This window comes from Strix uralensis, chromosome 2, assembly GCF_047716275.1.
Source record: "Strix uralensis isolate ZFMK-TIS-50842 chromosome 2, bStrUra1, whole genome shotgun sequence".
Classification (NCBI taxonomy): Eukaryota; Metazoa; Chordata; class Aves; order Strigiformes; family Strigidae; genus Strix; species Strix uralensis.
The window spans coordinates 7,919,195-8,182,844 of record NC_133973.1 but is presented as its reverse complement, the minus strand read 5'-3'; the positions used below and the strand labels follow the sequence as shown (position 1 = coordinate 8,182,844).

Here is a 263,650-nt window from a genome sequence, read left to right as displayed (position 1 = left end):
TCTGCAAACCCTAGAAAATAAGCAGAACATCCTGGACCATAAAGAGAATGTCTGGGACTGTGTTGAGGATGAGTTATTTGACAACCTGGCAAAGTGACTCTTCAATTAATGAACTTGGCAATGAAACTAACTTCTGAGTGTCCTGAAAGTGAACTACCTGCATTATCATACTGAGAAACACACCCACAGGTCGAGAAGACCCCGGCCCAGGTTAAGACCCTTCCCCTGAGCATGTGTAGTAGTAGGAGCATTATGTGAGCTGGATTGTAACTGCATGTTAATCTCTAACCAACCAGTATCTAACAGGTGTGTTTGGACAAGTACTAACCCCTGATTTTTGTGTATAAAAGGAGATGGAAACCTGCTGTTGGGGTGCTTGATTTGTGGAAAAGTCCATCAAGCACCCAAGCCTGAATAAATACAATAACTCTCCTAAGCGTGTTAAGGTTGGTTTATTCTACAGTGGGCATGAAACTGCTTTTTAGATAACAGCTGCACAGCTGCTGGCCTCTTCCCACCAGTTCCCAAGCCCAGCACTCCTGTGCTGGCCCAGCACCAGTGGCGGAGAGGACGGGCACACCACCACATGCTTTGCCAGTCCCTGCTGCCCGCCGCTGGACCAAAGTGGTGTGTATATGGTATGTACATATACTGCACAAATAGTCATAATGTTACATCATTAAAACTATGCTACAGAGTCAGTAAATACGCTGTGCATATTTAAGAGTCGCAGTTCTGCCACGGTGTTGGTTCACTGGCCATCTTGGCTGAACTGCAGACACAGGTACACGATTGTTGCGCTGACAGTAACTGCAGCCCACCCTGCAGAGAGTCGTAATGGCACGTCGAGAACAGGAGGCTCTCCTAGTGCTTGTGCACACATTCGTCTGGCTGACGAACTGCTATCTTATTATCTGTTTTGGGATCACTGAAATGTTGCAGCTGACGGTAACAGGTTAAGTGCTTGCATTTAGCTGAAAAGTGTGTGATGGTTTCAGATGAGCCATAAAAATGTCAACTCCTTTACAGTTTTTGTCCTTCTACATGTGTGATTCCAAAGAAAGAACAAACCGCCTTGAAAATCAGAGCTCATTTGTGTATAGTCTCTACAAGAATGGGAAAAGCACAAAGAGGAGTTTGCATGATGTGTTCTACCTCCTGTGACATTGGGGTGCTAGAAATAAATTGTTTTCAGAATCAAATCCAATCTTCTCCTTTTCAAAAGGAATATGCTCCTCTGCAGGGTCCACTCCAGACTTCCCAGATACGGTTCATCTATCCCAAAACTGATATCTGATGCTGTTTCAGACACTTTGGCAATAAGTCTCCTTGACTGCTCCCCTTACAGCTTTGAAATGCATACGGCACCTACAGCCAGTTCTGTGCTAGCAAGTAGTATAGCTTGATGGGAGCAAAACTTTAAAGTGGTAGAGTAGGGGCTGGAAATCCAACATCCACACAAAACATGTTTGTGGAGCTTTACTTTGGATTATGTCTTCCCTGGTCCTGTGGAGTGCACACCAATTACTGGCTGAAACACATGAGGTGTGCTCCTATGTATGGCACACCTACTAGCTTAATGCCACCTGAAGGGAATCTGCTTTGCACACCAAGACTGTTCCGCAGTACAAACCAAAGCCCAGCAAGCAGGCGTTGCTGGAAGATTCACTCTGAAAGCACCTGTCACACATCCATTCAGGCACTGATGTGGAAGCGTCCTACATCTGGCAGGCAGCTGCATTAAGATGGCAACACTTGAAAAGACATTTACATAACTATTCCTACACATGGAGACCAAGGCTGCACACACTGTGTAATGCTAGCACAGTATGTTCCACTCTTCCAGATGTCTGCCTTACGATATTGCTCCCTACTTGCCTAGTTATCCTAGGACTATGAGTGCACTAACCCCACCCTTCCAGAATCAAGCCCCTGGAACGACAAACAAGACTCACCCGCTATTACCAAATGCCAATCCTGTACATGGTTAGCGCGATCAAGGCTTAGCAAGAGGACTTGAAGAGAGAGACAGAGGGAGGAAGCTTTTGGGCAGAATCCTGAATTACTTTGAAGAACAGAGAGACAGTGCTGCTCCTAGGAAAAACAATAGACTGCACAAAGACATGGAGAAGGGGAGCATAGGCATTGAGATAAGGCATGGGCAGAAATCCAGAAGCCATCAGAGACTGAGCAGTGAAGAAGTCAAGATGAAGCAGTTTTGATTTATAAACATTTGTATCAGGATCTTGGGGTATGCCCATGACACCAGCCTATGATACCAGTCCAGCCTGGCCTACTGGTTCAGGAAAGGGACTCTGAAAGACTGCTCTGTAAAAAAGTCCCCACAGCCTCGCTTCTTCAGTCTGAGCAGCAAGAACAGGCCCCACAGGGAATGCACCTGGTGTCATCACTGCTGCCTGCAGGGACAAGACACACTAAGGAAAAATGTATCTTCTTTTCTCTTCTTTTTCTCTTCTCCTGGGGAGACAGTTTCTTTTCCCTGGCTCTTGGCTGCCTTCAGGCTCACCAAGACTCTTGCAAAGCAACGCTCATCATTGAACCAGCTCCAACATTAGGCAGTCCTTTGATCTGAAAATGTCATAGCATCATTTGCACCAGTCTGAAGACAGCCTGCAGGAGGCCTTCAGAAAGCATATTCCACAGCTCAGTCACAGTTTGTCGTTGCCTAAGAGTGAGGCACCCACCCCTCCACCAGAAGGTACAGAACAAGACCTGGCAGAGTGAGACTTTTCAGGTCTTAGACCTAGAGCAAAGGAGACAGAAGGAAAAGTTGTATGGCCCCATTTATCCTTTACAGTCCTGAAAGACTGTGATGCAACTAAAGGAATCAGAAGTGGCAGTGGTGACAGAGCATCCAGGACAACCACAGCTATAGCTGTTGGTGGATAAGTATCTGGCTGAAACCACAAATATTTCTGTTTGCAGGTAGAAAGCTGTCCTGGTTTCAGCTGGAATAAAGTTAATTTTCTTTCTAGTAGCTGGTATAGTGCTGTGTTTTGGATTTAGGATGAGAGTAATGCTGATAACACACTGTTTAGGGTTTATACTAAATCAAGGACTTTACAGCTTCTCATACTGCCCTGCCAGCGGAGGCTGGGTGCACAGGACAGCTGACCCAAATGAGCCAGAGGTATATTCCACACCATATGACGTCATGCCCAGTATATAAAATGGGGGGAAAGTTGGCCGGGGAGCACTGTGGCTCAGGGATTGGCTGGGTATCAGTCAGCGGGTGGTAATAGACTGTATTGTGCATCACTTGTTTTGTATATTCAATTATTATTATTATTATCGTTATTGTTTTTCCTTCCTTTTCTGTCCTATTAAACTGTCTTTATCTCAACTCACGAGTTTCACCTTTTTTTTTCTTATTTTTGATCTCCTCCCCCCCCATCCCTACTGCAGGTGGGGGTGGTGAGCAAGTGGCTGTGTAGTGCTTAATTGCCACGTGGGTTAAACCACTACAAAAGCAAAGGGTCTGATCTAAAGTGAGCAGGAAAAGGAGCGAAGTCAATGGACTTTTGCATGTGAAGTGTAAATATTTTGGTAGTAAGAACTGAAATATCAGGGGGCCTCAATAACTCTTGGAGAGGTGAGAAAAGCAAATTGTACAGTTCCAATCTGAGTATGATGGTAGCCAGAACTCTGCTGAAGGTCCTGGGCCTGATGGGGACCAGTGACTAGATGGAGGTCTCTGCCCTATCCTAACTTTGTGAAATTAATTATTTCTTTCCAAGTGCAGAACTTTGCATATGCTTTTATTAAATGGTGTTCTACTCTTTCATGCCACTTCTCCCATTGATCAAGATCATTTCAATACTAATTTTGTCTCCCAAATACATTGCAACCCCTCTCAGGTTAGTGTGGTCTGCAAATTTAATAGACACATTTTCTAGTCCACTGTATAAATCACTGAAGAAACTATTAATACTACACTGAGATCTCTGCAGGACTCCTTCTTGATACTTTTCTCCAGTTAGACAGTGTACCATTGAAAACCAATCTTAGCGTTTTCTAATCACCATCAGACTCTCCTAACAATGATGTCGATAGATCCAGTTTCTCATTTCCCAGTTTGTTTGTAAGACTCTCAGATGAAACAGAATAAAAATCCTTACTGAAGTCAAAATATATAACATCTATTGTTACTTCCTTATCCACAAGGTCTGTTAGTCTACTGTGAAAGATTGGTTTGACTTGATTTCTTTTTTTTGAAAATAGAAAATGTGAGTTGTCTACTTATTGTTTATTTGTTCCTGTATCACAGGGGGAGGCAGTAAAGTAACACTGGCTGGGCAGTAATTCCTCAGATCCTTTTTTTTTTTTTTAAATAGCTAACATATTTGGCCTTTTCCAGTGTTCTGAACCTCTCCATTCTCTAGAGATTTCAAAGTTAACTGCCAGTGGGCATGACATTGCTTCAGCCAGTTCTCCAGTCATCACAGGATTAATTTCATCAAGCCTAACTGGTCTGAAAGCACTGACTTTGCCTAGGTGCTTAGAAATCTAGAATGACTTTTTACCCACTTGTCATTGGTGTTAAGGTATTCACCTAGCCACCGCCACAGTGAAGAGAAGTGAAAAATACTCACAACTTCTTGGTATCTTTGGTTGATTTCCCATTTCACTGACCAGAGGCCAATCCTTTTACTGGTCTTCCCCCCACTGCCCATGTAGTGACAGGCACTATTGATGAGCTGATAGTTCTTTTCTTCTCCACCACAGATAAGGTAATTATTAATTTCCTCTTTTAAGTATCTTTGTACATACTTGAAGTCAGTTGCCACATCTCCCTCAGTTCCTTCTTCTCTAGACTATGCATTGCAATTTTTGCAGTCCTCCTGCTTGGATCGCCCAGGTGAGTTGTTCCCCTTTGTGGGTTCACTCCCCCACATTTGCCTGTTTTGTAGCAGCGTGGTACCCAAACTGGACACTCAGTCCTGTGTCACTCAGTGCTGTGAGCGCTGAAGTCACAGCAGTACAGTTGATCTGACATCTTATCTCACCTGACTCACAGGCTATCCTTCCAGCCATACAAACTGATAGAATGTGTGCCTTTTGGCAACAGCATGATGTTGATGTATGTTCTGCTTTTTCCCAAGGAAGATGATATTCAGTGAACTCTGACACCATCTGAAACTCTGTGTTTGCAAAAGCAACAGAGGATCTTCTGAATACTGCCCATCTTTGACATACTGATCCTTCAAACTTCAAAACCATGAGTCTAATTTGTTCTGAGGTTTTTGTGTCTGAAACACACTGGCCTGTTTTCATACAAAACCAAACATCTGAGGAAACATCTATGGTCCCACTGAGTGAGGATGAGAGTCGGGAATGACTAGGCTCTGCTCCTGGACACATCACCTCCCTGTGGTCTGACCTCAGAGAAATTATTTTGCTATCTCTGCCTTGGTTCCCCCACTTGCAAAACAAAGACGAGGTTTCTTTTTTTTTTTTTTTTAATGAAAGATCCTTGAGTGGCTGGGCGAAAGGAGCTGTGTGAATTAGCACCCTAAATTCTGCAAGGAGGAGAACAAGAGCACAAAAGAGTTATCTGAAAAGCAGATCTGTGCCCGGCGTGCAGTAAACGAATCCTAACACGCTCAGGAGAGATACTGTATTTATTCAGGCCTGGGTGCTCGGTGGACTTTTCCACAAATCAAGCACCACAACAGCAGGTTTCCATCTCCTTTTATACACAAAAATCAGGGGTTAGCACTTGTCCAAACACGCTTGTTAGATACTGGTTGGTTAGAGATTAACATACAGTTACAATCCAGCTCACATAATGCTCCTACTACTACACATGCTCAGGGGAAGGGTCTTAACCTGGGCCGGGGTCTTCTCGACCTGTGGGTGTGTTTCTCAGTATGATAATGCAGGTAGTTCACTTTCAGGACACTCAGAAGTTAGTTTCATTGCCAAGTTCATTAATTGAAGAGTCACTTTGCCAGGTTGTCAAATAACTCATCCTCAACACAGTCCCAGACATTCTCTTTATGGTCCAGGATGTTCTGCTTATTTTCTAGGGTTTGCAGATCAAAGCTTGTTCTTGATGAATTTATCGCTAATCAAGGTCATCTTGACCACGCTTCAAGGTCTCATTTGGCCAAGCTTCAAAACCTCGTGATTCCCCCCATATGTGCGGTACCTGTGGCTACTAGCACAGTTACTAGCCACGGCTACTAGCCAAGGCGAGGTGCGCTCTATCAGTGGCACCGAGCGGGGAGTGCACCCCGGGAGGAACGAGGCCTGGGTTCAGCCCGGAGAGGGCACGGCGGGGAGGCACAGGCCAGGCCGCCGGGCCCCCACGGGCAGGCCCTCTGCAGCGGCAGCCGCGCAGGGTCCCTCCCCACGCCGCCCTCCCGGCCCGCCCGGCCCTGCCCTGCCGCGGCCGCCTCCCCCGGCCGGCCGGCAGCCAATGCGTGGGGCGGCGGGCGGGTCCGGCGGCGGGCGGCGGGGCGGTGGCGGCGGGCGGGGCGGCCCCGCAGAGCGCCGGCCATGCCGCAGCACAGCACCCTGCTCCATCTGCTCGCCGGAGGGTGAGTGGCCCCGCGTGGGGCGGCCGGGGCCCGCCGACCCCTGCCCCGGGGACACGCGGCCGCGAGCGGGCCCGAGGCTGCCCTGGGCGTGGGGCTTCGCCGGGCCCGCGGCCCGTCCTCCTGCCCCGGCTCGGCCGTGCCCCGCGGCTGCAGCGCCCCCTCCCCGGGGGGCGCCAGCTCCGTCTTCCGCCCCTGCTCTCCGCCAGGCCGGGGTCTCCCCGCGGCCTGCCCGCCCCTCAGGAGCGAGGCCTGCGGCGGCGGCCCGCACCGCCGCTCCCCTCGGGCCGCGGCCGCGTTTTGCGGCGGGGGCTGTGGGGCCGCCCGTCCCCTGGCAGCTGCCCAAGAGCCGGGGGAGAGGAGCCGCGGCCCTGCCCCACGCCAGGCCCTGATCGCGCCCCGCAATCCTGCCCCGCGCTTCCTCGGCGGGGCCGGGTTCAGGCGCGGGCGCTCTGGCGTGGCGCTGCTGTTGCTCGCCGGGGGGAGGGTGTGGAGCTGCCGTGTGGGGAGAAGGGGACCGTCCCTGCGAGCCACTGGCGCCTTCGCCCGGCGCTTCACCCAGCCTGAGCTTTAGCGGGGATGGGGGGAAAGGGAGGCGGCGTGTCGGAGGGGGGAATGAGGGGTGCGTGAGGCCTCTTCGGCGGAGCGGGTGGTGGAGCATCCTTGTCTCGGGGAGGGCAGCCAACCCTTTTGCATCATCGCGGGGCTGAGATTCCTCCTGCGTGTCTCCTCTAGCTTTAAATAGTGCTGCTGGTCCCGGCGAGTTTGGAGCACGGACCCCAGCAGCGCCTGGGAACTTGCAGTGTCGCTTCTCCTGCAGCGTTTCACCCTTCCTCTCTTTAAGAAACATCTATCATTTATGTATCAAAACAATGAGCTTTAAGTTTATGATGTCCTAAAGCAGAAGGTATTGTGGAGTTCGCTGCAGAACTCCCTTGCCTAGACAGCCACCTGATCCCTTTCTAAACTCCACCAGCCTGTTAGAGCCTGTGTGACAGTGAGGTCTGTGGTATAGCCTGTGCAATAAAGTACATAATTTAATTGCTCTTAATTAGTAAATTTCCATTTTTTTGCAGCTAATGCAGTCATTGTGCTATGTTGATATTTTCTTATATGTGCTTGCCCTCTCTCTTCCTAGCATTACTTGTATATGTTATATGTTACTCTCATTAATTTATCCTTTGAACTGCATCTTAGCCTTTCTTAATATAATTATTCATATTTCTTGGCTTTCTTCTTAAGCTTTTTCTCATCCTCATTTTCCACTTTGATTCCTGAAAAACTATGGGAGTTTGGCTAGCGACAGGAGCTTGCTAGTGGGAGCTTAGTCAGTCAGTATCCTGCCCTCGCCCATTAAGCAGTAATCCTTGAATTACAATTAATGAAAACCCAAGAGATGAATAAAAGATGAATAAGAAGTTTAGGTTATTGCTGCAGTATATAGTTAACATTATGGTTTTACCTAATGAAACAGATCTCCTTGGTGAAGGAACAGTTGTTCACTCGTATCTAGTATGAGAACTGGGGACCATCAAATGAAACTTGTGAGAGGTTTGTTCAAAACTAATGCAAGAACATAGCTCTTAACACAGTGTGCAGTTAAACTGTGGGACTCCTGGCCACAGGATATTAGAGGGTAAAAGCTTTTCATGTGTCCAGAAAGCATTTTAAAAAGATCAATGAAAGAGAATGTGCTGAAGGCTGTTAAATGCAAAGCAGCATTTCTGGCTGAGGAAATCCCTGAGCTGAAACTTGCAGGAAGCTGGGAGTGTTCTGGAGATGAGTATTTCTCCTACTCTTCAGTAGGTGATCTTTATTCACTGGTGTCCCAGGCAGGATCCTGGTTTAACTGCAGATTTGTCTGACCTAGCATTGCTATTCTTAAATGAAGATCTTCAGGCCATCTCAGTTTTTGGCTAGCCTAAGTAGGGGCTAAAATGTGAATTACCAGTAAACCTTGTCACCTCTGTGCATGTTCTCATACCCTTTTCAGAACATTGAAAAAAATGTTAACATGTTAAATGTTAATTTTGTATTTCTCTCAACTAATCCTCTTTTTCTGCCACCTCAAACTTTCCAGTTTTCCTTTTCAAATGTGGAAGCAGGATCTGGAGGCAAGTACTGTTTTCTGAAGTAAAATTACCTGCCTTTTTCAGTTATCTCTTTTTGCCGCTGCTTTGCTCTGGGAGTACATGTTGTACTGGTTGTCAGCTGCTCCTCTTCAGCATATTTTGCAGGAATTGCTTTTGTTCCTACTTCTAGGGTAATGACTTCAGGGTTTTGGTTTTTTTAAACCTGTCTGTTTAAGCCCAGCGTAAGGACCCTTGGTGACTGCCCAGTTCCATATGGTTTTTTGTTATTTGCCAGTCGTTGCAGCTTTGCTCAATACTGTGACAATCTTTGTCACCCATGGATTTTATCAGGAGTAAAATGTTACCTCCCATCAGAAAACTGCAAATTGTTAGGTCTAGTCTAGAAGTAATTGTCCTAGACTCTTGCTGGACAACTGCTGTTTGATTCTTTACTGACAGCTGATTTCAGGGCAGGAAAAGAGTGGGACTGATAATTGTTTCTCTTCTTTTTTGAGATTTTGTGGTGTGATTTTAATCCATTTAGCATCTATCCTGTAGACAGATTGCTAAGGCTCTAGATGTGTTTTTGTGAGATATGAAGCTCGCTTCTTGCAAAACTGATGTATGTTACGTCTTTGTAGGTGCTTTTGTGAATCCAGCTTTTGTTCAGTAAGTTCCATTAAAAAAAACAACAACGTAGCCCCCCCCCAGCATTGATGAGTACAAAGTGTCTTTTAAGTCTATGGCGATCTGATTCTGTAACTGTCTTCTGGCATGAATCTCAGGTCATATAACTGTATAACCTCAGCAGCATAAATTATTACAAATACACTTTTTTTTCAGTCCTGGTAGACTTTAGAACTCTTCTAGGCTAGTATATTTCCCCAGTCTTCTAACATTTCTTAAGTATTTAAACTTGTAGATATGAAGTCTCCCCAATCAGCTATTTTTGATATCCATGGCCATGTTTTTTTTGTGCCTGCTGATTTTAAAATGTTTGTTCCAACTAGATTTTGTTCAATTTTGCCTTCATTAGTATTGGAGTGAAAAATAGTTCATCTTGTTATGATGAGAATACGTAATTTTCCATTTCTCCTGAAACAGAAGAATTTTGGAGACCTATGCTTTTCATACATTTTGAGCAGCTGTATCGTCATGCAGCGTGTGATAAGACATCATAGTTGAGATTTCTTCTAGTTTTGAACAACCAGTACGCATTATTTCCTTAGCTTTGTTTAGTCAGTGTTCTTTGCTCCCTGAAAAATCCTCCTTAGTCTCGCCATTGAGCCATAGTGGCTCTCAGACTCTATTACTGCTGTTTAAATGACCACCAGGAGTAGCAATTTCTTTAACTCTTATTATTGCTTTTAAACTTCTTCTCTATTATCTATACATATCCATAGCTTGAGGAACTTGAACTCAGGAAACTTTTATGTATACTGGAAACGTGGGTTCAAATTCATATCCTGACCATGCTAGGGTAGGGACTTCTTGAAGAAATGAGCTATCATGAAAACATTACATAAAGTTGTGCCTCCTTATGCACTGTTGGAGAGAGAAGTCTTTAGGATACCAAGCAACTGCTTCTCGAAATGTTGTCCTCTTGTAGTGTTTGCTCAGCTTTTAGATAAGAAGTCAAAACTGCTCTGTTCAGACTTCTTGGACATCTTGATCTGTCACCACTGTACTCAATCTTCTCCTGAGCTGGAAACTACACTTTTGGTCAAGAAAACAACAGGCCTGTAAGTCTGGAGCCTGTTATCAGGCAAATTAGTAGAAACTGTGGTAAAGTACAGAACTGTTGGACCCCTGAATGATTATGGTCTACATGGGAAGAATCAACATGGCTTTTTAAAAAGGAGGCCCTGCCTTATGCGACTCCTGGATCGCTACGTAGGCTGTCTTGGTGTCTGTATTTGATCAGCTTGTTCATCCAGAGAACCTGAGCCAGGACGTTTACTGCTTTGCTTTGTGTCATCTTCTGAGCCTGAGCTAAGTTCTTCGGTCATGTTCCACCTGATCCAAGAGTCCCACCCCTCATCATATCAGGGATGTTGCTGCTGATCGGCTGCTCTGCAAGTCATCACTGCTTTAGATTTGCAAAGGGCTTGACAAAGCAGCAGGAGTATAATGGAGTAGCATAACTAGTTGCTAGTTGCTGGCATCATTAGCTGCATAACTAGCTGCCAGATTTTCAACTCCTGGACTTCATTGCAACAGGCATCCAGGCCTCTTTTTTTTTTTTTTTTTTTTTTTTCCTTTCCCTAACCTGCAGGCAATAATAAATGAAGCCCTAGGAGCAAAGGCTGTGAGAGCCAGAGTTGTCAGTCAAAGGATCCAAAGGGGCAGAAGCTGAGAACTGAACGTATTGGTTCTGACTCGTCCCTGGGCGACAGAAAGGGGAAAAGGGGGATATGTGTTATTTCAGTGTTCCTGAGGTGTGGCTAGACTGATTGATGGTGATGGTTCATGAGTTCCAAAAATAACTTCTGTGTGCTGAAGGTCAGGGTCCTCTTTCATTAAACAAGACAGGGTTGGGGTGAGCCTGGCTGTTGGCAGGAAATACAGATCTTGCTTACAGGGCCTTGCAAATGTGGGGCTGAACGGGTTATGGTTGAAGACCCAGACAGGCTGAGGGGTGGGAGAATTTTGTGCTGCCCCTCTCTGAGCCAGTGCTGCTGTGGGGAGGTGTGAGGCACGGTGCCCTGTGATCTCAGCAGAAGGCATTGCAGCGAGGTTGAGCAGCAGAAATGTTTGCTCTTGGAAATTCTGAATGCAAAGATCAGCAGCTTTGAGCTGAGGGACTGCTGAGTCCTTATGGACTTGGGACTGTTTGTCTCAAATACTGAGTGAGGTTTCAGAGTGAGGCTGCCAGGAGATGTCCCAAGCTAAGCCGTTATTACGTTAATCAATGTCAGAGCAGGAGGTCATGTGTGACGCAGGCTGGGGAACCTAACCTCCTCTCCTAGAGGGGAGAGGTTGTGGATGAGCAGGGTCAGAATTATTGCCCTGGGGTCATTCTTATGTGCGCTGTTATGCCCTTGTCATGCCCTAGATGTGGTGGCACAGCTGGAGCCATCCTGACCTGTCCTTTGGAAGTGGTGAAGACACGTCTGCAGTCATCCCAGCTGACACTGCGGCCTCTGTGTCTCTCAGAGGTGCAGCTGCCAGGGATGAGCGTGAGGCTGATGAACCCCACCCCACCATCTCCTGGAGTGCTCAAGTTGCTGAGGTGAGTAGGATAGGGCAGTGCATGTGTTAGCACCAGGGAGGTCAAGGTTTGGCCATTGGGTGGAGAAAGAGGGGTGGGGGGAGAGAGAGATGGAAGCTGAGGCTCTGGAAACCCCAAATGCAGTAGGAAGTTTCATCAGAGCACAGGTACATCTACTTCTCACAGTTGATCTGTGCTTTGAGACTACAAGGCAGCTTTTGGGACTGTGAGAAATTTCTCAGCTAGTGGTTTGATCAGACCCAGAGTGATAGTGTCAGCAAGAATAGGAAGAAATTACTGAAGGAAAGAGAAGTGGTTGAAGAGAAAATGAGAGTAGGGCAGAAAAAGGATAACACGGGAGGTGAAGAGAGGATGGTACAAGAAGTACTAAAGAACGAAGAAGGAGGAGGAACAGGAGAGCCCCCAGCTTAGTTATTCTGATGATTTCTCTGTTCATTTCCTTCCCTTCTGCAGGGCCATCCTTGAGAAGGAAGGCATGCGATCCCTGTTCCGAGGTCTGGGTCCAAACCTTGTTGGGGTTGCTCCTTCCCGGTGAGTGTTGCTCTCTGAGGACAGCTCATGCTGTACACTTTTTTTAAGACCTCCGTGACAGCTATTGCTCCACATTCTGAAAGCAGTCTGGGCCTTGTGCTCATTGTGCCACAGGACCCCTTCACACAGACATTTTCTGGACCTTCTGATCATAGTTGTAAGATAAGATGATTGCTGTGGGTCTAGTATAAATGGTATCTGATGTCACATTAGACAAACCTATGCTGGGAATAAGAGAAGTTGGAGTGAGACCCCACAGCAGTACTGTCTCTGCTCCTCGTAGGTGAGCTGTAACCTATTCTGTATTTCTTTCCAAACAGGGCTATATATTTTGCTGCCTATTCTGGTGTTAAGGAGAGACTCAATGCTGTCCTTGTACCGGAGTCCAAGAAAGTACACATGCTATCAGCAGCCTGTGCAGGTGAGCCTCTTCTGTCGCAGATCAGAGCCAAGGGGTCCTTCTGTCTGTAAGTGTAAATGGGTTTCATCCTTCCCCTTTGCTGCTCCCATCAGTCCTGCTCTCTCTTCTGAAGTTTTCTCCCTTCTTGCCTGGACCAGTGAGTTCCTTGGGTAACCAAAATGTTTTCTCACTCTTTGTTCTTCTTAGGCTCATCTCTTTAAGTCGTGGATCTAGTCTTTACCCCTTCAGCTGCTATCAGGAAAAGAGCTCCATTCAGCTGTCAGAAGGAGAAGGCAGTGTGTAATGTAGACCATTCACAGGATCATTTCTCTAACAAAATCTTCCACTCTTGCAAGTTTAGCCCATTGTTTCCTGCCCCTTTTAAATACCAGGGCCTGTAGGAGGGTTATGTCAGCGGCAGAGGAGCTAATTACCACCAGACATTCTCAAATTGCAAACACCTGCGGTTTGCCAAGCAGAATTCAGAGAGCTGATGGATCAGCACCTCTTTACAAACTGTCAGCCTGATCCTGGTGCTCATGGCTGCCTTTCTCTTCTGTTCTCCAGGCATTACCTCTTCCACGCTCACCAACCCTATCTGGTTAGTGAAAACCAGGATGCAGCTGGAAGCCAGGTAATTCCGTGTCAAATCAGGACTGGTTTGGGGGTGGGGGTCTGTGACTTAGTATCCTAAGTCCAGAACGTAGGTCTTCAAGGCGTGCTGGGGAAGAGCCATACGGTTGTGTTCACGGCAGCGTTTTAGGTCAGTGGAGCAGTGTGCTGTTCTCACCCCCCCTCCTCTTCACAGGGCGAAGGGGGAGATGGCGAGCAACGCTCTCCAGTGTGCCATGCACGTGTACCGCACTGAAGGCCTTTGTGGGTTTTACCGCGGTATCACCGCCTCCTACGCTGGAGTGTCAGAGACCATCATCCACTTTGTCATCTACGAAGCGCTGAAACAGCAGCTGAGGAACAGCCATCATTCCCTTTCCCCACCACTCACACTGTCAACGAACAGCCACGATTTCTTTGGACTAATGGGAGCTGCTGCTGTCTCCAAAACGTGTGCTTCATGCATCGCGTATCCACACGGTGAGTGGGTCCACTCTCCTTCCCTCTGTGCCCCTTGATGGGAGATGCTGTGCCTGTAGGATCAATCTACTAATACCACTTCCCTTTTTGTCTCTCCAGAGGTCATTCGGACACGGTTGCGAGAAGAAGGGTCACGATACCGTTCCTTTATACAGACACTGCAGCTTGTGGTCCGTGAAGAGGGACCCTTGGCTTTGTACCGAGGGCTCCTGGCTCACTTGATCCGCCAGATCCCAAACACAGCTATCATGATGGCTACCTACGAACTCATTGTACACCTGGCCTCTTCCACCTTGTAAGCACACTGTAGCACCTGGCTGAGACTCGGTCTTTTTCCATCCTCTGAGAGGTGGTGCTTTTTATTGCATATCAGAACTGGTCAGGCATAGCATTCTCAGGACATAAGACTATTTTGTGCAAAGTTTTTGGCTCCCGTGTGCACAATGTAGGCTTTCCAGAGACTTGAATTATTCCGGTGCTTCAAGATGTCAGGGCACTGGTTTGACAGTGCCTGCTGTAAGCTCCCTGTATGAAATAAGGGCATGGAACTTACTGGGAAGGAGACAAAGAAGAAAACATAAGAGTATCTTAGACAGCCTCAGCGTATTCACTACTTTTGGACCCAGTAACAACCATACATGGGCATAGTTGGACATGAAGACAGGCTAGAGCTGAGACATCTGAGAGAACTGCAGCAAGCAGAGATCTTGTGCTGAGGCCTTTCACACCCTCAGAGCAGCTCTTCCACTCTCACCTACTGTGCTGCCTTCCTGCCAACAGGGATTTCTCAACCCTGGCTGCCAGCAAATGTCCTATCGCAGAATCTTCTTTTGGGTCCTTAACATGTTGCAGCCACTGCCCTGAGACGTGTCAGGCAGCTGACAGCCTCTTTTTGTCTGGCAGGGTCTAAATAATCAGACCAGTTAGATCAAGGGAAGAAGCACAGCCTGCTGTGAAGCACTACCCTAACAGCTCATGGTACTGGGCTCATAGCTGTGCTTTGCCAGTATCTGTTTTGTTTCCATCCCCTCTAGAAAGAGGAGGACACCTCCTTCCCTTAGAAGTGCTGAGGCTGCTCTACAAGCTGGCATCCCTGGTGTGAAAAATACTGTTATGCTGATAAAGTGGATCATGTGAAAAGATGGATGGAGCTGAGGGTTTGGCCTGTTTCTGTTGATGATACACTAAGTGTATGGAAAGAGCCTTTTTTTTTTTCTGTTATCAAGAATTCAGTGTGCTGCATGTGTTACACTTGCCTGTGACAGGCTGGCGTGCCTTCTGTTCCTCTGGGTTCCTAGCCCCCTGTCCTGGGGAAGGCTACATTGTGTTTACAAAGAGTATTTTGACTCTCAAAAGGGCGGGTGTAGTAGGGGTGATGTGTTTTTCTTGTTCCAACACACACACTAAAAAATGTAACCCTTCCCCTAGATGAGGCAGTAATTTCAGTAAATACATGCTCTGGACAATCTCCTGTCTCACATTAGAGGCTACACTGACTCTTTCTTTCCCTGATTGTTGTGAAAAACTGCAAAAGCCCTGAACATTTTATTTGAAATCCATTTATTTTAAAATCCACTTTGTTTCCTTATCCTTCTTACCTTCATTCATTTAGTTTAGGACTATCGACAATTTTACAAAGCGACACAAGCTGCAGTGGGGTTTTTTTTGCATGAAACGAGAATAAACCTCAAACAACAACATTGAAAAAATATACAATATATATATATAATATCTGGGAAGGGGTGGTTGTGAGAGACCCCACTCTAAGCCCTATAGCTGGCTCCTTCCAAATTTCTGTTCTTTCCAAGCCCCTCCTTCCTCATCATAGTTTGACCTGTGCCGCTGGCGTGTGCAGGTGCCCTCACACGTGTTTCTAGAGAGCCAGATGGGGGGGTCAGCAATGTGGGGAATGTCCACAATGAGGATGGCAGAAGATGAAGGACCAGGGGAGGCAGAAATGACAAATGAGGGAGGAGCACGTGTGTACATGGTGAGGAAAGGAAGAAGTTAAAAGTAAGACACCTCCTCCTTCCAGCCATATGTTTTGGGGGGATCCATCGGACTGGTGTTTTAAAGCTCCTAGTAGCAGTGAGAGCCGTTGCTTTTGCCGATGATGTGTCGGTCATCCACGTCATTGCTGTCCAGGGAGTCCGATGTCTCCGAGTCGGTGCTGTCGTCTTCGTCCTCCATGCCCTCGGTAGCTCTGCCCTCGCCGCTTTCTCCTGCCCTCTCCTGGCAGCTCTGGTAGGACTGGGGGGGTGAGACATGGGGTGAGGGGAAGGATCTGGCAGCCCAGCTGCCTGCCCAGCCCCGGCTACTGAGGCTGCTCCTCACCTCCATGGGGTTGACAATGATGGTGAGGGCTGAGTCGTCCCAGAACATGTCGCTCTCTTTGCCTCTGGTGCTCGTGTGCCCCCCGTCAGCAGCCCCAGGGACTTCTTGCCCCATTCCCCGCCGGTGCAGGGAGTGGATGCGCAGGATGCCCAGGATCACCATGAGTGCCAGGAAGCCCACACACACCACGATGATGACAGTGGCAGCGCTGGGGACCACTGTGAAGAAAGAAAATGAGAAGGTATGGTTAAGAGTCTGTCACAAAAACATGCATTTCCAACCTGACCTGCAGGAACTGAGGTTTGTGGGCAGAGCTTGGGTTTTTGGTCTAGGCAGGAACACGTCCTGACTTTTCTGCTCCCCTGGGCACAGGCAGCTCCTGCCTTCAGCTGCTGTCTCTTCACTTAAGGCCTGCGTGGTCTTCCAGGATGCCTAGGTCCAGGCGTCCTCGGATGTCAGCCTAGCCTGTAGACTCTGCACATCTTTACAGAAATCACCAGGACATGTTGCACAGCAGCCATTTGTATCCCCCTCTTGGGAGGAAGAACCGTATGCTGGGGAGGGCCTCTAAGGGCACGAGGATGACTTTCAGAGGGTGTGATTTCTGTGCAAGCAGTGGAGAAGCCAAAAAAAATCTGCTTTGCACATGAGGCAGAGGTGAGGGCTATGATGGCCTTCTAATGAGTGCCACAGTCAAAGCTTGGCTTTTCCACAGGAGAAAGCTTGAAATTAATCAAAGACCCTTAGCCCAACTCTCACCCCTTTGTTCTAGGCCTGTAGGCCGAGCCTTGACTCCCCAGATAACCCCCTTCCCTACAAAATCTATCCAGGCCTCCATGGATTTGTTCTGGGTGATTCCATTCAGCAGGGACTTTTCATTTTCTACTGCGATGAGGCAGAGCTGGGGAAGGGAGCGGCAAAGGCTGGTTTTTGGTGCTCTCCTAGCACATACCTGGGCTGCCCCTGCAGTGGCTCAGTGCCAGCTGCAGGACTGGACCAGCCTGGAATCAGCTGCTGCAGGAAGCCACAGCAAAAGCTGGCGCCAAAGGTGTTTTTCCATGTTCCCTACAACAGGGGACCAAAACCAACACAGGGTCCTCTGTAACAGTCCTAGAGCTTTCACAGCCCAGGAGGAGCCAGCTGGACTGCAGCCACACTTGTGGCACAGGGCTGCCAGCACAAACCAACAAATCTCATCTCTAGCCTAGCTTTCAGGCTTCTCTCCCTTCTGTTTTGGGGACAACAATCCTCCTCTTGTCTGTGTGGTGCCGTCTATATTTTTCTGCTTTGCTGGCCACCTCCTAGTCCCATCTCTGTTTTTTTAGAGCAGTGGCAGTCTTGATTCTCTTGTTTCTCTCCTGCTGTTGAAGCTTCTTTCTGAAATTACAGTACCCAAGCCTCCATAGCACTCTTGCAAGGTGCACAAATGAAATCGTACCAGCTTACAGTTGTTCTTTTAAATCAGGTGTAGATTTCAGACTGCTTTTACATCAAGAAAACAACACACCAGAAGAGGATTGTTGCACCAAGCTCTAAAACACAATTTGACACAGACTGCAGTCGATTTGCTAATGACAAGTGGGACAGGACAGTATAATAAGAACTTGACAACATGGGTATAGAGAGTCTGAAAGGAATCCTCTGCTATAGGTTCTACCAGGGTATCAGAAAATCAGCATCCTGACTTAAAGGAATAAGCCCGAAGGATATAGCGTTACATACTTGGGTTTTTATGGGTGCTTGCCAAACTGTGCCCGGATAGCTCTGGGGGTAAATGATGGCCTCGGTGCATGAACTGCTGGGAACTCAGAATATGGTTAGGATGAGCAGCTCGGTTCATGTTGTGGAGGACATTCACCTGCAGAAAGACCAGAGTGAGAGAGACTCAGCCCTGTGTTCATGGTACATTCTGCATTGTGTGCATTCCCATCCACTACGTCCTCTCCACGCGTGCACAAGCACTATATGTGCATGTACTGATCTTGTACCTCAACAGTAAACTCGTTGCTGGAGTAGCGTCCGTTCATCTCAGTGCAGGACAGGTGAAACTTCCTTTCATAAAGAGCAGCGCCGTGGTTGATGTGGTATGAGACCTGGCGTAGTATTTCCTCGTAAACTGCAATGCTCTCCACACCTGGGACAAGAAGAGAGAATTGGTGTGGGGGGAGACTCGCTCTTAGGAAGTATTTCTTTCCAGAAGGGGTTGTTGAGCGTTGGAATGGGCTGCCCAGGGCAGGGGTGGAGTCCCCATCCCTGGAGGGGTTGAAGAGTCGGGTTGACCCAGCGCTGAGGGATCTGGTGGAGTTGAGAACGGTCAGTGTGAGGTTCATGGTTGGACTGGAGGAGCGTCAAGGTCTTTTCCAACCGAGATGATTCTGTGATTCTGGGAGGAAGCTCCTGCTTCAAACTCATCTGGCATCATAACCCTGTAGCAACTAGGAGCCGTAGATGAATCCAAGGCAATGCTGGGCTCATTCATTTTAGGAAGGGAGCAGAGATAGAGCTGGCTGCAAAGGACCTGATGAAATCCCTGCCTGCACTGCTAAAACAAGTGGAAGGGAAGGAACGATCAAGAGCAACAGCCCTGTTAAGTTCTGGAGTACAATAGTGTTGTACCAGTCCACAACCCCTGGGATGTGCTGTCCCCCAGTCATGTCACACAATATGCTGCTGGCACCTGAGAACACCAAACCCCACGGAGTAAGTCAGAAGGAGTGATACAAGCCTGGGTGGGAGCTCAGACACCATGCCCTAGTACTGTGTGCTGGAGCCACCTCCCCAGGGAAACGGCCTGGGACTTCCAAAAGTTCAACAAATGGTTACACCTCAGTCTCACAAAGTACGCCTACACATCTCTAATTAGCACTGGGTCACGTGCTTCTCCCAGCAATGCCTGACAGGCAGTGAGAAAGGTGTGATCAGACCGCTGTGACCAAGGGCAGGACATACCTGTGATGGTCAGGTACGCAGAGGTGTTAACAAGCTCCAGGCCCCGCTGCTGCAGCAGTGCCCCATCCAGGAGCAGGTACTCCCTCTCTGGGTCCAGGTCATCTCCTACCAGTGAGATCTCGCAGCCGTCCAGGTTGTGCACAATCTCATCTGACATTCGTGTGTCTGTCACTGAGATGCAAACGGAAAGAAGACAGGGCCAGGAAGCCAGTCAGCCATCAGGGAAGGCAGGAGCTGCTCAGACTGGTACTCACTTACTCCAAAGTGCTCACATCATATGTAATGACTTCTCTTTCTCTGGCTAGCACTGACCTTCAGTAAAATCACTGTCAGTCTAATTACTTGTTGGAGGAGTTCCCCTGGTTCTAATGACATTATTTATGCACATAATAAAGTCACTTTATTTTGGAACAACATACTGTTATCAGACTGGCTCATGATAACACATCTTGGCTGTAAGGACTCTGTTGACAATGACAATGTGCAAATTAGGAACAACTCTATCACACATTCCCAGACCCTGAGTGCTTTTGAAAGCTTTCCCCTGTCTCACAGCTGCTGGTTACCATGGTTGAGATCTTATCTTCTTTAAAACAGCAACCACATTCAATGACTAACTGCTTTCAGCAGGGCTAAGACCAACCTGCTCTAAGTCAAGAAACTCATCATTGTGTGAAGAAAGGCAAAGCTACTAAACAGAAAACTGTGAGCAAAAAATCCCATTACCAGAAGAGATACGAAAGAAGTGAAAGGACACGTAAAGCATAGAGTGCAAAGAAATAATCTGAGGATGATGGAGAAAAATTGAGGGACAAGATCTTATAGGGTGTGAGGAAACTGACTGGGGAATTCACAGGAATAAGTGGTGCAGGAAGAGATGGGACGGGGTGAGAAATAAGGAAAGCGGGAGAGAGGGAAGCAGGAGGAGATTGAGTAAGTGCAGAAGTGGAGAGGGTAACAGGCTGGACATCCATCCAGTGCTGGCTTCAATAAAGGGAAATGTAGGCAAAATGTAAAAGGGATTAGGAATAAGCAGCCTGGGAAAGGAGGAGGAGAGAGTGAGGCAAAGGAAATGGGTGGATAAAAAAAGTCCAGGGAGGAGCAGAAAGGGATAAGAGCCGATTAGCCTACATATTGACAGACAATGTGCCTTGCTCCTATATTTGTAAACTCTCTCCTATTTCGGGTGTATTGAGGGGCTCTACTTCTCTGCAGGACAGCAACTCTTGGAGGTGTTCCCAGTTTGTCTCTTCTGCCTCGCCCTGTACTCCACTCACCGGTACCGTGCCAATTCTCATCCTTCTTGGCCTCCACCTGGTGAGAAATAGAGCAGGTGATCTGAAGGTTGGGGAACAGGGGAACCCCATCAGGAGCCTCAAAGTCAGATGCAGGATGAGCAAAGTGGGCATCGCCACTCAACAGGATCTGGGGGGCATCAGGCTGTAGCACCACCACATAACCTTCCACATCAGGAATGGAGACACAGGACTCTTCACTGAAACACCTGAAGGAGAGCAGTACAAAGCATCAGTTGGCCCAAGCTTCCACCAGCAACACTGTAAAAGAACACCTCCTACCCATTACTGCCAGTGAAGGGAATATCCTTTTCCTGGTAGTCTTCCATTTGGATATTGGATACTTTAATATTTATTTTCAGGAAGACTTTTACCACTTTTGAGACCATCAATTAGAATTAAAATACAGGGTGAGGGAGTGCAATTTTAGTCAAAAGAGAGGTAACCCTCTTGCTGAACTTAGCCAGAGGTGCTGCTCACCCATGCGTGCACTCACTCACAAGTGTCCACTCACTTGACAGTAGTGGTGAGTCTGAGTGGCCGGACTCCAGGGGTAGCAAAGCGCAGTGAATTCATGTAGGCCACGTGCTGTATTGCATGGTTGAAGGTTTCCACATCATCACCCTCCAAGGTGAGCAGGGACTGAGAGGGGTTCACATGAACCTAGGGGTGGAAGAGAAGAAAATACTCAGGGTTCCTTGGCAAATGCCAAGAGTCGAGGCTAAGAGAGACACAAAGGAGAAAGGTGGGAAGTTGTCTGAGGTGGGGGAGCAGGCAAAGTCCTGGGAAGCAAGGCTGGGGAGAGGAGTGGAGGAGACCCATGCAAGCTGGGCAGATGGGCATACCTTCATCCCTTTTCCCAGACTGTCGAAGTCACTGTAATCAAGACCCTCACGGCAGGCATAGAGGCATTCAATAACCTCCCGGCTCTCCAAGCTACCAGGGCGCACAGTGAAGCCAGCCAAGTAACCATGGAAGTAGTGGTGTATCGACAGAGGATCTCCTGAGGGAAACATGGGAGGTGAAGGGTGTGAGAGACACGGCGAGGAAGAGAGCAAAAATGACAAAAGCAACACTGTGAGGGACATACAGATGTTAAGGGAGGTAGGGAGAGACAGAGAGGGTTGCACGGGGCACGGAAAAGCCAAGACAACAAAAGCAACAGTGTGAGGGACATACAGATGTTAAGGGAGGTAGAGAGAGACAGAGGGGTGCACAGGACATGGAAAAGCAAAGACAACAAGAAGACAGGGGATGCTGAAGTAAGGAAATGACATTTTTTTTAATTCCAGATGGTGGAAAGTGAGAAAAACAAACCAACAGAAAGACTAGGGCAGTGAACAGTGGGTAGCGTAGAGAAGTTTCTGCCAAACTGCTGAATGCCAGCTGGAAACAATTTCTTCTCCCCTTCTCACTCTGCTTCCTGTGAGGGCTTTTAAAAGAAACTGTATGCTCCATAGATAGTTAGGGATGAGGTGACATCTCCTGATGTCTCTAATGGTTGTTGTGTTCTTCAGAGACCAATTTTAATGATCAGGCATGAGGATTCTTTCTCCACATGAAAAGCATACTCCATCTCTCAAAGCAGACTGTAGACCTCCTATCAGCCTTTTCATGCTCCACAGATTATCAAGGACCAATCTGCCAGATAAGGGTTTCCCTCCCAGGATGGTGGGAGGAGGCAGGACAGGATTAGGGGAGCTGTATGAGGAAGGCACCATGCAAGAAGTAGTAGTCATGCACGGTGAAGAGAGGAAAAGAAGCATCCTCTTTCTTTTCCCTACCTTGTACAGTGTCAGTGGAGTTCTCGTTTTCTTTGATTTTCTCTTTGTTTTTCTCTTCTGCAAAAGGAGAACATTCAGACAAGCAAAAAAAGCATTGGAAGAGAGTAGTTACAGGGTCAGGCAAGTATCTATACAAGCACCTGTACTGGCCAGTCCAAAAGAACAGCTCTGGAGTCATGTGCCAAGCAGTGCACCCTTCAACCCCCGAGACCCTCTGCCCTCCAACCCTCTGCCGAAGGAGGGCAGAGACCCTCTCATGAAGGGCATGGTGAGACTGTAGGATCTGTAACTGATACAAGGGAGAAAGTATAGGGTTTTTTTCCTCCTTTCCCAATGATATCAGTTTTGGGAATTAATTGCTTCCCATTTATGGAATGTGGTCCTAGCCATGTTTGCAACAAGCCATGTTCTCAACATCCATTCAAAACTCAGATGGTTCCAGGAGGGTGTCCCAAGCTGATTAATATTTGTTTGTTGCAAAAGGCCAGTTGAGAGCACAGAGCTGTGGGAGAAGCAAGATTTGATCTTGCTAGAAATTTCCGCTGGAGTGAAGGCAAGCAGCTGGCAAATTCTGTCCTGCTTCAGTCTTGCAGGAGAACTGAAAGACCTGGGAAATGCAGCCTTACATCTCCACAGAACAGGTTTTAATCTGGTAATGGCTTAACTATGTTCCTAACCTGAGCTATTGTTACTGTGGCCTGTTTGCGTGGTCCATAAGGAAGGAAGGAGCCATGTCGGCTTTGGTGCCAAGGAGGCAAGATGGATGCAACGTCGTTTGCATCAGTTAGTACTGGGTGGTGTTTCTTCTACCTCTTCTGGCTCTCCCTCCACTCCCTCATTTCCCATATGGGAAGAGCACGGTTCAGGGAGTGGGCACTCACCGGTCCAGCAGGCTCCAATCATGAGCGAGGGCTCCTGCCGCGGGGGGTGAATGAGGCCATTGTCATGGATGAGGGCAGGGTCGTAGGAGACACCATCCACATAGAGCGTGACGGTGGGGAACTCCAGGTTGAGGGCATAATGGTGCCACTCATCATCGCAGACCTACGGCAGACAGCAGAGGAAGGGATCAGCGACGGGCAGAAGGAGGAAGGACACGGGGAAGAGGCAAACGCTTCCTCACCTGCTCAAGCTTCCAGAGGAATTTCACAGGCCTTGCACTTTCCAGCAACGGCCAGTAGAGAAAAGCAATCCGGCAGCCATGCACAGCCAGAGAGTAATGCGAGTAGCCATCCTCTGCCAGGGACAAGCACAGGAGTTACATATCCCACCTCGGAGCAGTCTCACTAGCCAGAGCACAAGTTAGTCTGCAAGACTGGTGCTCAGCACCGCACGCTCACAGCGGGCTTCACTGGTCCCAGAAAAAGTGACACCTGAAGAAGCTGTGTTCCCAAGGAGGGACCCCTGCCCACATGAGAGATTTCCCCCTGGACAAACAATCCCTTCTAACAAGTTAGAGGTGGTGGGCAGAAGTGTCACCACTCCAGGAAAAGTGTCTCACCACTCTGCACTGTACTGCAGATGACCATCTCCTCTTCCCGCCTGCCTTTGCCAGGCACCACCGCGTGCTTCATCCACACAGACAAGGTGAAGTGGTCACTCAGCCCCTCGTGGGCGTTCAGCCCATTCACCACAGGCACCTGGGCAGCCTGGCTGCCGTTGAACCAGTAGATGAGGCTGCTGTCCTGGCTGTAGTGCACCGACAGCCGCGCGGTCCAGTTCGCCATGGGGCTAGGCACCGGCAGCAGGTCAATCTCTCCTGAGGCAGCACCTACCGAGAAGGGAAGGAGTCAGGAATGTCAGCACCAGAGAATTCTGACACAGGAGTCAGAGAATAAAGACCCTGAGAACTGGGGAACAGATGGGCAGGGTGCTAGAGGGCGTTTTATAATGTCCCAGACCGCAGGGAAAGGAGGAGTTGCCTACAGGCCTTCTCCTGTCTGGAGGATGGTGACTTTTCCATCTGTGCCGAGGGAAGTCCCACAGACTCTGCGTACTGGGGCAACGCACAGAAACCTCTGGCTCCCCAGCAAGGAAAGCACAGGGAGCCTCTTGTAAATACAGGCAGGGTGCCCACCGCTCCTCGATGAAGCATATGAGCTGGGCGTTCCCCCAGCCCCACGGACTACAGCAGAGGTGAGGGATGTGTACCCCAGCATCGCTGCTGTGCGAGGCACAGAGCTGCCACCACTGCGAACCCCTCCAGGGGAAGGGGCAGGGTGCTGTGCCACAGCTGCCCTCAGACCAGGAAAGAATCGATTCACCACAGAGTTTGCGTAGCGACTTCTCGGAGTAGTTATCCCGGTCGCAGCCCTTGGCCACGTGGTTTGTCTGCAGCTCCACCGTGGCCTGAATGTTCCAGAGGGGCTCATCGCAGGTCTCCAGGTGAATGCTGGGGAAGAGCGCGAGGCTGCCTGCACCTGGGGTGTACTCAATCCTCTTGTTCCAGCCTAACGAAGAAGAGTGAAAGAGAGAGGGTTAGGTCTTCCCAAGGACCCAAGGCCAGAACATTTGGCACACACACAAGCAGCATCTATGGACTAGCCCAGAAACAGAGATTTTTGGCCCTTTCCATGTTGAAAAGACAACTTTATGCAGCTGGCATCAGTGCAAGGGAAGACTTCCTACAAGTACAGAGTCCAAATTCTCATCTTCTACAGCTAGTACCAGTGTAGCATCTCTCCTTGGATTGTCAACCTCTTATCAGGCAGAACAGATATTTAGCTGTGTTGACTTCCCCTTAATTCTGTTGACTAAGGTGAACCTGTCGGCATGCAACACCTCTGGAGAAGCCAAACATCCTCAAGATGAGCAGCCCCAAAACCAATCGACATTGAATATAGTCTGCAAGCCTCATCAAATACACAGTAGTTCACAGTAATGCAAGGAATGATTTTCCAATGTTAGAATCGTTTTTTGGTGGCTTTGCAACAGACTTAGATGTCTGCTGCATCCCCTTAGATGGGACTGATGGTTGGTGCCAGAACTGAACCCTATGTATGGGCATACAAATTCGTATGCGTATATACAAACATTTGCATAGAGTAGTAGTTCAGCAAAAGCAAAGGAAAGACATAACTGTGTTTGGAGGTCTCATACCCTGCCAGCTGGGCTTGCAGGTGGGTTTCACCTGGATTTCCACTTCAGCATCATCAGAAGCCCGCTTCTTCCCACAGTCATAGGCTGTCACTGTGAATTTGTAGAGCCGATCTCCACTGTACTGCAGTTTCTCCGTGTTCTCGATGTTCCCTGGTTAGCAGAACAAAGAGATCAAGGGAGAGGAAAGACAGTGTCCTCAAAGATGTTCCTTCTAGAAACCACTCTTATTTTTGATCAGCTACAAAAACAACCAAAAAGGGGTTGACTCCCCCCCCCACCAGTGCCACTCTGAAACAAGCTATAGCATCCCACAAAATGGCTGCTGCCTCTCAGCACCAGGAGAGACGTATCAGCTGTGCTAGAAAATTCATATAACACAGCTCTGCCAGCAAATGGGACTGGCAGAGAGGGAGCAAAGCAGGAAAGGGGGAGTGATGTGCTCACGGTAGGTGCGAATTCTTACCGTCATTGTCAATCAGAAAGGGAATATTGGGGGTCAGGATCTCATAGTAGCAGATCTGGCTGTACTGTGGTGAGCAGTCTCCATCAATGGCCTCTACACGCAAGATGCGGTCATACAGCTTTCCCTCAGTCACTGCCACACGGTACAACTTCTCCACAAAGACGGGAGCAAACTCATTCACATCGTTTACTCGAACGTGCACTGTGGCCCTGATGCAGAGAGACATCAGTAAGAACTGATCAGCTGATTAAGAACCATACACCAGCTAAATTTCAGTGTAAGTCACTCCCCTAAAGTGCACCAGTCTGATTTCCAGCTGTCAAAATCAAGGTTAGGGGAAGAGACCTTGGTTTCAACACAGCAATGCTGGCACACAGGAGCTTGGACAATGATTTCCCACCCCAAAGAAAGAGCAATAGGAACGATAACATAATCTGGACCTCCCGCCTATATGCAGCAACATAAAACACCACCCTTAGACACAGCTGTCAAGCAGCTCTCATTTCTAGTGTATTCACTCATGTGACTCAGTGAACATTTCTCTTTGGATCTTATTAACACGTTAAGTTACAGTATCAGGGCTAGAGAAAAATACTTCTGGCTAAAGGAAGCATTCCCACAGCAATTTCCATCTGCATTCCTGTGACAGATCACATTTTGTAACACGCAGCAATGACTGCAGGGACTTACTTGTGTGATTTCTTGGTATTTACTCCATCAGGTCCCTCTCCACAGTCATAAGCCTGGATGGTGAATGTGTGCTCCTTATGTGCCTCACAATCCACTGGTTCCTTGGCCCGGATCAGCCCCTCACCTGTAGCTTTGTCCAGGATCACAGCTTCAAAAGGTACCCCTGCCCCATGGATCCTAAAGCCACAGATTTCACCTGGTACCCACAAAGGCAGAGAGGAGAGAAAGAAGAGGACTGAAGAGAGCACATTACGCCCCCTTGCTTCCCTCTCCCATATTTTCTTCCCTTCTAACCTACACTCTCCTTTCTCCCCCATTATCACTTCTCATTTGGAGCAATTTTTTGTTCTCTAGGAGTTCCTCCTGCCATCTCTTACAGCCATTAACGGTGCAGATTGCCCTCTACAGGAGACTGCTCCTAAGGCAAGGAGTCTTGACCAGCATCAAGAAAGATTAAAGCTTACAAGGCTCCAGCTGGATTCAGTGCTACACAGCCACAGCACTGAGGGAGCACCTTATTTCTCCTCTGCATCCCTCAGGAAGGCAAAACAGGCCATATATAGATAGACAGCCAAAGCATGAAGCTCCACGATGTCTCATCCACCCACCCACGCAGGATGTGCACAGTACCGCAGGGAACTGCGGATAGGGTCACCTAAATCCTAAAGTTCAGCTCACAGGGACCACTTTTCCTCTCCCAAAGCTGAGGGAGGAAAGCTCCAGGCATGGCCGAAGCAAGCACCAGGAATACAACCCTTGTAAAGCCTCGTCTGAGGCTTCGGGGATTTGTGCTTACTGTGAGGGGATGTAGCACTGCCAACGAAGTGTGCCCTACCAGCTTTCTCCAGCGCTCACAGACACAGAGCTGTGCATGTGATCTTTGGAAATAGCAGAACTGCGTCAAAAAGTAGCTGGCTCCACCCTCAATTTCTCTCCCTAAGGGAAACAGCTCACAGCATCCTAAATCAAGCTGTGCCCAAATTGCCTGAAGACTTCACTGAGGACCTCCTCCGGAACAAGGTTTGGAGGTGATCATTTCCTGGAGAGAGCTAGAATCCAGTGCAGGGACAAATGTCACTCCGTCTCTGCCTCTTTGGAAGTCTCTCCCTGCCTCCCACCCTGCCCAGAGCTGTCACCCACCTACCTGCATAGCGCAGCGGAGCATCTTTGTCCAGGGCGAATAGTGGTGGGTTGAGCAGGACTGTGTTGTCATTCTCCATGACAATGCCCTGATACTCAGCTTCGATCCAGGGTTTGTGCTTGTTTGCTGAGATGGATTTGTGGTAAGGGATAGAGCACAGGAGTGTATTAGCCACCAGTGACAGATGCAGTAGGACAAGAGCAGAATATCATCCAGTGGCAGGTAACAACCACCCCTCCCCACCTTCTTTTCTGGAAAAAAAGAAGTCTAAAATAGGCTGGGAGGAAGAAGTTATCTTTCTTTAGTTCTACTCTATATGGCTCTTGGGAGACCTCATCAGAAACAATGTGTTCCTTCTGGCCTCCTCATTACTATCTTATTAGAAATAAGTGGACAGGCATCTGGGTGTCCAGGAAGGCTGGAACAGTTAAAAAAAATAAAATTAAGAGGCAGAAGTAGCCTGATTCTGGAGACAGATTCCAAATGCTAAATCTCACTGAAGCCATAATTAAAGGATCCAGGATACATCTTCCCTTGGGATGTCCCCAGGGGACAAGTCTTGCCTGCAGATGTTATCACTTATGCCTCGCATCCTCGAGACTAAGGCCCAGGATCTACACACATGTACCCAGGTACACTTTCAGTCACTCAACCTGCACATATAACGACCTACTCTGAGAGCCCCTTGCTCCTTCCTTCCCCAGTCCATGGCGAGCACCATATTCCCTTGGCCCCTCCTTGCTCATCCCGTTGGCTGGAGCCCAGCCAGTCTTGGCATGGAGGCAGCAGCCAGCAGGAGGCTCTGAAAAATGTCACAGGCCCAGAAATAGCAAATTAATCTTTATCGCACAGGCTCCAGGGCAGGGAAAGGGAGAAATAAAGGGGGTGGGGGGGGAGGGAAGGGGAGGGAAGAGGGAGGTAAAATCATTACAAATTAAAAACCCCTCCCCCATGCCCACTCCCTGCCAAATGGGCCTCAGAGATTACATTACATGGCCTAGTTACAACCACCCATTCCTAGATAATCCCCCACTCTCCCACCCCCTGGAGAGCAAGATTTATTACAACCAAGCAATACTTTGAGCACAGCATGGCTGAGAGCTGGTGGGGAGTAGGATACCGAGTCTTTCCCCTCAAGGGCACGACTCCCGATATGTGAATTCATCCTCTGCAGCACAGAACCCTCTGAAATCATGGCGTGATGTGTTCCCTCAAGAGGGATGGCACCCCTTACCACCAAGCCCTTCTGGAAATGGGGGCCAGGGGCTGCTGCTGGAGCTGGGGGGTGGGCAGCGGACAGGGTGACAGGTCAGAGCGGGGACGCACCGGCAGGGCCGAGCGGGCAGCCCCAGCCTGGCGTAGAAGCGGAGAGCGTGGGTTGGCGTTCCTCCCTCACCGTAGTGATTAAGATTATAAAGCATTGCGTAGGAAATCCAGAGAAACATCCACCCTGCTCAGTATGCAGGTGGAATCCTCCCTCTGTGCAAGTGCCTGTGTTTCACCCCACCCCTCCATTGCCCCCACCAGATTCCACTCTGTGACAGCTCCAGTGCATGCACCGCACCACCGAGGTGGGAATCCGTAGCTACAAATGCCAAATGTGCCCTGTTGCTGAGGTAACAAGCTGGTGGTAGAGAGAGAAATCCTTTGCTGCATCCACCTGCAACTTGGGAATCACCAATCTGATTTCTCAGGAAATGAGTTCCTGGAGATTAGAAAAACATTTTGCAACTATTTTTAGGCTAGAGACTCTTACCAGCTTCAAGAAATCTCCTGTAAATCTAAAATAATTTGCCAAAGGTGGGTAGATGTTTCAGAGTGTAAATTCACAAAGAGAGAAAATCCAGAGTGTAAGGGGCCTTGCCTCGCCGCTGGGCCCCTTGGCACCGGAGCAGTACAAATAAACGCCCCTGCCAACATCAGCATACACAGCTCCGCATCGCGCTCACCCTCTAGCCCTACCTCTTCCGAAGCACAGAAAGCACCCCAAGGTGTCACAGTCCCTAACGACCCCCGAGTCCCTCGCGTGTGTTTTCAGATTCTCCCACCCTGTCAGATTATCGATGCGCTGGTTCCCCTTGGGTGAGTTTCTCACGCCTGTCTCTACAGCCACAGATCTAGAAACCTACATCTTTCTCCATTGCTCTGCGTGTTCAAAGAACATCTGCATTCAGAATGTTACTGCTGTAGCATTGGGTTGTGGTTTTTTTTTACATATTTAGCACATAAAATACTGTTTTATATAAGCAACCTGCATAGTTAACACATAACGGTACAGTAATTCCTATTGGCAGATTGTAGATGGATGAACAAGAACTGGAAGATGGAATTAGGGGATGTGTTTTGGGGAACCACAGGGGTCTGTGGAGAAGCAACACATTCTCTCTCACACACCGAGGGAGGGAAGAAAAGCAAAATCCACACAGAGACAACTGAAACAAAAGCAAGAGAAGCGGGTGGAAAAGGGGAAAGACGGTGGGAAAAAGGGTGGAAAAGAGAGGAAAGCACGGAGAAAAAAGCGGTGGCAGGAGGCAGATGGAGAAAGTAGAGAGAAGGGCTGGGACGAGGGCGCCCGGAGGGGCAACGGGAGCCGGAGCCGCCGGGGACCGCGGACATCCCCGATAAAACCGAGCGGGATGAAGGCGACGGGCAGCGCGGAGCCGCACCGCCGCCGCGGGGGCGGATGGACGAGCCCCGCCGCGACCGGAGGGTCCCAGCGAAGGGCCCCGCCGCCGCCCGGCACCGGCACCGGCCCCGTGCCCGCGCTCACCTTTGTTGGAGGCGCCGGCGGGCAGCGCGGCGCAGAGGCAGAGCAGAGGCAGGAGGACGGCGGCGGCGACGGCGCGGGGCCGAGGGTCGCCCATCGCGGTGGCGAGTCCCGGCCCGCCCGGGGCTACTGACCGGGCCCTGCCCACGCCCTCGCTCCCGCGGCGGCGGCGGCAGCGCGCGGGGACGGCGCGGTACCTCCGCCAGCGCGGCCCCGCCCCGCCACTGCAGCATGACGTCACGGGCGCGGCGGGGGCCGGTTCGGGGCCGGTAGCCAATGGCGAGGGGCCGCCGCGCCAGGTGCGGCGGGGGGGGGGGACACGGGTACGCGGTGCGGTGCGGCCGCTGTTTTCCTTCTCACTGCAATCCGGGAGAGGGGCGAGGGCTCGGGGGCGGGGTGCGGCGGGGCCTGGCCTGGCCTTTGCGGGGGGCTTCAAAACCGTGGAAGCGTCCTCGCAGGCGCTGGGGGATGCGGGAGGGGATGGGGCGGTGGGGGCGTGGGTGCCGGGACCCGCCTCCGGAGCCCGCCGCCGTCCAGCCGTCGCCGGGTCTCCTCGACGGCTTGGCCGGGCCGGGGCACCGCTGTGAAGAAGCTCGCAGCTACCGGCCCCACGGTGTGAGAAAGGGCCGGCGGGGTGGGGGGGGCTGTGATGGCGCTGGTTGGCAGCCGAGAGTTTAACCCAAGCAGCCCCCGAAGAGGCGGAGGGTGAGGAGGTGCCCTGCTGCTCTCACGCCCCCGCCCCCGAGCCGAGGTGGAGGCGCTGGAAGCGGGGGCAGGCCCTGCCTTTTCCGCACCCCCCGACGCGGGGACTCTTACTGCGGCGGGTAGTCCGGGAGCCGGGCTGCCCCCCAGACCTCCACCCACCGCGGGGAGGGCACCGGCCCGCCCGGCGAGCGAGCTGGGTCCCAGCCCCGCGCCTCTCCCGCTCCTTGCCCGCTCTCCTCCGCGCAGCCGGCCCCGTCCCTCCGCCCCGGGATGCCTCCCAACCTCACCGGCTACTACCGCTTCGTCTCCCAGGAGAACATGGACAATTACTTGCGCGCTTTAGGTAACTCCCGCCTCCTCAACCCGCTCCTTCCTCCCCTTTCGCTCCGTTCTGTCTCCAAAAATGTCAGAAATCGGGAAGGGGAGGAAGGGGTTTGGGAACCCCCTGGTCCTTCTGTCTGTGCTCATCACTTTTGTGCTGTGGTGGAAGTGGGGAGGAGATATCACGGCTGGGGCTCCCTGGCCAAAAGCGGAGGAGCTCCGCGGAGATGCTGCTAGAGGGGGTGCCCAGGTCGCCCACAGATCTCCCCTCCCTCTCATCCTCCAGATATCAATGTGGTCCTGCGAAAACTGGTTTGCCTCCTGAAGCCCGATAAAGAGATCATCCACACGGGAGATCACATGGTCATCCGCACCATCACCTCCCTGCGGGACTATGTTATGGATTTTGACCTGGGAGTCCAGTTTGAGGAAGACCTGGGACCCGTGGATGGACGCAAGTGCCAGGTGAGAAGCCCAAATGGTGGGTGCAGTTTGGCATCGGACGGGGCTACACTAGAAGTTCAGGGACTTGATTAGCTTTTGTTTCATGAACCACATGAGAGCCCAGCCCCAGAGTTGGCGTGCCCCAGCAGGTCCAGGAATAAGTGGTTCTGCAAGTAAATCACTCACAGCAAAGGGTATGAGCACCAACAGCCAGAAACCCAGTGCTTTGGGACCCAGAGGGTGCTATCCTCTGGAGCAAAGCCCTGAAAAGACAGAACGTCAGCCCACTTGGCAGTAGCACTTGGAAGCCAGAGGGTCATTCACCTCCCATGGAGAGCATCAGTCCCAACGAGGCACCAGAGACACCAGATCAGGGACTGCATTTGAAAATGTGTCTGAGAGGAACAGTCTGTCATCGCTGGAAATCTGTATTGCCAGCACCCTCTTGTCTTGGGACCGTGTCTTCCCCTCTCCTGCTTTCTTTTCAGACAACCGTCTCCTGGGAGGGGGATCAGCTGGTGTGTGAGCAGCTAGGAGAGAAGAGGAACCGAGGCTGGAGGCACTGGCTGGAGGGGGACCAGCTGCATCTGGTGAGGAGGGGTCTGGCGCAGCGTGCTAAATCCCAGTCACAGTGAGCTGGGGGGGGGACACACACACCCAGTGCGGGCGCTGCGGGCTGTGAGCCAGCTTCGCAGCTTCCTTCCAGTTCCTCTAAGACTTCAGCCCCGGCTCCTCGGGGGCAGCCAGCACTTCACACAAACATCCGCCTCCAGGGTTTAAAAGTTAACACAGCTCAACAAAGGCGCTGGCCCTTCCCTGCCCCGCAGCCTGACCCACCGGGCCTTTGGAAGGGTCGGGAAGGGGCAGCAGCATGGGGCTATGACTCCAGCCAGCACCGGGAGGGCAGGCAGGGATCCAGCCTAACCTCCTCTTGCGCCCCTCCTTTTTCCCAGCGCATGACCGCTGAAGATGAGGTCTGTGTCCAGGTTTTCCAGAAAGTGAAGTGAGCGCTCCACCGGATGGATGCCCAGACGGGACCCCCCCTGCTCCTGAGTGCAAACTGCCCAGGATTGAAAAAGAAACAAGACCCGAGGGAGCCGAGCCCCCCCGCCCCCCCCCCCCGAGCCTGTAGCAGTGTGTTTTTTTTCTGCCTCGTCTGTCGCCCGACTGCGGGATGGGACGGGATGAGACGGGGCGGGCCGGGACCTCCCGCGGCCGGGGGTCACAGCGGGGCCGGGCCTGCGGGGAGCGGGAGGCGGGGAGAGGAGGCGGACAAGGGGGGGCCGAGGCGGGGAGGGCGATGGGCCGTCGGCTGCACGGAGGCTCCTTTCAGAATAAGAGCAGGGCGAGGGCTGCCCCACGGCCGGGCCGGCCACCCCCCAGCTCCCGCGCTTCTCCTGCCCCCCCCGCCCCCCCCCCCCCCCCCCCCCCCGCCGAAGGGAAACCCGACGCTCCCCCGTGGCTGCCCCACGGCTCACAGCTCCGGGAAGCAGGAGTTGGTGCACAAGTGGGCAAGGGTGGCTGAGGCTGTCCCTTCTGTGGCCACCAACACCAGCCATCCTCTCCCGTCCCTTGGGGATGCCTCATTCTCAGGATCCTGGGATCCTCGAGCAGGATGCGGAGGAAACAGAACTTCGTCCTTCCGACTCATGGATTTTCATGTAATGCTGTGAAATCCAAGGGCTGGGGCAAAGGAACTAGCTTCATTGTTCACTCCTGTGAAGGTCCCGAGAGTGAAGAAGGCTCAGGCTCTCCTCCTGGTATAAGAAACCTGTTGCATTTAGGGTGAGAATAAATTTGGTAAGAGATGAATCCCCTTGTGTTCTAGCCGATCCTCAGAGATTAGAGGGGCTAGGGGCAGCTGCACTTACCCCTTAATAGGTATGCCAATTGGGGCCGTAACTATAGGTCTGACTCAGATGCCCGAACAGCCCATATGCTGTAGGTCTGGTTGCGTTCAAAAGAAGCCGCCAGATTCATGAATAGAGCGGATTAGTGGCCGTCACTATAGGTCTGACCCAGCCCAAAGAGCCCATACACTGTAAGTCTGGTTGCATTCAAGAGGAGCAGTCAGATTCACGAATAGTACGGTTTATTGTTATGCAACATCTACAGATTCTTTAAGATTGCCTGCGATAAGTGCACAAACTGCAGGTTGGCTCTAGAGCAGTACACAAAAGATAAAGGATTGCAATCACACACACTTAGTTCCCAGGTAAACACTCAGCGTAGCCAAGGGCTCAAATCTTACCAAAAGGCGTCCCTTCTGGGGGGGGCAAGAGCACAAACCCGTCAATCTGTCCCTCCAGTTTGGTGTCGGATTATCGTCCCTCCGATTTGGGTACAAACTCAGGGTAGTATTTATCTTGTGTGAGCGGGTGGGACTGTAGTCAAGCCATTATCTTTTGAGTAACGACACAGCATGTTCCTTGGTGCGAGGGGTGCAGCTGGTTTGTGTGAGAAAAAAGGGAGGATGAGGAACAAGGCCGGCTTGCTACTGCAAAAATCATCCCTTGAGAGAAAAGGGTAGAGCAGGAGATAAATCTGTCCTTGAGAGGAGTGAAAGAATGGCACCGTGCGGCCTACACCTCGCTTCGCATTCCTCCTTGGCACCACAGCAGACACAAATCACTGGACCTCGATCCTATCCTGTGCTTGCTCTGGGCACCCTGTGTCAAGGAAATATGTGTGTTTACAGATTTCTCACTGTTTTGCTTTTCTCACGCTTCCAACACCTAACAAAACCCTAGCCACCGCCTCTAGCCCCAGTGCTCCTGGCGTCCCTGGAAGCATCTCCCCATGGCCATCATAGCTCCCCTGGTTCACAACTCCACTCTACAACTGGAGATCAAGGGGCAGAACTATAGGAGGTGAGTTCCCCTAAAAAGTCAGACCAGTGCCAAAGGCGTGGGTGTCCTTTACTGGAGACACCTGACGGGATGTGCACGAGCCCACTAGCGGTTATTTTTGAAGAACACTTGTGGTTGCCCCCTAACAAAAGGTTGAAGGGCAGGGTACACAGAAATGCATAGCTACTGACATCACAGAGAATCAAAAGGTAGACAGATGTTGAAAACACAGGCCCTTTTCAAGCTGAGAAAACGCATTTTTTTCTTCCAGCAGCTCATCTAAAAAGTAGTCTTTTCCAAAGAGCTTCTTTTCAGAGAACTGCAAAGATGAGTGCTGTGAGAAAAGCATTACTTCAGAACATGTGATAAGGGGCTGGGGAGCTGCAGCTGTACCTATCATGCCGACCTCTGGCTCCTCAAGGTTGTCTCTGAGGACATTCCAGCCTGTAGCACCCCATCAATATCCACACAAACCCAATGAGCAATCATAGCCATGCCATACAGCATGTCATTTATCTGCTCTCTGCAGACGTCCACAACTCATCATTCCTTCTATCATAAGGAGCCTCTGCGTTATCTTTGTTGTATCACGAGGTTGCAAAAGGCAGAGCTTTGACTGACAGCAGCTGAAGTGGTTCAACTGTTGCCCTCTTCGTACTGCTCCATACAAGGAGAGCCCTTCCGAGCTGCTTCTGATCCCCAACACCAAGCTCACTTCACCGTCTTCCTGACTGTGTGAACAACAGCTAATCAACTCATTTCAGGCCCTGCACTAAAAGCTGATACGAACTTTCATTTTTGGAGCTTACATTCTGGTTTGATGGCAGACAGGTATTGCCTTGAGGTGGTTAGCCAGACTCTTCCACTAGCATGGCAAACACCCACATAATTGTCATGTAAGCCTGTGAGGTGATATGCTGAGTCACAGAATCATCTCGGTTGGAAAAGACCTTGAAGATCATCTAGTCCAACCATTAACCTCACACTGACCATTCTCAACGATTGCTTCTGACCAGTTGCCAGCCATCATATATCTGTGACAGCCTCTTGTCTTCATGAAACATCCGGTTGTGCCAGAACCATAGATAGGAATCATACCCACTTGATGTGGTCCACAGTCATAATAATCATAAGGGATAGTATTCCAACCTATTCTACGGCTTCAGTTAGTAATTACCAGCACTACTAATTCTCTGGTTTTTCTTTTGTAATCATGCTGCAGGTGCGATGCCTAAGTCAGATGGTGAATTTGCACAACAGTACTATATTGCTGAGACATGAGCCTGTGGGAGGTGAGGATGCCAGCATAAGGCAGGGGATAAGGTGTGATACTGGGACAACACTGTCTTCGCTCTTGCCCCTTGCTGAGTGGCTAGTGTTGCGGAGCTACACCCCTTCTGGTGTATTACATTTGGCTTTGATCCTTGATTTAGAAGCTGCAGAAACAGACTACCAAGACGATGATGCTTCTCACAATCTCACAGCAGGGGGAAGACCCACTCTTAGAGTCCTAAGCCTTCTTTTGGTGCAGGTCATCTTCCTATCGGTCAGAGCTGCAGGAGTGGCATGATTTGTCTGAAAAAATGGTAAGCCATTGGATAGCACAGGCCTGGCTGTGTGAAGCCCAAGCCCTATGACTAGTGGTGGAGTCTCCCCAAAAGGCTGTGATGGGTAGTCAAACCAAAGGGTTGAAGGTAGAGTGCCCTGGGAAAGCAGCTCAGTGTTTACAGCTGAGCCTTGGTCTGTGGCCCTGGTGTGCTGTAGGGTAGGTGGTGTAGCTGTAGGAGGCCCAAGAGAGGTATTTCTCTGTCCTCCTTGCTTCAGGTTTGAGGATAAAGTATCCAAGTCATCTTCTCCTCAGTGGGTGAGAGGGTCTGCACATCAGAGGATGATTCTAAGGCTGTAGAATGTCTTTCCAATGACCTCCTGCAACACACTGTATTCAAAGCAGGAGTCACTCTCCATGAGAGGATGTTGGCACCTTTGGCTGTGCTGAAGACCAACAGTTTCTTTACTTTGCTCTGATATTATCTGGATTTATTGTCCAGTCCTCTTGTAATCCAGCTGAGTCACACAGACAGCAAACAGGAGCTAGTTTTGGCGTTCTGTAGTCCTACATGTATTCCATGGGCCTACATGTATTCTGCCCTTAAGCAAAGAAAGACAGACATCCTCCCAAGGAAAAAGTGGTACCAGGTATTTCCTGGCTCCTACCTAACATAAAGAGAGTTGCACAGAGCATCTGAAGGGGAACGCCACCAGTGGGAGCACTGGAGCAGGACTGAGGGCATTGTCCAAATCAGGTGGGTCTATGGGCCATATATTAGAGGTGGGCTGCTCCAGTTAGGCATATCCCCAGCTAACCACCCTTGCTTTACCAGCTGAAGTACTCTCCCTAGTAGCCCAGATGATGTTATCGGGGTGGGAGGAGGAAATGAAGACGTGGGAGATGCGCCTTGAAAGCGCCACAGGGGGCTCCCAGTAGTGCCCTCTGAATAGAAGATTCCTTGCCAAGAGCACACCGAAATGTTCGGCTTCCTTACAAACGCTCCTCAGTCACCTCTGTCCACCCGTGCTTTGCCAGAGAACACTCTTCCCACCAATGACCTGTCCGCAGCAGATCTCTCAGAGAGTAGTTTCCCGTGCTTGCCGGCTACTTTCCAGATGTGGTCTCTGAGTAAAAGCTTCCCTTCTGGTGGGACAGTAAGCCAGCAGAACCTGCTCCGGCACAGCCTGCTCAAGGATGTTCGTCATGCAGGGGAGATATTTGGCTGTCAGGAAGTACTGGGGTAATGTCCCCCCTTAATCTTAATTCCGATGTGTGGGGCCATATGGTGTTATTCCAGAGCCACTAATTACATGTTGATGTGATCTTTTGCAGATAATAATTCAAAGACGTTTGATGAGCAGGTTCGCTAGCACATTTCCATAAATATCCTAAAGACGTTTTCTTCATTCTTTTTAACACTATTTTCATTCAACATATTTTTGTAGCTGTGAATTATTTCCTATGATTTCAATGCAAGAAACTTGCTAATTTCTCCGAAGCCACCCATAATTCTAAGGGAAAACATGAAAATGGTGGTTTACCTCTTACACCAAAGTCTGAAAGCAAAGAAATTTTAAACCTCACGAAGTTGGTGGCACACAATAGATGTCTTGGGCACTATGTTGATAAAAACCTGAAATGTGTTTGAGGGTTGCTATCTTTTCTCATTTCCCCATTAAATACTGAAGGCCCTATCTGTATCGTTTCTCTTGAAAATGCTTGCAGAACAGCAAGAGGGGTCTTTCAAAAGGGACTTTTCTCAGAATGCTTTTAATTCCATAGGTTTGTTCACTTTTCTTAGCACCTATTCAACTCCAATGCCTGAGGTTTCTTGCTTTTCCTGAAGAAGCTCCCAGTTCCCACCCCAAAAAACCTCTGAAGTGCTCTTCAGCAAGCCAGAACTGAGAAAGCTTGACCTTTTTGACAGTTTTGGGGTTTTTTTTAAGTTTAAATTAATTTAAGACTAAAATTTCTGGTCCTCCTACACCAGAGGGCTGCCCAGAAGGAGTGGGGGAGGCTTGCTGGGGAGGAGGTCTTTTGGGGGGACCAAACTCAGAGCAGCTGCCAGATTGCAGCTCAAACCCTAGGAAGGATCTCCAGCAATCCTTTTCCTGCCTTCTGGCCCAGAAGAGACCGATGGACCCTGCCTGGCTGGGGGGTAACAGCCCCCCAAAAGCACTCCCCGGCGCCCGGGTTTGCAGGGACGGGGCGCGGGGCGGGGGCCGGCGGCTCGGCAGCAGAGGGCAGCAGGCACCAGGCTGCGGGGGCTGCTTCCACCGGGCAGCTCTCCCCTCCTTCCTCCCTTCCTCCCTCCCTCCCTCCGGCTCTCCCCTCCTACCTGCCCGCCCCCCGGGCTCGCCGCTGCCCGCCGCTCCGGAGCTCCGGCCGGGGCAGCGGGAGGACGGGCCGGGCTGCGGGCGCGGCAGGAGAGCGCATGGACATGTGAGTGGGGGGCGTTGGGGGGGGGCACATCATTGCGGGGCTGGAACGGGAGGGTTAGACCCCTCCAGGAAGGAGAAGAGGTCAAAGGGGTGAAGCTCATGCTCGCTGTCCCTCCATTACTTTGCTGACATATAGTATTGAGGAGGAAGGATCTTCCTGGCTGATGTTTTCATGAGATGCGGGCGGTGAGCTTGTCTGGGAAGAGCACTGATAGTCCTGTTCCCCAGAGGAGAAGAGGGCAGACCTGCAGAATGAGGAAAAAAAATGAGTGCCAACTTCTGGAGGAAAGAGATCGAGGCAGGACTGGGTAGAGGGCTGCCCAGCACTCATGGCAGGGTTGCTCCTCAGCAGACTGAGCTTGAGATCTTCAGATTCTCACCAAATGAACTAGGCAAAGGTCCTAAACTAGCAATAACCAGAAACGAACCCTGGCCCAGAGCCAAAAGGAACCAAACTTCCTCTGGTTGTAAGGGGTCCAGCCCCATGACTGCTGGGAACAAGCAGATGTTGGTCAGGGAATTCACCCATGCTCCTTCAAACTGCATCCTGCGTTGATGAATTTCTTTGGCTGGGTCACAGTGCCTTGCTGGAACCTGGGTAGTGCTTCATTTCAGCTGTCCTCCTTGTTCCTGAGTGATCCGAGCCAGAAGTTGGACCTGCAGCTAGGCCTCCCTTGTTTGGATTCCGTTAGACAGTTCACAAGTCACTTGTGCAGTCTCCCCTGATTTCGGATGACCTGATTTTGTGCAATGTCACAGTTTCCTTCCATGTTCACAGGCACGTTCCTTTTCTCCTGTGGGCCTTCCTCTTTTTTGGAGTGATCAGTTCCAGTCCAGTCCCAGGAAGGCTTTTTGGGGAGATCAGATCCCCGAGTTATCCCAAGCCATATCCCAACAATAACGTCAGCACCTGGGATATCCACATCCCAGAAGGCTATGTGGTGAAGCTGACCTTCAGATATTTTGACCTGGAGCCATCTGAGTCCTGCTTCTATGACTATGTTAAGGTATGTGCATAGATACCTGGGCCAAGGGGTGGCTGGAGATGGGAATCTAGTGGCCACCACACGCTCTTTGTTCACCATGGCTCCTCTCATGCTTTCCGCAAAGGAAAGGGAAGGAGTTAAAGATAGAAATGGGTGGAGCAGATACTGGCAACTCATGGCTGGGTAATAGTGATGCATGGAGCAGACTAAATTTTATGAGGCTACAATGATTTCCCCTTAACCTTGACAGATCAAAGCAGACAAGAAGGACTTGGGCCGATACTGTGGCCAGCTTGGGTCAACCATGGGCAATCACCCAGGAAGAAAGGAGTTTGTATCCACAGGGAACAGGATGCACCTGGCGTTTCACTCGGATTTCTCCAACGAAGACAATGGCACAGTGATTCCCTACAGGGGCTTCCTGGCCTATTACCAAGCTGTGGGTGAGTAGGCAATACCCTCAGCATGCAGAAAGAAGCTTGTGTGGCTCCAACCAATTTTCCTCCTTGTCAGGCAAATAAAGAGAAGCTGCAAGCAAGGGTATGGATCTCTATGTACTTTTAGTGCACAGCAGAGAGGTTTAACACTTTCCTCCCCTTGCCCCTGCCTCTCCTATGTCTTCAGATCTTGATGAATGTGACCCTAAGAATGCTGTTGAGAAGGATGAAAGGCCTCAGTGCCAACACTTCTGCCACAACTATGTGGGTGGCTACTTCTGTTCTTGTCGGACTGGCTACCAGCTTCAGAGTGACCACCACTCCTGCAAAGGTAAATTGAAACTTTGAAAGATGAGAGGGTTCCAGGAAAGGACCCCTTCAGCCAGGAAGGGTGGGAGAACTGACTTAGGGAGCAGCTGACAGGGCTGCAGAAGACACAACTCCACACTCCTGACCTCTACTTTCTTCCTGTACACCAGCGGAGTGCAGCAGTGAGTTGTTCACAGAGGCATCTGGGTACATGAGCAGCCCTGAGTACCCCCAGCCCTATCCTGAAGACCTCCGGTGTAACTACAGCATCCGTCTCCAAAAGGGTCTGTCTATCATCCTCAAGTTCTTGGAACCCTTTGAGATTGATGACCACCAGCAAGTCCACTGTCCTTATGACCAGCTCAAGGTACTGGAGATTAGCAAACTCTACTTCCAACCCTGCTGCCAGACCTGGACAGGAATTGTGGGGACACCACTATTTGGATGAGAAATACGGGATCCGTACAGGGACAATCCCCCAGCGTGAAGGACTGAGCATTTCCCTTGTCCCTCCCGCAGTGCACTTAATTACCATTGTCCTGAGGTCAGAGGCTCTGGGTCACAGGCCCCTGTGAGTGGAGCCAAATAAATTGTCCTTCTCCCAGTTTTATTTCCTGTTGATTTAATCTCAGGATTCGAAGGGGTTGATAGCTCTGATTGCCATGATAAGGAAGAAGCAGAACTCATGGTAGGTCAGCCCCTTGCTCTGATCAGCAAAGATGGGTCAGACAACCAGCCCTGTTCACCGTCATAAGCACTGTGGCAAACTTGCCTGAAACAGGGATACTGGAGCAGAGAGGCCTGTGTGTTTCTGTCCCTGTGATATATGTTTTCCTCATCAGATCCAAGCACGAGGGAGAGAGATTGGTGAATTCTGTGGCAAGGAGTCACCTGGCAGCATTGAAACCAACAGCAATGAGGTGGACATACTCTTCCTCACCGATGAGTCAGGGTTCAGCCGTGGCTGGAAGATCCACTACACCTCAGAGAGTAAGACATTTCTTCCCCAGAGGCTACTACAGCCTATCTACACCATTTGTTAATCCCAACTTACTTTGTCCCATTCTCTAACAGAAATACGGTGCCCACAGCCTGTCCCACAGGATCAGTTTACTGTCATCAGAGACCTGCAGCCTGTGTATCAATTTCAGGACTATTTTGTTGTCAGCTGCAAGACTGGGTACAACCTGATGGAGGTGAGATCCCTTCTCCCACTCCCTTCAGCCATATTCTGACTTCACTTCAGTTTGTGTAAGTCTCTTACCTTTCAGTAAAACTTTCTTTGGAGATTTCAGTCTTGGCAACGTCTTGCAATTTCTGTTTCTTCCTTGCTTCTGTCGGCTTTCTTCCAGTGGTTTCTCCTTTCCTAGCTCCCTTCCTTATGTAGTTACTGTTTCATGAAGCCCTGGTAGAAGATGAGAGACGAAGATCCCAGGAAACATTGGTAAACAAGAATATCTCTTTGGAAGGATATGAAATCAGACTTGAAGCAGAAGATGTCACCTGCCTCCCTTGCCATCCTATTGCCAGGACTGGGTAGCACCCCAGACTTGTCATGGTTTTATGGTTGCTGGCTGCTGATACCTTGGCCTGCTATGAAGAATTTGTAGCCTGTGGCAAACACAGGATAGAGGGAAGGCAGCAAAGGGAGAGAACAGCAACTGGAACAGACTGCAGAGGGGCAACTATTGGACAGTAGTGAAAAGATGGGCACGGAGAATATTTTAATATGGGGAAAGGAATGTAAGGCTCTGTACAACCAACAGAGATGTTTTTCTCTTCCATGCAGGGCAACCGAAAGCTGCTGTCCTTCACGGCTGTCTGCCAGGCTGATGGGACATGGCATCAATCCATGCCCCGCTGTGAAAGTGAGTGATCTGAGAATGGGGATTAAGCCCCCGCCATGGCTTTCCCCTTCCAAGAACATGGGGAGTTCAGCCTCTGACTCAATTTCTCTGTGGCCATAGACTCATGGATATGCTGGTTGGAAGGACCCATGGCAGTCCGCTGTTGACTTTCATTACATTTTTCTGCTTGCAAAAACTTAAATCTTTTTCCTCCCTTACAAAAATGCATAAAATATCGCTAAAGATTTGCTATGTTGTTGTAACATCTAAAAGCAAGAGATCCCAGTCCAGGATCCATTTTGGAACAATTTCTCTGTGCCCGCTGTACTAACTGGTCCTTCACATCATTGCTACAATTCAAGTCGAGCCTAAACCTGTAGGCAGTAAGGCTGTCATTGATTCATCTCTTTTTTTTTTTTCTCTTTTCTGTAGTTGTAAACTGTGGCAACCCTACTGAGCTGACCAATGGGGCATTCAGCTATGTTAACAAACCTGCAAACGACTACCAGTCAGTGATCACATACCGATGCAATGAGCCATATTATCACATTGTCACTGGAACAGGAGGTGGTGAGTCCTAATCCCACACAGACATTGAAATCTGTGCGTGAAAAGCCCTCTCAGATTTCCAGTTAGAACTGTCTCTGCTCCCCAGGCTTAGGGCTCCTGCTTTCCTCCTGTGTAGGCTCTCCAACCTTTCCTCAGCTCTGCAGCATAGCTCCTGAGCTTGTGTCTCAGCCTGTTCCCAGAGTCCCTCACATCCCTCCTCCATGCTCTCCTTAACTTTTGCAGAAGGTCTTACTCTCTCATCTGTAGTCATGATTTATTCTTCTCTCATGGATTTCATTCTTTCACTGAAATTTGAGGCATAGTGTTTGGAAATCACCAAAGTTCTGAAACCTCGCCACAGCAGTCCAAGTTGCTGCAGATGCAAATAAATAAACTCTCGCTCCACTCCACTGTAACACTGTTTACCTCTTTGGGATATTGTTCAGCAGCAGAGACATCTAAGGGCTAAATAACATACAGACAGAAAAATCTATTTTTATGCATCAGGTCAGAAAAATTAAGGCAACGTTCAAAACCATTCACATGCCGCCTTTTTGCACCTGAGACGCAATTTGATGACACAGGAGCTTTGGTTACAAGAACAGTATAAGGAGTTCATTATTTCCTCGCTCTGGCTGCTCTTTTAGCTTCCACAAGAAAATGTGGATTTTTAAGCTGAATCAGTTCTGGATACGGTTGCCAGCATGGACACACAGTTGTGCAGCATGCCTAAGAGAGGTGACATGCTAGCACTGGGGCCAGGAGCAAGCAGCTATGGAGTTCTTTAAGTTGGTACTAACGTTTAATTTGGTTATTCTTGCATCTGAGTTTAACTCCTTCCTAAAAAAAGTCAGAGCTCAATCTCATCAGAAAAAAATCAGGAGCAAGTAAATAATCAGCACCAGACAAATTCTGATGGGGAGTCATCATGATTTAGTCAATTTTGAGAGAGAACAGCAAACACTTTCTTGGAAGCATTTGCTACCAGTATAAATTGTATATAAATTACTTTTAGTCACCAGCACAAACTTTCTAAGAAAAGCAAGGATGCTGGAGGTAGTGGAGTTTGTGTTGAGAGGTGACATGCAAATTAACTGACCTGCAATACAGCCTCAGAAAGAGATACTGAGCGTGTACAGTAACTAACTCATCTTTTTCCTGTTTCTGGAAGAAACCATCTTGTCCTACTCTCTGCAAACTACAGAGACCAAAAACTTGAATCTAAAATCTATGTCTTTAGTTCTTTCCCTTCTTTGGGCTAAATAAGATGAAACAGTGCTCCATAAGCATGTGGACTGAGTGAAGTTAAGACTTCACTCAGATGGCTCCTCAGGCTTTTCTTCTACAGAAGCAGTGTCTGAGCTTTACTGGTCCCCTGGAACAGAGGTGCTTCAAGATGTACTTGCTATCCCAGATGGAGACATTCCTGACTGTACCACAGGCAGCTTTTCCTGGGAAGGGGTGTCTTTGGGATGGAAGAGCTGAGTGCAGCATGTGGAACACCTTGGAGAGAGGAACCCCTTAAAAACTCCTATTCTATTCTATTCTATTCTATTCTATTCTATTCTATTCTATTCTATTCTATTCTATTCTATTCTATTCTATTCTATTCTATTCTATTCTATTCTATTCTATTCTATTCTATTCTAATTCTAATTCTAATTCTATTCCATTCTATCCTATCCTATCCTATCCTATCCTATCCTATCCTATCCTATCCTATCCTATCCTATCCTATCCTATCCTATCCTATCCTATCCTATCCTACTCTTTCTTCCCACCCCATGCCTGCAGGCCTGGGTCTCATTCATTTTCCTCTCATCCTATAGACAGATTCACCTGCTCCCCTGAGGGAACCTGGGTGGATCAAGATGGCCAGGTGAGGATTCCTGCCTGCTTGCCAGGTCAGTACAAAAACTTTGACTTTGTCTGGTATTTACCAATTTATGCTTACACTCAGTACAAAGCCAGTACAACATGCGGGAAGGGGACTGAGGATAATGGTATCAGTGAGGGAGGACAGGGAAATCTATCCAGGAAGGCAAAAATAAGGTGAAATCGAATAGCGATGGTATAGGAAAGAGAGAGACAATCCAGGGCAACAGAGGGTGTAATGATCTCCTTGCATTTCTCCACAGTGTGTGGGAAGCCTGTCAATCCTGTTACTGAAGTCCAGCGGATCTTGGGTGGGAAGTCAGCAAAGAGAGGCAATTTCCCTTGGCAGGCTCTGACCAGCATCCACGGACGAGGGGGTGGTGCGCTCCTGGGCGATCGCTGGATCCTGACTGCGGCCCACACCATCTTCCCCAAAGGGGCGGGAGGGAACAATGTAAGCCTGGAGCAGCTAGCAGAGGAGGCGAACATTTTCCTCGGCCACACCAAGGTAGAAGAGCTCCACAAGATGGGTAACCACCCTGTACGTAGGATCTTTATCCATCCAGATTACAACCCTAAAGACGAGCACAACTTCAATGGGGACATAGCCCTGCTGGAGCTGAAACACCCAGTAACCCTGGGCCCTACAGTCCTGCCCATCTGTCTCCCGGATACTACCAACACCACGTTCTACATGGATGGGCACATGGGCTACGTGAGTGGCTTTGGTGTAGAAAAAAACTTTATTTCAAATAATTTGAAGTATGTGAGCCTACCGGCAGTTGCTCAAGAGAAGTGTCAGCGTTGGCTGGACAGTAAGAAGGGAGATATCCCTATGGTTTTCTCTGAGAACATGTTCTGTGCTGGCTTCCTCACAGTCAAACGGGATACCTGCCAGGGGGATAGCGGGAGTGTCTTCACGGTGTTAGACACAGCAAGTGGTCGCTGGGTGGCTACTGGTATTGTTTCTTGGGGTATCGGCTGTGCTGAAGGTTATGGCTTCTACACCAAGATCCTCAATTATTTGGACTGGATCAAAGGGATAGTAAGGGAGGATAGGCTCTGAATATTGCTGTCCTTCTAGCTCAAGAATCACTGATAGCATTTAAATCTCCAGACACAGCAAATCATATCTAAAGCTTTTGATGATATCCCAAAGGCTTTTCAAACATGCAGACCATGTAACCTTCATCATGAGCACTTCTGAAAGCCACCATACTGTTTGATGAATTCTTGGTGGTACCATCAAAACTTACCAAAGCTGCCGTACCATTGGCAGCTTGTGGGATGCCTTTGTGGATGTTGTAGTTCTTCCAAATCTTATCACTGGATGAAGCCTTAATAATATCAGGAAATCTCATGACAACAAACATGTTATTGTTTGAAGTGGTAATGATATCATCGGACTACTGCAGTCTACTTTTGTACTCTATTGTGTGGGGAGGTGGCAGGGCAGCAGATTTTCTTGAAGGATGTGGTACTTTGTGCAGAGTACAGCGTGAATATTCCCACTGGTACCAGTGAGATTCTATGAATATTAAAATCATTGCTGGAGAAACCAGGTGTGTTACGTTTTTCTGTCTTCGTTTTTAACAACTACTAAATATTCCCTGTCACTGAAAGCAACTTACAGACTTTATATAGGGATTGCTTTACCTACCACTGAAGTGTTTTCAGTTCTGCAGTGGCATGTGGCAGTTGCTCACCTGTCACAAAACTACCATTAGATTACCCAGTCTGAAACTCCAGGTGGCTTCAAGGGAGGCAAAAATAAGTTGTCTGTGTGATGACACATTCGAAAGACAGGGAAGACAACAACCAATCTCATGGAGAAAAGAGCCCAGGAACTTTTACTGATCAGAATTTGAGGACACATTTTTTTATACTATATGAAATAAAGCTCTGACTGCAGGACAGCAGCTCTAAAATGATGCTGACTCAGAGAGAAGATTACCCATCTTATGTTGTGGCTATGCTCTGGAGTTGTCTCTTGATCAGTTTTGCTACTGCAGAACAACCTGCCTATTTCTTGTGAGTCACTGAGAGAACTGAAGTCTGCGAGAGCTTGACAGGGGAACTCTGGGGTTAAGGTCATAGTTGCCTTCTCACACTGTTTTCTGTGAGATCCAGCTCCAGATCTTCTCAGGTGTCAGTATCTCTCATTTCCTTTTGAGATAATATACGCTGGGGAGTGATCTGTGAAATTGCACATCTGATACAAGTTCCTCCATGATCTCCAGGGGTCAGAATTCTGTTGATTTTTCCCATTTGTAGGGGTAAGAGGGGAGCATGAGAGGCAACAAGATCATGGAAAAACAAGGTGTCCAGTTGTACAGGAGCAATGGATAAACCCTGGTCTGGGGGAAGGAAGAGAGAATGAGGTATTCCAGGTGAAGAACAGGGAATTTCTGGGATGCTCAGTGAGTGCAGGTGACAAGAACAACAAAATACCCAACTCTTCAGTCCCTGTAAAAATTGTGAAAAATTACTGAGAAGCCATCTTAAAGAATCTCCTGCTTTGCAGGAGACTAGGAAACTTTGGGAAGCTGAGGCATGGAGAATAGATGATTTGCCAAAAATCCCTGTAGGAATCTGTGACCCTCCTAAGAATAGCAATCCCAGCTAAGTAAGTGTTTCCTGCATCCTACTTATCAGCCATTCAGCCACACTTGGTTTTCTCTTCTCCTCTGCTGTCCTGAACTGATTTCAGCAGTTTGTCTTCCTGTCCTTTTCCAGAAAGAATGGAGTTAATCAGTGAGCTAGTGAGTAATAATTTATAGCTACTTGCCTGAGTGGCTTTGTGGTCACAGAAGCTAAGGAAATGTCTTACCTTAGTTTGAAGGTCATTTTTTGCAGAACCTTAAACGGGTTAATTTTCCCCAAATCGTACTTTGTTGAGCTATTTCTACTGCTGAAGTATCCATCACATAACCAAAGCAGAAGCTTCCTAATAGCCAGACATAGCAGTCTATAAGATTTCCAGTGGCATTTGCTCACGATTACTACAGATGTTTGGGCACACCTATATGATTATGAAATTCTAAAACATACTGTGAACTTTGAAAATACAGTTACAATGGCACCACTGCATCATTATTCTTTGCAGTATATAGTCACTTCTTTGCCCAAGAGGAACATGGGCCAAGATTGCAGCCTGGACTGGTTACCAGGGATGGATACTTCCCTTTTGTGCTCCAAAAGATGAAAGCTGACAGAGCCCACCTACTTAGCAACAAGAAGAAATGACTATCAAACTTCATACTAGATTAAAGTTGGCACATACAGATATAAAAGTAAAAAGCATTCAACACCCTGTGGGTCACGGTTCCTCAGGAATGTAGTATAAGATCCTTGGTTACTAGCCCAACAACAAAATAAACTTTTGCTTGTTACACAAAATTGAATGTGCTTGAGCTGAGGGCAGGAATCTATATGAACTCTTTCAAGAGCTGCACACATCCTCCTCACCATTTCCTAGACTCTCAGAACTTAGGCTGGAAGAGGAGGTCTCTAGTCCAATCCACTGCTGACAGCAGGATTAACCGCAGAGCTTCAGGGCCTTGCCTGAGTGTTGTGGTTTGAGCCCAGAGGGCCACACAACTGCTTGCTTACTCCTTCCCCTCTCAGTGCTGGGAAGGAGAAAAATGAATCAAAAGGCTCAGGAATGGAGACAAGGACAGAGAGAGGTCGCTCACCCATTATGGTCACAGGCAAAAGACAGGCTCCTTAGGGGAAGAAAAAAAAAGAACATCACTTTAATTCAAAACACTGACAACAGCAACACTTAACAGACAGAATGGGACAGTGAGAAGTGTTACCATATCTTAAAAAACACCTCACCCCCATCCCTCCCTTCTTCCCAGGCCCAGCTTTGTTCCCGATATCTCCACCTCCTCCCCCAGTGGCACAGGGCAGGGGATGGGGGCACGGTGCAGTCAGTGCTGCTGCTTCTTCCTCCAAGGAGGGGGCAGCACTCTCCTCCTCCACGGGGTGTCCCTCCCATGGCAGACAGCCTTCCACAGCCTCTCTCCGCTGTGACTCCTCCCCACGGGATGCATCTTCTCGAGATGCTCCGCCGTGGGTCACCTCCACGTGTTGCTCCTCCCAGCACTGAACTACAACAGTAGGGGCTGCTTCTTCCCACAGAGTCCTGGGGGTCCCCCACAGGCAAATCTCTGCTCCTCTGCTGACCTCCATGGTGGCAGGGAGGTCCCTGTCGTCTCACCACGGGATACAGGGGTGTCTCTGCTCTGGCACACCTCCCCCGCTTCCTCCTCCTTCCTTCCACTGACCTCAGTGTTCACACAGATGTCCTCTTCACAACTCCTTCTCACAAATCCCAACCCCCTCCCAGGTTCCCCTTCTTAAATACGCTATCACAGAGGCGCAGCCACCATTGCTAATTGGCCCAGCCTTGGCCAGAGGTGGGTCTGACTTGGAGCCAGGGGAGCTTCGAGAAGCTTCTCACAGGGGGACATGGCTGTATCCCCCTCCCCTGCTACCAAAAACCCCACCACACAAACCCAGCACACTGGGCAAGTATGAAGATGTCCAAGGACTGAGATTCCCCAGTCTTCTATGGCACTTGTTTCAGTGCTGACCCACACCCTGGAAAAAAGCCCAAATGGAAATTCCCTTATTGCAATTCGTGTCTATTGTCTCTTGTCCTGTCACTGTTCACTTCTCTGAAGAATCTTGCTCTGTGTTGTCTCTAGCTCCCCTTTAGGTATCTGAATACAGCAATTAGACCCCCCCCTCTTAGTTTCCTCCTTTTAAAGCTGAACAAACCCAGCTTCCACCATCTTTCATCATATGTCACCTGCATCAGTTCCCTGAAGGATATCTGTGAGTCATATAGGACCTTCTGGAGCAGAAGACACCCTAATGCATGTCAAGTAATCTCCCACAACACTACTTCTCTAAATCAAGAAAGCTTTATTTTTTATCTAACACAACGTTTGAAAAATAAAGCCCTGAGGACAGGTGAATTAAAGGATTTTGAAGATGTCTCTTCTGCTCAGCTTGACTCAGAAGTCTTAAGTTCTCACTGCGGGCAATGGTTGGTCAATGAGATGCGACCATCTCAGAAGAACTTCATAAAGACTCTTAGGTAGGGAAGAGAGGTAGCACAAATTAAAGCTTGCTAAAAGCTGGCAGTGTAGTGGGTCAAAATGTCACTAGACATTTGATTTAGGGACTTTCAAGGAGAATTCGGTCTAAACTGAGAAGAAAAAAGGCAACACACACACAATAGCACATTGCACAAAAGGCAATTTGGACATTCTTTAATGCTGTTAGATACTCTGAACAATACAGGAAATACATAAATCAGAAATAGGGCTCTGAACCTACCCTGGGAACCAACAATTATTCCCTCTTGTCTTCATTGAAACCTGTCAGGTGGGGCATGGCTAGGTCTTCTCCAGGTGGGAAAAAATGGGATAGAAAAAAATGAGAGGAAGCAGAAGGAGCCTGTTTATCCAGAGTAGCATCTTACACTGATGCTACGACAAGTGGAAAAAAGAGAATTTCCCTTCCCAGATGCGATGACAGTGGGAGAAACAGATACATATTCCTGACTCTCCACTCAGCACAGACACAAAGAGTAGGCCCATTAAATACACAGAGCGAACAGGATCACAGCCAGCCTGAACATGTAACCATCACATTTAGAAAGGGTGACTGTGCTGAATGGAGAAAGAGCTAATCCTGCCAAGCTTCTGCATCCTCATGCTTGCTCATGGTCTCTGTAATCCAGTCCAAATAACGCACTACCTTGGTGTAAAGACCAAAGGTACCACATCTTGGTCCCCAGGAGATCAGCCCAGCCACATAGTACCGTCCGTCATCCAGAGGATCTTGAATAGCGTAGGCTCCACCACTATCCCCCTTACAGCTGTCCTTGTCACCTCCAGCACAGATCATATTGTCAGTGAAGCGGTAAGCACTGGAATCAGCAGAGCCCTCTGGTTTCACAGATCGGCACTTATCCATGTCCACCACAGGAATCTGGGCCTTCCAAAGATAAATAGGCAGTCTTCCTTTCTCTCTCTGGCCCCAGCCAGCAATGTAGCCCAGAGTCCCTTCTTGCAGCTCATACTCAGGTGATTTACCAGGAAGACATAGGGGTGAGATGTTTGGGCCCATCTTCACAGCATCCCTCAGCTTCACTAGCGCAATATCGTTATCAAAATCAGTCCTGGTTTCTATGGGCTGCTTCTTCCAGCCAGGATGGATGAATGAAGCCTCTGGGATCAGCTGCTGGGCCTCCCGGTACAGAGATTCTCTACCAACATTGATTACCCCAGCATACATGTTGGGTTTGTCAAAGCCCTCCAGCACATGAGCTGCAGTCATTACCCATCTTTCAGAGATGAGTACGCCACCTCCTCTTGGGTAATCGAAATACACCTGCCAGGGAAAGTTGCCCTTCTCTGCACGAGTGCCTCCAAAAATCTTTGCTTTCTCTCGGATGGGATTACTAGGCACCCCACAGACTGGAAAGAAAATTAAAAAAGAGAAACCAGATGGGAGAATTAGCAGTTACAAATAGGTGGGGGTCTTTGGTACTGCTAAAAAGCCCACAGTCCCCTCCTTCCTGTGTCCTCTAAATGATTTTTGATTCTGAGTAACCAATGTTTATATTCTATGTGATAGAGTTAGCAACTAGTGTTTACAAAGAAATTCAAGAAAATTCAAGCAAAACTACTATCAACATTCAATTTAGGCTGAAAATACTCATTCTCAAATTCTTGTTCTGGAAAGCAGTTGTCACCCTGCCACTGATTTAACTGCATTCTAGTCAGCATTTTACCTTTGCTGAATTACATCCTGTAGGTGAAAGGATTGTCTTTGAAAAAATATTTGCTTAAGTTCTTAGAAATATGACACTGCTCTTTAAAATTATTTTTTGTGTGTGTGAACTCCAGATAGTCTCAGGTCAAGTGTTCAGGTTTGCCACTAATGTTTTACCATTTTATCCTCTCCATTCTTTTAGTATGTAAAATCTTAAGCAGTAGGTTAATGGAGATCTTATCTGTGGGTTTTGTGGGTGCAGAGATGCTCCGTGCTCTTTGAGTAAAATGTTCTATAAGGTTTTGCGGAATGTGATCGCTAAGGGCATAAATAAGGCTGGACAATCTGACACAGCTAGGAAATTGATTTCTTATCACATTGTCTTGCTTATATTGAACCCTTAGTCATATAGTCAGATTAAGCAACTATATCCAGTAGGTAGTTTCCAATTTAAATGAAGCAGAGTTTGTTAAAGGTCTGTAGTTCAACCTGTTCATCCCTAACTGCACTTCCCCCTGCCCTCCTAACTGCAAAGCCAGGTTGCTCAGGGGCTTTGACAGATGACTTCTGATCATCTCCAAGGGTCATGATTAGCCAGCCTCTCTGGAAACAAGTTCCAGTGCTCTGGGGGAACACTTTTCCTTAAATACTGTCAGAATTTCCTTTGCTGCAACTTGTGCCCATTGCCCTTCAATGTCTTTTATTGCTGTGTCCCACTGAGAAGAGTCTGGCTTCATGTTCTTTGTAAATTCCTCTCGGGTAGTAAATTCCCTGAGCTTTATCTTACAATTTGCCTTTTCCACTGTGCGCTTGTATAGTCCAAGTCACTGACTGAGCTGGACCTTAAGAGGGCTGAATCATCTTCAACTGGATCTTGTACTTTGCCAATGAGGATTTGGGGATTTGGAGTTAGTGAACAGGCAGCATGTACAACTAGCCCTAGGCATGCTGCCTCCTCTAAGAGGGTAAGTTGAACAGTGTGCAGAATATATAGGATTTAAAATTCTCTCTATCAGCTGGAAGTTAAGACCCAGCCATAACTATCAGCAGTCAGGAGCAGGAGTAGTACCCACGCACTTCCCTCCTCAGTGTCTCCCAAGTACACAGAGAGGATTAGAAGGTCCTTGACACGGATTTTGCTTGAGCTTTCAGACACAGTAAGTGTAGCTGAATACTGAAGGACACATAAGAACCTTAAGGGTTTAGGCTATGACTCCAGTGAGAGTAGTGCAAGATCTATCCCTATAGTGCTGCATTTGCAGTGCCCAGTGGATAGCTGGGCACTACCCCCAGGAGAGGTTTGAAGAGAAGCTACAGCTCTCGGTGTAGCTTGGGAGGGACCAAAGACAGAACGGTCCAGCATCGCTGGACATCTCTTCTGACCTGTCAGTCTTTTTGCTACCTGCAATGCAGACAGAGACTTAAAGCACTGAACAACTTGAGAATGTACACAATTGAAGGTGGGAAAACTGGTGCAGAAACACACACTGATACTTGAAGAGGTCCTATCATACCAGTTATCTTATTATGTTGCCCGCTTTTGTTTCCAGTTTCTTTCTGCTGCGTCATTTGACCTTTCTTTGGGGCCCACAGCTTTCAGAAATACCCTGTCCGATATGATTCAAACAACACAGAAAGTATCAACTGTACTTTCAGGCTTAACAGTTTAAAGACAGAGAGATGAAAGAAGCAGTGCTCTTCATATGCCGTGTGTACACATACACAGTTTTTGGTAGTACCTGGGACACATTTTGGGAGCTTTGTTCCCATCTCTTTGTTGACCCATTCTCCACTGGCTGAGCACTGATACACTGCTTGGAAAACACAAGAAAGAGGGAGTGCCATAAGGATACAATCAAGATTAAGAGAAAGTAGCATTACTGTATAAAATGATGTGTTAACCTTCTCATTTCCAAGGCAAGCACAGCTTGGTAAACATTGCTGAGATCTCCCCAGAACTACCCAACCCCACCAGGGTGCTTCTGCCCTATTTTGGAGGGACCCCATCTATTATATTTCTTGAGTCCATTACTTCTCCACCAGAACTGTGTGCTAGATGTGACAAAAATATCCATGGTTCACACACCAGGCAAATGGAGAGAGGACTTGCTAATGCATTCAAGGTCAACAGCCCAAGTACAGACATCATTAGAGTGTATTCAACACAAAAAGCATCACAAAACTACTGCCTGCAAGCCCACACCAATAAGAACTTTTTCCCAGTCTTGACCTGATATAATCCCAGCCCCATGACGATGCCGGTACAATTTCTTAGGCCTCCGATCAAAGAAATATGTTTGTATAGCAGAGGCAATGCTTACCATCCCCTTTGGTTTTTAGGGTATAGTAAGGTGCATCACACTGATATCGGAAAGCAGCTTTGTACAAAGGCTCATGAAGTTCGGAGACGTATACAGCTTGGGCATTGTCAATAGGAATGGGATCACCACAGTTCACGGCTGTAGAGAAGAAACAAAACTGATCAAATATAATCAAAGGGGCATCCTCACCCAACAATATGATTATTCTGTATGATGGGGAACCACTCAGCTCCTCCGGTCCCTGTACAGTCAGCGCTCACTTCCTCTGTCCCTTCAGCATGCTCACATCCAGTCCTTCAGCGGCCTCCTAACCTGGAGATACAGCGGATCTAGAGCCTAAAGGCTCCATTCCAGTCTGCTTCCCACAATACAGAGACAGTTCACTTACGAACACAGCTGAAATGGGAGTTGCTCCATTCACCATTGTCCTGACAGCTGGAGTGAAAACTCGGGATGCTGTCTCGTCCCTAGGGAAAAGAACACATAATCCATGCAAGTCACTGGCCATGAAATATATCTGACACAGGCACTCTAGTAGGGTCCTCAAAAGGCTGCAGTGGCTAGAAGAAGTTTCCAATTACTACAGCTGTGGTGAAAACTTTTGAGTCCCCACAGGTGCTCAGGACACCTGATGGGAAATGGCATCAGGAAGCTGCTGAGAAGGCCAGAGAGGATATATATTTTTTTTATGAAACTTACCCTCACAATTTCGTAGCCTTCCACACAGGTCACCTTCACATTGTCCTTGAAGATATACCTGTCCTTCTTTGGGTCAAGAACAGAGTTGGGGATGACACTTGGGGGACAGGTTACAGCTTTGAAGAGACAGGTGGAAATCAGTGATGAACTGGTTCAAGATTTACCCTCCTTCCACCTTCCAAGTTCTTTCTCCCCAGTGATTATTTTCCCCAGTAAACAGGCATTCTCTGTTTACTCAATACTAGTAGCTGTGAACATGTTGACATGCTGCTGTACCATGAACCTGACCTGGGACAAACTCTCTCCCTACCTCAGCAGCAGCAGGAATGCTTTCCCATGTGTTTACTCACGATCCCCGTAGTAGCGGATTTTCCAGCCTTTGTGCTGTACTGCATGGTCTGTCTGGAAGACTATGTCAAGAATGTTGTTCCTAGTTTTGATTTCAGGAGGACCTGTGAATTTGCTGCCACAATAGGGACCAAAACGCTGCTTTCCAGATACAATCTGGGAAAGTAACAAACAAGAAGAAATGAGAAATACCAAATGTATTCAGAGAGATATTCAAATATATATTCAATATATACATATTCAAATGTATTGCCAAGAACTTCAAAAGGCAACATAGCTGGAAATAAAGTTAAGCAGTCATAGAGTCTTCTGAACGTGAGGACACTGAGAGGAGATCTAGAGCATCCTGACTCCCTTCCTAAGCCCCACACTTACTGTTAAGCTGTCGTGGCAACTCCCTTTTGAGTCGGCTGGTTCAACATCAAAGTCCCCACTGCGTATGGTCAACACCACAAAGTAGCCTGTCCTCAGAGCCACTCGGTACTCACACCGCGAGTTCTCTGGGTACTGGTTGGGATAGTTGGGGCTGGCAATCTCCCCTGATGGCTCAGTGAAGACCTTTCCACTGCAGTTCACTAGGATTAAGGAAGGAACACAGGTAGGATTCAGAAAGGAAATGATCCATGGATGAAGCTGACAGGCTTTCCCTCTTCCACTACATCTCCAGCCTCCCCAGTCACCTGCATTAACCATATCACAACACTGAATCTTTCCAAGAAACTGAAACCAGGGCCACTCTCTATCCAATTAGTCATGGACTTTAACTTCTACTGGCCTTCCTTTTTACCTTTCACCTGTGATTTAAGCCCCCTTCCCTCATGCTCAGGTCCTCATATTACACCCCTTTCTACATGCACTTTGCAATTTTTCGATTCAAGCCAAGCAGCCCCTTGGCCATTTTCATGTCTTTATTGAACTGCCCTGTTTTGTCAGAGATTAAAAGTTTCACAGATATCAGTATGTTAAGAAGGGTCTCCATCACAGTCTTTAAAGAATGTCATTTAGTAGTTCCTTAACTCTCTTGACACAAAAAAGAAGAATGTTAAGAATATGTTAATAGAAATCCCCCAAAATCACAGTCTACTGCCAGTTCAGATTTGCACTGGGATGTGTTTTTCCCCAAAATATACCTGTCACAACTGGATGAGAAAGTTGACAGAGAAGGTCTTCCATGCACAATACCTCACTTGGACTAAATTAACTCTTGCTGTTGACCACAGCTCATGTAGATCTCTTACCTCCACATGTTTTCTTATCCTCATAGAGGAAAAAGTCTGGTGGACAGGTACAGAAGTAACCTCCTATATAATTATTACAGTAATGACTGCAAGGTTCGTCCACAAAATCCGTGCACTCATCCAAGTCTGCAAGTGTGAAAACATGAATCAGCCAAGATTAGGAGAGGGCCCCAAGTGCAGGAGCAAGATGAGAAAGCGAAGCAAACACTGGTGGACAACAAGGAAAAGGTATCTCTAAGACAGTGCTTATACTGGCCGTGTTGAAAGCAGTCCTGTCTGCTGGGATCTCTTTTCGATAAGGTATTCTTATAAGGAAAATCCTTCTCTCAGCTTTCCTCCCCCCTAGCCTGGACACTACGGAGATTCAGAGAAGACTGTTTTAACCTTACCCACTGCAACATAGTAGGCTGCAAAACCAGTGAAACGCTCCTCATTGGAAAAGTCTGATTGGAAGCTCATAGTGAGGGTGTTATAAGGGACATGAAATTCCTCCACAATCAAGGAGCCAGGGGCACGAGGTTTCTTCCGCCCACAAAGCAAGCCTTCAACATGGCCACCAGCCAGGATCTGCAAAAGAATGCAGAGAGGTCTTACCTCATTACTGGAATATGTGTAATTACCAACACTTGAGTCTTTTAGCTTACAGGTGGCTACCCAAAGGCTCCTGAATTGCATCCATTTCTCACAACATTCAGGTAGCTCTCCCAGGGCACAGTTATGTCACACAGCCAGCAGGAAGGCCCAAGGCTGCTGTGCCATCCACTGAGCTGGCCAAGGGTGGAAGACAGCCAGACAAGGTACGGCCAAATGGAGCCCCTAGACAACTGGTTCCATTACATTTGTAAGACACTTGAGGAGTGTTCCCTCCTACAGACTTCCCAGCTGTGAAAGACCTGTCTTAATTTCTCAGATGCAAATTAATCCAGAAAATTCTCTGTTAACATCTTTTCCTCAGGCCCACTTGTACAAAAAATCAACACCACGGTTCAAAATGGCAAAACCAATCACTGATGGTCTGCAAAGCAGTCTAACACGTTCGTCGGTTTGTTGCAAAAGGACACATGTTATTACAGCTCCCAGCAGAGCACATCCATCCTACTGTCCCACCTTGGTCCTTCTCCAAGGTCTCCTTCTGGTGCTGCACCTGATCTTATTGCCCCTTTTCACACATAGCTGTTGCAGGATAGGATGGTCTCGTTTCTGTTTGTGTGGAAATGCTTGATCTTTTGTGCCTTGTGGGACAACATGAAGCAGAGCTAGTGGGTCTCAAAGTTTAAAGAAATCTGTGGTGCATAGATCATAGATCATAGAAAACTATGGTGCAATGGACCACAGCACTGAGTGCCCACTATTCATACACAGATCGCTTGATTGTTTTTAACCTTCATCATTTCCAAGCAATTTCTGATTGCATTAAATCATCCATGCCCACTCATGGATTAATTCTGAATAATTTCAGGGACAGAAAAGCAATGCCCTAAGAAAATGGTCCTTTCATACCTACAGTTCACTGGCTAAGAATATGTCTTGCAATAGGGAGGTGTCGGTGACGGCTAAGAAGAATTTTCCTATGACTGTAGGAGAAACATGGGGAGGGAGGCATAGATGGCATGCTCAGTTGTCAGACAATGCTCATGTGGTTATGAGGCAAACAAATCGATTTAGTGACTGCTAGTGCAGACACACTCAGTCATTTGGGCTTCTTGGAGCTCAGAACAGGAAGGATGTGTGTATCTCCTCTTCCAGCCCCAAGCTTTGTACACAGCTTTGCTGTTCTGTGCTCTAATCTGCATTCTTGTCTTCTTCTCACTTGAGGATGGGGACAGTACCTTCACAAAGTCATACTCGCAGTTCTGCGATGGTTCAAGATCCATATGGGTGAAATAAAGGCGAATGCCATATCCCGAAGGGACCTGGATTTCCCAAGATTGCTGCACATCATTGGGATACACCTGAGGATAGTTCGGTGACAAGATCTCACCATACATGGAGGCTGCATCAGACCAGACAGGGAGACAGAAGAAGATAAGGTACCTGAGAAAAGAGGAAGGAAGATGACATTGCAGTAGTCTTCTCTGTCCGCATACACACACAGTCCCAAGTGACAAAGCTAGTTTGGCTGTACATAGCATGCAGCATAGCTCCTGGCTTTGGAGTTTTAATGACCAACACTGTGGCTGTGTGGGGCTTGTCTTTCTTCTGTAGCCTTTCATACAGAAAGAGTACAACCTCAATCATGCTCTCTGCTGCTCTCCAGCTCTACAGGAGCTGGTAATGCTGCAGGAGTTGAACACAGGGGTCTTAAGTGCTATTCCCTACTTCACTGCCTTGTTCTGGAGGCTACTTGGGCTGTAGATATCCGGATTTGAGAATCAGTACAGTACTACAGGAAAAACACCTAATTTATAAAATGAAATTATTAATAAACCTGAATTTCCCTTGGAGATTCAATAACTCACCACATCTGGAAAAAGCAGATCTTCCTTTCTGAAAACTTTCAGGAATTGGACTTTGGAGCTATGGCCTGGGACAAAAAACAGTGTGATTGATTAATGTTGCCTGTGCTTCTGCGTGTCTGCTAGGCAGGTCAAAGACCCTAAAACCCCAGCTGCTGGAGAATACATCCATGTTTTGCCTCAAAAGCAAGTGTATATCTTTGTTCCTTCCTGCATACAGCAACCCCAAGCATCAAGAAGGGATACTACGCTCTGTACTGACAAAATGGAGAGATGGTCTCTATCTTGGCACTCACTGGTACTCACGTTCTACCCTTATGACCACCAGTGTCTCCAAACACCAGCACAGCAAATTAAGACACAACGCACCTCCCCCCCCGGGGTATGAAATCCATTCTTCCCAGCACCTCAAAAATTATGCTCAGACCCTGGGGTTGGGGAGCAGCTTGTCCTGACGCTTCTAGCTGTCAGACAGGAATGCTCAGGACTATTTTCCTTTCTCATTTATAATGCTTGCAATATTTACCTTCTCTCCCTAGTTCGTGCCTGGTTTTCTTCTCTCTTCCCTTCTCTTCTCTCTTTCTCTTTCTCTTTTTCTTTCCTGTGCACACCCTCCTCCCAACCTACCCAAGGCTGGGGTCTGGGGAACAGAGCCCTAATTTGCAATATAGCAGCACCCTCTGTCTGTGGGATGCAGCTTGCTAGCCCTCCCTCTCGGGTGGGATGCTGGGCTTGCCGGCTCTAGGCAGGACGGGGAATTTCCAGAAAGAAGTTGCACAATCCTGTTGGCTCAGGCTGCGAGGGGGAGCACGCAGATCTGGTCCGTATGAGGCATTTTCGGGAAATCAGATGACTTTTGGGAAAAGGGAGGGGAATCGAGTTTTCGGCTGCCTCCCCTCTCCTCCTCCTCCCCCTCCCTTTTAAAAGTTAGGAACAAAATTGAAAGGGTGTAGAAAAGGGAGAGTTCACATGAGAACTGGCCCAATGCTTTTGCATGGAAAAAACTGATCATCCTGTCCCGAGACCACTTTGCCAGAGTCCACTCTGTTACTGCAACCTGGTGGCCACAGGGCTGCTGCTGCTCCTCCTCATCTGATGCTTCAGAGACCCTTTTTTAGGGGGAAAAAAAGGAAAAGATAGCGGCCAATGTCGTGCCTCTCTGAGGTTACCAGCAGGAGTTAAGAGCGCATTGTTTTGCTGGGTTTTGTTATGGGAGCACTCATGTAAGAACTTGACTAAGAACTCATAACTATCTCTTTATTTACCAAGTGAACTCCATGTAAGAGCAACTCTTCATCAGACTTAGCCCTGGAGCAAGTTAGATCTTGAATAAGTTTCAAGACTTATGGCACGTAGGACCCTTAATCCATCCAGCGCCCACAAACCAAGACCAAAATACCACTGTACAAGCTAAAAGACCTGTCACTAATACTCTAGAAACCCCCTCCTCCTCACAAACCAGATTTGCTGGGACTGGACTATAAGTGAATGTAAAACTCATTATAACCTCTACCCTTTACAATCAGCACGGCACACTCCAGCTTGTTTTAGCCAGGAAAAAAATTATTCAAGTTTCAACAGGCCATAGGCAAAGTGTGTTAGCAAAGCCCAGCTGAAAGACTCCTTCATATTGTCAAGTGAGAGAAACACCTACATATGAATCATAACCGACTTCATTGTAGTCAGGATAAAGGCTTTACTTGAAGAACATGCCTCGTCTGTTTTCTTTGTCAAACTGAGGATGGATAGAGAAAGAAAATAGAGTGTCATTTCACTTCTGATGTCTCTTGGGACCACAGCTTGATGTTTCTAACTGGAATTTTGAGAACCAGGAAAACAGTGATGAAAGATACACAACAAATCATGGGAAAATGTTTCCTCCTCTGAACTGGGCAAAGGAAAGACCCTGCCGGTGACTCTTCAAGTCACAATCATATTTTAAAATGGTCACAGCAGAAGTAAAATGAGCGTGGGCTGATATATTATGCATGTCATTTCATTGCAAGGGAATTGTGTATTTTCATATAAACCTGACTCAACTTGTCTGTAGCAATGGTAAATTAATATGTGTGCGAATATTAATAATTCTTTAGAAGACATTCACCTATTAATTAAGAAAAAGATTGCTGAAGTTAAATAAAAAGGTAGCTGCATTTTGTCTGGGCACATATCTGCATAATGCTAACTATTTATGCAGAAGACCAGTGATATTGATGTCTATATTTACATTGAATACACATAGATCATTTGATTGCATTTGCCTAGGTCTGTATTGTTTTTACAATTCATAAGATGAAACAGCTAGGTAATATATTTTACAATTCACTGAAACTGTGTCAGAAATTTTATTAAAATAATAATTTAAAAGAGGCAAAATCATGCCATTAAGGTTAATAAATGATAAAATTGTTTGCCAATGCAATATAATTCTGCTCAGAGGCACATGCATTCTCTTAAATTCCTAAATTACATGACCACATACTACTTTTCCCAAATTGCATAACACAACCTTTTTTTAAAATGACTCAGAGCTGCGTAGCTGTAACCTTTCTGCCAGATGTTATGAAGAACAGTAGTGTTCTGGTTTTCATAAAATTACCATCTAAAACAGGCTTGACTGGCTTGTCTTCCCCCAGGAAGCTGGGAGAAAAAAAGCTTTTCCTGAGTTCTTAAGAAAAGCCACACTTTCCCATCTGGAAACACTGAGTCAGTGCATAAAACAATGGGAGTAAATACCAAAAGAGAAAACATAACATTAACTAGGTTGAAATCCATCAGCAGGGAATCAAGGCTATGTAAGCAGCTAGTGAAATATCCTTGATCTACCAAGACCTTGGCAGTAATTTGCCTGTTTTGCGTTCTGCCAATAAGAGTATTCGGTGGGTTTCTTGCATGCCACACTTCCCCACCTCGCTCTTGTGACCCAGGCTGGTTGCGCTGCCAGTGGTTAAATTCAGAGCCTTGAGTAAGCCCAGGAAAACCTGTCTGTGCACTGGCTCAGAACTGCTTGGTATCACCCACTGATACCGCTGCAGACTGCACCAGGGGGCTTTTCACCAGAGTCTGTTCACCTCTTTTACTCCCTCCAGCACCGAGTCTGAATTCAAAGCTCCCGCAGCCTCCTAGTAAAACCTGGGACTTGAGACCATTCCACTCCGTGCACTGTACCACATGGAGACGCCTGCTGCCTTCTGAACTCCCTTCCCCTACACCCCTGGGGTGCACCACCTTTCCTACAAAACAGAAGCCTTATAGTCTTGTTTTCACCCCAGGCCTTCTTCCTGCGGTTAAGGGGCTCTGACTCACAGCTGGAGATGCCCCACCGTGGGATAACTGGCGTGGGGTCTACCATGACCATCCCAGGGATGCCCATCCTCGCCACATGCATGGCTTCACCAGTGGTGAACCACTGGCTGAAGAGGAACAGTTTAGAGTTCCGCCTGTTAGAGGAAAACATTCCTGAATGCTTTGGCTTATTTTAAACTGCAAGGCTGTAAACTGCAGTGCCAGAGCAGCTGCACTTATTTGCCGCACCTCGATTACTGGGTTCAGTTTTGGGCTCCTCACCTCAAAAAGGCCATTGAATGACTCGAGCGTGTCCAGAGAAGGGCAACGAAGCTGGTGCAGGGTCTGGAGCACAGGTCTGATGGGGAGCGGCTGAGGGAACTGGCGGGGTTTAGTCTGGAGAAGAGGAGGCTGAGGGGAGACCTCATCGCCTGCTACAACTCCCTGAAAGGAGGGTGCAGAGAGGGGGGATGAGTCTCTTGAACCAAAGAACAAGCGCCAGGACAAGAGGGAATGGCCTCAAGCTGCGCCAGGGCAGGGTCAGACTGGCTCTTAGGAAGTATTTCTTTCCAGAAGGGGTTGTTGGGCGTTGGAATGGGCTGCCCAGGGCAGGGGTGGAGTCCCCATCCCTGGAGGGGTTGAAGAGTCGGGTTGACCCAGCGCTGAGGGATCTGGTGGAGTTGGGAACGGTCAGTGTGAGGTTCATGGTTGGACTGGAGGATCTTCAAGGTCTTTTCCAACCGAGATGATTCTGTGATTCTGTGAAACCAGTGACTTCCAGAAGATGGCTGGCCTGGGACCGCAGGAGGAAGAAGATGCTCCCACCACCCGGGGCAGAGCTGCCAGGCCAGGAGGGATGAGCATGGCGCTGCGGCCTTCCCCAGGCCCCAGGGACGGACGAGGGCCTCCTGCCCGCTCGCCCCGGTCGGAGACTGACGAAGGCCCAGCCCGCCGCAGCCATTCGCGGCGGCACCGAGAGGCGGCAGCAGAGACCGGCCGGCCCCGCCGAGCCGGCGCGTGTGGGGAGGCCCGGCCTGGCCTGGCGGGGGGCTGCCCCGCCTGGGCCTCCCGCGGACAAAATGGATGCCAGCGGGGTGTCCTGCCCGCCAGCCCTGAGCCCCCCGGGGGACGCCAGCGAGCGCCTCGTGTGCCAGCCACGGTGTGTTCGCCCACCGTAAACTGGGGACACCAGCGGCAACCTGCTAATTTCGTGAAGGTGGGGCGGGAGACAGTGTGAAAAACCAGCTCGGACATCACATTTATTTGTGCAGTAATTTACACACCAGAAAGGTGAATTGTTTTCAGCTATACCACTCCCTCTCCTTCTCAAATGTCCACTGAGTCCCAGTTTCTCCGACTCTCTCTGGTTTATCATTCACCCACTCCTGACTTTTTTCCCTACTGGCTCCAAGGCCTCCTATTCATCCTAATTAAAACTTATTTTCAGGTGTTCCCCTGCCTGTTATTCCAAGCACTCACCCTTCTCCCTCTGTACCCCATTTCTTGCTAGTGGTTATTTCTCTCCCCACCCTCTCTGTGCTCTTCCTTTGACGCAGTGATTCCCAGCTGCAGACTGCAATTGGATTTTATTCTGACTCTTGCTTTTCCAGTATCTTCCTCCTCCTCGTCCGTGTTCAAGCCTAAATTGCAGTCCCACCCACTCTCCAGATAGCCACCTTGCCCTTGGTAGCATGCTCCTCTCCCATGGCCATTTCAATCAGGATAGGCTCCTTTGCCTGCCTGGGAGAAGAGGCACTAGCAAGGCAAGGCACAAGATTCCTGTTTCAGTTCCTCAGTGCAGAAGAAAAGTTCCTGGAAGGAAAGTCCTGCAGGAGCTCTTGAAGAACCATCTGGGGCCTTGTGCAGCTGTGGTCTGTGGGAAAGCTATATGAACTTGTACATGGTCAATAAAAATGACTTTGCAGAAGCTTCAGCAGCTACATTCCCACGTTGCCACACTGAGCTCACATGAACTTCAACTTTCACGCTAATACCTATGTAATGTCATGAAATCATGGTATAGCTTCAGGACAGTAAATAAAGATTTTTGGTTACACCCCTTCCTCCCAAGCATAGCACTGCCCTGATTATTAATGAAATAATAATACTGAAAAATAATGGTACTCACCATGATCTCAGTCTCAAAACCAACTACTATGCTCTGACCCAAAGTGGCTACCTAGCATTTAATCTGAACAGGTCAAATATAGCGACATTTCAAGCAACTTTTCAGAACCTTGCAACGGAAACTGTTAAGCAATCTCAGGAGCAGATGCTGCTTCTGAAACCCTTCTCTGCCAATAGTAAATTACAATAGAATTAAATAAGTCTAAAGGTTCATAGGCACTCTGTTTCACTATACATGTAGATAACTGACCACAAGTGTATTTAAATACTACAGCATTTCAAAAATTTATTTTACAAATAGTGGACATTTCAAATAAGTTCCTCTTTGTACAAAAGGCGTGTGTCATGGGTTTGTTTCCTGAGCTATTCCAGAACACAAAGGACCTAGACCAGAATTTTGTCCAACCCAGCATATGGCCTCTAACTGTCCCTTTTTCTGCAGTCTCAGGTCAGAGTTGTGGATGGACTGCTGGAGGTCTACGGGAAGACACCACTTCAGAGAGACTGTGGTCCAAAGCCATTTTTGTTGCTACAAATGTGGCCTCCAAAACCAGACAGAGCACCTCACCTTTTCAAAAGCAGGAGTCTGTGTCTGCCAGGAGACAGAGGTCTACTTGGGCAGGAGATGTACCGGCACCTGTGGAATGCTAAGCCCAACGCTGTAAGCCCTCATGGCAAGCCCAACAGAGTACCAGTGGCCGCAGCAACAGTGGCGTAGTTGGTGCCAGGTTATAGTCTGACCTTCAAAGCAAGGCCATTGCCCACAGAATCTAAGTAATCTTCCAGGCGTGATCTAAATTTTTATACAAAGGGGATGAGAAAGGAAGGGGAAGGATGAGGGAAGGGGAAGCCAGATGTGGAGGTTTAAGGAAGGAGGCAAGCATATGGTGATACTTTCCTGGTATATTCTCCCATTTTTGGCTATCTGAGGCATAGAGACTTACTGAGCCAGAAGTTGTACCTGTATCTTACTGTTTACATGTCCTCAGTGGATCTTTCTTACATGAACGTGCTCATCACTTTTTAACTCATTCCTGGAATTTTAATAAAATGGTAACGATGCTCCTCTGTCAGCTAACAGCAGAGTTGAGCAGGATAGAGACTTTAAGAAGTTATAACCCCTGAAGTGTTAAATCTGTGGGATAATTTAATTGTATCAAACATGGGAGGAAGCTTTATTATGGAGTGAATTCCTTCAGCAGTGATGCTGACAAGCGTCTCTCCAATCCGAGTCTCCATTTTCATTAAAATTCTACAAACACAGAGGTTTGAGATGCTCTTTCCTTGTCAAACACAAGTGGGGGAAGGACAGACGGTCAGCATACTCACATAGGCCTCATTTACTTAGGAAACTGGCCTAAACACCATAAACACCCAACTAAACATGGAAATGAGAGATTGATATTCAGTCAGTCCTTGGACTTTGCAGAAAGTTTGGTAAACAGTGACCAGTTAGGGTGAACAAATACAGTAACCTGTTTGTAAAGTCTAATCTGATGGAGTCAGCTATCCAGGAGGGTTTTTAAACCCCTTCTAACCATCCTGGCCTGTCACTCTGCACCTTCCACTGCCTTCAGAGGACTTCTAGATGTCAAGGCCAAGATCTCCCCTTCTTCATGCAATTCCTTACTGCACTGATTAATCTTCATTTCCATTTTTCTCACCTTCTGTGAGCCTTGGGGCCTTGTCCAGGCATCTTCTGAGTATCTCCAATGCTGAAGATTTCCCAGCCTCTCTAAGCACCTGTTCCCATGGTGAACCACCCTTTGGTCCAATTGGAATTTCCTTGAGACCGTTGCTTCTCGTGGTTTCACTATGGACCTCTGAAGTGACTGTCTCAGTTCTTCCTTAGCCCCACGTTATGTCAGGTGCATTTGTTTTTCTGAATTTTGTGAGGTTTCTGTCAAACCATTCCTTCATTCTTTTCATTCCTTATCTATTCTACTCTCTGCACTCCCTTCATCTTCAGCTGCACTGCCCAATGTGCAGTTAAACTGCTCGTTCAAGACTGTTTCCTCTTTCTTCTCTTTCTTGGCAAAAACACAGTCTAGACAAGATGTCCCAGCACCCTGTCCAGCTGAATCTTAAAAGTGTCCAATGTTGGGGAATCCACCACTTCACTGGGGAGATGATTCCAATGTCTGATTGTTCTCATTGTGGAAAATTTTCCTCTTGTGTCCAATTGGAATGTCCCCAAGAGTAACTTGTACCCATTATCCCTCATCTTTTCCATGTGACTCCTTGTAAAAATGGAATCTCCATCTTCATTGTAGTCACCTTTTAAATACTGGAACATGGTGATAAGCCCTCCCCTAACAAACTCAATTCTCTCAGCCTTCCCTCATAATGCATCAAACATGGGAGGTTTTCATGTGGTCCAAAGCCATTTTTGCTGCTACAAATGTGGCCCCCAAAACCAGACAGAGCACTGTGCATCTGTGCCTTTGCCACTGTGAGGCAGGGAAAGGAAGATAGGAGAAAAAACACATCCTTTCAAGTGAAACTCATGCCCACCAAGGCCTGTTCCCAGCAGGTGAGCCCACCCCACAGCCACACCATAACCTCATGGTCAGAGCTGCACCTAAGGTGGAGTGATCTTACGCACCAGCAGAGGCTGGGAGACAACAAGCTAAGGATCAGCTCAGCAGAAAGGATCCCAGTCATCCTGGCACACCAGCCCATGTAGCAGTGAAAGCTAACAGCACACTAGGTGGCAAAAATGGCAGCATAGTCAACGGGTGGAGAGAAGTGATTATTTCCCTCTGTATGGCACAAAGTTGTATTTGGTATGCTGTGTCCATTATGGGCTTCCCAGTGCAAGAGAGGTGTGAACAAACTGGAAAGAGCCCAGTGGAGGACCACTGGATAGGTGACTAGAGCACTGATACTGAGGAATCTGGATTTACTTAGCCTGGAAAAGGGCAAGGAAAAGCAAGGTTTTTAGCCTGGTCTCTTAAGTAAATGAGGTCTATGTGAGCATGTTAACAATCAGACCCTCTCCCAGTCAGATTTGACAAGGAATGGGATCTAATAGATGCTACTGCCTAAAGGGTGGTTTTAAAGAGGATGGAGTCAGACCCTTCCCAGGACAAGAGGCAGTGGGCATAACTTGCGACAGAGGCAATTCAGAAAATAATCTGGACAAAAATACTTCCCCCAAAGCATGATTCAGCACTAGCTCAGGTGCCCAGGGAGGCTAGGAGCTCTCCACTCATGAAAATGTACAGCAATTGCCTGGGTAATGCTGTGAGCAACCTGATCCAGCTTTGGAGTCCTGCTTGTGAGCAGGGATTTGGATCAAAGACCTCCAGAGGTCTCTTTCCATATAAAGCTTTGTGTGAGTCAGTGTTTGCCCCTCCAGCTAAGCGTGGGCAATACTGCCCACCTGAATGACACAGCAGGAAAATGGGGACACAAACAAGGGGAAGAGGATCGCGCCCATTGCACCTGAAGCTTTTGCTGAGGAGAACTTGGGGTGCCCTCAGAACATCTGCATGAAAGAACACACCTAGGAGAAGGTCCTCTAACAGCTGAGTTACGAGGCAGCTGTGTAGGCAGAGCCACTCGGTGAGGACAGACGCTGTTGTAAGGCGGGGTATGGGAAGTGGGTCCCTCCGGGCCACGAGAGCGTCCTCCAGGAGCCGTCGGGGTGGCGGGACCCAGCAGCACTAGAGAGGCTCCATGGCGTGCCTTGTCCCCAGCCAGCTGAGCAGCGCCCAAGACCCAGACCTAGACTCAGACCTAGGCCCAGGGCCTGCCCCTGCCCCGCCCTCACGACCGTTAGTCCCCGACCGCCCGCCCCGCGCGCCTCGTGCCCGCGAATAACCCCTGCCCCGCCCCGTCCCCTACCCCTCCCTGCCAGGCTCTCTCCTGTCCCGCCACAGCCAATGGGAAGGCGGGCTCCGCCTGGCCCCGCCCCCGCCTCCTGGAGCGTGCCCCGCCCTCGGAAGCGCTTTCTCCAATCATTGGGTAGCGGGGACAGCCCGCGGCACCGCCCACTCGCGGGGTAACCTTTGCCTTAGTGAGCGCGGAGCCCCGCCCCGCCGCCGCCGGCTGTCCAATCGAAGGCGCAGTGGAGGCGTGGCCGGCCCGGCGCAGCCAATGGGCGCGGAGGGGGCCGCGAGCGGTGCGGGGGCCGCGGTGGCTGGTGCCGCTGCCGGGTTCGAGGAGCAACCGGCCGGCGGGGCGGCCGGGGGAGAAGATGGCGGTGGCAGGGTCCGGCTGGGGCCTGGCCCAGCTGGCCGAGGCCCTGGGCTCGTCAGAGCAGGCGCTGCGCCTCATCGTGTCCATCCTGATGGGTAAGGGAGGGCAGAGGGCGCGGCGGTCGGGGGTGACGGCACTGGTGCCCCGGGCCGGGCGACCCCGCCGCTCCGCCGCCCTGCCGTGCCGCGCTGCGCCGGGGCCGGGACAGGGACCAGCACCGAGGCCGGGCAGCGCCTTGCCGGCGCGGAGCCGCACCTGTGTCAGCGCCGCCGTGCCAGGCCACGTGTGCGCGCGGAGCCGCCGGGCGAGCCCCCCGCCGACACCGGCCCCGCCCCGCCACGGCCCGGCCCGGCGGGTGACGTGCGCCCGGCTTGTGCCGCGGCGCGGCGGGGAGTTCGGGACATGCCCCGCAGGAGCTGTCGGGCGGGGCGGGGGGGAGCCCGGGGGGACCCTCCGGCTCTCCCGCGGGAGAGGGAGAACCCGCTCTGAAGCGCGGCGGGCGCACCGGTGGGTTCCCCCGCAGGAAGTCGGCGTGCGGCGCTGGCAGGCTGCCTGCGAAAGGGGTGCAGGCACCCCGCGTCCGGGGGGCAGAGCTTGGCTTTGAGACCCGCGGGGCCAGCCGCCGCGGTGATGGCCCTCGGCGTGCTGCGAAATCAGTCCGGTTGCGGTGTGGGTCGCGAGCGGTGTTTTGGGTGCAAGAACTTTGCGATTGTCGCGCTGTCTTGGCGCTGGTGCCAGGTGCTGCATGTGCATCAAACTCCCCGTGAGCGTTTGTCGGGGGCGGGGGGGGGGGGGAGGCATGCGCTTAGAAACCTCTACAACTTCTCTGAGCTGTCGCCCTGTCCCGAGTACAGCGAGATCTCTGCCAAGAGACATTATTAGTGTCTACAGCAATCTTGGAACTATGCGGGAGTGGCATGTCGCCGCGGGGACTGCCAGGTAGGGCGAGGAAAACCTGCCAGCTAAGTGGCCAGGAGACCTGGGATGTTGTGCGGCGCTCCACCTGCAACGTGTAGCGTGTTGCAAAACTGCATGCTGCTTATGCTTATCTAAACATGAGACGGTTAAATCACATGTAAATTGTTAAGGCGGGGCTAGAATTGTGGGCTAACGATTGAAGGGTATGTTACAGCTTCCAAAACATTAATTCAAGCGTATGTACACATGCTATCTACATAAATCTCTGCAGATGCCCAATGAAATTTTGGGTTTTGAAAGCTTTTGGTAGCGTAGTCACCTAGCAGGATGGAAATACAAGCTTTGCTGTGAACCTAAAAGTATATTAGAAGTGACACAGCTGCTACTGAGTGATCTGTCAAAATAAAGTTGCTTTGGCTAACCAGAAGTATAATTTTTTAAAAAAAGATGCAAGAAAAGTTGTGTCACTTCATAGCTGTGGTCTGGACCAGGATTATTTCTGCCTGATTTAATCTATGATGTGTAAGATCAAACTGAACCAAAACATTCTTCATGTCAAGAGTAGATATAAGGGACTGAACTGACTATCATTTTGAACTTAGAAGTTAGTTCAACCAAACTTTTTCTATAGAACAAAAATGAAGTAATAGGAAACATATACAGGACATAAATCAGTCAGCATGAATTAATCTAGCAGCTCCCCACAGCTAAAAGGGAAAAGGTCCTGCTTTCCTTTCTCCCCCGTCTGTCTCTGGTACTTTAATTGCAATCTCATTGAGTTTACCTGCCTGGCAGAAACCTAAACCAGAAAAAGCAGATAGTTTGCTACCAGGTTAGTCCACTGAACCAGCCAAGGGACTAGTCTAACAAGTACCAATGCAGAAAAGGTGTTGGGAAGTGTGTGTGGAGGCAGACACCTACAGCAGAGGGATGCCTTTGCAGAACGCACCTTGAACGTACTCTCAGAGTTCCTTCTTGCCTCTTACTAGCAGTAAGCCAGAACATGACATTGGGAGGCTGTTTCCTGCTTGGTGTCTTACGGGTGAGCAAAATCACTTCTTTGAAATGAACAGCAGATAGTTATCATCTAACTGATAAAAAGAGATGCCCACTGCAGTCAATAGATTCATTAAGTGTGAGATTTGTGTGTGTTGTTACAAATGTTCCATGCACAGTATTGGCACAGTGTCCCTTCCTGAGGTAGGCCACCATCTCTTGCATAAAGTCTTAATGGATCTTTATAATTTGTATTTAAAGTTGTATTAAAGAGGATCAGGGACTGGGAACCCACTGTCATCTTCTTCCTCTGCATACTTAAAATGCATACCAAACCAGGAGGCTAGAGCTGCACATTTCCCTGTCCTTTCTTCCTAGCTTAGTATCTCTTAATTACATGCAATTGAAGGCATAACTTCAGATGGAAGGCTTAGAGTCATGCGAATCAGCCTCGTCTGTAGTTTGGTACTCTTGCAGGTCGTGTACATCGAACCACTTGGGCAGAGGGGATTGACTCCAGCTTTCCTGCTTAATGGATGGGTAGTAAAGCATTATACCATTACATTAAAAGGAATGGCTAAGCACCACTCCAGAGCAACATGAGGAGTGGGAAGAGTTCCTTAACCCAGCACTAGCAAAGAAATGTTCATTTAATTGCAGCTTAGCTTACAATCCTTTTAATGTGACTGAAAGCCTTAAGCTGCTTGGTAATGTAACTAGTGCTGATGACTTCATAGGATGGCATGGCGTATAAATGAAAGGCATTTCTAGAAGCTGGAAATGGCATTAGGACAGGCAAGGTATCGCTTTTCCTTCCCTTCCTTCGTTTCAGGTGTTTGCATAGATTCAGGAAGAAAATTATTTTTGTTGGCTGCAGCTAATACTGCTGAATTATTTCAGAACAAGACCATGAGGATGAAGCGTGGTACTCTGTTCCAAATCTAGATTATGAAGTTGGTGCTTATTTCTCCCTCTGTGATGTAGTTTACCATCTACACTGTGCAGTTCTACTGTGACAACTTTTTCTAGGGCTTCACTGTTCAGGACATTACCAGAAACTGCTAAAAATAGCCTTCTGAAAAAGAGGAAGAATCGCAAAGGACTTTACAACTTCTTACATTCATTTCTAGAGAAAGCTGAATTATTGTTGAAAAAATAGTCTGAATGAACTCTCTTGATTCAGAATAAAAGTGTTCACTTAATCATGATCTGAAATAACCAAAAGAGGTCATTTAAAACTGTTAGCATTCTGCAGCTTCTGAAAAAAAATTAAATACAGGGGAGAATGAGAGAAGGAGAAAGGAGGAAGGAAGACCAAACAAGATTCAAAATTGGAGTAGTCCTAAAGAACACCCACCACATTTTCTCAGTGAACAAGTGAAGACTGTAACAGCACATTGCTGAGCAAATTATGGGGATTTTAGTCACAGCTTTGTATTTAAAATAGAGATGCCTTTTATACATCCTGCAATTTTGAAGCAAAGAATACAACTAGAGTCCATTACTCAGATTGTACAAGATTAAAAACTTACTTCAGACTTCCTGTATGTGAAAATTTGTGATAAACAACCTTTGAAGAAATTAGGCTGCAATTTGGCAATATTATCAACAGCAGTAATACTTGAAGCATAGTTCTGGGCCCTGTCATTTGTCTAGTACACTAATGTCTGTCAATCATATGAAAATGTCTTTTGAGAGGTGTACTCTACCTTGCCTTATTCAGTAGGTCCAAGGCCCAGTGTTCCCCCAGGGGAAACTCTGTCTTTAGGTCAGTGTGGAAGCAGCAGTGACCTCAGCCCTGTACCTACAGTTACGTTCCAGTTGCTGGAGTAAGCGGTCTGAACCAGTGGTGTCCTAGGCTCTCGCAGAGAAAGGGGGAGCCCCTCCAGCGGGGCGGAGGAGAGAAGGTTTCTGTGCTGCTGCTCTTGTCCTCCCGTGAGAGGAGACATTTCTTTCCCGCTTTCATTGCTCGAAGGATACAGGAGGCCTTGTGCCACTGTGTATTTAAGACTTTAGGTTGGTCTTATTTCCTGCATGGCTGTATGATCCCAAAGAATTAAAACATACTTATCTGGCCATACTATTACACTGTGGCTTGCAAGCTATCTGGCATGTTCTGCTGCATAATATGGAAGGGGGCCAACATACTGTTTATAGCCCTGAGCCAGAACTGGCCCTGCTGATCTACCCAGACCTGCCAGGAAAAGCACTGGCGAAGTGTTCCCTCGTCTACAGACATAGCAGTGACCTGCAGAAAGTAACATATTCCTACTGAACAGGTGTCAGAAACCAGCTGCTTTGCTTGCAAGTGGTCTTATCTCCTCCTCTTCTACCTCTCACCAATTTTTTTACATTCTCTGCTTATTTGTGTTCTCTGCATCCTGAAGATTTTTAGGCTCAGTGAAGTTCTCCCTGTGGTCACCCACAGCTGATGACTTATCCCAAATCAAGTCCCCAGCTGGTCAGCCAAGCAAGAACCTTACTGAAGGGGAGGCAAACAACTGGTTATAATGGGTAAGAGATGGGAGAAGTTGTAAGAGGCAGCACCATCCTGTCACAGGTGCTAAAAGCAGCCCTGTCATAGAGCACTCATGTGCTGCCTTGTTCAAACTGTTAACTTCAAATACATCTTATTCCTTAAATAATAAAAAGAGAGCTGCGTAGTGCTGCACACTGGCTGTGTCTACATTAGCAAGTAAAATGGTACAGCAAGAGCAGATCTGTAGAGCAAACTTGCTTGTGTGCAGTACCCGATGGGTTTTGGGCATTTACTTTGGATTTGCTTCAGTCAGGTCATACAGGCTGAGCACCCACTGGAGTGCCTTTTCAGTGCAGTTTCATCTGAAAAGAGGCCTGTTCACATGCTTTGAGACACTTATGCTGTGCAAACTAAAGCACCATAAGTGGATTTTAAAAGTACACTCATGAGCTGAATTAAAATACTCATGTATATGCACCCAGTGTTCAACAAGGTGTGGGACTTTTGCAGTATTATAGACAGAAAAAGAGAATACCTTTGAAGTCAAAATTTAGGCAAGGCTTATATTTTAACATGTCTTTTTCCTGTTGTCCCCTTCCTTTTAGTTTTAGCATTCTTATAAGAAAATGGAGGCAATTGATCTGCTAGATGTTACAAACGTGGAGTTAACAGGTCAGCAAAAGGAGAAGAGGAAAGCAGTCTGATCTGCTCTCTTGAAGATGAAACAGCTAACGCATATAGAAGGGGAAATAAAGGGAGCAGAGATGAAAAGAGTGTTTCTGGTGTTCTTATTTGCAGCTCTCTCTCCGGAAAAAGGCAGTCATCTTAATCACCCATTCCAGAAGATGGCAAACTTGACAGCGCTATTTTTGCTTGGAATTAGTAGAACTTTCTTCCTGCCTAATCCAGCCTCTTGATCATTTACTTCTTTTGCTCAATTAGATTCCTGTATCTGTGGACAAACTGGGTGTTGTGCGGTGGCCCATTACTCTTCCAAATGGCTGTAGCCAAGAAGCTGACCTTGTCCTTTCCTTCCAGCACCGGGGTTCTTTTAACCAGAGATCATCCTCTTGTTCCTGTGAATTTGGGGGAAAAAAAAAAAAAAAAAAAGGAGGAACTTATCTTGCATGTCTCGGCTAATTTGTCCCTCTTACATCAATTTCTAATTCCCTTCTATAGAAGGTCTATCTAGAGGCAAAAATCAACTCTGCGTGCAGACTGCTTTTCAACTCCATGGTGCATAGAGGAGAATTACTTTGGATCAGGGGGTCGCCTTCTGTTTTCTCCAGGAGTATCACAGCTGGTTTCCTGCCTCAGTCCACTCTGCCTGAGGAAGCGGTGAAGGAGGAGTTTGGCAGACTGGGAGCTGCTGTGTAGGGTCCCTTGGCAGCAAGGAGCAGGGACTCCAGCCCTGTTGCTTCTGAATGGCAAAAGCAAAGCAGCGCAGCATCCTGTGGCTGACGTACTCAAATGTGACAGCAAGCTTGCCAGGAGGCAACGATATCTTCAGAAACTGCTCTCCTGCTTTTTCTGTGCTAATTTGGGTTGCTTCAAGAACATAGTAGTGGGGTAGGAGTACTGCTGTTGTTATTGGTAGGAATAGCTCATTATTTAATAGTTTATGAGTGTTCAAAAGTGCACAGGCCACAGCAGAATGGCCGCTGATATTTAGTATCCACTGCCATTTGGGGGTTAAAGTTTATATCTGCAGTGTGGAACTGGCCCAGTTGTAAAACTGAGAAAATTATCTCCTGTGCAGCAAAATTGTAACTAAATTGCAGTCCAGAGTCTGCAATTTAGTAAGTCAGTCTGGATATCAGAAGAATTTAGGCTGACGTTGTGACTTTTCAACTGGAACAGCACCCATGTAGTGCAAGACCAGGATTTAAATTTGTGGCTTTCTAAAAACATGTATGCTGTGCATATTAGGAGCTCTCTATTTGCAAGGGCTTATAATTCTTTTTCCTTCATAGCAGCATTACCCAAACCACAGTATAATGTGTGTAGAGCTAAAAAGGTGTACATCTCACAAGGGGGACAGGTCTTTGAAAGAGTAGGAAAACTAGTTGGGAATGGGAGAAAATAGATAAAATTTCTGGCTTTAAAATTTGAGGTACATTGTAGTGTTCAGTCATAATTTAATTCTGTCTACAGAAATGGCTAGAGCCAAAAAACAGATACTTTTTTTCTATGAAAATGGAATGTTTTGCAAGATTGTACTGATTTTTGAGGGAGTGGGGAAACCCTTGAAAATGTGGTTTGTGTCGACGAACAGCAATAAATTGTGCTTTGCCTGTATTTCTGATCTGATTTTTCTCCCCCTTGCTCAAAAGGGGGAAACATTTTTCCACAGTAAACCTCAGTACTTTTGATCTAAACTGATGGTAACACTTTATTTATTTTTTTTTACCATTTTCCATTTCACAAAGCCAGTTGTTATTAAACTTCAGCAAGAAAACTGGCATGTGAAAAAAGAATCCCTGTCTATGTTTCTGAGTAGAAGGCTGGTAGACGATATTACTTTTTTAAAAATTATTTTTAAAGCACATGAATTGCTCTAATTCTTTGAGTTACTCCTGTATCCCGAGAGAACCCATGTGATGAACTCTTTGCCAATTCCCTCTTTCCCCCTTAGGTGGTGTTCAGGGAAGCCGTGGGGGGAATGGGACGGAAGGACATGCTGGCTGACGAAAAGAAGGCTGTATAAAAAGCATGGGGGAGCAGGAAGGGAAAGGGATGGTTTGGGTACGGCATTTTGTAGGGGAATTTGGAGCCGCTGTTGCAGAAGGGAAGAGCAAGCTGGATGAACAGGAGCGAGGTTGCCAGGCTCTGCGGGCGAAGGGCCGTGGTATGTGGGGCTGGCCGGCCACTCAGACCAAGAAAGCAGCCTGTGGCGTGGAAACCGATGTGGGACACAAAAGGAGGAAGAAACAGGAACAAGTAGGCAGGGATGACCGAAAGAGGGGTGGCAAGAGGCTGAGGAAATGGCGAGCAGCAGCTCAGTTTGAAGAAGCAGCAGGTACACATCTGAGCTCAGTAGAGCATGCCGCCACCCGGGATCTAGAAGGGGGACCAGGAGTCCCAAATTCGGGACTCCCTCCCGAGGGATTTGGGGGAATGGAGAGCGCCTCAAAATGGCTCCAGTCATGCCTCAGCCTGTTAGTGCTGACAGACTGCAAGACATGTACTTTACATAACATGACAGAGTTTCTCATTTCCTCTCACAGTAGTGACTAGATTTGGCCTTGCTTATTGGAAACCTTCCATCCATCAAACACTTCTTAACAAAATGTGCATTTCATCACCTTTTATTACTGCTCCATATAAAACGTGACTACCTACTGCTACTATTACTCTGTTAGTGCAAGTAGCAGAGATTTATACACTGCTACAGATTTCAGCTAGGTTAATAAGCTGTGTGGATGCCAGTATTGTGGTATGTGATTAATTTCCTTTTTTTTTGTTAGATTTGTTTTGTTTTGTTTTTAATTGGGATAAAAGAACACAAGCTTGCAAAGTAAAGCAGTAAGTTATGAAATGCTAGAATTAAAGTTGCTTCTGCTATCCCAGTTCAGCTCGTTGTGCACATGCCTTTAGAAACACTAACTGCATGAACAGACTTCACATACTCATGAGAAGGTCAACACTTCCTGTGTCAATATGTATTAAAACATCATATATTTGTTGTCTAATATGTGGCAATGTTTATTGCACACTACAGGAACCTCGCCTAGATGACAGAATTTCATTTACTCATGTTTTTTCTGTGTGGTACTTCTCACTGTACTACCAGAGTGCTTCACAAACGTTTGCTTCTCACTAGAGCCACAGATGAATAATCTGGAGGCGTTCCTAAATCAGACTAGGAGCTAACACACAGAAAACGCAAGGAAAATACTCCTTCCACTTAGCTTAGCTGCTCCATATGAAATGCTTCTGACTTTGATTTTTTTCAAAAATACTACATGCATAGTCCCAGTTGATTTTAGTTACAGTTTTGTGTGCCCGGTAGCTCACAAATCAGATGTAAATCTGAAGTTGGAAAGTTAGAAAAGAAAGAGTATACTACCGGAGGCCACTGGTGGAACTCTGGGATTAAAGCTGGTCAGCATCATTTAAGAACTGGTTGAGGTGGGAACCCAGATTGAATTTTTTAGGACAGTGTAATGGTATTAACCATAAAATTCCCCCCCCCCCTTTTTTTTTTTGTTTTATTTTTTTAAAATCTAGCTTCTTGCCACATTCACTGTATGTGTCACAAAAGTTGGAAATTAATCAGAGACTAAAGTCTGATTCATGTATTTCAGCATTATCCATCTCATGTATTGAACGAGGCCAGAAACTGTAATCCTGGAATTTCTTGCACTTCAATGTCAACTTTGATATAATTATGTTCCTGTTAAAGTATTTTCTTCTGTATAATATACAGAGTAATTCATCGGGCATCTATCTCCCAAGAGGGAAATACAATGTTAGTGAATGTACGCTGTGACCTGTGTTGATAACTATGTAAAGTACGTGTTCTAATAATCTGGACCATTACAAATGCTTGTCTACACTGATTTACAACTCCTTCATCTTTTTTTTCCCTCCTCTACTCAGGATATCCTTTTGCCTTGTTCCAGCGCTATTTCCTCTTCCAGAAGGAGACCTACCTCATTCATCTCTACAACGTGTTCACGGGACTCTCAATTGCTTACTTCAATTTTGGTAAGATGAATTTGGGAAGAGAGAGCTGCCTGGCCCAGGGCATGCTGCGGTTTGGGAGGACCTGTAGTGGGAAAATGTCATGTCTACTTCAGCTTTCTCTCTTTCTTTCCTGTCCCACAGGGATGCAGTTCTTTCACTCCCTGCTATGTGTCCTAATCCAGTTCCTCATACTGAGACTAATGGGTCGCACAATCACTGCCGTCTTCACCACGTTCTTCTTTCAGATGGTAAAACTCTTTCTTACTGCATCGATTTGTAGAAGGGAGCCCGCTGTTCAGTTTTGCGCTTCCCAGTAGCAACTGTGGGTGGAAAAGTGGAGACAGATCAAAACCAGCTGGAGGAATTAGTTTGAATAACCCCAATAATGATTTCTTTCAGACATACCTTATGGCTGGATATTACTGCACAGCCACAGAGCATTATGACATCAAGTGGACAATGCCACATTGTGTCTTGACGCTCAAGTTGATTGGTGAGTGACACCTCCCGCCTATCTCTTGCGCTCTGCAAGCTGTGCCTCAGGGAAGAGAGGACTCTTGTTCACCCCATCGCAGGGCTTCAGATAATTGTTTCTCACCTCTAGGTCTGGCCATCGATTACTATGATGGAGGAAAAGATCCGGTGAGTAAGATACCATTTCTCCTTCATTCTTCCTCCCCTCCCCGCCATTCCAGTGAGCTAGAGGTCAGAAAATCAAGTTCAAAGGATGTGAGTTAGCAAGCTGCATTCATTGTCTGGTAAAAGCCATAGCTGAAAGGGGAGCCTCTATGAGTGTCTGAGCGCACTGAATTCTGGAATGGAAAGAAATAATTTGGAACAGAGACAGTAGTGATTAGAGATGGACAAAGTTGTTTCAATCATGTCAGAACATTATTCTGTCCCCTTCCAAATGCCCCACCATCTCCTTCCTCCAAATCTGTTGCTTTAGATTCCCAGTCCCCAATGCTCTGTGTCCTGTGGGTAGTGTACCTTTAACTTGCAAACGATCAGCACTGGGCCTCAGTTCCCATCTTCCTTTCCTTTGTTTAGTCTTACCATATCCTTGTGAATGGTTGCCCGTTACCATTTGCTTGGATTTTAGAGCAGATGAAGCAGTGGGAGAAGTTGCACAGTACAATCTGTGGGAGAGGGCAGAACACTTGCTACAGTCTCTTAATCCTACTTCAAGTATCTGCATTACCCATCACCTGTTTGGGGCCTGACCAAGTCTTCAGCATCCATGGAATCACTGCTGACTGCAAGAAAAGAAGGTTGAGCTGAAATTCCCTAAGCTGAAGTTTCAAGTATTTAAAGACAATGAATTCGTGCATCAAGAAGTAGCAATTGTAGGATGTTACGGTCTTGGGAAAGTACCTGCAATCACAATCAGGGACTGAAATAGGTCAGATACAGTGTTTTTACTATGCCTACTATGCTGGCAGGGTTGCATGTCAATAGATCCCTTCCATGTTTTGAGCTTATGTGGGAAGAGAGATCTGTGCAACTCATCTCAACCATTGGGTCTTGTTGCTATTTAGAGGGGCTGGGGATAGAGGGCTGGGGAGAGGAATGTACATGAAGTACGAAGCGGAAAGTTCCATATACATGGAGAACAAGAACTGAGTCCATTAAGGAGGTAGGCTGAGAACATAACATCCAGAGCTAGTGTGAGATCCCCTAGGATGATGTTAATGCCACTCCCTTTGGTGCAGGAGTTCCTGACCCCTGAGCAGCGGCGATTTGCTGTCCGGGGAGTTCCTACCTTGCTGGAGGTCTCAGGATTCTCCTATTTCTATGGTGCCTTCATGGTGGGGCCTCAGTTCTCCATGACAGACTATCAGAAACTGGCAAGGGGTGAGATGACTGACGTTCCAGGCCAGAGACCCAATAGGTAATAAAAAGCCACTCAGCTCCTCACCTTCCTAAGATCCCAGAATGCTGAATCCTCCACATGTTCCCTGCAGCAGAGTGCCTTTTCACCTGGGCACTACAGTACTGTGACCAAAAGTGATTTGTAAAACAAGGCACTCATTCCAAAGCTGCTCATAATTCTCTGCTTAATGTCCTAGCATTGTTCCAGGGCATGAACCATTTGACATCTTTAGCACAGACTCGGTCCCATCCTGGTGATGTCAGCATCCCAGCTTCCAAATGGAGGCATCTGCAGCAGTGGAACATGGTGACTCCCTATCGCTATCTCCCCTACCTCCTCTTCTCCACTTTTGTTTTTTTAAATTATGAGTTTGACAGTCTCTTTCCAAGGCTTTTCTTTAACCTTCATATTTTTCTTTCTCAGTTTTGTGCCTGCTCTCAAGCGCCTGAGTTTGGGTCTCTTGTTTCTAGTAACCTATACCTTGTCAAGCCTGTACATCTCTGATGAGTACCTCATCTCGGATGATTACATGGTATGTATTCATTTGGCACTTCTGGGGTGTGGAAGAATTCCACTTCTCTGGTGGGCACTGGATCTGCCAGAGGGGATTTTTTTTTCCACTTTCACATCAATTTAAAAATAAGTCAGCAAGTAGTGATAAGCCTTTCCACAACTGATTTGGCTTTACTGCCTGTCCTGTGGATTCCATCTGATGCAGAACAGGAACGTGTTAAGCTGACCCGAACCAAATGAAAAATTTTACAAATAGAGAATTAATCTTAGATGCTACTGTTGGTTTTGGGAACCTAACATATGCATTGTGACCTTTTAATGACCTTCCATATAACCATTACATGCAAAGAACTTCACTAGAGTAACTTGTAAGGCTCTCCAGAATCTTTGAGGTTTTTAGGAAACTGTTAACAAGTAATTCCTACCTGCAGTTTATCAGTGTTTCTGTGTCAGTATGAATAAATGAGGGTGTAAATTCCACAATGATTATGCTAATCCCAGAATCTTCCCAAAGTACCTATTTCAGTACAGCCAAATATTACCAGAGGAAGGAGAATGATGTATAAATTTGCATAAGCCAATAGGCTGGCAGTCCAGTCCTTATAGCAGCCTCAACATGTACATCAGATTAAAACAAAAGACAGTGATGAGATCTCATCTGCCTTGTCTCATTATTGCCACTCAACTCTGGTTTTTATTTTTGTTCTATTTCACTCTTATCTCTGCAGGAGAAGCCTTTCTGGTTCCGTTGTGGTTACATACTGATCTGGGGCAAAATTATACTCTACAAATACGTAACTTGCTGGCTTGTTACGGTGAGTCTAGATGTTGTTCCAGAAACAAAAGACAAATGAACAAAGGTTGCACCTTTGCAGCTACTTAGTATGCTCTTGGACCTAGTGCTAAATGGAAGTAATCCAAATATCTGGAGATCAGTGCTGGTCAGTTTAGCTTAATTTAAGTTAGCAAAGGCTAGCTAACTAAAAAGCAGGCAGTTTTTAATCCATCTGCAGTGGTGCTCTCCACTCAACACACATTGAGTCAGAGCTTCCCCAGCTCTGCCCCCTTTTTTTTTTGGAAAGGCAATGTTTTCCTCTCATGAATCTTTTTCCATAGGAAGGTGTCTGCATCCTTGTCGGTCTGGGTTACAATGGGAAGGACCAGAGTGGAAAGCCTTTGTGGGATGCCTGTGCCAACATGAAGGTCTGGCTGTATGAGACAACACCTTTGTTCACAGGGACCATTGCTTCTTTCAACATCAACACCAATGCTTGGGTGGCCCGGTGAGCAGGACAAAATTCCCCTTCTATAATGTCTTGGTAATGTCTGTGTCAACAGAACCGAGATCCTAGCCTGAGAGGGAGCAGTAGAGGAAGAATCTGCCATTTTTTCTGGCACTCCTTCTTCCACGTTTTGCTGCTGTGCCATTTGAAACAGGTTAAGTTTCGGGGTTAAGTAGATCTTTTCATTCGATCTAAAAGGGCAGTTCATTAACGTAGGCAAGCAGTTGACGGCAGGAGAGGGGCAGAGGCTGCAACGGGACCACAGCGAGCCCTTGGACCTGCCTACTCGAATGGCCACAGAACCGCTCTAACAGCTGGTTCCTACATCGTGCCTCTTGATGCTCCCTACACAAGAACTCAACCAGATTTTGGTTCAGCACTTGCTGAGACACGCAACTGAATCGTCAAATATCATTTCCCTGTGTGTTATTGGATGAAGCACCTCTCCCCATTAGCTGGGGTTTCTTTAAGACAAGGACTCGGGTACATTTTGCCCTGGTAAGGAGAGCCATCTTGCTGTTTCTGTCACCACAGGGTGTGCAAAGGTCTACAGTCCCCTGGGCCCTGCAGCTCTTGACATAGAGAGGGGAGGACAGACCATGAACTAGAAGCACTTTGAGTTTGTTTCTTTTCTGCTCTAGCTACATCTTCAAGCGTCTGAAGTTCCTGGGTAACAAACTGCTGTCACAGGCACTGGCCCTGTTCTTCCTGGCCATTTGGCACGGGCTGCACTCTGGCTACCTGGTGTGCTTTCAAATGGAGTTGCTTATAGTCATCGTTGAAAGACAGGTGCGCTTTGTCTGACTTACCTTAACCTTCCCCTGGAAGCCTGGAAACTGCCACACATAAGGCTTTACTTGGATTAAACGTGAAAAATAGCTGCTTGCTTTGGAATTGGTTTTCAAACGTGATACAGTTCTGTTCTCAAGAGTTCAGTAGGTTGATGGCTTCTGCATGGGCAAGCCATAAACTTATTGCAGAAGCTGACAGGAAGAAAAGTGGAGAACTTGGCCTATGAGTAGAGAGCAACCGAAGCAGCTGGAAAGGTTGGAAGACAAGCACAAGCTGAATGTCTCTGCTAAATCTCCCAGTACTGAGAGAACAACATTTCATATTTAAAATGTTTTTTTTTTTTTAATTAAAACTTTAAGCAGGATGGGCTGCTTAGTTACTTTTTTAGAGACTAACGGCTTACTAAAATTAATTTTGCACAGCTGGATAGATAACTTTGGCCCCAGAGCCTCCATATATAGCAATAGGACATCCAACTGATGAGAATTTTGTTTTTTCTTTAAATTAGGTCATAAACCTTGTTCGGGACAGTCCTCCACTAAGCACTTTGGCCTCCATCACTGCCTTGCAGCCCATCTTCTATGTGCTGCAGCAGGCTAACCACTGGATGTTTATGGGTTACTCTCTAGTGCCATTTTGCCTTTTCACCTGGGACAAATGGATGAAGGTATTTAGTAGCCACAGACAAGCCACACAACCCCCCTTTTCCCCTCCATCCTGTCTCTCATGTTCTTGGCTCAAAGCTGCTTGCTGATCCTTAACCCTGCCTTTCTCTTTACAGGTGTACAGGTCTATTTATTTCTTGGGCCATGTGTTGTTCTTCACCTTATTATTGGTGTTGCCTTACATTCGCAGATTAATTGTGCCACGAAAAGAAAAGCTAAAAAAAGCAGAGTAACAGCCAAAAGGTAAGTCTGTACTAGATAGAGAGAATCCCACACTTGGACTAGGAGGTGAAGTGGGGCAGCAGTGTTACATACCAAGGTGAAAGGCGAACATAAAAGCATCCAAAGCAAATCTAGCACTTTTCTCTTTTTCAGATTGTACCACCTGTGCATTTGTAGGAGTTGATTTGACACTCCAGAAGCAAAGCATCACCTGCCAAGTTTGCTGTGTTGAAGTATGACTTTTTTCAACGCGAGGAGGGGGAAAGAGAAAGCACAGGGTCCAAGACCCGAAAGGAGGGGAACGGAGTGAGTCTCCTTCCAGATCCTCCACCTTCTGTATGTTGCCTTATCTCTCTGCCACCCTCCAGTTGGACACTCGTGTCTCTCTGCTGATGTCAGATGATTGTAAAACACTCAAGGCAGGCACTGCATTGGTTTGGAGCCACCTTCTGACTTTTCTACGTTTGTCATCCAAGATAAAAATTGCTCCTGGTCTTTTTTCATATCTGCTTCATCTCCTTTCCTCTGGGGTGCCTCGGTGGGGAAGTGTGAACTGTCACACACCACTGAGCAAGGGAATTCTACAGACTGAGCAACGTCAGCTGCAGGGCGAGCAGGACACGGCTAAGAATTTCAGTTCCATGACAAATTTGGGCTGAGTTCCTGCTATAAAGGGATCAAGCCTGCCCACGTATGAAACATGAGGAAGCAAAATACACAAGCACTCTTACCAAAAGCAACATTTAATAGGAGGCAAAAGGCTCAGTAGGGCAGTCCATTTAAAGTCTCATTGATCCAGAAGCTACAAAGATGAAATTGAAGCCTTTTCCCTTCCAGGAGCCCAAAGTTCCACCAGATCCACACCCAAGTGAAAGAGCCTTTCCAGAATGTGGAGTCACTGTATAGAAGTCCACCATGACAACAGTAGCAGCAGAAGTTCATACTACTCCCCAGGCTTCCTCAAAGGCAGTAGTAATTTTAGCACATGTCAGGGCAGCAGAGAGGGGATAGTTGCTGATGGAGACCATCTTTTCTGTATAGTCCACACTGACCTGAGAGAGAGAAAAGAGGAAAAAAAAAAAAAAAAAAAAAATCAAACTGCAGGTTTTCACTTACTCCCATCTATCGCCACTGCTTGGAGAGGTACAGTATTCCTCCAGCAAGACAACTGCTAGACCTCACTAGTGCCCTCTCTTGAGAGGGAGAAAAATTCACAAGTGTTGCAGCATTGGGCCTTTTTTTGACAAGCCTACCTGAGGGAAAGAAAGGGGGGAGCGAGACAGGGATTACCAAGTGAAAAAAGAGCAGAAGAAGAAAAACCAACATACTCAGAACAAGACTGAAATCTGTGCTGATAAAGATTTATATAACTCCAAATAAGGGATACATGCACTTACCGAACCATGGGCAAAAGCTCCCACAACAATGGTAACTGGCTCCGCTTTAGGAATCAGTTCACGCAGATCTGACACTTTTGGAACTGCAAAAGAGGTACCTATCTTCATACAGCCCACAGGGAGATGATCACTGACTGGATTTTTAATCACCTATAGAAAGCAGGAAGTTAACAGGGGTGTAGAAGTAAGAGACCCTGCCACATAGCTAAGTCCATTGTTTGTACCAAAAAAAAAAAAAAAAAAAAAAAAAATATCACTCCTACATCGCTAGCTGCAAAGGAGGAATCTTGCAACATTACCTGTGAACAGTCAAAGAATGTTTACCTTCAGCAATTTCTGGGGCCCATCAGCAGCTCGAACGCTGAGCTTATGCAGCAACTGAACTGACGAGAGAAGAAAATTACTTAAGTTGCCTGTTCTTTTGCTGGAGGAATCCTATCCTCTACCTAGTGATCAGAGCTGAAGTAGACAAAAAGGTCCATCTTTAGAGTTCTCAGCATTGTCTAAAGCAGTTCTAAGAAATGCTGAGCAGCAGATTATTTTGCTGCTAGCAGAGTCTCATGCAAGCACTCCCCACTGTGCTAAGGAACACATAGTTGGACTATGCATCCTGGAACTCACAAAAAGACACTTTCACTGCACTTCTCACTTCTATGTGTTTAAAGTTGGTGCAACCTTTTGACTCTTCCCAAAGTTCTTCCAATCCTGACCACCTTCCTGCATTATTCTGTGGCTGGTATAAACTCTGAATCACTTACCCATAAGACCACAGAATCGATCAAAAGTTCTTGGGATTCTGGTTTGGGGATTGACTTCAATTAGCACGTTCTTCTGGGTGTGGATATAAACCTGCAGGAGGCCAGCCCGATTCAGCGGACTGTCCATGAGCATCAGGAGACTCTGAAATAGAAAAACACCCAGTAGAAAAGGTACAAGAGAGAGAACTCTTGGAAAAGTTGAGCATTGGGCCCTACGAATGCAGAAGGGACAGATCCTGAGACAGAAAGGAGTTCATCTGACTATGGGGGTTCTACCATAATGCTGACAGAAGGCAATCCTATACCCAAATAGACTAAACTTTCAAGCCACAAGCATGGCAGGTAAAGCCAAACTCGCCCCCGTTCCCGGGGCACAAGCAGACCCCCAGACCCGAGGGGAATCTCCTCAGGCCGGCTGCCGGGCTGCTCCACCGCCGTCCCGAGCAGCCCAGGCCAGCACAGACGCTGCCCGGATCCAGCCGGTACCTGGTGGGTGATGTCGGGTCGCACCTCCCCGGGGTCCCGGCCGTTCCGCAGCAGCAGCGCCTTGTGCTTGTCGCAATTGAGGAGCTCGAATGTCTTCCCCACCTACGGCCAAAGCACGGACAAGGTGGAGAAGGGCGCCCGCGGCCGCCTTCGGCCCGGCCGGACCCCCCCAGCACCCGCACCTTCACGGTCTCCAGACTTGCCCCCTCCAGCACCACCAAGAGACGCCTCTGCCCGCGGGGCCGCTTCGCCTCCACCGAAGCGTCTTCAGCAGCAACCTCTTCCTCCTCCTCACGAGGCCGCCTGGGCGCCGCCATTTTGCTGCGGCCGCACCGGGCACGCGTCACCGAGCGCACCAGCACCGCCCCCGCCCCGCCCACCGCCCGCCCCCGCCACCCAAAATGGCGCCTGGGGCGCGTCCGTTATCTGGCTCCGGCCAGACCTACTTCCGGGGCGCGGAGCGGCCGCGCCGGAAGGCCGTGGCGGGGCGGGGCGGGAAGGGGTAGGGACGGCTCCCGTGCTGCCGGTTTCCCGCCGGAGCGCCTTAGCGGCGGAGCTTCCGGTGTCCTTCCCGGTGGGGCGCGCGGCGCGGCGCGGCCATGGCGCAGAACCTGAAGGATCTGGCGGGACGGCTGCCGGCTGGGCCGCGCGGCGTCGGGACCGCCCTCAAACTGCTGCTGGGCGCCGGCGCCCTGGCTTATGGCGTCCGCGAGTCCGTCTTCATCGGTGAGTGCCTCCTGTCCCCTTTCCCGGCCCTCCGCGCCCGGTTCCGCCGCCTCCTGCGCTGACCGTGCCCCTTCTCCCCGCAGTGGAAGGCGGCCAGCGCGCCATCTTCTTCAACCGCATCGGCGGCGTGCAGCAGGACACCATCCTCGCCGAGGGGCTGCACTTCAGGTAGGGCCCAGCTCCCCCGTCCCGAGCGCGGCCCCGCAGGCCCCGGTCCCGGCCGCTGCGGGTGCACGCGCCGTAACGCGTCGCCTCCCGCCCCCCCGCAGGATCCCTTGGTTCCAGTACCCCATCATCTACGACATCCGAGCCCGGCCGCGGAAAATCTCCTCTCCCACCGGGTCCAAAGGTGAGAGCGGCCCCGCAGGCCGGAGCAGGAGGCCCAGGCGGCGCCTGGGGGGCGGGAGGGAGGGAGCAGTGTTACCCGAAAAGCAGGTTCGTGCCCCACATGCAATAACCCAATCTTAACGCGGTCAGGAGAGATACTGTATTTATTCAGGCCTGGGTGCTCGGTGGACTTTTTCACAAATCAAGCACCACAACAGCAGGTTTCTGTGCTTCTTTTATACACAAAAATCAGGGGTTAGCACTTGTCCAAACACGCCTGTTAGATACTGGTTGGTTAGAGATTAACATGCAGTTACAATCCAGCTCACATAATGCTCCTACTACTAGACATGCTCAGGGGAAGGGTCTTAACCTGGGCCGGGGTCTTCTCGACCTGTGGGTGTGTTTCTCAGTATGATAATGCAGGTAGTTCACTTTCAGGACACTCAGAAGTTAGTTTCATTGCCAAGTTCATTAATTAAAGAGTCACTTTGCCAGGTTGTCAAATAACTCATCCTCAACACAATCCCAGATACTCTCTTTTATGGTCCAGGATGTTCTACTTATTTTCTAGGGTTTGCAGATCAAAATCCATCCTTTATGAATTTCTTATTGCTTGTCAAGGTAATTTTGACCACGTTTCAAAGTCTGACTTGACCAAGCTTCAAAACCTCGTGATTGTCCCCATTTGTGCGGTACCTATTGCTGCCACCACAGTTACCAACCATGGCTACTAGCCAATGTGAAGTGCGCTCTATCAGGAGGAGTCCAGCTGCAGCGCTGGCCCTGCTCATCTCTCTCTTTTTCAGACTTGCAGATGGTGAACATTTCGCTGCGTGTTCTCACTCGGCCCAATGCTGCAGAGCTGCCCAGCATGTACCAGCGCCTGGGCCTGGACTATGAGGAGCGAGTCCTGCCTTCCATCGTTAACGAAGTGCTCAAGAGCGTGGTTGCCAAGTTTAATGCTTCACAGCTCATCACTCAGAGGGCCCAGGTAAGCTCTTGTGGAGGAGACTTAAACTCAGGTTACAAAGAAACGACTAAGCTGTGGATATGGGGAATGTATAACACATCAAGATAAATGTATTGAGCTGGTAGATGGTGCATCCAAATGGAAAGGGCATGGAACTGTATCCCACTTACATTTTGATTCCAATACAGATACAAACACCAAGGCTGCATCACTAACTTCTGAGAAGAAAACTGTATTCATTGGTATATAGAGTGTAAAACTGCACTGTAATGTAATGATGGGGAAGGGAGAGCTGATTTACATCATATCCCACAGGTAGCAGTAGAACTGGCTTTAAAAATAATTATTATCTGGCCCTTCATGGGTCTCAGAAGAGCTGTCAGAGCAAACTAAACAGTTTTAAAGGATCTGAAAAGTGAAGTGGATGAGCAGTCAACAAAGCAGTAAACTTCTAGTAGTGGATGCTACAGAAGGGTAGTAAATATTTCTGTTTAGAAAAAGATTAGAGGGTGTTTGGGGGGGGTGTTGCAAAATAATAGAAATGTTTTAAAAAGCCTATATCTGAAAGTTTGTGTTCTGATAATTTGATTGCCAGGGATTCTGAGAATATTCATCACCTGTCGCAGCTGAGGGAGAGAGTAGTTGCTGGTCTTCTTTTAAAAGGCTTTAGAGGAGATCCTGCATGAGATTGCTAGTGGATAAGTTGTCAGATGAAATACAAGGCATCTCGTAACTAGTTTCTGATCCGTGACAAAAAAAAGCAAAGCGTAGAACTAAGTGTCCAGGTCTTGTTTTGAGAACTGATCCGTAGCAGGGACGTCAGGGTTTTGTGCTAGGCCTCATGGTGTGCACTGAAGGGACTTGTTAGTGGCCTTGTATAAAGAGAATGAGTGAAAGAGAGTATGTGACAGCAAAGAAACAATGTGTGCAAGGGATTTAGATTTATTGGAAGCAAAGATGACTGTTAAGTATCTCTGAAATTTCTGAACAAACTGAGTTGAATTTGCCTTCTTGTCATATATTCATCTAGTGTTCATTACTTTAAAGTGATGTATCTTGAAGCAGTTGATAATCAGAAGAAAATTAAGTGACTTTATGTAGTTAGGCACTCGCAGTTCACACAGTAAATGTTTCTGGTGTCATTTTAGAATTCTGCAACAGCTGCAATAAAAGTAAAAGCAAATGCTAGACTGGTCAAGTGTGTGATACTGTAACAGTAATTTCTGTTTAAGTCAATATCTGGTGCAGGACTTGCCAGTACCTTTTCCAGGCAGGCTGACAAGTTAAAGGTAGAATAAATCAAAATACCTACCAACAGCACTCATCCAGAGAGACTACAGAAAGTGTAGTAGCCACATGAGAGGAGTAGCTACAGTAATTAAGAGACATGATAGATGGTAAAAAAAAAAAATCACTTGGTAATTTTTTTTTCTGTATCTAAATACAAATATGAGGAGACAGTTAAACTGCAAACAGTGGCAAATTCAAGGTGGAGAAGGAAATGCTTATTGGTAATACGTGGGAACTGTGGAACTGAATGTGTTAGGATGTGAAAGCAAAAAAAAAAAACCTTTCAAGAAGGTTCTTTTATTTTTGCAATATGAGTGATATGGTATAGTTAAGTACCATAAGCTGTAATATATTTTTGAAAATGCAGTATGGATGCAGTATGGATATGCAACGTTATGTAGAGGCAGCAGATTCAGAGATGGTATTAACATTCAGGGTTTGTGTTAGGTAATCTCTTGGGCCCAATGTGAATGAACTGTGAAGATCAGTTGTGCTTCGCTTCTGGAGTGCACAGGAAGTGAGAAACAGCCTGTGTTTGCTACTTTTTTTGCTATATTTGTGTTTCAGGTGTCTCTGCTCATTAGGCGAGAGCTGACAGAGAGAGCCAAGGATTTCAGCCTCATCCTGGATGATGTGGCTATCACAGAGCTTAGTTTCAGTCGTGAATACACTGCGGCTGTGGAGGCTAAGCAAGTGGGTGAGTTCAGTTTATGCCTGAAAAGGGTGGGTTCGCTTTTCCTTTTCACCAAATTACTGAGCAAGGATGCAGAATTTGGGCTAGCATGATACTGCTTTTGCGTTGATACAGCTACGGAGTTATAAACCTCAGCCTCCTTAGTAACAGAGCTAAACAGGTTATTTTACAAGTATTGCCTGAAAACTTTGGGTCATAGCTAATGGGATAGGCCATCCGAGGGACTGAGTTCCCAAGACTAGGGCTCCTCTTCAGACTGGGACTCTATCCCTTCCTACGGGGATTATGTGTAGAGGGTCTGGATGCTGCTGATTTTGCTTATAAAAAAAAAGTACACTCAGATACATTTTGTACTTGTGGATATGGCTCCAGAATGCTGTCGGTTCTTTTGGAAGCAGAACCCCCAGGTCTCAGCTCTAGGGTTCTGGTGGGGGGCTCAGAAGCCAGGATCTGCCTCCAAAGCCTTTGGCTGTTCTTTCTGCAGCTCAGCAGGAGGCACAGCGCGCCCAGTTTCTGGTGGAGAAGGCCAAGCAGGAGCAGAAACAGAAGATTGTCCAGGCTGAAGGGGAAGCTACAGCTGCCAAGATGATATCCTGCTTTGGAAGATATTTGTGGGACGTTGCTTGTGAGCTTGACAGTCCTGAGAATCTGTCACACAGGGCTCATGCTTAAGAGACTGTTATCAGATGATAACTTCAAGTAGGTCACTGTCATTTATTCCTTTCCACCTACCCCCCTGTTGCCTGGAGTGAGGTTTGTCTGAGGTTACAGGTCAGAGCAGAGAAGGCCACAAGCCTTCACTCCCTGTTGTAAGGTTTAAATTTTATTGCCTGTGTGTGACTGTAATCCATAATGTTGTTCTTGATTTGGGGAAATAAAAATCTGTCTGCCCGAAGGCTCAAGCTACTGGGCTAGAGGTTGCTTTTTTCCCCCCTAAGATGTCTGATGGTGTGGCTTAGGAAGAATTCCTTGAGGGTAGGCAGCTTCTGTTAGCAGGTTTTTCCTTAACTTTTGCTCCCTGGTACCTCGGTGAAGCTCTCAGCAGGAATCCAGGCTACATCAAGCTACGTAAGATCCGAGCTGCTCAAAACATCTCAAAAACGGTGAGCACTGGGGTGCAGAATTTTCTTCATCCTTTTGCAGTCCTTGTGCTGTCTTCCCAGCCCAGTGGCCACGTGAGGAGTTTAAGGCGAATGTGACCTGCCCTGTCCTGATCTTTGTTCCTGCCCAGCCCTTTTCTCTGCTCAAGTAGAGCTTAAGATCTAGCTTGCAATGATCGGCAGTGAGATGGAGGCTAGGAGTTTGTGCCCTCCATGTGACGAGGCCAGATCCACATCAGACTCCATCACCCACACTCAGCTGCAGCCACCAAAAGCTCCTGGTTTCCTGCACGCTGAGAAAGGGGAACAGATAAATGTGGGATCAAAGGTCTTTCTGACAGGGAGACAGAATGAGCACTTCTTTTAGAAAGTCTGATGGCGCTGGCATGGGAAGTCAGAAAGTTACAGAGTTGTTTTGGGGGATTGCCTTGATTTAACTGAGATCTTAATAAAACAAGAGTGCTGTATCTGGAGTGGGAGATAGGTTCTTTATTAGTGTTCTTCCTCCACGTGCATTTATACTCCTTTATGCTATCTCTGTAATGGATTTCTTTTTCAGATTGCTGGCTCACAAAACCGTGTATATCTCACAGCAGATAACTTGGTACTGAACCTGCAGGATGAGGGCTTCACCAGGTAAAGGGGCCAGATGGCTGGATTTATCTGCACCCTACCTGTGATCTGGAGCTCTCTCAGGATCTTTTCTCTGAGAGAAGCCTGATGCCAGAGGACACAGCCAAGTAGGGAGCAGTCTTACTGCTTGTGGAAATTGAGATTTCTGTTTATCTAATCAATTTATTGTTTTTCTTCCTTCCTCCCTCCTACTCCTTACTGCATCTCCTGACACACAGAGGAAGGTAAGGCACTGTTTATTTTGATCCTTTTGTTAGTACTTGGAAGGAGGGTGTTGATGTTTGCCTGGTGCCTGGGATGTTTCTGGCTTGGGCCTTTCTGGCCACAGGAAGTTTATTCCATCTCTACCTCCATTCCCATTTGTGATGTGAAGCTCGAAGCTGCACAAACATCTACATCAAGTAGGAGACGCTCAGTAATTACGGAGCTTTGTGTGTGTCCCATAAGGAACCTGGCACGGGAGGGCAGGAGTAACTGAGGAGTGTCTTCCGATCTGTCCTGCACATACAGGGCATTTACGGCAGAGAGGGCTGTGAGAAGGCAGTTAGATGATCATAGGAATTTGTCTTGTTTTGGGGTAATGCTCTCTAGGAAGGATGCTTTTGTTACTCTCCAAAAGCTTTCCAGTCCATGCTAGAAAAGCCCATTCCCTGCTTTCAGAATTGGCAGGAGTTTGGTGGCTTTGCATAATCTGACCAGTGTTTACTGAACAGGGCAGTGCCAGTTTGAGCTTAATCTAAAAGTTTAGATTTCCTAGAATCAAGAAGGGAAGACAGAGCTGGTTTCTCTTCTGTGGGATCTCTGATTGCAAGATCGTTCTTCCTTATCTCTGACCAGATTCTGTCTTGCTCACCCCAGAAGGCTTAAGGGGCTTTGAAAAAAGTACCTGGTAGGAAGGACTTGGAAGTCCAGATAGTTTGGGTGTGACACCCCACACCCCCAAGGCTGTCGTGAGGGTCTGGTTCAGCTTTGCTTGTGCTTTCTGGACTAACGACTCGCTTCTGTCTCCCTTTCAGTGACAGTCTCCTACTCAAACAAGGGAAGAAGTGAAAGAAGCTAAAGCCTACTAGAATCAGCAGTGCTGACCAGCAGAAGATAGGAGTGAGGAGCTTTGAACTCCCTCCATTAGTGTTGTTTGCCCTCACTTTGAAGTTGTTAATCCAGTAGCCAGGTTGGGTTCCTGTGCCCCTGCTCCTCTGTGGCAATCCAGTTCTGGGATTGGGCTCTGCCCCTGGGCAGCTGTAATTCCTTCCTCACCCCACCTGTGAAATTTGAAGAGGGGGCAAGGGGGCTTACTGGTATTAACCCATGTGGATATACTAATTCACCTCTAATCTTCATTAATCTTTAGACTTCTGTAGGGTAAAATCAATTCATTTTTGGCCAAGCAAGGGAGTTCTGCTGCCATCACTACCAGACTTTTTTTTCTAGTAAATTTTGTTTCACTCTTGATCCCAACAGAACCTGGGACTGAATTCAGGAAAATGTCATTCATTGGGTGCCTGTCACTGCTGGAATATCTATTTGTGTCACTGTCTGCTCAGTGATTCTTTCAAACATTTCTAAAAAATTAAAACGCCCCAAATTTATACTGTGTCTTAGCATGCTTAGTGTCTGAAAAAGGTTATTTTGCACAGGGGGAGGTGGAACAGAGTTTATTTCGTTGAAGCCAGAATTGGGATGCTATGGAGAAAGGAGCAAGAGGAATATCCTCCTGTTCACTGAGAGATTACAGGGTGGGGAGAGAAGGAGAAGGTGTGGATGCTCCTCTAGCTGTGATGGGGTCCTGGGCCGGTTCCTTGGCTGCCTGTAGGTGCTGGAGATGAGTGTAGGTTTCCCTGCTGTGTCCTGACCTCCATTGTTATACCTTGGTTTTTTCCCACCCTGCTTTCCTGGCCAAAAGTATAGGAGAAGGCTTCTTCCACTGACTAATCTCTCTTCTGTGCTTGGGTTTCAGAGGCAAAAGCTTGTCTGCTTCAGGGGGGAGCTTTTTCCCTGTCTCACTGGCCTGAAATCCCTGTGGGGATTTCACAGAATCATAGAATATCCTGAGTTGGAAGGGACCCACAAGGATCACCAAGTCCAATTCCTCACTGCACACAGGTCAGCGTAGAATCACAGAATCATCTCAGTTGGAAAAGACCTTGAAGATCATCCAGTCCAACCATGAACCTCACACTGACCGTTCTCAACTCCACCAGATCCCTCAGCGCTGGGTCAGCCCGACTCTTAAACCCCTCCAGGGATGGGGACTCCCCCCCTGCCCCTGTCTGACCCTGCCCTGGCGCAGCTTGAGGCCATTCCCTCTTGTCCTGGCGCTTGTTCCTTGGTTCAAGAGACTCATCCCCCCTCTCTGCACCGTCCTTTCAGGGAGTTGTAGAGGGCGATGAGGTCTCCCCTCAGCCTCCTCTTCTCCAGACTAAACCCCCCCAGTTCCCTCAGCCGCTCCCCATCAGACCTGTGCTCCAGACCCTGCACCAGCTTCGTTGCCCTTCTCTGGACACGCTCGAGTCATTCAATGGCCTTTTTGTGGTGAGGGGCCCAAAACTGAACCCAGTAATCGAGGTGCGGCCTCACCAGTGCCAAGTACAGGGGTAAGATCTCTTCCCTGTCCCAGCTGGCCACGCTAGTGCTGATACAAGCCAGGATACCATTGGCCACCTTGAAAATTGGAAGACATTTGCCATCTTCCAGTCAACTGGGACCTCTCCAGATTTGCAAGACTGTTGGTGGATGCGAGAGAGGTAATACCAGCCAACGCTTCAGTACCCTGGGGTGATCCTGCTGGGCCCCAAAGACTTGTGTGCAAATCCTGTATAAGTTCAAAGTCAACTTGGAGCTTATTGTTTCCCCAGTTGTGGTCCTCCAACCCAGTCAAGGACATAGATGAAGGTGTCATTAAATGGCTCTGCTTTATCTTCATCCCTATTTGGAGATGGGGTGACGAACCTCATCAAGTAATGGACCAATGTTTTCTTCAGGCTTCCTTTTGCTGTTAACATACTTTAAAAAGCCTTTTTTTGTTATCCACCACAGTACCCTCCAGTTGCAACTCCAACCAAGCTTGGGGCCATACAAATTTTCTCCCTACAGTGGTGAACAGCACACCTGTAGCCCTCCTGTGTAGCCTCCATATGCTCCTTCTCTGCGTCCGTTGCAGAGGAGATCCCTGTTCAGTCAAGCCAGCCTTCTGCCTCGCTTGCTTGACTTCTGATGCATTGGAATTTCCTGCTCCTGTGCTCTTGAAAGAAGGCCCTTTAAAAGTGACCAGCATTTCTGTACCCCAGTATCCCCAAAAGCAGATTCCCAGGGAACCTTACCAACTAGTTCCTCGAGCAGCCTGAAGTCTGCTCTCCCAAAACCCAGGGTAGTAGTTCTACTGACAGTTTTTCTCATATCACCAAAGATTTTAAACTCAACTCTCATGATCGTGATGGCCAAGACCACCCATGATACCACCTCTATTTACAAACAACCATCTTTATTCACAAACAACTCCAACTTAAGCTCTCCAATGAAGAAGAGAGGCCTTTAGGGACCTCTTAACTCAGGTGAAGCAGAGCACAAGGTGTTTAAAGGAACAGATACAATCTGTGAATCCCTGGTTTTACAACTCACCGTTACTAGCCATACTAGCCATGACTAATACCCAGATGTCTTGACTTGCAACATCAAGGAAGCACCAGTTTTTTGAACCAGCTTTGAAAATGCCTTCTCAAATACCCAGAAGTAATCTGTATGTAACAGTGCCTAAGCATAAAGCAGAGTAGGCCGCTTATTTCAGCACTGCATTTCTTGATGCACAGTTGTGAAAGTTCTTGTTCAGTCTATGTTCTTTGCAGACAGTGGATATTATGGACACATTAAGCTCTGGAATTTAAACACAAATGAGGTTCTCCGAGTAACCCAATCTTGCTCCACAAGATGTCTTCATTTTCATGCTTTGGGTAGAGTTTAAGCTAACCGTTGGTGTGCGTTGCTTTAAGCTGGGGCAGCTTTTTAAGAAAGAAGTGAACTGGAGCTGGTCTGTTGAAGCTACTTGGGAGTGTTAAGCAAAGGTAGGTGTTTCCTTAGAGTAAGTCTACAGCCCATGGCTCTGAAGAGGATGTCTGGCATCGTTCATCCACCCATCTTCAATTCTCTGCCCATCGTTCTCCCCACTGTCCCTTCTCTGCTTTTTCCTCTAGTGGCAGCAGCCAGCTGACAAATGCACATGCCTGTTGGTTCCCAGGCTGAGGGGATCTAAACTCCAGCACAGGGAAGCAGGGTCTGCTCACAGAGCATCTTCTGTCTTGCAAACATTTCCCACCAAGGTTCTTGCTGTATCAAATGACAGCAAGCAGTATCCTTCCTCCCAGTATGCCGTGTCTCAGGTACGTGTCCTTATCCCAGGCAGCTTTCTCAGCCGCGTGCTCCAGAACCAACTGCTGAACTCAAAAAGGGTGGGGTGGTTGCTGTGACATTGTTTCTGCTTTTGCTTGCTTGAGGCAGAGTTTGCAGCGAAAGAGGCAGAATTGCCCCTTAGTATGTGCAGGACGTCCTTGGTGCTGCCATTTATCCCTCATAAGCTTCCCTGTTCCCCAGACACAGGGTGAAGCAGCTTCTTCTAACAGGATGAGTTCTTTCAGCTTGGGAGTACGTTGTTGCCGTACCCGTGCCATGCAGCATTGGCTTGAGGAATGCTGTTCTTGGCATTAGCACAGCTGAAACCACCCCAGCACCTATCAGTCTTGTCCACTCCTTTGTATGCTCTCCAGCCTTGCCTTAGCTCTGCTTATGCGTTTGACACTAGATCAAAGCAGGGAGCTCAGCTGGAGTCAGCTAAATCATCCTGTCCATCGTCCTGCCACTGCCTTGCTGATGGGGTTCCTGCTCCCTCCCACAAAGCGTATGAGCACGGGCACATCCCATGGCACGTCGCAGGGCTACGAGGGTGCAGCGCCTGTTCCCAGCTGGTTTGTACAGTGTGCTGGGTTTGTGTGGCGGGGTTTTTGTTAGCAGGGGAGGGGGCTACAGTGGTGGCCCCTAGGAGAAGCTTCTTGAAGCTCCTCCAGCTCCAAGGCCGAAACAGTATAGCGATGGTGATAACGTGTTTAGGAAGGGAAACCTGAGAGGGGGTTGGGGACTTTGAGGACAAGTTATGAGAAGGACACCTGTGCAAACACTGAGGTCAGTGGAAGGAAGGTGGAGTAAGGGGGGAGGGAGGTGTGCAGGAGCAGAGACCCCCCTGTATCCCGTGGTGAGACAGCAGGGATGCCCCTGCCACCATGGAGGTCACTGGAGGAGCAGAGATTTGCCTGCAGCCTGTGGGGGACCCCCGGGACTCTGTGGGAAGAAGCAGCCCCCAGTGTAGTAGTTCAGCACTGGGAGGAGCAACACGTGGAGGTGACCCACGGCGGAGCATCTCGAGAGGATGTATCCTGCGGGGAGGAGTCACAGCAGAGAGAGTCTGTGGAGGGCTGTCTGCCGTGGGAGGGACACCCCCGGAGCAGGGGGGATGCAGGAGAGTGCTGCCCCCCCACCCTGGAGGAATAAGCAGCAGCACTGACTGCACCCTCCATCCCCTGCCCCTGTGCCACTGGGGGAGGCAGTAGAGGTATCCAGAACAAAGCTGGGTCTGAGAAGAAGGGAGGGCTGGGGGGAGGTGTTTTAAGATGTGATAATGCTTCTCACTGTCCCATTCTGTCTGTTAAGTGTTGCTGTTGTCAGTGTTTTGAATTAGTGATGGTTTTTTTTCTTCCCCTAAGGAGCCTGTCTTTTGCCTGTGACCATAATGGGTGAGTGACGTCTCTCTGTCCTTATCTCCACTCCTGAGCCTTTTGATTCATTTTTCTCCTCCCCAGTGCTGGCAGGGAAGGGAGTAGTGAGTGGCTGCGTGGTGCTCAGCTGCCCTCTGGGCTCAAACCACGACCTACAGACCAGTAGCTGCCTTATCTTGCTGGCTCCCAGGCAGGTACGTCACCTTGCAGGCACATTGGCCATTGCCACCGGATTACAAGCTATATGGAACAGAGTTCAAGATATGCCTCATTCCTTCTCTTTTCTACCCCTTCTCCGCTCTGGATTTGTGCTCTAAACCGAGAGGGGAGAGCCCAGCCCTGCGATCCCCATGCCAAAGCAGGGGATGATTTCAGCTGGCCTTTTAAAGTGCTCGGCAGGGTCCTGTGTCAGACAGCTGATGGTGATTGATAGTGCTATTATCTTCCCACATGGGGCCTAGATGTGGCTCAGGCCACACAAAATGTCCTGTCCCCCATTTCCAAGTGTTCTTGGTCTGGATCCTGGGTGACTTTGTGACCTAGCTCAGAGTTTTCCCTAAGTGGGACTGAGCTCTTCACAGAACCACAGAATCATCTCGGTTGGAAAAGACCTTGAAGCTCCTCCAGTCCAACCATTAACCTCACACTGAGGTTCCCAACTCCACCAGATCCCTCAGCGCTGGGTCAGCCCGACTCTTCAACCCCTCCAGGGATGGGGACTCCCCCCATGCCCTGGGCAGCCCATTCCAACGCCCAACAACCCCTTCTGCAAAGGAATACTTCCTAAGAACCAGTCTAACCCTGCCCTGGTGCAGCTTGAGGCCATTTCCTCTTGTCCTGTCACTTGTTACTTGGTTCAGCAGACTCATCCCTCCCTCTCTGCAAGTTGTAGAGGGCGATGAGGTCTCCCCTCAGCCTCCTCCAGACTAAACCCCCCCAGTTCCCTCAGCCGCTCCCCATCAGACCTGTGCTCCAGACCCTGCACCAGCTTCGTTGCCCTTCTCTGGACACACTCGAGATGCGTCTTCCTGCCATCAGCTCTAACCAGATCCTAGTCCAGGACACCTGAGCTGTCTTTTTCTTTGAGTAGCAAATGCCCACGGCCTAAGCAGTACCTGTAAATTAAGGATTCCCCTGCTCAGTCCCTGCGATCTAAGCCAGCTGCCACAGAAAGGCTCAGATCTCCATGCTGTAGCTGTGGCTTTATCCAAACTCTCTCAGCATTCTCCCAAATGGTCTTTGGGTACAGTTCACAGCCTGGGGCCTAGTTTTAACATCAAGACTTTACAAACCGTGCTGAGTCCCATTCTAACACCACCCAGGATAGGCTCCAGCGCTAAGGAATGCTCTCTGGCACTCACAGAATGGTGGGAAGGTACCTCTGGAGGTCTTTAGCCCCAGCTGCTGGTGTAAGTGGCACTACTGCCAGTACTAGCTAGGTCAGATCAGCCATTGCTTTGTCCATTCAAGTATTGAAAACCTGCAAGGACAGAGCTCCCCCTCTGAGCATCTGTTTGAATTATGTCTGATAAAACCAGTCTTAGTGTTCAGCCTGAACCTCCCAAGCTGCAGTTTGGGACTGTTGCCTCTGGTTTCATTATCTGCCACTGCCATCATCTTACCACCGCTCTGTGGAGTTGTAGACGAGAATATCGTACCCCTCAGCCCCCTCTTTCCCAGACTAAACAACCCAGCTGCCTTAGCCCCTCCTTGTAGGTGACTGACTAGTCTCTGTGAAGCCACAGTGTGGTCTACCTTCTCCATAAAGATGAAGTTTCATTTCTACCAAGCGATACCTACGCCAGAGCAGTCAGGCACTACACTGTTTGCTGAAGCAGCCCTTGTGACTTATCCTCCAGCTCAGGTTGGATCAAAGACAGAGGATGTCAAAATGACTAATGATTTGGGGGCATGAGGATGACTTTTCCAAAGACCAAAATTTAAATGCAAATGCCTGCATCTGAGTTTGTCCCAGCTCTGTACTCAGACTTACCTGATGACTACCTCAAGCCTCACAGCAAGGAGCCACCATAATTGGTCACAGCTTCTGTTTAGGAGTCTGAAGACTGCAGGAAGTGATGAAAACTAAGCTAGAGCCATTCTTGTAGGTCTTTGCAGGGCTGCAAGTGAAGCCAGGAGTACAGCTATACTCAAAGAGAAATCATAGAAAAAAACTTTTGGGACTCAGCATTCAAACAAATACAAATTTATTTACAAAGAAAGAAGAAAACATGGCCATCCCATCAAATTCTGGTATATTTACAGCATCCAATCAAAGGATCAAATAGAAAAGGAATCGTAGGGCAGAAGGTTGGTATTAAGAGGAAGTTTCCTGTTGAATGGCAGAGGAGCTGAGCTGAAATGGGCCAAAACCTCCATACTTTAAAAGCTGAGGCTTCAGGCGCACTAGCAGGCTAAACCCTCACTCACAGCAGTGGGCAGAGCTGTAGCTCCTGTGAAGAGCTTCCTTAGCTCTTCCTCCAGGAGTCTGCTGAAGCTGACACAGCAGAGGTGAGTTTGGGCCCCAGTGCTTAGAGATCAAGGGAAGGAAGGGACATGAATTTTTCCTGTTAATGGATGATGAAGGGGCAGCAGGAGCCTCCGCTGGCCTGCACAGGCAAGGGACAGTGGTCAGCTGAGCTGGAAAGCAGTCTGGTTCAGGGCACTGGGAGGTGGCACGGAAGAGAAGGGGAAGGCCTAGTTGCAGTCCAGGAGCAAGGAACACAAGACAGGCCAATCTGGATGGGAGCTTCAGTCCTGCACCCCACGTTCAAAACCCCCACAGGGCTACCTGCAACTGTATGCTTATTTTTTCTTTAGTGAGCCTTTCAGTTTCTTCTCTGAGGAGCGCTGTTTCCGCACCTTTTCCTCCTTTTTTCCCAAGTTCTCATAAACCGTCGACTCCTCTTTCTGTCTGTGAGACCAGGGAAAAACAAGGGAAAAAATCAGCAAGAGGGAAAAGCCAGCCAAGCCAGCAGGGAGACTCTTGCCAGAAGCAGGCATAGCTGGGCTTTAGGTGAGCTCTTACTTGGAGGATTTTCGCGAAGCCTTGGCATGCACATTCCTCACTGCAGGGGGATAGGCAATGTTCCCATACTCAGACTCATTCGGCTTGCCTTTCTGAGACTACAGGAGAGAAAAACCAAGCTGAGGAGAGCGCGGTCTGAGGCATCGTGGAAGAGTTCTGGCTGTTTGACGATACTCATGCCAGGATCTCAGTGGAGGCTGGAGAATCGCTGAAGTCCTCAGTGCACTCTGCCCGCTGCTGTGGCAGAGGCGAGCAGCAGGGACGCAAGTGGAACCTTGTGCAGGGGCGAACAGTGGGGCAACAGATTTCTGGAGGCACTGCAATGCCTGAGAGTGCTACTAAAGAATATTAAACAGATAGCAGCAGCTACTGGATGCTGCCAGAGGCTACAAGGAGAGATAAAAGATGCCACTTTTCAGCTAGCAGGAGAAAATCCTGCAACTGCAGAACCAGGATGGGAAAGGCAGAGAGCAAAGGAGAGGGCCACGTCTTTGCCTGTCCTAGATTTAGCTTGTAACAAAACAGCACTTGATGGAGATGTTATATAGAACATAGTTGAAATAACTGCATTAAAACTTACTGCTGTCTAGAAGTGTACAAGGGGTTGGTAATTGAACTGCTAACATTGAACAGTTGGTAATTGAACTGCCCCCTGAATTTTAAAGAGAGGAACAGGGACTCAAATCTCGGTGCACAACATTGTAGTCTAGGCAGGTCCCAGTGGTCCCTTTTCTAAGTTTTTTCTTAAAGCTTGGGAAACAGAGTGCTCGGTCTCAGAGCCAGCACCATGCAGGGCCTAGACTCACAGGACAGAAAAGCAGAATCACCTTCCTCACCTGGATAACTTCCAGCTTTTTCTTGGTTGTCTCTATGAACTGGCAGATGGCCATGTAGATGAACTTGTACTGGGCCTCCGTCTGCACCATCCCCGAGCGTTGGGCCCTCACCATCTGGATGGTCTTCTGGATGTCAATGTCACAGTCCAGCCCTAGAAAGAGGCACCAGAAAAGCTTATGGCCACATTCACTGCCCCCCTCTCCCAAAAGCAGTCACAGTGGAGGTCAGTCAAGAAGTTTCCACCTCCCTCCATACTCTTCACTTCCGTAGGGACCTCCTATCCCTCCTTCCTGCTCAGCATCTTTCAAGCCTGGCCCTGGAGAAAGATCCCAAGCTCAGGGAAGGCTGAAGCCCCAGTAAGTGGATATGGTGCAGAGATCTAGCAGCTGCCACATAGCCAGGATCTCAGGATCCTCTCTCAGGATCTCACACACCAATACTTGAGAGTTCTCATCCATTTTCAGCTGGACTTAAGGGCACAGCCCTACTGGGCAGGCCAGTACACTTCAAGATACTTTGGGGTCCCCTTACCCTTGGTGGAGATGGTTTCCACTATCATATCAATGACGATGATAGTCCCAGTGCGGCCAATCCCAGCGCTGCAAGGAGAGGACAAGCAGAGGTCAGAGCAATATGGCTCCTGAAACAAAATGCAACTCCTTCTGGGGAAGGATGCAGCACTTGCAGCAGCTGTTCAGCACTGCCACAAAAAAAAAGAGTCACGGATTCAACAGGCAGAGAGTTTGGTTTGGGGGCACCGAAGAGGAAAAAGCAAATATCAGGGCTGGCATACGCTTCACTCACAAGCCCTGGGGAAGAGCTGGTGCAGCAGGACAGACTTTCTATACCCCACCCTAGATAAGGAATGGAGAATGCTTCAAAGCCCAGCCTCTGTACCAACCTGCAATGCACCAGAACAGGCCCTGCATCTGGGATGCTCTCTTGCTTCTGGTTTATTTGGTCGAGGAAGCTCAGTACTCCTCCCGGCTCACTGGGTACACCGTGGTCAGGCCAGCTCAGGTACTGGTAGTGCCAGATCTCACGCACAGCCTTACCCTGATAATAACAAAACACCCCCCCAGTGAAACCGCAGCCCAGGCCTATCCCCTGGCCTCTGGCCCAGGGAGAGGTGGGTCTGAAGCCAGAGGGAATCTCTGTCTCCTGCGCACTTCTTGGTGATTCCACCAGTGTGATTCCAGCCCAAACCAGGTGGGAATTGCAGCCCCAAGAATGACCTAACAGCAGCATCCCCAGAGCACCCTGCGGTTCCCAGCCTCAGAGGTGCAGTGACTGTTAGACCCACGGGCTCGATGACAGCCCCTGACCAGGCCCACTCACGTTATCCATCGGACACACGCAGAGGTGCCGGAGTTTGTACTCCAGTGCATCATGCTCCCCGGCGTTCTCCACAAGGTAGGGACCATATTCCTTCGTGCTGCCCACCTCTGGCCAGTAAGGCACACATTTGTTCTGTGCGGGCAGACAGGGCAGGGTGAGGATGGCAGAAGGCCAGAAAGAGAGAAAAAGCAGAGCAGTGGTTGAGGGGGGGAAAAGAGGGCAGCTCCAACACACCTACAAACTGCTGCTTACCCGCCCTTTTTCTACCTCCCGCGTAGTCATCACAATAATGCGCGTGTTCTCCTGCCACACCATTTGCCAGAAGTCATTGACCGTGGCATCCAGGCAACCCTGGCTGGCAATGTAGGTCTTGGTGCACTCATCTGGGCTGATCAGGTTGTTCTGAGTGTGCACAGGGGAAGATCAGGAGGGCTGAGGACCAGGCAGGCCTTCCCCCATTTTGGGCATACAGCCATCTTTCAAGAGTCTCACCTTGACGTAGTTGGCATTGATATAGTCAGATCCAGGTATATTTGGGTCCCTTCCTTGCAGGATGACTCTGGAGTGATCAACTGGGGATGCAGTGAAAGAATAAACAGAGCAATGAGATACTTTGTGCCCAGCCACATGAAGCTCCTTCACTGCCCCATGTCACCTCATTCATGCTACCCACCACGCTCCATATTTTCACCTCTCCTCTGGGGTCAGACCCATCTCACCCCATCCTCCCATCTCTCTAACCCTATGATGAGCCATCAGAAGCTAATGAGTCTGATGCAACCCTCCCTCTTTCCTTCAAGGACATGAAAAAGCTGTGACCTCTCTCATCAGCTCTTAAATCTTCAGTGCCGTACACCTTGTAACCTGCTCTGGAGGATAGAGCGGGCTGAGTCAGGGCCAGGGATGACTCAGACGGCTCTTCATTGCCTGTCTGTGTCTATTTATTGGTTGTTGGGGTTTTTTTTATAGTGGAGAAGCAAGACTCACAGGGCAAGATATTCTTGTATCGGTTCTTGCTCTTGTTTTCGGGTCTCTGACCCTCATGACGGTCAAATAGCTGCTTGGCTTCCTGCTTTTGCAGACTCTGAGACCAGAAGAAAGAATAGTCATGGCAAGGTCACAATGTATGAGAGGGGAGGTGGGCACTCAGCGGAACAGCGGTGACTCAGGGGACACACAGGCATGCTTGTGGGGGAGCAGAGGAGTGAAGAAAAGCAAACCTAGACTTGAAAAGTCCAAGGTTCATGCCCTTACTGTCTTGGTGACTCATTCTCCCAACCATGAAAAAGCACATTTCTGCCTCACTGGATTCACTTAAAGATGACACTCACTCCCCAGAGGAACAGGTTCCAAACAGAGACTTCTTTCAGAGATAACTTGACAAAAATTTACATGACACCTGAGAAGTTCATGTCCAGGAAGAAATCAAGGTTGGAGAATGAGGTGGTGCACACGGACTTCCCAAAAAGCCAGAATGATGTCCCCCAGCAGTTTCTTACATCAAATTCCTCCCAGAATCCAGCCTTGGATGTCTCCTCAGATAGACTCTTCTTGTTCAGTTCCTGCACTCTATTCTCAATGTCAGCAGCATTCACCCTCGTAGCATAGTAAGGCTGGGGATGGGAAAACACAATGGGTTGGCATGAGAGAGAGATGCTGCTGGAGAGAAAAGCCTCCTCTGTGCTGGGGAGAAAAGGAGGAGAGGGACACAAAGCAGAAACAAAGAGCAAGTGGGTCCCTCCAAAGGATCCCTAAGAAACAGAGGAAATGGGATTTACCTGCTTCAGGTACACAAAGCAGCCAGACACCTCCTCAATTCCAATCTTCTTGAAGTGCTCCACCAGATCTGCCAAGCTGTCAAACATTTCAGCACCTCCAACTGTGTAGCGTCCATTCTAAATGGAAGAAGAATGTCCCACTCATGACACTCCTATAGACAAAGCTGGTAACACTCAGGGAAAAGGTAACGCTGGGGTGCAAAGCCATAGGCACCACCCTGTGCCATCAAGAAAAGCATGTCCTCTGGCAGGGAAGTCAAATGGTAGTTTGCCCTGAGAACACTAAGCTCATAGCATGGTGAACTGACTCCTGTTCTCAGCAGATGGAAGCCCAGAGAAGGTATATTGCCCTCAGCTCTCATTTAAGGTCAGCTGCTTTCTGTCCTTGAAATTTCCCTCCACTTTGCATTGTCCCACATGAAAGAAACAGAACTAGTGACAGCCAGGTTGGTAACATCCTTCAGATGCCCCTCCTCCTCCATCTCATCTTTTGATGAACTCATAGTTAGATTGTGAATCCTCCTCTCTCTTTCACCACAGACTCCCTGTACTGGAGTTCTGGGTCACACCAAGCCCTGCTTCCTCCCGCGTCTGAGCACCCAGCACTGCCCGTGGTCACCCAGGCTGGGGCGAGGACTTAAGGAACCTGCAAGGTGACAGCACTTTGATCCAAATTCAGAAACACTGCTGGTGGTAATCAAGCTGACAGGACCCATGTTTCTGAGGACATGATCAGCAGAGATTGGCAGAGACCTCTTCCACTCCCTTTTCTTTTGCTCTCCCACCTGCTCACCTCACACATGATCTTGATGTGCGTGACTTTGAGCCGGGCCCCAGAGGCGCTGGTTGCCCCAGCTGGTGGAGCATCAGACCCAGGTTTAGGCTGGTCAGTGAGGACAGACAAGACAAAATCCCCAGGTTTGCTGAGGCTCTCCCGCACCAAGAAGGTCCAAGGGGTGGCTTTGGCCTGGAGAAGTGACTCAGCTGCAGGGCCTGACAGATGCCCATGGTACCATCTAGGAAAAAGCAAGAGATGGTCACAAGAGAGGTGGAGACGCAGGTAAGCTGATAAGTGAGGGACAGCAACACTGGGGAAGGCTGAGGGAGGAAGAAAGAAAGGGAGAGACAGAGAGGAGAGAAAGAGAGAGGGAAGAAAATCAAGGGAGGAGCAGGATCTTGGGAAAAGCAGATGAGACGGAAAGAAGTAGAGAGCAAGAAAAGGAAAGGGCAAGGGATAAGGTAGAGGTAGAACGGACCCAGAGAGCAGAATGCCGGTACCAGAGGACACAGCGGGAAAGCACCAAGTGTGATCCAGCTGTGTGACACACACAAGCATAGGTAAGCAATACTCGCCAGCTCGAAGACCAGCTAGGGGAGGGTAGTCTGTGGGTTTCAGCACCTCCCAGCATTATTGGGATTGTAGCCTTACTGCTGCAAGGTGCTTTGGAAACTCAAACACCAGGGAAACAAAAATAAACCCCCAGTGAGTCAGAAACTCTCCCATTGCATTTAGTAGCACTCAGATGGCTGTGTTGAGGTCAGATGCATTAAAGAACCATCCCAGTAACCCGTCTTTCTGAAACTCAGTCACCTCTTCATTCAAAGGATAATTCCCATTCTCTGGGCACATCACACTGCAGCAATCAGCCTAGTCATGGGAGCGAACACCAGGACCCCATATTCTGCTCCTGGTACTTAGCACTGTTGTTGATCCATGTGCACTTTCCTGTCCTCAATGCAAACACCCAGCCAGCAGCTCCTTCTCTCTGCTCAGCACAAGGTGAGGAGCACCCCCATTTGACTGAGGTGCTCTCCGCTTTGCTGCCAGGACTGGGGCCAGGGCGCAGGGGGACACAAGCAGGGTGCAAATGGCACAGCTGGTGCAGACAGCACAGCTGCTGCCAAGTCCCTTCCCACCTACAAAGGGCAGGTGCATGTGCCTGCCTGGTGGGATCTCACCACGCTGGGTGGTATGGTGTGGTGGTTTAGCCCCTGCCGGGGTCTGAGACCACGCAGCCACGACCCCTCCCCCACAAAGGGAGTGAAATACAAAGCCCCAAGACTGAAATAGTTAAACCAGGACATATGGGTACAAGTGAGGGTTACCACAAGTGAGACAACCCTGGAGCCCAGGGCTGTTGGCCCTGCAGACACTCCAGATGTGACCCAGGTTGTCTCTGCAGATCCTCTACTTCCTCATGCCTGTCCCAAGCTCCACAGTCTCTCTGGATCACACCAGAAGGTCCTGGGGGACCTGCTGAGCTGCCAAGTAGAGATGCAGAAGGCCATGTCCACTGCAGCTCTGTCCTGCTTCCACTTGGAAGCTGGAGCTGGAGATCCAAATTATAGAAAGTTGAGAGCTGTGAGGTGATCTGAGCATTGGGAAATTCTCTGAATCATTCCCCTCCTCCTGGTATCCATTTTCTGGTGAACCCATCTCAGCCCAAGGGCCACCACAGCCCTGGTGCCCCTGCCCCGGTCCCTTCACTCCTTCCCAGCTCGGTGTCAGGAAGGGGATTTGGGCCCTTCTCCTCCAGCAGGGATGGGCCTGGCTCAAACAGGCCCCTCTGGTCCCGGGACATTCCCGTCTCCAGCTGGAGCCCTGTGCTGGGCTCTGCGTTCAGAGCACGGCAGCCAAAGGCCGTGTTCGCTTCAGCTCTGTCCCGCTTCCACAGAGCTGCCTCAGCAGCTGGAGACACAGCCGGTTTTGGCCGTCGCCCCCTGTGAACAGCATTTCAAAAGCAGGTAGATGTTGCATCAGACTGACTTGCAAACGTCCCTCCCTGCTCCTGATTGTTGCAGGTACCGCAGCAAGCACCGGCCGCACTCCATGTGTTGCTGTGCACGAGGCCATCAAGGCCAGGCTGGTGCTCGGTAGACGAGCCAGTGCAGTTAGAGCTGTGGGAGCAGGTTTTTGCTGCCCACGGAGTAACTACCAGTACCACCCCAGGCTTCCACTGTTGTCTGTGGTGAACTTCACATTGTTAGGAGTATCTGTTCCCAAGAACTGAGTTCAGGAGGCCATGCCCCAGTCACAGAGCCACACATTCCTCTACACTACATCTAGGAACCATTTTGACAGCAAGATGTGCAGTTATTGTTTCTTGGCAAGTAACTTCTGATGATCCTCTCCTCAAACACTGCGAGAAGTAGCTGGTGACTTTCATGGCATGGCAGTCAATAATTTCTGAACCTCCTCCCAAAGAAGTGTTCAGCTGCCATGTGCCAGTGCTCAGATGCACCCCCAGGGAACGGTTGATCACTCCTGCTCATCAAAGAGGTCTCCGGGCCTCCCCTCCACAGGTAGGAAAGGGTTAATGGGTCCCGTTTCCCCCTCCCTTCCCCCAGTAGAGCCCAGCTCTTAAAAGCCACGTGATGGAAAATCACTTGGGGAGACAGCAGCGGAGCTTTCGTAAGAGCTTGTCAAGGGGGGAGAAGTTTCCAACCGCAGGGAGGAAGGGAGGAAACTGCAAGGCCACAACCCAACGGCCTTGAGTGGAGAGGACAGCTGGGGCAGGCGGGCACGGGCCCCTCTGCAGCCAGACCCCAGAGTAAGCAGGGGTGTACCCCAGCGCTTCACCCAGGGTGTCATTGTTCCCCATTTCCAGGTGCACAAGGAGGACGTGTCCGCCCCAGATCACAGCACGACTGTTCCCCAAGCTGCATCAAAGAGCCTGAATGCACAGCAGGAGGGCAAAACCACCTGATTTGATTTAGGAACTTGGTGTCAGAGACGTATGCAAAGCAGGGACAGGAAGGAAACTGAGCAGGCCAGGAATAGCAGGGGAACATGGTCCTGCTCTGTTAGGTGAGTCACCCAGGCCCAGAATAACCAAGGTGGTTTGGGGCAAGACTGAGGGCTTCCACATAACATATCACTCTATGGACCACTGCAGACCTGTAACTAATGCCACAACCTTTGCTTTTAGGAACAGGACATAAATAGCAAAGGCAACAGGAAATCAGAAGTATAAATAGAGCCCCATTAGGTCTGCTGTGATGGCTCAAGGTACATCCAGCTATTCCTGGGGATGCTGCCCCCCCAGAAGCACAGGAGGCTGCGAGAGGCAGGAGACACATTTTGCAGGGTTTGCCCTGGGCATGCAGGCAGGGCAGAAAGGCGGACATGAAACACAGAGGAGATCTCATCTCTGACACACCAGCTGCTTTGCTTTCTCCATACCTCTCTGTAGTGGGGTCGGAACAGTTGAGTGGGTATCGCAAGTCGATGATGGTTCCATCTTTGTCCTGCAGCGAGCCCTGTTGCTGCGTGTAGTACTCCACCAGTTCCGACAAGGTGGCAAACTTCTCCCCTCCATACAGGTCATAGAAATCTCCAGTATTCTGGATGCGGATGTGGGTTACCTGATCACCAACCCTGTGGGATGATGCAGTCCAGTGAGGCAGTTGGAAAAGAGCCAGGAAGTGTTCTGTGTTATCTCCTGCCACAGAACCAGAGCAAACCATTCCAGTGAGAGGAGATAACTGGAAAGGAAAGCTCCTGGTGCAATTTGAGGGAGGGTCTAGAAGATGCTGGTAAGCTCAGGTCCTTTTACAGCTTGCAAAGAACTCAAAGGAGTAAGGACAGGATGAAGATGCCACAGGACTTGTGAGGATCTAAGCATTCTGCAAACGTAACCCTGGAAAGACAGAAGTTGGAGACCCAGTTACTTACCGGACTGAAAGAGAAAAATCGCCCTGATTCTTCCGACTGGGTCTGGCCAGAAAGCTCCCATGGACACCTCGTCCCTTCAGTAAGGCTTCAGCTTCCAGCCCACTCAGGTCACGATGAAACCACCTAGCAGAGGCGATAGAAACAAGACCAAGTGAATAAAAGATTGTACAGTGAAGAACGGTCCCCAGTCAGCATCCCTAGAGATGCCCGTACAGGTGACAGCCAGCAGCAGCATCCCTTCCTACCTGATGCCTCCCCCAGACTATGAAAGATTTCCACTGAGATACGGCTTCCAGGATGATCCCCCCTCCTCTGATCTGTCCTACTTCCCTGACCCCTCTTACCTCACCATCGTGGAGGATGAAAGAAGAGGGGGCCAAGCGGCTACCACCAAAGCAACTCAGAAAACACAGAGGAAAAATCAGTTTGCGCTGGCAAGAAAAAGGAAGTCGGAGGTCTGTGCTGGAGCGCCCAACGCCAAGCTGTTTCTGCGCCTCTTGGGAGCTGGCCATGTATCTCTCCTGGCGTCTACCATCAGTCCATTCGGCCCCTCTCCATCTGCCTGTTTCTGGGTACGTGCCCTGATCTCTGGCCCTCTGAGACTTGGGCACAGGCAGGCGCAAGCCCGTGCGCAGCTGGGCACACGCAGCTCCAGGAACAGGAAGCGCTCTGAGCCATCAACTCCCCAGCCCCAAGCTGCTTTGCTCACTTCTGCTTCTCCTTTTGTGTCTTTCCTCCCCATCCCCCCTGTTATTCTTGGGTCCTCGTCTTCTTTCACACCAGGGTTGACTCTAACAAGTGCATCTTAGGTGCCGGCCATGCTCATAAAATTCAGTTTTGCACATTCTCCATTCCCCTTCTTCCACAAAAGGCCAGTGGGAGACACGAGTGCTCGCCACCCCCAAGCCTGTGTTGTGGGGGTCACCCACACACCTGCCAGGCTGAAGCAGGCAGTACATCTTAGCATCCATCGAGCTATGAAGCAACCTACTACAGGTTGTGACTGCCCAGCCACACCGCTTGGCTCTGCCAGGCTGCCCTCAACTACTCTGCAGAAACCACCATACTCCAGCTCTCTGATGAACGCTCTGGGCAGGTAAATACTCCACGTACAGCCACAGCGGAAATCTCTGCAAGCCAGAGCTGCAGATTTTGAGGTCCAGGCACACCTAAGCACAGTGCTGCCTTCCCCAAAACAGCCTGCTGGACAGGAGGGACGTAGCTGGGAAGGGATGGGGTGGGAGGTGGTGTCAAAGCTGCCCAGAAGAGCAGGTAGAGAGCAGGACAAACAGCTAGGACCTACAGTGCCCCCCCCAGCACCAAGAGAGCTTAGCCTAGGCCCTTTAAGATCCCAGTACAGCATACTGAGGCCAAAGCTGTCAACCTGGACTAGATACAAAGAGGGAAAACTAACCATTTCCAGTTACCTAGCCATTTCCAGCTACAGCCCAGGACTGCCCTTTCCGAGAGTACTGGTTTCAAGGTCTGCAGGTTTCATGAAAGAATGGGAGCTAAGCAGTGGCCAAACAGGGCAATCCAGCTGGCAAAGGAGCCTGACTTTTCCCTGGGGCCTTCTCAGCTACCCTGTGTGGTGGCGTGGGCAGCAGGAACAGCAAGAGACTCGCTCATTTCAAGTATCAGCAGCTGCAGACTTCCCCGCACACCACCAGACTAGGAAATCTTGCAAAAAAACTGAACAGGCTGCTAGCAATGGCCAAAACAAAACTCGTGGCCAAGACAGAAACTTGTAACAAAGGGAAGTACAAGAGAGATGAGTGGGAAACTGAACTTCGTTGCTAGAAAGGCAACCCAGGCACCTACATCAGCTTCCTTTGAAATGCTTCTAGTTTCACACACATTATGAGCTGGGATGTGGTGAGCTGCAGGGATCCAGCTGTACTGACTTAAAACTGATATTAAAAAAAAAAAAAAGGACACTTTAAAGGCACAGAGACCTGTGGCTCAAGGGAACAACTTCTACACAAAGTTGTAGAAGTTGCACCTAAAAGACTGTACCTAAATCAGAGCCAGTCTAGCACTGGAAAAGAAATACTGTTTAGTGGTAGGAGAGAAATGACAGAACTTCTGGGCAGAGGTCCTAAAAGATAAATCCTGATATCAAAAGAATATTAGATTAGGTAGGGTCAATAAGAAGCCACGGCAGACAAAAAATAAAACCTAGCCATCCATACACCTTATGAACTGACTGGAGAAGAAAATCTGTTCGAGGAAGAGAACATTAGTGTGACACAGGGGAACAGGGAAAGAACAAGGTAGGAAAGAGCCCAGCTCAGAATAGAAAGGGTAAGTTAGCACTAAACCCGTGTAATTCCCTGTCCTCCAGTAGGACATGCCGCAGGGTGCAGTGTAACCCATGTTTGTGTGGATACAAATCCCAAATCATGTAATTTACAGGATGAATTCATATTTCTGATCGCTTTCAGCTCAGGAAGGGACCGGATGCACCCAGCTGCCTCTGTGCCTTTGATCTGGACCATCTAATTAAAAACTACCAGGGAGGAGCTCCGGCTGGTAAGGGAGGGAAAATGTCACAGTAGAGACGCGATTGGTTAGTATCTTTGAGGTTGCTCTCCCAAAAGGCTGCAGCATGGAACAGCAGACTGTAATTGAGCCACTAAAATACTTTCTTAATATAATTAACAGGTCAAGAGATTTAAGCAAAGAGACTACTCTTATGCTGTTGTTTGGCTTTCAGTACAACACAGGTGGTAGAACCTCATCTTGTAAATCCTGTGGGGAGCCAAGCCACAGCTAGCACAGGAACAAATTTAGAGAAGATAAATAAAATAGCCAATTAAAAGACACATACATCTGGACTGCTGCAAAAAAACCACTGAGAAACTGGACAGAATCCCACACAAGGCCACTAAGGCAGAGACAAGCCTGGAGCACAGCAGAGACAGAGGAAGCTGGGTTTGTCCAGCTTGGAGAAAAGATGCTTAAGGAGGTGTTTAATGGCTGTCTGAGACTACTGAAAAGGGGACTGAGGTTTTTAGAGACGATGAGCCAGATTCTTCTTTGTGGGACACAGAAAAAGGACGAGAGGCAACAGGCCTAACTTGCAGCGAGGGAAATTCTGATTAGCCATCAGGAAAAGTGACACACGCGCTCCACCCCAAGGGCGGTTCAGCAATTGCCGCAGGTGCCCAGGGAGGCTGCAGAGTCTCCGCGCTTAGAGATGTCCAGGACTCACCGAACAAGGCCCTGGGCAACCCGATGCAGCTTTGGGGTTAGGTCTGCTGTGAGCAGGGGGTTGGACTAGGTGACCCACAGGTCAAAATGGTTGGCAAAGGAAGAGGTTACGTATAGTTTCTTTTCCCCCTATACTCCCTAAGCCTCTGTTTGCAGCTACTTGCAGTCAACCATCAAATCCATACAAATTTAGCATCCTTTGGCAAGAAGTTCCACTGCTCAGCTACAGAAACACCCCCTCCTTTGGCGTGCTTATAACCCACTCCCTGCCTCAATTTTATTAACTGGTTGTTGTAAAAGACAGACAAATTAATGACTGATTCCCGATTCCTATTCACCCCCTCCAAGCTGTTCGTGATACAGGTCTGTAACGTCCATACAGGTCTTTGCCAGGCTGAAGGCTCCAGCTCTATTAAGGTGTTCTTTGTACAGAACCGTTCTACACCTCTGACCACCTTTGCTGTCCCTCTCGGAGATATTTCCAACTCCGGTGTATTGTTCTGGAGATAAGAGCGAAGGGTGGCACAGAACTGCGGTGTTCAAGATACTGGTTCGTCATGGACATAGATGGAGACAGTGATGATTTCTGCTGTTTTTTCACCACAACCAAGCATTAATTGCACAGACTTAATGTATGATCACAGTCTTACTCCAGAGAGGTTACAATTAGTTCACAGTTCATTGTTTTGTATGTAAATTTTGAATTTTTTTTCTGCATGAACGTTGTTTTACATACGCCTATATGGAATTTAATCTGCTGTTCTATTGCCCACTCATTCACTGTGATCAGGTCCTGCTGCAATTATTCAGTCAGCTCCCACCCTATTATCCTGAGTAACTTTCTACCATCAGCCAACTTCCTCACCTCACCAAGCTCTATTTCCAGGTCACTTGGATATACTGAACAGCGTATAGTTCAGGTTAGGCCCCTGTGATCTGGCCACTGACAACTTCCCTTCGCTGTAAAAAATGGATGTTTATTCCCATCTTCCATTTTCTATTTTATTTACCCAAGAAAAACTTCATCTTCTTTCTTATGCCATGACTTTAGCTTTATTTAAAGACTTTGATGAGAAAATCTTGTCAAATCATTTTTTTGGAAATCCAAGGACACTGTATCAGCCAGATCTGCCTTATCCACAAGCTTGCTAAGTCCCTCCAAAGCTCCAGTTTTACACAACAGCATGTTCCTTTGCAAAAGCAGATGCTGGCTGTTTAATATCACACTCGTTCCTTTCTCCGTTATACTGTCTACCCTCCTGCCCAGACATCAACTTTGTTGTTCTGTGCTTCCCTCGCGTTTGGGGGATCTCATTTGGAGCCCCTTTTGAGAATCCGCATTGCACTTGTTACTTGCAATACTCAGCACTGAGATGATTTTAGGTAGGAGGTTTTGCTGTTGTGCACAGAACTGCATCACAGCTCAGCTGCTAACACGGAGTGAAAGCCGTCTGGGCTTGGGGGGTGGGCAGACGGACCCTGTTCCTGTGACCTGCCTAAGCCAGATGCCCTCTGTCAGGCCACAGGACCCCAGGTCAGTGCGGGCCACCGCGGTTGCCCAGATCCTTACCACAGAGCAATGCCGGTGCGAATCCCGATGCCTTACCCCACACCACTGCTGTCTCCAGAGCAGAGCACCCGTTTGGAGTGACCGGGAAGATTTTACATCCTGCTATTCCATGAAGGGCTAGAAAGACTGTATGACTCAAGAAATACCCAGGTTTTAAAAGGTCAGCCACCTGACCTCTCTCTGTACAAAACCATTCAGAGGTGCTGCAGCGGAGAGCACCTGTAGCAGACTGGGCATCGCAAACCCTGCTTGCTCTCTGTCAAAGCGGGGAGGACCAATGGTAACAGCAGTAACAACATAAAACACTGTGAACTCCAGTCCTCTGGCTATCCTGTAGCTCCTCTTAGAAAGTGGGTTTTTTTCCCTTCTGTGCCCAATTCCTACTGCCAACTGTTGTTTTATTCCGCTGACTAGCACGCACAGCACTCACCCACAGGATGGCATCAGGATCTTGACTCTCAGACCCCCACTGATGGGGGACTGGCAGCAACTGGTGGAGGAAGTACCACAGCCCTTAATCAGGGGGTCCTACTAAAGAAAATAAAGCAACGTTGGAATTATCAAGACAGAATCTTGAGACGGACTTGGAAGAGAGATCGAAGACCTCGCCAGAGGAGGGGTGGACTCGCACCCTCCTGCCAGGGCTGGATGCTCATGCCGGGGAGCACCTGGGCCGCGGCACCTCCCGTGACTCACCTGTGTCTGATCCACACAGGCACAGTCCGGAACTCCGCCTGCTCCTAAGGTGGTGGTAGCTTCAGGTCAGGCAAACTGAAGGCCTCAAGCAGAGGCCTTAATTTTCACCATTTGCAAAGCACTTCCTGGGCTGCAGTTAATGAATAATTAGAGGGGTGGGGGAAAGCCAAGGCCAAGCCGGGAGAGGTAGAGGGAGGCGGAAGGGACTGCTCTTCCTGCCTCCTATCCACCGAGCTCACGCCCTTGCTGGCTGTGTTCCCACCTGGTTTGTCGCTGAAAGGCACAGAAGGCGAAACTGGACGCAGCTCTCTCACACCTGGCTTGCAGCTCCCCGCTCTCCCAGGCCTGGCTTTCTCGCCCCCGGCCCTGCCACCATCACCCTCCCCAGAGACCTCAAACCGCTTCCGAGGGCAACAGGCACACGAGGCAGGAGGCTGTAAGCAGCGACATATCTGACCTCCCTTTGTTCCAATCAACGAACGCTTGGAAATCAGTTTCAACACGGCAACATGAAACGTCACCCTGGAGCGAGGCCGCTCCGTTAGGTTTGGCTCTCTCCAGCCCCAAAATAAAATTTTACGTTTATGTTGTTCTAATCCAGGCTGCAGCCGCATGGGGCAGGCCCAGCCCTCCCACACTGCGCTGCTCCCTGCTGCACCTATTGCATTAGGGCTAACACGTCTTATCGCACACTCGGCCAGAAAACAACGTGGCCACAGGTTTGAGTTAGCTGCACCCACCCTGCTGTGGACAGGGGTCTCAGCAGCATTTACGGCACTTTAAAGAGCCATTTGTAAATGCTTGCTCAGAGACGGGGCTTAGCACCTCTGAAATGGTTAAAAAAAAAGTCCCTTTGATGCCAAGTCCTAGGGCTTCACACTATTGCATAAACTACCTTTTTGCAGAACTTGGTGCCTGCTGGGCCCCTCAAAACACTAGCACAGGTTTCATCAGGCACTGCTGTAACCATGCACCAAGGAAAAGCATCTGTGCCTGAGGAGGACCGCTGAGCTCCCCTTCATTCACAAAACAAAGGCGTTTTCAAGACATTTTTTTATTCACAAGCAGACACACAAGCAGGCACAAAGCATCATCCCCCACTCCTTCCAGGTCAGTGTCTCCCTTGTTCAAGCTCCACTCCCGGGGCTGACGGGACCCACACCTTGGGAAGGGGGCACCAGCCCGAGCACCGCGACCCGGCGGGGGAGGAGGAGGGCTCTCAGGAGGTCGCCACTCCGCCGGTCCCGGCCCCGTGCGGCGGCAGCGTCATGGGCGGCAAGAACATGGTCTTGAGCTTGCCTGACATGCTGGCGATCTCCGGGTCCTGCGACTCGTAGGACTTGATCAACCGGGCGAACTTCAGGACCCCTGCAAGACAGCGGGTGGGAAGGGAGCACCCGCCCGCCGCCGCCGCCGCCGCCCCCGCGGCGGGCCCGGAGCTCCCCGCCCGGCGGGGAACCACCCACCTTCGCCGTCGTTGCTGAAGCCGTAGGCTTTGATCACGTCCTGCTGGATCTGGGTGGCCACGGGCAGCAGGAACTGCAGCATCTTGCCCATGTCGTTGCAGGCGTTGTCCCGAGCCTCCTCCATCCGCTGCGCGTTCTCGGGCACCCCGAAGGCCTTGATCACCTCGGCCAGCACCGCTGCGGGAGACGGGCACACGGCTGCCAACCCGCCCGCGGGGCGCCACCGCCTCCCGCCGCCCGCCGCCACTCACCCTTGGCCTGCTCCGCGCTCAGCGCCGCCGCCTGCGCGGACGCCGCCATGGGCCCCACCGCAGCGAACCCGCTCCCTCGCCGCTGCACAGCCCCTCCCGCGCAAGCGCGGCCCCGCCCCCTGCTGCCATTACACCACTGGGGAGGCTTCCCGCGCCGCGGGAAACCTGCTGGACAAATACTAAAAGAGCTGAAATCACTGCAAGGTCCCTCCGCCGCGCCGGGCGCCGCCCGCGCCGCCCCACCCCGAGGTGAGGGCGAGGGCAGGGACAGACACCGCCGCCCCAACCCGCCTCCCGCCCGGATTCCCGGCGCCGCGCCGCGCCTCCCGGCCCGGCCCAGCGCCGGCAGCAGCGGCGGCCCCCGTGAAAAGCGGCCCGGCCGCGCCGTCCTAGCGGTATGCAGATCTGCCGCTTCCCATTGGCCCCGCGAGCGCACGCCCCGCCCCTGGGGGGGTGGGCGCTGCGTTGCCGCCTCCAGGGCTGACAGAGGCGGCGGCGGCTGCCGCCAGCGGCCCCTCCGCCCGGGGCCTGCTCCCCGCCGCCGGCCGCCCCCGGGGCCCTCGCAGGCCTCTGTCCCCGCCGCCGAGCCGTCCGGCCTGCTCACCAGCTCCTCCGCGGCGTTTCCGGAGGCGGCGCCTGGTCCCTGCGGCCCCGCGGCGGGTACCGACTCCACAACGCTTCACAGCAGCCGCGATTTTCACGCCCCTGCCTGCAGAGTGGTTTTGCCCGCGCCCAAGGCGAGCCCCACATGGCCAGGTGCCCTCCTGGCCCCAGGAAAGAGAAATTAACACAACGGAGTCTGTTTCTGGAAGGGTTTTTTTTTTGTTTGTGTTTTTTTTTTTTCCTTTTTTAAGAGCTTCATATATATATTTATATATATAAATTATTAGAATGTGTGTTGGGGCTTGGGAGTGCGTGGGAACATCATTTGGGTGTTTTTTCCATAGCTGGGTTGTTGGTTGGTTTTCTTTTCCTTTTAATGGTTAAGTAAATATATATATGGGGACCAATCGAGAGATACAACTGTGAAATCAGACACGCACGCGGGGGGCAAGGGAGTCACAAGTTGCTACATAAAACTGCCACGTCTAATAGGATGTGCATGAGTTAAAGTACATCAATTAGAATGGGTGAGGGGAAAGGGGCAGCCGCCATCTTAAAGACAGTCCCAGGATGCAGTATCGCCCGGCCACATCAGCTCTCCCCGCGGGGCTCAAAGGGGTCATGGGTAGTGATTTGCAGTCTTGGAAAGTCTCCTGGTGCTTTGCACCTTTGTGGCCGTGCCCGTTCCTGTCGGCCGTGGGAAAGCACAGCCATCATCTTGCAAACAGTCTCACGGGGCGCTTTGCACCCTGACGGCTGGGACCAGTCCCTCTGCAGGCAGGAGTGGCCGCTTTTGAAGGGGTCCCGTAATGCTTTGTTTGCATCCGAAGGGATGTTGGAGAATGGGAAGCTGCTCCGGCTAATCTGAAAAAGTTCCACGTTGCTTTTCTGTATCGCTAAGCAGTATCTTACACCTAAAGGGGGGTGGGGCGTGAGGAAGCATCTTGAAAAAAAGGCTCTGTTGGGTTTTGAGTTACTTCTTGCTGCACCTCCTCCTCGCAGAAAAGGCAGCAGCATCACGTCCACGAAGTCCTGCAATGCTCTGCACTTTGTATTTAATGCAACTGTTCCCCCGAAACAAAGGTTGGAGCTGCTGCCACCCTGAATTCATGTCAGTCTTTGTCTTTCTGAGCTCTGTGCAATGCTGATTCTGTTTTCCTCAGAGCTCTGCTGAAATCACGTACCGATCGTTTCATATCCGTTAGTGGTGTTTCAGTCCCTCCCCAGTTCTCTCCTCCACTTTGCTCCCAGGATGCCATCCTGTACTTCACGTCCGTTTTCTCTTGCACTCTACTGCATGGTGGGATCAGGATGTGTCACTCTGCAGCTTCCCCTCCCCCAGGATTTGGTTGATCAATTGCTCCTCTTGAGAGAAAGACATGATGATGTCACGTTGACAGTAGAAGTCCATTTAAAGGGGTTTGTCACTTTCTTTCTTCAGGTGGCTAGGAAAAGAAGAGGAACAAGGTGATTGTGAGAGAGGAAAAGGCTATTTAGTATCTCCCACTGCCTTTTGTTAGTCTAGAACCACACAACACTGCTTGGAAAGCTTCACAAATCCTTGGAGTAGGAGGTGCTATCGAAATGGTACAGCACACCTCTCTTTCCCAACGTGCTTCCCCATGCATTTGTGAAAGCCTCATCTTGGCAAAAGCATCCAACCCTTGCAAATGTTTGGCGTTTTGCCAGGGGCATCAGTTAGTTGTAACTGTATTAAGCGTGTGTGAAACATGCAAGTTTACCCCCTGCCCCAGAGGAGAGCAGCTGAGACCCCAGATGAGATTAGCCACTGAACAGCCCAGTTGCCAAGATCACCCTTCCTGGTGGCCAACACACAGTGGCAAGGCATCCCTGCTCCCAGGCGTGGGCTCAAGCCAAATCACCCACTTCAGGGCCAACGCTTCCCTGTTCCCACTGCCTCTGCCACCCCCAGGCCAGGGACAGAGTGCTCTGCTCGCCCCGCGCCGCGGAGAGAGCGCAGGTCTGTGCACCTGTAGTAATCCTCCTGCGTCGGGAGCGGCACGCCGTGCAGAGGGTGGTGGGCGTGAAGCCACTGCTGCTGCTCCAGAGCCAGGCGCTGCAGCTCAGCTGACTGCGCGTGCATGGCCTGGAGCTGATGTGCTGCTGACATGGGAGCCGAGAGAGAGCCTGGCAGGTCCCTGTAGGGTGCAGCTGCAACAAAACAGAGGATAAACAAGTTAATGTAACGCCATCCTCACACACAGCCCCGTAGCTTTGTCGAGACTCTGTGGCACTTCCTTTCCAGCCCTGCCCCTGCGCAGGACTTGCTCGTCCCCTGGCAGTGTAGGCCCGTCCTCTGCCATGCCAGAGCTCTGTTTAATGGACCTCAGAGGTTGGTCCTGTGACCCCCGCCATGACCACACTGCCCCTTGGAGCTCTTTAGAGACCAGCAGTCCTTCTGAGCACCCTTACCAAAAAGCTGGTGGCGCAGCACTTCATTCTCATGTAGAGGGTGAGGCAAGAGAGGGTTGGGGATGGTTCCAGCTGGGTATGGTATCCGGGTGAGGTGAGATCCCGAGGCGAGTGGGTCGATAAGAGGGTGAACAGAGGCTGAGGCTGGGAAGAAAAAGACATCACAAGATAATTGTCCCAGGCTTTGTAAGAGGTAACGCAGAGAAAGGCTCAAGGCACAACAAAACAGTCATGGAGAGGGTCATTGTGTGTTAGGGATGGGATGATTTCAAGGCTAAACAACACAGTACCATGTCCTTCTGAGTGTTACTCTTTTTGCCTGCATTGAATTTCACGTAAGCCAGTCTGGCATAGCTCTGTCCCTACACTCCTCAGGGAGAAGGTACTGCTCCTTAAAGTCGATTCTGCAAGGACCTGCTCTGCAATCACGTCTGTACCCAGCACTGTGCCTATCTATCAGCCAACCTGGCTGTCACACATGTGCATGTTCATATTGGGTGCTTCCATTTCCAGGTCTCACCCAGTACAGACGCTCAGTGCCAGGCACTTAAGTTCGTAAGCACTATCTAAGGCTGAAATGCAAGGTACTATTTATATGAAAACTGCTCTTTTCAGTGTTTTGGAATCGCTGCCAGAGTGCTGGCTGGAGGCGCCCAGCTATGGAGTGTAAGGGAACGGATGTTCATTTGTACCTGATGTACCCCATACAAATGTACCTCTACTCTGAGTAGTGGCGACTGCTGGGTGTCTGTGACTCTGCCATCAGATCCCACTGACCGCTTAGAGTACCTGAGCGGGCACAGCACTTTTCCCTATCGTATTGTAGTTTGACTGTTGATTCCCTGAGATTTTAATCCCTAAACTTTTTTACTTTGCTTTCCTATAGGATGTGGAAATGGAAGGGACCACCAGTCAGTTCCAAAGGACAGCAGCCTTACAATTAGCCCATCTTCTCTCCCATCCCATCCCATCCCATCCCATCCCATCCCATCCCATCCCATCCCATCCCATCCCATCCCATCCCATCCCACCATCTGCAGCAAGAGCCACAGGAGCAAACTAGAGAACCAACAGTTCATTAGTCCTAAGGATACTGTTGAAACTGTTGTTAGCAGAGCTCCCGCTCCCGCTGCGGACCACAGCGCAAGGGATGCAGTTTACAGCACCTGCATCCTGGTAGCCAGTGGGACGCCAGCACCCATCCTGCATCCCCGGAGATCCAGAACTAAAGGTCATGGGGCAAACAACTCTGCTTGCCACTAAGCAGCAAACTCCCAGACACCCCAATACCTGCAACAGATGTCCATGTCTTTAGAGGGATGGGAGCGAGGGCAAGGCTGCATGGCCTCTTCTGGCTGAAGAGGTAGGTCTGGGGGGCTCAAAGTCTAGTCTCAGCAGCTTTTGGGCTTTCCCCAGGGCCAGAGGGAGTGGAAGGAGGGGGAGCAAGGCTTTGTGCAGGGCACCACAGCCATGAGGTCCTTACCTGCATGTATGGCATCCTGCTGGTGGAGATGGAGGTGGGAGTGGATGTGGGAATGCTGATGATGATGAGGTGTCACATTGAGCATCTGCAGCCGGGCCAGAGGGTCATTGCTGAGAGCAGCCACCCGCTCGGCGTGCTGGCGCTCCGCCGCCAAGCGCTCGGCATAGGACATGTCGGGACGAAGGGTCGGGCCGGCTGCCAGCGCCAGCCTCTCCCGCTCCAAGTGGCCCAGCCCTGGGTGGAAGGGAAAAGCGGGATGAAGGCCGGGGGCTGTCTGCAGACTCAGCCCGCCGTGGCGTGGGAACGGATCCATGGCAGCAGCTGGCACAGCATGGAGCTGCTCCAACTCAGCTGGCTTGACTTCAAAGCCAGGCTTGAGACGTTCACGCAGGTCCCGGTCCCTCAGGTCTCGCTCACGGGCTTCCCGCTCTCTCAGCTCTCGCTCCCGTGTCGCTGGATCACTGCTGTAGATGGCCGGCACGTTGTAACCCAGCAAGCCTGGGTCGACTGCACCCAGCGGCACATAGAAAGGGTGGTTACGGTTGCTGGGGGACATGACGTGGGGCCGTGCATATTCGCTGAGGGTGCGCAGAGCTGGGGTGTCGGGGCCCAGGTAGGGGGGAACAGTCGCTACAGCACTGCCCTGCTCGAAGGAGGGACGGTGGGGAACTGGCCCGAGAGATGAGCACTCAACCGGCCGGCCCTCCTGAGCCATCTTCTGCAAGAGAGCAGAGAGACCAATGTCAAGTTCCAGCGGGGAGCGGCTGAGGGGATCCTTGAGCACCCCCCCGAGCTGCGCTGTGGCAGTGAGACCCCCAGACCTACCACGCTCCTCTCCAGCTCCCGCTCCTTCTCCCGCTCCCGCTCCTTCTCCCGCTCCCGCTCCCGTTCCCGCTCCTTCTCTTCCCGCGCCTTCTGCTCAGCCTCTCGCCGCACTTTCTCCACCAGGTCTGCCCTTTTCTTGGCCAGCTTGGAGCCGTCGAGTGGCACGAAGTACAGATCTGTGCGGGAGCAGGAGTTGAAGCCACGGTCCAGGTGTTTGTTGAATCTGGGGGCAAGAGGCAAAGCCTGTCAGCACGGGAGGGGGCTGGAAGGCTGGGATGGGGACAGGGATGTGGACAGGGATGGAGACAGGGGCAGGCAAAGCCGAGCCGGGCACTGTGGAAAAGGGAAGAGCATCACGGGAAAGGCAAAAGGGCGCAGCTGCACTCCACGCTTGGGGTGACCTCCTCTTCCCTGCCTCATACGTCCCTCCCCAGCCTGGGGAAACCCCCCCCAGACCCCCCTACAGCTGCCCCTCACCTGGCTGACTGGCTGGCGTGGCTCGGCACGTCCACCACCTTGGGGGGCGGTGAGGGGCTGCGAGCGGGCGGCACGGGGCTCTCGGGGGGCTCGTACTCCTCCGATGGCTCCTGCTTGATCTGCGCAGCGCTGAGGGGGAGCGGGGGTGGTGGGGGGGCTGGGGCAGCCATGCTCCCCGGCAGGGCCGGTGGGGCAGAGGGGGCGGGCGAGGGGGCTTTGTAGCCCCCTGCTACAGGGGAGGAGGCCACCCGGTAGCCAGGAGGGGTGGCTGCCCGGAAAGGGGCGGCTGAGGAAGCGGGGGGCGAGCCTGGCTTGTATGGGGCTGGGGGCTGGAAGGTGGGGATGGGGGAGGCTGCCCGCTTCCCGTAGGGAGCCACGGCTGATGGGGGTACCGGGGGAGAGACCGTCTTGTAGGGGGCTGTGGAGGGGGAGGCCATGGTGGCGATGACAGTGGAGAGGGTGGTGGCAGCGGAGGTGACTGGAGGGCCAGCACCATGGGCAGGGGAGGGGGGTGGTGGCGGGGGGAAGGTGTAGGTGGCAGGACTCTGCCCCGGGGGGTGAGCACACATGCCGGGGTAGCTTCCCTGGGAAGAGGCAGCAGAGGAGGATGAGGAGGAAGAGGAGGAGGAGGAAGAGGAAGAAGAGGAGGCGGAGGAGGAGGAAGAAGAGGAGGACGAGGAGGAAGAGGGGGCTGCAGCGGAGGCCAAGGGAGCCTGGCTGTAAGCAGCCTGGCTGTGAGGAGGGTAGAGGCGCAGCCCGTAAGCGGCGTGGGAAGGGTGATGGCTGCTTGACTCCAGGCCGTGCGGGTAACCCCCGGGGGGCTGGGGGGGAGCTGCGGCTGCCGGGGAAACACCCCCGCCACTCCCATGGCCGTGGTGGTGCTGCTGGGGTGGCTGCTGGTGATGGGGAGGCTGGCCAGGGAAGGGGGCTGCAGGGTGGGAGCTGGCGTTGCCCAAGGGGCGGCTGTAGGGGGGTGGCCCCTGGCTCCAGACGGGCTGGGAGGGCAGGGAGGGCTGGGTGTACTTGGGGGGCTGGCTGGACACGGAGAGCCCGCTGGGCGGGGGGAAGGAGTGGCCGTAGGAGGCACTGTAACTGGGCAGGGGCTGGGCCGGGGAGGGCTGGGGGTACTGGGCCGAGGAGCTGGAGGGCGGCAGTGGCGGCGGGGCGTAAGGGTAGCGGGAGGGCGCCAGGGCCGGTGCCTTGTCCTGCCCCATCCCGTGGGGTGATGGAAGGTGGCCGCTCAGGGCCTGCCCCACCATCCCCGGGGAGCTGGAGGCAGCCACCGCGTTGTTGAGCGGGCGCAGGGCCGGCGGTGGAGGCAGATTGGCAGAGACATGGGGGAAGGATGGGGCCGAAGCCGGGGGGGCGGCTGGAGGGTTGGCTGGAGGTGTCTTTTGAGGGGGGAGCCCCCCAACCACCGATGCCAGGGAGATGGGGGTGGTGGGTGGCGGATTGTGCTTGGCGCTGAGGGTCTGCTCACGACCCCCTGGTGCTGGGAGTCCCCCCACTCCACCGGCCATTTTGGCCCCAACCTGGACCACATTGGCTGTAGGGTAAAGAGGAGTGTGGGAAGAGGAGGAGGAGGAAGAGGAGGAAGAGGAGGAGGAGGAGGAAGGGGGAGCAGATGGGGCAGCAACAGCAGAGGAGGAAGAGGCGGGTGTCTGTGGGGCTTGAGCCTGGAAAATGCGGGAGGCCTGGCCCTCCAGCTGGGAGTGGTAGCTCCCTGCGGGGGGTCCCTGGGGGTGCACCTCGCTCGGGAGCCCAAAGCTGGGCTCAGGTGGACGGGCCAGGCTGTCGGGAGGGGGAGCTACCGGCGGGCTCTGGGGGAAGAGCGGAGGGTGGTGGTAGGAGTGAGATGGCCCCTGGGACAGCACAGAGGAGGAATCGGAGTCATTCTCCACACTGCCAGGGCTGTAGACGCTGGGTGAGGTGCTCCTGTTATCCTGGTCAATGTCCCGTGGGTCACTGCTCATCTCATCGTTGAAGCTGTGGCCATCAAGGCTGTCAACATCGGATGGGGATGGAGGGCAGGGCAACTCCTGAAGTAGGAATGAGAGAGACGTTATGTGGCCTCTCAGACCATGCACAATACTTTTCAATTTCCCAGAGAACTTGCTTTCTGACCTTTCTCCACCAGCACTAGAAAACTCCAAAGAGGGAAGAAGGCATCGTCTGGCAAGGTATAAATAACACCAGTCCTCCTGCCTCCCCTCGGAGGAACCTCAGTGCTCTCAGGTCCTTCATGAGCATCACACGCTCAGGGAGGAGGTAACGATGGGCACCTTGTGTACAAAGGGAGGGCAGGGAACTGCTACAGATGAAGCTGAGAGTGAATAGATAGGTCCTAGCCAGCACCACCACCACCAGCAATGGGCCGTTGGCCAGGGTACGATACCACAGTGTACCCAACACAGCCCCCAGACCCAGAATTGCTCTTCTTGTCCCTGCAGAGCTCTCCTGGGCCCGCTCCCCTCCAGCCCCCTCTCACTGCCCCACTCCTTACCTCCTGGAGTCCTGTGCTTCCCAATCCCTGCTCCTCCCAATCCCTGCCCCTCCCCACCACCTCTTGCCTCAAGCAATGAAGTATTGGACAATTAACAAGTGCCACTCTTGAGCCTCAGGGCTTACAAAAGAGGCTAAACTGAAAAAAGATCACTGTTGAACTGAACAGACGGAGTGTCCACGCAGAGAAATTACGGACTGTCCATGTGGAGAAATTACACAGGTGTAACCACAGTAGTTTAATTACAACGACCTCATAACGCAAGCAACATCCCCATGTTTGCAGACCTTTAAGGCCAGTTCCCTGAACAGGCTAACAGGCAACTGAGAAGCGCAAGAGCTGAGTCTTCCTCCAACCATCCAACTCCCTATCCAGTCTGGTGGGATTTCCACACAGCCCTGCCACAATTATGTGTCATGCGCACGAGTGGGTTTTGCACGACTGTCACCTGGAACCCACCACGACTTGAGCACCTCCATTTCACACTGCTGTGGGGGAGCAAAAAAGGCCGAGTCTAACCCGACTGGCAGCTGTGCGTGGAGCCAGGCTCTTGCCACTGAGCCAGGAAAGGCAGGGCACGTGCCTGAGAGTGCGGCAGTGCCCTGCAGACAAGGCAAAAGAGATGGAGAGCCTCCATCTGCTCAGTCGTCACTCCTGGTGGCATTTTTGTAGCCTGGCAGATGCCATTTAGGTTAGAAGAGCTGCAGGGTGAAACCTGAGGTGCCAGAGCTGCCAAGCAGCAGGAACCTCAAGCTGGGCAGGCACGAGCAGCGCAGGTAGGGAACAGAAGACTCCTTTGCCCTGGACCCAGGACATGCCAGCAATCACAGCAGGGAGAACTCACCTCAGTTTTGGTTTTTTTGGGAGCATTGCTGTCTTCCCCTTCACTTTCTGAGATCTCTTCTGTTCGGCCCTGCTTGCTGCCCTTTGGGGTGCAGGATTCCTCCACCCGGCCTTTCTGCAAGGGAGAGAAGAACAGGGAGCTGTCAGCGTCCTGGGGAAATTTCACACCCTGCCAGGCCTTCACAGACTGCAGCAGGCGAGACACAGCCACCACGGCACGCATGTTGAAGATCTTCACAGAGCAACACTGAGACAGGATATCACAAAAATTAGCACTAAAAAGGGCTGGTGAGACTGAAAATCAGTGCTTGGGAGATGGTAGGAAGTGCAAGATGCTGAGGATGAGAGGAAAGAGGGATCCCACCCATTTCAGAGAGCTAATCCAGCATGGGTTCCTCGGTGGATCCCTTCCGGTCTGCGTCCCTGGATCCCCAAACAGATTCCACCCCACACTTGAGTACTAGCTTATACTACCTTTGTTGCTTGTCGGGATTTCTCCGCTTTGCCATCACTGCTGGAGGTGCTGACGCCGCCGGGGGAAGCTCGACCCCGTGACCTGAGCTCCTCTCGGGGCCCTGGAGTCTCTTTCTTCCGTCCACTCCGCATTGACATCTAAGAGAGGGATCACTGGATCAGTCCTGCTTTGCACCTCCCTCCACTCCTGCCCTGTCCCCAGCCTCCCAAAGCCCCTGAACCCCTAGCACTCCCACTGTGCCAAACATGTCCACGAGCTTTGCTATGAGCCTCAGTCCCAACCCACAGCTTCAGCTCGGCTCTGGTGTCCCACCCCCGTCTCCCATCTCACGTACTGAGTCCTTGTTCTGTCGTGTCTTCATTCTTTTGAGTGTGGGACCCCCATTCTCTTTGGCCCGGTTTGATGAAAACATAAATTTTTATCACTCTGCACCCCCCTTCGGCTATTCCCGGGGAGATGGAGACGGGCAAGAGCAGTTCTTCTGGAAGGGAAGCTTACACCAGCAACACAACAAGATCACGGTGAATCCTGAAAGAAAGACAAGGAGATAAGAGAGGAGAAGGACTGAGTGGACATCCTTTGTTGATTTGCTATAGAAATATGACAAAATTATTACTGTTTCCTTAATTATTATTTACAGACGCAAGGATCTTTACCAAGAATGTAATAAACTTTCCAATCAGAAGGTAAAAAGATTTGGCCACTGTCACCTCTGATTTCCAACTTCTAGGAGTGATACTTACACGATGTGAGGCAGTCAGCACCCAACAATAATTTTTTGGAGGAAGCAGGAAGTAATGGTTATCAGTATGTTGATTTTAGTATTTCCTCTGAAATCATTTTAGTATTTCCATTTCCTTGTTTATCTGATCTTCAGAGAGAGAGAGGGAGAAAGATAATGGGAAAGTGCTTTAAAATGGTTGTAATGACAATTTTCCCAACTTCTTAAGTTCCTCTTTGCACTTTTGTCAGTGCAGTAAGTCACACTATCCCTAACTGGCCATGTGCTGTCATTAGCTAGCTCTGCATAATGAGCCCCCAGTGGCCTTTGCTGAAGGGATAAATATTGTACAGCCCTGCCCTCTCCAGAGCATACACACATGCATACATGCACCATCAAGTCTTGCTTAGGCTGTTCGATGCCCAAGGTATACAAATAGGTGCGAGAAAATGCATTTAGCTTTGATTTTGCATGACGCAAACAGAATCAACTCTGTTTAGCTTGGAGTGCCTGCCTACAGTCTCCTCCTTCTCCACATGCTGGACTGTTTCTCGGGGTACCAGATAGAATCATGCCCAGAGATGCAGAGTACACCCTTACACTCTGCAGCAGCAGGAAGATTTCTGCGATCCCTCTGAATAAATGTACAGCTGTGTGCCATGTCCAAAAGCACCGTAGGTATTTAACACCCTGTCATGCCACACAGTTCCTAGTTTAGAGTATGAAAGCACCATGATTGTGTTAGCCTGGAAACTGGACTGAAGTGACTCAGAGATGCTGCTCCTGAAGCTAGTTTGCTTGGCTCCATCCATCTTAAGATCTGCTGCACTGCACTGCACAGATTCACCAAAAAGAGACTGTCCTTCCCCAGCCTGTCATTCAAGCTCCTATACTCAGCCTCTGGAATGGTCAATCTGCAAGACAAGGAAACGTGTCCTGTGGATGAGGCATCAGGAGAAAAGAGATGCATCTCTTGGGTTGTATCCTCTGATCTGGAAGCACAGAGTTTTGTGAATAAGACTTGAGATTTGGGACTCCTAAAGACCTGGGAAGATAAGCACAGTCTGGATGCACTTTCATTTCTCTGACAAGGGAGCTGAAAGCTGGGATCAGAGCAAAGGCACCAGATGGGAGAACTCTTGGACCTCCTGTGTAGTGTAGCTCTGCTGCTGGACTGTGTGGCCCTGGGGTCACTGCTTTCTACCACCTCTGTGAAAAGGGAGTAATGACACTGGCCTGTCTCTTCTGGGGCTCCACATCATCCCTAACCAATGCTTAGAGAAACCCATCCGGAAGGTACGTGGGAAGAGCAGGGGATTGTTTGTTTTAATTTCATTAATATTTTATTTGACCCTCATCATGAAAGCCACAGGGGACTCATCCAGCATTAATTCCCACACAAAACAATTCATTAACTGAGCCCTCTTCTTTAATAGAAAAATAGCTCACGACGGTTTATAACTGACCTAATGGAGGCAGAGCACTCTCCTAATCCCTACCAGCTGACGTGTTTTACAGCCTTACATTTCATACTTGGGCCTTCAGTTGCTAATTCAGCCAGTTACATTGATGCTATTCTAGATAAGCATCTAGAATTAACATTTCTTACACGAAACAAACACTGTAAGTAAGGCGATCCTAATTTAACTCAACTTCAACACACGCCATGTTGGCAACCTTCAAGTATTAGCTCAGCTCTGAACACGCAGAAGCAGCAACAGCACATTACCAATATGTCACTGCTCTTTACATTCAACAGGGATGCCACCCACACCTCCCACACCAAAGAACCGAACATCATAACACAGCGCACAGGTCTCGCTTCAGCTTTTCATTAACCCTGTAATGACAATTATGGTCTTCTTTCTAGAGGAGTAAGTCAGAGAAATAATATGCAGCCAACCACATACTGAAACTTCCCTTTTTAAAAGAGATACCAGCTCGGTACTTATGTCAACCGCTGAATATGCAGTACCAAACAAAGCCAGAAACAAACAGGTATGTTTCAGTAGACATAAGTTTGTATCATTTTAAAGAGCGAAGACTTTTCTAAAATATATTAACAGAACTGACACACACATTATTAGGCTCAGTACAGCAACTGTTATGTGAGAGGCCAGATGAGAGGACCACAACATCGCCTTCTAATTTTAACATCTATGAAATAAAAGCTTGCAATGTGAGCCTTGACAATTAACAAAGTTACACCTAACCCCTCCTGTCACTGAAGATCCCTGTAAATGTCTCTGAAGAGTTCTTAGGGCTCTGTGGTTTTGGAAAGGAAATGAGATATTTGGCAGGACTGCTGTCGAAGGGATAACCTTTTCCTGGCCCTGTGAAGCCCTTTACAGGTTTGATTGAGTTATGAGGCATTGCAAATTGCTATTTTCTGTTTGTGTTTCATACGACCCAGCTTGGTTTGGCTTACTGCCCAAAGCCCTCCATATTCTCATGTACGCCCTGGTGCAGTCTCCTGTAAGCAACGCACACTCAACAGGCATCCCCACGTAGGATCCAAAATGGATCCCGCTCCTCCTCCTCCCCAGCTCCAAGTAACTCTCCTTGCCAAAGTTGGACTGTCCTGCACGGGCAGCCAGGAGATCACGGGCTCCAGTTCCTCTTCTATTGAAGAATGCAGTTAAGCTCTCTCCTTCCCAGGCTGTAGTGCAGAGCAACTCTTCACAGGTAACAAAACTGGAATCAAGTCCATCCCAAATGAGGCGCACTCAAGTTTTACCTACTTAAGTATACACCCTTGGTCTCTCTTAGAAAGTTGGGTAAATGTTTGTCCTTGGCTCAGGATAGCATTTACACATTAGATTGAGGGTCTGAGAAAATAAATTTTCCTAGATGGCAACAGAAGCAGAAGAAATGGGAACAGGACTGAGTGGTCTGGGATGGTGTTCGAAGGCTTGGCCAGGACTGTAAATGACAAATGAATCACGTGCCCCAAAGATTTGCACATGCTGGGGCTGCACCCACAGGTACACCCAGCACATGTCCCAACAGCAGGGAGGAAATTTCCAGTGAGACAGGGACGTCTGGGAGGTGCCTCCAAATCCACGAAGAGATGAAGGTTTTTGCTACTTCAGCTGGTGCTCAATGGCAGAGCAGGATGGGCAGCCGGAGTCCAGGGCTCCAGTCTGCTTGAGAAGGTTAAAAGCCAGCCAAGGTCCAGCTAGTCCTCCCTGGGGCTAGTGAGAGGAAAAGGGAAAGCTGAAGGCTCCCAGTATCCATGTCACTTACAAAAAGAGCTAACACTATCATTACTTCAGCAGACATTTAAGGCCTGATCCAGTCCTCACTGAGGTTGGCTGCTGGTACTCAGTTGTCAATAGTTACCATCGCCTCTTCCCCTTCTTTTGTATTACTCCTCTCTTGGTGAAAAAAATAAAATACCTCTGCTTGGTTTTATTATCTGCTACTCCTGATCTTCTCTGATTGTAACATTCCAGTAATCTCCGGCAGATTCAGACCTGGTCCAAGCAGGAGGGGAGGTGCAGCAGGCAGAACGTGACTATGGTACGTGACACAGGAGCCCACGCTGAGCTAGCCAGTGATGATTTGGGGGTGGAGGGGAATAGCACTGATATAGCCTCCTCTCTCCACTGAAGCTCTGCCTAGGCACCGCTTGGTAGACCACATACCAGTTGGAGGCACTGAGTGCAAAGACGTCGAGGTGCACGGCTCGATCATTCAGTCTCAAAGAAGAAATTAATTAAAAACTCTGCCACTCATCAGGACCACAAATGCTGCAAGAAGGGGCAACTTGACAGCATCTGTACTTTTAAACAAAACGGGACAGCACCCATTCTCTGGTCCCGGGGGTGACTGGAATTACACAGCTTGCACCTGGATGGCAAAATTTTCCTGCCCTCCAAAGGGGGATGGACACATCTAACCTGGTCACTGGCAATCAGTATGTTCCTACACTAGCTCCTAAACCATGCTCAGGCATCACCTGGGAGAGCACTTGTTGGCACAGACCACAGACCGTACAAAGGAGCCATCGTCCTAATGGACAGTGCTGTGCACCAGTGATGAGGCCCCTTTCGTGTGTTACTAGAGATGTAGCCAGCGTTATCTTCCACTAGATGTTAGTCCACAGAAAATAAGTTTGGAGTAAGGAGTCAGGGAAGTTCCTTCTTTACTCTAAGTACAGATGTTCAGAAGTTCAAACCTCTTGTTTTCTTCAGTCGGGAACTGTTGAAAGTACACAGTGACTATTCCTTAAGTCATATTTCAAAATGTAGGAACTACATCCAAAATCCTGCGTGAAATCAAAGGCATTTGGTATGCAAAGGCAGGGACTGAGAAGTCAGAAGATGTGAGAATTAAACTGAGTCTGCTTCTCTGCCAATACATTAGCTCTGTATTCCCATCCTGGTTGTTCTCTTCCCTCTTCTGCAAAGGGACAGGTTAGCACTGGAGGGAGGAACCAGGGTGGCAAAGCAAACACAGCTTCTTTCTAACACATTGCAGATGCATATGCATGTAAGAGAAGAGCAGGTTCATGATCCCATCATAAGAGAAGAGCAAGTTCAAGATCACCTGAGGAACCTGACCATACACAAATCCATAGCACCCAATGAGATGCATCCCAGGGTCTTGAGGGAACTGTCCTGAAAGTAAGGAGAGATGATAACTGATGGACCCCTCTTGACAGGTAAAGATCCCTCAGAAGGGAGTGCCCATCTGCAGCAGCACAGCCAGGGGACACACACCATGGATGGGAAGTCAGAAGCTGCCATACATATATACATATATATATATATATATATATATATATACTGGCCAGTCCCAGGCATTTTTAATTCCCGTCTCCATTTCCCTCATTTTAGAAAAGGAAGGCAAAATTCCCAGAAATGTAATCGAGTTTAACAACTGTGTAGTATCTTGAAAACACAAAGTTTCATCCAAAATACTGCTATCAGACAACCTGAAGTACACCACTTCCAGTGGCTAATTACCTGACTTCACGCTTGAACCCTGGCATCTTACTGTAGGGCATGGTGGAGAAAGAGAGGGAAGGGCGCCACGTTCAGTGTTAGATGGCAACGAACAAACAGGTCAGGTTCAAGTTGCACGTCACAGTCTTACTGTCAGTCTTTTGATATGTACATGGAGAGTGACATTACTGTAAAAGGGGAAAATGATTGTGTGAGCAATGGAATTAGGATGCCAAAATGGCTGAATACCAAGATGGCAGTGGGCAAATGCTTGTGACTAATACTATCTTGGGTGTGAATATTCCCATGACTTGCAAATTGTTTTTCTTGGTAAATTTTGTGAAGAATAAATGTATTTATGCGACACCAAATGAAAGGTAGTTTTGAAACACAGCCATTTTTCTGTCTCCCACAAAATAATTACAACGTTGGGAGGAGGCAGGGGCTGTGAACTCAGGCTGGAAGATGGATTAATTAAGAAATAAGACTGTAGACCTGGTCAAATAGTCATACTCCAGTTAAAACTTTTGCCTGTCCAATGGATGAAGTTTAACTACATCTCTCTTACAATACTAATGTGAAGCTGGAGGATCTCAGGAGACTGAAATACTCATGAGCCCAAGCTCATGTGAGCACTAGCTAAATCCTTCTCTACCTGCTCGCCCTGCTCCTGCAGGCCACTCGTGCACGGCTGCCCACAGGCACACCACAATCAGAGCACACACCTCCCTGTCCTCCACAGCCTCCCCCCTCAACACCGTGACAGTGACAGGAGCATCCAACCACCAGCAGCTATCAGACACGGCCGGGCAGGACTGAGACCTGCCCTGCTAGGGAAGCTTAGCAGCACGGTGTTACACGGCAGACGGAAATGCCTGCAACTCAACTGAAAGCTGCTATTACTGTTCAGAAATCAAAACAGAATTTCAGTATAAAAAGTAGTTCAGTATAAAAATGGTGATAGTTGTCAATTTTTGTCCTCTTCTATAAATAAATCGATTTTATATTGGCAACGTACTGGAAATTTCACTGGATGCTTCCGTCTTCAAAATATTGCAAAAAATGGGTCACTATGAAATATTTTAAAATAAATTTAATCAATATAAATATACACTTCAAAAACTTCATTCTGTACCTAAGGGCAAATTACATACACTTTAATATACAAGCTGAATGAACTCTCTTGATATGTATGTAAGAGTAGAGCAAGTTCAAGATCACCTGAGGAACCTGACCATACACAAATCCATAGCACCCAATGAGATGCATCCCAGGGTCTTGAGGGAATTGGCTGATGTAGCTGCCAAACCGCTCCCCATGGTATTTGACAATACTCATGGCATTCAGGCAAAGTCCCCAGTGATGAGAAAACGGAATATTGGACCCATTTCTAAAAAGGGTAATAAGGAGGACCCTGCAAACTACTAACCAGTCAGCCTCACCTCAGTGCTTGGTAAGATCATGGAGCAGCTTCTCCTGGAAGACATGTCAAAACATAAAGAAGACAGGGAGGTGATTCCTTGGCTTCACCAACGGCAAATCGGGCCTGACTAATCTAATGGCCTTCTACAATAGAGTGACTGCATCAGTGGACACAGGAAGAGCTACAGATGTCATCTACCCAGCCTCTGTAAGGCCTTTGATACAGTCCCCCACAACATTCTTGCCACTAAATTGGAGAGATATGGGTTTGATGGACAAGGAATTGGATGGACGGCCCTGTCCAAAGAGTTACAGTCAACAGCTCAATGTCCACATGGAAGCCAGTAATAAGTGGTGTCCCTCAAGGATCCGTACTGGGACCAATACTATTTAGTATCTTCATCAGTGACACAGACAGTCAGGGATGGAGTGCACCCTCATCAAGTTTGCAGATGACACCAAGCTGAGTGGTGTGGTTGATGATACACTTGAGGGAAGGGATGCCATCCAGAGGGACCCTGACAGGCTTGAGGAGTTGCCCCATGTGAACCTCAGGAAGTTCAACACGGTCAAGTGCAAGGTCCTGCACCTGGGTCAGCACAATCACCAGGATCAATACAGGCTGCGGAATGAAGGAATTGAGAGTAGCCCTAGAGAAGGACTTGGGGATACTGGTGGACAAAAAATTGGACATGAGCTGGCAGTGTGTGCTTGCAGCCCAGAAAGCCAATCGTACCCTGAGCAGCATAAGAGAAGTGTGGCCAGCACGTCGAGGGAGGTGATTCTGCCCCTCTACTCTGCTCTGCTGAGACCCCACTTGGAGCGCTGCGTCCAGCTTTGGGATGCCCAGTACAAGAGAGACATGGACCTGTTAGAGAGGGTCCAGAGGAGGCCACAAAAATGGTCAGAGGGCTGGAACACCTCTGCTAATGAAGGAAGGCTGAGAGAGTTGGCACTGTTCACCCTGAAGAAGAGAAGGCTCCAGGGACACCTTATTGTGGCCTTTCAATATATAAAGGGGGCTTACAAAAGGGAAGACTTTTTACAAGAAGGATGGAGACATACTTTTTACCTGTAGTGACAGGACAAGGGGCAATGGTTTTAAACTGAAAGAGGGTAGGTTTAGACTGGATATAAGGAAGACATTTTTTACAATGAGGGTGGTGAGACACTGGAGCAGGTTGCCCAGAGAAGTTGTGGATGGCCCATCACAGCAAGTGTTTAAAGTCAGGCTGGATGATCTTTAAAGGTCCCTTGAAACCAAACCATTCTGTGATTCTATGATTCTAGGCCTAAAATACCTCCCATGCAAAACAGGGACTTAACCTGATCCAACAGCTTTAATCCTTTTCTTATATGTACTTGTCAACTTATCTGTCAACAGTACTTGTTGACAAATTCACTTGTCATGCTACCTAGGTGCTCCTTCACCCCAGTAAAATAATAAATAAAAATTAAAAAGCTCACGTTTCAGGGAAGGGTGCAAAATAAGAGAACTAAAAATAAACTTGCAGAGTGCTAGCAGTCGTAGGAGATAAAGCCAGTTTACATTTTTTAAGCCTATATTAATGTTTTGTTTTCTTAATTCTGCACAACCATGAGGAGTAAGAATGTTATTTTGAGTATGAAAGCTGTAATTCTGGAACCTCCATTCAATGAAAAAAGCATCTGAGAAAAAAATATTTTCTGATGAGCAGAGTGAAATAAAAACAATTAGAGATAAAGCAAAGTAATAAATAATCAAAATATTCATGCATTTAACAATAGCTTAATTTACAGCATAGAAGATATTAATTTTTGCAGAAGCAACTGAAAATAAGGTTTGATTCGCTAAATGAAGGTTAGATGTACTAAAGAAGGTTACGTTAATCATAAAACGATTCCTGAGGGCACACTAAAATGACTGTAAGTATGTAACAGATTTACTTAAAAATCTCAGAAGAATCATTCAGTCTCCCCAGAGGAGGGCCTCTGGATCTCTTGGAGACACAGGCTAGCAGAGCCCAGTGGAGGATCACAAAATGCAACACACTGGGCTCTCCCCTCCGCGAGCGGAATGGAGGCCTACGGCAGAGGAAGGACGCATCACACTCTCCATACTCACTATTTTAAGAAGTGCAGCATCTTCTGTATTTGCAATGCCTGAGCACATCTTACCTGTGGAGCTGTTTGGGGTTAAGGGTCTATTGTAATGCTTAACACCCCTCTTTTTATACATAGGTGTCCCTTTACTAAGGAGTGCAAAGTGAATTACTCAATGATATCACAGGCTAGTTGCCCAGAGACTCAAAGGAAGATGTCAGCTCTAAGGGACACCTGCAGGTCTCTGCTCCAAACTCCTGCTCGCAGCTGGGCTGACCCCAAATCTCGATGGGGTTGCTCACGGCCTTGTCTAGGCAAGTCCTGAACATCTCAAAGAGCGAATCTTCCCCAGCTGACCTGGGACACCCATTCCAGTACAGAAACACCCATTACCAGTCATAATTTCCTTGCTGCAACTTGTGACCGTGACTCCGTGTACCAGCTCCTCGCTGCTGGTACATGGAAGTTATTCACCTGTCAACCCAGCATGGTTCCACACTTCTGCTGCAAGTCTTTACTGGGGAAGGCTGTTGGCAACTTTACAGCTGCAGGACATAGGTAATAATAGAGGAAACTAGAATCTGAATCCAAAGTCAGGGTGGACACACCATCCATCCCTCCCTTCAGTAACAGACCAGTGAAGAGCAAGCATGGTCTTCCCTTTCTGCCAAGGCCCATATCATTCTGAAGCTCTGCTCAGAGCCCTCAACCCCAGGAAAACTACAAAGAGCGTAGGGAAGAACCAGAGAGAAGCTCAGTAGCTAGAAGGATCAAACTCTGTAAATGGATTTGAATGGATGAAGTGCTGAAAGTATCAGGCTAGGTGGAAGAAAGCCTGCTGGATCCTGACAAGGATCAATGTCCTACCCCCCAATGGCATTAAGATAGGAGACACTGTCAGTACCGCTGATGATCACAATTTAAGAGAGAACTTAAGAGAATAAAACACTAAAGAAGCAAAAACGGGATGGATACAGAGAAAGGGCAAAGGGAAGCCAATGTGGCTGACCAAAATAAATTAATGAGGGTAACAATGAGGATGAGAACTGAGGAGAACTGTAGGAGGACTTTCCAAGAGGAGTGACTGGGCAGTTAAGAGGCATGTAAACTTCCATGTAGATAAATATAAAGCAATGCACACAGAGAAAAAAACAACTCCATCTCCACATATAAAATGATGGAGTCTGAGCTGACAGGTGCCACTCACAAGTGATACCCTTGGGAATCGAGGCACCATCAAGAAAGTGAACCACATACTAGAAATTCCTGAGAAAGGAACTCAAAACAAAACACAAAATATCATGTCCTACCACAAACCCATGGCTCTCCCACATCTTGAAACGTGTGTGCAGTTCTGCTCCTTCCACAGGAACTAGAAAGGGCAATGAAGAGGCATGACTGAGTGGGTTAGACATCTGTGTCTAGAGAAAAGGTTATTAAGTGAGGATGTGATCAAGGACTGTAAAACCGTGTATGAAAAGGTTGGGTAGGAAATATTTTTTTACTCTCTTTTCCAGTACAAGAACTGAGGGTCATCAAATACTACTACAAAGAAACAAGTTCAAAATCAACAAAAAGAGGTAGTTCTTGAAATGGGTGGCTGCAGAATTTCCAGTCAAAGGACACTTATGGGTGCTAGAAGTTTGCACAGGTCTGATGGGAGACTGGAGAGTTTCATGCAAGACAGAGTAACTGGTGCTTTCTGAATAGTGAGAAACCCCATCCAGCTATGGTAGTCCCTTTGCTGAAAAGTCAGAAGCTGTAGGAGTATCAGAGGAAAACAGCACGTAAGCTTGCCTTAACTCACCCTCTTTCCTAGCTGGAGCAGCAGGCTCTGGACCAGAGGGACCTACTAGAGTCACTGGCATGTTTTTATCAAGTTCAATAGCACAAAGTGCTGAGTGATACACTGAAGAGAAGTGACACGCAGATCTGCCATAAGAACTTCTGCTCATCAGTAGGGAGCACTAAGGAGAGGGATTTACTAATCCCAGGACAGCTACGGGCACCATTGTTATTTCAAAGGCATCAGGCAGGTACTATCAAGCAACACGAAGAGGTATTAATGCTACTGAACACTGCACTTGTCAGACATCCTCTGGTAGACCATGTAATGCTTCGGTTACCCAACATCAGGAAAGATCAGAGTGGATAGGAAAAGGTGCAGGAAGCAGTTTCCAGAACGCTGAGGGACACAAAGAGTCTCTCTGTTCTGTACAAGACCTATAAAGACTACTTTCTTTAACCTCACAAAATAAAAACTGATTACTGTCTGTAGAACACCAGAAACTAAACACAAAGGAGTCAGAAGGGATATTTAAGCTAACGGAGAAGGTTGGTATAAGAACAAATGGGTATAAAAAGGCCACCAACAATTTTAAGATGGAAATGAGAAGACTCCTGGCCACATGGTGAGGCTCTGGGACAGCTGTCCCTGGACCATAAGAGGGGCAAAAGAAAATCATTATTATTAAGACAGATTCGCTACGTTTGCAACAGAAGGTAGGTGGCATGGTACCCAGAGGGACTTTGCAGCCCGTGACCCAAGGGACACCCCTTTGATTCTCTGTTTCTAGGAATTCATGACAGCGAAGCCAATGCAAGAGCCATGTGGGCAAAGAGCAAGACTCTGAACAGGATGAAGATGGACAGACAGATCCAGAAGGAAAGGAGTGAACTGAGGCCAGGGAGGTGGGCACAGGAACAGCAGACCCGAGACTGATAAGCTTTGAGTCACACCCTTGCTTAGGATCCCACAGCTTTTCCTGCCTGGGGCTGAGGGAAGGGAAACCCAACAGTGTGTCCAGAAGAGATCACTGGAGGTCTCCCACTCACACCCCCTGTTCATAGTAAACTGCAAAGCCAGAGGAGGTTGTCATGAACGCCTTGGAGAACAGCGTTCCCAGCCGCCCTGGGAACCTGTGCCAGTGCTGAACCACCCTTGGGAGGAAGGAGAGGTTTTGTCTTCACCAAGTTCACAGTGAAGTATGATTTTAGTACTTAAGATTTTATGAAATCAGAAAACATGTTTATGGCTAAATTAAGGTCTTCCTGTCATAATACAATGAAGGATTAAAAGTCACAAGTATTCAAAATTCTCCCCAATCTCCAGAGAATTCAAAGCAAGCAATTCATGCCAAAGTGCTACCACTTACAGACACATAACCTGCCTTAATGACCACAGATACGGGCCTCCACCTCTCAAGCAAGCACCTGAGTCCAGAGACCGAGCCCTGATTAGGCTCAGACTGGACTGCCAGGAGAAAGGGCATGATGGCAAGTTAAACCACTGCCCGAGATACTTTTAATGCCTTGAGTAATCTCTGTAAAGCAGCACTCGACAACCTGTGGGCTGAAGCCCAGTGCACAGCTATGGCGCAAGCATGACTTGTCCCAAAAGACCTCACGAATGGATCTGCTGTCAAAAAGCAAGTTACCCAGAGCTTGCTGTTGAGAGGCAATGGTGGCCCATCATGGAATATCTCTGGTAGCTGGTGAAGGCACCGGCTGAACAAAGTTTGCAGAAATATAGGTAAAGTTTGCAGGTGGTGCTGAGGCAGGTCAGACGGTAAACAATTAAATGGAAACTTTGGCACAGACCAGTTGGTGTTACTGCTGCAACAGGGTTGCACAGAAAGACAAGTGGTTTAATTATGGCAGATTTTTACATTCAGAACAGAAGAATGCAGAGTGCTTTCAAGGATGAAGATCAAAGGATAAAGAAGAGCTCAGAAAAGGCCTTGCAATTAATGGCTGATAGCAAATGGAACACGAGTTCCCAGCACAAGACTTCTAAGGGGGCTATTCCTGAATGAATGACACCCACCAGTGCATAAAGAGAGGAATACTCGTCAGGAGCACAAATAGAGAGATGATTTTTCTACCTGACTATATACAGGACTGGTGGGACCATTACGGGAGTAGTGTGTCCATGTTTCACCCGTGTACTCCAAAGAGGATGCTGACAAATTGAAAATTTCCAAAAAAGGACAAGAAGGAAGTCTAGTAACTCCTACCCTGAGCTTTAAGAAGCTCAACATATAGCTCATCAGAGAGAAGGTTAAATGGCAACTTGAAGATGGGCTAAGAATACTACAAATGGAGATGATTTCTGACAGCAGAGGGCCCTTTAAACCTCCAAGACAAAGACCCCAGACCCAATGGATCTAGCTGAAGTTAGTCAAATTGTACACTGAAATAGTGCAAAATCTGAAAAGTGGGAGAAATCAATCACTTGAAAAACTTGCGTATGGATCTAGTGTATCACTGGAAACCTAAGTTTTGGGGTTTTTTTTAATTCTAAAATAAATACTCTTAATATTTTCTGCAAAGACCCCCCAGGTGACACTCCCTGCCACGTACTGTGCAGGGGAGAGGACCAGCCAGTTGATCAGAACAGGTTCTTCAACACTAAAGTCATTAGCAGTCATAGAGAGGTTGGCCAAGAGGTGATGGGGTCTAGCTCTGGGCGAACACGTACTTTGAAAACAATGGTCTAGCAATGTATGAGGAAAGCTTGATAAGATAATCATGACTGGATAAACCACTCTTCATAGAGTGTGGACCCTCTCCATGTGTCTGGCAAACTCTGAATAATTCTGAGGAAAATGACTTCATCTGTTGCACTGCCTGAAAGAAAGACAGTAGTGTATCCAAAGTAGTATGCTACAGATACACATTATATCCAATACACTACGCTATATATATCAATATAAAATTCAATATGATGTAACATTATGTAGCATATAAGATATATTATATTATATGGACTATTATATATATAGTGATATATACACACACACATAAATATATATATATATATACACAGTATATCCAATCCACTGTCCAAAGCGATGAAGGTTGCTCAAATGCAACCTTCACTTAAGTGATCTATAGCACAGAGAGACCTTGCGGAAGAAAGAGGGTATCGCCAAGTGCTTTGAAAGGCAGGGAAGTACAAAACTAAAATTTTCCAGCTAAACTGATCTATGATGAACAATGTCACCAGGGCAAGAGACATGAAGGAAGATTGAAAGCAGGCAGCTACCCTTCTTCAGCAAAGCCGAGACAGACCATCATTGGCTGAAATTGCTCAGAGAAGATATTGCAGTTACCCTTTGGTTTGTAGGTGAAAATACTGCCACAACCGTCAATCAAACATTGATATTTTTACAGGAGACAATAACAAATCAGTGTTTGCTGCCACAACAAACACAGAAACCGACCATCAGAGATTTCTGCAGGAGTATTATCAGACTGGAAGCAAGGCAATGCTTCTGAAGGGATCGCTTCCTTGCAAAGCTGACCTGTGTTAAACTTTTAATACGTGCCAAATCCTCACCCCCCAGCACTTGAAGCCCACATCAGCCAACTAGACTAATGTAGAGAGATGAAGTTCAAACCGCTTCAGCTGGAAACATCCCCTTCTGTCTCATCATTCTCCACACACATCTCACTGAGGACATGGGCTGCAGGCCCACGACTGCCCACCACATGACTGGAAGGACAAAAAGATTGTCCAGCGTTCAGGTCAGCGTGACACAAAGAGCAATGGAACATGTTCCTGGGCAACCTCGCAACAGACACATGTCTCGGGCACTGCTGCAGCTTCAGTAACTTAGGCAAGGCACTGAGATGGAGCATCCAATGTTCACGTTAAACCATCCACTGTGACCAGACTCAGGCAGTGATCACATGACTTAATTCTGCAGAGCATACATACCCTAGGTGTAGCTCACTTGGTTAAGAGCATGACTTTCAGAGATGCCTCCACTTTTAAACACACTCAGAACTGTGTTGCCTTCTCTTTTGGCCTTTAAGAAATTTGTAAAGCATTACTATTCTGTACTTCAATAGGAACAGTCCTCAAGAAGTACAGATGGAAGAGATGAAGTGATAAACGCAGGAAATGTACTTCATAGTTCCAAAGCATCTCCTAATGGAGGAAGAAAGAGATCAGAAAATCCACTGGAGGCAAGAAAGTAGTTTATTTGTCCAAAAGAGAATGAGAGAAAGAAAAAAACAGAACTGGGGAAGATACAGCCTGACAGAGGAGGAAAGCATGTTTTCAGGAGAAAAGACAGACACCCAATGAGGAAAAAATGTAAGACTGGGTAAACATTCATGTAGATATTTAAAGAGGGGCACAGGTGAATAAATGTTCAGACCAATTCCAGAGACTGCATTTGCAAAGGTATTATACCCCAGAGCTGGTAAATAAATAATCCTTCCCTACACAGCCACTGCTCCCCTTGGCTCCACCTCACCCTCCAGAAAAATGCTGATGAACACGAGGGAGCTTCAGGAGGAATCAGGAAGGTATACACAGAGTGACAGAGGCTGAAATTTGGGAAAGAGGAAAACCTGCCTCTTTCATCTCAGCTACAAATAGAAACAGAATGGAGTATTTCAGTTGGAGAGGATCTACAACGATCATCTAGTCCAGACGGACTAGATGCTCCCCCTCTTGAAATAAAATACAGATCAGATTGCTTTCAATATAGTGATCCCACTATGCTATAGAATCCTTGCACACCCATTATTATTTTGGAATACAAGTATGCCCACAAGTAACCTTATTGTAATTTCTTGTGCAGACAAACCTAAAGGTGAGACTGCCAGAACCTTTCAGAGGTATCCAAGGGGTACAAAATCTGGGGGAGGAGGTAAATGAATACGAAGAGAGGTAAAGGCAGGCCATCACAGCAGGTTAAACCTGTTAATCTTCTTCATTAGGATTCACTACACATTTAATCTCCTAATGTTTGGAGGGGTTTCATCGTTTCCAGCCCGAACCGTGGTACTACATGTTCACTTCTTAATGGCCATACTTGAAAAGCTCCATCATGAATCACAATTGGAAAACTCTGGTTTGAAAGACCAGATCATTCCCAAGAAGTTGGGAAATACGGAAACGATCGGTTGTGCAGTCACCGATACGAAACATAAAAATAAGAACTTGGCCAAGAAACAAGGAAAAAAGGATGAAATTCATTCCAACAAACAATTTGACCACTCATATTTACAAGTGTCCCATCCGTGGGTGATGATCTTGGCACTCCAGCCCCTCAGGGATGCCTGTGCAGCACAGCAGTGATGCACAACACCCTCGAGTTTAGAAGAAAGGAGGGTCCAGTTTTCAACTCAACGACTGTGGGATTTGGGTTATGTAACTGAGGTAACCAGGCACGTAGTTGGCTGATGCGCTGACACCGCCGCGCTGGCTCTGGTGGGAAGTCAGGGCTGAACTCTGAAGATCAGGCATATGCACACCCGCAGGGTGTGTAACCATGCTCCATCGTTCAGGCGGACACAGAATGGATGGCATTTCCAACTCCTTCTCCTCTGCTGTCCCGCTACGCCTCAGGATAATGGCCCACTAGTTTCTCCTCACTTCTTCAACACTGGAAAGCGTAGTGATTCCCATGCAATCCACCCAATACAACCAGAAATAACAAAACCAGATTTGAGCGGCTAGCTCGGTAATGACATGCTGCTCTTCAAGAACCATAGCACACTGCAAAACAGATCCTGCAGACAAAAGCCACAGAAATTCTTACAGTAGCCATCCTGGCAACTAAGTAACTCGCCACATAAAAGTCAAGGCAGCCACAGCACCAAGACCAACGCAAAGAGAGACACTGCCCTCTTTGAAAGCAACTTCAGGAACGTACAATAGCTACAAAGGCAGAACTCAACGGCGAGCAAAGGCAGTGTGTAAAGTAATGCCACGGTGACCAAATGGCTGCCACTTCAACAGCACAGCGGCCACTCGGCAAAATACAACCGGCAATTCGCTGGGCAACAACAGCCGAGGCAGGCACAGGCCGTCAGCCTGCAGAAGCCAGCCAGGCAGAGCCGCCACCACCTTGATGGCAGAGCCAGAAGGACAGCGTGGGAAATACAGGTACCACTTCTCCAAAAAACCCACTAAATAGCAAAGGGACAACCAGCCCAACGCACCGGGGGATCTTAGCCAGAGCGCAAACGCCATCCTAGTGCCGCCCAAGCGAACGGGTCTTGTCTGTGCCCTGGTCCCCAAGTATTTGGCATTTCAGAGGAGAGGGTCCCCAGGCTGAGGGTGGCACCAGGGTGGGGGGGTGGGTGTGAATCCCACCCGCGCCCGCCACAGAAACAGAGGGGGAGCAAACACACTTCTTGGTACCCCGATACCCCCGGTCAGGTCCCGACGAAAACATTATTTCCAAATACTCCTGCCGGGTCCCCGGCCGCACCTGGGAAAGCGGGGACAACACGAGCCCCCCCCCCCCCCGGGAGGAAGGGGTGGCTTTGGGGGCGGGCAGCGTGCCAGCTCAACACCCCCCCCCCAGCGCTGCGGTGCCTTCCCCCCCCCGACCGGGCCGCGAACTCACAACTCCCGCCTCGCCCCGGACCCCCGCGCCCCCCCCTCCTCATCCCCCCCCCCCGCCGGGCACTCACCCCCCCTGCCCCTACCGAACTTTCTGCAGCAGGGAAGGGGGGGGCTCGGCGGGCGGTGACGTCACGCCGACCGCGCAGCGGGGGGTGTCCCCGCCCCGGGACCCCCGCGGTGGGCGCGGAGCCCCCCCTGCCCGCCGCTCCCCGCCCCCCCCCCCAACTTTCCGGAGGGAAGGCGCCGTCCAAAGCAAACAAGCCTCGGGCGGGCTGAGGCGGGCAGTGCCCCCCGGTGAGGTACGAGCGCTCCCGCGGGAGGCGGGACGGGGCCGATGGGGCCCCCCCGAGCCGAGCCGAACCTCCGTAACCCACGGCCTCCCGGCCCGCGCCGCATCCACGCCGGGACAGGCACCGCCGGGGGCCCTTCCCCAGCGCCGCGGGGGTTAACCGCCATCCCGCCCTTGCCCCCCCCCAACTTTGCTGTCGTGTGTCCCCCACCCCCCCGCCGCCTCACCCCCCTCCCGACAGACGGACCGGAGGGAAAAAAAAAACCCACCCGCGGAAGAATGCAGCGAGGGGGCGAAAATGACAAGCGGAGCGGGAGCGGCTGTGAGCGGGCGAGGGACTCACCGGCGGCTCCGGAGGGGAGGTCGAATGAAGGGAGGAATGGAGGCGGCGAGGAGCGGGGGGAAGGGATTTAAACGCTGCGCCCCCCCCCCCTTTTTTTTTTTTTCCTTTTCCTCCCTCCTCCTTTTCCGCGCTCCCTCGTTTCCTCTCGCGTCTCCGGAATAACCGGTCGGTGGCGCGGGGGCAGCGGCTCCGGGGGGGGTGCGGCGGGGAGCGGGGCCCCCCCCGCCCCGCGGCTCTGTCGCCCCCTCTCCCGCCGCGCACCCCGCGCTCGGGCGCCGCCGCCGCCTCTGCCCCGCCGCCCTCCCGTCGCTCCGACCGCTGCCCGCCTTAGCCACCTCCCATTTCCGAAGAGCCCAGAACAAGCCCCCCTCCCCCGCCCCTCCGCTCTGTCACCCCCCAGCCGCGCTCGCCGCCGCCCCTCCCCACCACCCTTCCCCGCGGGGCCCCCCCCCAAACACACCCCACACACCCCCCGCACAACCCACCCGAGGGGTCGGGAACGGGCCCGCGGGGAGCGTGGGACGACGGGGGGAGGAGAAGACCCGGCCGCGGGGCGAGCAGCCAGCCCGGCCCCGGCCGCGCCCCGCGCCGCCGGGCCCCGCTCCCCGGGCTCTCCGCCTCCCCGCCCCGGCGCCGGCACAAAGGCCGGGGAAGGGGGAAGGGGCGGGGGGGTGGGGGGGGAGAGCCCGGAGGAGTCTTTTTAGCAGGACGGGCCCGGGGCTGAATGGAGCGGGGGGGGGCCGGCTCCCCGCGGCTGCGGGCGGGGATGAGGCGGGGAGCGGGGCCGGGGCCTGCGGCGAGGCCTCCCGGGGGGGGTGGGGGGGGAGAGGGAGGGGGGGGGGGGCTGATCAACATGCAGCGCGGGGCGGGAGCGCGCCCCAACCGCCCCCCCCCCTTTCCCCATCCCCCGCCCGGTTACCAGGCAACGGCACAAAGGGAGAGCCTCGTGCGGGGGCCGGCGGAAGGGGGGGGCGCCCCGTGGGCGGGGCGGGGGGTGTCCCCGTTCCTTCCCCCCCACCACCCGCCCGCCGCAAAGCGCGGGCAGGGCAGCGGCGGGGAGGCGGCTGGCGGGGGCCTCGCCCGGGCGGCGCCGCATCGCCCCCCCCCCCCCCCCTCCAACTCGCCGCCGCCGCCGGGAAGGCGGCCGTGCGAGGCGGGGGGAGCGCCGGGTCACCCGAATGTTAAAAATGTGAAACCTCCTCCCCCCCCACCGTGTGCTTCGGCAACCGGCTGCCTCCCGTGGCTGGCGAAGTTCAGCCCCACCGAGGGCGCGCATGGCCATCTTGGAAAAGTTGCCGTCGAAGGAAGACTTCAGAAAAAGGGGGAGCCGCCGGGTTTTGTGACCCGGTAAATGGGGGAAGGGCCCGATCCAACCGCAGCCGCCGGTTTCCTCGGGAGCACGGCCAGCGGGAGCTGGGGAGCGGGAGCCGCAGAGAAGCCACCGGTGCCCAAACGCCCTTACCGACCGGTTTAGAGGCAGAAACGAAGGCTGGTCGGATAAGCAAACCCCAGGCTGCGTTGTAGAGAGGCAAGCGCGTCTGTCCGCGCAGTTAAATGGGAGAGACTTTGTGTGCGTATGGGCAAGTCCTCATGCTGTGCTCTGGTAGCCTTGAACTACAATCGCAAAACAGCTCCTCAGCAGGACCCTTCGGTGAGCAGGCTGGATGGTGCTCTCTCAACGGGTTTTTATTCAGTAATTCTCATTGTCCGTTACATGGCTCCAAGCACTGTTACTGTACGGCGTCCAAACTCGGCGCTGACTACAGATGGGTTCATCTCCTCGTGGGTTTTTCTGTAGTGCTAATCACCCGAACACTTTAAAGACATTAATAACAGTGTCCCTGCAACACCCTCGTAAGCCAATGGCTCCCAACGCGTTTGTTCCACACCCTCTTCCCAGGGGTGCTGTGCCATTTCAGGGCCTCCCTGTTTACCCTGGATGCAGCATTGCTCTTGGTGCCTCTCGTTCCCGAGCCAGCCCTGTTGGCACACAGCACCCCATTGCACAATATAATCACGCCTCATGTCTCCAGCCCTCATTCATTCTTTCATCCACCCTTCTCCCCAACCCACCGCTTTGTGTTGACCCTCGCCCAGAGCCTCCGCCCTGTCAGCAGTAATCCCAGGGTGCTATTGTTCCCTAGGACTTTCTGGCTTCCACATGTGGAGTGGGGGATTGAAAAAGCCGTGGCTAACATTTGCAAAAACGCTCACTGATTTTGAGTGGTCAGTCTGAAACTGTTCAGAATAGGATTTTGCGGAGGTGCTATGTTGAAGAGAACACTCCGCTGATCCCAAGCCCAGAGGTAAGCTGCTTCACAAAATGTCTCAACAAGCTGAAAACCAGAAATACTATTATTATTGCTGTTGAGGTAGTGGCGTTTGCTGCTGTCACGGCTGCTTCAAACTCTTACCTTCAGAGTTGACAGCCTTGTGTCCTGAGCTCATAATGACTGTGACCCTTAGAGGCCAAAGTGATGATTCATGAAGGAGGAAGATCTTGTCAAAATCCCTGTTTTCTGGATGCTAAACAAAATATCCAGATCCCTAAGGTTTGTGATTCAGGGAAAAGCCTCTGAAAGCTACAGTGGTTGATACTGCTTCAGTCCCAGGGTCTTCTGGATCAGTAAACATGTAACACCAAGTTTATTCAACCACAAAATCAAGTCCCAAATGGTTTTCATGTCATCATCTCCCATAACCAGGTCAGCTACTTGAGTTCAAAAATTTGACTTAACCAAATGTTAAATTTACTAGCAGGATTTTAGTGTAATTTATTATTTCAATGAGAGAAGCAGACACCCCAATGCCTCATGAAAATCTTACTAGGTTTAGCATCATTTCAAGAAGCCAGCCAAAGGTGGCCTGTCTCCTGTCAAGCCTGCCATCTTAGTTTATGAAAAGACGTCGGCGGTGATTCACAAGAGAAGCAGGACCAGAGGGGCAGGGTAACAATTTGCATTGGTGTAATCCTGACCTCTGAGGTATTACTTGTGGACAAAAAGCATCATGACCACTAATGGCCAAGGGTTTTGGCCAGAGGGATGAAAAATGATGAGTGATTGAAGACAAGTGCAGCTGGTCAGGACCTTTTCTCGGTCTATGGCTGGCTGAGGACAAGCTGTGGGGGATGTGACCAGGAGCAGGCTTCCAGAGGGCTGTGATGAGGGTCAACATAGGTGCTGTCAGCCTTCCCGAAGGCAACAAACCATTTCCCCTTCCTCACTCAAAAATCCTCATAGCCAAATTGCTGCTAGGTAAAACCACACTCTACTCTGATTCAGGTCGGTTAGCATAAATGGAAAATAGACAAGAGAAACACAAGCAGTCGTGTGTGCTCATGAGGAGAGACCAAGATGGACTGCTTGCAGAACATGAGAAATAAAACTATCTCACCTTTGAAATCAAGAGATTGAAGACCTTGGACAAATCACAAGCATTATGAGCTGTATCTTTTCAGGATGCATAAATGACCTGGGGAGTCTGAGCCAGCTAGGAGGCTTGGCAAGCAGATACCAAGCTTGCCGGGGTGCCGCTGGTCCGCCCTCAGAGCAGGGAGATGGGTCACGCCATCACCCGAGATCTCTTCAGCCACATTTGCAACAAGGGAGATTCTGACTAGATAAAGAGAAAACCTCTTCCCAGAGTGTGGTGCAGCACTGGCACAGGTGCCTGGAGGGGCTGGGGAATCTTCCCGTTGGAGATGTTTGGGAACTGCCAGGTCCTGAGCAGCCTGATCAAGGTCTGGGGCCAGCTGTGCCATGAGCAGTTTGGAGTGGAGACCTCCAGTCATCCCTTCCCATCTCAATCTTCCCATGAAACTCTGTTTCTGAAAATACACAGAGCCCTGTTTCCCTTTTTGACACACAGCACATAGTAGTCTCCTCGATTAAAAGAATAAGCAAGCAAGCCCTCTAGTCTGCGCTAGGCCTGGGGAAAGCCTTTCTCCAAGCCAGAACCCAGCCAGGGCAGCTTTGCCTGGCTTGCTCTCTCGAACTCATACAAGTACCTGTGAACTGGTGTTTGTTGGTAAATGACACACTGAGAAGGTAATAAACCTCTTGCCCAGTCTCACCAGATTCCCAGTAATGGCTGTCCCCATGGCTGAGATGGCTCAGTGACTGGTAATGAAACAATGAACTGCCTCAGTGTAACATTTAATCAAGCTAATTGGGTCTGGGCTGCAGCTCAGGGAGGTGTTAATTGTGGACGTTCATTTGTGTGCCACTCTGGCAGCCCCTAGAAGTGAGGGGCAAGGGTGGTAACCTTACCAATCACCCCAGTTCAGTTGTCCACTAGATGTGCCGGCCTGTCACAGCTGCACGGCTGATTCCCGTGGCACAGCAGGATGTGCGCTGTGCCAGCAGAGCCCCCTAAAATGCACAGAGCTTACCCAAAGCTGTGGCACCTGCATCACTGACGGAGGTTTTTTCTCTCTCCCGTACATGGCGCAGCACACAGTTATAGTTGCTTCCACACCGAGACATGCATCGCTCCGCTCTAGTTAGCTGATCTTCGCCCAGAGAGCAAGCTTTGTAATGCCCTCCTAACAACCTGTCCAAGCTGGCCACATTCAGTCTTTCAGCAACAGAGCCAGATACTCCTCATTCAAGTAAGGTGCCCAATACAGAATTAGAGAATCACAGAATCACCGAATCATCTCGGTTGGAAAAGACCTTGAAGCTCCTCCCGTCCAACCATTAACCTCACACTGACCGTTCCCAACTCCACCGGATCCCTGGGCAGCCCATTCCAACGCCCAACAACCCCTTCTGCAAAGAAATACTTCCTAAGAGCCAGTCTGACCCTGCCCTGGCGTAGCTTGAGGCCATTCCCTCTTGTCCTGTCCCTTGTTACTTGGTTCAAGAGACTCATTCCCCCCTCTCTGCAACCTCCTTATAGGAATTACCCAGCACCTAAATTTTTGGACCTCTTGTCAGATATTCAGCAGAAGAGTGTCTCTGACAGCTTCCTATGTTAAAGATGTTGGTTTCCCAAGGTTGAACATCACCCCATCGTTTTTGAAAGAGACAAAAAGACACCGGAGAAATTCAGTAGCCTTTTATCGTTGAGGCTTCCCTGTGTACTCTACAACTAGCCTAATTCAGTGACATCTCCCCTTCCAGCTCCTTCATGGGCACATGCACCTATTTAGAAATGATAGCCTGGAGAAAGTCTTTCTCCAAGCCAGAACCCAGCTAGGGCCACCCAGGCTTCAGGGGAGGATGGCCACTAGTGTTAAATTATCTCTTTAAACAGCTCAACATTGCTCTGAAAATGTCATCTAAACAGAGCACGATTTGAGAGTTAAAACCAATCCAACAAATGTTTCCCTTCACAGATGTTGTCACATCTCCCGCCCGTCTCTGTGCTGTTCCTTGTACTCTGATTGAATGCACATTATAGCACAGCAACCTGATGGAGACATCAGCTTATACAACACGAGTCCGCAGGTGCGGCAATAGCGAAGCCTTTGGACATTTCTATCACAAAGAAACTATAACCAAATCTCTGCCGCTGAGGCAAAGAGAAAGCAGAATATATCTTACGATGCATTAGCTAAGGATAAGTATTTGCTGTGACCCAAGCAAACACACCAAGGTCGTGTATTTCTTATATACATTGTGCCATCAGTGACAAACTCTTTTGATTTAGAAAAGGCACCAAGGTGAGGCAGGCTATGGCACAAAGCATTCTCATCACCTCAGTGCTTTTTCACGTGTCTTCCCTGACACAGGGACGTGGCAATACCTCACTGGCGATAATTCTTCACTAACAGATTCTTACCACAACATAGGGACATATATACCGGTTCGCTGCTGTTACGGCACTGCCGCACTTAAATGGGCAACACAGGCTACCGTGGGTGCTTCAGTTCCTTCTTTGCACAAAAAAGACAAAGGGGGGGGCGAGAAGAGGGGAGATGCTCCTGTGATATGAAAGCTAGGAAACTTTATTTTCAAAAATCCTGCCCCGCTCGCTAAGCAATACCCATACTATTTGCCAAATCCCAGCGCCTAAAACAAAGGAAAACAGCAGTTAGGTACAACTGGAAAAAAACAGCCGGCTCCCTGTCCCTCACGCGCGCACCCGAAATCCACTTTCCTTCCCCAAAACAGCGCTGTCGTGCACAAACGCTTTTACGGGAGACGTGAGTGCGGGGGACCGCTGCGGGGGACACGCACGGAGCATCCCACCCACCGGTGGGTCCCCCCCTTCGCCGCCCCGGCAGGGAGGGGCCGCTCCCCCCACCCCCATCCCCCCTCCGGCGGGCGCAGGGGGGCCCCTCCCTGCCGGGGGCCGCATATCGCGGCGCAGGGGCGGGCTCCGGCACGGCAAAATGGAGCGTTCCCCGAGCAGAGCCCGGACTACAGCTCCCAGAAGGCAGCGGCGGCCCTGCCGCGTCCCCCCGTCCCCCACCCGTGGCCCTGGGTCCCGCCGCCCCCCGGCCCTCAGCCCCCGGCCCCCCCGCTGCCTCCCGGCCGTGGGCTGCCGGCTGCCGGAGCATCCTCCTTTGTTGGCGATGCTCGGCAGCGGCCTCATGTGCCTCCCAGCACCCCCGGGCTGGCGTGGGTTCGCTCACACGTGGGCAGGAGGCGTGGAGCTGGATGCGCTGGGGTTCAGGGGCAGGCTTTGAGTGTGGGGTGAGCTCTACTCCGCTGCCACGCTGCTGCTCAGAGAGGCGGAGGGGGGCACTTCACAGAGAGCAGGGCCTGCAGCTGGGACACAAGCTACTCCGGCCGCCGAGATTTGTTCTGTATTCACTAGCGATCCCCTAGAAACCAATCCTGTCTCTACCCTCACATCCACCCTCCCACCCTCTTCTCTGTTCTGGGCATGTGTGCTGTAGCCTTTGTCTTCCCTTCTTGAACTTACGCTCTTTTCTATGCTATTTAGTAAAGAATCAGCGGTGAAATGCCAACATTTTAAAGTGTTGTCTCTTGATTTAAAGTCTGCATTAGGACACGGGGAGGGGGGGCTTGGGACTTGCTGAGCAACATTGGTCTTAACCCTTGTGCTTGCTCATCACCAAAGGCAGGGTGTTGTGGCTTAAGTGGGGGTCTGGAAACTTTCTGTAGTGGAGAAGATTTGCAGGACTTGAGCATATCCAAGTACGTGGAGGGGCTACTGACGTGAACCAATAATGGTGGGCAGGGTGGTTTTATCGTTTATTCTCTGCCATAGCTCGGGTTGGGTTTCTCACAGTAGCACCCCCCAGCTCCTGCCTTAGTGTGAGTCTGTCCAGAATCACGCTGTCGAGCAGGCGCTGGGGTTTGCTGGCACTCAGCCTGCTGGGCATGGGCTACTTTCTCCAAGTACTGCTGCGTTGCCCCTGTGAAACAAGATGGAGCTGAGAGAGGCTGACATCCCACCTGCCCCTCCATCCACTGCTCTGCAAGCCCCTTTCGGGTGAGGAGGATCCACTTCTTCTCTCCCAAAGAGCTGCAATTTAAGTTTACCATCACTTGAGTCCAGTGGGCAGCTGGCCTGTGGGCTACCCTGATATCTTTACGTTGGTGGAAGGCACGATTCAAACCCCTGCACAGCAGATCTTCATGCGGTGTGGTGTGGTGGAGATGGTGGGGGCAGTTCCCACTTTCCCACCTGCTTTCCCCTCTGTGTCTCCCAGCTGGGTGGCCGCCAGAGCAGCCCGGCTGTGGGACAAGGCTGTGAAAGGAGGTGGGGGTACCTGGGCCTTTTCTTTGGTTTGCCAGTCCCCTCTGCTTGTTTTGGTTAGCTCTCTGCATAAGCCTCTCCTGCTTTGATGGCAAAATGTCCCCATTCCCAAACACTGGCATGTAGAGAGAAACATCAGGCCAAGCCAGGCAACTCAGGTGTGAAATACATTTTAATTGAGTTTAGGGATCTGTAGTTTGTCTGTTGCTCAGCTGAGCATGGGCTGTCCAGAAGGTGAAGCAGATATTATGGGTGGAGGAGAGGGTGAAGGAGTGCAAGAGGGAAGGGAACAGAGAGAAAAAGGGCACGAGAAGCAAATGAGAGCATGGGTTTGTTTACGGATGTGTTTTTATATTGCCCCACAGTACTATGTGCTGACCTGGAGACTGACAGCACACACACGCACACCCAGAGAGGGACAGCAGTGCACTTCAACGCTAAGCTGCCGGCAAGCACAGCCCAACACAGCGCAGCACTCGGGGTGGGAGGAGGGGACGGCCGGGTCCCACCGGGGCTCAGTGCAAACACGTGCCTGGGGCACGAGGGTGCCGCAGGCCAGTACAGATACACCTACACACATGCACAACGAGAGCGAGCCACTGGCAACACTCGTCCAGACACAGCTACAGGTGCGACACTTGTCCAAACACACCAGCCAACGCACATATGTTCACTGCACATGCTTCGGCGTACAAGGGAAACACACCAGGCAGCATGCTCCCGCAGTCTAACACGTGAACAGCGTGGCTCAGACACAGCCCTGCACGGAAAACAAAAGACACACAATGCCTAGATCCAGAAATGCTTATGACCCCAAAGCAAGGGACAGGGTGTAGGCCTCTCTCTCATCCTTCACCTGGGTACATCTAGCCAGGGACACCTGAACTTGAGGGGGTTTGAGGTGAGAGGGAACCGGGTGGCGGAGGCGGGGAGAAAGAGCAAAAAAGGGAGCAGTGGAGGGAAGGGGGCTTCAGAGTCTGTGACGTGGGAAGGAGCAGCAGGGTGGCTGTGCTCTGGGGACAATGTTCAAAGAACACTTGGGTTGCGAAAGTTGTGTCCAGCAAAGCGTGCTTCATCGCCAAGCTCTTCCTCAATCCTGCAGGGGAGAGATAGAGACAGCACACGTCAGGCCCTTGCTGTGAGGGAGCGTCAGAGGCACCGGGGTGCCAGAGAGGCAGTGCGTCAGCGGGAAGCTGACATGGGCTGGAGGAGCTCAGCTCCTGTGCCCGTGGGGCTGCACCCTCATGCTGAGGAGGAGGGAAGGAGACTGCTCCAGAGGTCTTCTCGGGATCCTACTGTCAGCTCTGTGCCTTGTCTTCATAACATTTTGCCCACAAGCCCCATCTACCCTTGGGCTTTCATCTTCTCCCACCCCAATTAGTCACTCCCCCGTTCTCTCTTCTGCATTCCTGTCCCTGGAGACCCTTACCTCATGAGCTGGTTGTATTTAGCCAGGCGTTCAGACCTGCAGGGAGCACCCGTCTTTATCTGTAAAGCATTCCCCAAAACAAACACTGTAAGACACCGTTATGACTTGCACCGGTTTCCCATGGCAGAGCAGGGGATTCTGTCTTCATACCCCTTTGCTTTCCTCCAGGCCTGTGTGTGGCCTGGGTCTCACCTACCTGCCCAGTGCACAGTCCTACAACCAGATCAGCAATGAAGGTGTCTTCGGTCTCCCCGGATCGGTGGCTCACCATCACACCCCAGCCGTTCTCCTGGGCCAACTTGCAGCTGCAAAGATTGAGAAATGCAGTTGGTAGCTCCCACTCCTATAAGCACCACCTGCACAGAGTGGGATCCAGACACCCTCTCCTCCCACCCTCAGCACCCTACACCCTGGTAGAGATGAAAGTCTATTGGTCCAATGGATAGTGTGACACCCTGCTGTGCTTTATTACCAACCACAGGACAACAAGGGCAGAGGGCTGGACTTACGCTTGGATGGCCTCTGTGACAGATCCAATCTGGTTGACTTTGAGCAGGAGGCAGTTGCAGGCCTTCTCTTCAACAGCTCGCTCGATGCGCTTGGGGTTTGTCACTGTCAGGTCATCTCCCACTATCTGAATCCCCACATTGGCCGTGAACTTGGACCAGGCCTCCCAGTCATCTTGGTCAAAGGGATCCTCAATGGAGACCACTGAAGGGACAACAGAAGAAACATGAGTCCAAGCTGCCTCCCTTCCCACCCCAAAACCACAGAGGGGATGCACCTGTTAAGCGTGCAACATCAGTGCTCGTTCCCTACTGCTAAGCACAGCAGCTCACCTGGATAGTCACGTACAAAGCTCTGGTAGAGGTCACCCAACTCATCTGCAGAAATGTAGCGGCTTGGGTCATCCGGAGACTTGAAGTCTAGGTCATATTTGCCATCACGGTAGAACTCGGAGGCTGCCACATCCATACCAATGACAATCTTGTCCGTGTAGCCCGCTTTGTCGATAGCTTCCTTGAGGAGCTCCAGAGCTGGGAGGAGGAGAGTTGCAGTCAGGAGAGTCAGCCCATGCAGAAAGCTCTGCCTTTCAGTGGGAACCTCCCCTGGGAGGGTTATGAGAGCCACTGGTAGTCTGACAGTGTGATGGGAGAGGTAGAAGGATGCCCAGAGCGCAACAAAAACATGCCAAGAAGCTGTGGAGGCCAAGTCCAAAGGGACAAGGAGGAATTAAAATACAATCCCACAGCTCAGAGACAAACTGTGGGAAGGCCTTGGAAAAGTGTGCACACGCGTGAAAGGTTTGTGAGGAGAAGCTGTGACAGATCAAGGCCACCCCAAGGAGAAGGAGCTTAGAAACCATTCCCTAACTCAGGAGGTCAATGACGCTGAGGCATCCTATTTTGAACCAACCTTTGGGGAATGCTGTGAGCTGGGTATGGGAAGCCACAGCATTGCAGGCAGGGGCACCCCATCTCTGCAGGGCTCTCACCTTCACTATTTTCCAGGATGTTCGGGGCAAAGCCTCCCTCATCACCCACATTGGTAGCATCTTTGCCATACTTCTCCTTGATGACACTCTTGAGGTTGTGATAGACTTCAGCCCCGATGCGCATGGCATCGCGGAAGCTTTCAGCTCCCACGGGCAGGATCATGAACTCCTGCATGGCCAGTTTGTTGCCTGCATGGGAACCTCCATTGATCACGTTGAAAGCCTAGAAGAGTCCACGAGAGAATCAGAGCTGAAGGAACTGGTCTTGGTACCACCTAGAGGCGGCTCTCAGATGAGTCACCATGCCTGTTCATGCCACATCCCACAGAGTAACACATCAGCTACAACACATGAGGCACATAAGCCCGGGGTCTTCCTTCCAATAGCGGCTCGGAGCAAATGGTTGGAGAGGACTTTCCCACTGGCTTCCCTCTCAGAGATCTCCCAAGCTGTGATTATCTGTGCTGTGTTTATCTATGTGTTGATCAGCAATGCTATGTCAATCTCTCTCTCCCAGGACCTTTCTCTTCTTGACTCTGGGAAAATTTCAGCATCCACAACACCCTTTGTGAAGGAGGTTCACAGGGCAGCTACCCCTCGTTGTGAAGACCCATATGCCCTTGTTTTGAACTGTGCCCCAGAGGATTCATGTGATGTCCTCTGGCTCTTGTGCTAAGAGTGAGATCCTCAGTCAACTCCCACCACAACCTCTGCCATACCCTCCTCAGGCCCCTCTTTTCCATTCTGACACCTGACAAATCTCAGGCCTTGGTTCGCCTCCTGGATGAGTGCAGTGCTCTCAGCTGATGTTTCAGTCCCACAATCCCTTTCTCCTCTACCTCCTAACACACCCTTTGAGGTTTCTTTTGGAGTTTCTGAAGGTGGATGTCAAGGACGAAGGAGTCTTACTGGCACAGGAAGGATGAGATCAGAGTTGCCGGCCAGGTCCGCGATGTGCCGGTACAGGGGGACATCCTTCTCTGCAGCTCCCGCCTTGCACACGGCCAGTGAAACTCCCAGGATAGCATTGGCACCAAACTTGGCTGTGGGCAAAACCAAGAAGTTGGGCTTCTGAGGCAGCGACCTCCGGCCCAGCGGGTGCCCTTGCCAGCCCAGCCTGAGGCTCACCACAGCTCTGACAGTGCCCCCCGCTCCAGCCCTGCAGCCTCCCATGCTCTTTACTTCCCAGGCCAAAAAAAGAGGAATGAATTACATTTGTTCTCTGTGCCGTCCATCTCAAGCATCAGGTTATCGATCTTCTCTTGATCCACAACAGAGAGTTCCTGCAAGAAAGAAACAGCTCCTGAGAAGGGTGAGGAGAGCTGTCTGGTGTGCAAGGAAGGAGGCATTGATGGAGAAGCTGGGGGTACAGGGACCTTTTTAGCTTGTGGGGGAACATATACACACAAAGCTCTGGAAACTAGTGCCTTGGTATATCGTCAGGTTAGGTAACCACGATGACGTTGCTGCAGTGCAGTGTAGATGTACCCACGCTGGAGAGGGGATCAGCTGCAGCCCAGGTAAGGCCGCAGATTGCTGGGGACACAACCCTCGGGGATTTACCCAGCCTTTTGGCAGCTTCCAGAGAGCTTTGTGGTGCTGTGGCCACACAGAAGCTAGGCAGAACAACAGTACATGCTCGACCCCAAGCAAGCGGATGGAGACTGGATGAAGCCGTCCCCGGGACTGAGGTGGAGAGCAGGATTAGGCCCAACACAGGCAGCCCTCCACCAGGCCGGGTATTTTTCAGGGGTGGAGAGAGCTGGGCTTTCAGCCAGACCCCCCCCCACAGGCTACACGAGGTGTAACATGTGGCTTCAGCTCAGCTCTCCTCAGAGCAGGCTCCAGGTCTTCATGTGTAAACAGGTTGCAGATGTGACACCGCCGCTCTGCAAGGCTGCGCTGCGGGGGCTGCCAGACCTTGCACAGTACAATCATTGCTCATCACACCAGGAACGCTGGGGTGTGAGGCCACAGACGTGTGGCTGAGGTTCGGTGCTTGAGGAGGAGCACATCTGAAAGAGGGAGAGAGCTCTACAGGGAGCATCAAGGGGACTAGTTAGGTGGTGCAGAGGCTGTGGTGGACCAGGTAGCGTTAAATCCTTTCTGCCCAGAGGAAAGATCGCTGTGGACACACACAGGCATGGAGGGCGGGAGGGGTGTGCCCAGGTTCAGAGAGAGCATTGCTATGTCTATTAACCCAGTGAGATGAAGAGAGGCAGAAACAGAGATCGGGAGACAGAGATGGACCAGAGTAAGCATTGGACAAGGGAGAACAAAGAGAAATCCTTACAGAGCCCACGAGAGCTGGGGCGACAGTGCTGTTGATATGATCCACGGCCTGCAGGACCCCTAAAGAAGGGAAGAGACAGAGAAAAAAAGGAGAGAGAGAGGGTGAGGCAAAGAAGAGAGTGGAAAGACGGAGGGAGAGGATCGATAGAGAGACTGAGAGAAGGAGACAGCAAGGGAAGATCAAGGCCTGATCTTTCACTTTCCGCTAGGTCTGTGCCTCTGTGGTCTCCCTGAGGGCAGTGGGACAGATCCGCATCACACCAGCGGATAAGTGGTACCCTCCGGTGGAGCCCCACGCGCAGGCAACCTTGGGGATGGGGTGCGGAGCAGGCATCTCCCCACCTTTTCCGAGGAAACGCGACTTGTCGTTGTCTCGCAGCTCCAGCGCTTCGTAGATGCCGGTGGAGGCACCGCTGGGGACCGCTGCTCGAAACATGCCTGGGAAACAGCAAAACACAGGTGTGAGATGAGCAGAGGGTGAAAAGAGGAGGAAAACCCTCATGCACCTGCTACTGTCCTGCTTTTGTGGGAAAGGAGGTGGCAACTGCTTGTGCAAACAGACAGCCCCGCTGGCTGGCTGCTCATGGCTGGTCTTCTCGGAGGTGGAGCACCAGGGTGGCAGAAATAAATGCATCCAGGGCTTCCAGACTGAGAAACCGGAATCTCAGGTACCCAGAGGTCCACCCTGATCCCAGAACTACAGATGATGGGTGGAAGTCTGGCTCCTCAGCCCTCCTCCTGGTTCCAGAGGCATCCTGACCCACAGCCACCAGTGGCTTCCTCCTCCTCAGACTGGGGCTGGGTTTCTGCCTCGGTGGAGAAGGAAGAGACTGGTCGGGTGCCCGCTCTGGCGCCTCACTGCTCCTCACCCCTCGGCACACCTTGCTTTGGGCCCAGCGCAGATGCAGCTCTTCCAGTTGAGACACATGCATGTACATGCCTGCCCGGAGATCTTGGGGACAAACCTTCTCACATCTCATGAGCATGGATGTGTTTCCAAGCTTGTACCGTGTCCCAGAACTACAAGCACAGCTGCAGCAGGGCATTGTGGGGATATAACAAGAAGGTAAATATATTTATGTTAATGAAACTTTCTATCCCTGCTACCAACAGGCACACGGCTCAAGTCAGATACTCAACCAGAGTTTAGGTCTCTGCCTCTTCCCCTGGCTTGCTGTCTGCTAGGGGTTCACTGGAGAAGAATGCTCTCGGCAGAGCGTGCCAGGCCACCATGCAGTGCGCGCTCTGCCGGGGTGGGCAGGACCTCCCCTCCATCTCTCGTCCTCATCCATGTACCTTTCTGTGTGTACAGGTCCACCTCAACAGTGGGGTTCCCACGGGAGTCCAGGATCTCGCGGGCGTGGATCCTCTCGACTGCCATGATGAGTCTGTGAAGAGGAGAGGACAGGACCAGGACACATTCAGTTCTGAGAGGCCCCAGGATGTGCTGCTCACCTAATGTCTAGACAAGACACTAACAGAGAGAAGGGAGCTCAAGAAAGAGCGACCTTAGGAGCTGGAGCTAAAACTACTGGCTCAAGGAAATTTAGAAATTACTATTAAAACCCAGATTGTGGGAATGTACCCACATGTTGTCCAGGAACTGGTTATCTATTTGAATTTATTCCATCCCTTTGCTGCAGATAAACTGGGAGCTCTCTCTCCCTCTGCCACGGATGAGCACTGCCCCTTCTCATGGCTCCTGATACAAGCCCGGGTGGTAGAGCTGGGGAGGGTGAGACAGCACCCACGGCCAGCAGAGAGGGAGAGAGGGATCAGCTGGTGCAGTCGGGAGGTGCCCCCGGCCCCGGCCCCAAGGACAGAACACCAGCTCCCAGCATCTCCTGTCCCCTTGCCGGGAGGCGAGGACGGTCCCTGCCAGGGCCAGGCAGTGAGCGGCTGCCACATCCATACGCAGCGGGCAGGGAGCCAGCCGAGCAGCGGCTGCCTGGGGCACAACCAGCCAGGGCAGGGAGATGGCGGGTCTGTGGTGACCCTCAGCCCCTCTCCAGCCCATGGCGGAGGGGAGCTCCCCAGCCCAGCTCCCGCAGACCCCCAGCCACATCCACCCCAGGCGAGCACCCAGCTCAGCTTTCCCATCACCCCAGTGAGCTGCTGGGTCAGGCTGTGCTGAGGCGACGGGAGCACGGAGGAGGCCAGCAGCCCGAGGAGCTATCTTGCTGAGGGCTGCGGTGCCTCTGACACGGGAGAAAGGGTTCTGAAGGGAGGGGGGACCCAGCTCTGCCTGGACACAGGGGCTGGACCCAGCTCCCAGCCCTCTGCTCCGCGCCTGAGATGGGGAAGCAGATGAGACTGGGAGGCGTCTCTGTCAGATGAGGAAACCTGACATTTTGGGGCACCTGGTTAAACCTGAAGTGGAAAACAGGCTGGTGGGTGAGGACAGACATTTGAAAGCTTCTCTTGCTGAAATTTGCTCCCTAGGGGGTCCAAAATAACTACCCCCCTCTCCCCATCCCACCTTCTTATTCCCCTGGCCATGGGGCTGTATGATGCTGGGGAGCTGCGTCCCCCCCCGGAGAGGGAGCAGCAGCGAGGTGCGTGTCACCCCACGCCCCCAGCCCTGCCAGGTTTTCCTCCCCCAGATGATTCACTCAACCCTGAGCAGGGCCAGACCCACGCAAAGCTCAGCGCAGAGGCCGGGCACAGGGCAAGCACGGGGCCCCAGCCAGAACCACGCCGTCGTGGTGCGTGTGAGCATCTGGCAGGGGTACGGGCAGCACAGGGGCTCTGCATGGTGTGGGGGGCTGAGCGGTGAGGGGGAGTGCTGCAAAGAGCACGTCACAGCACTGAGGGGAGCTGAGAAACAGTCTGGGGGAAGCCAGAGTTGGCTCTCGACCCCATTGCCAGGGGTGGGTGGAAATCACACGAGCGTGAGGAAATCAGGTTGCTCTGAAGTTTCAAGCAAGAGCTTCCTGTACTGGGGAGTTTCAGGCAGGGACACCAGGGCTCTCTGGAGCCTGTGCAGGGCCCTCCACCATGTCCATCTGGGCTGGGATCCCCCATCAGCCGCTCTGGCAGTGCTCCTCACTCCATCTGGCACACGCCACGGGAACTTCCTCCAGAGCCGTGCCCGTGCAGCCGTGAGCTTCCTTTGCAGCAGTGCCCTGGCCATGCCCCAGCAGCCTCCACGGGGGCCAGAGGAACATTAAAGTGATCATTGACAGCAAGACCCGTGCCAGATGCAATGCCTCTCTGCTTATGTGGTCATGTTGCCCGTGGTCACATCCCTCTGCCCATATCCACCTGCCCCTCAGGGCCAGCTCCGAGGAAGCCAAATGACAACCCCAAATACAGCCTTGCCAGCCCAAATACGGCCTTGCCAGCCCCACCCCATCACTTGATCCCATCTCCCCTCTAGTCCTTTAAACCCTTTTCTCCACTTGTGTTGCTGGCCCGTGTTCCCCCTGTATTTGCCCTCCTTTGAGCAGTGCAAAGAACCACCCTGAAATCCCTGACATCAGCTGCACTGTCCTGAAAGGAGGTCAGAGGCGGATAAGCCGGGATAAGGGATTGGGACGGAGCCATAGCCAGGAGCCACAGCGAGGAGGAGGAGAGAGGAGCCAGGCTGGAGGCTGGGCAGCCTCCCTTGAGCAAGGGGCTGGGCAGGGCACCCCGGGAGAGCGGCACCGCTGCGGTGACACTGCTTTGTGGCACTGTGTGTCCCCAGGGCACTGTCTTGGTGGAGTTCCCACCGCAGCGGTTCCCCCAGCACGGCGAAGACCTTTCCCCTCAAGGCTCCAACCACCAGTCCCCGGTGCTGCTGCCATTTCCCCGGGCTGGGCACTGCTCCCAGGAAGCCCGCACTGCTGCAGTGTCGTGGCTGCTGCAGCTCTTGCTTGCTCGGCTGTCACCTCCTCCCGCCTGCTGCACCCCCCCTCCCCTGGGTGCTGTGGGGCTGTGCGGATTAGAAGACACCCCCTCTCCTCCCTCCCTCCCTCCCTCCCTCCCTCCCTCTCCCCGGGACCAGTGTTTTTGTCAACACCCGGAGGGGGGCGGGGGGGCTGGTCTGCTCCGAGGCTGGGTCCTTTTCCCCAGCAGTGCCCAAACTGAGCTTTGCCTCCTCCCCACTGCCCCCCTCCGCTCCCCCAGGGTAAAGCCCCATCCCGCAGCACCTCCCGGCAATGCCCTTGGGAGCGCCAGCGAGATTTGTTGGCTGCACCCCCCACTCCTGCAATTCCCTCGGTTCGCATCTGAAATGATGCTCGCCAGGGGTAGGGAAGGAAGGAGGGAGTACCTGAAATTAAAATATGAAAGAAAAGTGAGAAGGGTGGGAGGGGGGCGAGGAGAAAGAGGTGGGAGGAGCAGGGGGAGGGAGGGAGGGCGTGAGGGGAGTTGAGTTGTTAATGCCGCTCACCGTGCTGCTTTTCCGCAGGGACCCCAAAGTGCGTGTGGGGTTTGGGGGGCACAGGGTGGGCAGCAGGAACATGGTGGGTGCTGGCACTTACCTTCCTAGGGCGGGGGTGAACGAGAGACTGAGAAAGCGCCGGTGGAAAGGAGAGAGGACGAAGCCGAGGAGGGATGCGGGACCTCAAGGGGAGATGATGTGTCCTCTAAGCCAACGGCGGCGGCGGCAGCAGGATGGAGACGCCCCTGATAGGGCCGGGACAGCAGCATGTGACCCGGAGCTGCGATGAGTCAGGGTTTAGCAAAGCTTTGCAAACAGCACGTAGAGGATGGAGAGAGAGAGACAGACAGACAGACAGACAGACAGGGGATAGACACAGACGAGGGTGAGAGAGCCAGGGAATAGGAGTGGGTGTGCAGGATAAACAATTCCAGTCACTCCAGGTTCATTAATTATTTTTATTCAAATCAGAAAATCTTGTAGGATTTTGGGGAGCTGTAAATCAAACCACAGAACCTGTAACTCTCCCTTTCCCTTTTTCCCTCTCGGGCACACTGAGAATAGAGCACAGGAGTGTAGTGACTGCAAAAACACCGCAGTACCTCAAGGCAGCTTCCAGGACCACGGTCGGTAGCCCCTCCTCTTTTCTCCAGGGGCAAAATGAGGTGAAGGTGGCTCTGGTGCCTATGGCTCTCACTTCCCCAGCCACACGTGCGGGGAAAGGCATCTCAAAATCTTGACTGGCTCTGGGAACAGGTATTAAAACCAGGGGTCACTCAGCCACATCGCCGTGGAGAGATCCTTCCATTTCCTGAAGAAGGAAAGAGGGAGAAGGCAAATGACTCCATGCCTGACTTTTTTTCCCCTTTCACCACTCACTTTGGGGGTCGAGAATGGCAGTAGGGTTGCAACGCTGGCCATCACAATCAGGTTGCGAGGCCTGGTCTCTGTTTCAGTCTACTCTGCCCTTGGGACTGACCTCCCTCAGCCTTCCCCTCGTGTAATCTAGAGGAGAAGAGGCTTGATCAGCACGTCTGATCCTCTCTCTTCCCCTTCACTTCCTTCTGCTCCCCCCGCCGTGGTGTTCTCACCTTTTCTTCTTCCTGCCTTTCCTGACGGATTTTATTCGCCTCTGCCCGTTCATCTTGCTCAAATAATTCCTTGTCGAGGCGTTGCAGGTGTGGCAGCAGGACCAGGACCTCCAGCCGGTAGTCGGGTTCATCACAGCACGGGTTGTCCAGCAGCACCAGTGACTGCAGCATGGGGAGGACCTGCAGTTTTGCCACCTCCTGAAGGCTGCTGATCCCATTGTTCCTGAAGAAGAGGAAGCACAGAGAGCAGAGGAAAGAGACACGTGCAAGTAGTGAGATCCCTTCAGAGCAGTAAGCTGACAAGACAAAGCAAAACTTAGCAGCATGGCAGACAGTAGACCTTAGACCACAGACCTGTGATCTAAGATCCAGATCTCTCTGCAGCTCCCCAGCCTGAGGGACAAAAATGACATCTCCTCTGGATTTCTCTGTGCTCAAACAGTCCACTGAATTGTGTGGTATCGCCATCGCCCTGTATGGCAAATAACGAGAAGTAAAGGGGGCTTGGGGTCATGTCCAGGACACAGAGGACACGATAACAGGGATCCAAAGGAGTTATGGCAAGGATCAGAAATAGCGTGGCCAGCAGGGACAGGGAAGGGATCTTACCCCTGGACTCAGCACTGGTGAGGCTGCACCTCGATTACTGGGTTCAGTTTTGGGCCCCTCACTCCAAAAAGGCCATTGAATGACTCGAGCGTGTCCAGAGAAGGGCAACGAAGCTGGTGCAGGGTCTGGAGCACAGGTCTGATGGGGAGCGGCTGAGGGAACTGGGGGGGTTTAGTCTGGAGAAGAGGAGGCTGAGGGGAGACCTCATCGCCCTCTACAACTACCTGAAAGGAGGGTGCAGGGAGGGGGGATGAGTCTCTTGAGCCAAGGAACCAGCACCAGGACAAGAGGGAATGGCCTCAAGCTGCGCCAGGGCAGGCTCAGACTGGCTCTTAGGAAGTATTTCTTTCCAGAAGGGGTTGTTGGGTGTTGGAATGGGCTGCCCAGGGCATGGGGGGAGTCCCCATCCCTGGAGGGGTTGAAGAGTTGGGTTGACCCAGCGCTGAGGGATCTGGTGGAGTTGGAACGGTCAGTGTGAGGTTAATGGTTGGACTGGAGGATCTTCAAGGTCTTTTCTAACCTAGATGATTCTGTGATTCTGTGAATAAAAAGTATGAGGTGGGGTGTGAGAGTGACTGAAGAGACAGATCTTTTCTGAGAAGCTCAGGAAAGGCCCTGCCTGTTACACTCCTAGACAGCAGAGTGCTGAACACTGGTTAAGGATGGTAAAGGTCAAGCCATACCCATCAGGTACTCAATTTCCAAAGAAACCAGAAAAATCCTGAAGATCTAAACAGGAGTACAGCCTGATGAAGGGCTCTCTGGTCCCAACACAGAGCAGAGAGGACGCACCGTAGATTGAGGTACTGCAGGCACTTCATGCTGCTGCAGAATCCATCCAGGGTCTCCAGCTGGTTGTCACGCAGGTGCAGAGCTGCCAGCTGCCCCAGGCCCTCGAGGCCTTCGAGGCTCTGAATGGTGTTCTGAGCCTGAGCATCAGGGAGGCAGGAAGAGAGATGGAAAAAGGGCATGACACACAGCAGTTATTTCTGGCCTTTAAAGCTCTTCCTACCCTTCAGACTCCCTACCACTCATAACACAGCCTTCCCTGAAGGGTCTTGCCCAAATGGCTTCTAAGTATTCAGATTCAAGGACCAAAAGTTTGCTGAAAAAGTGTTTCCTGTAGCATCACTTGGTGACCGAGACAAAACCACCCCAGATGAATACTGCCTGCACAGCACCCCCCTTCACAGCAGTGCCGAATTGGAGCCCCTAAGGCCTCAGAGAGCAACAGTGTGGAGGGGAAAGCGTAGACCCGAGCCTGAAACAAGTGTATTTAAAGGATGAATCACCAGCCCCTCTCAGTCACATAGTTCATCTAGTCCAGGGATCTTCTGGTGTCATCTGTTTCTCTTGTGAGGGAAATCTACCACCAAGAAGTCTCCTCTTCTACTCTAGGAGCAGAAGCAGGCTGCGTGTTCCTGAGAGAGGTTGCAGGGGGGTGGGGGTTGTTGGCTGGTTTAATATTAAGCTTTTCCAGGTGTAACTGTTGTTATCCATCCATCGGTGCACCTCCTTGCAACAAATCTGACAACTGTATGGCAGGAAGAACATATCCTATCAGCTCAGAATTCCCCATCATTGAATTTCAGTCACTTCCCTGTGATGCGAGTTATGAGATGGGGAAATACGAAGCTCTAAATTTCAGCAATAGTTTCACAGCAGGATTTCAGCTGGAAAAGACCACTAGAAATCTTCTGCCCAAGCCCCGGGCCCAGCACCGATGCCAGGTCAGGCTGCTCACTGCCTTGTGCAGTCAAGTTTGGAACACGCCTGGTAACTACAGCCTCCCCAGCACATTCTCCAGCCTGGAGCTGAGCAGGGCTCTGCTGGCGACTGCGGCTTGGGGCTCAGTCTCTAAGGACGTAGATGTCTGAATGGGAAATGGGGAGAAAGATGCCGTTGCACTCTCTGTCCCTTGTTGGTACCCAGGCAGTGATGTGGCCGATGTCTGAGACTAATAAAAGGGGCACAGGCTGAACTGGTGGGACAACAGTTCAGGACTGGGTCACTCAGGAAAAGGACATTTTGTAGAAAAGGAGGATTTTAGTGGAATCTGAACAAAGGAGAGTCTGGACCAGCTGGGCCAAGTAAAGAGGGTAACACAAGGACAAAGGGAGGGAAGTTGGAGATTTAGCGAAGGTCATGTGAACAGATTTAACAGTCAGGAAGGATTAGTACGTTGTACCTCAGAGGAAATCAGGAGCTGGTGTGGGAAACAGGGTGGGGAGCTCAGAGACCACTGGTAATGAATGAACGGTCACCTTTCATCACTCTCAGTTTCTTCATTACTTCAGTGTGAACAGTTTTAACAGCTCTGGCCCTGCAAGCACTGACAGGACAATGCAGAATGGATTTTTTTTTGTTTTTTCCCCCCCTAAATCAAATAACATTCCATATGATACCTTTAATTTAATGATCACCTTACCTTAGATACCAGTTCTTCACACAGACATGATGCCACCATTTCTTATGAAAAGCCACTATAATATGTTCTCCACAGTTCCCTCTCCCCTTCCTGCATACCTGGTCTTGCTCTGTCACTTGGTCACCACTGCTGCATGACCAGGAACCGACACAGCCCTACAGACAGCAGCGATCCTCAAACTGATACAAGTACCACATGGTACGCAGCCAGCTTGGAGTCCTCCTGCCAGCAGGTATAACTTTTCTAATGCTAAATTTCATCTGCAACTATGTTATACATTAACCAAATTTGGTTCAGGTCCTTCAAATTGAACCCTTTTTCTTCAACCTGTCCGTGAGGCATTGGCTACATTTACCCATGGCTCAAGTAATACCAAAATCTTTATACAGAAAGCAAAGCACTACTGGTAGAGATGCCCCTCCAAAATTATTTAGTGAGCAGGTGGACATGAGAGACAAATTTAACGGTTAGTGTGAGGTTAATGGTTGGACTGGATGATCTTCAAGGTCTTTTCCAACCGAGATGATTCTGTGATTCTGTGAAATTCAAGCCCCAAGGATTCATGAGAAATGAGTCAGTTGTTCTAGTTTTAATAATCATGTCTTGCATTTGCCCGCTTCATGTGTGCAGCTCAGAAATTCCTCAGTCATGCCAGAAACCTTCTTTAAATATAGGTGCTGTGTTTGCCTCCCTCCAATCATTCACTAAAGTGACTGGTTTTCCTTTGAAATTCTGTATTGTATCTAGTGACTTATCCACTTTATCCCTTCTTCCAGCACCTCTAGTCCTAAAATCTCAGTTTCCTACCAGAAAATTGCAGGCAATCTCAGCAAGCAATCTTCCTGTTTTTTTCTGCCAGGGAGTCTTGATGAAAAGAAACCATATAGCTTTTCAAAGCCTTTATCATCTTTAATTGCTTTTTAAGAGGTAGTGACTCAGGCCACCTATCCAGTCTTTGCAAGCTGTAGCACTGTGCGATGCATGGGACTAAGCCCTACATACTTTCTTCACTTGCATCTCTGGGAGTAAATGTTCCCTGAAGCAATTGTTTATGGTATTAGGAAATTGCTTCTCCTATCTTAGTTTCACTGCAATGTACAATCAGTTTATTTTCTGGCAGCTGAAGGTGTGAATCATATAATTGTGCTGGTTTTAAACCAGTATTTGATTAGGCCCATCAGAGAGAAGGAGGCAGCACCCCGTGCTCTCAGCCAGAGCAAAGCTGTTGCTTTCCCCACTGACCCCTGGGGGTCCCGGGACACACAGAAAACAGGTTTGCCTAGCACCGCTAGAAGAGGATACCACTCTCCCGTGGGAGGCTGGGAGGGAAGAACCTGACACACTGAGAGCTGCCAACTCCCCCACTCTCTGCAGAGGAATTACTGGTCAGTGGCTATTCCCTTTGCACCATCTAGGCAGACAGCATAGGAGCTAGCCCAAAGACAGGATTTTATCTCCTTAGCTCTCTGAAATCTCTTCCTTTCTTGGGTTGAGAAGATTGAACTGAAGGGGCTAGCATGAAAATTATGCTGCTTTGAAAGGGGCAGCATTTCCCTTCCTTCCACTGACAGCGAGCTGGCTGACCCCTTACCAGATAGAGGTTCTTGAGCTTGGGAAGATTGAGCCCTGCTGTGCTCTCTAGCTTGTTTCCTCGCAGCTCCAGGATTTGCAGGCTGAACAATTGGCCATGACTCAGACCCAGCGCTGTCTGGATTTTATTTCCTGAGTGCCAGAGGAGGAAGAAACAACGTGAGTTAATCCCACCCTAAGAAAGCGTCCTGTGTGCACAAGAATGAGGAGAGGTGGTCTGTATCACCTTTCAGGCTGAGGTTGGCTAAGCGGGGGTGAGTAATACCCTCCATATCCTTGATGCGGTTGTGAGTAAAGCTGATGATCTGGAGGTAGGGCAGCTCCTGCATGCAGGCACTGCTAAGCAGATTCCCATCCACCTTCAGCCAAAGCAGGTGTGTTAGGCTGCTCAGCGGAGACAAATCTTGCAGCTTGTTCTCTGATAAATCCACATACCGCAGGTGAATGAATCTTTCGAGGAGGCTGATGTCCGTCAAATCCCTGTGGGAGGGAGGACATGAATAAAACATCTCTCATATTTCCCCCTGCTACAAGCTTCCAGTTTCCTCCTCACTAGTACTGGGAGGGCATCCTCCTCTCCCACTTCCCTGCTGTCCTAGGAAGCCTTGCTGGAGAGAAAGAGGAAAAAGGCAGGTGATAAGGACAATCTGTAAGCAAGGCCAAATGCTAAGGAGTGGACCTGCTTTTCTGGCACAGGGAGTACTTCCCATTGAGCTGTAGCTGTCAGGAGGGGGCAGAACCAGAGCAGGAAAGAGGGTAAATCTGGGGGATGGGTCTGTTACACAGTAGTGGTAATACCAAAGACTATGTGGAAGGACTCTCCTAGTGGGAAAAAGCCAGTCAAGATACCTGTGAGGCTCGTGAAAGACATAGTCTCACTGAGAAGACTGTTAGGTCTAGGGTTGTTTGGGTGCACTGATGGGACTGAGGCTCCAAACTGTCCTCAGGCCATTGTGGCACTGTACTTACAAGTGCATACCTTAAAGGTTAGCAGCTAACAGGAGAGATGCCTAATGGATATTTCTCAAAAGTACTGTGGGGAGGTCACCCTGTTCAGGTCTCCCTAGGACAGCACAGTCCAGAGCGATGGGCAGGCTTCCCTCAACCTAGGGGGTCACTGATGTTCCCACTAGTGCATCTGGCTACAGCAGAGGCAGTCCCCAGCTCAGGGCTGAGGATGGACAAGCTATGCTGTGGCACAGGCCGGAAGCCAGCCAGCCATAGAACATGGCCTGGAAACGCTCTGCCCCACATGCTTGGTCACCAGTGGCCTTGTGGCGCAGCTGCTCCGTGGCTACACAGATGTCCAGGGAGGAGGAGGAAGAGGCCTCCTCCTGGGGCAGGTGTTGCACACTCACTTGGATTTGGCTTCAAATTTCACGTAGGCGTGGGCCAGGCCGTTGCCGGACTTGCAGAGGAGGGACAGGCCCTCCTTCAGGTCCTCCTCCGTCAGGGGACGCGGGGCCAGCACCTGGGGGAGAAGGAGAGAGCACACGGCCAGCGCTGGCCCAGCCTCTGCCAGCGGGTGCTGACGCCCCTTCCCTCACCTGTTCTTCCTCCTCCTGCTTCGACCGCGCCGCCTCCTCCTCCTCCTCCTCCTCCCCCTCCTCCTGAAGGGTGTAATCCTCCCCGTCCCGCTCTTCGCCCTCCATCCTCACAGGCCCCGCTCCCCACCCCGCCGCGGGAGCTCCCTCAGGCCCGCCGGCGGCCGCCACCACCCCGGGCTGCGCGGGCCGCGGCGCCCCGCTGCCATGGAAACCGGGGAGGGGCGGGAGGCGGCGCCCGGCGCCGCTGCCATAGCAACCGCTATGAACGACAGCGCCGGGGCGGAGTGGGGCTTGCTGCTTCCCGCGCCGGCGGCGCTTTGCGGCGGTGCACGGCGCTGCGCGGCGCTTTGCGGCGGTGCTTTGCGACGCTGCAGGCATCTTGGGCCTCAGCTTCAGCCTCAGCCACACAGGCCTGGTGTTCCCAGAGACACCCCTTCTCTCGCCAGCGTTACCCTCGGTCCGTAATCGCGGACCTTTCAGCTGGCTCCGACAAGGCAAATGTGAAATCCAGAGCCTCGTCAGCTCCGAGTAAACCCCGCAAAAAAGAGACTTCCCATATTTCAGATGGGCTATTCCGGTTAGTGCATCCCACGGCTAACGCTCAGTTTCCTGCAGCAAGGCGAGCGCTGCTGATTTGCCATTCATCAGCCATCTAAGCTCCCCGTGGTTTCTTCATCATCCTGCTGGTAATACTCCCAGCTGACAGTTTGTGTTAGCCTGCTGCTCTGGCTGCAACAGCCTGTAATTTTTGGTATTCCACATGGAAAGCTCAGAGCATGTCTCGCCTTCATCAGAAGCACTCTGTGATCCTACTCAACCTTCCCAAGTGCTCCCAGCCCTTCCTAGCAGGGTGACATCTGCAATTATTCAGAAAATTGAAGGATCATATTGGTGGGAAAGGACTACTGGAGGTCATCCTGTCCACCCTCCCAGCTCAAAACTGGGCCAGCTTCAAAGTTAGGCCAGATCACACAGGATGGTGGTCACTCAGGTGGTGAATGTTTCTGAGGAAAGACATCTCCTCTGGTAAATGTTTAATTAACATGTTGAGCAGAATTAGGCTTGGTCTCTGCATGAAACCTCCCACGACAAAATCTCCTAGAGTCCAGGAAGTGGCTTTTAGCGTACGATGTTCCAACCCACTGCAGGTGATGCTGCTTCAGTCCTACCCTTCAGGCGGGGGAGCCGGGACAGGCTGCGGCTGCCAGGGTCCAGCAGAAGCCATTGGTGCCAGCCCAGCTTTGGCACCCATGGGTGAGGGGCTGAGCAGAGCTGGGTGTTTACTGGCTGAGAACGCTGCTTGGAGCTGACGGCTGCCAGTGTTTTGCAGTTAATACCAAAGTCCAAGGCCCTGCTCCCTTTCCTTCTGGTGCACTTTGCTCCTTTGCAGCCCCCCAGGGCAGTGTCAGTGTTAGATAAGCTGAGCTGGACACACAAACGTCAGACACGAGTCTCACGCTCTTGCAGCGCGTGTGCCAGCTGTCACCCCCACTGCCAAGCATCCCTCCGTGTTCAGGGCTGCATGGCAAGCTGCCGCCCGCCTCCCCTGCCTCGTCCCGCTTGACTCTGTTGCACCAACTGCTTCTGTGCTACACTTGCCCCATCTGCATTCACTCCCTGGTCATTAACCTGGATATGATGTGGTTAGTGGTGCAGAAAACCCCCTCTGCACATAACCAGCTCCTCTTGCCTTTGCTTTCCAAGGCTTTAAAGGAGCCCTTCAGCAAATTGGTGCTGGAGGAAAAGCGACAACATGCTCTTCTTCCCAGCCCTCATCCCTTTATGCTGAAGAATGGACTGGTAGAAGTTGTGTGTGCCTCTATGCACACATTTTATATGGTCTTAAAACAGGAACATATAGCTTGATTGTCTTGTTTCTAGATGACTGAAGAACTTAGAAGAAACAAGAGAAATTATGCAAGGAAACCCAAATCTTTAAAAGAGACAAACTTTATTTAGGTCTTATATATAAAAAAGAAATAGATCCCCAACCTAACTCTATGGATCAATAAGGAGGTTATGTGCTAAAAACTCACCTGCACACCCACAGAGGACAGGGAGACGAGGGCAGGAGGGGGATCCCAGCCAGCACCCTGCCGGGCTGCTCCCAGGCCCACCCAAGGCCCATCTCAAGGAGCACAGGGGCACGATGGCAAGCGGGGACCCAAATTACAGACAGAGGAAGGGACACCCTGTCCGGGCCCCTCCCAGGGGAACCTCAGCCCCAGAGCACCTTTAGGGCTGAGGGGAGGTTGCTGCGTACAGGGGTGTGGGACACACAATAGGGTGCAGGGGAAGAGCGTTTGGGGATTGCACAGGACTCATTCGAGGATGTTTAGGGGAGGAACAAAAGGTGGGAAAAGGAGGAGATTTGTGGAAGATCAAGTGTGAGCGAACAGAGGGATACGGGAATAAAAAAGGCTGGTTGCCTGTAACTGGTTTGTGATGGTTTGTCTGGCCACGCCCTGCGCTTCAGCCTGTCCCGTCTTCTCATCAAACTCCTCCCGCACTTTTCCCGGGGTGAGGGACTCTCGTTACCATGTGCAGGGGTGTGTGGGGGGTCTGGGTGCCAGCGGCAGGGACTTGTGCCTGTGGGGCAGCACCGGGCATGGGGGCGAGTGGGTGAGTGGCATCGAGGGTGCAGCTGAAGCAGCCATCAAGGGGGCCTGGGGGCTGCGAGGGGGCTGTGAGGGAGGAGACGGCTGCTGGGGGGACTGGGGGAGTCCTGGCAGCTGCCAAAGAGGCTGGAGGGCCTGGGGGTCCCTGGGGGTGAGACCATCATGGGGGAGCTGGCTACTGGGGGACCGGGGGAGACTGGAGAGGCTGAGGGGCAGCTACTGGGCAGACTGCCTGAGCCCAGCTGCTGGAGGGAGCCACACTGCACATACGTGTGTGTATGTGTATATATATATATAAAAATACACACATATATGTATATATCCATGCTTACTAGTGCACCTCCATCCTGGTCAGCCAGAGAAGGGGGTGGGATGAGGCTGCTGGTGCTGTGTTCATGTGAGTGTATACGTATATATGTGGTGTATGTGTGTGTTTATGTGTGGGTGCCTGCTGGAAATAAATACAAGCTCAGCCTGGCTACTGGTTGGGGCTGGGGAAATGGAGCTGCAGCAGCCTCCCTTGGGCTGTCACATCTGCCACGAGACATTTTTCCCAACAAGCAACCTGTTTAAGATCCAACCATTACAATTTGCAGTGAGAATCTGGCAGTTTTTCCACTCCACAGAACTGTGGTCCTGCCAGAAAGCAGACAAAAAGAAGAAAATCAAGATCTGGCATTCCTGCTGATGCAGAAATTATTTTCTATGAGTTTATTCCTCATTAAATGAGTGCTTTCATGCCTCTGTATTCTCCTCAAAGCACCAAGATCAATGCTCAGCTCCCGTCTGTTTTTTTCTATGTAGGTCACTCTCCTGGGCTCTTGCCTAGCTCTGTGGCCAAGCCCCGAGTGATCCTGCCCGCCCGCTGCTGGCAGCCTCGGGCACAGTTGAAGTGCTAAGGCTTGGACAACAGGCCCAAGCCAGAGCTGACCTACAGATGAATCCTGTATATTTTATAACTGATAACTGTTGTGCTAGTAGGTATGGTGATAGGTTATAACAAACCACCTATGCTGATGTAAAAAGTGCCAAGGTGTTGAAGTATTGAAGCCTGAACAACAGGCCCCGAGCCGAAGCTGCTAACTTAGTATGTAGTCGTTAACGAAGTATGTATGCTCACTAGTGAAAGATGTAACTTAGAATATAATCAGTAGTGAGGATGAAATGCTGAGAGAATGTATCCAACTCTCCTTGCTCAGCCTCGTTCAAGGCTGAGAACCCAAGTATTTGGCTTTGTTAGAAACTCCCTTGGTTTTCCCCCCCCGAGCCCTGGCCAGGCTTTGGGTGGAATCCAACAGGAGGATGAAATCAGATATTTCCGCTCAAAACAAAGGTGGAAGTTATTCTGGCTTGCTGATTTTTGGTACCTAAGGCTGGACCCGCTCACAGCGACTTTGGATGCCTCACCTACAGATGGACACACCGCGTAGGACTTCCCATGTGCCGGGAAAGGCTCTGCAAATCCTCGCTGCAACCGGGGCTGTCCAGCGCCTGCGGGTCTGGATGATGGTAACGTATGCAAGTGGTGATGGATCTTTCTTAATTACTATTCTCTCTCTCATACAGTAATGATTTGATGCATTACCCTGTATTTTCCTATTTGTTTGCTTTAAGTGCATTATTCTGTCTTTTTTTACTGCATGTTTTCTGTATTACTCTGTTACATTATTTAGTTATCCCCAGTAAAATACGCCTGCTCTTTTCACTCTGGTGTCTGAGTTTAATTGGTATCCTTAATCAGCAAAACAGTCCATGTCCCTACTGAGTCACCACTGCTCTGGTCACGCTGACCCCAGTGCCCTGAGGCACCAAACTACAGTTGTGCACCAGCAGCCTGTTAGAAACACTTACTCTGGTTGTAGAAACCAGTTTTCAGTGTTTTTCGGGACCTTTGGAGCACCCTTCTCTCCACATCACTCTGCACACAGCGAGAGCTGCCATCTCTGTGCTGCAGTCAGGCTCCTCCTCCTCAGGCCACCTCACACGCTTCCCTCTGTGATGGGCTTTCCTCCACCGCAAAGGGTTCCCAGCAGCCATGCTCCTACACCCAGGGCTCACCACCCTGCGCTTCCTCACAGCGGTTACCCCTCCACAATCCAGGGCTGGTCTCAGCGCCATTTTAGCACGGGCTGGGCCCGCCCGCCCCCCCCATGCCATGTGCTGCCTGTAGGCTCCCAAGGATATGCTGCCTCACAGTTACGCTCCAGCTTGTTGGGGCACTTCCTTTTTCATTACCCTTAGTAGTATCTAAAAATCTCCTAGCTGGTGCAGCAGCTGGGAAAGAACATCTCATCTCGCTTTCTCACCCATCAGCACACGTCTGAAAGCAGGCAGTCAGCACAACCCCAGCACACAGCCTAAAAAACCTTCCCTGCACAAAGAACAGGCTGCTCTGCTCCACATCTAACGAGCAGCAAAGTTGTTACCAGTCCTCACAGGCAAAGAGAAGGGATGAGCACCAAGCCGGCCTGCAGAGATCAGCTCACTAGTGGGGCAGCCAGGTGCTCCGGCAGCTACTGGAGTAGAGTGCACACAAATCACCGTGGGCCCAAAGAGGAGCTGTAACAGGAGAGAAGCACGATGCTCAGGGCACACTGCAGGTGAAACACAATAGCAAGATCTGTGCAATGCCTACCAGGGTGATGGCAGGCCCTCAGAAACACCCCCCTAAAGTCCACACTAGCCTCTCTGCAATCAGCTACCCCCAGAAGAAGTGAACTCTGTAAACTGCCTGTCCCCAGCTGCTTCTGAGTAAGATCCAGGACACACCTTTGCTTTTTCTTGTTTTCATTTATTATTCAGTACAGGACACAGGTCAGGTAAGACATCTCACAAGGGTCTAAGCTGACAGGCTCCTTGCTGATGGAGCTGTAGGATGCAAGACTGTAGTTTCTCTTTCCTTCCCCCAGCACTGGTGGCCCCCCTCTCCCTGCAGCGCCGCAGAGAAAGGGGGAGGCACTGGCCGGGTTGACTGTGGGCTCTTCCAGGTCAACAGGCAACCGAGGATTTTGCCAATTCAGAGAGGAGGCTGTCAAGACTCTGCCGAGACAAGCGCCCACTACAGGACTCCAGTGTGGTGGTGGAGGTTAGCAGCACAGCTAGAACAATGACCGTGGAGGGGAAAAAGCCTCAGAGGAGGCCTCTGTACTGAGACATGTGCAATGAAAGGTCCCTTCTTGCTTCCATTTCTTGCTCTTAACCACAAGGGACTGCTCCTCACAGGCTGCTTCAGTGTTTGGCATTGATGATATCTACAAACTCTGGCTTGAGAGAAGCTCCACCAACAAGGAAGCCGTCCACATCGTGCTGAGAGGCCAGCTCCTTGCAGTTGCTGCCAGTGACTGAACCTGAGAAGGGAGCAGTATTTAAAAGGTCAGATGTGGCCAGCTCTAGAAAAGAGGGCCAGGGCAAAAGTAAAGACCTGCAAGGTACTAGCCACCTCTTACTATGCAGACAGTAAGACTGTCTCCCATTTACCCAAACAAGCTAGTAGGTGGCTCTTCATGCTGTGACAATCTTGAGCTTCCTCACCAGCAGAGCACGCTGTACAACTGCACCAACAGAGAAACTAAGTGCTCCCTGCGCTGGAAAGGGGCTTCGGACTCATTTACCTCCATAGATGATTCTAGTTGACTGAGCAACAGCATCAGACACGTGGCTTTTCAGCCACCCTCTCAGCTTCTCGTGAACTTCCTGAGCCTGCAACAGAACAGAAAGAGTCCCACTGAGGGGTGAGCCATTCTGCATACAATTCCCTTTTCCAAAGAAAAGAGAGAATCTCTTTGAGAGAATCTTTAAAGCTTCTCTAAATCTTTTAAGTCTTCAGAGAGAATCTTCAACAAAATCTCTGGAGTGGAAAGGGTCAGTTGGCCATTTAGTCAGCCACCTTCCCCTTGCTCATACCTGTTGGGGAGTTGCAGTTTTACCAGTTCCAATAGCCCAAACTGGCTCATAGGCAAGAACCACTTTACTCCAGTCCTTCACGTTATCTGGGGAAGAGAGAGAAGGTACAGGTAAGCACAGTACCCCATGCTGGGAAGGGCAGAGCTGAAAAACTTTCTGGAACACGCAGACCTTTTATTAATGTGACCGTGTTAATATTGCGTGTGAATATTTGCAGCAACGTATCTGCAAGCCTTCCAGAAAAGGCCAGGATGGCCATTATGGCCTTACAAGGCAGGCCAGGATGGCCATTTCCCAAATATCCAAAGCAGAAAAAAGCATCCATTTTCTTCCCTTACCAGAAATGGCCTTGGTCTGTTCAAAAACCACCTTCTCCGTTATGCCAGCTTCTCTCTCATCCAGTTTCTCTCCAATGCAGGCAATGACTCCCAGGCCCTCAGCTAGAGCATGAGCCACCTTCTGCCCGATCAACTGGGCATGGAAAAGAAACAAGGCAACCGATACTGTAGTCATGTTTTAACTGCTCACTCCTACAGCCCTTGCAGGCACATTCAAGCGGGACCAGCTCTCCATTCCAGGGTCACTCACCTCGTCAGACTCCCCAAAAACGTGCCTTCGCTCTGAGTGGCCCAGGATCACCCATGTAGCTCCAATATCTTTGATCATTGCTGGGCTAAGAGAAAGGAGATGACTCACACCTCTGGAGGAAATTCCCGTTGCAGAGGCACCCCAGCTTTGCTCTTATCTGGGCTCACCTGATCTCCCCCGTGAAAGCACCCTTTGGTACCTTGTAACAGTTCTGTGCTGCAACTCCAATCTTTGCATCAAGCTTCTGACGGGCAAAGTCAAGGTAGATGGAGGGGGCTCCACAAACCACCTCTGGAAGGCAGAGAAGGTGGTTACCCTTGAGCCAGGCAAAGGGCAGAAACCGGACCCAGCCACCGACCCCTAATCCCAGCCTGGAGAGGTCACCCCTCTCTCCCCTCCCCCGCGCCCGGGAAGGCGCAGCCTGCCCCCCCTCGCTGACATTTGGGGGACCCTCTGCAGCAGGAACAGCGCTGCTATCCGATGACTCGGGAGCAGGGAGGAAGCCCTTTCCAGCGGGCAGACAGGTGACACCGGGCCGAGGGCCGGCTCACGGGGGTCCCTTGGAACGGGCCCAGCTGAGGTACCGGGCGAGAATCCCGCCCCGCCTGCACCGGGCGGGGGGGCGAAAGGGCAGCATCGGGTTACGCCTGGGCCTGCCACCGGGTACGGCGGAGGGGCTCGGCTGAAACACGGGCCCGGGAGCACACGGGGTGGGGCAGGGGCAAGGCCAAGGGAGAGAAGCGCAGGGCCCCGGGGACTCGGCCCCGGCGCCATCGGGCCACCCGCTCCCGCCGGGAGGGGCGGGGGGAGGCCCCGCCGCCCAGGGGTGCAGCCGCAGGCGACCCGGGGGGGGCCACACGTGTCCGCGGCCCCGGATCCGGTTTCGCGGGTATATTTATCCCCCGCCCGCCGAGTTATATTTAACCCCCCGCCGCCCTCTGACATTTGCCGCTCCCCGGGCCCCGGCGGGCCGAGAGGCGCCGCGCGGGACGTGCGCTACGTGCGGCCGCGCCCTCACCGGTGTCGGCGGAGAGCTTGGCGCCGTTCAGCGTGTGGATGAGCTCGCCCAGGCTCTTCCTGTCGCCGTTCATCTTCCAGTTGCCCCCCACGAAGAACTTCCTGGGCGCCATGGCGGGAGCGGACCGGGACCGGCACCGGAGGAGACGCGAAGGTCAACGGCGGCGGCGCGCGCGCGCGGCTCCCGGCGCCCGGTTTTATCGCCTGAAGCCCCGCCCCCTCTCGGCCCCGCCCCCGCCAGCACAGCGAGCCCGGAGCGGGCGGGGGGGGCGGGGTGTGTGTGTGTGTGTCTCTGCCGCCCCATCCGTGCTCCCCCCGCCACGACCACTCGTGTTTCGGCTCCCGGAGCGCCCGTAGCAAGGCGGACAGAAACCAAACGGGCGGGTATTTCGACTTTTATTCTGTCCCTCGTGTATTTTGGCATGTAAAGGGCACACAAGAGGGGGAGGGCCCACCCTGGTGCCTGCCCCCCGCCCTCGCCCGGCAGGGCAGGCAGGAGGAACCCCCCCACCCCCGTACACAAGCCACACGTACACACAAGCCCCCTCCTCCCCTTCCAGACAGCGAGGAGGCGGCGTCATCCCACCAAGCAGCAAAGCACTAGGGCTGTGTGTCACACGGGGGTGGGGACAGTGAGGACATTTCCTACAGAAACAGATTATTCCCACCCCCCCACCCCTCCCCGGACCCCCTCCGCGGGGGCTCCAGCCCCCCCCCCCGTCCATTCGTCAGGGAACTCTTGTCTCCCGCCGCGCCTCCACTGAGAGGCCATGAAGGGTGGAGTGGGGAAAGAGGAGCGGGGGAGATGGATCCCGCTCTCATCCTCACTGTCCCCACCCCTTCCCCCCCCCACACCTTCAGCCCGCGCTCCCCCCACCGCACACAGCAAAGGGATGTTCTAGCTGGGAATCCGCTGATAGAAGTAGATGTAGCCCAGGTCCTTGGGGGGCTTCTCAGAAGCACAGACTTTCTGGTCGTTGTAGATCACCCACCTGCAACAGGCAGAAGGGGAGCTCAGGGACACCATTCTGTGGCTGAGACATGACTCGATTCCCCTCGCCTGCTCTCATCCCCGACCCCCCAAAACCTCTGAAGAAACAGTAACTTAAAGCTGTCCCTCAGAGTCCCCTTACGCTGTAAAAAATCCTTACCTGCCATCTTTCTTGATGTGACAAACGTAATGTCCGCACATAGTCGAAGTGCCCATGTGGCTGATGAAGGCAAACAGCTGATATTCTGGAGAGGAGAACGGAAGAGAGGAGTGATCAAAGAAAGGCATCTTACCCTGAAACACCCTGTGCAAGGCCCCCTCTAGAAAACGATCCCTGAAGGAAGCTCTGCTGCGCGATAATTTAGAAGTAGGTCCCCATCAAGTGTGACTGTAAGGATTTGGTGCAGGGGAACAGGAGAGGGTAACTGCCACTCCGCCTTCTCTCTTCCAATTGTTTATTTTGCCGACGGGTGCCGGGTGGGCAACGGCAGGCTCCCCGCCCTACGGCACCCAGCAGCTCCGGCACCGATTCTGCACAGAGACTGGAACCTGGTTTTTCAATGGGAGCCTGAAGAACAGAAAAGCCTCCCCCAGGATGACTGGGAAAAAGCAGCACAGCCCTTCCCATCTTTCACCTGGTGACGCTTCCTCTGCCTCTCTTCTACGGGCTTCTCAGACCCTACTTTGCTATCCCTCTCCTTTTCCTCCCTGCTTCCACCTCAACAACCAGACCAGCTCTGCGGCAGCTGCTGCCAAAACCTGCGGTACTGCATCGATCAGGGAGGACAAAGCCGTGTCGAGTTTGCACCCCCAAATCCACACTCCTACTGCTGGGAACTCACTTCCAGGCCCATCGCGCACTTTAGGACCCACAGGGACAGATTCAGAGATGGACTCAGCTGCCGAGCGCCCCTCTGAGATATCCATAGCAGCTTCTGCATCAAGGTCATCAATGTGACTAAAGATCCAATCCACAGCACGCTCCAGACTGTTGTTCTGGAAGGAAGAAGAGAAGACTGTGAACTTGGGAATCCCTGTTCCTGACAATACCCCTGCACTCTGATGTCACCCCCGCCTCTCACCGTGGCTCTAAGTGCTTTCATAGCCTGGTCCCGGGAAAAGCCCATGGAGACAATGGTGGCCACGCTGTCTTCTGAAGGAGGGTCTGGGCAGGCAATAGTTGACCCTGGTCCACTGGATCCAGGGAGAACTAACGGGTTAGCAAAGTCTGCAGCAGGAAACAGAACACAGCTCAGTTAGGTCTCTCGAAGAGAGATACGGTCGGAGGTCCCAACTACTTCAGTTTTCCACTGTGGTAGTGGGACAGGAAGTACAATGGCCCAGATGCAACAAGCTTCACCACGGCCATGTGGTCTCCTACCTGGATCATCCATGTGTGACATGACCCAGTTCATGGCAGCCTCAACCCCGCTGTTCCCTGTGTAATACACGGCTTTGCGGCAGGCGTCCATGGGAAAGCCCATCTCCACTAGCTGGATAATCACTGACTCATCCAACATGGGCGCTGTGGGAGGACAGAGATTAGAGCCACCCACTCCCACCCAGCCCTGCCGACTCTGTTTTGTGCAGTGTCACACAGCCCCCGCCCCCCGGAGCCACCATTTCCCGGCTTCATTTTGCTCAAGTTCCATCTCTCTGCTCTTATCAACCTTTGCTACCTTTCTTCTTCAGCAGCGCAGTCTCACACACAGGCACCCCAGGGAACAAAAGGATTCAACTCGTGAGCTCAGGAGCACTGGCTCTTCCCTACCCTCCAAACCCCACCTCCCACTGTGAAAATAAAATACCTCTACCAGTTACATTTTGTATAAACCCCAGCTCCGTCCGCTCTAAATGCACTAGACATGCCACCTCCCCATCTTCCACAGAACAGGAATCAACAAACTCCCTTGCATAACACCCTTGCATAACAGGCACGCAAGGGAGGCAGCCGGCGTTTGCTGACAGAGGGACAGGGAAAGTCTGAGCAGGTGGAAACGGCTAGCATGGCAGACAAGACAGGGAGAGCAAGGACATGAGGCAGGCATCAGGAAGAGAGGAGGAGAATCACTAACATGTCGGAGAGGAGAAGTGAGGGGAGCAGAAGGAGTCGTCGTCCTCGTTGCCATAGAACCCCAGGCTACCTTTGGGCTCGTCTGGTGTCACCAGTGGGGGTGCGATGTCTGGCATTTCTTCTTCTCCATCCTGCAGCCCTGTTCCCTGCAGTGCAGAGATATCCAGCTCCTCTGGCATTTCAATGGAGACATCTGCAAGATACAGTCTTGCTCAGCCTCCCCACAGGGGCAGAAACAAAGGACTCGGTTGGGAGATCTGGAAGGGTAAGTCCCTGGGGATGCAATATGCTACAGTCTGCAGCTCCTTTTGGGGTATTTTTCTCTTTGCAGTAATGACCACAACACCCATATATGACTCCCAATCCCTATACGCTTGGTACTTCTCATCCTTCTTACCAAGCTTTTTGGGCACCCAGTCCAGACCGAAAGTGAATTTCTTGATCTGGATCACCAGATAATCAGGGAAAGAGGCGAACCGTGTTGTTCTGAAAGAGATAAATAATACTTTTAAATACTTTGCCAGCAATGATTGAGGGCACCTAGTTGATTCAAGAAACCAGCGAGCAGGGTGGAGGCATGTCCTAAGGGGGAATACACAATCGCTGCAGCCCTCCTGTGCTGAGCTTAAAGCTGCTCACAGAACCATTTCTAAAGCAGATGCTCTGACAAGATGAGACGAAAAGCAACGTTTACAAAATCTTGGGGGATGAGGAAAAATAGTACACGTTCTCTATCTTCCAATCCTGCATTTTACAAGCCTCCTCAGATTTTAGTATTTAATTAAAAGTCTAACCCTTAAGGAATGTAGCGGAAATAGCACCTTTTATTAGACCAACAGATACAGCTGTAGAAACTGACAGGCTTTCAAGCACAAGAGCACTTCTGCAGATACAAAGCAGAAGCAGTGAATTTTAAGCTAACTGAATTTGACTGAATATTATTTAGTCAGACAATTTGAGAGAGAGGGTGTCTGGAATCTGTGAAACAAGAAGGGAATGTGTGTGAAGGGAGAAGCAGTAATAAGACAGATACTTATTATTGGGGGATAATTGTAACCTGTAAAATTAATTTAAGCAACATTATATATTCAATGCTAATTCTTACAAAGTGCTTGAACACAACTCACTACTTAAAAGCAAAACATTACTGTTCAATGTGATTGCATTACTGACTGTTCACTGATAGTAGCTGTTGCTTAATAACAGAATATGTGTTAGAAAAACACTTCCAGTTCTTTGAGGACTACTCTTTCATTGCAGAAGAACAGTCAGCAGCATCACAGCAGGAAGCTGCTTAAGTTTGTAATCTTCTCACTACACCTTTGCACTGTTGCATGTGCTGCAGGCAGTAAGACAAATTAAAGCTGTTTTTTAAATCTTGCTATTAGCATTTGAGTTAGCATTCTTTATAATAACTCATGTGTCTGTTACACTCAGTGTCTTGCTCAAACTTTAATGGCTAAAAACTTCCTTTAAAGATGATGCTTCCTTTTAGAGACCATGCAAGACCAGTGTTGCCATACTGTCAGTACTGATTTTAAAGTTAAAATTTGAATTTAGAGTAAAAGCTGCTAGCTTTCTGGAATATCACTGCATTTTCATGGCCCCTCAACAACTGAAATCCGATGGTAAGGATTTCACTAGCACTGCTGTTCTGCCCACTGTAATTCCTTGGGGGCAATCACTTCAGCACTGGCAGACTGGTTCCCCCTCTGCTTCAATGTTCCAGGGGCCCAGGGTGTGGAGGACTACAAAACTTCGGTAACACTTCTTCCCCAAGCAACTAAAAGAAGTCCCCAAAGATGCAGCTATTGCCAGTTTGTCATAGCCTGGCTGGTAACTCACACACACTCACTTGAGAGCCACAGACTTGGCCTGCAAGGCTGTGCTCCAGAAATCATCCACCTGCTCTGGAGCTCCATAGGCCTCTAGGCAGGAGCTGAAAGGCACCTTGGCTCGCACCAGCTCAGGCAGTGGCTGCTTCTCCTCCTCTGCCTGCCGCTTCTTCTCCTCATATTCCAGTAGTTCATCTAGAGAATAAAGCAGAGGAGTCAAGGACCACCTCTAGCTACCTACAAAGCAACTGCTGTAAGCTACACCCAGGGGGAGAATAGGCCTGTAGATACACGCCATTAAGAACTGAGCAGAAATTAGACAATGTCTTCCAGAGCACTGTTCTGCTATTGCAGTCCTGTTTTGCTGTTGAATCACAGCCCAGTTTGTGGTGTCAGAGGGAAAGGTTCTAGAGGGACATCACCGTGCCACACCACCTCTGAAGAAATCAGCCCAATGCCACAAAAGCAGGTGAAGGATCTATCTGGCTTCAGAAGTGGCAAAGCCAGTCCTTGAGGATGTCCCTTTCTCATTTAAGGAGTTCTGTAATAATAAAAGTACAATGTCCAAACATAGTGTTTGCTATTGTTCTGGCCTTGGCACATCACTCACCTTTGTTGAGTGCAGCATCCATGGGCACAGGCAGCTGCATAATATAGTCCACACGCTGGGTATATTTCACCTTTTCTGTGGCCAGGCACTTCAGCTTCTCCTCCACCAGAAAACGGAAGACCTCGTTAGGGTTCTCCGAGCTGCGGCAGTTCCTCTGAAGAAGGAGAGATTAGAAGGATAGATGTAACACCAGAATGGCAGAAATAAGTATCTGCAGTAGCAGTGGTTCCGCACAGGACATGGCTAAAGAGTATTTACTTCTGTACCCAGTCCACTGGAAAAAGACAGCAGAGTAAACTAGAGACGATTTCTGTACCCCAGGAACCCATGCTGTTCCTGCTCCTAAAAACAACAGCTTACATCTCCTGCTGTGCCATTCCCAAGAGAGATTCTTCCAAGGAATCAGCCCTGAAAACATGCCCGAGCATCTCTCCCTCTGCTCCTGCAGGTGCTAGCTGGCCCATGCCCCTGTGTTCTCCCCCTCTCTCTGCTCCCACTGTCAGCTTTTCACCTCTGCTCCTCACATCCTGCTGTGGGAAGCCAACAAAGCTGGGCTTTGCCATGATTTGACTCAACCATTACCTCCACCATATTGATGAAGTGCAGAAAGAATTCCTGGGCATCCTGCTGTCGGTTCGTGGAAAATTCTGGGTGCCCCTTTCCAATGAGGGACTTAAACATGCGTGGAGCAATGCCATTTTGCATACCCTGCAAACAACAAAGCGGAAGAGAAAGGCTGTCATCATTTGCCAAGCGTTTACCCCTGCAGGGAGCACTCTACTCTCAGCCATGCTTTTCTTCAGGTAACAGGGCCCTGGAATGAGCCCCAGAACATCTCTTCAGAAAGGGTTTTCTGTCTGTTCCCATGTAATACACACAATACCTCAAGCAACACACACATCAGGAGGATGCCGTGTCCAAGTCTCACCTTCTGATCAGGCGGCTGTTCCCCCTCTGCAGAAGCTGGCTTTGAATACTCCCCAGAAAGCAGTCCATGGCCCAGTTTGGCTCTGGAATGATGAAGAAGTCACCATTAGCATCAAAATGGTTTCTTCAATCTCACATACTCTAGAAGCCACATCAACCCATCCAGCTTTAGCACTGCCACGGACTGACAATCTCACAGAGATAAGCTTTCTCTGCTGCACCAGCCAAGATCATCTTATGTTGGTCTGCCCTCTGGTCCCATGAGACATCCTTGACTTGAAAGTTACTAGGACTTACTAGTCTCAACCACTGCTTGCACGGTGGGAAGAACATAAAGGAACAGCTTCCTTTTCCCCGCAGAAGGGCAGCTGGTGCTGAGCAGCTGCGCAACAGCCAGACTAAGCTGCAGGCTGACAAAAAGTAGCAGCGTATCTAGCTGACTGTGCAGGAGACAATAGGGCAGAGTGAAACTGTCTGAGCCAGAAATAGCATTGCTGTGAGCAGACTGATCACATTTTCCCAGGGGAAAGATTAAGAATGACTGCATGAGGCACTTAATGGGCAACACTAATGTTCAGCGATTTCCTCCTATGCTCAGACTCTCCCATTCCACTTCACTCCAGCCTTCCCCATCACTGTTGCTATTTGTCTGGAACCAAATCCTACCAATTCTTCCCTTTGCCCAGGCAAAAATCTCTCTGGCTGTCTCAACCTAATCCCCTCCTCAGTGAACACCTCACCCCAGGCTGTCCAAATTTAGAATCCTCCCTTACCACTGAACTCCCTTCCACAAATGTCACCTTCCATTCCTCCACCCCAAACCTCCATGTACTGCTTTGCTGTTTTAGAGCAGATGTAGCAGAGAATTCATGTGTTTAAAATGCAACACCCTCCCAAATCTTGTGTTCCTTCTTCTGTATATTCTCCTGCTCTTGCACGCACAATACCTCTTGCAGGAAGCCTCTTTAAGCATATATAAATTATCCACTGAGAATAAAGTTGCCTAAATCTATACATTTCTTTGCTCTTAGCCATCTCCCTCCACCGCACCTTTTTGCTGTTACGCAGATAGAATATGCCTACCAGAAATCCCCCCGTGGTAACAGATGGTACTGCGTTCCCCACATAATACATTTAAGAGCCTCTCATGAACACTGAGGTGCACTCTGTCCTCTCCATCTAGGGCATTCAGCTGAAATTTCTTGGCTTAGATCCTTATTGATCACTGAGGATCAGTCTCTCTGGCGATGGGACACAGAAACAGAGAGGCGAGGCTTGAGGGAGAAACCTGCAGCAAAGCACATTGTAGCAGCGCAGAGGGGACGCACCCAGGCAGCCTCAGCCTTCCTTCTCTCACCAAAACTCTACGTACACTTGTGTGCTGAAGTCCTGTGTAGGGTCCGAAGGTGCACTTTGGAATATCTTCTCCAGCTTGTCCACATACCTGCACAGGAAAACAGAGTGCTCTAAGGGACATACAGGGTCATCTAGTAAAGACAGTTTTGAGCCCAATTACTGTAACAGAAGCTCCCAGCTCTAGGAGACCTTTGTACTGATCCCAGGGTATCCCAGGCTAATGGAAAGGAGTGATTAAGCTCACTTACTTTCTCTGGAAGTCTGGGATACTGAACAGCACCTGCATCACTGAATTGAGGTAGCAACTGTTGCCCAGGTTACGGATACCAGTGTACCCAGGCCCATAGAGGGGCTTGAGCTGCACGCCAGACTCCTGAATGAGCTCCCACTCCCCAATGCGCTGGTTCATATCTATTTCCAGTTCTGTCATTGTCTTGTCTGTCTGCGGAGGAAAAGAACAGGAAAAACAGTCAAGGAAGACTCAAGGGAACATCAGAGGTGTGAAAAGGGCAATGCCATAGAGAAACATAAGAAGAAGTCAAATCCATTCTATTTTATTAAATGAAAAGGAAAATACAAGAATTGTTTTTGAATATTTGAATACCTGGGACAGAAGGAAGAATGATAAACATGGGAGAAATCTGAACCATCCCCTTTAAAGGGGCATGGAAATCACACACTAACACTGAATCTAGGGAGCGAAGCTCATGGCCTGGGCACCTCCCTTCCCACAGTACTGACACAGAGCCCCAAGGAAACCTGAGGGACAGGGAAGACAGACAAAAAAGGCAATGGAAGAAGAAAGGCAGACAAGGCAACTCCCTGCCTGATTAAAAAACAGGTTTCTTGAACAGCAAAGGTTCTGCATAGCCATAGAAAGCTGGAATCCAGCTAAGAAACATCAGAATTCCTTCCCTCCTGCTCTGGGCCTACAGAAGAACCTCCCCTCACCTTCTGCATCTTGAGCATGTCAATCCCAAAGTGAGCAAGGTGTTCTGCCAGGTTGGGATCCAACACCATATCATCCTCATCATAGGAGTAGACGTCTATGCAGGAACACAGAGGAAAAGGAGAGACTTATCATGGCCTGTGATCTAACATTCATTGCTGGATGAAGAGAACAGGGTGCTCAGAACTGGGAGTTTTGACAAACTGAGTAGTTGGGGTTCCTCTCCTTTCTCAGGAGAGTAGCATGACAGACAGAACACTGAGATGCCTCCAAAACATGGGACAAGACAGACAACTTCGTCACTGATTAAGGTACAGAGGTACACATATGTCTGGAGTGAGGAAAGTGGGTTACTGTGCCACATACTCTCTACTCAGGCTTTGCACGCAAAATTCTTTGATAAACATCCCACCGCAGGAAATAAGATGGCAACCTGGATAACTATCCTAAAACTCTTCAAATTACAAGGGAGGGGAGGAGGAAGGCAAGGTTTTATCAGATGGTTCTTTGCCCGCCACAAGAAGCAGGTCAGGGTGGGAAAGTTCCCGATAGGATGACACTGAATATTCCAGGCCATAAGATGGGCAACAACAGCCTGGAAATCCTCCCTGACTCCCCTTGTCAGAAACCACAGTCAGCCTGAGTAGTGCCTGGCGTCTACAACCCTCAGAGGATCCCCCTTCTCACCAGCTCCATCAGGAGTAATTGTTCCCAGTTTCACAGCCAGTGGATAGCCAGTTTCCCGGTAATGCTCGACCGCATGATTGTTGCCACCGCTGCCATCAAAATAGCGCCGACCACAGAGGATGGCTCCATCGGTCATGTTCAGCCACAGGTTCTCCCTCATGTCACATTTGCTGCACTTCCAGCCACTGTTGACAAGGAACAGAGAAATTAGAGTGAAAACCTTTGGGTTCTACCTCGCAAGCCCTCTCCATTACTACCCACTGACCACAGTACGAGCAGTCTCATTCCTCTTTTACTTCAGAACACTGAGCATGCTGAAATACCTTAGTTCGCCTTTTCCCCTGAATTTACTATGATGAGGCACACTCAGAGACTCACGAAGGAAGTCTCATCTGGACAGGAGAAGTAGGTGATAGGAGCAGGTCTGGGACACAGAGCGATACAGCTAGTTTCAGTACTATGCTCACCATGGTGGGATGCGGACATCGTTCTGAAGTTGGTGCAGGGAAAAAGCGTGTTTGGATACACGCCGAACCTCCCCGTCCCAAGCCTGCACCTCCTGCTTCCGTGAGGCTGAATCTGCTGTCAGGATGGCCTCGACTGCACTGGCAATCTGGAATTAGGACAGCAGGAGAAAAAAAATGAAGGGCACGAGGATAGAAGCTTCCAGTGACACAACACTCCACATCTAAGCTCAGATCAGCAAGGCAGTTGTACTAGGGCGGCGTTCAGGAGCCTCAGTCAGAAGCCAGGGCTCTGTAATATAAAGCGCTGTGTAAGTGTGTAGGACAACCCTGCTTACTGCAAGCTGAGACTTACTGCAGCTCTGCAGGATCTTTTTTTACAGGCCAGTGGTTCCTTCCCTGTAATGGCGCATTTCCTCCTTACCAACAGAAAACACAGCCCTCCACCCAAACATACCCTGTCTCTGACCATGTCTGGTAGCCCCTCCAGCCCATCACGAGGAATATCCAAATGCTCTGGGAAAATGACTATTTTTACATCTTCGTCATATTCAAACTTTTCCTCTGTGATGTCAAATCCACCTTCTACACCTACAGAAAGAAAAAACATTGCGGTAACAGGTAAAACCAAATAGCTTCCGAGGCCTCTCTGCCCACAGCTTACATGAAATAAGGCAAAGCTCTAGATCAATGATCCACAATCTTTCTTCTATTTTTGGATCGCAAAGTTTCTGCTGGAGGTGTGGACTTCACAGGAGCAAATATAAGCCTAAGCAACAACAGGTTTGCTTTTCCCAGCTCTTTTTAGACGCTTAATGGAATCTCCAGACCCTGACTACAACCAGAGAAGAGACCTGCTCTAGAGACACAGTCGCCAGAACAGAGCCATAATAAAGCACTGCTGTTCATCCTGCACAGTATATCCAAGGTGATGAACAGAGATGCGCACAAAGGGATCATATTCTAACCCAGTGTGAAGGTCTCTAGTCTACCAGCATCTTTAAGGAGTCTGGCTCTGCTTCTTGCCTCTTCCAGTAAGGACAGTTTGGAGCTCTGAACTTAAGTAAGGAGAACCAGGAGTTCCTCTGGAACCAGAACATCCAGAATTACAGAAAAAGTGCTAGTAGTTTCTCACGGGCACCTAGCTGTGCTTTCCTGAGGTTGCAACAGAAACAAGAGTCCATACAGAACAGGTCATTGACCAAGAGTGATGATGGATGCTCACCAAAAAGTAACATTTTCAGTGGAGTGATCAGTTTCTGATTTATGTAGGTACTCAGGAAAAAACCCTGGCCTTTCCTGTTCTCCAAATGTTGACACCTTACATCCCAGAAAGAAACAGGCAGAAGACCCATTACTTACTAGCAGCTGTAACCCCCATGGGTTTTTTTACCTAAATTTCCTTTATTTATTTAAAAATGGCATGCTGTGACTGCAATAGATCTCTGCAACAGAGATCTGTTGCTGCAACAAATCTCTGAAGGGAATACGAGTTTTTGCTGTTTAATACCTCAGCCTCAAGAATTCTGTGTGTGACACATTTCTGATAACCATTACTGCATTTGGTTAAAACACTGACAAAAATACATGGTTCCCATGATATCTCCTGCAACTCTCTCCTCAGATACCTATGATTTTTAGACTAAGCACAAACTGCTACGTATGAATGCAGATGCTGCAAGTGATCTTAGAAATACCTGAAAACAGTCACCAGCATCATGAAACAACATACCCAGATAATCCCTTTCTGCTCCTCTTCAGCACATCCCAGAGAGATGTGCTGTCATCACTTCACAGAGTAAAGCAATACACCATCCCTCAGGGTATTACACAATTCCTCAACTCTTAAACAAACTAAAACAGACGGGTGAGGTCCCCTCAGGTGGTTATGTGAACCTTCTGAGGATCCAGACGAGGAAGAGGGTCTTCAGCCTGTCTCCCTCCTAGCCCTGTTTCCCCCACATATAGCCTGCAGCTTGCCATGAGGTATACTGCCTCCCTCTCCATGGCTGTATCTAACACCACAGACTCCAAAAGTCATTCAACCAACACGCAGGCAGGGGAGGTAAGCACTACAGACTTTTTTTCCTATGGAGAAGGAAGCTGAGGTATGGGGAGATCAAGGGCTACATTTTGCAGCCAACAACATTTTGCTCCTAAATCTTTCTCGTACTTTAAAAAAATCTCCCATGTCAGGATTAGCTAAACCACCACAGTTTAGCTAAGAAAGAGGTGAAAAAAAAGATCTCTCCTGGACTTAAGATCACAGCCTTACAGGGCTAATACTTCCTTTTATTCTCTCCTGCTCCATTCATGCTGCTAAGGTGTTATCACAGGCAGCTATTTGCTGACCCTGTGACAACACTTGTCTCAAGGCCTTTGTAGAACTGAGGATGCAAAAATAACTCATAATGCAGACTGATCATATACATAAAAGCACTGGCCATCTGAAGAAAAGTAGATTCTAGCCGCAATTTTGCTAGAACTGACCTTTGGGACCCCATTCACCTCACCATAAAAACAGGGAGCAGCTCAAAGTCTTAATGTTGGTGTTTGCCTTGTGGCAGCAGCGGAATCAACGGGTGTCTGCTACACAATGGCATAGCCAGGGAAAAAGTGAGCAAAAAGCAGGACGTGCACGGCCCAGGTTCTGGATTTCCCTCTAGTGGCCAGCTTCCCATGAGCCAAGAACCTGTTACTGCTACAAATGTTCCTATCCTCTGCTTTACGGATCCTCATAATGACTCAGAAATTACTAGCCGAGACTGCTCCAAACTAAGCAGCATCTTCACTGGTTGCCATGAAAGCCTTTTCAATTGGTGCAAGAGAGTAATGGAACACCAGCCCCGTTCTTCCAAAAAAGGGCTTGTTTTTAATATTTTAACGTTAACATGTATTTCCTCCAATATCAGCCTTGTATTTCAAAGAGCTATTGAGACAAAAATGTTAATAGGGCATTTACCCACTTCTTCCCCATCTATATAAATAACACTAATTCAATATCTGAGAAGTTTAAGAAAAACAGTTTTTCTATCAGAAACTTCAAACTTACTTTTCTCAGACTTAGACATTTTCTCAAACTCACTTCAGCCTCACACTGGATGCGTCCATATAAAGCAACAGCCCCACACTGGTTATACCCACACCAAGCTGAGTCAGGCATATGGAGTTAAGAGAAGATGCAAAACATATTTATCTACAGAAAACACCATGCAACTTTGAACACAGAACAACACTACCACCTCAACAACTGTTTTGCAGAAACTGCTCACCCAAGACACACTAGAAAACATAAAGTTTGAATTAGGTCGGTGATAATAGCTTCAACTAGCCCAGGAAAAGCAAAACAGACGTGCCACAAAGCCAGGCAGCTCCAGAGGACTGGTCCAAAACAAGAACAATGCGATACAAAAGTGCTTTCTTACCAATAGCCAAGCGAGTTGGTTTCTTCCTTGGGGGGTCCCCAGCACTAGAGTTGGTGTCTTCTTCCTTCTATTTCATTGAGAAGAAATAGGGAAATAGAATTAGGGGAGTAGGCAAGCCTTAAGGATTGAAATTAAGCTGCTGTGAAAACAGAAGGAGGCCAGGCAGAAATAGTGTGGGCAACTCTTACAACAATTCAACATAAGCAAAGCTGAAGAACTGCTGTACCTCAATTCACCAAGAAAACAATCAATTATAATTGAGGAGAGAAAACTCTGTATCTGATTGAATACAGACACATATCCCAACTCTCAATTTCAGAACAAGTTTGACTCGACGTATTTTTATTTTTTACCGGTTTACGTGTTCTTTTGAGGTGCAGGTAGACCCGCTGGCCTGTTTTCTGATAGTGCTTTTCCACATATTGCTTCCCAAAGCCCAGGAACGTGTTCATGCAGATATACAAGCCGCCATCTGACTCCTGGAAGGAAGGAGAGATAAAAACTGAAGGGAGGTGGTAAAGAGTGCCACTCCAACTGCTAGGATAGGCACAGTGTTACCTCTAGGAACACTATTCATTATTCATTAAATCATGTCTATAGCTCATTCCCACATGCCACCCACTCAGTAGCTAGTCAGAAATAAGATGGTAAACCCCAGCCTGGATGTCCCAGAAGAACAGGTACTCCTGTCAAGATGATGTATTTGAAAACCTATTTGCCTGTTCATTTATGGCAGGATGCTACTGAACCAGGAAAGCCTGAGCTTCCTCAGGAGCTTGTCTCACAAAAGGTTCTTAGCACACACAGTTCACACGTTCAGAGCATGGTGCAATCATTACCAACAAAACCGTGCCACCCGCCTTGTCTGAAAACATAATTCCCAGTGCCATAGGGAACTTTGCCAAAATACAACGTGAGGAAGGTTAACAGACCACCGTTCATTCTTGCTGCTGCGTTCAAAAGCTTGCGAGTAGCTCCGAAACGTATACAGAATGAGCCCTCCCCATCCCACAAGCACCTGGAAAACACCACACACATTCAGCATTTTTAAATCAAAGAGCCGAGGGACCCAAACGCAGAGGCTGGAAAAGAGGGACACTGCTAAGAAGCTCTCAGCCTGCTTCCCAACATTAAGCAGCTGGGACAGAGTCAGGGCAGGGAGCGCACAGACAGGCGTCACCGTGGGGCTCGGGGAAGGAAAGAGGGCCAGGCTACCGTGTGCTGCTTCCTCGAAGGACCCGTATCTTCCAACCGCAGCCCATTTCTGCTGGTGGGCTGGGGCACGGCCCGGACGGGCGCCTGGGGAGGAGGCCAAGGTGGGGGGGATCTCGCCCTCCGGCCGCCAAGGGCCTCCCCAGGTCCGCCTAGGCCAGGCGAGGGTAGGGAGGGAGGAGCAGGGATGCCGGCGGGGTGGAGACGGCAGGAGAAGGGACCACTGCCATCTTAATGACACAGCACCGATCACCCCCGGGCCTGCCGGGCCACGCCACGCGGGGAGGCCGGAGGTGCACCTCGGACCCGGGCAGGGCGGGACCCCCGCCCGCCCCCCCCGGCCCCCGCCGCCAAGGCGCGCCCCGGCCCCCCGCCGAACTACAAGTCCCGGCAAGCCCGCGCAGCGGCGGAGGGGGGTGGGCTGCGGGGTGCCGGGAGGCACCCGCTCTCCAGGCGTGCGGGGCCGCCGCTGCCGCAACGGGGCGAGCGACCTGCCCACGCCCGCCCCGGCCCCAGAACTACAGCCCCCAGCGCGCCGCGGGGGCCGGGAGGGGCGTGTCGCGGGGCACGCCGGGCGCCGTAGTCCCCGAGGGCCCGGCGCTCCGCTCGGCCGCGGGGCCGGCCCGGCCGCTGGGGAACAACAAGTCCCATCGCGCCCCGCGCCGACGGCCCCCGGCGGGCGGGTGGGCCGGGAGCGGGCCGGAGCGAGGGGGGGCAGGCCGGCGGGGCGGGCGGGCGGACCGGCCGCGGGGCGCGCTTACCGGCGTGTCAAAGGAAAAGGCGCACTCATCCTTGTGGACCCGGTCGCCGGCCTTGGGCACCCGGATGGACGGCAACACCGAGAGCAGCGCCTCGCTCAGCTCCGCCATGACAGCGGCTCACTGCGGCACCGCCCACAGCCCCACCCTAACCAATCAGAGCGCAGCGTGGTCAGGCAGGCTCCGGCCAATCCCGCGCCGGCAGCGAGGCTGAGGGCCGGACCCACGGCACCCCCCCGGCCGGTTCGCCCAATCGCAGCCATCCTCCTGCCGCCGCGGGAGGCGGTGCCGGAATCCTCGACCAATAGCGACGTAGAGCGGGGCGGGGGCGGGGAGCTCCCCGGAGATTGACGGCGGGCGAGGCGGGACGTGCCGGGGAGAGGGCTGCGGAGCCGCCGGGCGGCCCCCGCGGGACACCGGGACTCGTGGGGCGGGGGCGAGGGCGGGGCGGAGAGGGGCCCCGCCTCCCCTCGGGGACCAATGGGGCGGCGCCGCCCGGCGGGCGGGAGATTTGAATCGGTGCGGCGGGTGGGCTGGGAGAGTGGCGCGGCTCGGCGCTCGCCGCCATGGGGGTCTCCGGCAGCGCCCCGGCCACCCCCGCCGCTCCCTGCAACAGGCACCTGGCGCACGTCAGCGACCCCCGCTCCCCCAGCGCCGGTATCCTGCGCACCCCTATCGAGGTAGGCGCCCGCCCTCCTGCCCTCCCTCCAGGCGGCCCCGGCCCGGCCTGCCGCCCCCATGCCTGCCCTTCCCGCAGGTGCTGAGCTCCCCGGCGGGTAGCCCTCAGCCCGGCCCCGCCGAGCCGGCGGCGGGCGCCTGCCAGGACCGAGATCCGCGCTCGCCCACGCCCGGTATCTCCCGCACGCCCATGAGAGCCGAGTCGAGCGGTGAGTGAGGCCGCCCCGGGGAGGGGCGGGTGCCCGGCGCGGCCCGGCGGCTCAGCCCATCCTCCATCCCCCTCTCCCCGGCAGACAGCGTGGACCGCCTGGTCAAGCAGCTCAGCGAGGCCTTCGGGGCTGAGGCCGCGCCGCAGCAGCCGTCGCCGCCGGGAGCGGCCTGTCCCGCCGGGGAGCCGGCAGCGGAGGAGCCGGCCTGGCGGAGCTCCCCGGGCCCGGAGGCGGCCGCCGCCTCGCGGGAAGAGGCGGAGAGGCCGCTGTCTCCCGGCGCGGCCCCGGCTCGGCCAGCGCACCTTGCCGGGCCTAGCTTCTCCTCGGGTGAGTGCTCGGCGTGGGGGTAACACGCTCCGTGTACTTGAGGAGCTGCCCGGCCCTTGACAGGAGCAGATCAGCTCCCTCGGGCGCGTGTGCCTTCTCCAGGCTTGCTTGCTCGCAGATACCGCGTCCGTTCCTCCCGGTTTGGCTGTCTCCCACCGCCTCAGATAGCCTGGCCTTGAGGCTGTGCAGCTGGCAGGCCCCTTTGGGAGCTGTTCTTTTATTGAACTGTTTTCCTTCAGGTGTTGAACAGTGTTTTCAATCGGTAGTCAAAATCAAGAGGTAAATGGCAGCTCTCCCCCGTCTGAGACAGGCTTGTGGTCATGGAGGCCTGTTCAGTGGGACCTTGGAGTTTCTCCTTGGGAAGAGGTGGGGAGCAAGGGTGCATCTAAATGCTGTGACTGAGTGGTGCCAAGAGTCTTTAATATAGACTGTGCTTTGGAAAACTCTGTGCTGGGCATCTCTCCTATGAGGAGAGACTGAGAGCTGGGACTCTTCAGCCTGGAGAAGAGAAGGTTCAAGGGGATCTTATGCATAATACCTGAAGGGGAGGTATACAGAAGGGAGAGCCAGACTCTTTTCAGTGGTGACCAGAGGCAAAGGGCACAAACTGGAACACAGAAGGCTCCATCTGAACATCAGGAAACCCCTTTTTCACTGTGAGGGTGACCAAGCAGTGTAGCAGGCTGCCCACAGATGTTACTGAGTCTCCATTCTTTGAGATATTTAAAAGATGTCTGGACATGGTCCTGGGCAACTGGCTCTAGGTGGCTTTGCTGGAGCAGGGAAGTTGGACCAGCGGTCCCTTCCAACCTCAACCTTTCTGTGAGCCTTTACCTAGAAGTCCTTGGGTAACAGTCTTTGCTGTGCAGGCAAGCAAGCTAGATCATAAAGGCCATGAGGCATTTAAAATCCTCTAGCTTTGTCGTGACACACTGACATGTTTCTTTCTGTCACTAGGGAGCAAGCCTGTAAGGCGCAAGACCAACAACAAAATCATGGCAACATCTGGTGGAACTGGCCGCTCTCCCCTCAGCATCCTACAAGATGATAATTCCCCCAGTGCTTCTGCCCCTCGCCAGGTAAAGCTTAATGATTCATACTGTGGGAGGGAGAATGGGCTGCAAAAAACCCAAATCCTTCAATTTCTCTAGTTTGTAGGGTCACAGTTTGGAACTGTGGGCTCCTAGGCCTGTAGAGCTTGTTGATTTCCTATGTATTTTCCTGTGGGTCAGTCTTGTCCCTAGACGCCTTCAAGTCTTGTTCAATGGCTGTATTTTTTGCCTTATGTTGCTCATTTCGGTGCATTCTTTCTCTAGGTTGTAGAAATAAGTCCATCACTCTTAGAACTTCTCACAAGAGAGCTGGAGCTGAAAAGCCTGAAAATGGGCTAAGTATTCCACTGAGAATAACTAACCCTCAGTTAACTTGTGTTTTACACTGTATGTTTGGTTTTTTAATTTCTCTAGGGTAAAAGACATGTTTTGGGAGAGAACCTTGGGGAGAAGAAGGAAGTGACAGTGGATCTGAGCAGGAACCTCAAATCTGGGAACTGCGCTTGGAGTGACTTGAACAAAGAGAACCAACAGTGTCCTTTTGTGGAAAACTAGAGGTTTCCTTTTCCAGGATCTTGCTGTAATTTGCTTCTATGTTTTGAGAGTCTTCTAGGGGTGAGAAATCCTGCAATAGACTGAAACTCCAGACTTGTGGTCACTCTTCTCACTTATCCCTGTTGGGGAAAGAGCTCTTACTCTCTCTCCCCCCTAGCTTTGTGTGTCTTATGTATAGTACAGACTTTGGTTCTTTTATTATATATCAGCTGTTATTGACTTATTGTAGAGTTATCTGTGGCAAATAAATTTGTATTAAAAAACTTGCTGACTGTGTTTATGTCCTAATAGGACAGTAGGAGTCTCCTGCTTGCCCAGTGTGATGTTTTCTTTGGGGACAAAGTTTCAGGAAGAAATAGTTCAGCTTTCCGTTAGCTCTAAAACTCAGCTCTGTCCCCTACCATGTCACCATAGAGCTGTGCTGAGAAGGGTCTGACCTTGAACCCATGTACTAGAGAGTGGGCTGGGAAGCTGCAGCTCTGCAGGAGACTGATGTATCTAGTGTCACTTCTGGAGTTCTGCTGCACCTCTGCTGTCCTGAAACTAACACAAGACAAAGCGCTGTAGCCTGTTGCAAGGGTGGGATCCAGAATAGGATGAGATGGTATTATCTTGACCTTTTGTTGATAAGTCACTACACCTTGTCGACCTTCAACTCTCCCTAGCAGAGTCTTGGGACCTCAGGATGTCGCTTTGAGCCAAGAAGTGGAATAGGGGCTGAATATAATGGCTGTGTCCTGTAATTGAGCTCAAATCTCCAAGGTTTGCAAGGAAGTGTTTTCAGCTCTTTATCCCAATTACAGCAGCAAGCCTTGGGACTAACAGCCTCTTCTCAACTAAAGCATAGGTGAGGAACACCCTCCCCTGGGGTCTTTGAGGCAGAGCAAGGCCTGCAGATGAGCAAGTTCTCTGGGTGGGGTCTGCAGGCAGTATTCACAGAAGAGTTATGTTTGCAGTAGCTCATAGCAATGCTGGAAAGAACACAGCCTGCAGTGCTTATGCGAGCTTTCTTTATTTGCCTGGGCTATGAAAATCTATAAAAGCTTGAAATCAGGGGCTGATGGCTACTGGTTAGACAGGGTTACCACACAACACAGGAATGAGGCAGAAAGAGAAGGAACAGCAAGAAGCAGACAATAAGAGTAAATATAATATTTCCTAGTATTCTGGTAGCTCTGAGGGCTACTTTTCCCCCATTTATGCATAGATAAGACTTAAGCTAAGTCCTCCCCAATGGAAAATGAGCCCAATTTACACTAGCTTTTTTTGTTTGAGGTTGCATGATAGAAATCTCAAACCCAGCATGTTTCTGAGGTGGTCTGCAGGGATATAGGACAGCTGCACAGAGAGCCTAGATAGAGCTCAATCAGGGACAGAGCTTGGTCAGGGACAGGAGTGTTGGATGAGGGTCCTGCAAAGGATGGGTGTCAATGTGGGCAGAGGTCTTTGAAGGAAGATGCAGGGTGTCTGAACTGTACTGTAATGTCCTGAGACATAATAGGCAGTGTTTTGCAGATCTTCAAGGCTGCATGAAGCTGGAAACTGCTGGGCCTGTTTAGAGGTGGAGAGAAGGGCTAGCATGTGAGCTCCTGCTTCCCAGCTCCCCCTGCTCCCCCTCCCCGACCTCTCCCTTTCAGTGGGAGACCCCTACAAGTGACCTGTGTCTAGAGACAAGCGGGAGTGGTAGGTAGGCATTTCTGTTGTGCTCAGCTGGTGATGCTGTTTGCATGGGCTCAGGCTGTGGGCCGTGCTTCTGCTGCTCTTTCCCTCTCTGCTGCAGTCCTCAGTTCCAAATCTTGAGGAAGCTGTCCCAGGAGCCGGTGGCAACGGCCATGCCGTCTGCTGTCACCCCCAGGCAGCTCACTCTGTTGTCATGGCCAGAAAGGATTCCTATGGGGGGGAAAGAAGAGAGGTCAGAAAAATAAGTGAGGCCTGGGAGAGATGAAGGTGTTGACCACGCTGAGGATATGCATCGTAGGCTGTGTACCTACACCCCTGTGTATCGTGCTGCCTGTTTCTGCACAACGTGTTACGATCAGTATGTGGCTAATAAAAACAAACATGCCGAAGAAGTTTTGTGCCACCACTCAAGGGACTGGCCGAAGAACAATATGCTTGGGAAGGTCTGGCTAGCTGAATCCTCACACAACTGCTATCACCCTGGAGCAATGGTAGGACTAAGAAAGGATAACATCCTTGATAAGACAGAAACACCAATGTCACTGGTGGGTTGCATTATAAACTTTCAGAGGCTAGGGGCCACATCTGAAAGAAAAATGGCACTTGGGTGTATTCTGTGTACAAGCATCACAGAGTATCCAGAGGTGTTGGATGGAAGCCCAGGTTCATGCTCAGCTTGGTGCCTGGCCACCAAGCGGCACCGTGAGTAGCTGGAACTGGCAAACTGCACAGGCTAGGAGAAAGCAGGAAATACTACTGGTGTTTGTGAGCAGTTTTAGCTAATAGGAACCTTAATGCTCTTTTCCCCCTTGAAACAATGTTGTTTAAAGGTTTGGCTTCCTTAATGTTAAAAACAATAGTTCTTCTATACAAAAGAGAGTTATACTAGTTATGGTGTACTCCTTAAGTGCAAGGAAGCTTTGTTGGGTTTCAGTCAGTATAAGATGTGTCCATTTTAGAAAAAATAAAAGCCTTTTCCTTGCCTTGACAGGGACAGAAGACCTTTCAGGGACTGAAAGAGGTACCTCCGGGAGCCACTCACCCACACGCTCTGCTTTCAGGGAGTCCCAGATGTTGCAGTTGAAGTCATCATATCCAGCAAGCAAGAGGCGCCCGCTGCGGGAGAAGGCGACTGATGTGATTCCACAGATGATGCTCTCATGAGAGTACACTACAAGCTCCTGGTCTGCCCGGAGGTCAAAGAGGCGACAAGTGGCATCGTCTGAGCCGGTGCAGATGGCTTCACTGCTAGGGAAGAACTGAGGAGGGCACACACCAGATTTTAATCAGGCCATGCCTTACAGATTTCCCCAACTCTTTGCCTCCCTGCTAACAACCAGGAAGCCACAGAGGTTGGGAAACCCAGCGGGACAAGACACTGGATCGTAAAAGTTGAGTCTGCTGAATGGGGAGACTGATGCTTCTCCTAACATCTAGTAAACTCCTTCCACCTCAAGAAAGCAAATGACCTAGGGGCCAGAGCTATTGCAAGATGCCCCAGTGCTTGAGGAAGGATTATTGTCTCGCACTCCAGCTGTTAGTTCGGGGTTTGACAAGTGTCCGCCCGTTATCCCCCAGATGGGGTCTGGCATGGTTCAGAGCTACAAGAGCCTTCCTCTGTCTGACCACCATACCTCTACCTTCTCATACACACTCCTTTTCTGTGTCCTTGCTCCGAGGAGCAAGAAAGAGCTCCTCGGGAGCAGGTATGGCAGAAGACCATATGGCACCAGGGGAAACTACAGGACAGGTGAGAAAAGCTGTACTAATTGAAGTCAGTGGAGGGTGGTTCAAGCAAGCAGACACGGCAGGAAGACGGTAAAATCATTTGGCTAGTGGCATGGGATTAAACTGATACGTTTCTTGTCCTGCCACCTCTAGGGCTCTGCTTTGAATCCTTGCCTCTGAGGGACATACTTGCTCCCAAAAGTCTGTGCTGCCTCCTGTGAAGACTGCACCTTCAGAGGATCTCTCTCTGACCCCAAGTTCCCACCTCTGTCATCTGGAGCTGACCAGGACCCTCAGCTGAGTTAGGTATTCCTGCTGCCTCACCTGTGTCTTGCTCCAGGGCTCCTGGGGCACGCCTGAACCATGGTTCCCAACACCTGCTATGAGCAAAGCTGCACCAGCACCTGTATTAGGGTGCTGAGCTCCACAGACCACGCTGTGCTGGCTGAGTCCAAGCAGTGCTTTGAGTCAGACCTAGATGCTTTGGTGCTCTGGACCCTGGGAAGAGCCAGCCCTTAAACTTCAGTGAACTCAGACCCTCCCTGCTTCAGGCTGGATCATGGGGCCAGGGTCTCCTGAGACCCTTGTTCCCCACACAACTCTTGACAGCTTCTTTCAGCCTTGTCCCAGGACTGTTTCAGAGCTGGTCCACCCTCCATTTTCCTTGCCTCCCCACCACTGTGCAGACAACATACATACACAGATGGCATTGATATCGGACTCGTGCCCTGAGAAGGTCTGACGGCAGGTGCCTTCCCGCACATCCCACAGTTTGGCAGTAGCGTCACAAGCCCCAGAGATGAAGAGTTTGAAGTCTGGGGAGACAGCCAAGCTCATACAGTCTCCGGTGTGACCCAGGAACACAGTCTTCTGCTGCCCTGTCTCAATGTCCCAGAGAGCGCTGCAGGAGAGGAGAGAACTTCTCAGAGCCAGCCCAGGCAGGACAGGCTGACAGCTGGGCTGAAGAGCCGTCCCACTCGCAAACAAAAGGAGGGAAGCCACGGACCTGGCTACAGCATGAGAAAATGGGTGAGAGTATCGCTGGAGTCAGCTGTATACAACAGGAGATATCTTCACAGCTGTTGCTGGTCATACCTTTACCAAAGCAGAGTTAGACTAAGGCTAAGGGTGAGGTTTGACCATATTCCCATAACTGCAACAGTTGAAGGGAATACTGAGAGGAGGTAAGAGGGACCCAGAGGCTCAAAAAGGTGTGCTGCACCCACGCCCATAGGATGCACAGGCCATGTTCACTGGGATCCCACGTTACAGCCAGGCAAACAATCCCTGTGTAGCCTTGATCTCTGATGGAAATGCCACATCCTGACTTGTCCTCGGTCAAGAGGTTCTTCCAAAGCAGGTGTTGGGATGGGGTGGGAGTGAATAAAGACTTGGCACTGCTCAGAGTCAGCACAGCGAGACCTGAGAGCCAGGAACCAAAGGATCCAGGCACTGGCTTTGCAGGTGTCCCTTGCACAGTGAGCAAGATCTGAGAAGTGGAGCGTGTGTGTGGGCTCCACATAATTTATGATGTTTTCTGTCCTGGGGTAAATGACATTGTGCTTTGTGAGAGCTGACAACATGGTCCCTACTGCTTCACCAGTAGACCTGCATCTTGATCTGACCTCAACTGGGAAAAGAAGAATCTGTTCTGACAAGGGAGGAAGAATGGATCTGGCTTCCTAAGGTGCTCTGTGTAGGAGTAATTCATCCTTAGATTGTGGACTGCTGCAGAGCAAAAGGACTGCGCTTGATGACGTGTGCTCTGCCTCTAAGAGCCATAGGTGATGTCACTAGGGTGCAGAAGATAACACTCACCATGTGGTATCTCCAGAGCTAGTCACAATATTGTTATCATCAAGGAACCGGCAGCAGGAGAGGTAACCTGGGAAGTGGGAACAAGCAAATATGAGAAACAGGGCAGGGCTAGAAGAGTGAGGTTTGGAAGCAGCAGGCACCCAGGTGGCAGGCGGGCAACACACACACACCTGTATGGGCTGAGAGCTCCCTGCTGACTTTGACATTGCCTTCCCGAGTCTTGAGGCTGTAGATGGAGCACATGTTGTCAAGGCCCCCACAGGCCACAAAATTGCCTGAGGGGGCATAGGCACAGGTCATGACCCAGGAAGAACGCAAAGGGATGGCATGAACCTGGGAGAACAAAAAAATGTGTCGGCACTCTGGCAGCACAGAGAGCACAGCAGGGGTGCTAGCTCCAAGGGGACCCACTCCCACACCCTGCTTGCTGCAGTCCTCTCAGTCCTACCTTGTTGGTTGTGTATGTGTCCCACACAATCAGTTTCCCATCTTGTGAGGCACTGACCAGAAGTCTGTGAGGGAGGAACAAGACCATGTTAGTAGCTCTCTTCCCATCAGAGTCGTCTTGCCCTTCACACCCCTGTGCTGTCCTGCACCCAGCAAGTCAGCAGCATCTCTCTCACTTGGAGTCCGTGGACCAGTGCATGGCGTAGATCTTGGCCAGGTGCCCACGCAGGGTCCTTCGGGTCCGCATCTGGATGCGGCCAACAACCTCCACTCCAGTCACAATCTGAGGAAAGAGTGGGGGAAGAGAAAGAATTAATTTTGGACTAGCAGGAGCTTTATTGCTGCCCACATCTCTGCCTCCTAACTGTGCTTCCCAATCAGAGAAAGTCCCCCTTGGAGTGGTGCTACCTGACCCCTACACATACTCACCTGCCCTGCCAGCACTGCCCCTTACCTGAGCAAGCGTTGTGTCTGCACACGCTTTCCGGGCATCCTGGAGAAGAGACAAGAGCAGATGAGATGGGAAAAAAGCTGTGTGATGAAGGCAATGGCAAGTGAAATTCAGGGGCACAACCTGGGGGCTGCCAGAAGTAGGAACTGTGGCTTTGCTCTGTTTGGATTGTGGCCAGCACAGGGGGATCCTGGTCTGTGACTAGGGCACCTTGGCACCAGTCAGACATCAGGAAGGTGAGCCAAAACTGCTCAGCATCCAGTTCCTCATGCTACACCCTTTCCATGGATCCTCCTACCTGGCAGAACACCAGTTGCCTCCCAGAGAGAGGAGGTCCTGGGGTCACACTACACTCTTTGGCCCCCTGCAGACACAGTGCCGGTGGCCACTTCCTTACCATTGCAGTGGCCCCTCTTCTCTCCCTCCCCCTCCCCTTCTTCCCCCACCATGCTATGAAGATCTCCCTTAGCACTTAAATAAAGGGCTGTGCAGAACTGCAGAGGGCTCCAAGGATGTAGGTGGAGAAAGCTCAACTCCAAGTTGTGGCTGAGGAGGAGAACTTGGACGTGGGGTGGGTAGACACTCTCTCAGCAGTTTCACGACTGCTGCCAGCATTACCGCAATCTGCTTCTTCAGCTGCTCAGCCTCCTGCTTCATCTGTTCCATTTCCCCCATCTTTCTGACCTAGGGGTGGCTCCTCCACGTGGGGCAGCCTTGATTCTGGGGAGACAAACCAAGGGAGAGGTGTGAGGTAGAAAGGGCACTAATATGACTGCTCAGTTAGGCACATGCAGGCAGCTCTGATAAAGGCTTAGCAACCATTTCTTGGCTGAATGCTTGGTAATGTTGTGCTGTATCTGGTCAAAGTCCTTAGCATTTGGGAAGATCGTACTGGGCCTGATCAAAGGTCCATTTGGTCTTGTGTCCTGCTTACGTGTACACTGGGAAGCTGAAGACCTCCAGAGCCTCTTGCTGAGATTCTGGCCACACTTGTTCCCTTACCTCTTTATTTTTAACCCCTCCATTCCAAGCCCTACCAAGTGTTGGGTCCTCTTCGTCAGCTTCTCCCTGTCCATGCATAGCTAAGCTGTCCATCTCAGCTCCAGGAGGAGGAAACAATGCGGGGAGCCCAGTGCCTATTTCCTATCATTTTTTCTAGGCAAAGCAGCACCAGGCAGTGCCTTTGACCATCAAGGAAATCTGAGGGCTGCTGAGGTGCTCTGTCAGGGTTCCCTTCTAGTTTCCCATCCAAAAAAGAAAAAAAAAAAAAAAAAAGGTAGATGCCTAGGGAAGAATCTGAGAAAAACATAAACAGATAGTGGTATTTCTCCTACTTTCCTAGCCCTGGCTTTTCACTGATGTCCAAAGCTAGAGGCAGCATTACTGTACACAAGTCCTTGGTGGATTTTCTCTTCTATGCCTTTGTCCTCACAATTTCTGTGCTCATGTCAAAGTTTAGTACCCTCCGTACCCCATGGTGATGAGTTCTACAGCTTAGTGGCAGGCTCTGCAAAGAAGTTCCTGGTTCTGCTACTCCCCAGTGGCACTAGTTCCACTTGGTGGTCTCTAGCTTTTGAGTTGGAAGAACTAGCAAATAACTGGCCTCTATTCACCTCAGCATCACTTGGTGATCTTTGTCATCCATCTCTCTTCCAGACTGCAGAACACACTTAAGTCATTCCTCCCGTGTAAGCCGTTACATCCTATTACCTCTGTTGTTCTCTAAGCCCTTTTCAGTTGTTTACAGAGGATAGATGATATGTTTTTGCAGAGAGAGCAGTGAACCAGAACTGAAATCCATATTCAAGATACACGTGCACCATAGGATTATACAGCATCTCTGTTTTGTTCTCTCTTTCTTGTTACGTGCACTTAAAACTTCTCCAGTGATTCTAACATCTCCCACTCTTATTGACAAATCTGCTCTTTCATTGCCTCAGTCTTTCTCTGGGTCGGTGTGAGTGTCCAGATGTGCTCCAGGTGTGGTTCATCATTAGAACCAGCGCTTTGTCCCAAGGACAAGAAATGCTCCGGCAGCATCTGCAGAATTTCTCTTGGTCCCTGCGGGTCACATCGCCTCCATTTCCCTCTGGCCTGTTGCCTGAAGGCCTTGTCTCTTCCAGCCAGTGGGGCTTTGGGTCCTTCCATGCCAGGCTGTGGGCAAGGTCATGCAGATAGGTCCCAAGTCCTACCTCTGCTCTCTGCTTTGTAGAGCTCTCTGCATTTTCCTCCAGAATCCCTTCCCCTGAATGTCTCCGTGGCTTTCTTTGAGTGAGTTTCTGCTCGGTCAATGACTCCTGCAGCAGGGCTTTGAGTGCAGGAAAGACAGGGAGATATAGGTTTCCGATAGCTACTGGGAGGCATGAGCTTATCCCAGAGGGAGGCTATTTCAGGCTGTACTTTGCAGAAAAAGATTTGTACCTGCTGCCTACAAGCCTGAACGGAGCCACAGTACTGCTGCCTCTTCCCTGCTCCCTGCCCGTGCACTGGACGTGGCTGCTGGCCCATTCTGCTGGCCCCAGTGCACGGTGAGGGAGCAGGATTGGAGCCCAGGGCTACACTGTCAGAGCCTGGAGGCATGTGCCGCAGCAGTGGCCTGGGCCCTTCTCACTGTTTTTTTTTTCTTATCTCATGTTGACAGATGAGGGGGTTCCTTGCAGGAAGGGGCTGGGCACCCCACGCCATCTCTTAGCTAACTGACAAAGTGGGGAGATGCTGGGGAAGGCCTTGCACATTTTGGTAGGAAGCTGCACATCCTCCTTATCTTGTGGCGTTTGCCTCTCGACCTTGGTGTACAGTCAAGCTGTGGAGACTGTGACCAGCTCTGGTCACCAGAACTTCCTCTGGTCAACCTGAACTTCCAGCCACCCTATGGAGACCAGCCCTACCACTGTAGTCCACACCTTCCCCTTTCTCAGTTTTCCCTAGGACTGATCCTACCTCCCCTCCAATCTTTGGATTGTTCCTTCTGGATTTCTCCTTCCAGTCTCCTCTGCTTGGTCCTCAAGCTCTCCAGGCTGTTATTTCACTCACCTTTGGCTATCTGAGATCATTGTCCACCCACCTGCCCTAATCTGTCTTTGTGGACTTTTGGTTTTGCCCACCCAGACCTGCATGGAGATGGGAGCCTTGTTCTCTCTTCCAATTTCTGCCCTAGATGAAGCAGGCTGCACACGTCCTCCTCGTTACCCATCAGATCCCCAGTCTTCCTTGCATCTCTCCTGCTTTTTTACCATTGTCTTTCCTTCCCTGGGTGTTTCTCTCTCCACTCTTGCACTAGCGTGGGAGCACCAGTTCACAGGCATCTGCTCTGTGAAGTCACACAACCAGATGAGGGGCTTTTGGAGCCGGTTGGCAGATCAAAGGGCAGAGGGATGATGTTGAGGACGGATAAAAAGGACTAAATATAGACAAGGTGCAGCTTAGGTTCAGGACTCTGTCCAAACCCTTAAATCCCTTTGAGGGAACACTCTAAATGAAGTTAAGAATTGTTCTCAGCCTTGGAAGGACAAGGAGCCACTGATGAGCAATAGTAATAACTCCAGCTTTGCCTGTCACCCTCACCCGTCATGTCCCAGTGCAATTTGTGGAGAGTGAGTTGCCTGGTCCCCAGGGGAGCACAGCTGCCTCCCAGGAGGACCGTGGCTGTGCAAAAGAGCAGCTTGTCATGGTCATGTAAATTTAGGACAGGAAATGGAGGAACCAAATCGGGAAAGAACAGAGGAGAGGGGAATGGAGTTTGGAGTCTGGCCAAGGCACTTTCCTGCCACGACCAGCAGGACCTTAGGGATGCACATTTCTTGTGGATGCACAGATCAGCTCACGGTTGCTCATGGTAGCTGCCCAGCCTGGTTTTAATGGGAAAGGCACATGCTCGGTGCTTTCTGGAAGTAAGGGCTCTCTCAGCCGGATGCTAAGCAGTAGAGGAAACCAAGTCCTCAGGCACCTTTGAAAAAGCAATTTACCACCCCAGCATTGCAAAGAGCTACTGACAGGAGGACCTTGGCACCAGTACTGGTCCAGAGCTGTGCTTCCTACAAGCATCACTACAGCCAAACAGCCTGGGCTTAGTCATTTCATGCCAGTCCTCTTCTGAGCTCTGCCTTGGCTGTGCTCAACCAGTTCACAGTTCCTGGCTTTTGAAATCATGTTTCATTTCTTCTGCTCTCCAACATGACAGTTCTTTCTTTCCTGCCTTTTCTGACAAACTTGCTGGAGGCACCTGCTGTAGCACTCCTGTCTGTGGGCAACCAGACCAATCCTGAGCCCTTGGGTGGGTGCTTGTAGAAGACCACACACCTCTACTGTGGTGAGAGGCTGAGGGGGGGGTCTGGAATCATCCGCCTCCTGCCTTTTGCTGCCGCATCATGGCTTTTCAGGGCAGTGGCTATGTCCTTTGCACCATGCCATGGTGGGGGCCCAGCCTGCACCCCCAGGGGCTGTCCTACCAAGCCACCTGCATCACTCCCCTGTGGAGATTGGGGTGCAAGTGGGGGGTGGGAGGAAAGGGGAGGTGAACCTCCTTATTTCCTATCCTCCAGGTAGCTTCCCCCACACTGGGGAGGGAGTGGTCCCTCTGTGAGATGCTGGGAGAGGGCTGTAAATAGAAAAAGGAAAGGTGCAGGAGGGAGAACTGAGTATTAACAGGCAGCATCCTTGAGTCTCTGTGTAATCCCTGGCTGGCCATGCACACTTGCCCTGGTGACCCTGGGCTCCTTGCAGAGCCGGATGCAGAGATGATCCCCCTCTCCTGCGACGGAGATCAAAGGCCATGGTAAAATTACCCTGCTCTGCTTCTTGCTTTCTGAGGGCTCCTTCTCCGTCCAGAAAAACAGCCAGCTGCAAAGAGGTGTGCACAGGGGCACACTGGGTGTGCAGGACTGTGTATGGGTAGCGAGTGCCAGGTCCCCCAGCAGGGGCTTTAGCCTCCTGTTCCAGCCTGGAAACTGGTGAGATTTACCCGCCAAGGGGAGAACAGGCAACCCATCCCAGCGCAATGCCCCTCATCATCGTAAAAACATCTCAGCGCTGACCCCAAATCCTTCCACACCATGATCTTCCCTCCCACATCCTCTGATGGAATCAGTTCCTGTACAAAGACTCCCCACAGAATTACACCGAGAAACTCAGGGTCCCAAGTGCCAGGCTCACCAAGGTGACCTCAGGCATCGCAAGAAGGCAGCATCCTTACCGAGATCTGTAGAGTGAGGTGGGTTGCAGTTCCCCCTGGACGGGGCCCTCACAGCCTGCCTCCCCTGCTGAGAATGAGTCCCCACCGGCCAGAAGCCCCTTGTCCCTCTGCGGTCTCCAGTCAGTCCTGTCTGTCCAACCAGTGAGTCCCTTGCTGCCTCTGCTCCTCAGCCTCTCCCAGGACTGATCTCCCCATGGGGAGTTGGAAGGCTGTGGACGGGAGGGGCCAGGGGAGGGCTGATTCCAGGAGCAGCGTCAGGCAAATTAAATCAGACACCAGAGACTTGGGAAAATCGGATTGGGACGTAATGCAAAGCAGGTGGATGGGGAGGGGTGAAAAGAGAGTAGCACGCTGCTCCTGGAGGGAAAGAAAACATCACAGGCAGATTTGACTCCCTCCGTTTATATCAGCAACAAACTAATAAAGTGAAGATTAGCCAGGAAAGGCTAGGATTATCAGCCACTGGGGCAGGGCTTGCTGCACCTCAGAGTCCATGGGAATTCCCATTTTCCCGGGAACAGCATGCCACTTGTGTCCTGGGCAGGGCAGGAGGAGGGATGGTGTCACCCTGTCAAGGGAAAACCAATGGCAAGGCCGGGGTCACACGCTCTCCGGCAGCAAACTGGGCTCTGCATGGAGAAAACAGAATGGGGCACAGGGGCCAGGGGTGGCAAAAAGCTTTGGTGGCGTGCCTTTTGCCAGCCACTTTAGTGGGATGCTGCGAGGGGATTATCTTGGCCTCAATCTCTTTTAATCTCTCCTGCAGCTTTGGCCCAAGCCTGAGATAAATACCTTTTAACGGATCTCATCTGACGTCAGGAGGCCATCAGTCTAATCACCCAGGCCACCTCTGGGCAAAGCAAGCGGGAGATGTGGACACTGGCTCCTTACCCCCCAACACGTCCTCGTCAAGCAGGAACCACCCAGCGCCCCCACATAAATCATCGGGATGGACGTGTGAGGGCTGGGATGTGGTGGACCTCTCGCCAGGGAGAGGGAATTTGAAATGCACACATGAAATTGTCTTTTTCCTGCAACTCCGGGAAGGACGTGAGGCAAAAAGGGTTGCTGATGTGGGTTTCCCAAGCTGGTGTATTAAGGACGTGCTGGGATTCAGACTGAGGAAAGATTTCCCTTTCCATGGAGCAGGGGCCCTGTATCGTTCACCCACCTCTTCCATCACTGGCCCTGGCCCTACAGATTTCTTCCGTCTGCAGTGTAGTTGGGGTCTCCCTGCACAGCTCTCATCAAGGCCTGTGTGTGTCATGACCACAGATTGATCTCTGGCCCTAATGCTTCCCAGGAGAAGGGTCACTGCTCTTTTTGATACTCTGTATCCATCCCATTCAATTCCTGTTTGGCTACAATATAATCCCATCTCAAGACACTAATCTGGGCAGTGACAGGAGATTGTCTTTGTATCAGGGTGGAAAATGATAAACAAAATATCTCTTCTGAGTTCAGGGGCAATTTGGTGCACGGAGAGGAAAAAAAAAAAAAAAAGAAGAGAGGCCTTGCTGCAGGGAAACGTGAGCGTACAGTGCTTTTTCTGAAAGGCACTCCCCACGCTTGCCAGGGGTTAGTCATGGCAGAGCTGACTTTCTCTCTTGCTCTCCCTTATTGGAAGTAGCTGCCATCTGGGCAAACACTTTGTTTTCTTTCACTGAGGGCTCAATCTCCTTCCATCATTTGTTAATTAAATTTCCATCAGCAATGAGTGTGCATGTCTCCCTCCTGGCATACAGACTCAAGCTTCCACCAACATCTGTGTCCAGCATTTTGTTTTTATTCCATATATTCACAGTCGCCCACCTTCCCCCTCTCAGACCAGTTGTGAGGTTCTGGAGTTTGCAGGTGCCTAGGAAGTTCAGAGGCCTGAACACGAGACAGCCTTTGCTGAAAGAACCCAGGCTCCTCCTCCCCCTCTCAGATTTGACCCTGGATGACCAAGAAGCTGGCACTGAGAGGAATGGGGTGAGGAGACCCTACCTTCTCCTTTCTGAGTGGCACAAACACGTTGGTGAGGCAGTGAAGAAAGTTCCTAGTGTCACTGACTTTAATACTCTGTCTCTACTCCCATTTTTCAGCTGCTGGGATGTCACAGAGAAGAAAGCGGCATCCCTCCCCATCACTACAGCTCTAACATGCTAATACACTGGTCCAGGCCTCTGCGGTCCCGGTGCCAGTGGTGTGTGCCAGTCCTGCCCCCGGGGCTCCGCGTACTCAGAGCTCATCTCTGGCACGCAGCTCCTTGGGGTGCTGCGTCCTGTCCGAGCCAGGCTTCTGTCTCCGGCTTGTGGGCCTGGCTCCACTGTTGGGAACGGGAGGCTCTGAGGAGGATCTGCCGCTGCGATCAGCCCCATGACGGTCTCCTCCATCAGACCAGTCCTGCTCCATCAGCTCCTCTGCCTTCACCCGTTCCTGCAGCCACGGAGACAGAGATGATGTGAACCCCTCCCTGTCAGGGTCTTGGCTCTGCTCGCAGGGGCTGACAAGACACACCTCATCTTTTACCACGTCCATACAACCCCCCCAGAGCCCACTGTGTCTTGCAGGACCCATCACAGACTGGCCCCTCCACCTTGTCAGAGGACAACCCCCAGCTGCTGCACTAGGTCCTGCCCCGTGGCAAAGCCCACGAGCCACTCCTTGGGGGGATTCGATCTAGCTTGGAGGTACTGCTATCCGTTTGTCCAGCACAGTTCTTTACCTGCTCAGCATGCTCCTGGGAGTGCGTGTACCAGAGAGCGATGGCGCAGCGCCTTCCGCGGCTCACTGCCCACACGCCGTGGGGATTCTCCTTGCCAGAGCTGAAGGCTACTAGCCTGCCACACTTGGGATGCACCTCAGCCTGCCAGGAGAGAGAGAAGAGACAATGAAGTCAGCAGCAGCCCCCTGCTCTGGGGTACACAGTCCTTCCACAGACAACACGCTGCCTCTCAGAACGTGGAACGGCAGAGGAGCGCGAGGCATCCACTGTCAGTCTAGGAGCAAGGGAGAGAATCACAGGGGCAACACAGGTCACAGACACAGGCTGGAAGGGCCTGAAACATCCCAGATAGGAAGGAGTTAACCTCTCCTCTGTCTGAGATTTGCCTCAATTTGCCTTTAGCTGTCCCTATTTGAATCTGCCACAGCACCAGCACTGGATTGTTTTTGGAGTGGTGGGATCCAATAACGAACTGGGTTTCCTCCCACCCAGGCTAAGTCTCACCCTTGATCCTCTCTCCTTCTTTAGGCCAGTCCCAGACTTACCGTGACAGTCACAGTGTCCATTTCAGTGAAGAAAAGGCCCCCACCTTGGAAGTCATCATTGAGGTAGAGAATGCCACTGTGGATGGAAAGAAAGAGGATATATGGATGCAAATCTCACTCCTCCCCACACTCCTTGTCACAGGAGGCTGTGGATAGCACAGGTTCAAAAAGCAAGCAGACCAGTTACCAGGAGAATCCATTTGGTGTGTTAAATACAGCAGTGCCTAGCTCAGGGCAGCTCCTGAGCTGCAAGCTGCAGGAGGCTCGGAGAGTATGCCAGGGAGTTAACTCTACACGCTTGTTCTGTTTTGGTTTGGTTTGGTTTTAATCCTCTGCAGCAGCAATCTGTGGCACCCCTGTGACAACACCCTGGGCTAGCCAGACCTTGGTTCTGACCTGGCATGACGTTGTTTATGTTTTAAGATTGGGAATAATTCAAAGCCTGTAAGAGGAGACTGATCAGCAAAGAAAGCCACGTCTTAAGAGTCAAGGAATTTCAGGGTAACATAAGAATGGTCAAAAAGAGGCTCAGTGCATGCAGAAAAGAAAATTAAACCAATAAATTTCTTTAGCAATGTTAGACAAAGAGAAGCAGTGAGGCCACTGTGCAATGTGGGTAAGACCACAGTCAACTAAGTGAAAGAATGGACCACGAACTACTCAAGTTCCCCTTGATATTCAATTAAGCTGACAGAAAACATCAGAGGAACAAGAGAGGCTCATTAACGGGACTGGGAGAAAGAAATAGAAATCAGCAATGTGGCTGCTGAAGCAAAACATTAAGGACATAAGGACAGTGAGATTACCAACCCTGAAACCCAGGAAGTTATAGCTCTTCTGCCATAGGGTTTTAATAAAACTGTGAAGCCAGGGTGGTAACGAGACTGGAGAAAAACAAGAATAGCTCTCACACACACAAAGGGGCAGGAGGGTAGCAATAATGGTTGAAGCATAAAGAGGCTGTTACCCTGACCCCAGTAGTCTGCAGGGCTTTAGACTCCATTTGTGTGGAGAAGGATAATTGAAGGACAAGAGGTAAATGGAAAACAGTCTTAAAATGTAACATGGGGGTCCTAAAAGCAGATTGGGCCAGCCACGCAATCTTTGACGAAACAGTTGATTTCCCAGGGAAGGACAACACGCTCGATCTCAGCAGTTTGGACTGTGGTAGAAGTACTCAGAACGGTGCTACTAGAGAATTTACTGATGAACAGAGAAGGTGAAGAAGAGCACGTGAACAGCACACAGTGACAAGTGCACCAAAAGGAGCACTGCTCGCCTGGAGGAGGGTCACTGGGACTCTTGGACACTCGGGTCTGATCCTGTTCAATAGTTTCATTAATGACCACAGCACAAATACACAAAAGAGATCCAGGAAGTTTGGAGCACAGGGACCTCTTTCAAAAAGGACACTGGAAGAGCTCAGCCCTTGTGAGCTGGTTGATCAATCACAATTCACTCTGCAAGAGGACAGGAATACTCCTGGAAATAGCTTAGTGGCATAAATCCCAGGAAGATATTTTAACAGATGTTCAAGCAGAAGTCAGAGAAGCCCACTACCCAGGGAGGAAAGAGGTGACAGAACAGCCTTCCCATGGGAGGGACGGAGATCTAACCAGTTACATGACAGAGCCTGGTAACTTTACAGTCTGACCACACCGAGTCAACGTCTGTATCAGAAGGGAAATGGATGCAGTGATACTGGAAATCCCTCCAAGTCCCACACCCTTACCATAGGCTGCTCAGAAAAGATTTCTGCTCAGGGTACAGCTACCACTCAAAGAAAAGGCAAATAAGATTTCTGGATGCCCAGGGTTCGGATGGTAAATAGGAGGAATCAGCTGTAGTCAACTGACCTCATTCGGCTGCAGTGTGCAACAACTGTCACCATCTTTAAAACATATTTCAGGTTCTTTCAGAAAAGAGTAACAAAACCTGCCACCAGCTGGAAAAAAGCTCTCACATGGAATGGAAAAACCCAACACAAAGTATTGGCAGTGAATCTTGACAGAGATGAACGGAGACAATAGTCACCAAAGTACACTGACTGCTCAAACAAAGGAAATCCAAGGAGCTTGGTTCACCCTCTCCTGAAATGCATGGAAGACTGTGAAAGATGGAACTTGATTAGAAGAAACAGGCTGTCGTAAGGGCTGGCAGCGGACTGTAGTACTGTGGTAGACCCACAAGACAACAATTTGGTGTCATGGTTCTAGTCTGTGCAGCCTCCCAGCCTTGTTCTGCTCTCTGTTAATGCTGGCTGTGAGGAGGGAAGAGGGAGAAGGGGCCAATCTTCTTCCCAGCCTAGGGAAGGTGTTTCACACCTCATTCTGAAGCCCCCGATGCAGCTTTCTGCCTGATGCTACAGTCCTGGCTGGCTTTGAGACAGGTTTTTATGAGGTGAGCTCATCCCCTGATGGGGCAGGGGAGACATTCAGATCTCTGCATGATCTAACGCAGGTCCCCTCCTTCTCTTACCTGTAGTCCCTGTACACGTAGGCAGGCGGTTCTCTCCAGCACTCTTGGCCCTCAGGATCCAAGAGACAATTATCAGCATGGACAGGATGACTAAGGTCCATGCGACCTTCCTGCTCCCCTGAAAAGGAAAGTTACAAAAAGAGAATATGGGCATTTTCAGTTTCAAGAAAGAATAAGGCAGAGATAAAGGGGCACAGTGAGAGTAAAGGGAAGAGAGTCTCCCGAGAGCATGTGGCTGGGACTGAGGAGACTCTCCAGAAGACAGGGACTAATAGGGTGAAAGATTCTTTACCGTCTACAGCCGTGCGGCACACAAGGTGTGTAAATGAGAAATGGAGTTTCTTTCCAGGAGTAAAATAGGACTCTATGATTTTCCGTGATTTCTCACTGGCCTGGAGAAGCAATTTGGCGTCTCTCCAGTCCACGTCCCCATTCTGGGCCAGCTAGAAGTGAAAAACAAGCCTGTTAGAATACTCACACACAAAAACACCCTAAGAAATTATACACGTACACAGTACGGAAGAAGAGACATGTGTAAAGTCCTGTGGTCACACATGTAAGAAAAGAAGACGTTTTCTCATGTAAATGTAAGTCAGGAGTACACCTGTACAGCACAGCAATTCTTTCCTACTCAGCACATGAAGCCACATCTGGAACACAGCTTCATTTTGGGTCCCCCAGTACACAAGGGACACTAGCAAACTGGAGTCCTCAGTGAAAGGTCTTAAGATGGCAGGGGTGTTCCAGCACATGACTTAGAAAAAGGGGCTGAAGAAGCTGGGTTTCTTCAGCCTAGAGAAGAGAAGGCTAAAGAAGGATCTAACCACAGTCTCCTTAAAAGGGGGTTATAGAGAAGATGGAGCCAGTCTCTTCTCAGAGGGACACACTGGAAAGACAAGATGCAACAGGCGAAAGCTGCAGCAAGGGAACTTTTGGCTAGATATGAAGAAAAATTTCTTCCCTCTGAGAGTGGTACAGCACTGAAACAGGTGCTCAGAGAGGCTGGGAAATCTCCACCCTTGAAGATATTCAGGACTTGCCTGTGCAAAGGCTTGAGGGATCTTATCTAGCTTTGGAGTTCACCATGCTCTGAGCAGCGGGTTGGACTAGAGATCTCCAGAGGCTCCTTCCACCTTAATTTATTCTCCAATTCTACGCTAAGCATGTCTGTAAGACTGCCACACAGGGACAAGCAGCAATCCCAAAACCCTGTCTCACAGGAGAGAGAGCACTTGTCAAGCTCTCTATGTACAACATGCCTCATGATCACGGAGGAAGAGGGTCAGGGGAGACTGCACATGTGCTTGTGAGGCAGATAACACACCCACGACCCCATCCAGAGTGCACTTCACAGAGAAAAATGCTCAGGTGGCAACCACTCTTTCTGGACAATTAAGGCTGTGGAAGACTCACGGTCACTTACCTGCACGGCTTTCAAAACAGTTAACCCTTCAAACCTCTCATGTGGGGTGTGAGGTGACCGTCTCGCCCGGTAGCCATCTCCTGCTTCTCCTGCTGCCTGGAACAGAAGGATACAGATGACACACATTAGGCTGCCATCTCTCCTCCATAGAAACACTACAACTCTGCCTGCTGAGGAAGAAAGTACACACACAGGATCTCCTACAAGACCCAGGCCTCACCTTTGTCAGCCGGAGAAGGTCCTTACACTCAGACTCTGTCAGCACTCTGTCAAACACAACCCTCTGGGTTCCATTCATCCGGCGGGAATCCATCGTGACAGCAATGCCCTCAAAAGGCAAAGGACCTGTTGAAAAGCAAATACAGATAGGCATCACCAAGCTTTCGACAAGAAGTCCTCAAACACCAACCCCCAGCCTGGATAAGGAAGTGGAGAGACACTATACATTCTCAGAAGACAGGACAGTTCCCCAGAAGTGCCCATTCATTGCAGACCTGGGCCACTTGCACCCCTCACATGCTTGAGGAGAACCAGAGCATCAGCTGGGGAAGCTGGCCTACAGCGAGTGCTTCAGGAGCCAGCAGAAACTTGGGGCTTGGTGGGAGAGCAGCAGGGAGCTGGGGAAAGTTGAGTGCACTGTGGATCGCAGCAGCAGAACAGGTCCAGCCTACTGGGGTGAGGCTCTGGAGAAAAGAAGCAGGTAAACACCTCCATCAACCCTCCTTTCGAGCACACATCTTACGCCAGAATTATCTCCAGTGAATCTTTCTACTTCCTTCAGCCCCAAAGAGAAGCAATGGGTATCAATTGGTGATTTGATCTTTGGCCTTTCCCCACCCCCCCCTCTGACCTCTGGGGGGTCAGGAATGCCAAGGCACTGAGGCCCTCAGAATGATCTGCTCTCCCATGTGCCACAGCAGAGAACCACTTGGGTTGACATCAAGCAAAACTCCAGGACAGAGCTCTGCAAGAGGCTGTGTGTCCACACATAAGAATAGAGGGCCAGCAAGAACATGGGACTCTGCGCTTCAGTCTATAGCATTCAGCCACAAACCCTTTGGACTTGTGTTTTTCAGGGAAAGACTTGCCTAAGCCAAATAGTCTGTTTCCAGTTTCCATTTCCCCCTCCCCTCTCCTTGTCCCCTTCAGAAAAACGTTGTTTGAAGTCAGGCTGGTGGAGTTGAACCAGGTATGGTGTAGACACTCCTGACACACTGAACAGGGATCTGCACGTCCACAGGCTTGTCACGTGTTCAGGCACCACTGCTCTCAGCTTCTCCAGCCACAGTGCTCTTTGAGTTCCCATCCCAGAGATGTACGCAGTGAGATTTTGCAAGATTACACATGCATCAAAGAGGGAGAAAAGAAACAGTGAGAAGACTTGCTGAGCCATTCGAGTCAGTCTGCATCTATGCTAGCATTCAAATGTCTGAGGATGGAAGAAAAGACAGCACTTAGCCTAAGCCTGGCTGAGTGCATCCAAGTCCTTCTTCAAGCTCTTTTACTCACCCCTCTTCTCTCTCTCTTCTATATCGAGAGTTTCCTGCTTTTGCTTCTCCTGATCCTCTCTCGGGAGCAACGGAAAAAACAGAGACCAGGGCTGTCAGTACACAGAGCTATGCTTAACCATCCTCTGTGGTAGCATTTCACACCCTTGCTGTTCCTGTACTGCCCATTCCTCAGTAGCTATTACTTGTTCCACCCCTGTCAGTCCAATCCCATCCTCTACTTCCAACACTTATATTTCAGTCCTAGTTGACTTGGCCAACCTTACCTGTGTTTCTCCTTTAGGTTTTCAGGAATCACCTCATCTGGAGTCCAAAGATCCTGTAGGAACAAATGCAGACGGTTCAGTACACAACAAACTTCTCCCACATGGGATCATGTCAAACAGCCAGTTCCTTGTCCCGCTTCTCCAGCGAATATCAGACCCATGGTTCTGGACTGGTTCTGACAACAGCCACACTGGGCTGATGTATATGGTTACAGCAGCAATTTCAAACTAACTTCAGTCCTGGAGTGGCAGAAAGACCTTAAAGATCCACCTCATAAGGACTCGGAGGTCCTTCTCATCAGCATCTGATCCTTTCTGGATCATGTGCTGCTGAAGTGAATTCTGGCAACTGTCTTGGTGAAATCAGGGCAGGAAGATAACACTGTTACTTACAGGGTCATTAAAAGTTCCTCCTAGATGCTCCACTGCGTAATAAATCAACTTCTTCTCCATCAAAGATCTCTGCACATAATGTTGAATACTCTAAGGAAGCAAAGAGGCTGTCAAACCACCACCCCACAAAAGACAACCCCATCCCTGCCCAGGGCAGAAACCTGCCCCAACACACTGCTGTGCACTATGAAAGCCCAGTTCTGTCCTGAGGGGACCCTGTCTGGTAAACTCAGGCTCCAGTTTCTTCAGTGCTGGGCTTGGCACACATCCGCAGTGAAACATCTTCCCCTTTTTGTCTCCTGGACTGTGATCTTGTCATATGGGACAGGGGAGGGGCAAAAAGTACAGACCTGGGGTTGTAACTACCTCTCTGGCTGTGACATCAGTGTCCCCTCCCAGTTGTGTGCGATACTGTTTCATTTTCTCCAACATTGGCTCATCCGTGGGATAGAAGAGCAAGTAGGAAGCAGCACATTCAGCAGCCAGTGCCTGGTTCCCAACTTGGGCAAGGAAAGAACAAACAGAAATGTCTTTGAAAGACTCAACATTAGCAGCAAATGTGTATAGGCTGGCTGCATGCAACGCCCCGGTCGGGATCTGGCAGTAGGAGGCCTTACAGAGTACAGATCAATCAACCCCCGCCTAGCTGGGCCTCTACCCAATGATGGGCAGAGAATACAGGGAATGAGACCAGTGAAAAATGCGCCCACTTTGAATACTTATTGGGAGCTTGTTCAGAGGAGACAGAGACAGAAGAAGTATATTTGGAAGAAAGTCGGTCCCACCTCCCTCACCCAACAGACACGATGAGGGGTCTGGAGGCTTCTTTGAGATACACGTTTTACCAACGGTCTGACTGAGGAGATGAGAGACAGCTGGGTCAGACTGGGAAGGAGCAGAGGTATCCAAGAGAAGAGCTGAGGGACGTGTGAAAGTGACAGGGTGACAGGATGACCAATGTCATGACAGGCCATCAGTTCAGCGAGGGCAGGCAGGGCTGACTCAGAAGGAACACCTCTGTCGAGATAAGATGCACACGCACACTCGAGATAGGAAGCAGGGGCTGGTCTGGAGCCACGTACTGAAAAGGAGGGTATAAAATACACAGCAGATAGCTGGAGCAAGGCCTTGAAATGGAGAGTGCTGGAGGAAAGAAGTGGGAACGGCCACACATTAGAGAAGGTGCACACAGAGGCTGAAGTGGACTACAAGGGGCCTCTCCCAAGGTGGCCATAGGGTTGAGCAAGAGAAGAGAGGTTCTGGGAAGAGTCAGGGGGCAGAAGGGGGTAGAGAGAAGCAGAGCTGAGGTCAGTGTGCCACTTCTCCCCATGACATGCTGCCCTCTAGGTCCAGAGGCAAGTTTAGGGGTGCCACAGCATAACCCGCTGGGTTGTGGCTTTGCTCACCTTGATCATAGGCAAACTGCAGTAAATCGAGATGAGAGGGTATGAAATCTTCTGTGGCAGAAATCCGTCCTGGCTTTGTGGCAATTTCAAGGACGCACTGCTGTCTGCACTTCAAAACCTGAATATAATGGGCTGCAAGAGAGAGGAGCAAGAAAGGCAGTAGCTCACACTTCTGCCAGACAGGAGTGCTGGGAAACGGGGCATGTCCAGTGTGGGGAGCATGGCCTTCCTACCCAACCCTCTGTGCCTCTAATGCTACCTGCAACGGCTTCGTACAGGCCAGGTTGCATCTCCTCCTCCTCGTCCTCATCCTCCCAAGGCCCTTCACACAGGGCACGACACTCTTCCAGTGCTGACAGCGCCTCTGTGAGTGACTCCTCCAGCCTGGCCACAGCCTGCGGGTACTGATCTGCATCGTAGTGCTGCACCCCAGACTCATATGCTTCCTGCGAAGGACAGATCCAAGTCCCTCATCAGTGTGGGTGACACCAAAGGACGCCCCGAGACTTCGAGTCGCTGACAGGGTAGTGCTGGCATCTAGGGGCCTGGCTGATTATGCACAGCCCACCCTGCAGTGACAGGGAATCTTCTGGACTTAAGCCAAATACATTTCTCAAAGGCCCTGCAGCCTGCCGTTAACTGTCACCAGAAAGTCTCTGTGTCATCCCTGCAATGGCTTGTCTTCACTGTGAACAGAAGGCTTCAGGGAGACCTTCCTGCAGCCCTTCAAATATAAAGGGGGCTTATAAGAAAGACTGAGCGAGGCTTTTGACAGCCAAGGACAGGGCAAGGGGCAATGGTTTTAAAGTGAAAGAGGGTACATTTAGATTGGAGATAGGGAAGACATTTGTTACGATGAGGGTGGTGAGATACTGGAGCAGGTTGTCCAGAGAAGTCGGGGATGCCCCATCACTGGAAGTGTTTAAGGTCAGGTTGGACAGGGCTTTGAGCAACCGAATCTAGTGAAAGATGTCCCTGCCTGCGGCAGGGGGTGGGACTAGATGATTTTTAAAGGCCCCTTCCGGCCTAAAGCATTCTGTGATTCTGTGTACTGGGTGCTGGCCTCAAGCCATGGCCCGTGTGTGGAAACAGCTCAGGGTCCCAGACTGGTCCCCCGGGTGGGATAAGAGCTGCTGACGCTGGGCTCCGCACCGAACGAACCCTCACCCAGTGCGGTGTGGCCTCCAGGTCGCGGAAGTTGTCTGACTTCACCCCTGACATCCGCCGGTACTTCTCTATGTCCTCCCGCATTTGGAGGTGCTGGGGATTAGCCACGAAGAAGGTGTGAGCGGCGGACACGGCCTGATCCAGCTTCTTCAGCTGTGGAGAAAAGGCAGCCAGCGCCCGTCACGCTCCCCGCAGGGTCCCCTTTTTCCACAGCCACCCCTCACCCCAGCTGCTCCCGGGACTCCTGTGCTCCGGCTGCCCCGACGGCCCCTGTCCCCTCAGCGGGCCGGGAGAGCCCTGTGCTGCCAGCGGCGGCCCTCCGCTCTGCCCGGGGGCGCCCGCTCCCAGCCCCCGGGGTGCGGTGGGGGTTGCCCCGCCCCGGGGTGTCCCTGCCCGCCGGCGGGGCCGGTCCCCACCTGGAAGAAGGCCACTTGGAGGTAGTTGTAGGGCTCCCTCTGCTCGAAGTCGCGGCGGATGGCGCGGCTGGCGCGGTGGGCCGAGGGCGCGGCGCCCAGGCGCAGCCCCAGGCAGTGCTGCAGGCAGTCGGCGCGCTGCAGCACCCGGCCGAAGAGGGCGGCCTCCCAGGGCCCAGCCCCCGGCGGCCCGCCGAGGAAGGCGGCCTCCCGGCGGCAGGCGCTGCGGCAGCCGCGGCGGGCCGCCCGCAGCCCCGCGTAGCTGTGGAGGGCTCGCTGCAGCAGCTCGGCCGCCCGCGCCCAGTCCCGGGCGAAGTACGCCCGCACCCCGTCCGCGTACAGCAGGTCGTAGGGGACCAGGCGGCCCGGCGACGTGGCGGCAGCGGCGGCGGCGGCGAGGAGGAGGCAGAGGAGGGAGGCCATGGCCGAGCCGCCGGCGGAGAGCAGGAGCAGAGGGGGCTCCGGGGCGGGCGGGCGGTCTGGCGGGCCCTGGGCTAGGCCCACCCCGGGGGCCGGGCCGCGGTGGGCGGGTGGGCGGGCAGCTCGGCGTCCCGGCGGGGGAGCGGGGGACAGGGCCGCTGCCGGGGGCAGGGCACGGGCGGGAGCGGGTCCAGCTGCGCCGGCTGAGCCCTGCCAGCACTTGGCGGGAGCCTGGGCCAGCCCGGGGCTGGTCCCGCGGGGGCCGGCTGAGCCCCGGCAAACTTGCCGTCTGATGTGGCCCTTCACAGGATCATCTGGGTTGGATAAGACCTTGAAGATCATCCAGTCCTACCGTTAACCTCACACTGACCGTTCTCAACTGGCCCAGCACTAACCCTCCCCGTGGTGCGGGTCACCCGCACCCCTCCAGCCAGACGCCTCCTAAGAGGTCATGGTTAATCGGTCAGAATCCACGCCGGGGACGAGGCATGCTTTGACAGTCCGTAGACCAAGTCCCATCACGTGGAGAAGTGCTTTGGAGGGGAAGGGCTACCTCTCCCTCACAGCCCTGCCAAACCTTCGCCTGTGGCTGGGACTACAGCCAGCACCGGCCAGGAGACGGTCCATCTCCCACACGCTACCTCTGCACCTCCCTTCCAAGAGTTTTGCGCGGGACAGGAGCCTGCTCCAGACCTCACCGCTCCCAGCTTCAGCGGCGTGGGCAGTCAGGGACCTTTTGCCTGGAAGGCTCTGCCAGCTTTCCTGTTTGGGTGAGAAGTTTGGGCCGTCGTGTTTCACACAAAGTTTGCGCTGGAATCAACCGGTTTGCACCAGTGACATGAGATGTTACAGGTCAGGGCCTTTTTGGAGAGAATTGTTTTCAAGCCTGGGGTTGCCTCAAAGCAGTACCTCCTGCTGAGCGATATTAGAAAGGACAGCGGCCGCCGCTACTTAGCTGTAGGCAGCGTAAGTCTCTCCTGACATGGACAGCCCAGTCTCCCATGACAACTCCTCTGTGGGCTTCGTTCCCTTCCCTGGGCTGCTAAGCATCTGCTGTCTTCCAGATGCACTGACAAGAAAGGGATGGAGAGGGAGGAAAGGAGCCTCGCACATTCCGCACTTCCCTTCCAGAAGCCTGTGAAGCTTCATTAAACATTGGGCCAGTCATTTTGTTTCTATGGAAACAAAATTATTACTAATATATTATTTTAAAAACAGACACACGATTGACACTCCAAATATAGAATTTTAATACCATTCTGCATCTGCCTTGTCTCCTAGGGCAGAGCGGATGCGAGGGTGGAGTTCACAAAGGGACAGGACTGGCGAGGGTGCCAAGTGGCGGTGGTGGCAGCGGTGGGTGTGTTTGTAACCTGAGAGCAGGCACAGGCTGTCAGTCAGTCCGTCGAGTTCCCTTCTGCCGGTCTGTCCCACTTCTTTTTCCCCCACCAGCGTGGGGTGCCGTGTTTCCTGCCTGCTGGCGAGAAAGATGAGAATGCAAATTAGTGATTGGGTCCCAGGACAAAGAGAACATGAAGTTTTATTTAAAAATCGTGATGGCATTGAGTGTTTTTGATGCTGTCTCTCATAGTTTGGGATCCGGGAGGGTCTGTGCCTCACAGGCCTCAAGGGTCCTTTCACCCGGCGCCTGCTCTTCGTCGTGCAGATGCCAGGCTTCGTTGCCAGCCAAGGAGCAGCGCCGTGGCCGGTCGGCGTTCTCCTCCTCTCTGCTGCCAAGGGAGAGGCGGCGATCGCGGCGTGATGCAAGCGGGAGACGGGAGTGCCGTGGGCTGCAGGCTGGGGTGGGTTGTGGCGTCTCGTCGATAAATGTGGTGATCTCATCTCGGAAGAAGCAGGCGCTGGAGCTGGAGCCCCGGGGCATCAGCCCCCCCTCCAAAAACTGCCGTAGGGTCGTCAGCTCATCTTCTGGGGGCCGCCGGCGGTGCTGGTAGTCATGCAGCTGAGGAGGCAAGAAGCCGGGGCCTCCAGGCTTGCGGGGGGTGGACATGCGGATGTCGTCAGATGAAGACCACTTGTGTAGGAAGGATGGAGCGGAGCGGTGGGCGGAGAAGATGTTAGTCTCATCATGTGACATTCTCCGGGAGATAGGGACCTGGAAAACAGAGGAGGCAGGTGATGGAACACTCGAAGAGATAGAACAGGAGGGGAGTAGCTGAGGCTTTCACAGAGAAGAGAGTCAAGAGGACACAAAAGCGTGGGAGACTGACAGAGAAGGAAGCGGGTTGCAGGGCCGCCCCTGCTAACTCTTGGCTCACCTGCAGGTAGTGCACCTTGTCCTGGGGCAACAACATGTGGTGCATGGGTAGCAGCTTGATGTCCCGGGAGTCCCGCTTCACAGCTGCAGCACCGTTCGCATCAAATCTCACTTTGCAGATCCTGCCATCTCCATAATCATCACACGCACCATCTGTTGGCAAAGAGGGGAACCGCAGTCAACACTTTTCAGCCAGAAGAGGAGCGTTGTCAGGGCTCACCTCTGAACAAGGACCTTGTCTTTCCGCTTGCAGCGGCACTAAAGTACCCAGAGACTGCCCTGTTTCTTCAGTCTCGCTTCTGAATCACTCACTGCCACAACTCGGACGTTTGGATTAGCGAGTTGGGCTGAGGCCCGGTGCGTTGCTTTCATTGTGGTTTGGCAGCTGTACACACAGTCTCTACTCTCCTACCTACTGTGAAGAATGTTGCACTAATTCTTCCTGGATGATAGTGAGTCCTAAGGCAGCAAGTGAGTGGCACAGCCTTCTCCAGAATAAATTTTCTCATGGCTGCTGACTCCAAGCTATAATGTAAATCCCACCTAGCCACCCACAACACCACTCCTAGTGCCGTTGGGTCCTTTTCCCAAGGCAGACCTCTCTTTCCTCTGTACTCTTTTGGGGAGGGGGTTAGTGAAAAAAGGTGACTGGGGGTTGGTGAGGAGCTTACCATCATCTCCATCTTCCTCAGACATGATAGCCACACACTGCTCCCACACGGTGCGGAGATCTGCTCGGTAGCGCTCGCAGGACCAGATGAAGGAGGGGAGCAGCAGCGTCTGCACCATGGAGCACCAGAGCACAGCCAGGACCATCCAGGTGGGGGCCGTATCATAACGCAGGCTAAAAAAGCTCACGACCTTCAAGGTAAGAGAGAGAAACAACGCTGAGAAAGAAGACAGAAGTGGGGGATCAAGGGAGAAAGATAACAGGAGTCAGTCTGTAGTAGAACATAATCTGTCTACAAAGGATCTGTCAAGTAATTACCCCGTGCCCCTTTGAAAAACTGTTCCTGGGGTGTTGCCTCAGGTGTGCTGGAACATATTCCGAGCTGTCATATCTCTAACATGAGACATGGTGTTAGCATCCCTTCTTCCCCGCACTCATTATGAGCTGGAGCTAAATAGGTGCTAACAAAGGACACAGCCACTGGAAAAAAAAAAAAAGCTGTGACTAAGCCTCTGTTCTCTTAATGGTTTCCTTTGAGAACTACCCCAGCTCTCCAGCCAGCCAAAACCTGAATGCTGACTATGACCATACAAGCAGAAGGAAAAAGAAAACCGCCTGCAACAGCTTTTAAAGCTGGTGTATCAGTTCTCCAGAAGCAAACTGGAGAAACAGATATCTCATTGTTTTTACAAAGGTAGATCCCCCTGTAAGTTTACAGAATAATTTCCTCTCCTCTTAGCCACTTAAAACTTTCACAGTGGTTTTAGCTGTGTGGTGTGTATTCCCCAGGCTTAGACTTGCCTTACAAAAATGCTGCTGCGGAAGGGTAAGAGAATTACTGCAATCTTTTTAAAACCATCCCTCAGAATAACACAGATTCAGATGCGGCAACTTTGTGGCTCGTGGACAGACGACAGAGCTGCTTCTCTAAAACCTGAGAGAAATGAAGTCTAGTTTAACTGCAGACTCTGAAGGGAAAGGGAGAGCTTGCTACTTACCAAGATAGGCACCCCAGTGAGCGTGTCATACAGGAAGACAATAGCGCTGATGAGGTTGGTCATCTGCAAGGAGGTCTTGGCTGACTCAGAGCCATCCAGTGAAGACCTCCTTTTGCCTCGTACATCCTCCACTACAATGGCCGGCACATTGAAAGTGGTGTGTGCTGATGAAGAGCAGGATGACGCTTCCTCTGCCCTCTGATGGCGGCACCGCCGGCGTCTTCTGTGTGCCCACAGGGTCTGGTAGAAAGTGATACCCACACACACCAAGCCCATGACGATTCCTCCGAGCAGCAGGAGGCTAAAGCAGACACCAAAGCCCAGCCCGATCTTGCTGACGATGAACTGGCAGCCACGGGCGTAGTAGCGCTCGCCGTTGTTGTGCCAGCCGATGGAGGGCAGGGTGGAGAGGATGAACGATACCATCCAGATACCCATGACTGCATGCAGGGCCTGTTTCTTGGCATTGCTCAGCCGGTAGTTGACTGGCCATCTCACCATCCACATGCGGTGGTAGGAGAGGGAGGCCACTGTGAAGCAGGTGGCCAGTGCCAGGGTGTAGTACGTGGAGACAAAGACCTTGCAGATGCTTTCGTTCCAGTCGTAGTCAGAGGACTCACGCCGCAGCTGCACCACCGCGTAGGTGGTGAGGGGTACTGCTGCCATGAGGATGTGGGTCCCAGCAAGGAAGCATAGCAGCAGCTCCAGGGGCTTGTGTTTCTGTTGTTTGGCCGTGATGCTGAGGATAATCCAAGAGTTGGCCAACAGGGCCAACATCCCACATGCCAGCCACCACAGTGAGTTGTTGTGCAAGGTGGACTCTGATTCAGAGTCCCCCATGCTGCCACCCCTGCTAGGCTGCGCTCTGTCCGTGCCGTTGGGATTTTGTAAGAGGCCAAGTGGGACACCGCACTGGGGGAGCCACGTCCCTCCTCATCTGCTGCTGCTGCGATGCGAGGTGTCTGCACGCTGGAGGAGTTCCTCAAGGCATTGCCACCAGGTGCTAGGCGGAGCAGCCGTCAACTCTATCTCACTTTCAGTCCTCCCTTTCCCTTCTGTTTGATTATATGTCTTTCCCTTGTTCTAACTTTTTCACCTGTTTTTTCCCTTGTTCTCTTTCTTTTTCTTTCTTCCACCTTCTTTCTCTCTCTTTCTCATGAACGCTTGCCAGTGCTTCTTCCCTCACTTGCTTGGGCTCACTTTTTTTTTTCCTCCCCATCTATTTCATCCCCCTCCTCCACTCTTCCCCCAAAGAAAAAGCTCTCCTTACTTCATTTGCCCACCAGGCACCTTCTGTCTCAGGGAACACCTTCTGCAGGGACTGGTGAAGGCCACACGCACAGAGGGACTGCTGGGGACGCCAAACAGTTTGGTAGTAGCAGGCACCTGCTGCCCAGCGTCCTAGTGAATGAGGAGCCAGCCAAGAGTTTCAGAGAAGACGGGAGGCAGGACGAAAGTCCCGCTGAAAGGGTGAGGGTGGTGCATACGCCGTGCGTAATCCCCCTCTCACCGAATGCCACGCTCGTGGCCAGGTAGAGGTTCCTGCCAAGGCTGTCAGAGAGCCATCAGCGGAGAGTGAAGGGTGAGGAACAAGATTCAGAGGGTTCCCTATCCAAGACCTCACGGCACCCTCAACTACATTGTCCTTTTTGCTGTCCTCCAGGGCTTAGCCTGCTCTTTCAAGCTTTCCTGCACAACGGAGGGCAGAGCTGGCAAACAATAAGGAGACGGCAGGGAGGGGAAGATCCTTTTCAAAGGTTCCCTTGGCAATTCAGGGCATGAGGTTCACTGTAGAAAAGAGAAAAAGTAATTTAAGATCATTCTATCTCCCCAGATCTCTCTCTCTCACAAACACCTTGTCATGACTTAGGTGGTACAGAGCACTCCTGGTGTTCTTCAGGGAACAGAAGTGCCAGATTTGCACCAGTCCCTGCATACCTCAGGGGGGGTCTCTGGCCCCCAGCAACTCCTTCCAGTGCTGCTGAGACACGCCATGCTCCCTGCCCCTCCTGTCCCAGGCTCCCCACCCAAAGCATCACCAAGACCATTCTGTAAGGAAAGGCCTGATTCACATCCCTCCCTGCCAGGCAGGTCCTGCCTTCCCCACGCACCCGCTCTAAACACCCTTTGCTCCTGCCCTACAGCTCCCCCAGCTCGCCAGTCTTTGGCCCTCTGCTCTTCTCCACCAGTGCTCTGGATTTTAACCTGCGGTTCCTGTCCCATCCCATCCAGAGGTGCGTCCCACCGCTCCAGCAATACCCTGCCACCCCGCACCCTTGAACCACGAGGTTTCACTGCATTTCTGCTAGAGCGGCTCCGGTCTCCGGACACCCCACAGTTACAAACCCAGCAAACGAGACTGCTTAACCTAGTACTGAGACTACTCACCTTTGCCAGTGACCCCTGGTCCTACCAGCTCAGACCCCCTCTCCTGTCTTCATCTACAGGAGATGCCCAAAGAGTATATTCCAGGAAGGTATAGGCCTGCTCCGTGCCTTGACTGGAGCACATGTAAACTTAATCTTTCTGTGGATGGATCAGCGTCCCCCTGGTCTGAGCTAGTGGCTCAGTTCCCACCCCTCCCCTTCCTTCTGCTTCTCCGTATTTTCTCACCCTCTCTGTAACCACCTGAGGCTTTCCCTCCTTTCCTCCCTGCTTGGAGCAGTTTGCCATGACTGGGTTAGCGATGCCCTCCTTCTGCCCTGGTTCATCTTCTTTCCCCCCGTGCCATCGTTCTTGCAGTTAGGCCTGTGGCCTCTGGAGACAGTTTGGAAGCCAGCCGGCCCGGATAATCCCAGAGGAATGAATTTCCTTGCAGCATCTCCTTCTGCCGCCCTTCCCACCGGGCTTGTTCTGGTGGCCCACGCTGTTCCCTCCATGAGCAGGAACCCTCCCGCCTCTGCCGGCTTCGGGGCCCAATTCCGCCCCGAGCTGCGGTCCCCCCCGCTGCCGGAGCCGGGAGGAGCCACCCGGAGCTGATGCGGGATGGGCAGGTCGGGGAAGCCCACCCTCACCCGGCCCTGCTCCCCGGCCAGAGCCCCCCGCTCCATCCCACCGCCCATCCCACCAGCGGGCGGCGAGGGACTCCCGGGGCCGGTGACTCAGGGGAAGGCAAGGGCGGGGGGGGGGGGGGTGTCTGTCTGGGGGGGAAGGATGACCCAGAATAATTGCAAGGAAGAGCGGAGAGAACTGGGGTGCCGGGGGATGCGGCCGGGGGCCGGTGCTGCCCTCGCCCCCCGCTCCCTTTCCGGGCACGGCCGCGGCGGCCGGAGGGGCGGCGGGGGGCCGGGCCGAGCCGCCCCGAGCCTCGCCCGGCGGAGCGGAGCGGAGCGGAGCGGAGCGGCCGGGGCTGGGCTGGGCGGGGGCCGGGGCCGCGGGGCGCCCCGGGGCGCGGCCGAGCCCGGCGGCGGCGCCGCCGCCCTGCGCGCAGCGGGGGCCGTCGGCGGCGGCGGGGGCCGATCGCGGCGGCGGCGTTGGCGGGGGCCGGAGGGACCCATCTTACCTCTCGCCGGAGCAAGCGCTGCCATGGCGACGGGCGCCCCGCGCGGCCGTGCGCGCCTCTGCCCGCGCTGTGCCGGCCCCCCCCGGTCACCCCCCCCGGCTCCCCCCCGTCCCCCCCCCGGCCGCCGCAGGCAGCCGCCCCGGCCCCGCGCTCCGGCCATTCATCCGCCGGGCGGGGCGACGGCGGGGGGCGAGGGGCGGGGAGCGCCGGCGGGAGCACCGCCGGGCCGGGCAGCCAGGGGGCGGGACGGGCGGCGGCGGCAGCGGGAGACACCGCCACGGCCACGGCCACGGCAGTCCCGGGGTGGCGGCGCCGGCTGCGCCTGGCGGGGCCGGGGTACCCGCGGCCCCCGGAGCGGATCTCGGCCGTCCCCCTCCTGCCCCGCGGGGCGAGCCTGGGGCCCCCGGGGGAACGAGTTGCGGGGCGAGAAGGCGCCGGGCTCCCGCTCCCAGAGAAAGAGGGGCGGTGGGGAGGCCCCCGCGCCGGAGGGGGTGTCGGGAGGGTGGGTGCTGACTGCAGGGGAAGGGCAAAGAGCTAGTGCTCACAGAGGGGTGCTTGGAGAGCGGGGTACCTGTCCAGGGTGACAGAGCGCACCTCGCGTTGGCTAGTAGCCGCGGTTAGTAACTGTGGTGGCAGCGATAGGTACCGCACAAATGGGGGGAATCACGAGGTTTTGAAGCTTGGTCAAGTCAGACTTTGAAGCGTGGTCAAGATGACCTTGATTAGCGATAAGAAATTCATCAAGGATAGACGTCGATCTGCAAACCCTAGAAAATAAGCAGAACATCCTGGACCATAAAGAGAATGTCTGGGACTGTGTTGAGGATGAGTTATTTGACAACCTGGCAAAGTGACTCTTCAGTTAATGAACTTGGCAATGAAACTAACTTCTGAGTGTCCTGAAAGTGAACTACCTGCATTATCATACTGAGAAACACACCCACAGGTCGAAAAGACCCCGGCCCAGGTTAAGACCCTTCCCCTGAGCATGTGTAGTAGTAGGAGCATTATGTGAGCTGGATTGTAACTGCATGTTAATCTCTAACCAACCAGTATCTAACAGGCGTGTTTGGACAAGTGCTAACCCCTGATTTTTGTGTATAAAAGGAGATGGAAACCTGCTGTTGTGGTGCTTGATTTGTGGAAAAGTCCACCAAGCACCCAGGCCTGAATAAATACAGTATCTCTCCTGAGCATGTTAAGATTGGGTTATTGCATGCTAGGCATGAATCCACTTTTTGGAGAACGAGGGCACTGGCTGCCCTGGGTGAGCCACGGGTAGCAGAGCTGACTGTTTGCTCAGCTGCAGTGATGGCCTCTTCCATCACCAGTCGGCAGCGTGGTCCCACAAATAGGGAAAGGGGAAGAGAAGGAAGGAGGTAGAGCAGGAGTAGTGCTCAGAGGAATGGGTTGGTCATGTCAGAGGGGTAAAGCTCCCCCTCCAGCTGTGTCACCTCAGTGAGGACAATGCTGGCTAGAAAGTCTTTCACAAGGCAGCGGACATCTCATTTTCTTGTTACCATCTTGCTACTGAAGTGAAGGCACCAACACCTTCCTTGTCTTTGTGCCTTTTAGGAACTGATGTCTACCCAAATCTGTACACTCCCTTCCTCCTCCAGAACTGGGGTGGGATGAGAGTCTGCGTTTCTGGACAGTTAGGGTGCAGCTGCATTAGCACCTCAGTTTGGATCAGAAGAACATGAACAATTTAGATGAAAGGACCTGCAAGATGCACAGCAAATGTGCTCCGAGGACTGTGAGAACTGAGCTTTGCTTTGGGCTAGGGTTAGTCTGAAGTAAGCCCCCAGACATTTACAGTGTGGCCACCAAGTCCTCAGCATCAGCTCTACAGATCTGCTCCTGCTGTGTCAGCCTGTTTGCTAAAGTGGACCTGACCCTACGGATCCAGGGTCTGCTCAGCTTTATCACCCCCTCTGACACAGCAGATTTCATGCATCATTCTAAATATGGGCTGAGGTGATCCCAAGAGCCTTGGATGCCAGGGTTTGTGTGGTCAGCAGAAGGAGAGACTCCTCAGTAAGAAAGCTGGGAGTACTGCTGGTTCTCAGGCCCAGGGGCAGCTGCGAAGGCAGTTCCAGAGGTCTATAAGAGATCATCCCTGAGACGAGACTTGTTTCCATTGCACTAGCCGAGGTGGCTGGGGCCTCTTTTAGAGACAGCCAGTAGAATCGGGAACCACTAGAACAAATCCGGCTTTGTGTCAGGTAGGTGACAGGAGATATTTTTGGGGAAGGTGGGTGACAACGATGCTGCCGTGCTCTGGCTGTTCTTTGGCATGCCGGAACTGCTACGGTGGAACAGCCCTGAGGTGGTTCATCTCAGTGGTCAGCCCATCAACGGCAGGAGCTAGAGACGTGAGAAGGGACAATTCTGGCCCCCCTCAGTCACTTATTTTCAACTCCTATCATTTGCGGGAGGTTTATGCCTTAAAGTGAGGAGGTCTATACCCACAAATGTAAACATTTGTGCAGCTCCAATTGTGTCATTTGTAGGAATTACTTAATGTGATAACTTCCACATTACCATCCTCTTCTGATTCAGAAGTTAAGTCTCCTTAGTGTGAGTTGTTAGCCTGCCTGCGTGGGTGAATAAATGCTCTTGTTATCTCAGGGAAACAGCAAACCAAGCTTCCGGCACTTTCTGCACTGCCTGCCTGCCTCATCTCCACTCAGGTAGGGCCATCCTGCAGCCTGGCTTGGGCTACACCGGACAGAGATTGGTGAGCAGAGCTGGATGGGGACAGGTCCTCCTATCTCAAGAAGGCTTCTTACTTTTGAAAATGTGCCTGGGTTCTTAGTCTGAGTGAAAGCACAAAATTGAAGATTTACTGTGAAGCAGAACAAACTCTGTGGGAAGAAGAGTTTTTACCCTAAGGCTCTCATACTCCCAAGCAGATGCTCGTCCATCCATCCATTTCATCTAAATGGATTTCAGAGATGCCTTTATTTGCCTAGGATTTCCATACATTGGTTTCACAGGTTTCGGTAAGAGGTGGGTCGCAACTGTCTGTGCGCTGCATATTGACAACGCACATGCAAAGGAGCAGCAATGCTTGGATCTGGAAGTCCTGAAGCTCCACGGTGCAGGGTTCCCTGTGTACCTAGGAAGTCTAAGCTAGAAGTCAGACCCGCCCCCCCCCCCCCCCCCAACTCATCTCTTAGAAGGACTCACAGAGCTGGGAGCAATTTTTAATTACTACAGAGCCAGGCTGGATTCCAACCAGTGATCTGCTGTCTAAAGGCTCAGTAGCTCACTAAAATATCCTAAGGCAGCCAGGCCCAAAGAAACACCACTGTTACAGTGTCAGGGTAAGAAATGTTTTCTGGAAAAGTTCATTGCATAAAGATCAGTTATTTCTGGACAGCAGCTCTGCAGGTCCAGGGAAATGCTCTTGCCAGAGGTGCCCTGTATTCTTAAAGGAACAGAACTCATTAACCAAGCAACAGACACCCGAAGCCTAAAAGCAAAGCATTAATAGAATAGCCAAATTCACTTCACAGGGCTTTGATGGTTTGCAGCTCTTACTCAGGACTTCGATAGTGACCATGGAAGGTTTCACACATGTTTCTCACACATCATGGATGCAATTAAATCCATTCTGAGAGCCCCAAATGGCTTACACAGCCTCTTGTGAGGCTACCCTGGTGTGCTTGCAAGCAGGTTTCCTGGCATCCTCCGGGCTCTCTGAGCAGGGTGTGGTTAATGGCTAACAAGAATCCAGCCGAGCAGATACGTTAGTATATTCCTTCAGAAGAGACAGTGACTGCAATGTAGATTTGTCACACCCAAACCTTAGATTCTATTTCTGGCACCGTAGAGAAAGATTTAGTGAGATTTCTTGGATAATTCATCTGCAAAATGGGCAAGTGGTAATAAGTCACATCAGGGGACAGACGACTAACACTGGTCATGAGCTACACAAAAATATTAAGGCTTGCAGTGTAAATACTAGGTTTTGAGCTTGTGGATGCTTGTTTACAGCTGAGTATTTTTTCTTGCACAGCTGGGCACTTTCTAAAAGCTTTTTTTTTCTCTCTGTCCCATACATCAATATTTCTATATTATATTTTCCTTGAGAAAAGGAAGTACCAGGGTAGGCTTGTCAAAAACATGCTTGTTATGACACTGCATGCCATTTGGCAGAGGTGTATATATCCTCCTGCTTCTCCAACGCCCTTACCCACCCAATGTGATGCTTTGCATGTGCTCCTCTTCTGTATGCTACTGACCCCTTTTTCACCCCTCCTGCCCTTGTGGCTTCACTGATATCCCAGTCTATAAAGCATGTAAAAATGTCATTTCAGAATTTAATTACGCCACTTTCCAAAATTTTTCAACACTTACTTGTTTGTTCTCATATGGAGAAAGGATGTTTAGGAGCTCTTGAATCATTAATCTGGGAATCTACGATATCTGAAAGAAGCTGAAATTATTTCTTGTCTTTGGATTTGTAACACAGAATTGCAATTTTCATTTTACCACCTATTCTCTTACCTTGTCTAGGTATGCCTAAGGTTTCTCAAGACCAGATCAATCTTTTCTTAATCAAAAATTAGCCTGGGATTTCAGGAGTGCTGCTGACATGCTGGATGCAGCTGACCCATGCCAGGGAAGCTGTCTGGCTCCCCTTGTTTCAGCTGGCGTGGTGGCCCCTCCAGAGCCGTGGTCCTCACAGAGCCAGAGTCACTGTTACTGCTGTTCATCTCCAGGACCTCGCCTCCACAAAGCATACAGACAAGTTCGGAGGAGGGACTTCCCAGCACCAGAAAGTGCTGAAACAGGCACTTTGACACCATCCGGCTGGTGCTGAAGCGTTGAGGAGCTGGGGTTTCTCCTCTCCGCCCTTTTGCTTCCTTGCCAGTGAGGCAGTCTCTGCCACCACCTCTTATTCTGCTATTCTCTAATTCTCCAAATCTGGAAGCACTTTTAAGGCTTGGCCAAGCTGGCTAGAAAATGAACAGAAGGAGAGCCAAAGACTTCTTCAGGGGGGTGTGCTGGGGAGGGATGCTGACACGTGTGAGGCAAAGGCAGCCCACTGTGGTTTGGAGGTGTTGCTCAGATATGAGCGCACTAATGAACTCTGGGGTCCCTCCTAGTAAACATGTACTTGGGAATACGCTCAGAAAGGAACCAGTCCAGATCTGAGCATCTGCAAGGATCTGGCACTCCTACCCTGCCCTCACCTCCAAGAAGGGCGGATGGAAGCTACTCTCTCTCTGCAGCTGCATTAGGCTGATGAGCCACTCAAATGGATGCTGAAAATGGTTCTTTTTTTTTTTTTTTTTTCCCTCTGAGATAAAAAGAAATTAGAAGAGGCTGAAGTGCACAGCTTCCTGCTAGACCTTGGGAACATGCGAAGAAATACACAGGGTCATTCACTCTGAAGGCTGAGGGATGCGAGCGCTTCGCTGCAGAGCCCGCGGGGAGCGTGAGTCACATGGACTGCCTCAACAGATCCTGGCTGACAGCATCCGCCGAATCACCGCCTCGCCTCGCGCTCAGAGGGCAGAAATAAACTGGGAAGCAGGAGGGGCTTGGGGAGGTAGGGCTACGGGCTGGGATTATTTCAGCCCACGTGTTTCTAGTTCAGCAGAACTGGAACAGGGCGCAGGAGCAGCTGTGTCCAAGCTCCTTCCTCTGCTGGAGCAATCAGGTCTGTGGGTCCTGATGGGGGACCATGGGTGGGTCCAAAGGACTAAAGCACGCACTTTTTCCCTTCTGCGGCCCAGAAACGTGCGGAACAGTAGTACCAGAAAGACCGACATGTTAGGGAAAACCAGCACTCCTCATTTTTTCTAAACTCTTTCTTTCTGTGATGTTTGCACATCACTGCACAGAGCTTTTGCTGCTGTTGTAATTTTGTAAGTACTGCTGCGTATGCCTTTCTGAGTCCTGCCGTCATCTCAGGGCTGCTCTGATGAGCTGTCACCACATGATAAAATATGTCTGTCATTGTGTTTGCTGCTTTATAGAGTTGTATATTGCTGTGGTTTGTGTCGTTCAGAGGTGTTATTCCATTGCATAGTGTAGATACACCATCGTCACACCTAGCAAAGTCCTCAATGCCTCCTGAGAAGGAGGACCAGGATACATCCAACAGCCTGTAAAGCCCTGGGATGCCACAAGGAAGGGACCACGCAAAAGTGATCTGATAGGCATCCTGGCTTTTCATCTCTGTCTTCAATGCCTCGTAGGAGCACTGTTGCCACAGTGTTACCTGCTGTGCAGGCTGTGAAGACAGTGTGTTGTGTCAGAAAGGGAGTGTGCTGTTGCATTCCTGCAGCCTAGGCCTGGGCAAGATGTTACTGCAGTCCACTCCAGCTGGGGACTCGTCAGGTACATCTACATCAACACTTATGTTTTGTGCAAGCTTGTTCTCTGGTCTGAACCTCCAGCTCCATACTGCCTTGAAGCCCACACTGAAGCTTTCAGTATTGCACACAGACAGAAAGCAAAGCCCATCTAGGACTCACTCTGTGGATGACTTTTCTCTCAATCAGGGCATTCTGTGCATCTAGGGAACAAAGAAGGTCATCATATGAAAAGATACAGACAGCAGAGCTGCCAAAAAAAGAGATTTATGAGATTGGAGCCTAGAGTGGTTTGTGCTTGCAGGTGAGTTTCAAGTAGAGTAGGGCAGGGTCACGACTGCTGAGATCAGGAGACCTACTGAGGAAGTGTGCAGTGTTGAGGAAGGCTTATCATTATTGTTACGCTGCGCAACTGTGGACGCGGCTGTGCACTTACAGGCATCCCGGTGGCACCATCGCGTCTGCTGTAACGCCAGCCAGGCCACCTGGAAATGGGTGGAGGGACCTTCTGCATCCATGGCAGGAGCATGAGCCTGGCCACACATTGCGGGTTGGTCCCAGCTGTGAATGGGGACACAGCCTTTGGTCACTTGTGGGGACTCAGCGTGCCTCTTCCAGCCCTTGGAAAAGAGCAGAACTGGGGTTGCTGAGCTAAGGGTCACAAATCCACATGGTGCCAATCCTTGCCTTGCGGGAGGACCAGCCTGGCTTGGAGGCTTTGGCAGCTGCAGGCAGCGCTGTCAGGCAGCACAGGCACCTCTGTGCTCTCCAAGCCACTGGCGCGGGCGTTCTCTGCTACCCACGTGTTTCATTCCGCACAGGCCATGTTTGACATACCCTGTGCTGGAGGCCGGGTGGGCCCTATTAGCTTTAGTCTTATTTTGTCAGGCTGATCCTCTCACTGAAATAATCAAGACTTGTATTTTTAGGTACAGAGGTGGTTGGTTCAGCTGCCAGAGCCTCAGGTGAGCATCTGAACTGCTGGCCATGGCTGCAGTGCCGGAGGAGGTCATGATGGACGCTCACCCAGTGTGCTGCTTTGTCCCACCTAGGGATCAGGTGGTATAGGATAATCCCTCTGCTCCAGACACCCATGTGAGTGGAAAGAGAAGCAGACTTGGGTTACTCGAGCAGTTATTGACCAGGGATTGATTTTGTTTGAGGGGACTATGTCAAGCACTTTGTCATGATCGTTATATTGACCACCGTTGACCCTGTGCTCATTTTCCCTCATACAGCTCCCAAAACTGATGTCTTCTTAAGCTCTGATGATGCCTTGTTTAGCAGACTGATGGGCCTCAACTAGTTGTCTTCCAAGGTATGCTGGCAGTTCAGGGACAGGACAGGAGCAGGAGGAGCAACTGCATGCACCGGGATATGGACCAAGGCTTTTCCAAATTTAATGTAGTTTTGTGTGCACAGGCACAAGCTATGGGGAGGACGACGGCATGTCTGAGAATGACGGTGGAGGAGCAGGCATGATGCCGGTGGTGGCCCACACCTGCTGCCACAGCTGCCTGGGGCTGCGTCCCCACTCCAGGGGAGAGATGAGGTCCGTGGTGGGGAAGATTTCCCCCAGCTCACAGGTGTTGTCTCTGCCGTTGTTGCCACGTGTCTTTTCTCTGTCAACAACGGTGTGACGCTGGTGTGACTGTGACAGAGAAACACCCTTCTCCAGCACCGGGCGTCCTGCGGGGGGGTGTCCACCACGGGGAAGCCTTCTCACAGCCCAGACACCCTCTCTGCCTCTCCCCAGCAAGCCCAGCACAGATGAACAAACTTGGACCACAGCCAGTGACAGCTGTAGGACCTCAAGGCCTTTTAGACCTGCCGCTGGCAGACAGTAGAGTAACGTCTATAAACACAAGGCTTCTGCGTACATATTTTAACAGTATTTTTCTTTCAGGACATTCTGGCATCTCTGCAACACACTTTTACTTCCATCCTAAATTTCCTGGGCTTTTCACTCCCTCTTCCCGTCTTCTTGAGCCAACAAGGAGTCATTTTGTTGAGAACCATTTTTGGTGGCTTTTTCAGAAGCATCTGTTCTCTGCACTCTGTGGGCTTGCTCAGTCCAAGGTCAGTTTGTTTCTCCTAGGAAATTACTTTATCACCTCCTTCCCAGACTTACCTTCTAGATCAACATTCACAGCTTCTTCAGGCTCTGATTTCCAGAAGCTATTGGTATCCTGAACTGCCTTCCCGGCAACATTAGTCCTGGATTATCCCACTGCTCGTGATGTTTTCACTGGTGCGTTGGTTTGTTGTGGGAGAGGTGAAGACTACAGGCTGAGGGATAGGTCTGGGGGTGCCACAGGGCTCAGACTGCCTAGGAAAGGCAAACGAGGATGGACAGGTTTCACAGAGAGCCGAGGGCTGGTGCATTATGAAAGGCTCGTGGCAGCCAGGGAGGTGGGAGATAGTGAGAATCAGGATTCCGCATCCTGGCAGGAAAGGGAGAAATGTGAATTTGAACCAGACAAGAGTGCCTCACAAAAAATTTAGTCCAGCTTGCAAAAAAAAACCCAACCCCGAAGTAATTTATTGTAGCTCAGGTGGATAAAAGAAGCACATAAAATTTGTTCCACAAGAAGGTCAAATTAAGTGCATGAGCAAAATACGAGCATACATATATATATATATATATATATATATCTTCTATTCAGTGTCTCTCATTATAGAACTGGGGATCAATCATAACCCTTAGGCGTTCCTAGTCTTGTCCATCGGCTCCTAACCAGACAACATCCCTCCATGGCATTAGACTGGGAGAATGATGAAGGAATAAAGAATTACATCAAAATAGGAGAAAAGGAGATGAATTCACAGAGCACTATGGGCTGGCAGGTGTTTAGGTACAGGCAGAGACTTCTTCAGTCCTTCTGACTCCAGTGCTGCAATACTACTTATTCAGCCGACTGCAAGAGAAAAGTATCATGTGAGTACCAGTACTGTAGAGGTGAAAGGCTTCACTTGGATACCTTGAAGCCAGACAACCCCCCACTTTTTTGCATAGTATAAAGAATGACTGCCTGCCTCTGAGGATGCAAAGGGTTACTTGTGCATCTGCATGGCTGCAGTTTAGGTTTCAGTTACACTGAGCTGATTACTTGGCAAAGAGTTAAAGAACAACTGTATCAGCACTTGTATGGACAGATTTATCTAGTTTTTGCTGTAGCTGTATGGGCTTTGTCTTCTCCTTATGGGGATTATTTTTTAACCTTGATAAAAAGTAGGGGAAAATGAGGTGAATTCTTTGACACGTGTTATACTAACCAACTCTTCACCTCATACACATCCCAGCTATGAAGTAGTATTTGCCAATAAACATTCTCACTGAATTCTCAGTGACAGTGGAAAAAAAATAGGTGAAACTATCACAGTTTGCCACTGTCACCAGTGAAAATTAAGCGGAAGGCCAGTTCTGTACCTAAACATTCATTGAACTTGTCCATTTATACTGTCCTTAGCTCTCCACTTGCAGTGACAGAATAGCCGTCAGTGTTTCTCCACAGCTGCTTCTGATGGCTGATACCATATAAGCTTAAAGACCTGGAACAGAGCAGCTTCTCTGCTGAGAAATCCTTGCTCCTGTGAAAAGGTCCAGGACATGCTGATGTATTTCATATCACCCAAGGCCTTTGGGAGAGGGCACGGTTCACAGTGTTCTGTGGTTTTTTTTCCTTTTCTTTCCTTGCTCTGAGGAGGTTATTGGCAATTTTCACAGACTGCAGTCCAGCACTGTGCTAGCAGAGCTGGAATTATATTATGGACATCCTGGATTTTTAAAATTTGTGTTTCATCCTTGAGCTTGGTTATGCACCTTCCACTTCCACAACCTCAATATCCAGGACCCAGATTCACTGTGGAGTGAATTCTGGAGCACCTGCTTGGGTTTGGCTAACATCTCTCAACATCAAGGTAATTCAAGTGAAACCTCTCTGCCCAAAAGTTTCCCTGCACAGTGCTAACGTGGGTTTGGGGCATAACATGAAATTCATTAAACATAGCTCATAACTCTTAAGCATGATTTAACATGAGTAAGAGTTGAAAATGCTGAAATGCAGCTGTAGTGTAGTACTAAGCAGGCTCAAGCTCCCTGCTCAACCATTCAGATCCCTTGTCTTGAAACCAGTCTTTGTCCATTTTGGATGCCCTCATTGTCACTTACTGTTGACACTGACATGTCTTGTTTTCCAGCAAGTATTGTCTTGCTCGTGCCATCCTTTTTGCCCGTTGCTGCCAGGAGAGAAGAGATAAATAATGATGGATATTTTTATGCTTCAAATGCTTTCCTCTGAAGTGGTAGTAAAGTACTGTCTGACATCTGCAGACTGTCCATCTCTGTTTGCTTTGAGTCTAAGGATTTACCCTTTATTTGTTCTGCCCCGCACTCAGACAGAAAATCAGACTCCTCCTGTGGTTTGGGGAGACTGTTATCTCTTCACTAGGGCACTCACCCTTCTGCGCTGCCAGCTTATACCACTGATGATGCACAGGCATGCAAGGCCAAACACCAATATGCTGCCTCCAACACTTGTTCCAATTACCACATAGCTAAGCCAAACAGGAGCTTCCTCTGTGGAAGGAGAAAAGTATTCAGACATAGAAACAAAGAGAATTTTAAGGCTTTTGGGTGGAGGCAGGGGTGTGATGCTAATTTCCATACCCACGATATAATTAAGGCTGATCTTGCTGTCATTGTCTTCTATGAGGTGACAGCTCCACAGCCCTGCAGTACTGACTTTCACCTCCACCTTTACTTCATGCTGCTTTGACTTTTTGATGTCTATCGGAGTCCCATTCATATGTTTCCAAAGCAAGTGGGCATTGGATGGGAGTGGACTAGAGACCTGGCAGATCAGGGTCATCTCGGCCCCTCTGGAGAGTGGCCCAACAGGGTCAGCTGAGACTGTAAAAGTAAGAAAAGGACACGTGAGTGATAGGGATGGGAAGATGGGTCCACCCATATACTCTTGTGGCTTCCAGATTTCTTCAGCTCCTCATCTCTTTCTCTCACCTTTCATCACCACCAGCTCTATCTTGCTCTGCGTGTGTCTTCCGTTGTATGCCAGCTGGCACTGGTACTGCCCGGAGTGGTTGAAATGGACTTTGGAGAGTTCCACTTGTATGGTACTTTCAGGTTTGCTTTCAGGTATCTCAAACCGAAAGTGGTTGATTTTTTTGGTCTCATGCTGCTCTCCTCGTGCTGTGACGTTGAAATCAAGTAGCTCATGAGCGGTTGCACTTTCCTGTTGTTTCCAATTAATTTGTCCTGTGAAACCTTCTTTCCATTTTATCTGCTGGAAGTTCAGATACCATGACAAGATGACAGTGCTATCAGCAGTTGCATACTTTCTTTCCAAATCTGGATTCTGAAAACCTGAATTCAGAAGAGACAAGAAATACAGAGGCAGGGAAAGACATGGCTACACTTGCCCATGTCCACCCTCGATACAGAGAGATGCATGCTGTGCTCAGTTGAAAGAGAGCTTGGAGAAAAGCCACGAGATACCCCAGGAAGGCTAAACAGTTAGTATCTGAGAATAGGTTAGAGACCCAAAGCTCTCAAGCTCACCAGAGCTGAGAAGAACAGACCCCAAGGAGAGGAGGATCCTCTCCTCACTAAGCCTGGAGAGGAAAATAGTAGCGAGAGTGGAACAGAGCTCAGGCAGCAGAGCAATCCCCAAACTGCAGTGTTGGAAGCCCTGGGAAATCGACCCTGGAGCAGCATTGCTTGGGATGCTGGAAAGTTAAAGCTCAGCTCATGAGCTGGAAGGAGCAGTGGTTCCCAAGCCTGTGTGTGAATCGCAGTTTTGTTGTCGCATACCTAATACCTTCACATCAAAGGAGATGTTCTGGTTAATCAATGGAGAGTCTGAACGGATGTGACACATCCAGGTCCCGCTGTCTGTAGCCTCCAGTTGCTTTAACATCAGTGTGTATTTTTGAGGGGTCTCATTTTGTAAGAGTTTTGGTCTTACCATTTTGTTGTTATTATTAAACAATGTGATGTTGAGATTGGGTAGAGGATGGGTTGAATTTTGCATTAAAGTCAGCTTGGGGACTTCATTTGGCAGGAAGTGCCCGTCTAAAGAGATTGTCACTGTAAAAAGAAAAAGCGCATCCAATAAGTCAACTCCTCTTCCTGCGAGAGAGGGACAAGTGTCACAGCAAAGAGAATACGGAGACTTTGTGCCCTGGAGATGGAGGAGAAATGAACTATGGTAGCCCAGAGCAGAAGAAATGGCAGCTGGGTAAAGAATCCCAGCAGAAATGTCTCTCTGAGCGCTATGGTCCCATCCCGTCCCACCTCACCTTCTCATGGATAAAAGCCCTCTAATCACTCACGTTTAAAGACATGCAGTGAGATACTGACTGTGTGAGAGCCATATTCACAGGTGTAGATGCCAGCATCGGAGAGCCTTAAGTCCAGCACCTTCAGGTGTTTACTTGTGAGGTTGATTTCAGATCGATCAGTCATGGTAGCTTTGCCTTTTGAAAAAATAAGCTTGGTTAGGAGGGGAGAGGTTTCTCAGCCATATACTGGGGAGAAGCGATGATGAATTGCAAGCCTTACCTTTCAAATGGGTATTTGTAAACAACCTTATAACAGCCTTAGAATACTTCCAGGTCACGGCTGTGTTTTGTGGTATGCCTCTGCAGTTCAGGATCACTGCCTGTCCTGCCACCCCAATCTGTAGTTCTTGCTGAGCCATAATGGGGATCAGACCTGAAAGTCAATACCCACCAAAAAAAGGCATACATTCACTTTCTGAAGGATGGCTCAGTGAATGCTTCCCATCCCTCCAGAAAGACACAGATATTTCTCCTCCCTTTCCTAGATACTGGGAAGATTATCCTCTGTTTCTGAATTTTTTCACTCTTTTGTCTCTTCCATCCATCCATCCATCCATCCATCCATCCATCCATCCATCAGTCAAATCAATCAATGAATTCCTTTTCAGGCCCATAGCTTCCCTCCCCTCCACTTTGGGCTCTTTATGTGGCTAATGGCTATTCTGTTTCACATACCTTCAGAAACAGGGAAAATACTAGCGATTGTGGTGGATTCACCATCATTCACAATTTTGAGATGTCAACAGTTTTAGTGAAACAAGCTTCTTCCGCTGGACAAGATTTAGTTGTCCTACTGGTAGCAAAGGCAGGACAGCATATGTCAGCCCTCCTTTACTCTCCAGTCAAGATTCAAGGCAGCACTGGCAAATTTGCTCATCCCTTCCTCCAATTTTTGCATGGAGCAAGACTTGAAAGCCCAGGAACGTGTATAAGATAAAGTAAAAAAGAAAGAAAGAAGTCTGACCTAATGTCAGGTTCCTGTTCTTGGGATGAAGGCTATGTGACAGTAAAAGAAGTAGGATGTATAATGTTGAAGAAACATTAGGAGTCGTTTATTGGAAAAATCACTTCCTTTCCTTCTCTGTAAAGAGGATTTCTGCAGGAGACCATAAAAAGGAGATGGAGTTGCCAGAAGTATGATTGGGAATAAGGGGGTTGTGTCTCTTGCTTCACTGCTTGTAAGCTCTCAGAGCTGCCTAACCTGCAGATCCCCCAGGGGACCCTAGTACTAGAGAGCCACAGAAGTCAAAATAAACAGTTTACATGAGTTTAATGGAGGGTTTTCTACAAGTTACATATACCTCCAAGAGCACAGATAATCTGCAACATTGCCAATACAGATTTTTAATAATCACGCATTGGACCACAGAAAATGATGACTTTGTTTTAAACTGTGAAATTATAAATGTTATTAATAAAAGTTGGTATATTTTGCTTTGCCTTTGGTTCTAGGGTGCATAAAAGATTTCCAGTCTTTCCTCTGCAACCAGAGGAATCAAAGATGAGTATCTGAGAAATGCAGGCTAGGCCTAATCCACTCACCTTCCTTTCTTGGACAATGAGCACTAAAAAGTCCACCAAACCTTATAATATCAGCAGTCAAACTAAGCAAGTTGGTAGCATCACATTTGTAAGGGCAAATCTGTGATGATAAACACACGTTTTTGCCCAGACAGCTGGAGGCAGTGTGGAGGGTGGTGTTTTCCACTCTGTGCTCGGTGTGCACCCCGGCTCTTGCAGGAGCCCCACTCCTGCATCTCTACAGGGCAGCTCCCCAAACCTGGTGATGCTCCAGACACCCTGTTTTTGGCTGGCAAGCTGAGCAGGCAGGCTGGGAACAACCTGAGTCCCAAAGCTTGAGCTGTCCATGCTGCCTCTGAAATAACAGGGCATGAACGTAGGGAGCCTCTCAGCTTCTAGCCCCTCTGTCCTAATCGCCACCACACAGCCCCGCAGACAAGGCTGCCACAGTTTCATGGCTGGAACGAGCCTGCTCTAAACGGTGTGAGGTATGTGATACGGCAAATTGGGAGGAGCCTAAAAACACCCCAAACGTTGTGAGGCTTGTGGAAAGAACTGTGAGGGTTTGCTGAGCCAAGGACTCACCCAGATGCAGAACCAAGAAGATGGCAAGCGTGCTGCTCACCACCCTGCCGCATGACTCCATCGCTGTGGGAGCGTTCCTCCCTGCTGCGGACTTCAGGGCTGGAGATGCTGTCGCTGCCAAGAGATGCTGTCCTGGAAGACCCAAATACTCTGTTAATAATAGTTGATTCTCAGACCTTGGTGGATGGGTCCTATGTTCCCGGTTAGCACCCACCATCCTTCAGTGCAGCGAAGTGGAGACTCATTGGTAAAGTCACCAGAACCCTGTGTTTGAGCAAAGAATCCAGCTGCAGTGTTCCCCCCAGAGACTGGTATTAAACATTTAGTTTTAGTCATCCCTAGGTTTCTGGCATTCATTGGACTGCAGGTGTTTATATTGCCAAGAGTTCTGTGCTTTTTTACTCCTCTGTGATGGGTTATCGTTGCTCTTGCAGTGATTAAAGCTAAACGCATACAGGGCTGCGTTAGCAAGAGCACAGCCAGTAGGCTGAGGGAAGTAATTATTTCCCTCTATTTGGCATGCCTGAGGTCTCATCTAGGATACAGGATCCAGTTTTGGGCCCAAGTACAGGACAGATACCAACAGGACAGAGTCCAGTGGAGGGATACTGGGATGGTGAGGAAGTTGGAGCACATGATGCACAGGGAGAGACAGAAAGCTGGGTTTGGTAGGGAGAAGAGAGCCAAGGTGGCATCTAATTTCAGCCTCCCATTATCTAAAGGATGTTACCTAGAAGGAGTCATATTCTTCTCAGATGTGCACAGGAGAGGAACAGGAGGCAGTAGCCATAGTTTGCAGCAAGGAACTGTTGACTAGGTATAAGGAAAAAATTTCTTCCCACTGAAGGTGATTCAGCATTGGAACAGATGCCAAGAGATGCCAGGCAATCTCCATGCTTGGAGATGTTCAGAAGTTCCCTGGACAAGGCCCTGAGCAATGCATTGCAGTTTTAGAGTCAACCTGGCTGTGAGCAGGAGCTTGGACTGGAGCCCTCCAGAGGTCCCTTGCCATCTAAATACTTCTGTGTGATTTTGTGATTCTATCATTGAGGCCATCTTTAGGCTGCTATTAATATTTTTCTTTAGTTTGTTTTTGGTCTACTTATTTCTTACTGTAAAAATCTCAATAACCACCAAGTCTGATGTTGCTGGAAAGACTCGCTTGAATTCTATTCAGCAAGTCTGGGGAGAAGGGAGGAATGAGGTCTGAAATGAGGAATGAGGTTGCATTGATGGTAACAAAACCTTAAGTGGGAACTGGAAGATAACTATCATGTTAAGGTGAGTTAGCAAATTAGATGAAGTATCTGACCGTAGCAGAGACCAAGTGCTGGTTATCAGCTGCGGCTGGGTAGGCTGACAAGGTGAAGGGGACCATGGCCGGTGTTGTGAGGGGACTACCGAGCTCTCCATCCGTAAATCACAAAAAGGAAGCCAAGCAAGTCAACTGGTCTGGGGAGTGAGCAAAAACAGTGAGGCAACCTCACTTCTCTGAGCCAAGAGCGTGATAGACTGAAGGCTGGAGTCATAATGGGATTGAACTCAAAAGACATGCAAGAATAATTTTATACAATATTCGTATGTATTATGTGCAATATTAAGTATAATATATTCTGTTAGAGGATAATTTAATATTGAAATTAATTTAAATGATCAGAGCACAGGAAGCTACCAAAGAGTGGATGAAAACATCAGCACTACATTTACATGGAGATCAGGTCAGCACGACCGACAGCCTGACAGCTAGACAGATGTACACACACGCACGTATGAAAAATACAGGTGCAAGAACAAGGCAGCGGTCATGTGCACCATCAGAAGAGAAGTGGATGGCAAAGACACAGTCAGAGAAGATTTGTGGCTTGCCTCATGCAAAGCAAAAAACCCATCCCAGCCCCAGGGAATATTTGCATGAGCTGTTTTATGCGAAAATAGTAAAAACAAACGGAGCCAGTGCATATGATTAGAAATCCCTTCTAACAAGATGTAGTAGCAGTGATGAAGCAGTTTGCTGGGCTATGCTGCAGAATAAAGGGGAAACAACAAGGCATCTGTATACATCTCCAAAGAAACATCTATAACCGAGAACTGGTGTAGGGCCCTGAGTAAGATCCATTCCTGAAACGACAGAAGAAACCTCGTCCCCACTGTGAACACTCGTGTCACCTATGCCAGTGGGATTAGAAGGAAAAGTCAGCCCCCATTCTAAAGTGACACCTACAAATTACCAAGGTCAGTGCTGGGTTTCAAATATTTTAAGTCATTAAACTTTACATAAAACCTGAAGGTAATGGAACAAGTAAAAATGAATGAAATTGCTGAATCACACCCCATCATTTTGTTTTGGCTGGGAGTCTCTATTTTCCTGTCGTCTTGTGGCTTCAGTTCGTTCTTCACCTTCTTGCTACCTGGTTATTGAGCAAAACCACACAACCAGAGCACTGTGGCACCAGTGAACTGATGACCTTGCACAGGTTGGTTGTTGCAGATTGATGCATCTTTGTTTTTCTGTTTCTTCTCGTGGTTTCACATGTTCCACATTCCTACTTCAGTCACACTAATCTTTGTATTTCTGTGGCAGATCTCTACAGTATGATATTTGGATTGAGAGCAGCCCTGTGGAGAATGACTTGGGGGTATTATTGGATGGAAAACTATGAGCCAGCAATGTGTGCTCGCAGCCCAGAAAGCCAACCGTGTCCTGGACTGCATCCAGAGAAGTGTGGCCAGCAGGGCAAGGGAGGGGATTCTCCCCCTCTGCTCCGCTCTTGGGAGACCCCCCCTGCAGTGCTGTGTCCAGCTCTGGGGGCACCAACATAAGATGGATATGGACCTGCTTGAGCAGGTCCAGAGGAAGCCATGAAGATGCTCGGAGGGCTGGAGCACCTCCCCTGTGAGGACAGGCTGAGAGAGTTGGGGGTGTTCAGCTGGAGAAGAGAAGGCTCCGGGGAGACCTTAAAGCGGCCTCCCAGTACTTAAAGGGGCTACAGGAAAGGTGAGGAGGGACTCTTGATCGGGTGTGTAGGGATAGGGTGAGGGGTAACAGTTTTAAACTGAAAGAGGGGGGGTTTAGGTTAGATACAAGGAAGAAATTCTTTCCTGTGAGGGTGGTGAGATCCTGGCACAGGTTGCCCAGAGAAGCTGTAGCTGCCCCCTCCCTGGAAGGGTTCAAGGCCAGGTTGGACGGGGCTTTGGGCAACCTGGGCTAGTGGAAGGTGTCCCTGCCCATGGCAGGGGGGTGGGACTAGATGGGCTTTAAGGTCCCTTCCAACCCAAACCATTCTGTGATCCTGTGTTTACCAGCTACATGTTACAAGTCAGTGGGGAAAATGGGTTGCCTTCAGCCAGCATTTCTTTCATACACTTTCTCTCCCTGTTTATCTCTACTTTTCATGCATGCCACTTCCTATTTTTCCTCTGTCTATTTCCTTCAGATCTCAGTGAGCAAGGCTTTGCTATGTTAACTGAGTAAGTTGCTCTCATTAGTGGATGCCTGTAGCAGACCTGCAGCTTCCTTACAGGCACCCCAGCTGTATTTTATGGTGGTACTCATAAATTAAATGGTGTCAGGAAATGTCCCCAGGCACTGGAACACACTCATCAGTCCTGTTAAATTGCTAGAACATTTCCTGACACATTTTTGGCCCAGGACAACTCTCACTCTCCCGAGCAGCTCCTGGGATGCATTTAGGTGTTAGCATGGGCCAGGGACCACTCCCATTAGGTGGCTGGCATGTAGCCAGTTCATTCTGGAGGTTAAGTGAGTTTAATAGCCCAGACCATCTCATGCCAGTTGGCCTCTGTGCCAGAAACAGTCCAGGCATACTTGATTTATTAGCACGTCTAGCGACGGAGGAGCAGGGCTTCCTCCCAAGTGAACATTGATTTCCATTTCATTTTAACTTCCCCCTCTTATTAAACTGGTTTAATTTCCTTCTTGACTTATTTTAATAATCCCTGTGTCTCTGAGGGATAGGAAAAGGAGAGCTGAGGTAGTGAGCAGTCTTGCTGTGGGGAATGATGCCTGCAGGACTGAGTTTGGCCTGGAGAACATCTGCTTGGGAAGAGGGGCTGGCAGCCCCTTGCTCCCTCCAGCACTGAGCCCCAGCGGGCGGTGGCTGCAGAGAGCTCTCCCCCAGGCTGACACTGGCATGACACAGGAGGAAACTGAAATTAAAAAAAACCAACAAAAAACTCAGCAACCGCTCCTGGTACGGAGCAGGCCATCCCCCCCTCTTGATGCGTTCCTGTGCCTCTTTCATGCAGTGTGGTTTTCTTGTTTTCTTCTCTCGCTCTTGCTTGTGGCTGCACTTTTGATCTGGCAGCAGCTCGCTCTGCCGGGGCGGGGGGGGCCCCAGGCACCCATCCGCACAAGGGCTCCACACCTCAGCCCCTGCTGCTGCACTGCATTTCTCCTTGCAGCGGCTGCCAGGCGAGGGCCGAGGGCCGGCAGCTGCCTCTTGTCCCCGCACATCACTTGGGCGTGGCTTTGGGGATCTGGGTTACAGAGGATCGCCTCTCTTTTTCTCATTTTAAACATCTAAAGCAAAGCTGATCTGGCTCTTTTACTGAGTAGCTATTTCTTTGAAATTACTTATTAATGTTAAAGTAAACATACGTGAAGGGTAAGAGGCCAAAGGCAACCAAAATAGCCACCAGAGAGCAAAGAGATGATGGCAGCGAAGGTCATTTCACGGGCCCCACTGTTCCTCCCCAGACTGCCTTGATGTCCCCCGAGCGCCTACGGCTGTTTGTCTGAGAGCGGCTGCTGCCCTTTGGAGCTGCTGCAAGAGGGAGGTGCTGGAGCAGGGCCCGCGGGGCCTGAGAGACCCCAGAGAGAGGTCCTGCTGTCAGGACGAGGCAGGGTGGCGAGGCCACCGTATCGGTGCCAGCTGAGCTCTCTTCAGCCATAAAGTCCCCCTGGCCTAGCCATGTGCCTGGACCCGTTGGAGACCAGGAGAAGCGGCTCCATCTCCACAGCCTGGGCTGCTCCCTTTGACTTCTAACCCCTTCAGCAGCCTAAGGGGAAGCCAAGATCTGCCTTTGCCTCACAGGCACTTGCTTTCTGACCTTTTTTGCCTCCTCCTAGCCCCTCGTCTTTCCTCCTAACCCTTCCCTTTTTGGCTCCACAAACCACCTTCCATCCTGCAGATCACAACTGCAGCCCAGGGGTGACTTTCTAAAGCCACTGGAGGCTGTGACTAGCAAAGGCACTGAGACCCCTCTGAAGACAGGCCCTCCATCGCCTTCCCAAGCCATGTACGTGCTTGGGATGACATTCAGGTGTCATTAATGCAGCTGCCAAAATAGGAGCAACAAGATCTTACCATGCAGTTTACTTGATGTGCAGCCCAGACAGGAAAAGGGTCTAGATACATGTTGATAAGGTCAGCAGAGCAAAATGGCGTATATCTGTCCATTCAGAGAAAAAACGCATCCTTCCTTAATTTTTGCCAGCTGAATACAGGGTCCCAGCTCAAGGCTGCAGCAGATCAGGCAGGCACCATCCCTGGGTGCCTGAGAACCGTGAGCAGGAACAGGACGGATGCTCAATTTAGATGAGACAATCCCTACTGTACTGCAGGCAGCTTTGGCAGCCATGTTTGTGAAACACTGGGGAGGATAAAGGAAAAGTCTGCAAATTGATTTGAGGTTAATGTGCACCAGGGACTTAAGAGGACTGTTCAGTTTATAGTGGAGAACATTAAGTAGTAACCTGAGCTCAACCTTAATGCACCATATAGAGGTGACTGATGAGGATTGCGTAGGGTACACCACTTGAAAGTTGAAAAATTCAACCAGAAATGAAACTCCGATTTTCAACAGTGCAGCAGCTCGTGGAAGAGGAAGGAAAGTCTCTCTTCTGGTGTCCTTTAACTGAAAGGATCCCTCTTTCTCCAAGAAATCCTGCTCGCTCAGCCCTGAGCTAGTGAATCAGGCTGCATTGGCAGCTGTGTCAGGCACTGAGCCAGTCAGCCGGGATTAGCAGAACAGACCCCTCCGGTCTCGGCACATACAGATGTAAGCAGACATCCCTAGTTAGCTAGAAACTGGCATCTTCTTATTTATCAGGCTTTTTTTAGAATAAAGTTCCCCTTTCTGGAGGGCACGTGGAGAAAGTGGTAGCAAGTGGCAGCTGGTAGAGGGCTACTCCACGGTGCATTTCCAGCCCTTGGGGATATACGGTCACCGGTGACGGGCCCTCATATTGGACATTTTTCCCTATATGTTGATTTAAAAAATCTGCGAGATTCCCAGGCTCCGAGGCAGGTTGAGCTTTTCGTAGGTCCCCTTTTTTTGCCCTTTTCAGGGAAAAATCCAGGGAGACAAACACTTCTTAGTTAAAACTAAAAGGCCTCGGAGAATTGCGCAGCCAGAAGTATTATCAAGTCAAAGGTTCAAGATGGTTTTACATCAGACCTTTAAGTGGGGCAAAACCAACCAACCCACGCTGAAACAGCAACTCATGTGGAATAGTAAAGTTCGCAACATTAAAAAAAATGAAAACAGATTGGTCTCTTTTCTCAGAGAAAGAAAGAAAGAAAGTTTCCTTACCTCTTTTCCCTCCTCTCTGCCTCTGTGTTTCTGTCTCCTTGTGTTTGTCACCTGCCGTAACTGATCTCACCCAGCTACAGCTGAAACAAAAGAAGAACTAAGTCAATGTTCAGAAAGCAGCTCAACAGACGTTGGCCTTGATGTCTCCTCCTCTCCAACTGGAACGTCACCAAGGTCTTGCTGTCAGTCCAGATTCTGCTGACATCTGCCAACTTCTCTAGGTAGAGGGTGATTTTCCAAATGCATGTGATTTCAACTCCGGGTGTGATCAGAAATGGAGACCATAACGGAAGGCGACGTATTGCAGCGCCTGGGAAGAATGAGTGTGTAAAACAGAGAGAGCCTATTGGCCATATGGCAGCTGATGGGAGGCCGTGACGGGGCTGAAACTTAAAAGCGAACGGTTGGAAGCGGGTTCTGTTCTACTGACGAAGAAAGCTGGCAAATTAACATGTTAGCTGAGCAGATCCGGACCCAGCCCGTGCCTCTGACACTCCGCAAGAGCAAGCTGACCTCCATTTCCCAGCCTGTCTCCTGCATCACTGCTAAAAGGAGGCACCTCTGAGGAGTGGGCCATGGACCTGACCCTGGGAGTTGCACAGGTATAACCTGACAAAGTGTTAGGGGCACCTGTCTGTGGAGTGTGCCTGAGGGCTGAGATGAGAGAATATTTTGGGCTGCGATGAGAGAATATTTTCTTTATAGCAGTGGTGGGTTGACCTTGGCTGGCCACCAGCTGCCCACCTAGCTGCTCTCTCGCTCCCTCTCCTCAGCAAGGCAGGGGGAGAAGATAAGTTGAAAAAAACTTAATGGGTCAAGATAAGGACAGGGAGATTGCTCACCAGTTACCATCACGGGCAAACCAGACTTGACTGGGGGAAAGATTAATTTAACTTATGGCTGATTAAAAACAGAGTGAGAATTGAAAACAAATTTAAAACCACCTTTTCTCCCCACCCCCCCCCCCTTTCTTTCCAGCCTCAACTTCACACCTGACTCTTCTGGCCCTCCTTCCTCCCCCTGAGTGTCGCAGGGGGGGCAGGTAGTGGGCACTGTGGTCAGGTCATAGCACTTCGTCTCTGCCGCTCTTTCCTGCTCATGCTGTTCCCCTGCTCCACTGTGGGGTCCTTCATGAAGTGCTCCAATGTGAGTTCTTCCCACTGCCTGCAGTTCTTCATGTTCATCTCAACATAAGAAAGACATTTTTTACAGTGAGAGCAATCGTTCACTGGAACAACCTCCCCAGGGACGTGGTAAAGTCCTCATTGCTGGAAGCTTTCAAGATGTGATTGGGCAGGGTGCTAGATAGTCTCATCTAGGGCCCCTTTCCCATGAAAGGCTGGACCAGATGATCTTTTGAGGTCCTGTCCAAGCCGGGCTGTTCTATGATTTGATGATTCTAACAGCTCCAGCATGGGTCCTCTGTACAGGAACAGAGTGCTCCAGTGTGGGTCCTCCATGGGCCACAGCTCCTGACAGAGAATCTGCTCCACTGTGAACTCCTCTCCACAAGCCACAGCTCCTGCCGGGGGCCTGCTCCAGTGTGGACTCTCCACAGGCTGCAGTGTGGATATCTGCTCCAGCGTGGACCTCCATGGGCTGCAGGGGAACAACCTGCATGACCATGGTCTTCTCCGGGGGCTGCAGGGGAATCTCTGCTCCGGTGCCTGGATGGAGTGCCTCCTTCTGCTCCTTCTTCACTGACCCTGGTGCCAGCAGGGCTGTTTCTCTTACATTTTCTCACTCCTCTCTCTCTCACAGCTGCTGTGCAGTGTTTTTTACCCTTTCTTACATATGTTATCGCAGAGGCACCACCAGCATCACTGATTGGCTCAGCTTTGGCCTGCAGTGGGTCTGTTTTGGGGCTGGCTGGACACAGCTCTGACTGACATGGGGCCAGCTCCTGTTCACATCTCACAGAAGCCACCTGTACAGCCCCTTTGCTACAAAAACCTTGCCATGCAAACCCAGTACAAGGTTACGCTTAGATAACCTGTACGCTGCTGAATCTCAGCTGTTTCCCTTCTCTGTAGGGCGGAGGAGGGGGCTTTTGTGGTTTTCCACCCACATTTGGTGTCTTTCTCTCTGAATCCCAGCCTCAGCCAAGACGGCGGAAACCCACTGAGCCCCAGACATGGCTGAGATTTCATCTCTGTGCCACCCACTCTTCTCCTCCTGGCAGTGACTTGCCCCTTTGTCTGGAGGATGGAGGTGCGAGATGCAACGAGGCTTTGGAGGAGCAGGAACAGACAAACATATGGAGGATCAGGGACAGGCAGACACAGCACCGGGGTTCATAATGTGCCACCAGATGTGAAAGGAACAGCACTGAGCAGGCCTCGAGCACAACAGCATGGCCATTGGTTGTGTCTTTGGAGAAAAATGAAGCCATCCTGCCACAGGGAAAGAGCCACCTGTGTGAGACAGGAACTTCCCAGTGTGGGATACAGGTTATGGGATGGGATGGGATGGGATGGGATGGGATGGGATGGGATGGGATGGGTGCTCAATTTGCACTGGTCCAGAGATTTTGAAAGCCCTGTTCTGAGACACAGCTCTCCTGTGAGAGCCTGCCACATCACAGCAGTATTTTTGAAATGCTCTCACATGCCTGCAAATAGAAATATTCCTTCTGGTCCCTAACTGCCAGAGAGGGGCTGTCCTGGGAAAAACAAAGCTGAGAAAAGTCATGTTGGGAAAAGTCAGATTGGTTGATGCTCCTGGCTTCTCAGTGCTTGGGGCTCTGGGACATTATGCTGATGCCTCGGTGTGCACAGACTCTGGCTTGCCTTTTGTCTGCCCAGCATGCTGTAATGCAGAAACACTGGCTTGTTTTTAAACGGTTGGTTTATGTCACTGCAAATGACTATGAGAAATAACATTCCCTGAAGGGGTAAAGCTTCCAAAATGCACTTGAACTTGCTGCAGAGTTGCAAGGAGAAACAGGGCTGTGGGTCTGAGGTGACAGAGCTACAGGCTTGGCCCCCACATGGATCCATTCTCAGGCCAGAGAAGGGATTCAGGAGGGAGCCTCGTCTCTCAGAGCTGCTACAGCTGTGTGGTGGACAGGTACCTCTGGGACCGACGGTCACAGAGTGCAGTGACGTGTTTGTATCACTTTCATCCAAGCATCTCAAAACACTTTGCAAGCATTAATTAAACATCAGAATCCAGGAGGGAGGAATAATATTAGCCAGCCAGTCTGTTCTGAATGTAATATTTCTCATAAATATTTAACTGGTTTTTAAATTCCATATGAGTCTGGTTCTCACCTCACTAGGACAGTTGCTGCACTGCACCCCTGGGGAAAGTGGGACTTATCCAGCATCACACACTGACCCTGCGGCAGAGTGAGAAGAAGAGCCTGAGCACTACACACCGCTCCCCTCAGCCAAGTCTGTGTCATGTTTCCCTGTTTTCTCCCCTACAGACACTCCCCACCCACCCCACGCTGTCTCTCTTCGCTCTAATCCCACCAGCAGCAATATTTTTGCAAGCTGGGGTTGGCGAGTAACAGATCTCATAGACCTCAGTGGAGAGAGGAGTCTCCCAGGCTGTGCTGGGTGGAAGTCACGGTCTGCAGGGACACAAAGTCTCTCTGAGGAAGTGCGAAAAAAGAAGAAAAGGGTCTCAGAAATCAGATGTTGAGAAGGACCTTTCACTGACTCCAGTGGAAAGCCAAGAAACCTCCAGAGATGGTGATCTCAAAACCAAGTGCCTTGCATGTCAGTGAGGGCTAGAAGTGTGCCTGTGAACTCTGATGGGTAAAGGATGCCCAGATGTACTAGAAAACTAGTGATTGTGTGTGGTATTGGAGAGAAGGAAGGACAAGTGTTGAACACAGCATGAAAACGATATCTTCAGGCACCTGAATGTCGGTGGCTTCAAAGCCCAGGAACTTTCTCTTTGCAACAGAATAGCTGACACCTTTTGAGCTGGTTGAGAGGCATTTCTGATGCTAGACGTGGAGAGCTAGAAACAACCAGGCATCTGGTGAGGAGGCCTGGTGATTTGCCCCAACACAGCTATGTACCTTGGAAAGGAGGAAGGCTCCTAGGTTGTGCTAGGGGGGAGATACCTCTCTGCAGGCACTTGGAGTCTCTGCAGAAGCTTAAATTCAGAAGAGAAGACTCTCTAAGCAGTTACCATGAAGGTTCATTTGCTGATCTCAGTGGAAAATCAGGAAATCTCCAGAGATGTTCTTCATGAGCACACCCCTATATTTTGGTGTGAAGTCTGATGGAGAAAGACTAACCACATGTGCTGGGAAGTCAGGGGCACTCGGGAGCACTGGAGAGAAGGATGGTCCAAGAATTGCCAACTGCAAAACTGTGTCACCAAAAGTGACAGGGGCTAAAGTGAGCCTCAACAAAACAAAGCCAATGTTAAAGATGTGTCAGAAATGCAACAGGCAGGAGAGAGGTGGCTGGGGGAGTTTTTAAGGACCCTGTATGGGACAGATATTACTTATTATCTTATTATTAATGACCTTGGCAAAAGGAAGCGGGGGAAGTTGGTGACAATATTTGTTATGATGCACAACTGGAGGGGTTTCATCAGTACAGAGGGTCTGGAATATCACACTGGAAGCATCTTGAGGCCCAGAGCATTAAAATCAGGTGCAATTCAATAGCACACGCTGTAAGATTTTGCTTCTGAGTAGTAATTGTAAGAATTTTTGCTTTAACTTCCTTAGCTGAAAGCAAAGGGAAAGAAGGACCTGGTTGTATTAACAGATGTGCTGGCTTTGGCTGGGATAGAGTTAATTTTCTTTGTAGTAGCTAGTATGGGGCTATGTTTTGGATCTGTGCTGGAAACAGTGTTGATAATACAGGGATGTTTTTGTTGTTGCTGAGCAGTGCTCACAGAGTCAAGACCTTTACTGCTCCTCACACCACCCCACCAACGAGTGGGCTGGGGGTGCACAAGAAGTTGGGAGGGGACACAGCCGGGACAGCTGACGCCAACCGACCGAAAGGATATTGCATACCGTATGATGTCATGTTCAGCACGTAAAGCTGGGTGAAGAAGAAGGAAGGGGGGGACATTCGGAGTAATGGTGTTTGTCTTCCCAAGTAACCATTATGCGTGATGAGTCCTGCTGTCCTGGGGATGGCTGATGGGAAGTGGGGTATGAATTCATTGTTTTGCTTTGCTTCTGTGTGCGGCTTTTGCTTTACCTGTCAAACTGTCTTTATCTGAAGCCACAAGTTTTCTCACTTTTACTCTTCCGATTCTCTCCCCCAGCCCACCGTGGGGGAGCGAGTGAGCGGCTGCGTGAGGCCGAGTTGCCGGCTGGGGTTCAGCCACGACAACGGGTCACTGGAGAGCAGAGTCACGGGTGTTCACAGCACAGAAGGAACAAGGGATGGATGTACCTGATCATGCAAACGCGGGTGGACGGGAAATATCCGTCACGCGTGGACACTAGATGGCGGCATCCACCCGGGACAAGGAGATGCCAGGGCGGGAGAGGAGGATGCGCAGCAGCCCCCAGCCAGGGGGACCCTTCGGGGGGGCCCTGGGTGCCTGCGCTCATCCGGGCGTGAGATTTCAAAGGGCTGGGGAATGCCTGACCGGAGGGTCCTGGCTGAGCTCCTGCCAGCCCCCAAACGTTTTCACAGAATCACAGAATCATCTCGGTTGGAAAAGACCTTGAAGCTCCTCCAGTCCAACCATGAACCTCACACTGACTGTTCTCAACTCCACCAGATCCCTCAGCGCTGGGTCAACCCGACTCTTCAACCCCTCCAGGGATGGGGACTCCACCCCTGTTGCCTTTGTTGGCGTGGCGACCTGGTTCAGGAACAGCATGGCGACCACTCCCAGGCCGCTCGGGCCATCAGCACACTGACACCAATGTGGTGGATGGCAAATGGCGTTTATTAGTAGATAACACAGGTTTATATAGCCTGGGTTTTACAACATCACTTCCGTCTGCTCACGTCATGAGCTAGGTACTGTTGGCTATCAGGAGGGGGGGTCCTGTGTTTCCGTACAGCGCGACATCTTCCGACCGCCAGGCCCTAACTACCTACACACCCCTGCCCTGGGCAGCCCATTCCAACGCCCAACAACCCCTTCTGCAAAGAAATACTTCCTAAGAGCCAGTCTGACCCTGCCCTGGCACAGCTTGAGGACATTCCCTCTTGTCCTGTCGCTTGTTCCTTGGCTCAAGAGACTCATCCCCCCTCTCTGCACCCTCCTTTCAGGGAGTTGTAGAGGGCGATGAGGTCTCCCCTCAGCCTCCTCTTCTCCAGACTAAACCCCCCCAGTTCCCTCAGCCGCTCCCCATCAGACCTGTGCTCCAGACCCTGCACCAGCTTCGTTGCCCTTCTCTGGACATGCTCGAGTCATTCAATGGCCTTTTTGTGGTGAGGCGCCCAAAACTGAAACTTTGTTAGGGAGTCTGCTGGTTCCCCCTCCTCTGTCCAACAACCTGTGTCTGCTTCCATGAAAAAAAGAGGACGGTGATCTGGTGGTGTGAGAGGAAGACACCCAGTGTTTGTAAAAGAAGAGGAACACAAGAAACCTCAATAGGAATGAGAATTAACGAGTCCTTCCAAAAGCTGCCCTTGTGTGTCACCTCCTGGCATTTTTCCTGGGCACAGAGAATGTGCGATGTCCTCTTACTGTAATCTCCTCTGAAATCCATCCCTTCAGGTGGGAGTGACACCCATTTCAGAGTACACCATATGACAGCTTTTGGAGTGAGTTGCATTGAACTGGCAGGCCAGCAAGATGGAAACCTAGGAGTAGAGGCTCTTGAGCATGGTGGAGTCAAAAGCTATGGAACGACTGTCCCAGATGCCTTGGGTCTCAATGGGTGGCACAAGGTGTGGTACCTACAACAGCATTCCCATAAAGAGATTGGTTTGAGGGAACCTTTGGAAGGCAAAATGAAGGACTGCAGATATTTTGGGTTTATTCGTTGCTGCATCAAAGTATTGAAGAAATCCAAGCAGAGTAGTAAGGCAGGGTTTGGTTTTTTTTTTTTTCAGAACTGGTGTTGATATTGTTCCCACCAATCTGTCAATCAGGTATAAAACTCAGTGTGCCTTAGTGTCCTAGATAATTCAAGATCTGGTTCTAATGTTTTAATTATTTTTAAAAGGCTGTGCAGAATGTACCAAGACCACAATAGATGTGTTGTTTCTAGTTGCTTCTTTGTCAGATTACACTATTCTCTAGCACTTATTTAGCCTCTCACTTGAAATCCCTCAGAAGTCTTGGGTGCAGAACATCTGGACCTAGTTATGAATTTTTTTCTGATAGTGTTGGTCTTTCTTGTCAAAAAAGATTAATTTGGGTTAAAGATCCTCTTCCCATTCCTTTTGGAGGAGTCAGATGCAAAGGAATTTGCACGCATAACACTTTCTTTGCCTTCCTTAACCACTCCCTTCTACCAGAAGGGAATCCACTGGATTTCCTGTGTTTTTCTCAAGCTTTCTGCTTCTGGTACATTGAAAATATTTACCTGATTTTTGCACCGGTAGGTGTACCCTCATGGAACAGCATCAGGTCTCTTCCCTTTGTATGACATTTGCTTTTTTTGCTGTTCCTACTTATTGACCCCACTTGGGGCAGATTTCCAGATTTGTTTGCTTTGTTGTACAGACTCTTGGTCCTTCCACTTCATCTCTGCTGATTTGCCTTGTGCCTTCTTGATCCAGAAGTATTTTTATAATTCCTAGCGTTGCACTGATCTGTTCTTTATCCTGCAGCATTTGGGAGGTAAAGCTTCCTGTGGCCATAGGCAGTTATTTCTGCGTTGGTGGTGTCTGGCGTTCGAGCATTTTTCCTTGAGGTCTGTCAAAGCAGCTCAGTAGCCACGCTTGTTATTTTTGTTGGTGCCTGTATTTTGCCAGTAATACTCATCTGCGTGTAGTGCTCTGCTGGTTAGAAAAGCAAGACTGCAACATCCGTGAGGCTTCAGATATCATTCTCAGTACTTTAGAGCTGGTGGAAATTGTATTTGTATTTACACACAACTATGTCTGAGGCCTCTCAGCCTTTGCACATGGTTTTGCCCTAACCTCAGTCACCATTGTCATCTCTATTACAAAGACAGTATTTTCAGGACTTGCTACAGGTATTATAATGATTGTGGAGGCCTCTACTGCATACCCGGGTCTTGCAGTGCAACCATACATAATTACATGAATGCCTGTGATCAAACTGTCTCCAAGCATTGTCAGTTCTTGGTGAAGATTCATGAAACAAGAGCAACTGTGTTACAGTAAATAATCTAGTGCTCAGCTTGTGATTTACATCTTGAACAGCTCACACCTTCTCCTTGTCCCCTTGGAGCTGCAGGGCTAACCAGGGCAATGGATTGACCCTGCACGGGGGAAGCGGAGGAGGAGGATTGAGCTGCCAGTTGCCATCAGAGGCAGCAGTGGGGCCCAAAAGTATCTGAATTAAGACATGAGTTACTAGTGTTCAAGGACGTAAGCAGCAAGAAGGCCAAGTATGTAGATGACATGAAGCTATTTAAATTTATCAGGAGACGAGAGAATGACACGAGCTTTGGAGACGAGTAAGAAAGCTGTGCTCATCAGCAACAGGAAGGCAAATGAAATTCAGCATCACTGTTCTCAAAGTCATGTAGCTGGAGGGAAAATGTAAACTGCATAAATACTTCTAGGCTTTGGTTTACTGTAACTGTACCAGGTCAGGCAAGAGCCCCAGGTGTTTCACTGAGGACGTGATGAAGAGCTCGGTACAAGCTCAGTGTTGTTCAGTGGTGAACTACAGTCAGAAGAGCAGACAAGACCTCAGGAGCCATGACGGAACGCAGAGGAAGGCTCTGTGCCTCCGTGTAAGCCAGCAGTGCTCCCCCACCAGGCTGTTGCCTCCTCTTCCAGAACAAAGGATCTGAGGAGAGTTGACCATGCATAGAGACCGGCCTGAGCAAACTGTCAGGGTGAAAGTCCCCAAAATCTGGGATTTGTACCTGGAAGGGGATGAGGAAATAAGAAAAAAGAGATGTGATAAAAGGTGGTACAATAATGACCAGCAAAGAGACTGGGAGTCCCTGTTCTTTCAGCCATTGTGACAGATGATGAAAGCGGAAAGCTTTGGATTCAAAACTGATAAAGAGGAACCATTTTCACACAGTGAATAAGCAGGCCAGAGGACTGGTTGCCAGAGGAAGTCGGAGACCACAAGATAACAGCAAGATTTAAAGACAGACCAGGCACACATCTGAGCAATGAGAACATCCAGGCTGGTAACAGGCAATGCTAAGAGTATTACCTACAAGAGGAGAGAGTATCCCATTGTGTATGAGAAGAGAGAGCAAACCACTGTCAGGCACTGAGAGAATATGATAGGGTCCTGCTGAATGCTTGATTGCCCCTTAGCCCCACTGGGCTAACCCACCTTTTCTCTATCTCCAAAACATCTGGCAGAGAGGGGAGACTGAGCTAGACAGATCACTCCAACCTTAAGAAATTGCAGCATTATCATTTGCCCAGGAAGATGCCTGGTATCAGCTTTATGTTGGTTCTGTTTCAGTATCTGTCTGAAATTGCATGGGACAGCTGAAGCAGACAAGTCTACCTCACACCTCTGCTGCATTTCTCTCGGGCTCAGTGGAGAAATGGGTATCATTTTCGTTAAAATACATGGCTAGCTGAGTAGCTAAAGAGCTGTGGAGTCCAGACATGCTCCCCAGTGTGGGCTAGTTGGGACTTTTGGGTGCTGCTCCACTACCTGCAGTCTGAGGATCTCAGAGTGCATTCAGTACCTGTGTGCCTGAATCTCTTGTGGCGGAACGGTGAGATCCACACAGCAAGAAGGCCTCTTCATCTGCCTGCTGAAATAACAAAAATCCGGCCTGGTAGGGAAGCTCTCTACTCAAGTCAAGAGAATCTTCCATCCGAAACTTTGAGAGCTTAATTTTTGTACAACCACCTCCTTGAGCAGCCACAGCCTGAGGACCCATATGGGAGAAACTACATGTGACTCTCTTTACTAGCAAGGCTTTCTTCTGGCATGGCATGCAATGTCTGTTGAAGAGCAGTAAAGCAGACCTCCATGACTGTTCGGAGAGGAGGTGAAGAGCATTCTCTGACTACATGAAACCTAATCACATTGAGGGTCTTGACAGATGGGACCTGGTGGACTCATGATTACATTACTAAGTACATCCTTAGCAGGAAGAGAGTGGCGGAGACCCCTAACATCAGCCGAAGATCTATCAGGGAAATGTGAGTACTAAAGGAATAAATGAATGAATGAACAGGGACAGTCAGACAGGAGAAAAAAAAAAGGCTCTGAAGCACAGCTAAAAGGAGAGACTGAACCTATGATTCTTTCATCTCTAGTGGCATTTAATTTCCCTTTCCCCACTGTGAAAATGTCAGAAATGAACAGGCAACTTCAGTAAAACAGAACTGAAAGAAAAAGAGGGCAGCAGCAAAATCCTTAGAAGCTACTTCACACAGGCAGAGGTACACCCGGCACCGTCAATAAGAGTGATCCTCCACAAGCACACACAGGCCCCAGCAGGTTTTTTTGTCAGACAGATTTATTTTAGGTTCTAAAATGACTTTCTAATAAAATAAAATGCTCAAAATGTGCAACATGTGCAGTCCTCTGTGGGGCCCCCTCTGCCACTGAATGAGCGCAAGGGCAGGGCAGTGCAGGGAGAGAGAAGAAAGTGGGCAGCGGGGACAGAACACCATCGGGCTGCAGGGGAGCTGGGTTCCAGCCATCTCCACATCTAAGTGTCCCACCAGTGAAAGGCTGTGAGAGAGGCCATAAAGGAGGGGCAAAGGGTGGGAGAGAGAAGTGGCGCTGAAGCAGGCAGTTGCTACTGGCTCAAATACTCCCAATAGCTCCGAAGCATCTGTGCTGCCTGGCATCTTACTGCAGCGGTGAGTCTTGTCTTGCCCTGGTATGCAGCTTCCAGCCCCTCTGCAGGTGCAGAGCTCCCGCAGCCTCCTGCTATGTTCATGTCGTTCCTAGAAAGTCCTGAGAGCTCTGCATGGTGCCCATCTCTCTGCAGCGTGGCACAGAGTTTCATCCTCCCATGCAGACTGGGCCCAGTGTCCCTGCTCCCATCAGCACTCAGTTTGCTGGATCTTCTCTTTTGAGTTTTCCTCCATCTCCTTCTTCTTCGCCACAGTGACTGCAACCATCCCTGCCAGCGCTGGGAAGGCAGGAGACCGTGCCTGAAAGGGAAGAAAGGGGCAATATCAGGCATGGGAGGGAAACTGAATGGCACAAGTCTGGACTTCCCCCCACCATGGAAGATATGGTCTTACTGCTTGCAACCATGAGGTTCCCAATCCATCCAGGGAAGAGCCTCAGTCCCATGCTCTGAGACCTGCGGTTTCTTCTGGGGAAGGCTGGCTCAACACTATCCTCTGTGATGTCATGGGCATGAGGAATAACAAAGACAGGACATGCTTAAGAGAGAGCAAAAAATGAACTGGGCAATGGTCAGGCCATTGTCAGGTTCAGTGGTACGCCAGATTTTACAACAACTTTTCAGAGAGAATAATTAAAGGGATGAAGGTTTGTGCAAAACAAGATGAGAACAAATTAAAGACGGAACCGCTTTCACATCTTTCTTTAACAGGTGATTCTCTAGACAATGGAGAAGAGGTAGATCTCAGGGCTCCTGATAACAGTAAACAATATGGTGATACGGAGACAATCAATACAGCAAGAAAGATGAGATTAGTAAAAGAATGGCACAGTAGGCGTGATCTCAATTAAGAGGAAGTGACTGGAATTTTGCTGGCAAGTTTCTGTCAGGCCGTAGACAAATGATAAGCACAAGTCTTCAAAGATCAGTTGTGGGAGCAATCGTTAATGGCACAGAGTGTGAAGGTGCTAGTGACTTATGTAGCTGATGAAGTTGAGGAGCCTCTTTTGGAAGAAAGAGAATGAAAATGTCACCCAAGACTCAGCTATTTTAGGAGAATGGAGCAGTAAACTGACAGGGTGAATGAAATGCAACAGTACCAACCGCACATTGGTAGGCTCAGGGGAGCGCAAACAGGAATTCCTAATGTGTGGGCCCATCAAGGGATACTGGTGAGCAGCCAGCATTCAACCAGTGCAAGAAGAGTGAATGCAATCTCAGAGAATGCCAACAGAAAAACGGAGAGAACAAGAGAAGAGCTAATATCTTTCTCAAGACACCTCATCCGCACTCTCACAAAGGATGAACCCACCGGGGAGACTGTGCAGAGAAGGGCATGAGGACCTGTGCTGCAACAGAGGAGCTTTGCTGGCTTGGCAAAGCAAGGCCATGAGGGCATGTACAAATGCTTTGAGATAGTAGATGTCCTGGCTGAATTAGAGCTGTTTAAGCTAACAGCTGGACACCCAGCTACCCTGTTTCCTGCTAGCTGAGGCTTTACAGTTACACTGTCAAAGGTGTTCCTGTCCAAGGTTTTGGGCCAGAAAGGGTGGTTCTGACTGGACTTGCACAGTCTAGAGAGTCACTCAGAAACTGTAGGTTTCTGTCTCAGCTTATCCTTCACCATCAGTGCTAATTAAGGACCGAAGATGAAGAACCAGTCACAAGTCACTCTAGTCCTACCCACGGTGTTTTTTTTAAAACACCCATCTTGCTTTTGTTCTGATACTGCCTGTCTTCAGCCTCCAGCCACTGGGTTTTGCTAAGAATTTACATCAGTGCTGTCACATCCTTCATCTTCACTCAAGCCAGGTTCAAGGCACACAGCTCTTTCACCAGGGCAAACTCTCCCAACCTGAGATTGCTTTGAGCCCTGACCCCCTCTGCACTGGAAGGGGATTTTCACTGGGGCCTTTCCAAGAAGCTAAGTAGAAGGCAACTACATCACAGCTGCTCACGAAAGGTGTGTCTTCTCAGCAAACGGAAACCCTGAAGGAAGAATTTGCCATGTAATTCATTTGCAGAGAAACAGTATGAACACTGCAGAGAAATGGTCTGACTTGTTTGCACAGTTTGTTCCAGTGGCACGCTGGGGAGGGATCAGTCCTGGCCTGGTCTTTGGGATCATAAAGGCAAGGCAGAGTTTTCAGAAGATGAGAGATACTGGAACAAGCTGAGCAAATGAAGGGCGGTAAGTTGCCAGAAACAGACAGCCAAGGTGTGAGGGCTGAGCCAGCACAACAGAACTGCATCGAGATCAGCGTCTGGGGACCAAGAGACATTTGTATGGAACAGGAGACTGCTACATCAAAGCATCCAGGTAAGGAATAAGAGCGAGGACACCTACAAAAGCTTGGAAATTAACCCTCCTCTTACAGCATGGCTTGATCTCTGGGAGAATAAACAAGAAGCTGTTCGAGGCTGGGCTGCGATTGTCTCCTAGGGGGTTGTACCCCTCCTTGGAAGTGTCTGACCTGTCCCCTGATGAATACCACAGTTAGCCAGACCTGCTGATGCCCAGGATACAGCTTTCACTACATGTCCATGACACCCTCAGCAGGCTGCTGGAGCCCCATTCTTCCTCTGGCTGCTGTGCCCCTGAGACATTTCACTGCTGTCTCTAAGGTACCCAGGGGAAGGTCAAATAAGGGTGGATGTACAGGAAAAATAAGAGAAATGGTGTGATGGACACTTACCCTTTTTTTTAGGGCCAGAGCCAGAACACAGACTGTAAGCAGGAGGAAGAGGGTGAGTGTGAGCCCAAAAGTAGCCTGTCCACTGAAGATGGTGGGTGGGCTGGAAACCTGGGCACCTGTGAGGAGGAACCATGGTTAAGAACAAGGGGAAGGTTGAGTTTGCACTGGGGCAAGGCTGGGATTGCACACAGAGAGGCAAACTGGGAAAGGGTGCAGGGAACTGGAAAGAGCAACAGGAGGAACTGGTGAGAGCTAAGACAGGATGACAACAAGATGGGATCTGAGCAGTCAGAGGGGAGAAGGACGGTGAGGCTGGGAGAGGAAAGGGCACCAGGGAATTGAATGGGGTGAGAAGAAGGGATCAGTTACGGATCCATGGGACACGGTACCTGTGATCTGCAGCCCATACTCCACTGCTCCCAGTCTGCCTTCTGGGCCATGTACACTGCACTCCCATGTGCCCATATCCTTTTGCGACACATGGGGAATTTCCAAGGTAGGGCCCATCTGGGGTCTCTGGCCCTCCAGGTTATGGGAGGTGGCCACAGCCAGCTTGCTGTTAGTGGGGGCTGAGTCGAGGTGCTTCCACTGGAAACGTTCATGTCCCCGGCGATGTGTGAGGCTGCAGATGAGCAGCAAGCGAGATCCCTCAGAAACCGGTCCTTGGATGCTTGGAGTGACTGCAGCACAGGAAAAAAAATACTCTCAGAAAAGGCTACAGGCAGGTCCACATCTCCTTCTCATCCCTCCTTCTTCTATTACACCCCTCCTTTATTACTTCCTCTAATTTATTTTCTTTATCTTCCTCAGTCTTAAGAAGAGTAGTTACCCAGGAGAACCCCTGCTTTCAGCAGAGTCCAGGGCAGTGCAACGCCCTGGGGTGGGAACCAATGAGCAGGAGCAACTCATGCTCACTGCACTGATGTGTGGGGAGGTTTATCTGCAAGCGGTGGGGGACCCCAAAGGAGTGATGCACCTCCTTGTGTCTCCTCTCACCTGTAACCACTGCCAAGGTCACGTCCCTGCTGATTGTCTTGCTGCCAACAGAAACTGCACAGCGGTACTGCCCTGCATCATCTGGCCCCACCACAGGGAGACGAAGGTGGAAGCTTCTGCTGCTCGAATTCTGGGAGATGCCCCCGTCTTGCAAGTGTCCTCCTGAGGGGCGGCTCCAGTGGACTGTCACCACGTTGATCCCAAGGGCACTGGGAAGGTAGCTCAGGGTGCACGGTAGATCAGCTGCAGAGCCAGCTGCAGCATAGACCACGGGGTTGGTTGGGCCATCAAACCCTGAGCCAGACAGAGAAGACAACTTGGGGTGGTAGCTGGAAAGAGTTCTGCAGGGAGGTGACTGGCCTGGGAAGCGAGCACAGGGTGGGAGCTGGGGAGCTGGAGCCACTGGGGTTGGTCAGTCACACCAAAGGGAGCAGCTTGGGGATGCTTGAGTAGCAACACAGAGGCTGAGCTCACCTAGAATTTGCAGGTTGTACGTGGCAGAAATGATCTTGTTATCGGAGTATCTGAGCTGGCAGCGCCAGGAGCCAGCATCACTCATGGCAGTATGGAGGATGGAGAGAGCCCCATGCGAGGAACAGAAGGTCCTGGAGGTGGGGACTGGGCGCCCGTTGTGGAACCAGCGAGTCTCCACGAGGCTGGCCCGGTGGCTAGAGTTGCAGCTCAACAAGAGCGGCTCATTTTCTACCGCAGGGCTGGGTGGACTGAGGGTTACTGTAAGAAAAAGAAAGTGGTGGTGGGGGGGTGAAACCTAAGATCACAGGGGGACTACCAAACCATCCCTTTGTGCCCTTCCTGTCCCAGCTCTGTCCCTCGGGCAGTCCTCTCTCCAGACCTGAGAGTGGGCTGCAGGAAGCTGTGCTCTTTCAGGGGGCTGCTGCCTGTACAATAACCTGCCCTGGCAAACACATCATCCCCACCCCGTCCCACCCTTACAACCTCCCCAGACCTAAAATCAACATTCTCCAGGGTTTCCATCTTCTCCTACCTGTAATTACCCCCAGCTCCACCTGGCAGCTCTGGACTTCCATGTTGTATGTCACCTGTGCCTCATACAGCCCGGCGTCCTCGCTCCGGACCGGGTCGATTCTCAGGGAGAAATTGCCGTGGCGTAAGGCAGAGTCCTGGACTGACACCCTGGCCCTCATGGGCAGCGCTGTCTTCCGGAGGCCCGAGTACCCCACCTCCAGCACCATGTGTGGCTCCTGGTGGGTGCTGGGAGTGGGACAAGTGAGCAGTTTGGGCTTGAGGTAAAGGCGAGATCAAGGGATGGGAGGGAAGGAAGGAGGGAGTGTGGGGAAGGAGAAAGGGGGCTTTAAGTGTCTCCCACCCTCCCCAGTTCCCCAACAAGGACACAGATCTGTCCTGGCCTTGGCGTACCTTCCCCCATGCCGCTTCCACAGCACGGATGTCTTGTCAGGCTGCTGCTTCCAGCTCTTCCCCATCTTTCTGGGGCTCAGGTGGCAAGGCAGCATGGCTGAACTCCCTGCTCTGGCCCACACTTTCTGCTCCTCTGCTACTCCTGGTAGGATGCGGTCAGCTGTAACAAGATGGAGGGTTGAGCAGGGTGGGGTTTATGGAGCAGAGGGCAATATCTGTCCATCTTCAGTGGGGTTAGAAGGGCACAAATTCTCCCTTCCAGACCTGACAGGGACCAAGTAACACCCAGACTCAGTTTACTGAGCTACTCTGCCCTCCCTGATATGTTCAGCCCCTCTTACCATTGAAAGCCAACAGAGCGAAGGTGAGGAACAGCACCAGGGATACTGGCCTCATGGTGGCATCCAGGAGAGGTGAGGGGCTGCGACTTCCCACTCAGGTCTGTGCTTGATCAGGTCCAAAGCTTGAAGAGATCAGCAAAAATGAGGTATGGGCAAAGAAGTTAGAGTGGGGGATGAGCCAAGGTGGGTCGGCTGGACATGCTTGCTCTCGTGCAGTCTCTCTCTCTGATCAGAGTATTTTCCTAGATGCCCTTATATTGCAGGTGGGCAGCTAATTTCCTCGTATCACTAAGAAGATGCGT

The 263,650-nt window shown here is 50.5% G+C and overlaps 21 protein-coding genes, 1 long non-coding RNA gene, 1 other non-coding gene and 1 pseudogene across 39 annotated transcripts; 7 read left to right on the top strand and 17 right to left on the bottom strand.

Annotated features, from left to right (window-relative positions):
- Positions 1-6,510: 6,510 nt before the first annotated feature.
- Positions 6,511-15,367, top strand: LOC141937213 (solute carrier family 25 member 36-like). The gene is made up of 7 exons (XM_074854768.1): positions 6,511-6,563; positions 11,688-11,864; positions 12,318-12,395; positions 12,716-12,816; positions 13,363-13,429; positions 13,604-13,887; positions 13,987-15,367. The coding sequence occupies exons 1-7, from the start codon at positions 6,523-6,525 to the stop codon at positions 14,184-14,186; spliced, it is 948 nt and encodes a 315-aa protein (XP_074710869.1). The 5' UTR covers positions 6,511-6,522; the 3' UTR covers positions 14,187-15,367.
- Positions 15,368-15,430: 63 nt separating this feature from the next.
- On the bottom strand, positions 15,431-30,612 carry CLSTN3 (calsyntenin 3). Its single transcript, XM_074854755.1, has 18 exons — positions 30,413-30,612; positions 27,646-27,768; positions 26,502-26,697; positions 25,812-26,020; positions 25,349-25,498; positions 24,514-24,699; positions 23,751-24,020; positions 23,373-23,485; positions 23,131-23,293; positions 22,250-22,306; positions 21,311-21,468; positions 20,980-21,128; positions 20,448-20,674; positions 19,171-19,341; positions 18,210-18,355; positions 17,944-18,079; positions 16,222-16,439; positions 15,431-16,137 (listed from the first exon to the last, which is right to left on the bottom strand). Exons 1-18 carry the CDS (start codon positions 30,504-30,506, stop codon positions 15,967-15,969), a joined length of 2,937 nt encoding a protein of 978 aa, XP_074710856.1. The 5' UTR covers positions 30,507-30,612; the 3' UTR covers positions 15,431-15,966.
- Positions 30,613-31,208: 596 nt separating this feature from the next.
- On the top strand, positions 31,209-33,003 carry RBP5 (retinol binding protein 5). Its single transcript, XM_074860861.1, has 4 exons — positions 31,209-31,457; positions 31,722-31,900; positions 32,368-32,469; positions 32,833-33,003. Exons 1-4 carry the CDS (start codon positions 31,385-31,387, stop codon positions 32,884-32,886), a joined length of 408 nt encoding a protein of 135 aa, XP_074716962.1. The 5' UTR covers positions 31,209-31,384; the 3' UTR covers positions 32,887-33,003.
- Positions 33,004-38,631: 5,628 nt separating this feature from the next.
- On the top strand, positions 38,632-46,279 carry C1R (complement C1r). The gene is made up of 11 exons (XM_074854907.1): positions 38,632-38,719; positions 39,497-39,725; positions 39,955-40,147; positions 40,329-40,472; positions 40,621-40,817; positions 41,293-41,440; positions 41,525-41,646; positions 42,240-42,318; positions 42,730-42,867; positions 44,676-44,750; positions 44,985-46,279. Exons 1-11 carry the CDS (start codon positions 38,712-38,714, stop codon positions 45,785-45,787), a joined length of 2,136 nt encoding a protein of 711 aa, XP_074711008.1. The 5' UTR covers positions 38,632-38,711; the 3' UTR covers positions 45,788-46,279.
- Positions 46,280-49,974: 3,695 nt separating this feature from the next.
- Positions 49,975-59,235, bottom strand: C1S (complement C1s). 5 transcript variants are annotated; one of them, XM_074854910.1, is made up of 12 exons: positions 59,105-59,235; positions 58,582-58,646; positions 57,952-58,156; positions 56,512-56,689; positions 56,123-56,248; positions 55,260-55,459; positions 54,887-55,040; positions 54,537-54,652; positions 54,226-54,304; positions 53,838-53,975; positions 53,256-53,327; positions 49,975-51,218 (listed from the first exon to the last, which is right to left on the bottom strand). In XM_074854910.1, exons 2-12 carry the CDS (start codon positions 58,584-58,586, stop codon positions 50,425-50,427), a joined length of 2,067 nt encoding a protein of 688 aa, XP_074711011.1. In that variant the 5' UTR covers positions 58,587-58,646; positions 59,105-59,235; the 3' UTR covers positions 49,975-50,424. The 5 variants fall into 5 exon arrangements, with proteins under 5 accessions (XP_074711011.1, XP_074711009.1, XP_074711031.1 ...); XM_074854908.1 differs by having other exon boundaries at positions 53,256-53,330; positions 59,105-59,234; XM_074854930.1 differs by lacking the exon at positions 56,123-56,248 and having other exon boundaries at positions 53,256-53,330; positions 59,105-59,234.
- Positions 56,715-57,605, bottom strand: LOC141937453 (large ribosomal subunit protein eL39 pseudogene; annotated as a pseudogene).
- Positions 59,236-68,091: 8,856 nt separating the features above from the next.
- Positions 68,092-83,126, top strand: LPCAT3 (lysophosphatidylcholine acyltransferase 3). The gene is given in 14 exon segments (XM_074854975.1): positions 68,092-68,133; positions 68,135-68,288; positions 77,189-77,296; positions 77,417-77,523; positions 77,675-77,768; positions 77,880-77,917; positions 78,988-79,166; positions 79,572-79,680; positions 80,390-80,476; positions 80,778-80,944; positions 81,586-81,733; positions 82,245-82,403; positions 82,518-82,644; positions 82,777-83,126. Coding segments are annotated over 13 exon segments (1,509 nt in total). The 3' UTR covers positions 82,635-82,644; positions 82,777-83,126.
- Positions 72,501-74,884, top strand: LOC141940075 (uncharacterized). Its single transcript, XR_012627861.1, has 2 exons — positions 72,501-72,621; positions 73,192-74,884. It is a non-coding gene; the product is annotated as an uncharacterized LOC141940075 (long non-coding RNA).
- A 224-nt stretch (positions 83,127-83,350) lies between the features above and the next one.
- Positions 83,351-85,638, bottom strand: EMG1 (EMG1 N1-specific pseudouridine methyltransferase). Its single transcript, XM_074855080.1, has 6 exons — positions 85,447-85,638; positions 85,265-85,366; positions 84,779-84,920; positions 84,345-84,403; positions 84,021-84,170; positions 83,351-83,675 (listed from the first exon to the last, which is right to left on the bottom strand). Exons 1-6 carry the CDS (start codon positions 85,579-85,581, stop codon positions 83,562-83,564), a joined length of 702 nt encoding a protein of 233 aa, XP_074711181.1. The 5' UTR covers positions 85,582-85,638; the 3' UTR covers positions 83,351-83,561.
- Positions 85,639-85,779: 141 nt separating this feature from the next.
- Positions 85,780-92,596, top strand: PHB2 (prohibitin 2). The gene is made up of 9 exons (XM_074855025.1): positions 85,780-85,990; positions 86,074-86,158; positions 86,260-86,339; positions 87,127-87,311; positions 89,148-89,277; positions 89,759-89,862; positions 90,300-90,377; positions 90,934-91,010; positions 91,226-92,596. Exons 1-9 carry the CDS (start codon positions 85,864-85,866, stop codon positions 91,233-91,235), a joined length of 876 nt encoding a protein of 291 aa, XP_074711126.1. The 5' UTR covers positions 85,780-85,863; the 3' UTR covers positions 91,236-92,596.
- A 6,360-nt stretch (positions 92,597-98,956) lies between these two features.
- PTPN6 (protein tyrosine phosphatase non-receptor type 6) lies at positions 98,957-114,013 on the bottom strand. Of its 2 annotated transcripts, XM_074854952.1 has the most exons (16): positions 113,902-114,013; positions 113,636-113,736; positions 108,423-108,545; positions 107,931-108,125; positions 104,541-104,763; positions 103,748-103,864; positions 103,469-103,582; positions 102,957-103,053; positions 102,462-102,541; positions 102,222-102,371; positions 101,970-102,101; positions 101,533-101,687; positions 101,163-101,230; positions 100,631-100,782; positions 99,795-99,892; positions 98,957-99,680 (listed from the first exon to the last, which is right to left on the bottom strand). In XM_074854952.1, the coding sequence occupies exons 2-16, from the start codon at positions 113,647-113,649 to the stop codon at positions 99,572-99,574; spliced, it is 1,827 nt and encodes a 608-aa protein (XP_074711053.1). In that variant the 5' UTR covers positions 113,650-113,736; positions 113,902-114,013; the 3' UTR covers positions 98,957-99,571. The 2 variants fall into 2 exon arrangements, with proteins under 2 accessions (XP_074711053.1, XP_074711063.1); XM_074854962.1 differs by lacking the exons at positions 113,636-113,736; positions 113,902-114,013 and adding an exon at positions 108,767-111,945.
- A 926-nt stretch (positions 114,014-114,939) lies between these two features.
- C2H12orf57 (chromosome 2 C12orf57 homolog) lies at positions 114,940-115,767 on the bottom strand. The gene is made up of 3 exons (XM_074855093.1): positions 115,619-115,767; positions 115,368-115,544; positions 114,940-115,269 (listed from the first exon to the last, which is right to left on the bottom strand). Exons 1-3 carry the CDS (start codon positions 115,665-115,667, stop codon positions 115,121-115,123), a joined length of 375 nt encoding a protein of 124 aa, XP_074711194.1. The 5' UTR covers positions 115,668-115,767; the 3' UTR covers positions 114,940-115,120.
- Positions 115,759-115,818, bottom strand: LOC141940313 (U7 small nuclear RNA). Its single transcript, XR_012627943.1, has one exon. It is a non-coding gene; the product is annotated as a U7 small nuclear RNA (small nuclear RNA).
- A 598-nt stretch (positions 115,819-116,416) lies between these two features.
- Positions 116,417-144,066, bottom strand: ATN1 (atrophin 1). Of its 8 annotated transcripts, none has more exons than XM_074854880.1 (11): positions 143,923-144,064; positions 126,004-126,131; positions 125,595-125,788; positions 125,260-125,397; positions 124,787-124,900; positions 121,440-123,478; positions 120,963-121,185; positions 120,138-120,855; positions 118,655-118,798; positions 118,213-118,393; positions 116,417-117,666 (listed from the first exon to the last, which is right to left on the bottom strand). In XM_074854880.1, the coding sequence occupies exons 3-11, from the start codon at positions 125,670-125,672 to the stop codon at positions 117,633-117,635; spliced, it is 3,669 nt and encodes a 1,222-aa protein (XP_074710981.1). In that variant the 5' UTR covers positions 125,673-125,788; positions 126,004-126,131; positions 143,923-144,064; the 3' UTR covers positions 116,417-117,632. The 8 variants fall into 8 exon arrangements, with proteins under 8 accessions (XP_074710981.1, XP_074710978.1, XP_074710986.1 ...); XM_074854877.1 differs by lacking the exon at positions 143,923-144,064 and adding an exon at positions 143,438-143,729; XM_074854885.1 differs by lacking the exon at positions 143,923-144,064 and adding an exon at positions 143,438-143,729 and having other exon boundaries at positions 126,004-126,126.
- Positions 144,067-151,268: 7,202 nt separating this feature from the next.
- ENO2 (enolase 2) lies at positions 151,269-160,963 on the bottom strand. The gene is made up of 12 exons (XM_074854985.1): positions 160,797-160,963; positions 157,627-157,718; positions 156,673-156,768; positions 156,332-156,390; positions 155,252-155,321; positions 154,948-155,081; positions 154,039-154,261; positions 153,383-153,580; positions 153,053-153,254; positions 152,740-152,848; positions 152,544-152,602; positions 151,269-152,210 (listed from the first exon to the last, which is right to left on the bottom strand). Exons 2-12 carry the CDS (start codon positions 157,709-157,711, stop codon positions 152,141-152,143), a joined length of 1,305 nt encoding a protein of 434 aa, XP_074711086.1. The 5' UTR covers positions 157,712-157,718; positions 160,797-160,963; the 3' UTR covers positions 151,269-152,140.
- Positions 160,964-161,134: 171 nt separating this feature from the next.
- Positions 161,135-168,066, bottom strand: LRRC23 (leucine rich repeat containing 23). Its single transcript, XM_074860860.1, has 7 exons — positions 167,962-168,066; positions 167,773-167,885; positions 166,641-166,894; positions 166,416-166,546; positions 163,189-163,325; positions 161,788-162,010; positions 161,135-161,507 (listed from the first exon to the last, which is right to left on the bottom strand). The coding sequence occupies exons 1-7, from the start codon at positions 168,064-168,066 to the stop codon at positions 161,469-161,471; spliced, it is 1,002 nt and encodes a 333-aa protein (XP_074716961.1). The 3' UTR covers positions 161,135-161,468.
- A 5,283-nt stretch (positions 168,067-173,349) lies between these two features.
- TPI1 (triosephosphate isomerase 1) lies at positions 173,350-176,300 on the bottom strand. Its single transcript, XM_074855068.1, has 7 exons — positions 176,089-176,300; positions 175,238-175,361; positions 175,071-175,155; positions 174,821-174,953; positions 174,483-174,568; positions 174,191-174,278; positions 173,350-173,926 (listed from the first exon to the last, which is right to left on the bottom strand). Exons 1-7 carry the CDS (start codon positions 176,198-176,200, stop codon positions 173,808-173,810), a joined length of 747 nt encoding a protein of 248 aa, XP_074711169.1. The 5' UTR covers positions 176,201-176,300; the 3' UTR covers positions 173,350-173,807.
- Positions 176,301-176,819: 519 nt separating this feature from the next.
- USP5 (ubiquitin specific peptidase 5) lies at positions 176,820-191,518 on the bottom strand. Of its 2 annotated transcripts, none has more exons than XM_074854905.1 (20): positions 191,379-191,518; positions 189,759-189,884; positions 189,406-189,472; positions 186,438-186,571; positions 185,984-186,129; positions 185,517-185,701; positions 184,832-184,926; positions 184,129-184,322; positions 183,897-183,968; positions 182,526-182,607; positions 182,180-182,305; positions 181,598-181,751; positions 181,008-181,182; positions 179,550-179,638; positions 179,154-179,345; positions 178,460-178,603; positions 178,161-178,306; positions 177,921-178,074; positions 177,239-177,323; positions 176,820-177,079 (listed from the first exon to the last, which is right to left on the bottom strand). In XM_074854905.1, the coding sequence occupies exons 1-20, from the start codon at positions 191,484-191,486 to the stop codon at positions 176,986-176,988; spliced, it is 2,568 nt and encodes an 855-aa protein (XP_074711006.1). In that variant the 5' UTR covers positions 191,487-191,518; the 3' UTR covers positions 176,820-176,985. The 2 variants fall into 2 exon arrangements, with proteins under 2 accessions (XP_074711006.1, XP_074711007.1); XM_074854906.1 differs by having other exon boundaries at positions 179,223-179,345.
- Positions 191,519-191,817: 299 nt separating this feature from the next.
- Positions 191,818-194,460, top strand: CDCA3 (cell division cycle associated 3). 3 transcript variants are annotated; one of them, XM_074855039.1, is made up of 5 exons: positions 191,818-192,055; positions 192,133-192,262; positions 192,347-192,589; positions 193,547-193,668; positions 194,056-194,460. In XM_074855039.1, exons 1-5 carry the CDS (start codon positions 191,942-191,944, stop codon positions 194,194-194,196), a joined length of 750 nt encoding a protein of 249 aa, XP_074711140.1. In that variant the 5' UTR covers positions 191,818-191,941; the 3' UTR covers positions 194,197-194,460. The 3 variants fall into 3 exon arrangements, with proteins under 3 accessions (XP_074711140.1, XP_074711149.1, XP_074711158.1); XM_074855048.1 differs by lacking the exon at positions 194,056-194,460 and adding an exon at positions 193,906-194,009; XM_074855057.1 differs by lacking the exon at positions 192,347-192,589.
- A 732-nt stretch (positions 194,461-195,192) lies between these two features.
- GNB3 (G protein subunit beta 3) lies at positions 195,193-205,769 on the bottom strand. The gene is made up of 11 exons (XM_074854998.1): positions 205,512-205,769; positions 200,939-201,040; positions 200,324-200,362; positions 200,046-200,152; positions 199,871-199,934; positions 199,593-199,755; positions 199,423-199,489; positions 198,304-198,505; positions 196,919-197,135; positions 195,855-196,086; positions 195,193-195,747 (listed from the first exon to the last, which is right to left on the bottom strand). The coding sequence occupies exons 2-10, from the start codon at positions 200,993-200,995 to the stop codon at positions 195,980-195,982; spliced, it is 1,023 nt and encodes a 340-aa protein (XP_074711099.1). The 5' UTR covers positions 200,996-201,040; positions 205,512-205,769; the 3' UTR covers positions 195,193-195,747; positions 195,855-195,979.
- A 1,508-nt stretch (positions 205,770-207,277) lies between these two features.
- P3H3 (prolyl 3-hydroxylase 3) lies at positions 207,278-218,298 on the bottom strand. Of its 2 annotated transcripts, none has more exons than XM_074854733.1 (15): positions 217,824-218,298; positions 217,408-217,560; positions 216,500-216,686; positions 216,241-216,372; positions 215,201-215,334; positions 214,835-214,924; positions 214,442-214,494; positions 214,177-214,235; positions 212,888-213,012; positions 212,668-212,763; positions 211,537-211,687; positions 211,245-211,362; positions 208,767-208,842; positions 208,222-208,362; positions 207,278-207,932 (listed from the first exon to the last, which is right to left on the bottom strand). In XM_074854733.1, the coding sequence occupies exons 1-15, from the start codon at positions 218,241-218,243 to the stop codon at positions 207,735-207,737; spliced, it is 2,133 nt and encodes a 710-aa protein (XP_074710834.1). In that variant the 5' UTR covers positions 218,244-218,298; the 3' UTR covers positions 207,278-207,734. The 2 variants fall into 2 exon arrangements, with proteins under 2 accessions (XP_074710834.1, XP_074710844.1); XM_074854743.1 differs by having other exon boundaries at positions 217,408-217,500.
- A 1,168-nt stretch (positions 218,299-219,466) lies between these two features.
- GPR162 (G protein-coupled receptor 162) lies at positions 219,467-225,778 on the bottom strand. Its single transcript, XM_074854721.1, has 5 exons — positions 225,686-225,778; positions 222,184-223,971; positions 221,187-221,376; positions 220,517-220,668; positions 219,467-220,353 (listed from the first exon to the last, which is right to left on the bottom strand). The coding sequence occupies exons 2-5, from the start codon at positions 223,021-223,023 to the stop codon at positions 219,826-219,828; spliced, it is 1,710 nt and encodes a 569-aa protein (XP_074710822.1). The 5' UTR covers positions 223,024-223,971; positions 225,686-225,778; the 3' UTR covers positions 219,467-219,825.
- An 8,751-nt stretch (positions 225,779-234,529) lies between these two features.
- On the bottom strand, positions 234,530-247,331 carry CD4 (CD4 molecule). Its single transcript, XM_074860859.1, has 10 exons — positions 247,039-247,331; positions 240,484-240,615; positions 238,598-238,750; positions 238,369-238,512; positions 237,848-238,123; positions 237,038-237,400; positions 236,687-236,929; positions 236,478-236,596; positions 236,189-236,256; positions 234,530-234,935 (listed from the first exon to the last, which is right to left on the bottom strand). Exons 2-10 carry the CDS (start codon positions 240,542-240,544, stop codon positions 234,920-234,922), a joined length of 1,443 nt encoding a protein of 480 aa, XP_074716960.1. The 5' UTR covers positions 240,545-240,615; positions 247,039-247,331; the 3' UTR covers positions 234,530-234,919.
- Positions 247,332-257,622: 10,291 nt separating this feature from the next.
- LAG3 (lymphocyte activating 3) lies at positions 257,623-263,436 on the bottom strand. The gene is made up of 8 exons (XM_074855011.1): positions 263,349-263,436; positions 263,008-263,167; positions 262,616-262,842; positions 262,084-262,341; positions 261,610-261,903; positions 261,003-261,293; positions 260,614-260,729; positions 257,623-258,218 (listed from the first exon to the last, which is right to left on the bottom strand). The coding sequence occupies exons 1-8, from the start codon at positions 263,401-263,403 to the stop codon at positions 258,108-258,110; spliced, it is 1,512 nt and encodes a 503-aa protein (XP_074711112.1). The 5' UTR covers positions 263,404-263,436; the 3' UTR covers positions 257,623-258,107.
- Between the last annotated feature and the right edge of the window lie 214 nt (positions 263,437-263,650).

Excerpts from the sequence above, each read along its gene's own strand:
- LRRC23 (XM_074860860.1), bottom strand. The coding sequence starts at position 168,066 with ATGGAGGGCGAAGAGCGGGACGGGGAGGATTACACCCTTCAGGAGGAG. Across the intron at positions 166,895-167,772 it reads AAATTTGAAGCCAAATCCAA|GGATTTGACGGACATCAGCC; the intron begins GTGAGTGTGCAA and ends TCCCTCCCACAG. Across the intron at positions 163,326-166,415 it reads AGCTCAAGAACCTCTATCTG|GCTCAGAACACCATTCAGAG; the intron begins GTAAGGGGTCAG and ends CCTGATGCTCAG.
- RBP5 (XM_074860861.1), top strand. The coding sequence starts at position 31,385 with ATGCCTCCCAACCTCACCGGCTACTACCGCTTCGTCTCCCAGGAGAAC. Across the intron at positions 31,458-31,721 it reads CAATTACTTGCGCGCTTTAG|ATATCAATGTGGTCCTGCGA; the intron begins GTAACTCCCGCC and ends CTCATCCTCCAG. Across the intron at positions 32,470-32,832 it reads AGGGGGACCAGCTGCATCTG|CGCATGACCGCTGAAGATGA; the intron begins GTGAGGAGGGGT and ends CCTTTTTCCCAG.
- C2H12orf57 (XM_074855093.1), bottom strand. The coding sequence starts at position 115,667 with ATGGCGGCGTCCGCGCAGGCGGCGGCGCTGAGCGCGGAGCAGGCCAAG. Across the intron at positions 115,545-115,618 it reads GAGCGCGGAGCAGGCCAAGG|CGGTGCTGGCCGAGGTGATC; the intron begins GTGAGTGGCGGC and ends CGTCTCCCGCAG. Across the intron at positions 115,270-115,367 it reads CTTCAGCAACGACGGCGAAG|GGGTCCTGAAGTTCGCCCGG; the intron begins GTGGGTGGTTCC and ends GCTGTCTTGCAG.
- TPI1 (XM_074855068.1), bottom strand. The coding sequence starts at position 176,200 with ATGGCGCCCAGGAAGTTCTTCGTGGGGGGCAACTGGAAGATGAACGGC. Across the intron at positions 175,156-175,237 it reads GCTTTCACGGGGGAGATCAG|CCCAGCAATGATCAAAGATA; the intron begins GTGAGCCCAGAT and ends CCTTTCTCTTAG. Across the intron at positions 174,569-174,820 it reads ACAGACCAAGGCCATTTCTG|ATAACGTGAAGGACTGGAGT; the intron begins GTAAGGGAAGAA and ends TCTCTTCCCCAG.
- USP5 (XM_074854905.1), bottom strand. The coding sequence starts at position 191,486 with ATGGCGGAGCTGAGCGAGGCGCTGCTCTCGGTGTTGCCGTCCATCCGG. Across the intron at positions 186,130-186,437 it reads CAGACATGGTCAGAGACAGG|ATTGCCAGTGCAGTCGAGGC; the intron begins GTATGTTTGGGT and ends TCCTAATTCCAG. Across the intron at positions 178,604-179,153 it reads TCACTTCTCCTCTCCGACAT|CGCCCATGTTGGATGAGTCA; the intron begins GTTAGTGATTCT and ends GTCCTCCCACAG.
- ATN1 (XM_074854892.1), bottom strand. The coding sequence starts at position 125,672 with ATGTTTTCATCAAACCGGGCCAAAGAGAATGGGGGTCCCACACTCAAA. Across the intron at positions 125,398-125,594 it reads CACGACAGAACAAGGACTCA|ATGTCAATGCGGAGTGGACG; the intron begins GTACGTGAGATG and ends TCCCTCTCTTAG. Across the intron at positions 121,186-121,439 it reads CACGCCAGCCAGTCAGCCAG|ATTCAACAAACACCTGGACC; the intron begins GTGAGGGGCAGC and ends TCTTGCCCCCAG.
- GPR162 (XM_074854721.1), bottom strand. The coding sequence starts at position 223,023 with ATGGGGGACTCTGAATCAGAGTCCACCTTGCACAACAACTCACTGTGG. Across the intron at positions 221,377-222,183 it reads TCACTGGGGTGCCTATCTTG|GTCGTGAGCTTTTTTAGCCT; the intron begins GTAAGTAGCAAG and ends CTTACCTTGAAG. Across the intron at positions 220,669-221,186 it reads TGAGGAAGATGGAGATGATG|ATGGTGCGTGTGATGATTAT; the intron begins GTAAGCTCCTCA and ends CTTTGCCAACAG.
- LAG3 (XM_074855011.1), bottom strand. The coding sequence starts at position 263,403 with ATGAGGCCAGTATCCCTGGTGCTGTTCCTCACCTTCGCTCTGTTGGCT. Across the intron at positions 263,168-263,348 it reads CGCTCTGTTGGCTTTCAATG|CTGACCGCATCCTACCAGGA; the intron begins GTAAGAGGGGCT and ends ATCTTGTTACAG. Across the intron at positions 262,843-263,007 it reads TGGAAGCGGCATGGGGGAAG|CACCCACCAGGAGCCACACA; the intron begins GTACGCCAAGGC and ends TCCCACTCCCAG.
- ENO2 (XM_074854985.1), bottom strand. The coding sequence starts at position 157,711 with ATGGCAGTCGAGAGGATCCACGCCCGCGAGATCCTGGACTCCCGTGGG. Across the intron at positions 154,262-154,947 it reads ATCTCATCCTTCCTGTGCCA|GCTTTCAACGTGATCAATGG; the intron begins GTAAGACTCCTT and ends GGACTCTTCTAG. Across the intron at positions 152,849-153,052 it reads GTCACAGAGGCCATCCAAGC|CTGCAAGTTGGCCCAGGAGA; the intron begins GTAAGTCCAGCC and ends CAATCTTTGCAG.
- PTPN6 (XM_074854952.1), bottom strand. Across the intron at positions 102,542-102,956 it reads ATACAAGAATATCTTGCCCT|TTGATCACTCCAGAGTCATC; the intron begins GTGAGTCTTGCT and ends CTGCATCCCCAG. Across the intron at positions 102,102-102,221 it reads GGGAGGTAGAAAAAGGGCGG|AACAAATGTGTGCCTTACTG; the intron begins GTAAGCAGCAGT and ends CTGCCCGCACAG.
- CLSTN3 (XM_074854755.1), bottom strand. The coding sequence starts at position 30,506 with ATGGGCGACCCTCGGCCCCGCGCCGTCGCCGCCGCCGTCCTCCTGCCT. Across the intron at positions 27,769-30,412 it reads CGCCGGCGCCTCCAACAAAG|CAAACAAGCACAAACCCTGG; the intron begins GTGAGCGCGGGC and ends AATCCATCTCAG. Across the intron at positions 24,021-24,513 it reads GTCGCTACGCAAACTCTGTG|GTGCTGCCTCAGGAGAGATT; the intron begins GTGAATCGATTC and ends CCTTCTCGGTAG.
- CD4 (XM_074860859.1), bottom strand. The coding sequence starts at position 240,544 with ATGGAGTCATGCGGCAGGGTGGTGAGCAGCACGCTTGCCATCTTCTTG. Across the intron at positions 238,513-238,597 it reads TACAAATACCCATTTGAAAG|GCAAAGCTACCATGACTGAT; the intron begins GTAAGGCTTGCA and ends TTTTTTCAAAAG. Across the intron at positions 236,930-237,037 it reads AGAGCTGGTGGTGATGAAAG|TCTCAGCTGACCCTGTTGGG; the intron begins GTGAGAGAAAGA and ends TTACTTTTACAG.
- EMG1 (XM_074855080.1), bottom strand. The coding sequence starts at position 85,581 with ATGGCGGCGCCCAGGCGGCCTCGTGAGGAGGAGGAAGAGGTTGCTGCT. Across the intron at positions 84,921-85,264 it reads GACCCGACATCACCCACCAG|AGTCTCCTGATGCTCATGGA; the intron begins GTACCGGCTGGA and ends TTTCTATTTCAG. Across the intron at positions 83,676-84,020 it reads GAGCTTTTGCCCATGGTTCG|GTCAGTGTGGACTATACAGA; the intron begins GTAAGTGCATGT and ends TCTCTCTCTCAG.
- C1S (XM_074854908.1), bottom strand. Across the intron at positions 56,249-56,511 it reads AGCCTACTATGTTGCAGTGG|ACTTGGATGAGTGCACGGAT; the intron begins GTAAGGTTAAAA and ends TCACACTTGCAG. Across the intron at positions 54,653-54,886 it reads AATCCGCTACTACGGGGATC|CTGTAACCTGTCCCCCAAGT; the intron begins GTGAGTAAACAC and ends GTCTCTTCAAAG.
- PHB2 (XM_074855025.1), top strand. The coding sequence starts at position 85,864 with ATGGCGCAGAACCTGAAGGATCTGGCGGGACGGCTGCCGGCTGGGCCG. Across the intron at positions 85,991-86,073 it reads CCGCGAGTCCGTCTTCATCG|TGGAAGGCGGCCAGCGCGCC; the intron begins GTGAGTGCCTCC and ends TTCTCCCCGCAG. Across the intron at positions 89,863-90,299 it reads AAGCTACAGCTGCCAAGATG|CTCGGTGAAGCTCTCAGCAG; the intron begins ATATCCTGCTTT and ends GCTCCCTGGTAC.
- CDCA3 (XM_074855039.1), top strand. The coding sequence starts at position 191,942 with ATGGGGGTCTCCGGCAGCGCCCCGGCCACCCCCGCCGCTCCCTGCAAC. Across the intron at positions 192,056-192,132 it reads TCCTGCGCACCCCTATCGAG|GTGCTGAGCTCCCCGGCGGG; the intron begins GTAGGCGCCCGC and ends CCCTTCCCGCAG. Across the intron at positions 193,669-194,055 it reads GTGCTTCTGCCCCTCGCCAG|GGTAAAAGACATGTTTTGGG; the intron begins GTAAAGCTTAAT and ends TAATTTCTCTAG.
- P3H3 (XM_074854733.1), bottom strand. The coding sequence starts at position 218,243 with ATGGCCTCCCTCCTCTGCCTCCTCCTCGCCGCCGCCGCCGCTGCCGCC. Across the intron at positions 216,687-217,407 it reads TGGAGGCCACACCGCACTGG|GAAGCATATGAGTCTGGGGT; the intron begins GTGAGGGTTCGT and ends TGTCCTTCGCAG. Across the intron at positions 216,373-216,499 it reads CCTGTACGAAGCCGTTGCAG|CCCATTATATTCAGGTTTTG; the intron begins GTAGCATTAGAG and ends TCTCTCTTGCAG.
- LOC141937213 (XM_074854768.1), top strand. The coding sequence starts at position 6,523 with ATGCCGCAGCACAGCACCCTGCTCCATCTGCTCGCCGGAGG. Across the intron at positions 12,396-12,715 it reads GTTGGGGTTGCTCCTTCCCG|GGCTATATATTTTGCTGCCT; the intron begins GTGAGTGTTGCT and ends CTTTCCAAACAG. Across the intron at positions 13,430-13,603 it reads AGGATGCAGCTGGAAGCCAG|GGCGAAGGGGGAGATGGCGA; the intron begins GTAATTCCGTGT and ends TCCTCTTCACAG.
- GNB3 (XM_074854998.1), bottom strand. The coding sequence starts at position 200,995 with ATGGGGGAAATGGAACAGATGAAGCAGGAGGCTGAGCAGCTGAAGAAG. Across the intron at positions 199,756-199,870 it reads ACACATACACAACCAACAAG|GTTCATGCCATCCCTTTGCG; the intron begins GTAGGACTGAGA and ends TTGTTCTCCCAG. Across the intron at positions 199,490-199,592 it reads GGAGCTCTCAGCCCATACAG|GTTACCTCTCCTGCTGCCGG; the intron begins GTGTGTGTGTGT and ends CCCACTTCCCAG.
- C1R (XM_074854907.1), top strand. Across the intron at positions 40,148-40,328 it reads GGCCTATTACCAAGCTGTGG|ATCTTGATGAATGTGACCCT; the intron begins GTGAGTAGGCAA and ends CTATGTCTTCAG. Across the intron at positions 42,868-44,675 it reads TGTCACTGGAACAGGAGGTG|ACAGATTCACCTGCTCCCCT; the intron begins GTGAGTCCTAAT and ends CTCATCCTATAG.